Source organism: Excalfactoria chinensis, chromosome 3 (assembly GCF_039878825.1).
Source record: "Excalfactoria chinensis isolate bCotChi1 chromosome 3, bCotChi1.hap2, whole genome shotgun sequence".
In the NCBI taxonomy this organism is placed as follows: domain Eukaryota; kingdom Metazoa; phylum Chordata; class Aves; order Galliformes; family Phasianidae; genus Excalfactoria; species Excalfactoria chinensis.
Window position 1 is genome coordinate 79,650,292 of NC_092827.1, and position 254,619 is coordinate 79,904,910.

The 254,619-nt window shown below is 42.4% G+C and overlaps 2 protein-coding genes and 2 long non-coding RNA genes across 7 annotated transcripts; 1 reads left to right on the forward strand and 3 right to left on the reverse strand.

Moving 5' to 3' along the window:
• Window positions 1-5,018: 5,018 nt before the first annotated feature.
• Window positions 5,019-162,534, reverse strand: TTC7A (tetratricopeptide repeat domain 7A). Of its 2 annotated transcripts, XM_072333365.1 has the most exons (20): window positions 162,266-162,534; window positions 161,539-161,702; window positions 159,854-160,022; window positions 146,491-146,621; window positions 144,701-144,822; window positions 137,225-137,303; window positions 133,978-134,138; window positions 133,477-133,540; window positions 125,098-125,235; window positions 124,592-124,675; window positions 113,524-113,628; window positions 102,672-102,789; window positions 96,443-96,500; window positions 93,119-93,191; window positions 87,144-87,304; window positions 59,452-59,568; window positions 55,977-56,074; window positions 50,992-51,126; window positions 40,115-40,317; window positions 5,019-9,402 (listed from the first exon to the last, which is right to left on the reverse strand). In XM_072333365.1, exons 1-20 carry the CDS (start codon window positions 162,426-162,428, stop codon window positions 9,181-9,183), a joined length of 2,565 nt encoding a protein of 854 aa, XP_072189466.1. In that variant the 5' UTR covers window positions 162,429-162,534; the 3' UTR covers window positions 5,019-9,180. The 2 variants fall into 2 exon arrangements, with proteins under 2 accessions (XP_072189466.1, XP_072189467.1); XM_072333366.1 differs by lacking the exons at window positions 159,854-160,022; window positions 161,539-161,702; window positions 162,266-162,534 and adding an exon at window positions 159,105-159,165.
• A 179-nt stretch (window positions 162,535-162,713) lies between these two features.
• Window positions 162,714-167,446, forward strand: MCFD2 (multiple coagulation factor deficiency 2, ER cargo receptor complex subunit). Of its 2 annotated transcripts, none has more exons than XM_072331690.1 (4): window positions 162,714-162,828; window positions 163,104-163,252; window positions 163,958-164,117; window positions 165,255-167,446. In XM_072331690.1, exons 2-4 carry the CDS (start codon window positions 163,113-163,115, stop codon window positions 165,384-165,386), a joined length of 432 nt encoding a protein of 143 aa, XP_072187791.1. In that variant the 5' UTR covers window positions 162,714-162,828; window positions 163,104-163,112; the 3' UTR covers window positions 165,387-167,446. The 2 variants fall into 2 exon arrangements, with proteins under 2 accessions (XP_072187791.1, XP_072187792.1); XM_072331691.1 differs by having other exon boundaries at window positions 162,808-162,924; window positions 165,255-167,067.
• Window positions 167,447-167,629: 183 nt separating this feature from the next.
• LOC140249674 (uncharacterized) lies at window positions 167,630-205,273 on the reverse strand. Of its 2 annotated transcripts, XR_011903057.1 has the most exons (9): window positions 205,237-205,273; window positions 191,713-191,766; window positions 187,304-187,393; window positions 186,613-186,764; window positions 185,083-185,318; window positions 181,775-181,912; window positions 180,351-180,417; window positions 178,873-179,023; window positions 167,630-176,649 (listed from the first exon to the last, which is right to left on the reverse strand). It is a non-coding gene; the product is annotated as an uncharacterized lncRNA (long non-coding RNA). The 2 variants fall into 2 exon arrangements; XR_011903058.1 differs by lacking the exons at window positions 178,873-179,023; window positions 185,083-185,318 and adding an exon at window positions 182,028-182,144 and having other exon boundaries at window positions 170,330-176,649.
• A 1,220-nt stretch (window positions 205,274-206,493) lies between these two features.
• Window positions 206,494-209,977, reverse strand: LOC140249675 (uncharacterized). Its single transcript, XR_011903059.1, has 3 exons — window positions 209,894-209,977; window positions 206,651-206,812; window positions 206,494-206,568 (listed from the first exon to the last, which is right to left on the reverse strand). It is a non-coding gene; the product is annotated as an uncharacterized lncRNA (long non-coding RNA).
• Window positions 209,978-254,619: the final 44,642 nt, after the last annotated feature.

The window sequence follows — 254,619 nt, forward strand, 5'->3', positions numbered from 1 at the left end:
CTATAATTACAACCCTGCAGAGCACATTAGTGGAGGACGAAGGTCGTTGACTCCAACTGATACACTCCAGGTGACAGTGGTACAAATGCCATGAAACTTTGGCCTTGAGGGGAAAGCGTCAGCAGCAGGCTGCTTGGAGTGATTGCACCAATCGCACGAGCCATGCTGTTCTGAAATGGACAGGCAGGCAGGCAGTGTTAGCCTGGCTGAGCCTCCGGCCTCCTCACAGGGCCAGAGCCCTGAGCTGCCTGAAAAGACAGCAGCTCTGTGGTGCTGGTCCCGGAGCACGCTTGCGCAGTCAGGATCACAGAGCTTTGCAACTAATGATAATAATTTGCTGCTTCTGCACATCGGCATCATCTGTCACTTAATCCTCTAACCTTTCTATCTAGACATTGTGAATTCCTTGCAGCATACCTGCTAGCACTAAAAGGAGGATTGGGTACAGGGGTGTCACGGACACTGCCAGTGAAGGGAGAGGGTCTGAAAAGGGGCACGGAGGGAGGCAAGGTGCTGGCATTTCACTTGCTGCAAGAAAGCAGCTTGTAAGAAACTGCTAATTTAGTGAGGTTGTGGGTCAACAGATTCAGCCTCCTGTGAATGATGTGAACACTCATATTTATTGCTGTAGGTTATAACAGGTTAACTCTGCGTATCGAGATCAGGAGACTTCTCAAGAGCAATTCGAAGTGCTTTACATATGGGCTGAACAACATGCAGACATGCAGAGCAAGGATATTTATTCCTTGTGGAGGCTTGCAGGAACATACATTGCACTGACTTACTTAGACTTCTTCCATAGAGGCAAGAGAGAACAAGATGGTACTAAGGTAGATTCTTAGTCATCCTTTCTGTAACAAAATGAACACAAATTTTAGACTTGCTCTTCTGATGAAACCAGACCAGCCCTCAATTTGAAACAGAGGCCATTGCCCAGTAGCTAAGTAACTTGAAGCTAAAACAACACTGTGCATCTTACCAGTGTTCTCTTATCACAAATGTGTATTTCCTAACTGTGATAACAGGATTCAAGTCTTCAATAGAAAGGCTTCCCACACACCGAGCACCTCTTTATATTTTGGTTTTTGCATAGTGACGATGCAGAACAATTTGTGAGTTGATGAATATTTCTGTTTCCATTGTAGGCTGGTAACGGTGCCATTCCTTCACGTGGGACAACAGGACACACAGCTGGTTTGGGGCAGTTTGGTTCTCCAGTTAGTCATCAAGACAAGTGAAAAGATACGTACATGGGTTGGAGAAACTGGATTCACTTTCAGATCTGTAGATCAAACATTTGGAGAGGTACGAGTTGAATAAGTTTCTCAGCAGTGTAAAAGAGCTGCTAGTCCCTAATTCCATGGTGAATGTAAGACACGTCCTCTAGCTGCTCTTTCACAAACCATGCACGCCCCTTCTTTTTACAGACACTTGGATTTTGTGCTCTTCTTTCTCTTTAAGCTCCTCCATACAAACACATTCTCATCTCCCACCTCACCCTCCCAAACTCAATCATCTCTGTGCATGATTGACCTAAGTGATCACCATGGTTTCCAATTCAATTTGGGTCCCCAAAGAGGACTTTTAATTAAGGAGCTCTAATAGGATCTGGACGAAAACGCGTAAGTCACTGGTCTTCAGGCTGAGAGCTGCAGATCCCGGGGGTGTCTGCGGCCAACTAGCAAGGGGCCCTAAACATGTCTCTTTCAGAAAGGTCATATCCTACACGGAAATCTACCTAAGTATATCCAGCAGATCCAGACATCTGCAGGAAAATTCCTAGGGATCACTGGAACCTGAAGAGTCCTGTAATAGGCTGCTGCTGAGCAGAGAGTGGAAGGCAGGACTGCGGAGGAATGGCTGCATGTGATGCTACAGTGTGTCCAGGCAGGCATTTGAGCAGGCCAGGCTTTAATCACCGTCGCCTGAACTGCAGATGTGTACATGGATGGGATTTCCAAAAGCACTTGGTATCGGTCCATATTTATTTTGGCAGGAGCGATCCCACCTTGTGAAGCAGTACATGCTGGTGCTTACCCAGCAGCTCTCACTAGCTGCCAGAAAACAACCTGTAGCGGCAGGATGCTGTGTTTGGTGCAGAAGCACTCAGAGATGATGCTTTCACAGCAGGAACTTGAGCTTTGGCCACATATAGGAACAAGGGGTTGGGACTGGAAAGCACTTTTGGACTCCTTCAAGCACAGTTTACACTGAGAAGCAAAGTTCCAGAGAACGGGAGCTGTGCTTAAACTTGAAATAACTTTGGTGAATAGTTCTTGGCTGGGAGACAAACTGGGAAATGTAAATGTTCTCTGTAGATTGTTTCAGGATTAAACATCTTGCATTTCTGTTCCAAAATGCTCTCCCTTCTGGCAATTCTCTCAAAACTTCTGGTCATATAAATCTGAGTTATTGAAGATAGCGCTTGAGGACTCCTGTCAGAACAATACTTTGTTTAATTGGAATTTTTTTTTTTTTAAAGCTCTATTTGGTTGAAAATCTCTGAAGTTTTCCTTTGGAATGTAGCTTGAAACAAATGATTTTCTCTCAGCTTATTACTTCTCGCTTGGCTGTCTGAACAGAAAGCGTTTTGCAAGTACCCAAAGGGGACGATGGGAAGTTGAAAAGAAGAAATCCACAAATAGAAGGCTCAGCGGTGGTAAGCGAGCCCCTTGGCACCGCAGTGCTCAGGGTCCAGATAGGACTGCTTGCACTGAGCCAGTTGCACCTCTCTGGCAGCACCAACCTGTGGGTCTGGCGTGGGTTGTTCTAGGGATATATACATACATATAGATATAGGGGAGGAGGGCATATAGTATGCACTGATGTAACGTGGTAGTGGGGGCCTCCCTCATAGAATCATTAAGGCTGGAAAAGACCTCTAAGATCATCCAGCCCAACCCCAGCCCACCCCCGCCATGCCCACTAACAGTGTCCCTCAGTGCCACATTCTCTTGAGCACCTCCAGGGATGGTGACCCCACCTCCTCCCTGGGCAGCCTTTGCCCATGCCCTCAGCTCCGTTGCCATAGATGAGGTGACAGCTGCAGGGCATGAGCCCACAGTGTGGACTGAGGGGCAATGGTGTTGTGCTCCCACCACAACATGGCTGCCACGGAGGCAGGCAGCACTGCCCTGGGGCAGGAGCAAGGCCCCAAATGCAGCGACAGCAGTTTCACCCATTTAGCAAAGAGGAACAGCTTTTGGTTCTCCCAGCTCCTGACGGACTTGGATTTGCATTCTCTTCAAAGGAGGATGTAGTGCCTCTCTCACTGCCCTCGGAAAAACCCTCCACATCCTCCAAGGAGGTGTAAGAGCAGCACTATTGTAACTGGGAAATGAATTAGTTACTTTCTGGGTTTGGCAGCTTCCTGTTTCGGAAACATGAGATAACAGCTCCAATTTCTCCTTGCTGTCAGCTTAGAAGGTAACCCAGAGCTGCACACCCCCTCGCGTGGCAGCGGCCCATTTGCTAATTGTCCCTTCCAGACAATGCCACTTGTACACCGACAGAACCACCTCTAACCCACGCCGCCCAGAAAATCACTACAGCCCTGAGCTGCCGTCCCCTTCTGACACAGCACCCGGCACCACGTGCTCAGCCGGTGTGAGCTGGCCTCTCCCATGGCACAACAGAGGACTGCTCGTTGCTGATTCATTTGTGAACATGTTGGTTTGCAGACATAAGTCTGGTGTCGCAGGCAGCTGCATGAATGGAAAAGATGTCTGAGGGGGCAGCTCAGCAGATTCAGAGGAATGACCTGCAAGGGCATTTCCTCCACAATTCAACACTTGCACGACTTGGAGCACTGAGAAAACCTTTGGGTCTTGCCCTTCGGCTGGTGGACCCGTGGAGATGTTTTTGGCTTTGAGATGCTGCTTTTAATTTTGGAAACAACATCAGAAGAGATAGGTTGGGCAGCCAGAGCTCAGTTAAATGCTACAAATACATAACCCAGCAGTAGATACCTACTTCTACCTTCTCTAATAGCAGTCTTTAAAGATCCGTGGGTTACGAGCATTTTATTTCCTCTGTTCCACAGTGGCTCAGGCACACTGAGGAGGATGTGGCACCTCCTGAGGGATGTGTTTGAACACAGAGCCAATGTTGCTGCTTCCATGCAAGTGAGCATCTGGGCAGCAGCAGCGCTTCCCATCGCCTCCCTCGCTGCTCATGGAACTGCTGAACAGCCCAGGGCCGTACCAGGTAGGACTGCAGCATAGTATCTGAGTTGGTCTTTCTGGTTTGGGGAAACCTCTTGGAACCCATGGCTTCAGTTTACAGCTTGTAGAAGCGTTGTCGCAGTCACCAAAGGGCTTAACCCTGCTGTTGCTGTAGAGAAACTTTGTCCTGCTCGAGTTGTACTGAATGCACTTGGAACCCGGAGCAGCCAGCTATGAAGAGCTGCTCTTCAAAATCCCCTTCCTTAATCCAGGTATGAAACCAAGGCTCTGGCTTTTTAAGAAGGCCCTTTGAAGCCCGCCCAACAGGCCCATGTGTGAATGCTCTGGAAGCTCTTGAATGGAGACAGTTATTTCAGAACAGCCACAGGAGTAACTGACTGTAGCAAAAGGATGATTAATGACATCATGACCAAAGTAAGGTGAGTCCCTAAACTTGACGGCGTTGTATTTGCATATGACCTTCATGTTAAGAGTTTCTTTTTACTGGAATAAATGCAAGAAAAACATGATGCTCGCTTAAATCTGCATAAATTCCGACACTCAGGCCATACTGGTCCTTTTTCCTGGCTCTGTTCCTCTCTGAAAGCAGTCTACTTGCATGCTCATTCTAGGCTTTCCCATGAACTACAAGGTGTAGGCCAAAATGTCCTTTGCAACTGGTAACTTGCTGGGCACACTAGGTTCCAGTTAATGAAACAAGCAGTTGTTTCATAAGGCCTGAAATAGCAGTGGCATGAGTATATGAGAAGTACTGAAATCGGCAGGAAAGAACTATGCACAAAGAACAGCTTATTTATTTTTTCCACAGGATCAGTTTTATTCATCTGATGAGAGTATCTTACAACAAGAACAACTGTTTGATTACATGGAAAAAAACAAGGCCACAACTGTGTTGACAGTATTCGGGTGGCACTGCTGAGAATGAAGCACCCATTAAGTGCCAAAGGAAGAGCGCCTCCCCGTGCACACGGTCAGAGAGGCTGTTGGGGCAGCACTGCTCTGCAATGGTGTCATGCAATGGTCCCTGTCAGCGGCTTTAGATAGACTGGTGTGTTTCTGGGGGGAGAAAGAGCTAACATCCTGCAGAACCAAACAACAACCGAGCAGCAGAGAGACCATCGCCTGCAGCCAGGCTGAGGGAACGGCTGGGTGGCTGATTGGTTCAGTCAGCAAAAGCAAAGGGGCACCGGGAGGGAGAGGAGTAGCAGCTACACCCACTCCTTGCATAATTGTCCCATGTGCCTGTAATACAATGCAGCCAAAGGCAATTACCGCTGCTCTGCGGAGCCTGGCCATCCTCGGCTGAATTGCAACTATCAGATCTCAGTTGGTTTGGTTGGAAAAAGATCATGGCAGCGACCTCACCGAAAAGGACTGCTTCTTGCACTGCTGTCATTAAGATGAAGTAAAACAGCCAAACTCCACCTTTACCAAGACTCTCCAAATATCCAAAGATGGGACTTCTTGGGGATAGAGTAGCTGCAATTCAAGCTGCAGCAGTTGGTGCCGTGCCTACTTTGGTTCTCAGCCAGTGAATTTTAAAGTAAACACCCTCCAGGACTATTCTCCATTTGGATTTATTAGTCATTACCAAGAAAAGATAATTAGCACTTCTGAAACGTTGTGATAATCAGTGGCATGAACTGTTACCAATAGAAACGGATTGGGGTGCTCGTGCAGTGCAGGAATATGGCAGTGCTGCCACAATGTGCACAGTGAGCACGCCGGTGGGCAGGGCCTCCGCTGGAGGAATTCTCACAACCAACACCGACTGGTGTCAGCTTATGGGGGCCAAGGTGGGGGGCTGCTCCTTGCCTGGGGGGCTTCTCCTTCCATCTGCCTGCAGGTAGATTCCTTTTTGTGACCAGATGCAACCCTTGTTGATTAAAGGCAACGGCAACTACTGCTCCTTCACTGTGAAACAGAAAAACAGGAGCTATTTCTCTTCCTATTGTGTGCACCCTGCCGACTCCAAGGAAAGAAACCTCATGGTGGAGGGAAAGGGATTGGGATCTACCTGCTCCCCTCAGGCAATGATTACACTCCTCCTTACAAACTAAAGGGAAAACTGTTGGACTCCAGTTGGTGCTAAGGCTCCAGAATCAGTACTTCCCTTGTTCCCTAAACTTCCATTATTTATAATCATCTGCAATATTCAGATGAGGGGTGGGATGTAAGCCTCATGTGCTTAGTCTAAAACCCTAAGCAGTAAGATGCTGGGTTTCCTGCTGCGCAGAGGAGTATAATTTCATCACCTCAGAGAAGTGGATCTATTTGATATACCAATGTTGCTGTCTAAATAAATACTCCAATACATAGGCTTGTTTGTAGTCTTTGTTTTTCAGTACCTGGAAGTATGAGCAAAGAACAAATACAGGATCTATCTGACAACACTTGCAAGTCTGTATATACCCTCCTCTTTCCTGCCCTGCGCAGAGCATCTCAGGTCAGCATGATCTCAAGCTCAAACCATCTAAGTATTAAGAAGTATACAGAAATGTACCAGCAATGTCAACACAGTTCCAGTGAACTTCGTACCCTCTGGGAAGGGCCCAGCAAATCTTGGGGCTGAGTCCAAGCACAGCAGTGAGGCAGAACTTTGCCTGCAGTTGACGCGGGGGCTGTGTTGTGCTGAACAGCATGCCTCTTAATGCTGCTGATGGGAGCTACGTCCTCTTCACCACACCTGCAGCAGAGCCTCTCAGCACTGCAGTTCCAATGGCTGATGCACACCACACAGCTGTTCAGGGAAGGTGACTGCTGTGGAGCTGAGTATCATAGAACTAAAGCTTCCTATGGTGGTAAGGTACATGATACTGGTGGCTGCATGGAAGCCATGCATGCAGCAGTAACAGGGTCTGTGAGTTTGCTTCTCAGCTGCTGCTGGGATAATGGGTACCTCCTGCCAGGGCTTGGACCGGCCGCATTGCAGACCTCTGCAAACAGCTCCTCGGTCACAGAGACACGCACAGCATGTACTCAAATGGCTGTCTGGTACACAGACGTTACTATGGCAGTGTCTGACAGACAGATGTTGCAGAGCAGAGCGGTGATGTCAGACCACAGTGACTCTGTGCTATACAGAAGGCTCACTCCCATGCTGGAACTGTGCTTGCGGACCAGAACAAGTATCAGAGTATAACAGCAATCTATATATATCTACTGAAACCAACTGTCAGACTGCTTCGAGCAGCGGAACTGGGTTTAAAATGCCTGGATAATAAATTACATGCCATGTCAACAATGGCGTCCCCTTTTCCTACCTGTAGCACAAAGTCAACTTCAAAGCATCCTTCACAGCAAAATGGGTCCCTGCTGTGTCTTTCTGGCTTCACAAACCCATTCAATGTGGTACTTCAACACCTACTCCTTCCTCTGCTGCTGGTGCTACTGGAGACAAGTGATGTGGCTGGGTAACACGGCTCCAAAATGACTGTAAAAATGGCTGATGTCAGGTTTGCTCCTGAGCCTCGGGGACTTGGAAGAGTAACTCATGTTCATTTGCTGCCTGAAGATATATTGATTTCTGGAAAGAACCACAATAATGGACGGAACTACAGTATGCAGCACGTTTCAGTGCAAACCCACTTAAGAAAAAGTCACAAACATTCTTTGGTCAGAAACGGGCACATGGCCCCAGCTGTTTGCGTAGAAAAGCACCCACAGCTCATTTCCACGTCCTCTTCACTGTGGGGTTGGCACGTGTGTGCTGTGCAGGGCCACAGGCCTGTCACACAGGGCTGTGCGGATTGGATCGGCTTAGTGTGAGGTGAGGCAGCTGCCTCGCAGCCCGGCCGTGCAGATGGATTAGGAGCTCTTCAGACAGCTCTAAGATCACTCTTTCATCCGACACGGTGCTCAGCAGCAGCCCGCCCAGCTGAAGGTGCAGATCCCTGCCTCTGATGTGAAATGCTTGCGGAAAATCCAAGCATTTGGTTGTAGAAGAAAAGCAGTTCTTCATATATGCACGCTGCCTTCAGCGTGCTTCACCTGAACAGACTGCTGCTGCCTTTTATATCATGAAGAGGCAGATATGAATGTGTATAGTGCCAGGGACAGTACTGCAGCAGAGCACAAACTGCAGGCACTAAACGTTGGTAATCACTTCATTCCTCACTAAAAGTGATGGAATAGGTGATTAACAACAATGAAGCTCAGAGAGTTTATAGTTACGATACTTCAAGAGAGGCCTTTCAATGAATATGTAATTGGAGATACATACATGCTTTTAACACTAGGACAAATGTGAACCAACTGGGTCTTTGGTCTTTCTGCTTTTGTGAACTGTGTTACTATAGCAGCTTCATAAACAAAACAAAACAAAAAAAAGGCATCTTTAATTTAAATTGATCTAGGCAAATGCCACACTAAATATATACTGAGTATATACAGTATATGGGAGCAAGGCAGGAAGAAAGACCATCAGAACAGCTGAAATAATTTTGTAAGTGGTATATACTGTGTGCCTCTATGATTTAATTGTCATTAAATCATTCCTAGTCATTCCTATTCTGCCAGATCTGTGCAGAGGCAGCCACGTGCTTAAATAAACCTTGGTACATCCATTGGTGCACTTAGTCCTGCTCAGAGCTGGTCTGGGCTTTAGCTCAGGGCTTGGAGGTTTTATCTTTGGATTTGGGATTTTATCCTTAATGAAAACTGAAAGGTGCGAGTGCTTTGAACAACTGTACTTCAGCACGAGATATTCTACAGTCAATCAGCTTGAACCAACATTTTTGGTTGCAATAATCTTGCTATTAACTTGAACAGGGGGTTAACCAGGCATCTGTGAAGAAAAAAAAGGCACTATCTCTCTTTGCCTCTTGCAAATTCCTCTGCTGTTAGGCTCCTCTCAGCTAAGCATGTTCCCCTGAGCCACATATTAGAACTATTTTGCTCAATCCAAGGTTACAATTGCCTTTCTGTTGAATCCAGTCTCTTCTCTGCAAGTCTTTTTGTTTTTTTATTCAGTGTTTGCCCAAGGAATGAAGACACTTCAGAGCTCCCTGGGTATTACAGTGAACGGGATGACAGGACTGCTGGCTTCAAGATCCAGAGCAGTGAGAAAGCATTCGACAGCTGCTTCGTTTTTCCCCTGAGCTTGCAAGACCTCCCCTAGGCTGTTCCAGGCCCTGTGGCTGGTGTTCTGGATCCTGATGGCGTCTCTGAGGACCTTCTGAGCCAACTCCCTCCGCTCAAGTCTGTTCAGCACCAAGCCCTGCCAACAAACAAGAGACAAGTGGTTAGCAACAGCACTGGTGCAGGAAGAACCCAAGCTCCCAGCAAGCCAAGCAGTCCCGCGCATGCAAGCACCCTGCCATCTGAAGACCTCCCACCACTGTAGGAGAAATGAGGGAAGCAACCAGCTTTTAAGTTCTGCTTTTTGTGATGGTCATCCTTTTGATTCCATAATTTAAAACAACAGTTGTGAAGACTAAGCAGAGATGCATCCGGCCCTGCAAGCACTCCTGCTGTGTTACTGGGAGAGCGTACGGTATACTGATATCCAGCACAATACTAAGTGGGAAAGGCTACAGGCCATTTAAGCATCTCAGTCCCTCAGCTCCCACGGCCTAACCATATAAAAAGTTCTTTCCTCAGGACAAAGGGGGCTAGAAGAATGAGGCCCCATCCAGGGGCAGGCTGTAGCACCACTGGAGTCTCTGTCCTTCCACTAGTGGCACTCCAATACAGAGCCTAAAGCAGCGTGGGGGAGAAGGACAGAGGAACCTTGTTTAAAAAGCTGTCCTTAGGGTAAGAAAAGACACAAGTGGGTGTAACCATCTGGAAGGAACAGGAGGTAAAGGATGAAAGAAGTGGTAGGAAGAACACGTTTTCCTATAGGGCTCTCATAGATGCGTCTGAACCCACAGAGCATCTAACGAGCCAGGCTCCCTTTTAATTAAACAGCAGTCAGCCACACTGAGACCAGATGGTCACGTGGGCTTTGCATGCCACAGTGTGTGAGTGGCGTTCTTCTGCTCCCTCCTCAAGATGCGCACACCAGGATGGATGTCTCACCAGTCCCACCCAGATGTGGCCTGTGGAAGAAGCTGCCAGCACTTTCATATTGCCTGCCAAGATCTCACTAAGATCAGGTGCTGCAGCACCAAGCTTACAGATGCCATAACCACTAAGAGGTGATGTTCTGGGCAGCTTCAGGTAGGGAGTGCTTAAAAATATTGGTATTGGGAATCTTTTTCGTACAAAAGTATAATTTCATTTAGCAAACGCAGAAATGTTGTAAAGGGAGCTGACTGCCTGACTTTGTGCTTTTCCTGAGACTAAGCAGTATGTGGACACAGTCAGTCATACATACGTAAAAAGAAGCATATGCTCTGTCCTTAATGGGACTACTTACCTTTTGAGATATAAAAAACCCCAAAAGTCTCTCAACTAGAACCCAAACTAAATTTCTGATGAAAGAATGTTGGTACTTGCAGAATCAGTGAAGATTTTTGTCTAGTTTTGTTTGCTTTTCAAAAAGTGCCAGTAGATGCAAAGTACATCAGCATGAATAAGGCTTGCTAGTCAGTCATAGCACTAATACGGACAGAAGCACACCACTTCACCAGAGAGAAGAATTAAGAAACACATGTTTAATCAAGTATATGCAGCGCAACAGCAAGTTTCACTGCCTCTTTCTGGCACATAACTTTGACTTGAATATCCAGTTCAGACCAAATCTCAATTTAGGGATTCAGTGGAGATGTTTTCCCTTCAGATTTCTCCCTCTGGTGGAAAACAGTGAGGCCATGGTCTGAATTCTCTTGCAAGCACACAGAGGCAGCACGGAGATGCTCCCATGGGACAGGTTGGTTCCCCTGGAGGTAACTGCCTGGAAATGACCATTGGCATGTAACGACAGACTGGAAGGAGTTTGTTCAAATATAATTTGAGTCACCTGCTTGACAGTGATAACGAGGTAACCTTTTTTTACCTCATTGGCAAGTAATGTGGCCATAGAAAGTCTGCTGCAGAGCCAAGAATGGATGGGAACTATCTCAGCTCATGTTTGTCCTCAACCACAAAACCACTCTTCCTAAAAGCTCTTCCCGTTGCACTGACTGAGCAGAGCTGCTTCTGCTCTCTGGTGGCCAGGGCCCTGCTGCTCTCCTCACCCTGACACTGAGCAGCCCAAGCCCTTTGGGCCTGCCACAGCCTCCCCTCGCTCCCAGAGGGCCGCAGCCCTGCCGACCCACCAGCTGCGAGCCCATGCAGCTGCTGCCTGTCATCCTTCTCAAACGAGGAGGGGAATTCCCTCCCTGTCTGACATCTCGCGCCTCTCAGCAATGCCAGAATGAAATCCACCTCCTCGTAAAACTCCTTCAGTGCTCATGCAGCTCGGTGCCCTTGTGCACTCCAGTGTCCATGGTGGACTGGAAGCAGAGGCCAGTGAGGCTCCTTCTATGTCTCCCCAGTGTGGACTCTGCATCTTATTTTGGCTGCGTTGGAGCAGGACAGATCTCTTCATCCAGTGGTCCCTGCAGCACTGGAGGAAAGAGCTGTATGCAAACCCCAGGCACCGTGTTCACCTTGGGATGATGTTGAAGCACAGCCCAACAGCCAGCACAGAGCGCGTGAATGTTTGCACGTTGGTATTCAGGGCTTTCAAGAATGCCAGTCTGGCTTCCAAAAATTCTGCAGAGAGGGTGGTCTGAGGCTTTCCAAAACCAATGGAAGGACGCCCATTGACAGGAGGTAACTTTTGCTAATGGAGCTAAATGTGCCTGCTTGCTGACATGCACAAATGGTTGTGCCAAAGACTGCCCAAGCCTTCACCCCAAGAAGTCAGGCTGCTCCTCAGCTCAGGCTGCAAAAGGTGCCAAACCACAGAATTCAGATCTATTCCTTCGCCCAAAGTGAACAACAGCAGACACTGTCAGCCTTTCCCATGAGGTTTAAGTGAACGGGCAGATGCTGTCAGGTGTTTAAAGCACAGACTGAACATCATTAACTCTGTTTGCAAGAAAGTTTCTTCATTTGGGTTTCTTCCCTCCTTCTCCCTACCCCCTGCACCTTGTAAGTCACCAGCACTGTGAGAGCTGGAGGCTGCACCATCCCCAGGCCTCACTAACATGCAGCACTGAGCACTTCAGCTTTTGTTTCCCCAAGGTATTTGCACTTGAGAGCTTCTCCTTGCTACTGAATTTCTTATTTCCCCATGGAGTCTGGCTTGCTATAAACAATGCCTGCATGTTGTTGCTATGTAGGTCCAGCTGGAATCTGCCTACAGTGCAAAAGAAAATAATATATATATATAAATTCAGAAAGCCACCCACTGACAGGCAATTTGCATTTTTATCTGGAAGATATTTTTTTTACAAGATTCTTCTAATGAAAGTTCAGTTCCTGAGTTTCTATGGAAACTCATCTGCTTGGTGTGCATGCATAATTTCATAAAGTCAGACCTCAGGAAGATGAGCAATTAGTACAAATACAAGCAGGAAAGTGATTAAGGGTTTCATCCATCCCCATATTCTTGGAGAGGGAGGATGGGGCTGGGTTCTGTTGTCTTTCTTAGGTCTGTATTTGTGATTTTGCCAAACGAATGCAGAAACCAGCATTCAAAGTGGCCCGGCTCCTCTGCCACCTCCTGGCTATCACCGGCACTTCTGGTTTTGCCCAGTTATTTTCCTCCCTAAGCTGGCGAGCAGCTCTAAGCACGGTCTTCTCCGTCAGTGCTAGCAGCACTGTGTCAGGCCCTCAGGGGCAATGAGGATCAGCTTCTTTTTAAACTCAACCATAGCGTAAGTACCAAAAAAAGCCCAACCAACTAAAAATAATTTAAACAAACAAACAAAACAACCGTCCCAAAAGGGTGTGTGGCAATTACTTTGCTTTTGAGCTCCTGTAGGCGGCACGTTGGCAGGCCTCGCACCAGTCCTCTGCTAACCACACATAGGCGTTTCATGTGCTAGGTGCATTAATGTAGCTGTACAGAGCTTGAATGCTAATTCACTCAAGGAGGCCTGAGGGCAACATGTGCAGATTAAATTAATTTATTTTCTTCCTTAGGTCTGAAGATACGCTTCAAATCTTGTAAACAAGAGGCAGAGTAGTGAAGGTTGTGCTTTCAAGTCAGACTAAAAGCTGGCACTGGAGAAAATTCATCTGTAGTGAACGGCGATGGCAAATGAAACTGGTACAGTCTGAAGGCAGAGAGGGGACAGCAAATCTAGTCAGCTGATTTAGGGTGCCTTACACTGGTAGCTGGATGCCTACATTAATTCTTTGAATCTCATGACAGGAGAGGTGCTTCTGGGAAGCTTTTCCAGAGGTATTGCAGACCTCAGCTGCACCCAAGCCAAACACAAAATAAACCGCATATAAAGATGCTGGGCTCGACTCCCTTGCCCTCAGTGACGCAATACTCACTCAGCAATCGATGCTTGAGTGAGGAGACCAATATTTCAATTTAAGTCAAATGAGCAGAACTGTGAGTTGTTTTCAATTTCTATTAATAAAGTGAGCAAAAGTCCCACGTGAAGTCCTAATGCATTAGGTCTTGCAGTTCTAGACCAGTGCCTTTATTTTCTTAAAGAGTTTTTAAGAAACCTCCTAACAAGCCTTTAGCTTGTAAAATTCCCACAAAATAGTTCAGAACAGACACTGTGGAAGACCACAAAACAAGCCTCACGCACAAGGAGGACTTTATTTTTAGTAACGAAAGTCAAAACTTCCTTTGCAAATGTTTAGCTCAAACACCTGATGAGCAGCAGGGAGTTCTCTCACGTCTTGGCAGCATTTCTCCTTCCACTAAGGTGGCACAGATTTATTTGTTCTTTCCTTTGTGGATTGCACTGGAAAAAGAAGTCCAGAAAGGCATTTTTTTTTCATTCCAAGAAGGCTGCTCTTTGCTTTGCTGGCACGGTTATCTCTTTTTTTGGACCATTTGCATAGGAGGACTACACTGTCCTTTACATACCGGTTTTACTAATTACTTTGAATGCAATTTCTCTCTTTTTCATGAGCATCAAACTCCAAAGTTAGATCGTCTCTGCTGCTTTTCTCAACTGAGCAGAGCATTCTGGTCCATTATTGTCTAAATATGCTAAGAAGCTACCAGAGTAAATCAGATTTTGCAGACTTTGCTGCTGGGTACTGCTAGTGCGCTAGTTAATGGATTTCACGGTACATGGGGTATTCTTCCTACAGACTGTCTACTACAGTCTGTAATATGGACATGTCAGTAGTGGTTACTATGAGGGCAATTAGCAGCTGGCAAGACCAGGGCATGCTGGAGAAAAGGGCTCACTCAAAAGTATGCTTACTCAGGAGATGCCCACAAAGAGCCTTTCAAGATGCATTTGGCACTTGGTGATAACAGCCTCACGTAAAGGAAAAACATGCACTGCTACGGGGCTATAGACACTTCTGTAATTATTTAGCAATTGGAGTAAGTTGAAAGCAAAACACGTTGCATAAACCATGAAATATCAGTCGATCCGTTCAGAAAATGACAGAGATTAACTCTGAAAACCTTGGGTCTCCCAGAACACAAGCAGACATGCAACCAGCTGATTTCTCCTCATCCTTTCTCCCTGCATTCACCATCTCTGCATTTCTGAGGAGCCAGCATTTTTTTCTTCTCAGCTGTGAGCAGCAGAGCGAGTTTCTGTTACGCTGTCACTTAGTTGCAGAGGGGCTGGCAGCGTGCAGGGGAGCTACCATCCATTTTGCTGATTCAGTGCAGGCTGTGGTGAATCTGAGCTGTAAATTTAAGCTTTATTCTCTGAAAACACACTGTAGGAATACATGGAGCTGTGCGAGCAGTCAGGGTCGCTCACCAAATGCACTGAATTACCAAATACATCTTAATTTGCTGTGTGACAAAGGGTGACCAGATTCAAATCCTGAGGAAGAAGCTCTTCTTCCAGTGCCTCTGCCATCTCTTTTGTTGAGTGCAGCCTTTTCTGCTCTGCCTTTCCCTCTCTCCGACTCCCTCACTGAAGCCACTGCGTCCCCTGTCAGTCAGTGATGCTGAAGTGCTTTGTTGTTGTCACACAGAGGAGGGGATGGAGGCAGGCCGGGTCATGGCAAAACATGGCATGCGGAATGGAAGAACGAAGAAACACTGGGGGAGGAGGGCTGGTCAGCACTGGGAAAAGCAGATACCAGAGTTTACGCCATGCACTCATGCAGAGTCATGCACTCATGCACTGTCTGTGGGTTCAACTCAGGAGATCTGACCAAGGGCAGCCGGGCAGCTGCTTGCTGCCCAAACCTCCCTTCAGCCCTGTTGTGTGCTGTGGAAGAGGGTGACCCCGGAGAAGAGATGAGACTGCAAGAGGCATCAGGAGGGACAGCCCAGGCCAAATGAAGGCAGATATTTCTCAGGCCCATCAGACAGGCCTAACCAACCATATAGAGGTAGTACTGATATTGGCAGGGCAACATCACCAGGGAGACAAAAAGGAATGAAAGTCAGAGAAGATACAAGGAGATGACAATGTGAAGAGAGGAACATGCCCTTCCTTAGCTTGCCCATGTTGTTTTTCAAGTCACTGCATGACTGTGAGGAGAAAGCCGTGCACAGGGCCCCTCAGCAAGGCCACGGCAAGCCCCCAACCCATGCAGGAGGGAAGCACAGTGCCACATTACATGCTGCCTGTTGCTCAGGCTGGCCGCCTCTATTTAGGTTCATCAAATGTTAGCAGGGATGTTTGTACTGCGCTTGAAGCTTAGATGTGATAAAACATTTATTGACATAAAAAGCAAACCCTAAGGCAGCATTTCAAACCAGGAGGCTCTGATCTCTTCACAGGGAGGCTCATATAAACCTAGGAAGCATGAAGACAGTAATGTTTTTCTGCCTTGTTGGACTGTCATCACTTAAGCATCATTCAAAGAATTGTTTGCTGCATGTGAATATTCTCTAGATAGTTCTTCCTTTGGAGAAACCTACACAGAGATGAAGCAGCTGCCATGAAATCTAGCAGGAAGTCCTGACCACATGCTTGAGACTAACAGAGTGCAGATTTGTTTCACACGCTCTTTTCCTACAGAAGGCAAGACTTCTCCAAGCCCTGATCACAGCAGTTGTCATAGTAATGCTGCAGTAGAGCACAAAGTAGCGTCAGCTAGGACTTGAGGACTCCACCTCACAGTGCTGTCTGCAAGAATATGTACTAGAAGAAGGTCCAAACCTAATAACTGATAGCAATTTATAACAAGTAATTCATAATTTAAGGTCCCAACTTTGTTCCTCAGTGTATAGTGATACCCCACTTCCTTGGCAGAAAGCCCTGCAGAAGGCAGTAAGACTCAGCCTACGTATATCCAAGTATTTCAAAACGTGCACCACCTATCTCAGTCAGCCTCATCAAAGAAAGAAAAGGCACAAGATACGTGTGCAGGAAGCTGACAGAAGGTAACTTGCTGGCTACAGCACCTGACAAGAAAGCAGTTGCTCTAGACTGCTTCTAGTTCATTGCTACTAATGCATTTCAAGCCAAGTAATTTGACAATACTCAGAAACACTTCTGAGAATGGAGACAAGCTTCTAATTTTGAGAGGCAGAAGTCCCAAGCTTTAATGTTCTCAGACTGAGGAGGGGACAGAACTTGCCTCTCCTGTGACCGGGGTGCATGCAATAACTTCTAGCAGAGATTTTAAAGAAATTAGGGCAACAACTGAGCACACCTTCCCCCCGAGGGGAGTGATCCTGTACCTCTATTTGACAGCAAGCAGGTGCCTGTGTTCTGTTCCCATGCCTGTTATGCTTGCCTCTCTGGACAGAACAAATCTTGCCTGAACACAAGTCACGGACAGGCCCTACGCAGCAGCTTCCATTCTGCTGTGGGTCCCTGCGAAGCTCAATTCCTCAAAAGAGTTTGCCTGAACTAACTGTCAGAGCAAGCACTGAGCTTAGCATGTCTCCAGGGAAGGGTGAAGTGAGACCTCGGCTGATCCAAGCCCACAGCTGGGCAGGAGTGTGCTGCTCTGTGTCAGAACCCAATGTCCCCAGCCACCCCAGTGCCTCCCACCCAACCAGCAGCACGTCCGCCTGCCACTTGAACCCAAAGTGTCTCAAAAATTGTGACCTTCCAAAGAGATATTACTGTATTACGGTGAGCTGTGTTTTCTGCTACATGTTCAAAAGAGAACTGAGTGAAAAAACTCAGTGAGAAGATAAACTATCAAAGCCTTTTGCTAAGTATTACACGTAACGTAAATTTAAGTTCCAGTGACACTTGTTTGGCAAGAAGGAGCTTCTGCTTCCTTCTTGACTGTGGTCAGCTCAGTGTAGGGGGACAGTCTGCTGAAAACCTGGGATGCCTGCTAGCTCCTGTCCCACTTTGTGAGCTGTGTCTTATCTGCCAGCAGGAAATACATTCTGTGACTGTACTACATGCTATTTTATATACTGGAGTACTACAGTCTATCACTCTCTTCTGTCTTTGGTGTGATAACAGGCAGCTAAATAGCACAGAAGTTAAACTAATTATAACTGGTTTCCTGGTTTGTGAAAAACAGTGTTTGAAGGTTGAAGCATAATTCCACCCCTTCTTCCTCCTGATAGTTCCCCAAGCACCTTCCAAACCATAATTTTTGAGTTCATCCGTAGACAAGGAACTTGATTCCTACGATTTCTAGGCTTTAACTTGATCTCACAGCAAAGAACAGTGTAAGGACAATACTGACTAGAAGAGCTACATGGTCTCTAGATGGCTGTGGATGGAAAACCACAGCTAGCTGTAAATGTCTGTGCTCACTGAAGAAGAGCTAGACTAGACAGCCTTTAAGTACCTCTTCTGACTCAATTCTATGATTCTATGGCAGTGAAAGCTAATCATCTTCTGGAAGGTCAGGATGGAGCTCTGCAGAAAGGCATCCACCACATAATAGGCTACAGAGAGAGATCTGGCCAAGGACAACATCTTGAGGTCTGGATGCAAGTCTTGTTCTCCAGAGGTGAATGAACCACTCAAGGGATTCCAGAAACATTCAGGGTCTTCCATAAAATGCTGCACACATTTAAGAGACAGGATCAGTGAAAAACTGTTGAGACCTGTCTTTCAGAAATTCATTGTGGTTTCCAAAGATGATACACAAACTCACCTTGACTAATGCAGTAATGAGCACCTTAGGGACATGGAGAATAATGAGCCCCAACAAAGGAACACAAGTGACTGCCACAGATAAACAGGAGCTACAGATTCCCTGGAACCAGACTAATTCACCTCTGGGAAGCAGAACATCAGCTCTCCCGCTAATGGGCCTTTGCTGACATCTCTGTGCTTGTAGAGTGGATCACTTTTGCTCCTTCCAGCAACCTGATGAGGGAAATGCGCAGTTCCCCCAGGAGAGGAAATGGCTACTCAGTGTGTCTAAGTGATGGCTTGGCCTTCAGAGAACCACTTATCACTTTGTGATGGCTGCAGTAACTCCTCAGGATGGAGGAAGCCTGGCAACTGTGGAGAAAGGGAGCAGGCAACAGGAGTGCAAAACAGCTCTGTTAAGTGGTGCTGGGGGCCAGGATCCTGCTGCACAGACAGGGGTTTGCTCCAGTGGCTCAGCTGCTGAAGCTGCCAGTTAACCATTGGATATGCAGGGAGGAGGAAGCTTTCTTCAGCAGCAAACAGAAACAAGGAGAACAAAGTGCTCACAATTCCTTGGACAGTGAGTGAGCTGACACACAAACTTATTAATATGAGTGTCCAAAATGCTCCCTTATGCTGCGGGAGCCACAGTGGCCAAACACAAAGACAAGTTCTCTCCCTCAAACTCAGCTGCTTCAACAGAAAACTAAGTTAAGACACTGCTCTAAGGATTGCTTTTCCCCAAGGAGAGTGCAGAGCAGTTATTTTGGGATATCTGGAGAACAGGAACATTCCTGGGATTCTGCAATAAGCCTCAGAGTTGGGAAAACAGAATCTGCTAATCAGCCATGGTTTGGAAGGATGCTACCGACCATCTCCGAGGCCAAATATTATTGCTTCACCCCCAGTAATGCTTGGTGAAGCTACAAAAGGCGGATGTCAGGCAGGCATAGCATGCACTGGGAGAGCTCCTCTCGGGCCAGACAAGAAGAAGCAGTGACCACGGCTCCTCTCACTCTCCTTCCTAGCCCAGCATCCCACCTCCCTGTGACCTGCACAGTACCACTGCTGTAGGACAGGCAGGAGGCAGCTGTCCTGAGAACACTCAGCATGCCTGGGGATGCTTCCTGCAACCACTGATCTGTGTGTGAGGAGCATGCCATCGCTTGTCAGGGAATTCCAGTGGACAGCAGTGTCCCACAGGAGTCCTGCTGATGGTCCACCAGCAAGTGTTGCACCGCTGACGTGCCATTTCTGGGAGGAGGTGTAACTAGCTATGTCACCCTGCAGAGCAGGCTGAAAATAGGACTGCACTCACTGTGCCATGTGGCTCAGCGGTATGTCAGGACATGTATTTTTAGGAAATTCCTCCTTTGGGCAGAAAGGGTGAAGTGCTTAGCCTGGTTTGCAAGCTGCTGGCCTTGCTCAGCTCCTTCATACCAATAGGTATGTGAGCATGTTAGTCTCTGATCAGTCCGTGGGTGCCCTTACTGGATGGACACGCTGCTGGTCCTAGCTTCCTATTGATCAGGCTGGTTGTAGGTAAAAGATGACTGGGCTGCTGCTTTGCTTTAGTTTCAGTGCATTCACACTCTCTCTGCTGGTGCTTTTCAGAGAGCTACGGAGCAAGGATGGAAGAAGAAGTAAGGAAGATCAGTGTCTTGGGAAGAGTGTGATCTGAGGAGCAAGAGTGGAAATGTACCTTGCAGAATGAATGTGTGAGAAGAATAGGGAGCTGAGAGTTGGCAGCTCCTGCCAAGAAGAAAGAGAGAGAGAGGGAAATGCAGATGGTAAGCAGGGGATTTAAGCAAGTTTCTGGAGAGGGAAAAAGGAGTCTGATTTGGTAAGCCACTTTTTGGAGGCATGATAATGAAAAAGAGCTGTACATCTCCATGTCCAGACAGTCACTTAAGAACAGGAGACACTGTGACCTGTCTAAGCACAAGAGAAGGACTAGGTGAGGCAGCACTGGAAACAGAATCAAATTGGTCTCACTGGCAGACACTTGCAGCCTTGCTTCTTTCCCCAGAACACCAGCCCTATCAGGCAGCATGTGTTCAGTTCCAGCATCTGGGTTGTGATTTTTTGGCAGCTGCACAGACTCTGCTATCAAATCCCACCTGCTAGTCTCATGTCTGCTCCCACAGACCTTTGCCTGTTAGCAAATGTTTCAAACTCACACTGCCAGCCATGGCGTTATCGTTGTGCAGCCATACCTCAGGGCAAAAAGCCCTCCTTTTAACTGCAGTGGGCTGCATGATGGGAAGGTTTAAAAGACAGGCTTCTGGATCACAGGCAGAGAAATTCATTTAGGTCACAGTTTGCACTGCATTCTTTTCAGTACTAATGCAGAACAGATATTTTTCCCCTGGCTTATCTGAATGATATAACTATTTTGGCTGCAAGGTTTTAAGAAGCTTTGGGATGCACTATAGCTGTGCAATAAGAGAAGTTGTGAACTCTGTTCATGAGAACATAGCCACGTGAGGTGCTGCTCTGTCACTGTCCCCCTCTTTACAAATCTCTCCTTTCTCCTCTCTTGCCTCTTACTGTGCCATCCAGCCCCAGACGGGCAATACCACCACCGTCTGTATGCATACTGTCTACCGTTTCACTGTTTAAATGGTTCATTATTAAACAACATGCTGAAATTCAGCAGGTTTAACTATCCTGGCTAAGAGATGTATCCAGCAAAAAAATGCAATTTTTATTTCTGTATGGCCAGAAATGACTTAAACTTTCACATCGATTCTCTGCTATAATGGTTTGCAATCTGACCTTCCCTGCTGTTAACCTAGGCAGCGAGGCTGTGCTTTTGGTGCACAGGACAATGTCCCTCGGAAACGGCCTGAGCTACTTTATTACAGCATCCCTGAAATTGCTAACAAGAGACAATCAGTGCTTTTTGATGTGGACATCTGTCAGAAACAACTGCTAATTGTCATGTAATAAGCACACCAGACACTACTACAGCAGCCATCTTTCTGAAGTCAAGCATGAAAAGAACTGTTCCTCATCCAAGCCATGAGCAGATTTTGTCCAGATCTGGCTGTAGTTCTGTAGCTGGTTAGATGTCTAATATGATACAGTGCTCTTTTAAAGACGGAAACCTGAGCTCAAACTACTTAACTGAAATATAACAGCAGTTGTTTTTGCTGGAATGCCATTAAGGTACTCAGCTTTATACTCTAATATTTGCTATTTAGATTTGTAAGTAATCATAGAATCATAGGTATAGAAGAAGTTATTCTTACATAAATCTTTGCACACGTGACTTGTACAAAACTGGTCCAGCAGTGGAACTATCTTGCCACACTACACTGTTTGGAGAAGCTCTCATCCCTCATAAAGCACCACAGAAACCACCATTTGGCAGGTACATGGCTAGATATGAACTCTGACAGATGCTAAAGCAGTACAGTGCTGTCTAAGCCACATGTGGCAAGGCACAGCTAAACCTATAGCTAAAATACTGACTCTAGGCAGTCTATTATCTACAGAAATCATGACCAGGGTTTCCTAAAACATCTGCGCATCTCCTTTTGGAGGCATGGCTTCACAAGCCCATCACTTACATGAACAGAATGGAAAGAATGGCTGCAGCCTCTCCAGAACCAATGGGTGCCTTCTAATGGTCAGCAATCCAAATCTGATATGAACTGACATCTGTAGAGTATCTGTTACTCAGATAGAAGCACAGCTGCCTGCACTACAGACCAGTTATTTCACGTTACACCACGGTTGCGTAGCTTGGCGCTGGTCTAATGACAGCTTTCACATTTGGAGGAGAATTTTCTTGAGAACTGGCAGAGGAAAAATACTGGGTCATCAAGAAAGAAGGTAAAATCAATTGTTCATCATTTTCAGAAGAAGAGTGGAAAAACTCAACTGACTGAATATAATGAACTGGTTAACTCCTGCAAGCACATGGAGACACGGACATCAGAGACTATTCAGTGCTGCTCACAGACTGAAGCAAAAGAAAAAACCCAAACAATCACAAACACTATCAAGTTTTTAAAATCCATATGGAGTGGAGGGGACAGGTAGACAGCGGCACAGACCCGAGCATTGCACCCATTCCTGTGACTCACAAAGCCCTTTTGCTTTACTGAGGTGGGTCTGCCTCTGCGCCAGCAGGAGAAGGCACTGTGATGGCAGATGAACCAGCCTAGTGTCTTTGAGATGCCCAGGGAGGCAGTGGTGTGGAAAAGACGTGCCATGCAGGGGCATGACATAAATCCACTGCCTATGTGCTCAGGCAGTGCTGCAGCGAACAAGGAAGAGGGGCATCAGCAGCTGTTGGTGTGTCAGAGCCTTGGCAAAACACAGGCTCCAGCGGCAGCCCCTGATGGGGATGATGCGCTTGTAAAACATTTACATTTTCAGCAGGATGTTTCTAATTAAACTCAATTGGCTTGCACACCTGCTGGGAGCGGCTCCACTGCACCTCAGCTCCCTCTCCTACCGAGCACAAAGATGATGCATCTGCCTGGGCTACCACAAAGCACTGCGTGCCTTTTGCACACTGACAGTAATTGAGAAAATGGATGGCAACGGCCATGTTTTGAGCTCGCACAGTTCTGGGAAGATCCTTCTTTTTTCTTTAAGTTTTAGTTTTCGGGTAGGGATTTACTTATTTTTTGAGAGGACGAAACTGCTCAGGTTTTACACTCCCTTTGAGATGGCAGGGGATTGGCAGGGCATTGTGTATTTACTTGACTATAGGGCTTCACGATTGATGCTGATAATAAACCCCTGAGGAAAGCACCTGTACAGACCCTGACTATGTTCGAACCAATGGGGAAAGGCTGGTATTGAAGCATGCTATGGCTAGCAAGTGCAAGGCAGCCAGCTGTCACTTATTAAATTCTTTTTAGCCTGCCTTACTAGCATGGCCTGACTTGGACATGCAAATAAGGGGTTTTACTGATTATTACTGTGTAATATTGACTGAGATACTTAAAGCTTTGCTCCATCTGCAGCGACCCAGCACTTGTCACTGAGATGTAAGTCATGCCTCAAAAGAATACTTGAGCATACCAGCCTTGTTGTACTGCGGCGTTGCCCTGCTGTGCAATGAGAAAAATGCATTTACTGGACTGTGGCAGCAGGTCAGCATCCCAAGTGTTCTCCCTTCCAATGAGCTCTCTGGGTCCGAATAATGCTGTTTTGAATTGCACAGGACAGTCTCCTGGGTAACACGCTTCAGAGCAATGCTTGGAGGGAACACGCCCTTGAATGCAAGGCAGTCAATGAGATTTATAATTACTGTGTTTTATAACCTCATTCATTCAGGCAGAGAAGGATATTGCAGAAGAGACCTCAGATGAGAGAAACGGGAGATTTGCAGCTACATAAATAACTGCTGTTAATATTAACTGAAACCTGGATGGCAGGTGCTCCGTCGTCCCCTGCGTTGTCCTGCGTAACACAACAAACACTCAAGCCTGGTTTAAAACCAGCTCCTCGTGCGGCAGTAGGATAGGGGGAGTGCTGAATTTGGACTCCAGCAGCCCCTTTCTGCAGGAGGCGATGTAAAATCCAGGCGGTATCGCCCAAATCTTCCAATCGTGTTAAGCCACTCTTGGCTGAAGGCCAGGTCCAGCTGTCACTGCAGGACGATGACTGCCCTCCACCGCGGCTCTCAGCACAACCCTGCCACACTTGCACACACGCACACATGTAAACTGCCTGAGCACGGAGGTGTTAATGCTACCGGGATGATAAAAACAACCCCATAGATGCCTCATCAACAGCAAGCTCTATGCAGAATGGGTTTTATTTTCAGAAAAGCCCGGAGGTATAAAGAAGGAAAAAATAAAAGTCTCCTGGTACAGTTTATCTGATGCTTTGTTTTTGAATGTCCTTGATGCAAAACAGCATGCTATCATCTCTAAAGATTAAAAACAATCCCTTCTTATTGCTCTGCTGGGTATTTTCAAAGAAATTCATGCACAGACGAAAACAAATAAAAACGATGCCCGATGGCTCTGGGGAAATCGGGGGCCTCTGGTTTCAGGTAGTCTGGAGACAATTTCAAGCAGACAAGGACCTCTTAAATCCTGGAAGAGAGCTCCGGTGAGGACACGCTGGCAAAGCATCAGTAGCTGTAATAGGGTGAGGCTGTGGGAGGATTTTGCACATCATCTCCATTTTGTGGTGTTTAGGGTATAGCTGAACCGTCCCAACTTCACTGTGAGACATACTGGATTTGTATTTGTTTTTAAACTGGAACTTCAAGGGAAATAATAACACCTTTGTTCAGGCTCAGTATAAAGGAAAATCTAGTGTGTCTACATCGGGTTTTGTGATGCTAAGGTCTGGGATTTTTTGGTGGACTACAACATGGTTGGAGAAAGTCTCCCTGCTGTCATCAGTGCATGATTAGGCCCCAAATGACAGAATTAAATGCAGTATAAAGCAAGTTAGCCTCCAGCACTGATGAAGGAACAGTTCAGCTCGCTTCAGTTAACATGTCTTTTGCTTTCACCCACTTGGCTTTATTGTTCAGAGGAGCTGGCCCAGCAGGAGGAGATCCCTCCCCCTTCACTCTGCTTCCAGCCCTTGCTGCTGGTGAGCTGCTGGCAGCCGCAGGAGCTTCTTCAGCAGAAATCTACGTGACACTGAAAGGCCACACTTAGGTCTAAAAATCAGTTGTTTTCTTCCTCTTCACCCCCGTGCTGGTGTCGGCCTGGGCTGAAAACACCCTGCAAAAGTATACTTGAGTGCTTGGTTTGGAAAGGCTGGGCAAACTCGTTTGCAAGGTCAGTGGCAAGCCAAAATAACTCCAGACAGAACTAGCATAAGATGCCTGTGCCAAACACATGATGCGAATATTGATTCGGGGCGGTGGTGGTAGGGAGGATAGCAAGGACAATGTTGAATACATAAACAGGCTCTGTTGCTCATAAACAGCCTCACGCTGCAGTATATCACAACGCATATGAAGGAAGCCACAGCAGGTCACGTTCAGATCAAGCTGCTGCGCAGTTTCAACCAGCTAGCTGCTTTTTAGCCAGCAACAAGCCGGCATCGTGTTCTGCCACTTGCTGCTGTCTAGGGAGGGGTGAAGATGGGGAAAGCGAGGTGACAATACTGCTATTGATCTAAATTTGTAGCAGAAAAGGCTAAAGATCACAGGCTGACGGGGGAGCTGGTCCTAGAGGAAAAGCTACTTCCAACACAGTCCCTGCAGCTTGTGCTGGCTGCCTTTCAAAGAAGAGCTGCTTCCTCCATAGACAGACCGACTGGAATTTTCCAAACGCTTTAAATACAATACACTTACAATAAGATAAAAATCATTCAATCTATAATTTTCAAACTAACTCTGCACCTGCTGTGCACTGCCCATCTGCTTTGCAGCAGTGGAATTTTATTCGCCTTCACATCGATGTGCTGGATGGAAGTTGAACCTGTTTTCAGGTTTTGAAGCAAGATCAAAAAACTCCCCTGCTCTTAATAAAGGGTCACATTTCCACATCTACACCACCATTTCCACAGCCCCCTTTCACTGACAACAAATCCTAAAATCAAAAGCCTGAGCAATAGTGAAGGCGTGTTACAGGTTTTTCTGACTTGCCCCAAGCACTGGGATGTGCTCCCATAGATACCCAGGGCACTATAATTCTTCCAATCTTGAAGCTTTCTGGAAATTATTCACAGTATATGCTTCCTAGATAAAGATGCCTCTCATTAAAGATTCTCTGAAAATGTTGCTTTTCTTCCCCAGCTAGAAGTTCTGATTAATGCAAAGCCATTTTTCCTAATCTCTTTGCACTTGGATTTCCCTCTCATTTTCTCCAGCCTTAAATAACTTCCTGCAATGAAGATGCAGCCATTCTGTGAATCCCTGCTGGGTGCCAGGTCCACAGCCTGCAGACATCCTGTCTTGAAAGCCGGACAGTACTGGAGTGGAAGATTCACATCAAACTTATGATGGGCTAGAAACTCTCCCTATTTACCATCATCTCTTTGGTATCTGAGCAGTACAAGTCTCTTCTAATATGAGATGCAGAGGAGCAGTCCCTCTGGTTCTTCTCAAGCTGTGACAGGGCCTATGACCACAGAGATGGAAAAAGTTTGCCAGTCATCTGGTTCTAAGCAAGCAAAAATAGCAGGGCAGCTCTTCCAACAAGGCTGCCAGCTAGTGAGAGAGAAATTGACTAGTGCAGGACAATCGAGATTTAACCCATTTACACAAGTTCAGTTGAATGAATTTGACTGGAAAAGGTTTGTGCTGCACGTATATACTGTGACCTGTCACATCTGCCTGCACTGATATCGCAGTATGCGAGCATTCTCATTCCAGAGACTGGCTGCATTGATACAATCACTCAGTACAGCTGACCAAGCTAAAAATAAGTTTTTAAAAAAGGGCTACCTTTTGGCTGAAGGATCATATACATTCCATTTTTACTTTGTGATGCTGCTATTTTCAATGCTGCTATTTTATATCTGTTAGTTTGGGAAAACTGATGTCAAACAATGGGTTACTTCCAAAGCACTTCCGCTGATTGTTCTTCATTCACTATCCAAAGTGAGCAATTAGTTAAAAATGGTATGTGCTCCCAGTCTGCTGCTTTGCTGTGTCAGCCAACAAATAATATATAACAGCGCTTACCTAAGAGCTAAGACAGTATTCTAAGCGATGGTGACTATGGTGATATTCAAAGAAAGGTAATTTAACACTGTGGAAAATTAAAATTAACAGATCTCATATTTACTCAAATCATTCATTACCGGTGAAAAGCAGTTCCAAGCCTTTAATATTGCTCATCTGCCCAATTTGCAGTACTCTAGGAATAACAGCAAGAAACACTAAATTGAGAATTTCTACTTCTTCTGATGTCTAGAAATCTCTGGAACTTGCTAGATTTTATCGGCCTCTTTATACACTTACTTATTTTTCTTGCTCTGAAGGGAAGGCATTTTTCAAGCAGACGGGATCTAAATGATCTACAAACCTCATGCCAAAGATACAGCAGGCAATTTTGTTTCCAACACGCAAGAAATATGTGCAAAATCTCTTACTGAAACCAAATGGGGACCTAGTATCATCTTGTACCTGGCAGAAGCCCGTCCCACAGTGCATAGTCTCAGCTCACTAAAGACTTCAGTGCTGTAGGGTCTGGCTGTATGCTAACAAGCCTAGACAACATCAAGCTTTGACTATGCCAGCTTTCCTGGTTTAGGATCATATACAATTTCAGGAATACTTCACTGTGGCACGTGTCTAATTTGACCTACCTTCATCTGTCTGTATTAGTCATTCCTGTGCTCTGCTGAGCTGAAAGTGACAGCCGCAAAGAGAAAATACCACTGCCTGCCAATCTGGCACATTGACTGTAACTGGAAGTTCAGAAATTCCGGAGGTCTTGTTTAGATGCAAGGGAATAATACTGCTCTCTTATTAAAAACCACGCAGTCACTTGGAAGTGCCAAACCTGCTTGCCATCATCTGCTTTGGAAAGCTGCACAGGGGAATATTTACATAAGGATGAAGCTACCACTTCTCATTTTAAAAAACAATCACAATCCTGCTGCCGCTTCAGAATTTATTCCAAATGCAATCCACAGCTCATCCTTTGCCACCAAATAGGTGTGGCGTGCCTGGCATGTTATGCGTGAACGTGCTGCACAAGTGCTATATTTCAGCCGTACACTGTCTCTCTGGAGCTGGTTTGCGTCATGTTCAGTGCAGGTTGTTAAGGTCTGTAATACACAGATTGGCTTGACAGGTGGTGGTGAAGAAGAGAGAGCTGTTGCTTGTAATGCAAGGACAGATCAAAACCATAAGGCTAAGCTTGCAATGGCGTCAGGTATGCCAATAAATGGAGCAGCAGCTTTTCATGACCCCAGGCACATCAGAGCCAGGTAAGCACAGTTTCCCAGAAGCTTTTCACTTCAGGCATCCAGCACTGCCCTTGTTGAGCTTCCCACTCTGCCAGCTTCAGCATCACCACCTGCTTACAAGCAAGCTTTCATGGTTTCAACAAATGAAAGTCCTCCTGCCTATGCCTAGATTATTCTGCAACAGAAAAAATCCTCTTGGCTCTTTCTTTTCTTAGTCCACTCTACCTACTTTTCTACTCCACTCTACTTACTCCACTTGGGTATAGCCCACTCAGCAAATGGCACTGGGGACCTGGCCCTTATCAAAAGAACCATGGCTCCAACCAGAAGAGACTGAGCAAGTAAAGCATGAGATGCTCATTCTGTCTAAGTTTCATAACCCTGCCCTATCACAGCCTGCTAAAATCAGCTGATAATACTTATCTTGAATTTCTGAGGTACATATACATGTGTGTTTGTGTGTGCACACACGTGCATTTACTTCCCTGTTGCAGGTCACAATGGATGACTGGGCCATTCTAGCTTGGCTGCTTGCAAACACTGAAAGCAGAAAATCACATGGTCCCATCAGGATCCCTCCTACTGAAAGCGTCCCACAAGCTGGTGGCTTGTGATTTCCTAGCAGGCAAAACTTCCTCACCTTGCTCTGCTTTTGTTCATGCTGCCCTAGCCAATACCATTCCTCATTGTCTGTGATGTGGGGAAAAAAATATAAAAATACTGAACACTGAATATCTGTACCAAGGGCACTGTGGGTTACTGAAAAATATTTATGTTGATAGCATAACAGAGATGGCAGCTCTATTTTAAGCACTGACCAAACTTGGTGAGGATCTGCCTTAACTGAATGGTGACATTTGCACCTGGGATGGAATAACCCCACATACAGGGGGATGCCAGCTGGGGAGAAACCCTCCTCTGCAGAAACCTTGGGGGAACCAAGTTGGCAGAGCACACGCAGTGCTGTAGGCGGGTGGCATACTAGGCTGCAGTAGTTAATGCCTCATAGCAGACTGAAGGAACTATTCCTTCCCTTTGGCATTCGGATGTGGAGTGCTACCTCCAGATTTTTGGGCTTCCCAGGGCCAGAAAGATGATGACAAACTGGTGAAGGGCAAGTGGAGCGCCCACAGTGTCTGGAGGCTGTATTATCACTTTCTGCCTTCAGCTCTCCAGGCTAAGGGGATGCCCAATCACCATCTTCAGCTACCTAACGGGCAACTGGAAAAAAGAAGGGCCGAGGAAGTGGAGGAATACCGATCCTCAGAAACACTAAAGACTCAGCGGGACACGGCCCTGAGCAACCGGCTCTGTGTGTGAAGCTGGCCCCGTGGTGAGCTGGAGGTGGGACCGGATGACCTCCAGAGGGAAGGCCCTTCCTCACCTGAATTCCTGCGTGACTCTAACGCGCCTCGTGCCATGCGTGCTAAGACACTGAGCGCACTTCACGTATCATCACTGGTGTCGGGTATCGCCAGCGCTTTCATCAGCTGGAGCACTGACAAGCTGACTCAAATACTGTACATCTTGTCTAGAAGCGATTAGAAAGGCACATGGCAGTTTCTGTGTATCTCAATTAGCCTTGTACCATGCACGCTGGCATTCAAAACTAGCTGACTTGGCTGCCTCTTCCCTGCCCAATTCAGAGTTTATACTGGGCTTGTCTGGGTTGCTACAAAACTTAATACAGGCTCACACAGTAGGGCCCTCTTCATCCTTCAGAGCCACATTAGCTGGATTTTAGGAGAATAAATGCAAAGTGCACACAATACAAACCTAATGAATCAAACCCTTGATGGTGAATGCCTTTTAGGAGCAAATCTCACACAGAACTCCACAGACCTGCCTCTTCCTCTCATTGTTCTACTCTTAGAACGTAAGGGGAGCAACAGGCAGTGACATCCTTCCACATCGGTATCCATTACTGCAACACTAAATACTAGCACCTATCACCCCTGTAATCCTGTTTGGGAAGCTCTGCTGCAGCATTTGCATTCTTATCTTTGTTTAGCCTAGGCTGGAAAAAAATAAAAAAGAAAAAAAAAAGAATGTGTACACAAATAATCTCCACTGTATAGCTTGGCACTACTGCAGTGCTGCCATTGGTGCCCCAGCTGATTTTTATTCGCAGTCTCTGATGCCACAGACAATCTTGGAAAGCACACAGAGCCCATAAAGCAATGCAACTGGAAAAGTGCTGTTTTTACAAGCGTACTCTTTGTATTAAAATGAATGCTGACAGGAGAATGCAAGCAAAAAGAGAATCAGGCTACACATTGTTGAAGTAATTTCTTTGGAACAAGTCAAGGTAATTTCACCTCATTTCCTGCCACAATCCTTGCACTCAGTATCCTCACATGACTACTTTGAAGAGGAAGATGGCCTACACAGACACAAGCACCCCCTTAATTACACAGTTCCTCTGCATCTTCATGGAAGAACAGAGAAAGTGCCTAACAAATGGGCTCTGCATCAGCCTCACAGAAATCCCTTTTTATGGGCAAGAAGTAGAGGAAGCAACCTCTAAAGGCAATGTGAATTTTCACCTACCACTTACAGGGAGTTAAAATGGTATTACCACCTCAGACTTACAGAACTAAAGAAGAAGAATAAAAACCCATTGTTTTACTTTTTACAAAGTTGATGGCTATTAAATAAAGCAAGACAGATTCCGCCCAACTTCCAAAAATACTAATAACAAGAAGGGTTTAGGCAAACATTATATTTGACAATGGCAGTGAGCTGCATGACTCCAGAAAACAACCGCAAGACAGAGATGTTCATGCCTGTTTCTGATTATGCAGATCCCACATGCAGCTGGCATGCTGTGCCCAACAACTGCCTCCAGCCCTGCCCTTCTTGAGGGAAGGCTCAGCTAGCTGCACTGGTCATAAATCTCCCCACCAAAAGGTGATTAACTTCAAAATCTCCTGTCGTTCTGTCAGGAAAACAACAGAAGAACTGCAAATCCATCATATCAGGTCTTGTATAGATAGGTATCTGAGGAGAATACACGGCACTTCGTGATACATGGAAACTACTGCATTGTGTCTCTGGACAGCTTATATGAGCATCTCTTTCCAAATTAACATTCTTGCCATCTGATTCTCATCAGACTCACTCAGCTGTTCTGCTCATCTTATATTTTTCCTCCCAAGGGATTAACATTGATTTTTATTTTTTATCTTGCACACAAACAGGAAGGTCACAACGTTTCCTACAGGGAGGATTCATTCAATAAGGAACTACGCTATTAAACCTGACCTGACGTTATTGTCAATAGAAATGAACTGCCACAACGCCAGCTATTTTTTAAGCGATTCCAGCAACATTCATCATTCCACCCCATGATACGCACGAGCCTCTTGACAACTCATTAAAAATACATATATATAAAATGGAGGTCAGCCCTACTCACATTAAAACTCCACATCTAATTTAAAAGAGAAATAACACAAAATAATTACAAAACGCTTATGGGAATAGAATATCTTCAGCAGAAAAAAAAAGGAAATGGAAAGAAAGGACTGCAGGTGGGCCTGCAAGATGTTTTTAGCTGGACACTGTGGGTTTCAGCTCTCACACAAGGACCATCGTGAGAATAATTTTCCCCTTCCTGTTTTTCTAGACAGCGTTTTCCCTCTCTCCCTTTATATTTTTGCACGTTGGGAAAAAGAGGCAACAGTCATCTCAGCCATATCAAGATGCAGCTCAGCAACAGTGTGGAGTTTTATAGCAGCATGGGGAAGGAAGACAGGAAAGGAGCGAGAGGAGCCCTCTCAACGCATAGAAAAAAGTCACAAAGAACAAACAGGAAGCCTACACTAAGTCCCTGTGGTAAGGAGCTGCATTTTCCAAACTGCTGAGGAGTTTGGAATTGTCTGTTTGGGTGTTTCCAGACACTCTTTCAACACCGCTGGGAAAAGCTTCTGTCCTAAGTGCACTTTCAGATTCTTTGTAGTGAATTTTGCCTTTCTTGGATGGAACAGCAAAGAAATACCACATAAAGAGCCTGCTGGGGCAAATCAAGGCTGGGTTCATCTGCAGAAATCTACAAGACAGAGCTGGACACAAAAGGAAGAAACAGTATGTTGAACAGCTGTGTGGACAGCAAATAATGGATGAGAAAACAAGTGATTCTAATTGTCTCTGGTCAATTGTTATTTTAAAGTAAGCGGTCTCTTCTGCATCCTTTACCATTCTTTCCCCTTCCCTTCCCTACTATTCACCTGTATATCCCCATTTGCTGGTTCTCCACATGCACTGGAGAAATGAAGCACTGAACAGAAGACTGTGAGAAAACATGGCTACAGCATGTAGAGATTTTCCCAATTGAGGGAATACTTATGGGGTGGGCTAAACTGAGTGCTCTGTATTAGGCAATATAGTTCAAAATCACCCTGCTGGAGACTAGACTTATCAAACAGCTTTGTAATTCATCCTTCTAGCATTTTCTTGTACACTCTGTATTAGGTAGACCTAAAAGAGTCCCCAAGTCTGTAGCTCTCCATGCAGCATCACAGCAGACGTCACTGGTCTTCCTTTGGGTTGCTAGGATCTCCCATTGGCTGTCACTATTACTTACTTAATTAAGGAGAAAAAAAAACCAAAAATAAAACAGGCACTTTGTTCAAGGTTGCTCCATTTTTGGACAGGCCTGCAATGACTGTCTACTCTAATGCTTTTTCCACCTTTAGGTCTGTCATCTCTCTCCTTAAAAATCCCAAACCTCGCTCACCGGGGGAAACTGCAAAGCTGTGCTGGCACAACGATGTTCTGCTTGCGCTGAATTTGCAGAGCAGAAGGATGAATTCACTGTCAGAGCAGAAAGGAAGCACCCTCCTCCCTCCCCCCACAAAAAGCTATTTTTTGCAGGCGTTGTCATATCTTATCCCCAGGAAGAGAAGAGGGCTGTGCTAGAAAGTCTTCAGATTCACATTCGCCCCCTTTTGCTCAGTCCTTGACAGCACGGCTGAAACAATTTATCAGTGCAAGGGAGGGCAACTGGCAACATGCAGGCAAGGCAGAGTCCTCTAATGAAAACAAATCCTTGGGAGAGGATGAAGCAGCTCACAGATCCGCCTGCTGAAACCCACTCCCACCGCAATGATGTTTTCAGCACTGCTCACACTGAGCAACACTTTACCCAAAATATTTGGGGTCCAAAAGCCCAAGTGAATAAAGCGCCTCAGGACTCGAGATACATAATCAGAATAAATAAGATTTGTGCTGACAGAGTGCCTGTCATCTGAAACTATGCACAGATATTAATTAAGCTCTCTAACCCCACATGAAGTAGATTAGTAGCTTCATCCCCGTTTTACAGAGGTTTAGAGCGAAGTGTGACACACCACAGCTGATAGGAGGAGCTGGAGCTGGCCATGCAGGGGCTGAGCACCAGAGCTCCCCCTCCAGCTGCATGGGCTGCCTTCAATGGAACACAGCCGAGAGGCACTTTGTGCTGGGAGTGGGAGCACCCAGCCTGCTGCACTATATGCTTGCAAGGACTTGGCCTGAAGGGCTTTGAACAAAAGCATGATGTCTGAGTGACAAACTCATTTGATGCCATACAAAGACATTTAAAAGAAGAAAAAATGTTGTGAAGGGCTTCCAACTTCAAAATGCATTGTTTAAGAAAATTAAGTGGATCCATGTATTCAAAACCTTAACCAAAAAAAATTCAATCAATCCTCTGAGATGCAAAGAATAGTTTGAAATTCACTCTGCAGTCATTACCTACTCAAATTCAAGTTCTTTTGACAGCAATTTCTCAAAGACTGACTTTGAATATCTGTAAATGCAGAGGCTGTGATAAAGAAAAACATTCTCAGAATTCATCACAAGAAGGAGTACAACTATCCTTTCAGCTGAAATTACCTGGCCTCTAACTCTGCTTATCATCTGTGCCAAACAAGAGCAGGGTGCCATCCAATGCAGCTAGAAAGAACTATCTCCGGAACAGATAAAAGTAGGTCACTGCTTGCATCTCTAGGCACAATTATTCACCTCATTACAATTAGGTGGACAAACGCACAGTAGTCCTAACTGCAGAGGGATGCATTTTAATTGGGATGTTCAATTCTCTGTACACAAATATTAAAAAGAAAACAAAATAGAGCAAGAAATGCTGCTAGAAAATGGAAACAGACCGTGGCATACTTAACTACAAAACAGCAGACAAACTGGATAATCTGTAGCCATAAAGCAGCTCCTTAGATGATAAGTAACCACATTAATATGAAAGCTATGCTGTTTTGCTCCCACATGTAAGCACAGAAAGCATTCTAACTTCAGCTTTCAAGGTAAAAATGCTTTTAATTAGTTGTCTCGGCTACCACGTGAGACATACAGACCTTGGTATGATGAAGCTATGATCATCTACTCTCACTGAGAATCTGTCTTGTGATTTATATGATTACTCCATGCCAGCATGAAACAAATCCCCTAGGAAGTAACGCATGTCATCCTTAAAAATATTAAGCAATCAAGCCATGTTTTTATTATGTGAATGGATGCCTTTGAAAACAAGGATGCATGCACCATACTGGGAGTTAAAATGAAATAAATGAACAGAAATAATTCATTTCCATGTTCTAATCAGTGGAAACTGTAGTCTTCAAATTATCCTGATGCTACCAAGTGCGAGTCTGGAGACAATAGGTTGACTCTTCTACTAAAGTGAACATGAAATTGCATCGTAAGTACACAATGAAGGACAAATTAAACAGTTCAATTCTTCTTGTAAAGTTTGTTTCTTTTGATTCAGCCCTTGCATCCAGCTGAACAATTAAGAAGATTTGAACAAAGCATTGGATAGTTTTAAATTACCGAAATCTAACCAAAAGTAAGGTACTTATTGTATGCTAAAGGACCATAATATTTGAAAAGAATGGCTTTCAGTCAAGTTCTTCAGTTTCTAGTATTACTAGCAGAGAGCAATTTGTGTTCCATCAGCTAAAAGGATGTCTCTGGCAAGCGAAATAAATATTACCAAAGACTGGAACTGCAGGCTTGCTGGTTATGTTGTATTCACAGACCGGGACACCCACACTTCCACAAGGATCCAAGATAACACTGTTACACTGCTCATTGCTATCATAAATCACAACCCATTCATTAAAGCTGCTGACCTTTCAGAATAAAAAAAAAAAACACCACAACAAAACTAGCCCCAAAAGGCACAGGAGATGGAAACAGAGCTTTGGTAATGAGATCAAGTTAATATAAAACATTTGAAGTAGCCTGCTGTATTTGTATGAAAATGCATCTAGGTAATAATTTGCCCGAGTAGAAGACCTAGAGACAATACGGTGTTTTCTTTATGCACTAAATCTATAACGCTGTCTTTGAAGCTAAGCTAAATATTTTTTGTAAGTGTGATATTTGCTTTTTTTCTCATCATAAAAAGAACTGTAAAGTGTCTAGAGAGAGGCAATACAATAATGAAAGAAATGGGATCAGTTCCGTGTCAGTTATCTATGAAATCAGTAATAGCAGCAGGGGACGAATAACAAACAACGGCACGCAATTATCTTCCACAGGAAGAATGGGGAACATGAAGTGCATCAGTGTGGCTGGGAGGAGCTGCAGCAGGAACATACAAAATTTGACATGCAAGGTTACACAGCAGAGAGCAGACCCGCGAGCCTCCTTGCTGAAGGGTATTGTGAATCCAAACACTAACACAGGCTCCAGACAAGCCAAGCTCACAAAGGAGTAATGTACTGCGGATTACTAAACAAATAAAACCTACATCTACTTCAGGAAGTCCCAAGTTGTCTTCATTAAATCTGACGTAGTGAGGGAGACAATGATGCCCATTTCCTTCCTTTTGAAATACATGTCTCTCCTTCTCCTTCCCTTCGTTAAAATAGGTTTGTTGTTTTTTTCCCTAGCTCTGTGAAACATCACTGCTATGTGAGATGTTTGCTGGGCAAGAGTCTTCTGAATATCTCAGAATGTTTTTAGTTTATATTGTAATGTTATGTACTGAGCATTTGGACTCAAATTCAACATACTGACATTGATTTTTTTCCTTTTCTGAATCAAAAGGGAGAATGGTGCTTAATGCACCAATGTTGGAAACTAGCAAATATATTGCTTTATATGGTAGTGTCATCTGTTGCAGCTTATGTTTCATTTTCTGACTTGGTTGAGCACACGTCAATTTCGTTATCACAGTCCCAAAGCTACGCATGTCATTTATTATGTATTGAGTATACAATGAAAGAAATAAGCATTTGCTACTGGATTTTGAAATATGCTGGCCAACAGATTAGGATATGGCAGAGCTGTCTAGTCACTGTGCACTATGAGGGGGTATGGGATAAGCCCTTCCTTGGGGATCAATGAAGACATCTACTCCACCAGCCCACCTACAAGGTGGGAAATGCTCTGTGATCCTTGCAAGCCACACCCCAGAAAGTCTTATTTTGATAAGAATGGAACTGTTACAGAAATGGGAGGGAAGATGGACATGTATGAATGAGGAGAAACACAGAAGGCTTATCTCCTGAACAGAGCTGTGTTCCTGCAGCATGTATGGTTTCTTGGTGTCCAAGCCAGCCTAACTGTTTCTGACAGCAAATCAAACCAAAGGATAACAGGAGCTTAAGGATCCTGCAGCACCACTCACAAACTGTAAGTTCTGGCAAGAAGCAGCACCACCACCTAGTCAAGTATTTCTTATGTGCCTGTGGTTTGCTTACCACAGTATCAGACACCAGAGCTGCCAAGAGCCCTGTAGAGAGGCTGAGTGTGCTGCCCACCCCTTCAGAGGCACCCAGCATCATAGCCCCACTGCACCTGCAGCTCCCACACAGAAGGGAGCTTCATAAGGAAAACACACCAAACTGACAGCTATTGCAAACACCTATGGTCACAGTAAAACACAACTGTTTTCAGCTGTGCAGAGAGGGATCTTGTGTTTATTATGACAGTGACTCTGCCCTGTGTAAAAGTGAAGTTATTGACACCCAATGGACACATTCATTGCTACATCTGTGCCCTTCATTTACAGCCAGCAATGCTCTTCAAGTTGGAACTTTCCAAATATAGCTTTGACAACCCAGTTCTGAGAGCCCAGGGGAAGAGACATGACTACTTTGCTAATTGATGCTGGTACACCAGGGAGAACCAGCACTGTCTACAGCAGTTTTCCCTTAAAGCGGACTAGGTCAGTTGGATGGCAACTCACTAAGTCAGACAGTAGTTCTCATAACCAGTCCCACTTTCCCTAAATCATTACACACTGGTAACAGCATTATTAGAGAGTGAAAACGAAGTGCTCAAATGTTTTTGGAGACCAGCATTGAAACTGCATGTGAATTTAATGTCAGCTGTCTGTGCATTGAGCTTGGATAGCTTTAAGACCCTGGTACCTAGTTGATCACACAGTTTGGCCTCTAGCGTAATCCAACTCACACATTTCCCTCAAGTAGGTGGAAGATCCAGCTATGCTCAAGAACCCATTTTTTCAATAGCAGTATGGCTAGGATTAAGCTAACCCACACCTTTCAGAAGCCCATCCAGCCCTCTTTTGATGGTCTCAAAGAGGTGCAAAATTCACCACTTGCTTCACTGCATCTTCAATTACCTAAACCTCATCTAATTTCTCCATGAGGACACTGTCTCATTCAGCATACAAGACATATTCATGTAGCTAGTAACCTCTCAATATTTTATTTTTTGCCCTTTCTTTTTAATGCACGATCCATAAAAGCCTTGTTTACTGAGCATTATTCAAGCTCTATTCTGAAGGCAGAATGATTAATTTCTGTATAGGCTTTTCTGTAGTGCTCATCAGATGCTTCAAACTTGCTATGTGCAATTTCCTCACTTTTGGAAAATCACAGAAAGGAAAGTCATTACGTGGCATCCTAGAACTACTGTCGTGCTTCATATCAGCAGAGATACACCAGACCTTTGATAGCCAGCAGGCATAAACCATCAGCTGCCAGCATTACCAAGCTAACGGAGATGAGGAACACAGTTAAGTCATTTTCACCGACATTTACTGATATGAGAACAGGAAGATTTTATGGAGACCAAGGCTGTGGAGTAGAAGTACTCTCACAGGTTCAGATTCCCATACGCCTCTCATAACACTGACCCCTTCAAATTCATCCTTTCTAATACGCCCACTCTTTCAACCTGTGCATCTCAGCCTGGTTTCATAACTCAGACTCATTCTTCTCAGCTGCCCAGCCACATCCAGCATCACCTTAGTGTATCCAGCTCACTATCCATCTTTCTGTCTCTCCGTCTTTACTATGTCTTTCCTTTTCTCTATTTGCTCATAAATTCAGTCTCTACATCCAAATTCAGCATCTCTCTAACTTCTTTGCCTCTTTGATTTTACTCACATATCTTTGCTAAGAGATGGTGGAACTTACTGTGTCTTGAGGGGAATGAGTATTCACATAGGTTTTAGAAATACAGATCTACTAAGCATATTCAAAATGTGTTTATTAAAGATTGTAACGTGGATGACTTTGGAAGGATTGTCTTAAGAAAAGCACATTAATATGTTATGAAAACCACCCATCACACAAACAGTGGGGACATCACAGCACAATAAAGAAGGTATCACAGAAACCTTTAAAACCTCTTCCTTAGCCTCATTTTCAGAAAGAATTAAACCATGCTGGGTGACATTTTCCAAAGAAAACTGCGCCAGAGACCATGTGCATCTCAGAAAATGTTATTCCAAATGACTACCGCTTGAGAACATTGCAAGTAACTGAAATGGGAAGACACAGTATGTGGCTTTGCTCATAAAGTAAGACAAAAATGAGAGATATCCATACTATGTTGGCATCTCACTCAGTGGCTTCTCTTGATACTGGCTACTTGTCATGACAATAACTGAGCAAAGCATATCATTCTTTCCAGATTGTGCAAAGGTTGGATCACAATCAAGTAAATTCTATTGTCCCACTAAGCATATGAGTATGATCTGTGCATTGCTGTTTTGTGACCTCCTGACAAATGCACTAGCTACTCTTTTACTGGTTTTGCACTGAACGTAAGTTCTTACAGCTTTCTCCTCCCTTGCCTGTAGGTGTTACTATCTTCTCTTGATCATCGCTTCACTGCATGTTTGTCCTCCTGTGCACGGATAGCCCTTCAGTTTCGGAGTTGTCCACAAACCTTATCAAGCTTAAACTTACACCAGAGAATACAGATCTGCTAGCAAAGACATCAAGTAGTCACATGGACATACAATTCCTGTAAAAATTAAACTGGTCAAGAAAGTCTACTAAAACCCAAGAGAGACACAATAAGGGCTACAGTTAAGAAGATACATCATTGATGAAATATAAATAAATGTTTTGTTTTGATTTCATAAATTAAGTGGGTTTCAAGCCTCCACGGAGCATCTTGTGTAATAATAACAATAGCAATAATAATAATAAATTGATTGCAACAATAACCTGAAAGCTATAGGCCCTCTGTCTGTAACTTTGTTTTAAGGATGGTGCAACTGAAAAAACAAAGTGTCATATAGAAATACTACAAAAAAACTCTATGAGCATCAAATGGGGAGTCACTGCCTCAATAAAAGACTGGAGTTAAGCCTCGGCTTAAGACAACAGTTTTATCATAAACTCATAGTTTGTCTTCATGTGAGTAGACACAAGACTCTGGCTCAAGGTTTACGAACCCCGTATATATCTGTATTTTATAGCTACTTAGTTCAAACCTTCTTCCAAACATCAATACATTCCTTACTTAAAATGCACAACAAGTAGTAGAAAAAGTAGTAAGGACAATAAAGCAGAGAATTTCCAAAACTATCAGCATTTGTCAATTGAAGTATTTATTTTTATCCAAGCACTAATTAGTTAAAAACATTCGATCTAGTCTTAAAATAGATGTTCAGGCTATCCCACTTATTCTTGAAACAGTCACTTGCTCTAAGGATTAGGAAGACAATGGCATACAGAGCAAGCATGAAACCTCTTCTGTCTTATTATAGTTAATCGTGAATGTACATACTATAATGGAGCTGAGCCCCTGCAAACTCACCAGGCTGTGCATAATTTCGACTCCATCTGGATTCACTGTGAGCGCCTCATCGTACAATTGCCTAGCCACCTCCAAATTGCCTTTCATCTCTGCAAGCCTCCCACGCATGTACAGTACAGCATGAGATGTGGGGAAAAGACTAGCTGCCTCCTGGATACAAAAGCCTGCTTCTTTGAGATGCTGTTGTTCCATGAAAAGTTCAGCTGAAAAAAATAACACAAAAACACCCTACCATTAGTTGAAATAATTCAGACACCTTTCTTCGTATTAACTGTGTATCATCTTCCTTAAACATATTAAAACCACGAGGTCACCATCCTGCGCAGCGCTTACTATGACTGTTTAGTGTTTATTATCACAAAGTGGAGACAGTAAATGGATATTCTGTAAAGCCTCTACACAGACTTTCATGGATCTCTTTACATATTGAGAGAGGATGGCCTTAGTGATACACTGGCATGCTTCCTCAGTGGGGATGTAAACATGTGCTGAACTGAGCCCTGAGGAAGCAGGGCTGGTGGCCACTTGGAGCCATCATGCGTGTTTCCAAGTAATCTGTGGAAAGAGAGAACAGAGTAAGCCATTACTGTCGACTGAATAGTTTAAACATGTCAGACTAATAGGATACATCTGACCAACCTGGACGTTAAGTAACATACTCAAAAGAGTATTTCCATATGTAAAAAAAATAATTAGAAGCGTTTTTCCTCTGCTTACTTGTCTACTTTATGAAATAGCTGTCTCTGAAGTTTTCAAAGTCTCCATTAAAATCAAAATGCTTGTATCACAGAGACCCACTTATACTGCATATTCACAGACTTACCTCCTCACACATATTCTACAGAAATTAAAAAGGAGCTTTTGGAAGAGACTGCTCAGTAATTTGCTTTCTCATCTCTTAGCAATGATGCTAGCACTTTTCTTACAAAGGCACGCTGAGATGCTTGACTGCTGATTTGTTCGCTAATCACATCTTTTCTCAAGTTAAACAAATTTCTCAATGCATTTCACTGTTAGATTATACAACTTCTCAGGATTTTACATGCATTAAATTCTAGCACAAGGCTTCAGAAATGATACTCCATTTTCATCAACACGTAAATGAAAAGGGAAACTGTTTTTTTGTAGACAGATACATACAGGTGTGCGTATATCTGTGCATCTACATAAAATAATTTTCTCTTTGCACATCAGCCATTGCTCTTTAGTCCGTAACCTGTTAGCATTCTATCCCTTATCATTGGAAAAATTCAAAGCCTCTTTTATTTTTTTAACTGATGTGGTAATGCAGCAGGTATTGACAGCCCTGGAGTTCAATTTGAAATGACAAGTTCAGGCTCCAGAGTTAGATAAACAATCCTGAATTTAGATCCAACCTCAAATGCCCTTACTTTTAAAGGCAGGGAGTGTTCTCAGAAAGTCTCTGTGAGGAGGTAAAGTAGCTTTAAAAATTAGGTCTCTTGTATAGCTCTTAAACAGCCAGTTTTGGAGTACTGGGAAGGCCAGATGACTCTGGGGACTTGGCGTACTGACATGGAGCTTGCTGGGCAAGAGGCAAGCAGGAGAGCATCCCAGCACAAGTCCTGCCTGAAGAGGGGAGGCCCCTCTTTGGCCCATCAGACATGAGTCTGGGAGCACAGCTAGCTCTGCTGCTGGCATGCTGACCATGATTGTCCGCTGAGGTGGCAGCATGGCTGAACACAGAGATCTAAGTGCTCCTCCTGAGTGCAGGGTGAGACAACACTGACAACATTTCTTAGCCCTCCAAAAGCTGTTCTTCAGATAAATGTCCTTCTCCGAGGCTGTCAACATGAGCACAACAGCTCCTTGGTAAGAGCAACCTGCTTAAAAAGTGACTCATATACATTTCTGTCTGGTTAATCATTATAAGATCTCAGTGTGCATCCCCTTCTTCAGCTCCAACAGGGTGCAGCCACCTAATAGCACAAGGGAAGGCCATCCATGTTGTCGAGCTGAGTATGTGCACAGCCTTATCCAAGAGTTTGTGGGAGGACAGCGTTTTAACTTGCGCTTCCCAAAGAACAGAGCATTTTCCTGCCAAGAGCTGCACAGCAGCTGATGCTGAACACGTGGTAATAACGAGGATGGAGATGTGCAAAGTGACGATTCACAGCCTGAAGATAAACGTTTTGTTTGCAGCACAGTCCTAGCAGCGCAAAGGAAGAAGTGAAATCCTGGCACTATTTGAAGGCAGCAGAAGTTCTGGCTACTGCTGTATTAAAATCTCTTATTAGCTACTAACAGCATAATGTGACTTGTTTAATTTCAGAAAAGCATGAGAAGCAAGGTGGTTTAGATGTGAAATCATGCACAGCCTGTGATTCAATGCATAGAAAACAGGGAGCACTTATTCTTTCTTTCAACGGTGCCTGTAAATCTTCTTTGGTAATAACAATTATTTAGAGGAAGTGCAGCAACATAGAATCTGAATAAGATCTACAAATTGTATTTTATGGTACAGTAATGTAGCATATTAAAGTTCAATCCATTTCTTCGCAGGCTCAATAGTCAGTAAAAAACGATTTAATGGTGTGGGAGGACTCATTTGCATCAAAAAAGAATGAGAGAGGTGCTTGTGGGTTACAAGCCGCATGCTGGGTTACCCACCCAGCTAAAAATAAACACTAAGGGAAATCGTTTAGGCCTGCGCTGAAATGTGCTTTCTGTAAACTCATTTTTTTTTTAACTTCTATTGCATACTCATTTCATTTACAGATGAACAAGATATGCTTACGCAACACGGAATAAGAACAGAGGCAGAAATCAAAGCCAAAAACCAAAGGTTCTATGAATCCCACTTCCTCAACAGTACTGGAAGTACTGAAATGCCTGCCTTTGCCTTGCCTTACTTAGCATCATCTTGATAAAAGCTCAAACAAGTTTCCAAACCATTCTGAACTAAATACTACTAAATACTTACTTATATTACTTACAATACTTACATAGGTCTTGTATATTGTATTATATATATTATATTACTTATAATATTACTCCCAGTGCTACAAAGCAAAAAAAAAATGACCATCCTGAATGCACTACTTCCTCTGTCAGGAGGAATGACAGAAGCTAAGCACAGTTGACTGTCAGGGAGTATTTGAGCATTTTTGCTGTAAGTACTGAGCCCTTGAACAGCTATCCAGCTGACTCCAAGAACCAGCACAGTGTGATTCATTTCTTTCCCAGATCTACCTTACACTTCACACAGCTCTCAGAGCTGCCTTACTGTTCCTGTGCAGCACTGTCCACACTTCTCGGCTGCCATCTCTTCTTGTGGCTTCAGCCTCCTTTGTCTTGACTTGTGATCCCATCCCACTTCCACCTGATACACCAGCCTTAAGACTGACCTCAGCTCATGCGAGCAGACCACGCCACCTTCCACATGTGTCATTAGCTCTTATCACAAGCTCCTTGTTCTTCCAGTTATGTCTGCTAGCACCTATAGCTCATCTATAGTGAGGACCCTTAGCCAAGTGAGAACTGCCAGAAGCTTATCATCTACTCATTCTCCAAGGACAGGTAACAGATACACAGACCAGGAGCACTTGCAGAAGGCTGGCAAAGCTGGGCCTCCTGCAGTCAGGCTCCTCTTTTTGTCTCTAAGATAAATTACTTGCCAGAGCTCTGTTGAGGAGTCCATCTGAGCAGCAAGGCAGTATAATCTAGACATGTCTGTATCACAGCACCAGTCTGAAGAATGGAGTTGTCTGCCATCACCTTGAACACTGACTTATTCCCTATTTCCTAAGCATTTCAATGCAGTGTCAAGAGTGATTGTACTTGTCACCACAGAAGCAGCAACAACTGTAATTCTAGCCAACAAAATAAAATAGATTCGAAACATGTTTCTGCAGTGTGAAACACCCAAGAGTTAAAATCTCATTCCTTGTGAATCACGTTCAGTGTTATCCAAGATGCAGCACTTACTCCCACATGCAGACTGTTCCACATCACTGTTCTGTGTCAGCCAGATCCGCTCTCACCTACCCCAAAAATACTACTGTGTGACATGGCCAACACCACGCAGCCAGATGACCAGCAGGATGGCACACTGGGGAGCAGCCCTTCACACCCAAAGAAGGTGAGACAGCCTGCAAGGATGTGTAGAGAGGTGTTTTTTGTTCCACAGAATCCATCTGCTTGCAGGATCTATTAATACTTGTTATTGCAGCAGCCCACAGCCAGCTGGAAAGACCCACTCCTCTGAGACAGCTCTTTCATCAGTGAATGCAGAGCTATTACCATGACAAAGGGTTCTCTCTCTGTCTTTTCCTGCTGTCAGATGACGTTTAGTCATAGTCCCTTATTATGACACAACCGTGCATGCAGCAATTTGCAGGCAGATCAGATTGAAGATTCACGCAGTATCCTAACTGTAATCACTTCATTTGATGAAGCTTTCAATACAGAAACAAGGAGAACATAACCTGCCACGTGTTCCCATCCACCTGATCTCAACCACCAGCTCTTCTGAATGAGGCAAGAGATGTACATTCTGAAAAGACATCCTTGCAAGCAAGCTGATAGTTAACCAGAGCCCAGGGACCTGCTTTAAATTTCCAAGCTGCAGATCTCCCAGGGGCTGAAATGGCAAATGGGCTTCTTTAATTACAAATGCAGCATTAGAGCAGGCATTACTGGAAGAGACACAGAACCATCACAAGCTACTCTCTACGCTAAATGGCACAGTCAAAATATCATTCGAAATACAACAAACCTTGCCACAAGACACCTGGTTCCTCTGCATGAAGAGGGGGTGGTGGTGACAAAACCGTTCTTATTCACCTGGGAGAGTCAGGGGAGCAAACTCAAAATGTTGGGAGCAAACAAAAAAGGTTTCAGGCAATAAAGCCACTATTGATAAGGGTGGCAAAATACTGTGGATGGGCTTCTTTTCTTTTTTTTTTTGGTACCCCCTTTTATAACACTGAGTACTGGCTATAGTCAAAGAAAATACTTCTAAATCTCCATATTCCAACCTAGTTAAGCATAAATTCCCATCTTCTGTCCCTCATATGGATAACTGTCCTGCTTCTTTCTTCAGGACAGCGCATATTCTGTCACTAGCCCAAAAAGTGCTGAGCAGCTGAAAGATGCTAGGATTTGGTACCCTCTGCCATTCTGTGGGGACTGCTGGCAGTACAGCAGGTTCCTCTCCATCCACTGGCAAAGGATCCAGAGAATGCTTAACAAGGAGCTGCTGTCTGCTTCCCTAACAAGTGAGTGTTCACATACGTGAGTATATGCATGGCCCAGACTTCAAGAAATGCCACGTATGCTTTGAAGACCACCCATGCCAATGGATTATCAGTCTGCAAAGCTTCACATCCTGCTCCAGCAATGAGAAATATCCAGAAGCCTCAGGAACAGGGGAAGCAATCCAAAATGCCCAGTATGGATAAGAAGCAGCCAAGAATGCTTTTGACTTCTTTCATTCTTTAATTAATATTGTTGATAAAAAATAAACAAAGCCAACCTGCGGAACGTGTATGAAGACCTACTATCTCCCTGAAGACACGGAGTTGAAGAGAAGTGGGAAATTTGGCCATCTTTAGCCTGCGCTAAGAGATCAGGTCAGAGCTTGCTAAACCAGAACCCTTAGTAGAACCCTGCTGGCTTATTAACTGCATCAGTAATATTTCAAAGGGAACCAAACCAGCTCACTTCAACATTTCTATCTCCCATATGAAGCATTCCTAATCCCTCCTAGTAAGTAAATATTGTAGGTCAGTCACCTTTGCAATACACCTTTACTTCTCTCAGTAACAGCTTCATAGTAAAACATTTCCTCCTGTTGCCCCTCACCAGCTTCCAGCTTCTCACTCTACCCTGCATCACTGTAAAGAGCCAAAAAAACCAGCAGTGCTTATGGAGCTCAAGAATCTGAGCAGTAAACAGAGAGCTCTAAAATTTCAATGAACTTTAAAAAGCAAAACAAACAAACAAACAGAACACTAAAAACAAAAACCCAAGAAAAAGTAAAACAATGGAATTGCATCAACAACTACTGCTGCACTGCAGGAGGGTATCTGACCTCAGCTATTCTGCAACATCAATAAAGATGTTTCCCAAACCTAATAAACACCTTTAATATCCGAGCTTATCATTTGAGGGGGGATTAGGATTGCTAAAAGCTTAGAGAGGGAGAACATTTAATTACACATGTGCAAGCCGTGCAAACCTAAGCTGTGCTGTTGAGCTGCTCCCTTTGCTGTTCCTGGGCTGTCCCTGCTCACGTGTGGCTGTGGATGTGGGCCAGATGGGGCTGCAGATTCCAGCCCACTGGCTCCTACGACATTTTCTCGTGGAACAAGGCCCACCTCCTCTAACACTGCTTTCTTTCCCAGGAACTGGCCCACGCTGAATAAAATAAATAAATCACAAGCGTTTTGTGAAGGGAAAAAAAAATATTCCTGCTGTACATAACTCAGGGGAACAGATGTTTTTCCATTAGCTCACTGTTCCCTGCTACACTGGCTCTCTTTACATTTCTTGTTTGTGGCATGTTCATTAGAATCTTTCTTCTAAACTTCTAGCATGTCAGTGAGGCAGCAGGTAGCCGTCTCCAGCCCACTGCAACTACACTGAACAGTTATCAGGGTGATTTTTCTTTAAATGCTCCTTGAAACAAGCTCTAGGTCTACCTGGTGAGGTTTGCAGACTGTGTTGAGCAGGCATTTAGCCAATCTAAGATCAAATTACCAGACCTACTTTGCTGTGAGTGGCCATATTTGGTAAAGTACTGGGCTAGTCAAGAAGCTCAATTGTCAGATTTAAAGTACTGGCAAAGACAAACGAAGTGGACATTGTAGTTAAAAGTAAAGCTTAAAATAATATAGCAACAGGAGCTGGAGTATTTGAACTCTTATTAAACTGGCTTGCAGCACTCTAAAATACTCCACATAAATAGAGTATACTGTTATTACTGCCTGGAAATACACTCAGGCATACTTCAGGCAAGGAATCACTCATTACCAAAGGAGTTTAAAGCTACTAAAACTGTTTACTTTCAGAACCAACTCACTTTGCTTTCAGGTCAAAAGCAATATTGTAAAAACACAGAACAGAAGTTTTGGTCATAAATCTGAACCATTCCAAACATATTTTCCTTTGCCAAACAGCATGATTGTATTTTCTAAACAGAAAGGAGGACTACCGGCATAATTCTGTAAAGGAAAAAAGGGACAGAAGCAGCTACTAGGTCAGACGTTCATCTTGGTATTACTATTACCAGTAATCTCTAGGATTCTCTTTGCAGCTCATTCTGCTCCAAGAGGTGATAGGAGTTAACAAGCCTCACCAACGCCAAGGAAGTTTTACTCAAGGCTGATTTAACCTATCAGTCATGAAAAGTGGAAAAAAGAGAAAAAAAAATGGGCATACAGATCACATAAAGATTATCTCACCTGGAGCTGCACCACAGCAGAACTGTGAACTGCTGGGAGCTCCCTCTCCAAGTAATTCTCTGAAGTAGGGTCCTGACACAGGGCTGCTTTCAGACTTAGGCCAAGAATAATGTTTAGGCTTGTTAATGTAAAACCTAATGAGATGACTCTCCCCTTTTAAAAAGCCATTACACTTCAAGAAGCAGCAGGGGGGGTTATTTTTAAAAGGGACCAGACAAGCTGTATTAATCACAGTCCTTGCTGCAGAACACTTGAAAACAGCATGCCTAGTAGTATTTCCCTAAGCATGCCTCTCCAAGACCACCTCCGTGATCTTTGAAGACAACAGACCCCTTACTCTTCCAAAGACAACTGTGACTGCCTGCAGGAGACAGGAAAGTATGGAAGCCCTCTAAAGAAACATATTAAGTTCCCTGATGCAGATGAGATCACTGTGCTCCCCGCTGGTCCTACAAGAGATGGGTAGACATAAGATAACCAGTGACAATTTAGTTTTATGTGGATGTGTGAAAAAGGAGAAGAGGACTTGTTCTAGAGACCATAGATGCATCAGTCTGGTTGCTTACAGAAGCTACAAGAAGTTAGTTTGCCAAATGGCTAAGATGAAGTTCACGAAGCACTGCTGCAGGGAAAAATGAAAAGCCACGACCACAATGGTGCAGCACATGCAGACTTTGTAGTTGCACTTCTGAAGCTGCTGCTTTATTATTTTCTATGTGGCTGTTCATAAGCTCAGAAAAACTGCAGATGAAAACCACAATTCTATGCCCTTTTATACACAAGTATTTTTAGCACAGCACAAAAAAAGAGTCATTATTTGGGCAGCATTGACAGCCTTGCCTTCAGAAGCTGTTAACTGCAAATGTTCTTGTGCACTAATTAACGGAATGTGCTAAGAGATGCATCAGGAGCCCAATAAAAGCTCTCCTTCTCCAAGAGACTGAGGATGCTTGTGCAAAAGGCAGGCTAGCCCTGAACTCCTACTGCAACTATGAGCAGTTGGTGATGCTGTAACCATTCACCTGTACCGTCTGATGACTACCACACACGGGTGATACGCCCGATAAGCTGTGCACAAGCTCCTTAGTGGGGTCTGGCTGCTGAGGGCTGCAGAAACAGCCTCCCATAGCTGTGGGATAGTTTGCTTTGTGCAACTCTCTCCACTGGAGGCCCAGAGAACTCTGCCTGGATCTATCAGCTTTCATGCCCTGGGATATGGGACCTGGAATGGCTCTGATGGAACCCAGACCGACAGGCTCACAGCCTAGTGCTCTGCATCCATACCACACCCGCACACAGACACATGACCAGCTGCATCCTCCTTGTGTCTGAGAAAGATAGATGCTTTGTTATTAGTTTTCTGTAGTATGAGGGTAATGATTTTATCTAGAGATTTATGATTAACACTAGAAAGGTTAAAGTGTTAATAATAGTAAAAACAGCAACATGCAAGTCTTTTCCCAAAGGCAAACAAACATTTCCCTCCATTTACAGATAGGAAACTGAGGTATAAAAAAGCTAGGCAGCTTGCCTAGAGTCATAAGATGAGTCATTGACTGAAAAAGGACAAGTCCCAGCTAAACCTGATAGAAATCTACAGCGCACTGATGTGGCTCTTTCATAAATATGAAGTGACTCCAGATGCAGGCATCAGAAGGTTATGCTAATTGCTTGTTGCTTTCCACAGCTGTTAATTTTGTGGTGAGCTGCAGCACAAGAGCATGTGATGACCTTAGCTGTTGTTTACAAAATATTTCTATTTTGGAAGTTATTACCTTGTAACTATTCCTGTCTTCCCCTCCTTCCTGATGGGAGAGATTCTGACACAGAGGGCCAGTGATACTTCTTTGGGCTATTCACGTTACTAAGCCCACCAACACCACTAAGCTGCATCCATAACAATAACTGGCCTTAGTAATGAAATCACAAAGCAGTCACAATATATACCGTCAGAACATCGATCCTACTTCAAGTCCAGTTAAATTAAACACGAAGAAAAACAAAGTTTAAAATAAACCAATAGGACAGGAAAGTCACAGCTTATAATTTCCGTCTAAAAGAATTAACATCTCTAAGGAAGGCACACTGAGAAGTGATTGTAGCAATTCACAGCGAGGTCACAGTGAGCACCAGGTCTTTATTACTTTTGTCTTTTCACACAGCAGCAGAAATAATAATCGTGCCTCCAGCTATCTGCAGGATGATGACAACAGACACCTGACTTCTCATCACAATAAACTCTTGTTTTTCCAACCCTACCAGCCTCATCTTCAGCCTTAAATCAGAAGCATAAATGGAATAAAAGAAAACCCTGCTAGCGATTTTGAGGACCATAGTACAACAGTGAAATCCTAAGCAAACAAACGAACATGTGATTAACTTAAAAGGATGATGCATTCCATTAGGTAAGTTCTCTTTTTTCTTAATAGTTAGCCAAGTTGTAACAAACAGAATGTCACATGTTTTATACCAGAATTGAGGTCTAATTGGTAGAAAATGGCCCCATAAAAACAGCTATAAACATATTTGCTGAGAAGCAGCACAAGGCTACCAGGTTTTATGTGAGAATTGTCAATTGCAGATAAGGTAAATGAGAATTTGACAAGTTCCCCTGCATACATAATAGTAAATTATCAGCAACGTTCTGGTGTGCTCTGCTTTTTTCTTGTTGCGAGTGGTAGCAGAGACATCTAAGAAGTAATCACAGCACTCAAATGTTATTCCAGGCACACAGTGCTGGGGCCCAATTGCAAAAGAAAAACTGTGTTTTTTAAAAGCAAAACTGCAGGGTCAGAATTCCTTTTACCAGTCCTGAAATGCAAACGGTAGAAGTGCTGTGCAACTCTCCTCCTCACCAAGGGCCCTATATAAAACCCCTTCACAAGTTTGGATGTCACCACAGGATAGAGTTCCTTCTCAATATTCTCCTTTCCCTATCCGAGCTTTGCTACAGTATGTCTGTTTCAAAGTGATGTGCATATCTTTCAAGTCCTTGGGAGATTCAAGCAGCCAAGAATAGATGAGTGGAGGACTTTTTCTTCTTTAATAATTTTCACTTAAAACTCAGGAAAAACTGCAATGCTGTCAGCCTAAATAATATTTAATGGGTTGTTTGCCCAATCATTTTCAGCAAAATGAAACTAATTGCTACTATCAAATGACATTTCTTAATGAAGAACTGCTTCCTCTCCTAATTTAGAAACATACTTTAGTTAAGTTTTCCATGTTATGGAAAAATAGAGGTGAGCTGAAAAATCACATTATTCCAACATTTTGTTTGTTCAGATTTAACCAAGCAGTATTTCAAAAACCAAGTGAGATAGATGGGCAGATTTACTGTTGGTGTAAGGTGTTGAAACAGCCCTGATTTCAACTATTCCTTTAATACACGTCATCTTATTCACCACTGAAAAGCAAAGGAATTCCAGGTTGTCCATAAATACCAAAACTTACCGGCTTGTAGCCAGATTTGTTCAAGAGTTGTCCACAGCTGCATAGGTCCTTGCTTCATTGTGCTGCTCCGCATTGTTATTTCAGATATGGCTTGTTCCATTCTTGATGCAGCAAGGGAAGAGGCTCGCTGTGATCCTATGGACCAAATAAACAAGAACAGCAGTGCAGTTTATACTTTGGGATATTTGGCTCATTAACTAGGCAGGTCTGATTGTCTTCTCCAAAGCATCAGTTTTGTGTAGTAAGAATTACATCGAATTCTGAACTGGAGAAATATGCCCTATAAAAGGTTATTTTGTTGGAAAAAGACTGTATTACCCATGGGCTGCACCTCGAGCAAGTGAATCCAGAGACAGTAATTTTATAAAAGTCTGCTTACCAGCTTTCATTGAGGAAGCAACTGTATTTTGCTCATTTGGAAAGTCAAATTCTATCATCAAGTTATTTCCTAAGAATATTTATTAGCAAGCTGTTTTGTAAGCACACTGTCACTACACAACTGCAAAACGTGTCTCACTAATGTAAAATGCTAGTACAGAATTACAGAGTAGGTCAGCAGCATTCAAAGAATGCAGATTTCAAGTGACATCAATATTGTCCTATTGGTTTAGAGACAGCGTGGTTTTTCATTTAACCTCGGGGAGCAGGGAGTTCAGTGCTTCGACTATATTAACCTTTAGTATGTGCTGTAACATTTACGTAAGAATAAAGGATTCAGTACCCACAGCTCGAGGAACAAAACATCACATCAAAAGGTGATTCCAGAAAGAAGGTACAGACAGAGACCATGTTCTCAAGTAGGTATGCAGTCCTTTTGCAGGACTACCAAGAGGACAGTCACAAAGCATGGAACTATGAAATGAGGCTTCCGAGGTGGCTTTCTAAAGCTTTGAGAACTAAATATTTTAGTATATACAGGTTTAATGTGATTTTAAGGTTGATAAGCTCTTTCTCTAGAGAGCTGTTGTGACTGAAGCACTTAGGCTGATCTTGTAGATGACAAGATCCTGGAGCTACAATCCCATGTTCTCTCACAGTAGCCATCCAAAGAGCACAGTAACAGGTATTCAGAAAAGCTGGGGTAGCTCTGAGCATGGGAAGGGAGAGATGGGCAAAAGCCTGTCATGGGATATATATATTAAGCAGTCTTTTTAAGAGGACTGGTATGTTTTTCCAGCTGGCGAGGGCTGAAGCTAAAGCACATCTTGACAGCTGAGCATCACCTGTGGGGGCATGGTGTCAGCAGGCCTCTGTGCACCCCATGTTCCTCTCCAAAGGCTGTGTGACGCTTGAGCAGAACACTGCCCACAGATTTTATATAAGCCGAAGCCTCTGAGAGCGTACTCTCTAGGGAGAGGCCTCAACTGCAACCCAGAGCCTGAAACTGCCACGGGAAATGCTTGTCCTGTTATCTCACTGCTAACTAACGCCACTCATTTCCAGCAGCAGAACTTCAAAACAGCACACCAGTGCTCAGCACAGGCGCCTCCCACAGCTCCCTTGCAAACTGCGGATGTGCTCCTCCTAGATGCATTTTTAACATTCCTGTGCATTTTCCAAGACGTTCCTGACCTAATGTTCCAAGAGATGACAGTGCAGTAATGCAGTAATTACAGCTCCAACGGTACGGTAAAAGCCATTCCCCGCTGTATGGAGAATTTATTACATGGAGCAGTTTATTTAACAGATCAGTCTTCTTCTGTCTATGTCACTGTATGGAATTCCTCCCTCTGCCCTGCCCACTCCTGCTCATCTCTCTTCCTCCTTTTAGGAGAAATTTCACTGCAAAAGGACTTCCAAGGACTCCCATGCAGAATGAGGTTGTTTAATGCAGAGAAAACAGGCACTCATCCCCAGCCTCCCAGAGCACAGGCAGCTTCTGTACAGCAGAGAGGCAACATGAAAATTGCCATGTGAACAATTATTGATGCTGTTTAGGAGTACTTCAAAGTCAGGGCAGACTCACGTGGTCAAACTCAAACGTCCTGCGTGGGCTTTGTGGACTTGGTAGTCCACATAAGCAGATCCTTGTGTTAGCACTCCCGATCACGGCGGTGTGCTTTAAAAGCAGCATTCAGCATTACATTCCTCTGCCAAGGCTGTCCTCTTTCAGAGAGGCTTTCTGGAGCTGTGCAGCACCTGTACCTAACGCTGTAACGCTGTTCTGACTGCAGTGAGTGGGCAGATGGGCTGTGCCTATTCGCAGCCGTGAGGGGAAATCCTCTTTTCCTTGCAAGTCAATGCATGGGGATGATGTCACTGCGAGGAAACTCTCTGCATTTTGGACAGGTTCATGTGTTGCTGCAGGGCTGAACAGCCATTTCGGGTTTAATGAAGCATCCTTCCCTCACAAAGAAGGCTTTAAAGAACATCACTATGAGGAACTTGAAGAAGCACAGGCTAGCTGCTCCTCTCCTTGCCAGCCAGGCAGGTAGCTGCTGGAGGCAGAAAGCCCACAGTGTGACACTGAACTTTGTCCACTGCTGCATGTGCTTCAGCCTGCACAGTCTTAAAAAGGGAACTTGAGTTACTTAGCAATTTACTGCCTTTGGCAGTTATATGCAAAGAGCCTCTGCTGTAAATTGCTAAGTAACTTGGGCTTCCTTTTTGTGTCGCAGTCCTTTGAGGTTTATTTTCATTTCCATTCCAGCCTAAACAAGGAAGCAAGCCACACCAGGCAGTGGTCAGCTGATCTGTCCCCAGCCCTGCCCAGTCTCTGACAGATATGTTCCTTGCTCTCAGCACACATGTAAATGGAAAGGCTCCATCTCAGCCCAAACCCACACGTTTGCTACTGCTATTTCTCCTCGCCTCTGCACAGCCCCTCCCAAGAAGGCTCCAATAAACCCTTTAAGGGCAGGACTTTTCTGCCTTGGCCTTTATAGACAAAGGGCATCTAGCCACAGACCTGACCCCCAGGGGCATGCACCAGAGACCCTGAGGTGGGCTGAGGGCAGCAAGGAAAGCTTCCAGAGCCAGAAGCAGTGATAGCTCTCACACAAAATGCCTCTTCCTAAAGGAGTGTAGCACTTTATAGGCTAAAAAAAAACCCATAAAACCTGTCTCACAGAACTTTAATGTCAAGCCTGAAAATACATGCAAATGTTGGCATACGAAGACAGCACCTCAATTTGTTATTTTAGTGCACTTTCATTCTCTTTTTAACAGCTCCACCAGACAGAATATAAACCTCACATTTTACAACAAAGCCCTCTACACATTTATTGAAAGAAATGATTAAAAAAATACTCTGTCATGATGGGCTCCACATAGAAACCATATGAAAACATACCTAAATAATTTTGCTACAGCGCTGTTATAAAACCAAGGACTAAGTTTAATATTTTACATTTATAAAAAAAACTGCCATGAGAATAGAAACGTGCCTCCATAGATTTACTGGGCTTATAAGAAACATAGAATTCCCCTGCCTAAATCACTTGAGGCAAGAACATTATTAGATAAGACTAAATCGCAGAAAGAATGAAATAGCAAGACAGCTGACTGATACCAATGAATTTACTTAGGAATGCTGCTTCAGTTAGGGGAAGATGAAGAAAATAAAGAGGAATTAATCTTCCTGGCAGGAAACCTAAAATTCTAGCACAGCAAATAATCTCACTGTGGCCTAACTGAGGGGGGGGGGCGGTGTCAGACCCAGCTGCAGTAATCTCCCTTCAGTCAGGGTGGGATCACAGAGCACTGTGCACTGCGGCGATGCTGCTGCACACTCCCTGGAGGCTGCATGCCGGAAACTGGAGCCTGCTGCAGGCTGACGCCAGCACCAGGCTTACTCCCTCCCTCCTGCTGCAGCACTGGGAGGCACAAGGGGAGAGCAGCTGGAGCAGCGCTCTGCTGCCTCACCTCCTGCTTCCTCCAAGAGGGCCCCCAAATGGGACGTGTGCCCAGCTGCCTCCAGAACAGTACTGTGGAGGAGATAACCCACGGAACGAAGGCTGATTTGTCTGCCCAACATCAGGGATCATAAGGGATACTTCTGCAGATCTTCACAGTGACTTTCAAGTGATTACTGTCTCAAATGATTTTGTACCAACCACCGGGAAACATTCACATTTTCTCCCTTTTCCATCACTTCTAATATGCCAAGCAGCACTTATTCATTCCTTATTCATTAGGTAAACTCTCTTCATCCATCTGTGTTGAATTTGGTCTTTTCTCCTTCAGTAATCTAAAGAACTACAAAATTCTGACTCACACATACAATAAGAAAACAGTCTTACACAAAATATAGAAACATGTCACGGCAAAGGATATTACAAGGGAAAGGGAATAAACAGATTAAGAATTACATAAATATATGTGTATAGAACCAGGAAGATTACAATGTCACAAATACAAACCCTCAGGGCTCGACATTGTGAACAAAAGTAAGAGCAGACACACTGAATAACATTTTGATGCTTGAGTGTTTGCATGCTCAAGACCTAACCTTGTCATGCTTCTTAACCACTGATGAGTATAAATGGGGGTTAAACACACAGAACCACAGAATGGCAGGGAATGGAAGAGACCTCAAGAGATCACTGAGTCCAACTTCCCTACTAAAGCAGGTGCCCTGCAATAGGTTGTATGGGTAGGTGTCCAGATGGGTCTCGAATATCTCCATAGAAGGAGACTCCACAATATCCCTGGGCAACCTGTTCCAGTGCTCCATCACTATTACCTAAACAAGTTCTTCCATGTATTTGAATACATTTGATTTAATAAAAGCCACATACTTAATAAATAAGAACTTGTCATCGTCCTCAGCTGTATGTACTGAGGACATGACTTCAGTTTTACCAGTTCTCAGACAATCACTAATTCCCTAGCCTGAAATCATGAGACTTACTTAAAATACAATGTTTTTAAAAGTGAGCTTTTTTTTTTTTCTTTCTTTCTTTTTTTTTTTTTTTTTTTTCCTACATGTACAGAAGTAGAAGGTTGATGTATTTAAGATGAGAAAGCACAAATCATTTCCTCACCAGAATCATTATCATGAGCATCCGGAAGCGTGAGATGAAGTCCATTATGCTTTTTGATCACTGGTGTTTCGGCCACACTACTCCCTTTCTCAGAGCCACTGCAAAGAAACAAAACTGTTATCTGGCCACCTTTCAGCAGGGAGACAACGCAGGCAATAATCTCACCTAACTGTGTTCTGAAACCGAAAACTTCAGGTGTTTCTTGAATGTGTCGTTCTAACACCACCTACCCAGCAATTGATCAGAATTTGGGCACTGAGAAACTGTGCCCAGCAAGGGCTCCAGTCTGTGAGCTGCTATCAGTTTATCTGACTGCTGCAATCTTTGCCAACAACTGGACAAGCAACATGTTGCCAACTAAAAGGCCAGACCAGGAGGCCAACCACCAATGCCCCCCGTACAGAAGAACCACTGCCCCCTGGCTTTTTCTGTAGAAAGATGGGATTTGTGAGTGTGCTGCGTTAATCCTTTTGAAACAGACCAACCACCTTCCAAATTCCTTTCTTTCAAGAAGTTTATCTTCTCTCACCTTTGTTCTATTTCCACAGAGAAGGAAAATAAAAGCTACCACGCAGTACCACTTTATGCAGGGAAGCCTATTTGGTCTGCTCCTCTTCTAGACTTCTGTCCTTACAAGGCAGTTCTTCAAAAGGAGAACTCCAAAATAATAATGACCCTGTATCTAATGATAATCACCTAGTGCTGATCTCCTGAGCCTTCCTGTCACCACAGGACTGCCACCCTCTAGGATCAGATAGATGGTGATGGTATCTCCTCTCACCATCAACAGACTAAATATCAAAAGGAAAAGTGACTGCCCTGGCTATTTTCTCTTGCATGCTTCCAAGCCTGCAGCTCAGCTTTTGGATAATATTCCTTTCCAGGAAAGGAGCTGTCACAGAATCATGATTGCTGTGGATGCCCAATCTTCCAGTTTAGTTAGTCCTAAGGTACAGATTGCATAGGATTCCCTTGAACTTGTATTAATACAGCAGAAGAATTACCTTGGGATTGGGATTTGGTTTTAAATAGCAAAAGATAAACTAAGTCTTGCCCTTGCCCATGAGCAATCTAGGACTAAAAGCCACTTACTGTCATTTGTCATACTGGTAATCATATTTATAATAGCTAATTAACCTCTTACTAGTGCTTAGGGATCAAACATTACAGTTCTTGTTAGTGGACCATGAAATCTTGGCCACTGACTGCTCATCTAAATCTGGCCTTGACTAGGCGTGTTTTACATACTGGTTTCCACACTGATATCCCTTTTGAAATTATTATGTGGTGAAAGATAGAAGGGAAAATTCAATACTTAGTCCCGCACCTCTGTCTTGCTCAGCCATCACTGACACAAGTGTCACTGCCTCGGCTCCAGCATGCTGGTGGAACAGCAGAGGTACATGCAAACCTGCCAGCTTTGCTTTATAATATTACTAACACAATGCTTTGCTGTAGCAGTCACCATGAGGTCAGCGTTTAGGCACATGGCCGAACACTGGTTTAGGTATTAGATTACTACAGAAAAAACAGGCAAGAAATCTGACAATAGGAGAGAAGCCTTTAGAGAAGTCTCGACAATGCAACCTCAGCTAACATTCAGTGGCAAGAGGACTGCATTTGGCAAAAAAGCAGCTTCCAACGAAAGGAGATTCTTTATTCTGAACAAGGGCTGCAAGTGAACAATTCCCTGTTGAAAGCTGCAGTACCAGGCCTTCAAGCAAGAGAGCCTTCCCAAGTACCAAGGAAGGCACAGTAGCCAAATGATTTGCCTTCCCAGGATGGCACTGGAAGCGCCCATGTTTAAAAAAGGTAGTTGAGGTAGTGGATAAAATGGCCACAAAAATTAGTGAAGAAAATGCTTGACTGAAAGACTGCAGGGGCACCATCAGTTCGGTTTATTGGGAAGAAGATGAAGAGGACTTAGCATGGCACATAAATACCTGCCAGGGGAGAAAGTACTGGGCCCTAGAAGACTCTGTAGTCTAACGAAGTTATAGTAAGATTGTGCAACTGAGAAACCAGGGCCAGTCAATGCAACCAAATGTAACTAATGTGCAGTTTAACTGCGTGGGTGATTAGCTGCTGATTGAACTAGGAAAGAGTTTTGAGTGTAACAGCTCTCAACCTCATATAAAAACAGGCTTTTCTTTTCCAAGAGGCCCTAAAAAATGTCTGCCTCCAAAGTCCCACTGATAAGAATTCCCCTTCGGTTCCTTTGAAAGCCCAACCCAGAATATTTTAAATATTTGTTAGTTGATAGTGCTGCAATTTGCATTAAAAAAGGTACTTCCGCAGCACTAAATCCAGTCAAAAACTGCAGGTACCAAGTTAATTTCTGCTACTTTTCAAGCACTATTTCCTAATACAAGATACTTTCTGAAGGTTTTTTTGTTTGTTTCTTTTTTGAGAAAGGCAAAAAATACCACTGGGAATAGCAATGAAATACACATTAGAGGTCCTAAAAGCAAAAGCAGAGCAATTTGTTTTGTCTAAGCTTCTATGGCTAAAGCTTATCAAAAGCCCCTAAAGCTGTCACATCTTGGTTTTTCAAATGTAACAGCCAAAGCACAGCTTGAGATCCAAATGCAATCCAAATGTTTCAAGTATTTGTCTGTTCTCCAACTCAGTCCCTTCAGTCTCAAGGCTGCACCCCCACCTCACAACAGTAAGTCACATCCAGTTCTATCTGTTCAGTGTGGATTTGATCACCTTCACGAGGACGACTCATGAGTGTAAAGATTATTCATGTGAGAAATACAAGATTGAATCATCAGCTAAAGACACTACAGCCTATGGAAATCAATGATTCCAGAGTGTAAGAGACTACTTTTAGTGCTGTATAAATATCTTTAGTGTGTGGTCTGCTGCTCATTAGCTAAACCAACATGGAATTACTAAGAATCCCTTAAGGACAACTTGTACCTAGACATGCATCATTCTGTACCACCATTCTGGTGTTTATAAAGCCCGTGTAAATGTACTCACAAGCAGGGGGACAATAAAACTTTTTCATGAACTGGCTGCCATGACTGTTGCTGTCAAGCATGTTGTATTTTCCATCAAACACAACCTCTGCAAACATTACAGGTGAGAGGTAAGTATAGTGTTGGGATAACATTTCCAAGGGGGGAAGGGCTGTACATTGGTACCATGACTGTGACAATATCCAGGGGAAGAGGGAAGGAAGAAAATCCAAGCTGTTAACCTTCACACTTTCTAAACTATTATCTTTCCTGGAGGGGAAGCAGATGACAGAAAGAGAACATACCTATGATCCATTTCAGCACTGTTCAAATGCCTTTTTTTAATTTTATTTTCCTAACTCGTGGCTAAAAATCTGCTTCTGTTTCTTGTTTTAACAATGTAATTTGTTACCCTTTTCACACAGTAATTTAAGTATCTGGACAATTAGAGAAGATAACTACATTCCCATTGTGAAATCTGAATTTGTTGGACAGTGGAGAAAGCCTACCTGTGCTGTAAAACACTATAAGCCATCTGCCACATCTGCAACATATGTCTGCATGTCACCAGAGCCTCCTCAGGTCCTTTATGTATCCATTCCAGTTTTACTTTGGTGAAGAGTAAGCTGCAAGATGAAAAAGAACAACTTCTGTTTTATTGGCACCTCATAGATGTTGAGAATCAGTTTCACTCTACTAAGATCCTGGCAGCCAGCAATTTTGCTTTCTTTGTATGTCCAGTTCTAAAAGAAAACACTGGAACACAAAACATTTGATTTGGCTCAACTTTGATTCCCGACAAGGAGATGAGAGGATTACCAATATTTCTCACCTGCAGTCAAATCTGTGTCACGAAGTTGGCAGGACAGTGTTAAAAGCAATGCGTTACAATGCTAACAAGGTGAAGCATACATTGAATATCATTTTATTGTGGACAGCGTTAAAAACAAAATTAAAAGGAACTGGAAGAACACAGAAACCTGAATGCTTTTTCAGTCTGTCACACTCCTATGATAATGGCTTACATAATAAATACCAGACAATATGTAGGGGAAAAACCCAACATACCTAATATACGCAAACAATTATGTAATGGCTCACAGGAAGGAAATATTTCCTCTTCACTCCACCTGGCATCATCTTGTGCCCTTAGGCAAGACAGCTGATAGCCTTGGTATGGTTTTGTTCTACACAGTGTAAGCACAGCTACTATTCCTGTATCTAGAGAATACATACCTGCACAAACCATGGGAATTCAGCAAAATTAGGTCAAGCTCAGGGTAAAAGACAGAATCAGTAACGACACAACTCACCACTTGCTGCTGGCATGGCTCTTAACACTATCTTTCACAAACACGTTTTACCTTTTTTAAGTGCCCAAATCATTGAATTTATTTCTTATGTACTACAGTAAATTCATCTTTTTGCTTTAAATGTTTTCAGAAACTTTGAGATCTATTTTGAATCAGCTCCATACAGCTAGCAATCCATCCGCTAGATGCAATATATGTGTACATGCATATAATAACACTAGCAGCTGAATGCTAAAAACTTTAAAACTAGTACTAGTGAGTGGGGCCTGCGGGCCCCTGTGGAATCCAAACTTCCAAAGGAGACAAAAGCAGGTGCAATCTCATATTAAGTTCATTAAGTTCAGCAAGACCAAGTGTCAGGTCCTGCACTTTGGCAACAGCCTCAGGCAACACTTCAGGTTTGGGGCAGAGTGGCTGGAAGACTGCATGGAAGAAATGGACTTGGGGTATTGGACGATGCTTGCCTAAACAAGAGCCAGCTGTGTGCCTAAGTAGCCAAGAAGATCAATGGCATCCTGGCTGGTAATAGTGTTGCCAGCAGTAGCAGGGAAGTGATTGTTCCCCTCAGCTCTGGTGAGGCTTCACCTCCAGTACTGTGTCCAGTTTGGGGCCCCCCAATACAAGAAAGATATCAACAACCTGGAGTGTGCCCAGAGAAGGGCAACAAAAATGGTGAGAGGTCTGGAGCACAAACTTTATGGGTGGCAGCCAAGGGAGCTGGGGTTGCTTAGCCTGGAGAAGACTCAGGAGAGACCTTGTAGCTCTTCATAGATACCTGAAGGGAGGTTGTGGTGAGGTGGAGGCTGGCCTCTTCTCCTGTGTCACTAGCGATAGGACAAGAGGGAATGGCCTCAAGTTAAGCTGGGAAGGTTCAAGTTTGACATAAGAAAAAATTTATTCTCCGAAAGAGTGGTGAGGCACTACAATGGGCTGCCCAGGGAGGTGGTGGAGTCACCATCCCTGGAACTGTGCAAGAAACGTTTAGATATTGTACTAAGTGACCTGTTTTAGTTGGGAAATAGTGGTTGTAGGTGGACAATGTGTCGATTGCTTGAGAGAAGACTGCTCATGGCCACTGCTACAGTTCGACTGCAAACTTAACATCCATATACGGAAGCACAATCAAGTCGTACTTGGAAGATGGATTATTCCTGTTCACAGCATCAGCAAGACACTTACTACAATAGTATCCAGCGTCTAGTTCTCATCTGTAACTCAAATTGGATGAGGTTCAGAAAGTGGTTATACTAGTGCACTGAGCTCCCAAAAATGTAGTTCGTCAGAGGCTCAAGAAGCTTAGTTGATTTAGTTTAACCGAGAAACAGCAAAGAAAATATTTTGCTTCAGCTTGCAATTGAGATAAGGTACTTAATAGCGAGGTTTTGATCTAACAGAAAATCGGAAGATTCAAGGTTTTGTTGGAAGCTGAAACTTATCAAATGGAGATGGTAAGTAAATGCAAGAATGCAATTATAAAGGCAAATAACCTTTGCAGCATCTACCTTGTGCACAGTGTAAATTCTGTAGTCTTTAAGATTTTCTCAGCAAGACAGAATAACTTCTGGAAAGCAGTGATATTGGACAAATAGAAGCTATGGGCTTGATGGAGAGGCTCACAAGTTAGATTCTTTGGACTCCGTTCTGTGGAAGAATGGACTCGCACCATTACTCATTGCCCTTTTGGCAGTTCATTTCCGAAAAATATTCTGTCAGTCCAAGCACCTACTACAGGGAGCTATCTATGTTGTTTTATAAGTACAGAATACTTATAAACCACTACTAACTTTCAAAGTGAAAGACTTTCATAACCAATGTATGACATCCACTGCAGCAGAAGAGTACTGGACAAGGACCATAGGGCCTCAAGAAGAAAATACTCATATCCCCAAATGACGCCACACTCATGGGTGCTAAAGGACAACACTCAATATTAATTAAATAGAAGAATATAAGAATGAATAATCTGTTAACAGTCAAACTACTATTCAGGAGGGATACGTTAACAATGTTCCTCCTTCATTTCATATCTGTATGGATATAGATGTTTTAGTTATCACTACACAACATATTTAAACATTACAGTTAATCATTATGAAGGTGAATATTACATTCTTTTTTCCATAATTCTGCTGCTTTTACAGTGAGTACATATCAACTTCTTTGGACAAAGATGCAAAATTCTATCTTAAGAGTGAGAACAACTAATGAAATACAGGAAAAGAGCAAATCCCTAACAATAACATAACAATGCCTCAGCAGAATATAACCATCAGTTGTAAGAAACAGGCACACAAAGGTTAAAAAAACAACAACAACAAAGAAATAACACAATTTTAGTGAGTGTCTCTGCAATGGAACATTAGCAGATCTTAGAGATACCATGCACAGTTAAATGAGGTGGTAATGAGACTCTGGAATACTGCTGTTCATGCTATCATGCAATAATGTAATGAACAAAACCAAAAGGCAAACAGGAAGAACGTAAGTGGAAAAAGGAATCAAGCTGTACTGACAACAGTAGTAAATAAAGGAATTCAACATGACAGTTGCAAGCTCGAAAGAAAATCATTGCATTAGATGTGCTATATGCTGTTTGCATTTCTCAGCTTCTAGTAAGTTTTGTAACAGTAGAAATATATACAGAGAAATCACTGAAATAGGTGGCCCAGTATCATTTTTATATGAAGTTTATCATTTTATTACAGAGATAGCACTCTTGCTACAAATAAATCTAATGGGTATTGTGTTGTATCAGTGTCTGCACGCAACTCTCAGGGGCATAAACAAAAGTTATGTATGCACAGATCACACTTTATTGTATTTTCTTAATATCATTTTACTGTACTTTCATATGATGCTTGTAATATTAAGCAGAGCAGACTTTTAAAGAGATTCCACATATAAAAATAGCCCCGAGATTATCAATATAGTCATTGGTAATTCTGTTAGCCTCTGAAAATGAAAACAGAGAGATTTGGGCTAAAGCAAATACATAAATTACTGGTACATAAGCACAGCAAAAGAGAGGAAAAAACCCCCAAGTCATTCTTGTAATGTGTGAATTTCAGGAACAGCAACAATGGAAAATAACCAATGCTTACTCTCTTGATACTGGACTCTAAGTTCCCTCTCAACACAGGTTTTCTTCTAGCACTCATGTGGACAGTATCAAAAGCTGCTGCTCCCTGCTGTAAGGTCAAGTAACTGCTGCAAGTAAACATACTGATTGATCACAGCAACATTAACTCTGTCAAATTAAAGTCTGTATATACTTGACTTTGTTGAGATAAATTCATTTGTGAAGCTCGGAAAATTAGGTTTCACTGTTACAGCATATTATAAATGGTTATGAGCACATCTGTGGATGAAGTTGGGAGATGCTATGTTTAGTAATAACCTACTGACTTTGCGGATGCTCTACAAATATAACAGGATTTGTTAAATGGTTAATTAAGAGTTTTTAAAGCTTCTTTGAAATGGAGTTCTTAGTTTTAAATGTAGTAATGATACATATTTAAAGCACCACAATGGGATCTCTATGTCCTACCATATGACAAGCAATAAATAGTACAAATAAAAACAACAGCCCATTCCACTGATTTTGAGATTGAGAGAGTGAATTAGGAATAATGAGCATTATGTTGTCACTTATCTGTATGTTTTGTCATTCGCTGGCTGCTTTTAGCCCTTCCAGTTCATCAGAGCTTGTCAATTAATGAACTTAATTAATCAACATCTCTGAGCTTTACCAAATCAAGGCAATAATTCCCCAAAGTCTTTCCTTATTGACCCAGACTTTGCAACACCTACACACACAACTGCTGACTTACTCCGAATCTGCATAAAAAGGAAAAACAGACAAACAAAACTCAGACACCAAGCACAGAAGTAATACGTCCCAATCCACAGAGACGATTATCAACTTCAGGACGAAGACACTAAACCTCTGCAACTAATGTCTGCAGCCTGTGTGCGCCCTTCATTAAATGACAGGATGCATGTGCATGTCTGTTTGTGTGTGTTTACAGCTTTATGCCTGGAGAAAGAAACCAGAGTCCTGCTCACAGCTCTGAGGATAGCAAATGCAATTTATCCAAGTGACAGATTAATGGGGTGTTGGAACAGCAAGTGCCACTGGGAAGCACAACCTACCTTACCCTCCCTTACCTCTTAGTATTACATATGGCCCTTTTCCATGCAGAAACACAAAGAAATGTACCATTCCAGCTCCAAAGAAAACCTGGGGAATGGATGCCATGACCTGAATGGGTAGATGGCACAAGGATGCTCCACCAGCACTCTTTAAATTTGCTTCCTCCCCATTAAGGTAGCAGACGCAAAAGAAGGCTACAGGTGGATACAGAATACAGATTGATTTAACAGATCGAGGAACAGGATGGAGCAGATGAGATGAATGATGAAAGTTTGGGAATGCTTTTGGTGCACGGAGATGGTAAGTGGCCTTTTCAGCCTGGAAAAGAGACTGGGGGAAGAGATGACAGATTTATAAAATCACAAATACTGTGAAGAAAATAAGGTAATAAAAGCAGTCTGTGCTGTTTTAATTGAAGTAGGGGATATCCAATAAAGCGACGAAGCTGTGAATTTTAAACAAGAAAATAAAGTGCATTTTCATACAGTGCAAAAAGTAAAATGCAAAACCCATTGCTAGGGGATGATCTGGGAGCAAACACATAAACAGGTTCAAAACGGGATTAGATAAATTCATGGATGACAGACCCATCAGAGGCATTAAACACAGCCTTAATGCAGCGTCTGGCTCAGAAAGCCTCTGAACAACTCAGCTGACAGAAGCAGGGATAGCACATGAGGGGAAGGATCATCCCACTGCCACATTTCTGCATACTTTTCCCCTGTGCATTCACCAGATGCCCCGCTGAAGACAAAGGAGCCCTTAGTTTGATCAAAAACGGCCATTCTTACATTTTGAGATAGCATAAATATAATTGCAGCTTGTATTCTTTTTATAACCCAGATTGTCTGGTCTTGTTTTATCTGCCAGTACAAGAGGAAAGTGTATCTGGAACTGCAGTTTCTTCACAGCAAATTAGCTGTTTAGTTTATCAGCTGCTGAGTTTAGCTACAATGGTGACTCACCTATATGAGCCAATTAGTTCAAGTTCTTTTACCACAAAATTAACCTTCCCAGAGCATCCACTAAAGCCCTTGCCATGTTATCAATATAAAAAAAATAGTGAAACTGGTTAGCTGCTTTTAATCTCCTACATTCTTCTTGGTAACATCAACATCAAAGTTGCTGTCTTCTCAAATAACTCAGTGCTTCTTGCAGTCTCCTGACATTTAAGGGCACATTCTCTAGTTAAATTAATGCCAGCAGTGCTGACTGCAACCTCCTTTTATAACTTCATACTGTGCCATGTAATCTATCACTTTCCCTACAAAAATAAATTGGTCATATACTTTTACAGACATACTGTCTATGGCTCATTGCCCATTTATCCCCACCTCCCCCCCCCCAATGTCAACAAAAAATAAAGATAAGAACCACAAGCTTCAGTCCAGAAAAACAAGCAGATTCAAAGATAACGCCTCCTTTAGATGAATGCCCTGTTCAGGACCCAGGTTCTCCACAAGACTAATTCAGCTACTGTTGCTCCACAAACTACAATTGCAACAGCACTGCACAGGATGAGCACAGCTTTCAGAGAGATAGATTCTTGCCTATTTAAACGTTCAAGGTAATTTTCTAGACTTAGCCCCACAGTAAAAGGCACCTAGAAAGTTCCTGCACATAGCAAAGAAAGTAAACTACGCAAGGACTCAAACACTGCTTCTCAAGACAAAAATGTCTGCGGCCAGTCCTATTTGGTCATTCAGTTCCTTAAGGTTCACTTGTGATGCAGAGTGCAAATACGATTCTTTATTAATGCAGCCCACCCAGAAACTGTTACTTGCACATAGAAGGAGGCCTTGCAACAAATCCCCCCGATCCACTAAACCCAGGCAAGTATACTGTCACTTAAAAAACAACGAGAAAGCAACTAATAGTCTGCTAGAAGAAAAAAACACAATTACTTGCTGGAAAAGAAAGCACTGAAAGTCTTCATCTCCATTTATCTCTAGAACGAAGCCATATCTGGTCATACCCCAAAAACCAAGGCACAAAAATCAGTGATCAGCATTCTTTTTTTTTTCCTTTCCTTTCAATTAGATCATACAGCTTTGAAGCCCAGATTTGCAATATTTTGCTTTTTGTTAAGAACACAGGAATCAAGCTGGCTGTTAGGAGAGCTGATGAAAACCCTGGTCTTTCTCTTATCTCTCTGTGTTATATAGGATCGTATGGGTGACACATCTGAAAAGAACTTTAACCTTCCTCTTGCTCTGATGAGGAGCTGGCAACAAAACGATTCTGTGTCATCAAAAAACACATGCATTTCACACTCTACACCTAGCCTGAATAAAGACAAAGATAATTTTCACAACTCTTTATAGCAAAATCTGGAAACTCAGAAAGCAAAAAAAGGAATTTTTCCTTTTGGTTCTAAAAGCAAACTGCTAGGAGAATGAAAGCATCTGGCTCAGCGCGCAGAATGGCACGCTGGTAAAAAACCAAGATGTTAACCTGATTTGGTTTGGGTTTTTTTCTGACAGGGCAGACAGTGGGAATGATCTCTGCAAAAGTTCTTCATCATCACCTTCCTGCTATCTTTTATATTTAATCTCTTAATGCTGGTGCTCTCAACTTCAGAGTTATCTGTGGACAGGAAGGAAAGGACGTTGGGACCCCACATAACCATCACCGCTTTTAAAACATTTTCTCATCTCTTGGGCCTGATCCTTCAGGATGTCATCAGCTGTGCCCTTGAGTAAATCCAGCCAGTCGTGATTAAATGGAAATTAATTTGGAAGGGCAGAACTGAAAGCTACCATGCTGTCACAACCACTGGACTCTCCGCTTACAGAAATGGAAAAGGAAACCAGGCCTAGGCTCTCTAATTGCTGAACTGAGATCCTGCCAGACAAGAAACGAGCATTTACAGGACAAAGCTGAAATACTTTTTATGCTGCCAATTCCTTCACTCCCCAAAGACTGCAGAACTGGATGTTTCATTTACACTTCTCAACTGTTGTGTTTCAGAAAAGCTTCTAGGAGATGCAGTTTAGGCAGCTTTTAGAGGAAAGAATATCAGGACTGTGGTTACTGAAGTAGCATTCAACATCAGCCTCCAAGTCACCTTAAACTGCAACCAAGTACATCTTCTGCCTGAGAAGCTAAGTCTGAATCCTGTGTTGCATCACTGAAACAGAGTGAAATACCTTCTAATTAACCTAGTGTCCAAGTAATAAGAAGTGACAGAATACTCAGAATTGTATAAGTTATACAACAAAATATAGCAAAGCAGAACTCTCCCCACAAGATCAGTCAAACATTTCTACCCAACCTAACACACTAACAAAATCTTGCATATCAGAGATGCTTGGAGCTAACAGCACAACTGCATCACACACCCACTGTATTAGGAGATGAGAACCATACAAAATTTGGCTTTACTATAAAAACAATAAGCGTAGTTTAAAAAAAGCATTTGTTTCTTTTTAAAATGCATTATGCACTGCTGTCAAATACACCTCAATCCTTCTATTGCTTTGCTTCGGGGCAATGTGATTTATTCCATCTTGGCGTTGCTCCAGCAAAGCACTTGCAAAAGGTCTTCATCTTTAAGCATGAGTAGTCCTGCTGAAATCAACAAGTCAATTACTCCATCACTTAAAACTAAGCGTGTGCTGAAGGACCTTGGTAGATCAAGCTCTTTTTGAGGAGAAAGATTTTGAGAGTCTCTTGCAGAGGACAGACTGTAAACATGAGTAACATCAGAAGGGCCGGAGCCTGTCCACTGATACTTCAAGCTCACTGTCCGTGCCTCTCAGTGGAGGTGATGACGGAAATCAATCTGCCAAAAGCCAAGGAATTCACTACAGGATATTGACTCCAAGGACCTGTGGGCAAGTTTTAGCCTGCGTTCTGGCTAAGGCAACCCACCATACAGTACGACAGCTCAGAAACAGTGCTTTTTGTGAGATGCTGTTCAGCAAGTTATGGGAGAGAAAGTTTCTATGCTAGCCTGAAAAAAAAAAAAAAAAAAGGCAAAGACACGATAGAAAGGTAAAAGTTACAGGAATGAAGCAAGCAGACACAAGCTCCTTTACTTCAGAGAAAGCCCCACAGAATCTAGAACAAATCCATGTTGTGGTAAGTAGACACTAAACTGCTGAATTCACTGCAGAAAATCCGAGAGAGAAAGAAATGGATATGTCGCTACCAGCAGGAATCATATTTATCTACATCTGCAAAGCAAAGCCATGATGTAATTACAGTCTGTGTTAGCACCAGTGCCAGCTGAACACGGCAGCAGGAAGACACAGGAGCATGACCTTTAAGGCAGATGTAGGGCTAGACTTCAGAAACCAGAAGTGCTACGGAAAGTGCTGCTGCACTTTCACTCCCTCCTTGTGAGCTTCAGTTAACCTAACAAAACCTGTGCTTACCATTTGGTGCTGCAAAGCACTATGCCTAAGAAAATGATACAATTGCATTCAGGGCAGCACTGGGCTGCTTCTACACCACAGCTTGTTTTTGCAGACATATTACCAAAGTTCCTTTCTTAGGAAAGTCCTTTTTCTTAGGAGAGAGCTGCATACAGCCCTGCCGAACACAGATAGAGTTTGGAATCTTGCAGGCTCTATTGTAGAGGTAAAGATTCATTTCTTAGCTTTGCTGGAAACTTCAGTGTTGCACACAGGACTCCAGCAGGTGCACATTATGCTGTACAAATAAGCTGAGTCACTGCTCCTGACTAACAAAGAAATGCCAGCATTGTCTCTCAGCCTGTCAGAAATACCCAACAAATTTCACTAAGAACTGCCAACCACAACAGAAAACCTCAAGAGAAAGGTGAGAAACACAGCTGAGGTTAAAAAAGGAAAAGAGATAACCCATAGCAGATATAAGCTTAAATCAGATTAATGGTTTATTTTCCTGCAGTATCTGTTATACCTACTCTCTTCCCAATATGACAGGCCTTCCAGATGTGCTGATAAAAGATGACACAGTATTACAGATCTCAAGCACTGTATGCGTGATTAAGAAAATCCTTCGGGGAAAACATGCACAGTTATTATATTTTAAGCATTCAAAAAATGGCGACATTTGGCCTTCTTAACACTAACAGCCTGAAAACACTCCTCAGTCAGCAATCAGAAATACAACTTAAACACTACAGAGAGTAAGATAGGCTTGGCTGTTGAAAAAACATCTCACTGATAGAGTACAGTACAGGTGACAGGACTAGTGGTCTGGGATTCCTTTTTTGATCCTTCATCCACAGGTTACTGAGATGTTTTGCTTTTTGGAGAAATGGCCCAGCACTTCACAACCATCGCTCTTCGTGTATTTTTAACACCGTAGTGCTTTACAGAACTGAGCTCTATTCCATAATTTGCAGCTAACAGCTGCAGTGAAACAGGTACAAGGAACCGAACGATCAGGACCAGAGAACCGAAGGGAGTGAGCTCTGTTCAACTGAAATGAATGCTTTTAATCTCTTCATACTAGCTGGGGACCTGGCACTCAAGTTTCAAGTCAGAAAAGCTGAGGCAGGCTGTCTTCATCTCCCTCAAACCAGCACGCCTCAGATAAACCCAGAAGTGAAGTACAGCGTCAGTGCAATTTGATCAGCTCGTACCAGCTGACTTCCTCCCTTATCCCTTTAAATAAGCCATAGATTTTCAGAATTCTAGCCCGCAAATTAAAAAAAGAAATGAGCTGCCTGAAAGACTCCCGGTGACTCACCAAAAAAACACAACTGTTCAGTTCTTCCATAAGGATACTGCAACTGAAAAAAGGAAAGGAAGAGAAGCGATGACAAATAGCAAGCCCCAGCCTTTCACACAGAAAAGCTTTATATTTTCCCTTTGTGCCGAGAAGCCCTCCATGGAAATGCCTGTCTCATTCTGCGGGGCTGCTGACGCTGATTGGTGATGCAGCCCTGCAGCTGATCTGAGAGGTGCCTGGGGGCAGACACTGCACCTCCAAACCCATCTGAGATGGGAGACAGAAAGGGGCTGGACTGAGCTCCGTCATACCTGCTCCTGCTGACAGGACATAATGACATCTCCGCATTCATTCTGTTTCATGCAGCCTGGTAATTCAGTACAGAGCTCTCTGCAGAACAAGAGAACTGAGCATACTGGGATAAATGAGAAGCGTGTATTTATAATCTGTGCCTTCTGATAAGCTAGCAGCATGTACCAGTGTTTCCTTGAAATAAGTCTGAAGCGGAGGAACAGATGTCAACCTCAAAGTACAACAGTATCATATTTGCCCTGTATTTTACCATTATACATAAAAAACTGCTTTGCATTTATGCATGCCTCATTTTTTCCTCACGAAAGCCAACTATAACCCAGAGCACACAATTTAATTTCTGATTCCCTTCCTTTCTAAACCAATACATCGAAAACACAGGTGTTCCTCCCTGCTCCCATTGCAATAAGGGCATTGTACTTGCATTACTGTGTCCTAAGTACCTTGCTGAAAGGATACCCAAAGTCACTGCACAGAACTCCTTATTCACTCCAGTGCAACTGAAAGCTCCTAGGCTCTTACTGACCTGATCGGCAGCTTTGCCTCAGGAAGGCTTAACAGAGCCTGTCATTGTGCATGTGATATATCCTACCATAATTAATTCCCTCGGGGAATGACATCCAGAGGAAGCACAGTTCAAATACACAGTGTGCACCTGAAATTTGATATTTTGCATCAGATCCCCAGCACCAAGATGTAGCTGGGGAGAATGTGACACTTTCATTTTTCTTGACTACAGCTACATGCCATTAACTAGATCCTGCTGTAAAGAGAAGGGCTTAAAAACTGTTGAAACGTACAGATAAGAATCAGTGTTCTTTGTTCTTGAACAGATCCAATTTAATTCATTAGAAATCCAGAAGGTGTTTTGAATGACCACGTGCTATTTAACAGAATATGAAGTAATAGCTTCCTTCAGCCTTACTGGAAAAGATTCAGAGCTGTAATCCTTTTTCGAGTAATTACCCTGTTTATCAGGCAGGCTTCAGCACAAGATGACCCCAAGCAGAAGAGAAATGGAGTAGCCAGCCATGAAAACCTCACTAGATACACGTACCAAACTGAACGGTGATGAGAGCACATTGCATGCATTTGTCAAGTCATAATTATGCTAAATTACAGGTATGAGAAAGGGCATGAGCATGTGAAAGTATCAAGTCCACCTAACATATAAAAGGGCCTTTGGAGGGAGGGAAATAAGAAGGGGGCAGGGAGGGATGCTGCCTGGGTGAAGCAGCTCCTTGAACCTGCAGCAGTGAATTAATGCTTTCACGTACCCTGTGGTTCTGACTCAGCCGCAGCCCACTCTGCGTGGCTACCTAGGGAAACAGCTAGAAGAGAGGGGATGTCAGTGGGTGATGTACAGAGCTGGTACAGCTTACAGACATCCTGCTGGTACGTGAGAGCATTTCACTTGTGCAATTCCTATACCGCACAACTATATCCTTGCCCAGGATAACTATGATATTTGCTACCCAGTTGCTCAAGGAAATCCTGCATCAGCTTACACAAGTCATTTTCTTGAGCAGAAACAGCAGCATAAATTCCAACACACTAACTGTACAATACTGGGAATTATGTCCCCAAAGTCAATTCCTGTACAGAGTATTCAAGACAGCAGCCTTGAGTATCTTTCTCCAGGAGTCCCTGCAGAAGTTACTAAAAGTACAGACACATGAAGACACGTGAACTTCAGGGCACTTTTAGCTTGAATGAGACACAGAATGGATTAATTCAGAGAAACACGGTCTCTGTTAGAAGCTGACAGGTTCCTTGATGGGTCTGATTTGTGATTGCTTATGGCACGACTGAATTTGTTCATTGTGCTTTTTTACGACCACCTTGTTCCTTACTTGTTCCTTACTTGTTCCTTATTTATAATAAACTTCCACATTTGGAACATCAGAACAGCTGCATTTGGCTGTTCTGATATAGAAAAGGCCTTCCCGTTTTAAAATGTTCCCCAGTCCCCTTCTGCTCCCACTCTATGCTAAGCTCACAGCTTCGTTTGCCAGGTCCCTCCACGTATGAACTTATTTTCCAGGTAATACCTGCTATTCAGTCAGTCTAAGTGCAGGATTTTTAGCATCATTCCAGTTATCCTAAAGCTTCTCTACTGAAAACTGTAAATAACGTCATGCACTTAATTCACTCAAATCTGGTGAAGTCTGCCTCAGTAAACCTTGCAGATCCGTGTATTTCAGACAACCATCTGTTCTAAGCGTGGCTTGCCGTTTCCAAGGGATACAAATTCTGATCGCTGCATTCAGGATTACAGCCAATGGGCATCTGAAGCCCGAAGTACAAAAATATCACCTTTGCAAAGCCACTGCATGGCAACAATCCTAGCACGTAAATTTCCAAGCACATAAAAGTTACCATCTAGATACTACTTAAGTTGTAAAACATAATCTGCTCGGTTTGCTTCATAATACAGTTCTGTTGAAGTTATTCCAGCAAAGGCAACCCTGGGAAACAGATTAAGCCACTGAAACATTTCTCCCCTAAGCTGCATGTGCTCTCCTGTTCAATTAACTAATTGCACTGATGTGGCTGCATGACACAGCTTGGTACAGCTCTGCACCACCGTGAACCATCTCCTGCATTAAAACACCTTGCTTCGTTGGCACTGTGGGCAGCACCTGCAGCAGCAGACATGAGAGGTTTCGTTCAGGTGCATCAGTCCTCTCTATCTACCCTGAAAAACTCCCCTCGCAACTGAAAAAGCACAGCCAGGGCACTGGACTCGTTCCTCCCTCTCCCCTCCCGTGGGTTGGTTCCTGAAGGAAGTTGTGATCTACAGTTGAGGAACTTTGTTCTAGAGAATCCAAGAGATGAGCTGGTCCAATCCACAAGCATTAATCTGTAGACCACAAATCAAGAGCATAGTTTTGCAGTTATGTCAAACAAAACAAAACAAAACAAAACCTCTACTGTTAAAGCTGCTATAGAACAACACACAGTTAAATACCCTTAGGAAAACAACACGAGCTGATATGATAGAAAATGAAGCCTGAAACTTACCGCCTGCATTAAGTCATCCTATTATTAATTTATAAAACAGAGAGAGAAAGGCAAAAGTTCAGGTTTTCATTAATAATCCCAACCAGAACAGTGCAGCAAGATGGAAAGCTCAGCCAGTCCTACTAATTTTAGAAGGTTTCTATTATAGGATTTAGTGCTGTAGCTGACTTAGGGGGAGTAAAAGAAAAATTCCAACCATCAAATGAAAGAGATGGATTCAGTAATATCTGGCCAGCTTTCCTTAATACATTCAACTACATAGCTTTTATTTGGGTCTTTAAGATTATATTCATCCCCTTAAGATTCATCCTTTTTAATACCTGCTCCCATATTTTGTTAGAACCATTAAATCATTTTAGATGAAGTGTAAACCCCAAGTTGTAATTAACTGAAGATATTAAAGAGTTTGTCACGCTTTTATACAAACGCAGGTGTTAAATCATATAGTATGGTAAAAATCCAGTGCTGGCCTTTACGTTCTGCCTTTCTACAACCATCTCACTAACTTGAGCTGGACAGATTATTTTTCTTTACAACTTAATCTGACATTTGCTACACTATTCCCTGTTAAACTGCTGTTCTGTCCCAGCATTTCACTGGTGTACAAAGTGATCACAAAACTTGTGACACACCACGAGGATGCTGGCAAGGTCAAAGAGAATGTTATTGGCAAGAGGTGGAGCCTGGGGTTGATATGGTTTACTATGGCAATATACTATCTAGGAAACACAGTTTTGCAAGAGAACAACTGTTTCCTTCCAGCTTACTGGTGGACAGAAAGCCCCAGAAAACTACATAAAAGCATCAGACAGATTTTCTATACCCTTCAGAAGGTCAAATAACAGTTTATACTTTTCTCTGCTTTCCCTTGTTTTCCACATCTCCCTTTGCTTACATGGTGCTCTTGCTACTAAATAGCTAGGGAATTACTGAGAGCATGAAGCTGTTGCTTGAAAGAGAAGCTACAATTCGGTGCAAAAATGCGTTTAATTTTATTGGAGGTTCATACACTGAAAGTGTCTCTAACCCACTTGAAGAGAAAATTACTGAACTTTAGATAAGACAGTTATTCAGACAAGCTAGCATAGGGTCAAGGATCTCTTTAAAAAATGGTGCTTTTTTGGTTTATTAAGTTGGGATAAGGACACTTGCACACAGACAGTTGAAATGCCATTACAGCTTTGAGGTGGCAAGGCCAGAGTCCAGCACCGCAATTTCAGCTTGCTTCAGCAAATGCCATTCTTCTTTTAAAAATGTACTCCTGCTCCTCGTATAACATTGGTTTGGCAAAAGAAAAACTCCCAAGTAAAGTTTTATGTTACCATTTTATTTATGGAATAACAGTTCTTCCTGCCATTATAGAAATGGTTGTTGCTTTTAGGCTAGGATTCCCTGGTCTGCTAAGGAGGTTGATTCCTGCGGGCCCAAGACCCCAGCCTTTATTGCACCTCCAGTACATGCAAATTTGAATGGCTTCACTGATCACCTCTTGCAGCATCCCTCATTACCATTCCTTACTCATTTTGCTGTCACCTCTTATGAATGCCAATGACCACGTAAGACAGAGAAACAGTATGATTTATAAGATTCTTCATTAAATGCAATAAACTGCTCGTTTCCCCAGCGGCATTTAATTCCCAACAGCTTTGTACCTCCCTGTCCATCCCCCTAGAGCCATGAGCCGTGTGGCAGGTCCCCATCATGTCTTCTTGCTGTCCTGCTGCCAGCCTCAGCACAGCACAGCAAAGCACTACACCTCTTTGCCTGGGTTTCCCTGTGCAGCCACTTGCTCCTGGGAAATCCGGGCAACAGTATTAGTTGACAGGATATCTACCATTCCATTAACACCTGTTTCAAATCAGACAGTATTTTCAAAAGCTTTCAGTGTTATAAAAATCCCAACTGCACTCTTTTCTTTAGGAAAACAGGTTAAGAAATGAACAATCAGAATGTTTCCATTCAAAGGGGAAAAAAAAATGGAACAAGTCCTTCCACTGATTTTTATGTAAAAATAAAATATAAATAAATAAAAATCCCACATTGAAAGCAAAGGGATGACAATTAATATAAATATATATCTTTGATATTATGGTAACAACTATCGAAATAGCATTGCACAAAAAAAAGATAAATAAGCGTATCTCAGGGGTTGGATCAGAGACTGATGTCCTACTGGCTGGAAATATTCCTTCATTAGCCAGAAACTTTGTTTTGTTGCTATAGTTACTCTCACTACAAGTGGCCCTTACTAAGGCTGGAGGTATTTGTTATATAAAACCTCCACGCAACTACAGCCTTAAACTTCAGAAACTACCAGTCCTGCTTCAATCTCTATTCAAAGACCAAACTCGACATGCTTTAATGATGATTACTGTGTACTCTGGAGAAGCAGTTTAATGGCACTATTAAAGTGCTGCAAGCATAAGCAGCATTGTTCACAATACATACCGAAGCCGTTGTCAGTGCCAGAAGGAATTTAGAGGGACCGTGCACAGAACAAGACACACAGCGACTTCCTCCCCAGCCAATTATGCTGTTAGCAGCAGCTGTCATGTACAAGAGAAAGTGGCAATAAAGTTTAATAACATTTGTTGAGAGGCCTCTGAATTTCATGGAAAAAATGCATGTAACGTCCTTTGAAGAGCAGTCGGTAGGAAAGGCACACACTGCAGCACTGCGACTGTTTTGCCACCTTTTTACTATTTTTTCTTTTAACCAGCGTAGTTTGATAAAGTTTAATTTCAGTAAGAAAAATATATGCTCTTTCCCTCGGACTTTAATATATTCTAGTTTCACATTTTCTTTGTTTTTCTTCTGGGGAATATTTTCAGCCAAACTGCTATTATGTGTAATACTGTAAAGTGGCTTATAAGATCCCTGGTGGAAACAGAAATGACAAGTCCTCACTTCCTAGAGTAGTCAGCGGATGCTCACACTCAGCTACTGTGTTCCAGTCAGATTCAGGCTGTCTACACTATTCTCAGGTGTATTTTTTCTCTACTTGGGTAGGGTATATCAGCTTTGCCAGAGTGGCTTTCCTTCTCCTTCTCTTTAAATCTAGACACCATGCTTTTTATTAAAATGCCATCAGTCCAAACAGATCCCGCTTGCAAGCAAAGATAAGCACTTAAGAGTGCTGAGGACAGAAAATACAGTCCTGTTTGTATGCTTGTTTTCCTGCAGTAAGCATCTCTCTCAGGTTGGGGCAAAGCCAATCACTAGTAATTTTTCTACTACAGTGCTGATGCAGGGCTATTCGGTTAACTTCTGCAATGACAGATACAGCCGTGTATGCTACCAAGCTTAAGCTTCAAGCAGTTCAAAAGTTACGGAAGGCTGGAAGGTTATATTTCTCCTGATTTTCCTTTTCCTTCCTCCCTCACTGCTGACATGCTGTACTATTCTTAGAGAGCAGAAATCAGTGGTGCTAATTTTGGAGTTCACACATCAGAGGAAACGCTCAGAATTTATTCATTCATTTGTTAGAACCTGTATATGGTTTTGCCCTTAATGATACAGAAACACGCTTTTTTTTAATCCCCTCATTCACAGCATCATTTGCAATCCATCTTGCAGCTTATTACAGCCCCGTAAGCGCTGAAGAGCACATCTGCCCTACCCTGTAAGAAACATGATTTCCTTAAGGTGCCATTTGGATACAGAACTACTTCACTAGTTCTTCCCTGTTATAACAATGCTCAGAGTGACACCTAAAACCACGATTTCTGTCTCTTCCACATCTTGCAGCTAATCCCAGACCAATGGCGTAGTCCATGTAGACAAATAATGAGCACCTGCTGGAATACATAATTCGTGCATAATACTTCTACCTTTTCCCAGTACTACAGCTTTACAATGCCACCTTCTTTACTGTGTTAGAGAAAAAGAAACAACTTATTGTTCAGCTACAATTCTGCTCACATCAAGAACTCCTAGATTCACAGTACGTACTACTGCACTTGTAAAATGAGACACCAGCCCATGTGCACAGATCACTTACACGGTATAAGAACTGAATACTGCTATATCTAAAATGCAGTTTCTACTATCAAAAGTTTGCAGGTGAAAATCATCCAGTGTGAAGGCTGAGAAGGGTGCATATATTGACCCCTCCCCACCTTTTTTTCTCGAGTGGAATTAAAAATGAAACCCTTTTCCAGCTGGCATTTCCAAACTGACAATGCACAGCCTCTCAACTCTGTTTATACCCTTGGCAACAAAGGAGATTCCAAACAATTCCATCTGCTTTAACACATCAGGAACAGCAGAATGTACCATCTAGTTTAGTTACAGAAGAACTTTTCCTAACTGAAAGGTAATTCAGTATATGCATTCTGACTCCAAGGTGCAGTTTTATGTGAATGAGTCCTAATGCAAAAAACAAACTTACCCACCCTCTTCAAGCAATGAACTCCCAATATAGGAGGGCACAGCTCTGAACAAGCCTCTCCATACAAGAGAGCCACAGCTCTGGAAAGCAGAGGGAGTGTGATCATTCCTCATCACAGAAACACATCTTCCTGCAGGTGTTCAAAAAGCACAGATTAAAGCCCACCCACACTAATCAAAAGTCACCCCAAGAGTGAGATCAGTATAGCTGATTGGTGGGGCCCAAAATTGCACATAGTGCTTGAGGTGAGGCAGCACAGAGTGGGAGTGTTTGCAAGAAGCTCTAAGCCTTGGACACTTCTTTGTGCACCAGCATATATTCGGTTTGTGTTACACAGGAGAACCTCCAGCATTTTTCTCTTGTCTCCCACTGACTTCTTCGCTCATCTAACTTGCAGTCACTCTAAATATTTAGTCGAAGAGATGCTAAGAGCAGTCTAGCGGCTCTGTAAGACTCAAGGCTGCATGAGCAAACAGCTGTGCAGATGGCCCTAAATAGTTCCATGTCCCCACAGTGGCTCTGCCTGAGGAGCTGGGCTGCAGATCCCTGAGGATATTCCAGCAGCGCAGATATCTGCCATGCAACTGGTACTCCCTTGCACACAGCAGCTGTTTTTAAGAGGGTCTTGCAACTGGTGCACATCTCTTTTGCAGTATAATTTGGCAGGAAGCACCTTCCTTGTGGGTCAGGGCACCAGACACACGTGGCTGGAGGTGGGCAGAGGGCACCAGTTCCTCTCAAGCACCATTTTTGTCACCCAGTGTCAAAGCAACCTCTCCAGACACTTCCTCTGCAAATACTCCAGGTACAGCTGAAAGAGGCTCACAAACCTTAAAGGACAACCCCAGCGCATACATCCTACCAATTTTCTTTCACATTGAGTTACATCATTTCTACTTCATTGCTTTTCCCACTTACATTTATTAAGCCAAACAACGTTTTTTTTCTGTTCCATGCACCAATACAGCAAATATCTAATTCTTGAACAGGACAGAACAACTGTTTAGGTAAATTCATAGAGTAAGAGGCATGGCTTCCCCCTTTAAATGGTCATACAGCTCCCCTGCCTGCCTGTGGGAGGACCTACTGGTGGCTGTCTCTTTTGTTCATCATATGCATTGCAGTGGCATGCTATATTCTCAGCTGGGCTCAGAGCCCTACTGTGCAGTATGCTCCACAAACACCTGAAAAACAGCAACTCTTTTCTAAGAAAATGCAAGAAAAACTACCAAATAACTTCAAATCATTCCAAATGCTCAGATGGCCAGATTCCAGAGGAAAAAAGATATCCAAGAGTCCTTTCACGATGAATTTCAGAGCAACTGCTTACTGTTATGATCCTCATTTCAGGTGCTAGTTACCAGCCTCCTGCCACTTCTCCAGCTGATTGAGAAACATGAAGTAGAGGTCACTGTATTCATTTCTTAGCCTGTTAGACTTCCAGCAGTTCACATTCCAGGAGAAAATACATAGCAAGAACTCTGCTAATGACAATGACACTGGATTAGATCACCATCCTCATATTTGCTCTTCCTCCAAAAATATGGTCATAAGACAAATTTACTCCTGAGCTACATACATAGTAGAAAACTTCAAGCTAAGGTACAAATGAATAAGGCAAACATTAAAATGACTCACATTATATGTTGGTTTGGGTTGGTGTTTTTTTGGTAAAACGTTTGCATACTGAGGAATATGTCTGTATGTTCTTATTTTTAAAGGCATGATGGTAATACTGAACTTCTACGCTGCAGTCTCTCTCTCCATTATTGCGTCTCCATTCATCGCTTTCTTTACTAAAGAAGACTAAAATTTTAAGTAACGCGAATGTTGACTAATATTGAATAATATGACTGTGTCTGCTTACAGACTGGGTTCTGCAGACATTAATGATATTGGCAACAGAAGCAGACTTACCACTGAAGAAGCAATTACTACCAGTGACTGAGAGAGTGAGGAGCAAGGGCTTTTTCTGTTTTCAGATGACAAAAAACATTTGTGACTGAAAAATTGCTATGCTTAGTTTCTGTTCCCTGATGAGTTCTTTGGAAAGTCTAAATACTTTTCCTTCCCTCTTCTTTTCACAGAAAATAATAAAAATCAATCTCTTTTGTGCTTTTCTCATTAGATAAACACTCCTAGGACCTTACAATAGAAATCACTCAAGTCTGGAATTTCCAGCTGGATATGAAAAAAAACCCTTTCATTGAGTGATCAGAGCACAATACTCAACTGTAGGAAAACACAGCCTGACTGCATTGCAAACTTCTCGGAAAGTCATTTACTATACCAAAGAGCAATTTGCTAAGTACGACACTCATGCCTTTACATATTTGGGCACCTGTACTTTCCAGCAACAGTCATTCTCAGTGAACACTCATAAAGGTGATGTTCTTTGTTCTGAAAAATTAATTCTAACCCTGAAAATGAGACTCCTGCTCACCCTTCCATTTTCAAAGGTTTCAGTAGAAACAGAACTGTATGGTAAGACAAAGATGAGCATCTCTTCCTGTACACCTCTGGTGATTGGCTTCTGGGAACCTCAAGAAGCACTTTCAGATTATCAGAGCTGTATGTCTGACAACGTACTTCCTTTTGCCTTTTCCTTCACCTTCACCAGATGCACAAAGATGAAAAATAGCCAAGCAAGGGCATCTTGCTCTCCCCTTCATATTTACAATTGAACAGCCTCAAAAGCATTTAGTGCAGAAAGGCTGTCATTGTGATGTCAGCAGAACCTGATATCTGAAGCTGCTAGTAAATGATGGAATCCTATGCAGCCTCCCTACATAGTCTGCTAGCAGGTAAAGTCCAGAGATGGGCTTCCTGTGCAGTCATTACCATTCTCCCCTATTTCTCTGTTTGATTTCCAAGCAGCAAGAATACCTCAGGTCCTCATTCTTCATTACCCAGCTCTGCCTCAGGGGTTCACAAAAGTGCCTAACAGAAACACAGTAATCCCAATAACCAAGCCCCATCTCACCTTGGATAATCCACATGCGCACACTATAGATGAATTCCAGCCAGCAGAGTTCCTGATGGCAACCTCACTCACTGCTAATCAACACACACATGCTATTTTTCAATATACTGTGGCATTCAACATAGACAGTCAGGGCTCCTAAACACTTCCTTTGAATATAAAGCAGAACACCCTACAGCCATTGGAAAGAAAATGACATTTAGCAGGGAGAAAAGTGTGCGGGGGCAGGAACTGATAGGGCAGAATATACAGCGCACTGAAGTGAGCCAGCAGGAACTGAAAAACATCCATCTCCCTATTCAGATAGGGAACTAATGGAAAGGAATTAATTGTGAACAGATGAATACAGAACTGACATTTTGCTCTTTCAAAAAGCAGCTGTGCTGAATGGTCAAAAGTTGTTCTGTTAAGGCCTGACCCTTCAAAGAAGCACAGATTTTAAGATCCATGAGTAAGATTGCCAGTTATTACTATCACAAAGTGGTTTTAAAGGTTTCATTTTCCTCTAGCTTGTCAGCAGTCACTAAGCCTTAAACAAAATGCTAAGAACAACAAGCACACAGCAGGAATCAACGGGGAAACCCACAAAAGCTGAGCTTGAAATCTAAAACACAAAGTTTGTGACATTTCCTTATGGAATTTCCTGCTTTTATGCAAATAAATCGCTCTTAAGTACAGAACCTTGTGGGTGCTGCCTCAGATCATACTCTTGCATTCCAGAAGTGATGCCTACGTATCTGCAGAACTTGCGTTACTTCTCCAGTGCCAACAACAGTATTTGGAAGCCCTGTTGCTCTCTACAAAGATCTTACATGAACTGACACAGCAATCATTTACTCGGGTGGAAGGAGGCAACAGCATGGCTCCTTCCTTTCATACTGTACCAAGAAAGCAAGTCTGCAGTAGGTTTCCACTCTAAATTCTGTCAAATGCCTTTTATTAGTTTTCTGAAACCTGTACTGTGTGGGCATGGAAGTATCCCCAGATATCACTGAATATCTCCATAAAATTGTAACATGAATTGAGATGTACGCTAACACATGGCATACACAGACACAAACCAGACAGGGGGGTATTTATTCCCGCTACATTAAATTGGCAGACAGAAGACTATTGTGCTCAATAAGACTGTCATCCTTAGAAAAGGGCACATATATTTCTTTAAAACCAACCAGAAGGGGAATCTGACCTTGGATAACATAAAAGAGCTTTCTGTTTCCTCCTCATCCAGGAAAAGAAAATTATCCAGGGCAAAACCCAAACAAGCTAAAAGTGCGGAAGTAAATCCAAAATAGAAAAAAAAAACAACCACCACCTAGATTCCTATTTCTAAAATTCTTCCAGCTTTAAATATCTGCATTATCACTATAAGAGCCAGGAGACTAGCTTAAAGATTTTCTTTCCTATGTTTGGCATACAAATGCCCAGTATAGTTCCCAGTTCCACAGGGTACAATAATGATCATTGCAATATATCACTTGCGTTTTTTTTAATGTTAATTTTCTTACAACAAAAACAGAACCTAACAAGCCAACAAAAGCAAATGTTAGTGGTTAGCGCAACAAAAACTCAACGCAAAACAACCCTTCTGATATATCTCCACCTTGTTCAAGTGAATCATAGATGCCTAAAATGTTTTGTATTCTCATAGCACAGATCCATCACCTCATCCCAAGTACATACTCCTTTCTTTTTATTATCACTTGGTACTGTCACCTGAGGCATCAATACAGAGATAAAAACATTTGGGGGTCACTCCCATGAACCGTGGTGCAAACACACCACTACAAGACGTCAATTTACAAAGCTCCACCCTCAGGAGTTCTGAATATTCTAAGACTTGCGTACCATGATTAGATGCTACAGAGAAATATGAATTTATTGCTACTTTAGATCCTCAGGCCTCACACCCTTGAGGAGTTCAGAATACAATACAATATTCTGAGAATTTTAACAAGCTGTTTTTATCACCATGACTGCTCACAAGATGTACCAGGCTTCATTGCCTCTTGCATAATGATGAGCTGGAGTCATATAAACACGATGATCTGATTCTCTAAAGCCATAATTCGAAAGCTAAGTGAGGCCACCACCACTTTCAGGAGAGAAGTGGTAAAACAGCACAGAGAGTTGAGAACGGGCTACAACTATGCCGACAATAAAAACTGTAATACTGAATAGGTATAACACAAAGGTTTGCAAACAAGCAACTTAGGGACAATTGACTACTTATTCTGTATGAAGATTAAAGGCAAAAGACAGTTCTAATTTATGGTTTGGCGACAACATATAGTACTCCACCAGTGCCCCTAAAGATGTTGCCCAAAGCAAGCGTGAATTGTTTATTTTCAACATAAAATACATAGCCGTAGAAGTAATAGAAAAACTGGAGATGACACAGTAATAATGCATTTGAGACCTTGATTGTATGTTGTTGGCTTTGTTTGTTTGCTTTGCAGTGAGCAGAAGCACCTGGTCAATGACATCACTTATATATCACATAATTGCTCTCTCAACAGTAAGTCTGCAACAGACTATGACAGATAAATCTTGCCAGAAGATTACTTTACATGTCCTTAATGAAATCATTGCAGCAGTGATGAAGCCAAGGACATTTGCTGTCAGTAGATCACTTATGATATAGAAGAAGACAGTATTCTGAAGGCTGACCATAACAAATACCCCGCTCCAAAACAGAAAAAGAAAAAGCCTTCTGCTAAGACACCATCACTATTCTCCAGGCAAAATTTACTTCATTTTATTGGTAGTATCCAGGATACATATTAAATATCTTTTGCCTTCTGAGAGTTTTGCACTACACTTACAGTAATTGCTTCTGTAGTATCAAGTACTCTGACAGAACAAAAGCATCTGCAATTGACAGCTGCACTGCTCTCAAACCACAACCCACCTACCTCTCTTTGCCTAATCCTGTGTTATTTCTCTTTACAATTAGTTTTGAGACTCTGTAAGCACAACAATGACTTATAGCTTAAGAAGAAAAGGTATGTTAGAGGCTATTCATTTAAAAGCATTACAGCTCAAGAGTCAGATGCACAACTGGATCATTTAATAAAACATGCACTGTCACACCGGGCAGTGATTAGAAATTGCTGGAAGCTATGTCTTAAGATTGTAGTGTAGGGTGCCAAATAGAAGGGAAAAAGCAAGCCAGTAAACAACAGAAAAGGATCTGATAAGCAGTCCAGGAGCCATTACACAGCAATAGAGTACCAGAAAAACTGATAGCCTATTTCCAGCTTTCTAGCAGTTGTTTTGTTTTCCAGTGCTGGGAGCTAACAAAATAGAGTTAAAAGATGACCAAAGAACAAAACAGTCTCTGGAAGAGTGGGAGAGTCAGAATGATAGAACCAATGTTACACGAGTAAAACAGGAAGAACAAAATATTGCTATCTGAAGATAAAACAACAACAACAACCACCATGTCATCCACTCTTTGTGGTAGCTACTGCAGGCAGTCAAACCTGAGACTTCTGCACGGAACATTTTTTGAGATGTGAATACAGGTTTCAAGAATGGAAATCCTTTCTTTCTAAATAAACAATGTTTTATTCTCAGTAGATCATCTGAGGGATGTGAGGGATGCTCACTAACACTTCTTTCAGGTAAAAGATCAATTCTTAAGACAAGCCTGAGGAAGTAACCTCAGCTGATCCCTGAGTTGGAAAATAATCAAAGAAATTCATTGGAAGAGGGGCATACAATTATCAGCATCACTGACCTACATGGGAAATACCTGAAGCTAGCAGGATTCTTTCCTCCTAAACATGCTTGATATTGTGGCGGAATTGCATTCACTGACTTATTTTAAAAGCATACCAACATCAGCAGGATATAAAAACGTAAGGCTTTTTCCTAGGCATTCTGCTTCTGTAAGATTAAGCCATTTTTCATGTGATATCTCCCATGTAAAGAGTGCTATCCTCTCTCTCTTGTTCAGCAATGGGAAATATGACATACATAGCAGTGTAAGTATTTTGGTTCACTCCACCTCGCAGTGTTTCCAACCTGGGTAGCTCCCATTCTTCCTCTATCTAGCCTTTTTTCTGTCTTGCTTGAAGATACATTCCAGTGCTCAAATTCAGTCATTTGCTGACTGCAATGCAATGTACTTGTTACGACATGCAACAGTGCTCTTCCTAAGTTCATTTTTCTTGTAGTGCTTTTGGAAGTTCAGCTGTTCTTTAACATCCTGCTCCAATGGCTAGATCCAAAACATTCGGCTCACCCCTCACTGTTCTCAGGGTCTAGCCTTTGTATCTCTGCTCACTATGCACCATACAGAGCTCCAAACTGTCAAATAAATGTCTAAGTCTAAGCACTTCAACAAGGGGTACTTCTAGACACATTTGGGTAAGTCTTACAGGGCTCACACCAAAGGATGTTGCACGTTAGCTTAGCAATGCAGTACAGAAAACCACTCTAACCAACTGTGTGACTCTGAATTACTATTTCTTTAAAATACATACTGACACAATTCAATGCGAACCACTCCCCATCCTAATCCCCCCAACAAAAAGAAAAAAAAAAAGAAAAACAGGAGCAAACTCGATTATACAGAGCAAGAGAGACCAAGGAAACAGCAGATATTTGCAGTTTCAGATAACTGAGAACTTAATTTTTGTGTTATTTTTATGTATTATTCTCTCTTTTGTTCAAGATGCACATTCAGGTAGTACTTCCATGTTTTGCCATGTACAGTGCTCTAAGGTTCCTTAGAGCAGTTTTCATCTTCTTTTATTGGCATGTTGGTACATGCAATCAAACTATGCTTCCAAAAAGAGTTGTCATTAGCAAAGGAACCCTCAGGCACCAGATTACACAGTTGCCTGGTTCATATCAATGAGAACTGGGAAGAACATTCAACCACTTTTAAATGTAGCTTTAAAATAATGCAGTAGAACTTGCCTGTACCATTTACATCAGGTAATCTGTAGTTATTCCATGCAGAGTTCAACATACCACAATTTTCCTTCAAGGCAGTAAAAACTAGAGCTACATAATAGCATCAGGTCTCTCTCCCTACAAAGAAGTTTCACAAAGAGTAGAGCTCTCCTATCATAAGCTGCACTTAGATCCCTTTTCAGAGACTGAAACAGCTGCAATACTGGGTCAAAGCTGTATATATACATTATATATATTCTTATTCTTGCTTCCCCCTCTACTGGATTCCTATTGTTCTTTTTTAATTTTTATTTCTATAAATGCGTTATTTTTCTTTCCATTTCTCTTTCTTGAAACCCTAACATTCTTCCTCCATTCTCTCACTCATCAGTTTGTGGGTTTAGAGAAAGACCCATAGAGACAGGCTACTCAGAGCAGCTGAGCATGAAGCCAGCTCTGCTCCTGCACCCCAGCATATCTGTAAATGAGCCCCTCTGCCAGCTGTGTTACATAAAACACTGCATGCCTCGTGCAAAAAGGGGTTCTTTCAAGAGCACACATTCCAGCAAGTGCGCATCTAGGATTAAGTATGAACCTGTGGTTTTCACTGCCTCACTTCTCACAGAAACATACCATTCTGCCACTCCTTGCAAGTCTTTTTTCCATGAAGATTGGCAGTGAGAAGCAGAGGAGATGTTATTTCCTGCATTAGAGAAAACAGATTGCCAGATATCACAAAGCAACCTACCCAGCAGCCCTTCAAGCTGACTTTGCACACCATGTTTTCTTTGTTCTGACCCCCTGCTGAAACATAAATTATGAGTGCTAGAGGAAGGATCCCAGACTTGATCTGCCAGTTGTTTCATCTTCTATGGCAAATATTCTGTTTATAATAGAACCGTTTTCTTCTTCCTCACCCACCACTGCCTTAGCTTAGCTGCCTTTGAGTGTCCATAGTGGAAACAGTGGAAAATTCTTGCTCCAAGAAATTTGTGCTGGTTGAAAACTGGTTTTAGGCAGCCAAACCATCTTTCAACTACATGTTATTACAGTTTATGACATTCAACTGCTCTTTTCCCCCAGTTGCGCTATGATACAGACTAACATCATCATAGGGGTCTCATCCTCATTCCTCTACATGTGAAAAGTGACACACAGAAATGTACAGGGATGTGTGTGGGAGAAAATAGCATCAGCACAATACCAAAAGACAGATAGTAGCAAAGCAAACACAAGGATTAGTTATAAAGACTATGAACACACAAAAAAAGTTTAAAAAAAAATACCCCGAGCGTGACATATTTCAGTTTTACAGTACACCTACATGCAGAGTAACACACCAGTAGAACACCTGATTGAAGAGGCTTCCGATGTATAACCAAGAAGAAGAAAACAGCTAGTTAGCAGATCATTCCTAACTGGACGCGTCACATAAGAGAATGTGTAATAACTCTTACCTAAAGCTTTCTGGGTATTCAACGACAGCCATGTTGATAACTTCCAGTGCATGCTGATAGTGCTTCTGAGCTGAAAAGAGGAGGGCCAGTAGATGTAGTGAGTTCATGTCATCTTTGCACAGTTGTAGTGCTTCTTGAAGATGTTCTATAGCATCAGAAATCTGGGAGGAAATGGGGTAGACATAAAAAGAAAACATTTTTCTCCTTCAGTCCTACATGATAACTCATTCCCAAAGATAAGAGCAAATACAGTCATTAGAAATTCAGAATAAATCTTATTCAGGCATCTTATGAGGAAGAGTGCTACTATCTGAACAGTCTGCCAAAATTAACAGGCTGCATTGCTCAAGAAAACCCACACATTCTAGCAAAAAGTCGACAGCATTACTAAGTTACTGCTTATAAGCAGGAGCAGCAGTCCAGACTCAGTTAATCCATGGTGCTTCTACACTGTAAGAACCTGCTACAAAGGCCTAACTCTCAACTCCATTTTCTAGCATGGGCAGCTGCCTCTTCAGCAGTGTGATAGCATTACAGATCTTAGCTGCATTCTGTCTCTTTCTGATTTGGATCAGGCACATAAAAATTAAGTATGGGTGCTTAAAAGTAAAAGAGGCAAGATTCAAAATGCCATCAGAAAAATAAATATCAGCTAGATGAAGAGTAGTCCAGATGGATCAGTGGCATGTCATTTAGAATCAAGTCCCCCTTGGCAGAAAAATAAACATCTATAACAAATGCATTTATATCACAAGATCTTAGTGATCTTAAGCTATACATTCAAAAAGGATTTTTAGTACAGCTTTTTCCTTTGGTTACCAGTAAGTTTCACATAGAGAATTTTCTTTAAGTTCCTCTAGTTTAGAAATTACTTTTATTTGCTTCTTTCCAGAACTGTGTTTGGCCCTTAAAGCTTGCAGAAAGCAAAACAGAACAATACATAGATTTCTCTTCCCCCTCTCTTCCCCTTTCTCTCCTCAAGGAATGGATAAAGTGGTTCCTTCTTTCCTACTGCAAGAACTACCCATCTTGCAAAGCTCTGCAGAGTTCTTCTGGCCTGGCATACCACCAATGGGGAATTCCCAGCACTTTCACAGTTCACTCAGGAGAAGAAGTTGCACATAACAGCGGAGAGCAGCCATTGCACCACCTGCAGTTAGAACAGTTTGTGGAACATCTAGATCCCAGACAGAGAGACCAGTCCATGTTGCATTCATGCTAATGTCCAAATGACTTTTCACTCTTATGTGCTGAAGCAAGCAAAAGTACATAACGACAGTAATTTCTGTTGAATTCATGCAAGCCTGGAGATAAGTGATTGACTGATCCACAGACAGAACCCCAAACTGGCATCTGGCCTACTGTTGAGCGTCCTGGCCTAGGCTCAGGTTTGAATATACAACTGAGTTCTCAACTTTAATGAATTACTGTTTGTCGCGTGTTATTATAGCCTACTGCAAAGCTAAAGTAAACAGATTGACTGAAATCATCAGTGTTCCTTCAGCAGCTTCCTAGGACACTTTTTCATTACTATGTAAAAACACTGTCAGTAACAAGAGAACATGGATGCAGGACAACAGATGTGAGACTACTGTACGTCCAGGTCTGCCAGTCTATGAAGAAGGTGTTGAGGAGGTACACCAGAGATGTATAAATTCAGCTTGCTAAATAAGGCTGCCATCAAGGCTTTTATTATCCGCAGGTCTACAAACATTTCTCACATTCTCGTTTCTCTACCCCAGACCCGCACAAGTGGTCATTAAGGAATTCTGCGTTTGGGGGGAAACAAGTTCATTAGACAAAAAAACCAAACAAACAATAACAACACAAAAAGAAAACAGAGGGGGCCTTGAGTAACCTGTTGTAGAGTTGCAGGGAATGGCAGGTGCTCCCTGACCCCTATTTGTTTTAACTCAAGCACCCTGAAAATCCTTAGCCCTGTAACACCATTAGTAGCCTAGAGTTTTCCTGCTGCAGTGGACAACACACATAAGAAAACATACCTTTTAATAATTTCAGGATATTCTTTTCAAGTACAGAAAGCGTTATACAGAATAACGTCTTTCAACAGAATAGTCATGACGAAGTATAAACTGAATTTCTACAACAATAAAAACAAGATACTTGGCAGCAGCAAACACAAACTTCTTTTGAAAAGTAGAGATCATTGATCTATTGAAGAAGCCAAAGCTTATTTATTTAAGTAACTATGTAATAAGAGAAAGATGGAAGCTGGCAGCACAGATGGTGCTCTGAAACTCAGAGGTAGGCTGCCAGTTTAAATTCCCCACAAGTGATACGCCTTAAAGTAATCCTATTTCAGCTGGACCGCAAGTCCAAGTGGGGCCAGCAATTAGACCATGCTACCCTTCTCTGATTCGTCTTTCTGTTAATAAATATGCCACATCTATTCTGCGTGGCACACAGGTACGTTCAGATCACATCAATCAGGAAGCAAAAAATACTGCAGTAAGCCAGAAATAGCATCCTGCAGCACTACCAAACTGTGGTTAGTCTGTTTATCCTTGGCTATCCACTACTGTGGATAGTTTAGACTGCCCCTTATAATAGGCTTTATTTTGATAATGCTACATGCTTCTTTAAAAATACTTCGATGTTATAATTGTAGGTATAAAAAGGAAAACAGCATGAGTGTTTTTCTACCATTTCACAATGGCAGAATGCACATACATATTTAGAGTGCTGAATCAAATAGGATCTCATAAGATTTTGATTCAAATGAGTTTTCAGGCCTTACATTCTCATACCAGTTGTGAGTTGCAGTTAATTAACCACCAAAACTATCCCTTTCCATCTGTCTTTATAGCACAAGGATTACAAAAAAGAGAAAGCTTCACTGACTGTCAAGAATGTTTGCTCAAAACAGACTTGCTGCAGACCATCAGAAAGCAAGCATGAACAAATCTGTGAGCTGTGTTATTACTTGATTCTCGCTGCAAGTTGTTTTTCATCACTGGAAAAATCAAGACCTCAAAAGAAAAGCTGCATGTTGCTCTTCAGCAGAGAAGTCCTGGTAGGCCTGGGACAGAGAACAGAGCTATCCTCATTAGCAACCACTGAATGGAAACAGAGCTCCTCTCCTGAGGCAGAGAAAAGCTAATACTTTTACTCTCTGAATCCAGAATAAAAACTGCAGAGAAAACAGCTGAAATGTTTTCTCTGGTATTCACAACTCCTGTTTCTTATTTTCATATACTGAAAGGAAGGCAGTAGGTGTTTTCTGGATATTGCCACTTGAAACTTCAGGTCTGCTGACAGCCCACAGATGAAATTGATAAGCGAGACCTCTAATTCTCAGCTGCTGGCCCCGGCTGTCTTTGCCTTCCTATTTTCATGCAAAGAAAGGTCAAATCAAATATTAAAATGGTATGAAAACCCATGTGTTGTTTTTATGTATCCAGAACTGATTTACGTGGCATTTGAGGTCAAAAACAACAGCATCCCCAAAAGCAGAATGGAATCAGCACTTAAAATTAACAAGAGCTCTGACTCTCTAGAGTCATTTCCATAGAAACTGGCCTACTAAAAAAACAAGGCAAGGCATTAAAATCAGTGAGCATTAAAATCTTCAGGCTACCTTGTTTGTGCTGATCCAAATGCTGTTACCACAGAAACAGGAGAAGCAGTCAAACCAGCAGCCCAGAGCTGGGAGTCTGGCTTGTCTGCTGGCCTGACCAGTGGTCATCCAGACCTGTACTTGGAGATACCCACGTCAGCACCAGCTAACCTCAGTGTGATGGCACTGCCACGTTAGGAGAAAATCTAAGTGATACTCTCCTCACAGATGGTAGAATTCTATTTTGCTGAAAAATCCACTTTAAAATGCCTTGGGGGTGACCCAGACCCTCTGAGAATTGTTGGAGTTCTTTAAGACACAGTCATACCCATAACCATGAACATCAAGCATAATGCCATCTTTCATTCCGGCTGATGATTGGAGTTGCATCCAACTCCATGAAAACTTGTTATAACCACTCCCCTTCTTGCCACATTCTCATTATGTTTTGGAGGGAGCCTTATGTTTTTCCAGTTCCCCCTTCACGTTCCCAGCACTGACAGAGACGACTGCTACTGGAAATATTTCTGAGTCTTCCAAGGAAGAAGAATTGCTCAGATTTTACTCAGCACTCTACCAGTCATCTGCCTCTTCTGCTTTGTTCCATGAAAATGCTTTCTTATCTATGCAAGCCGATATCCAGATTATTCATATGGGTAGGGTACCTCATTTACTGATGTTGGCTATGGAAACAAAAAGGCCAGTTGCTGAGAATAACATTCAGGTATTATCTTGTACTGCGGCACAGCCTGATAGAAACCCCAACTGTGGCATTTAATAGTTAATGTAACCAAATATAATTAAAAAAAAAAAAAAAAAGTATCATTAATCTTTCAGTTAATCAGAAGGATAATATATTAGATAGCTTACATAACTAAGCATATTAAAAATGCATTACCAAATGTTTACCACTAAGTAAACTGGCAAAAGAAGAGTAGGATATTTTACAGCAATCTAAAAATAAGCATAGCTCAGGTATCTCCCTCTCTCCAAGCACGCGTTAAAGATTTATACCTCACTAGATGGGGAAGAGCAGCAGCAGCATAGCAGGGCTCAGGTTGACACTACATAACACACATAGCACAAAGCTAGGGTAGCAGGGGTAACTGGCAAAACATCAAGGGTGAGAATATACAGGTGAAGACAAAGGAGAAAGTGAACATGAGGACAAGAGTTTGAAGGAAAAACAGGAAGGTTAAAGAATAATGAAAAGATGAACATGAAACAGCAGTGTAAAGACAGGCTATAACCGGAGAAAAAGAAAGCATAATGAGTTAAACTGCAGTAGTCCGGTAAAGAGAAGAAAGAACAAATGACCACGAAAATCTCTTTTGCTTTGAATATATGAATTTTTATTCTCAGCAGCAGTTGAAAAGCTGTAATGCTTTTACTCTGGGCAAGAAGCAAAAGGGGCAGCAAATCAGACAGGCTCTCTATGAGGCAGAAGCTGCGGGAGAAAGAGGAGTAGCTGGGTATTTTTAAATCAAAGACCCTGAGCAAACTGCATCATAAAGCAGGCAGTAGGCTGATGACAAAGTTAAATAAGCCATTTTAATTATCCTTTCTTATTGCAAGCTTCCTCACAACGCATCGCTCTCATTATTAAAGGGTTACAAAAGTGACATTATCAAGAGTGTGTTCTCCTGGAACAATTACTTTAACCTAATGAACACACAGCTTCCCTAATTATCTCAGGAAAGTAAGAAGGATCCAACTTTTTGACTCTGGACTAAGAAGATAAAACTGCAGCAAGCAGAAAGCCTGCCAAAGAAGGAAAAGGCCATGAAATTTCAAATCTAGCTAGAAGAGCATTTAATAAATAGAGACAACTCTAATTAAGTCTTTGGCTTTTAAAAAGAAGGGACAGAGAAGTAAGATGGTGCAGCGAATTTGCTGATCAGTTTGATGTTTATGAACTAACACCTGCAGCAGCATTCAAATGCCAACTAATCCCACTCACTGCAGAGCTCCAGCACCCATCAAAGCCTAACGCTGAATGTGCCCAAGTATGGAATAAACCAGTCCCCAGCGCTGAGAAAGTGAGATCTGGTGTGATACAGAACCAGGCAGTAACAAGAGCAGTCTGTGGCAGGACACAGCATGATATCCAGAGTAAATAATCTCTCACGCAGCCTACCCAGACAACATTGCTCAGAGTGGGAATGGCACCACTCATGAGTTAGGGCTAAAAGCATTGGGGAGGATACTCCCCAGGGCCACGCACACCATGGAATTACTGCTTTAAAAAAATAAAAATCTTTCACAAACAAATTCTGATTGTTACTGATTACACTGAAGGTGGGAATGAACCTTGTTTAGCATGGCTTGATCTTGTACAATTTGATTGTCCTTCTCCCACCTTCTTAATGCCTCGGTGGTTGCTAATTATTGCACATACCTGTCTGACAATAGCCAGCTGCAGCGATAAGTAGAGGATGATTTGGTGATCTTCCCGGTCCAACTCCCGTGCTCTTTAAGAACACAACATAAAAAGAAAAGTGCCTGTTAGATTGTGCTTTCCAGTACTACTTTGCCATGACTCACACATAAACAGAACAAAACCCAGTCCTGTCCAATAGAAAACTAGACCAGTAATGGGATAGCATACTGAAACTTGACAAGAAGTACATTGATGCTCACCTGGATAAGCCAAGCTCACAGGAACACACACGAAAAATACAACTGCCAGGATTCATGTAACCTACATGCTCATTCACTAAACGTTGTTAACTGTTTTGGAACTTAGATATCTGATGGAGAAAGTAGCTTTTAATTCATGACCCAAACTCCTTATGGCATTATTTTAAGTAATTCAAGAGAAGGGAAACAGCCGTCTAATTTGTTACGATATTACCACCTTTCAAATAATAGGAGAGGGTTGTGTTGGCACCAAAAAGCAATCATTATTTCTGCTACTGTTTCAACTACGAGCAGGATCAGGGGATCAGGAGTCCAAGATACCAGCTAATGCTTAAACACAAAACATCTTCCACCCTACAGCTCCCATTCTAACTATTGACAGCATGCTCCTAATTTGGAAAAGGAAGGTACTGTGTGAGGGCCTGATGACCGAAGCTGAGCCTAGCTGAGAACCAAAGCCTTTGCATATCAGGCTAGGACTTCTTCCACTAAACCAGCTTTGGCTTCTCAGTTATTATCTTCTGGTCAATGGGTAGTAATAGTGCATACTGCAGAAAGTGCTTGGCTAGTGAAGACTGCAGCATCTCCAGATCTTGATGTGGCTTTTGCAAGGCCAGAAGCCGGAATGGACAGACAGGGAAGAACCATTCCTTCCCAGCCATGCCCAACATGAAGCTGCAACCTGAGTTCACCACTCTGCAGAGAAGCCCCTAACCAAGCTAACTACCAGACAAAGTTTAAGACTCCTAACCTAGCAGCAACGTTGGACACTGGCTCATGCCATGTAGCAGCCCATCTCCGATACAAGTCTTTATGAGGAAGAAACGACAATCTGGCAAGGCTAGTGGTTAGAATCCCTGCCAAAACTACTCATTTGCCAAGGATAAACAAATACAAATCAAGGAATTTGGAAATAAAAGTTGAGAAAAGCTGGTGACACAAAGCTGGAGGAGTGGCTGACACACCAGAAGGCTGTGCTACCATTCAACACGACCTGGACAGACAGGAGAGTTGAATGGGAATGATTAGTTTGACCTAGTGATGAGGTTTAAAAACAGCAAGTGTAGAGTCTTGCACCTGGTGAAGAATAACTGCAGGCATCAGTACAGGTCAGGGGATGACATGCTGGAGAGGAGCTCTGTGGAGAAGGATCTGGGTGTTCTGGTGAATAACAGGTTGCCCATGAGCCAGCAGTGTATCCTTGCAGCTAAGAAGGCCAATGGAATCCTGGGGTTAATTAAAAAGATCATGGCCAGCAGGCCAAGGAGGGCCACAAAGATGATCTAGGGCCTGGATCATCTCCTGTATGAAGAAAGACTGAGTAACCTAGGTCTGTTCAGCCTGGAGAAAAGAAGACTAAGCGGGGAGATAATTAATGTTTATAATCATCTAAAGGGAGGTGGGAGGCAAATGGATGAGGTCAGGCTCTTCTTGGTGCTGCATAGTGATAGGATGAAGGGTAGTGACCTAAACACCTAAAACTCAAACACAGGACGTTCCATACAAATATGCAGATAAACTTCTTTACAGAAAGGAAACGGGTTGCCCAGAGAGGTTGTGGAGTCTCCTTCTAAGGAGATACTAAAGACCTGTCTGGACACCTACCTGTGCAACCCATTGTAAAGCACTTGCTTTAGCAAGGGGTTGGACTCGATCTCTTGAGGCCCCTTCCAACCTCTGAGTTGCTTCAGGAAATAAACTGCACACCACATTAATGGCAGCCACCTCTCAAATGACGCTATGGCCTATGAGCAAGAACAAACCTGCTGGAGTTGACCTACTTCCCACTGCCTTTTTCTTAATAAAAATCTGTAAGATAGAATCCAGCTTTACTCCAAACTGCTGACATAGGTTGAGCCACCTTTTCTGCAAGTAGCTCCTGTGAAATCTTCAATCCAACCATAAATAATGGGTAAGTTCACATGGGTGCATAGGAGAAGAGATTAACAATGCTTTTGAAAAGAGACAGAGTTTTTACACTACTATTAAGTTTACTCAGAATGTATTAGGAAAATACTTCATTCAAACTTCCACCTGAAAAGGCCACTGATAAGGATGGATACAAGCCAAACCATTGTCTGAGAAATTCTAGAAGTACTTTAAAAAGAGGCGAAAAGCAAGAAAGAAAACAAAACAGACAAACAAAGAGACAACAAACAAACAAGGAAAAGCAAGCCAAACCCAGGTATATAGGAAGATACTAGCAGTTACTGTCAGTACACTCCTGTTGGCTGAAATCTGAGTACCTAATTTCTGACTAGAAGCTTGTCTGCTTCCTAGCTAGAGTTAAGATACCATGAAAACAAGCTACAGCCAGTGGGAAAGGTCAAAGCATAAAAATAAATGCACTTTAAAAGCACTGCAGTACTGCAATTACAGAAAAATTGGGCAGTAGTGAAGATATTACATTGGAGCCTGGGAACTGGTGTGACTTCAAGCATACTGCTGATCTAAATAGTGACCATACAAATGGCTTTTAAAATATATACTTTTTAATCTTTCAGACCCTTGTGGGGTAAATATCCAGAATTACATTTGTAGTTTCAGTTTGGCAAAAGTTAAGTTTCTACTACCATTTGCTCCTTTCCATCACTACAGGAAAAACATTTTAGTCAACATCAGAAAAACAGCTAGGATCCACTAAAGTGTTCAACTTACTACATTTGTACTTGGAGACATCAGAGAATTCAACTTTTCATCACTTTTTATAATGCTTTTATGACCACAACAAAACCAGAATTAGATACTTCAGTCCAAGACTTAAGACCATATAAGCTTCCATTTGGTTGCCATTTGAGATCTGTAAGCATTTATGTTTACCAACGTTAACTGTCCTACCACCTGCAAGATGTTTTTAGAGGCAGAACACGAACTCTTACCTTGGATATTCAACAAAATAATTGCCACATTTCACCATCACAAGAATGTTTTTGACACGTGACCACTGAAATTTACAGAAGTGTTTTTAAAATTTCAGAGTAACCAGAGTCACATCAAACAGAAAGTAAAACATTGAAAAAAAATTATTCTGGATTCATCAAAGGAACTGCATAATGCAGGAATCAGTACCATTCTTACTCACCTCTCCAAAGTCTGAAGTGCTTTCTTGTTGTATTCATCCTGAGTGCTCTTCAGAGTAGCTGCAGGGCAATATATAATGTGATTTAAGAGTTGAATTCAATATTTCAGATTCAATAAAAAATAGCTACACATGTACAGAGTATTTCAAACCAGAAGCAAGAAAACTGTAGAAATTTCACAGTGTCTGCACTCGTGGCTGGAAAATGTGCTTCTTTAATGGACAGCACAAAGATCGTATTTTAACTCAAATTCTCAATTGTATTTCTATTAAAAACTCTTCAAACTCTCTTGTCTGAAACCCTGAAATATTTTTTATTAACATATGCCACTAAAGGGGTGTGGAAGGAGCAGGAGACACAATATCTTATAGTATCTAACTAGATACTAGACGTCTGCCAGCCCAGCGTACATGCTAATGGCAGTAACTAGCTGGGCATTCTGACCCCAACACCATCTTCATGTAGGAGGACGTTGCAGGTGCAACAGGGAATACCAGAAGCCAGATTTACAGCTCCACAACATATCCCTTGACAAGATAACATTTCCCTTTTACCACAACAAACTTTCAGGTTGCTTCAGATATGGTGTGAGTCACTTATGCCCTCCTTGGTGCATCTAATTGCCTAAGGACCCCACCAACTAGGCTCACTTCTCAGTGTATGACTTAACTCAAGCTCTCTCTGATGAGAAGAATCATCAATCTCTTGTTACACTAGAGTATCATAAAACACCCATTACCATTAAAGGAGGAAGAACTTAGAGAGGCAGGGCTCTCTTAAATCCAGAATATCTGGAAAGCTAGCAGTAAAGTTCAGATGTACACTAGCTGGCTGCCTTGCTCTGAATCTTAGTTTTCAGATTTTATATAGCACTTGTTTCTTGTTCTATCTGTTTTGAATTTGGAAGCTGCTGATCACCAGTACAACAAAGAGGCAAGTAGTTAATCATTCAGCAAACATCCACCTACGAATATATTTCACTTCCTATATCAAGCCAACGTAAGCCCCGGAAAAGACATATAGTAAATAGTATATATTTCAGCAACAACCCCCCCCAGAAATCAAATACCCATTTAAGTTAAGAGTTGTGTTCTTCTACAAGTTGTACAAGGTAATAAGTTTCTTCAGATTATCCAACATGCTAGTAAGAGAAACATCATAAATTATTTATTTTTCCCTAAGTAGTTGCAGTCATCAGACCTTCTTTACTCCCATGCCTTTCAATAGTTCTTCTAAATATCAGCTTTCTCTGGGAGGAACAGCAATCTTCGGGATTTCCCAAATCATAAAGATAAGAAAAACAAATGCCAAATACTGAAAAATAATGAAGGGGAAAGCTTATAGAAAAATGTTTTAGAAAATCACGATTGACATTCACGTAAAAATACCTGAGAAGATGCTAGAAAGGATTTGATCACAGCTGTAAGCATTCACTCAGAAAAACACGTCAGATTATCCTCCTTATGGAAACCACAAGATTCCCTGTATAAGTAACTGAGTAGTTCTAGAGACAAATTACACAATGTGGAAGATAGAAAGAGATCTATCTTTTGCCCTCCAAACAACCACAAAAGGGAAAAGAAAAAGAACTCCTGGTTTCAGTCTGGTATGACTTGACTAAACAGGTGTTCAGCGTAAGAGTACCAGTACATGGTGAAAATGATATCTGCACTGATGAGGTGAGACATGCAAGTCCAATTTCCCACAACATGAACTGCATGTTCAGTCACAAAGAAGTTGCAAACCTGGTTGTCTGTCTCTAGATTTGTGTTTGATTTGGCCAAGCAAACTGAAATTTGAGTTTTTCCATTTCTACAAAAAAGGCAACTCAGTGATTTTGGGAGAGATGCAAGAGAAGGAAAGTCGAAGTGACGACTGAACAAGTTTAGTGGAAACATGACTTGGTTTTAACTATAAATAAAAACTGAACTCAAAATGTGATTCACAGGCTCCGTTCCAATGTTCTACCACAGAGCCTTCATGACCAATCCCATGTACAAAGGCCACATACAGTTAAGACGTAACTCTTAACAGCAATTGTTAAGTTATTCCCTCTTTCAAAACAGAGAAACGGACATTTCTACACAAAATCTGTGACTGCAAGAGAAGCTGAGTCATTGGCCATTCCCTCAACATGGCAAACATTTTCAAGCAAAATGCAGAAAAACAGGGAGCTGAATTTGGGAGGTCAGTTTGGAAGAGCACTGACTGTATCTTTACACATCTAGCTCAGCAGCTGCTGAATCCATTTTTAGCACAGTTAAGTTAGCTTTGCATAAAATGAACAAACTCCCAAGCAGACAGGTACTGAAGGGCAGACATGAGAGCAGTAAGCTGGAATAGTTAACAGATTGGGAACATCTTTTAGGTTCTTCCTACTGCTCCTCTCCCATATTTTGCTAGGTCTTTATCAGAGATAACACACGTACATGCTACATGAATAAATACAGTGATGATATGACTCAGTGTTTAATATTTATGCCTCAAGTCTACAAAACCTGCACAAGTTCCTCCTACTGCCATGGCCCTCCTCACACATGTTCCTTCCCTCTCCCTACCAGAATTAGGCTTTTTTTTTCCCTTAGACAGTGAGAGAAGTCACTGCTGCCGCAACCTGCATAGCTCACAGAAAACCTCTCACACCAGCCAAAGAAAATCTTTCACTATGAGGACAGAACTGGATGAACATGACTAGAGCTCTGAAGCTGTGCAGGCTTCTCTGGAGCTGCTGGTACCAAAAAACTTTTGATACCAAAATACAAAGCTCTGAAGTCACATTTGAAAACAGAGGAAGGTAAACTGTGCTAGTAAGAAGGTGCAGCACAGTAAGCACTGAATGCACAGACTGAAATAGTGATGCTGAGGGCCACCATCAACACTAAATGTACCATGGACTGAAGAACCATAAGCAACTGCAGCATAATCAGGTCTAATTTTGTAGCACATTAGTTTTATGAGAAAATAATCTAGTTTGTGTTTTCCAGCACTCTTCTGTTATGTGAATCACAATATTGAGAAGTGGGGTGGAGGGATGGACTTCAAAAATACATTTCTGATCCAAACTAAAGCACCAGTGTGCATGCATCCTTTTGCACATACCAGTGTGTTTCAAAACCATTCCCCCGAGTTAAGACAACTACATACAGCAAGTTATGCAGCTTTTGCATCCAAAATTAATGATTGCATGTGCTGATTGTTACCTCTGGATGCAAAAAAAAAGGTGTGTTTGTTCACTAATAATGGATTTTTAACTTTATTTCCTCTTTTTATAACATTAACTGGTACTGATTAACATTAACATACTGATTAACATTTACCATTGGCTGTTTACCAATTATTTATAACAGTAGGAAAAATCTTCCAATTCAGTCTCTGATTTGTGGCCTTGTAACAAAATTCTAAATGAGAACAGAGATGCAGCACACTCTTTCATTTCTGAAAAAGAGAGTGAATGTCTGTTAATCTACAAAGGCTTAACATTATGTGTGGAGCTGACATTAGATAAGAGCAGTTTTATTTCACAAAGCATGCTGAACTTGTCTCTCCTCTCCAGCCCGTGCTAAATTCATCCCACTTTTCCCTTCTTTAGTTAATTCTTCACGAGGCAAAGCTGACAATGCAGCTTGTGCCATAACTAGAACTACAAGAAGCAAAAGGTTTGCTGTTGAAATCTACTCACTGGAAACAGATTTGAGATGCAGAAAATTCAGATGTATGGATATTCTGTATGAACAAGAGATATATGCTTCTAAGAATGAGGCAAAAGCAGCAATGACTTCCTCTGAGGACTCATCTTTCAGGAACTTCATAGAGTCCTCTTCCATAAACCACATAATTAGACAGTTTGGATGGCAAAGCTACATACTTATGGTCAGCACAAGTTTCAGAAAATCTTATTTCATCCAGGAGTAAATCTAATAGTTGTAAAACGAGTCTATCGAGTGCTCCCATGAGTTCTTCAGATCATCATTCAGTAGGATTCTATCTTCTCATCTCTGCTAAATGCACTTGCTAAAAAGCGGTCATAAAGGAAGGGCTCTAATACAGCTCCTCAGCACCTTTGGCACATAGGATGATAAATATTTACTGAAATTACATTAGAGAGAGAAAACCTAACCTTGGTTGGAAGGCAGCTTTATATTACTGCTTTATAAGACAATTGGTTGAATATCTCTGAAAATGATGATTAACTGAATAAAACTTAAGTGGGAGGCTACAGAAAATCATGTATACACACAGACATTTGCATGTCTGCATATATTGCTATGAACTGGTATAAACACAGTGATATAAGACTATGAAGCAGGATTCACAGCAGAGTAGATGTCTTCCTTTCAAATGTGTTCTGTTCTTCATTCCTCACTAACAAAAGTTCATTGTTGTTTTTTTTAATGTCATACTAGCGCAAATTTGACATTTTCAAGTAAAATGCTGCTACTTATTCATGATCACCATTTTTTTGAAGGACATGGTCCATTTTATTAAAAGTAATAAAATGCAGCCTGAAGATGAAAATACGTGATTCGGATTTTTCCTAAACAACTGCAGCAGTGGCTCTACTGATCTACTGGCTACAGATAAGAGTATGAGAAGGCAGGTATTCCAGTGTTTCACAACAAAATCACATACTAATCTTGACAAAATTGCAAGGCAACTGTTGCAATGACTTTATTTTCTGCTACAAAGAACACTTACCACAACACCTGAGCTGAACTCTTGTATACCTGGAAGGCTTCCCTTCTGTAAGAGTTTGCAATTTGCATTTTGCTTTACCAAGGTATTTTTAGAGCCAGAACACAATACATGCCTCTACAACTCCATTCTTTAAAAACCTTCTTCTTTCCATAGAGAATAACAAATGAATTGTAATGGACTTAGGACAAAAAAACTTTACTATCTCTGAAGACAGTCTCTGAGATCCCATACAGCTTTTAAGACAGTTTATACAAAATCTAGGCAAAATGCCCTACGGATCTAGGCTATAAAGCAGAACTCACTGTTAAATGAACTTTTTAAAACCAAAAAAAAACCAAAACAAAACAAAAAAAAACAACCAAAAAAAAAAACCAAAACCAACAAAGTTCAGATTAGGAAGGGCATACATTTCTTGACACTCTTTGTAAGGGGAACTATTCAGAGTCAGAGACACGAAGAACTAAAGGATGCAACAATGCATGTTTCCCTCCATGCTGAAAAGCTGTTCTCAGAAGGATTGATAGATGACCGGGTGAAAAAAATACACTGCACTACTGAAGAGCACAAGCCACTTCCTCAATCACATGCCTTGCAGAATTCTGGTGTAACTTGCAAGGTCTAAGCACTTTCATCGCATCATACAAACTGTCACTTTAGCTCTGTTTCAGGCTCATTTGCCTGAAGAAATCTGTTTATGTGGAACACAGCTGACAGAAAAGCATGTGGTTTGAACTGCCAAACTGCTGAGGAAACAAAACAGCTCAGCTATTATTTAAAGAAACTATGTTAGGAGGCCTTTTACCTATGTTAGAAATCACAGAGAAAGGAAGGCCGTCCCCAGCTGTGAGCCTGATGAAGGTCAAATCCAGATCTCACCCAGACACAAGAACTCTGAGCCCTTCAGGTTACAAAGCACCAATTCTACAGAAGCACAGTCTAATCATGTAAAAACCAAGCAATCCATATTAAAAAACTAAATTCTTACTTTCAGTGATATGCATCTAGTCAATCCATATGTACCAATGAGACAGATATTTTTATCTTGTTTACTTCTAAGCAAAGAAAGAAACTACATCATGGAGAGGCTGAATCTCTGCAGGGAATCAGTATCGTGCCAGGAACCGAAGTCAGGCATTTCTGCCTCCAGTTCTTGGACCGTATTTCTTTATGTGATTTATGAGTGGGTGACAAAAACATGAAAATAGATTGAAAGTTCCATTTTTTTGTTGTGCAAATAAGTGAAATAAATGTATTATAAATATCCAAATGAATCACACCAAGAATCATTGCATACAGTCAGATAAACATCTCCTAAGCAATGATCTGTGTTTCTTCCTTTATTTAAAAGCTTCACTTTTACTACCATAAAGGACATTTCTCTGAGGAAGTGAACAGTCCCTGTTTGTCCTGGAATCTGATTTTTTCCTAAATCCAGCCATCACTAAAGGCACAGTTTCCAATAAATTTCCCACTGCTCTCACCCAAGAACCAGAACAGATGTTTCATACAGCACACTTGACAAAGAGGATAACTCACCATCAGTAGCCTGAAGACTATATGTCAGACCCAGTGCCAAGTAACCCTTTGCTAGGGACTCTCCAGCATCCTCACCCAGGTCTATCACCACTTTAGCAAAGTATTCTCCTTCTTCCAGCTGCAAAAGAAGACAGAGGTTGAGAATTACAGGCATTTCTACTATACCTGCATGTCTACTATACCTGCTTCAGTAAAGTTATCCTTTTATACATACCCATACAGTCACCTGAGAGACACTGACAACAGTGACTTCAGTGACCACACTATGCACTTACAGAAAGAAGAATGTTGAAGGCCAGATTATCAGACCTTGGTGCGCAGCCATAGTTTTCAGAAGTTCAGGCTTTGTTTTAAGCACCTGCCATAAAACTATTTCCTGATGTTTAAGATTAAGGAAGGACAATATCTTCTTTTTGTATTTCTCTCCAGGGAAATCATGTAATCTTAAATATCAATGAACTACTTATATACGATTCTGGCAGTAGATTGAAAGGTCTAACAGGTATCTTTCTTTAAAGGAAGAACTTCTAGGTTTTCTCTACATTGCCTTTAAAACTTAGAACAGTGCTCCTCACTTCTAATCTTAAGGGTTACCACATCCTTAATAAGCAGAAAAGACTAAGACCTCTAGACTATTTGTATCTGGAAACGTCAAGGTTAGACAGGTACAGGCAAAAGATGTAAGCGATGCTTGGAAGGCACAGTCTACAGGAATACCTCACGTGCATACAAGGTGGTTTGCAGATCCCATCAGCCATAATCAGTGAGTGTTAACCAGCAATCAATCAGACAGAATTACACTATCCCAAAAATCCTACTGTTGCAAACTTTTATGACATGACTACTGACTTTCTGGGATGGAATTACTTTATTTGGAGGAAACATTTTTTGTTTGAAAGCCAGCCGCTTTAGATGCAAATACTGCAGCAGTACCTGAAATGTGCTCTCTCATTACTCAGCTCTGTTGCATTTCAGCACCTCATATTTCTTTGACATCTAAAACTCATAAGGAACTGGTATCAAAATTGTATCAGAAGACGAGAAATTTTCCTTCTGCAGCGATCTATGTGTATATTACTTAAGAACACAACTGACTTGATATACTGCAGCCTGTCAAGGGAGTTCCCAGTTACATCCCTTGCAGACATTCAGGTGATGACACGAATTAGCAGCTACATAAACAGAGGAGCTGGTATTTATTAGATGACATCAAACATAATGAAGTCTTTACCTGATAATCTGTGTATGGCAAAAGGCTGAAAAGTCTGCAAATGAAGAAGCAGTCTCCACTGCTCGGGTCTCTTCCCCACTGGTACAGCTCCCAGAGGCCACAACACTTCAAATGAGGTGCAGGCCCGTCATTTAAAATTTCCAAAATCTCCAACAAGTCAATGACCTACAGTCACCCAAGGACCAACATGTAGTTGGTCATCAAGCTGCTGACTGGAAGCACTATGAACTGTCATAGTGTTGCTGGTTACCTAGTCAATAACGACTCTGAAAAATACTACTTGATAAAGGAATACCTCCCAGAAACACCAAGCAAATTGCAAGGATCATCTTTAGCAGTATAATCCAAAGTCAACTGCAAACACTGGAAATAACTCTGCTGACTTCAGTGATGCTCAGATGCTACCCTTTAAGCTTGCAAACACAACAGGAAGACCAAAGCCTGTTCAGGATACTTTTTAATCCTGTAGTCAGCTCTACTGACTTCCCTGCCACATACTAAAGCGTGTTCTGGACCAGAGCCTAGGACAATGGAAGAAGAAAAAGTCCCATGACTCAGCACAGAGAGGGAGAAAAAACACCAAAAAAAAACCCACCCTTCTCATGAAACAGTAACTAAATTATTCAGCTCTCAGGAACACTTACATAAAAAATGAAATCTCTGCAGTCAGAAATTTAATTATGCACCTCTTTTGCTACCATAAACAGCCATATTCCCTCTCTATTTCTTCATTATTTCTCCTCTTCTCCCCACATGCACTTTCAGCTAAGAAGTCTCCATCAGATGAAGAAAAGAGCTATGCAAGGTTTGGAGCTGAAAAGGAGACATTTAACACTGAAGAGATTTTGCTCCATTGTTTCTCAGAACGGTCACCTGATGGCGTCTCTAGTTCCTGACTGATGGCCTACACTGAATAAATCAGTAGCACACCGTGCAGTTTTCTTGCCTGCCAGTTATTGAGGGCCACCTGTGTGTGTCAGATTAATATTTGGTATGAGTAATTAAAACCACAACTTTCCAGAATGACTGAAAGAGCGCTTCCAGCATAATTCTTGTAAACATTATTCATACTAACACTAATGGCACTTTGACCAGCCACAAAGGTTCTCATGAATGCAAACTTTGGTCAGCTGAAGGCTGCTTTGAAAAAAAAAAGAAAATGGCGTTGTAAACACCAGCACAGCTCAGCAGCTGGTTCTGCTTATGAGAACATTTACTTTTCCTACTTACAGCACTCAGCCACTTTCCCTGCCAGTCCTGCTGTGACTGCCATCTGCACCCTCTTCTCCCATTTGCCTACTCTTAAATCACTCCGAGCAACCATGAAAAGCAAAACCTTCCATTCAAATCATCTAATGCAATGTTTCAACTCTCCAGAGCAAACTGCCTCTAACCTGCCCGTGCTCTGGGTGAAAAATCCTTCTTTACGCACTTCGATGACTGAGACACCAGGAGCCAGCCTGAGCTGAGATCTGTCAGATGAGCTGTGTCCAAGGGAATCCTTTACACACATGACGTGTCTGAACTCTGCTGGTAACAACAGGAAAGGGAGGGTTAAAAGCCTCCAAACCAGTCCTCAACCCCTCTAGATCCCACTAGGTATGACTTTTCTCAGCCACAGCTCCTACAGTTTGCCACATATCCTGAAGCAGCAGGAGCCACTGTTCCTTTTCCCTCCCCTCATGCAGTGAGAGGCATGTGAAATCTCACTCTCTGGGACTCCCAGAAGTTGCAAGTTTGAGGTACACAGAAGTCAGATAAGACACAGAAGGCAGAGCAGAAGACAACCATTCCTACTCCAGTTGCACAGCCAGGCGGCCAGCCTCAGCATGAAGGGAACTCAAACAGTTTGTTTACTTCAAATGAGGACTCCAACTTAAAATGGTGCAATGCTGCATTGGCAGGGCAAGGAACACGTATCAAAACTTGCTGCAACATACAGGCCATTGCTAGCAAACTGTAGGCCACAGGATGCCAGGTGTCCCCCAGACAGCAGGGATGGCACGGTATGACATCATCACTACGAAACGCACAAGTAGTGCTATTACCCGGTTGCCAGCAGCGCCAACAGCAGCTCCCAAGAATGTGGAAAAAGGCATTTCTTTGGTCAATTTACTTGTAACAGCTTGAATTCACTCCCCTTAGAATCATTACTTCCTATTCCTTCAGAAGCAGTAAAACCCAAAGTCTTAAAGCTACATCTCTGATTTGGCCCTTACCCTTGCTAAATCCTTCTGAGTACTTCACACTGAATAGCTTTTTGAGTAAAGGGCTGCAGAGAGAGGCTCCCTGCCTTCTGAGATCTGTATGGCAGAAAGCAGGTGTTGGGGAAAACAAGCTAAAGGGAACTTTCCATTTTTGAACTGAAGCTGTACTACCTGTCAGGAGGCACTTGGAAGCACTAGCTAAACTCGTCCCCCACACCAGAAAAGAAGCACACAGCTGGCACCTGGAGAGATAAAGGCTGCCAAACCACAAGCTGACACTGATAAGAGTGTAATGCTGTGTTGCTGTTCCTTTTTTTCCCTTCCACCTTCTCCATCCTCTTTGATGGAAAAAGAGTAGTTGTTAGCTGCACAGCCCAGAGGGTTGCTTCCCCTGAGAGCTGTACTGTACAGCTACTCCTGTTATTTGACCGCAGGTTAGGTGACTACTCCAGCCAAGCCCAGAGGCACACTGACAAGCGGGGAACAGCAGGTGCTGTCTCCTGGCCTATCGCCACCCAGCTGGTTTCCAACCACCACCCAGTGTGTTTTTAGAAAAGCTCAAGCCCTACACCACTGAATCTATACCCTCCAGGGCTGAAAGTGGACTGTAGTTCCCACCAGTGTGGATTTAGAACAACTGAAGACAAGCAGAATTGATGTTACACTGCAGCACAGAAATGATGTTCTACTGCGCTGAGAAGGGGAGTGCACAAGGGAGGAGGCAGGAAACACACCAAGTGACACTGGACTAGGACAGCAGACAAGGTTAGTGAAATGAGCTTGGACACCCCCAAGACTGAGAAACACCCAAGTATCTCAGAGATCCAAATCCTACAGGAAGGGCTTCTGCACAAAGCTATATACTATTAACTAGATGAATTAGGCTTTGATCCTTTTTTGTTATACAGGCTTGGAGGTTTGGAGGCCATGGTAAAGAACAGGAAAAATTAAATAATGGGAAAATTAGGAGAAAAGGGGAAAACAACAGAGAAAGAAAGTGCCCAGTAAGGTTCTGTGTAACAGAAAAGCTCTGACCCACAGCTGTTTACAACACACACCACAAATCATGTTACATGACAGGAAATAAAAATTCCTATGCTTTCTATTGCTGGTCTTTTGACATTGCTGATTGCTAAGCCTGTCAACTTATTCAGCACGTAAACCCAGCTCTCTGTGCTTAGTAATATTTGAACCTTTCCTCCAGTGTATTAGGAGTGGTTTGTTCACAAGGAAAATGTATAGGCTACAAAATTCTTGGTTGCCTTTAACATCTAAAATCCTTGGGATCGCCTCAGTAACAGCAGCTGTGATGTCAGGGAGAATCTATTTTAAAAGATGGAAGAAATCTTCAGCAGCTCCTTACCATTCACTGTGTTCTCAGTAGCCTCTCCTCACAGTGATGTCAGTCCTCTACAGTCTGCTTAGCAGGTGGGATAACTCAGATAATGGGGCTAGATTCGGTCTAACAATGTTACTCATACCACAGTAAAACCTACGCATTGCCATGCACCTCCAGAGCTCCTAGGTGACTGGGTAAAAGCACACGCACATCATTTATCATCTGTAATGACAGGGTCAACAACAGAGAGAAGGAAAGAGAAACACTCTCGGATTAAGCGGCCTGTGAAAGTAATGAAGGATAAGCTGTTACCTCAGAAGCATGCAGCTCTAAATCTCCATGCTGCCAACCTTCCAACCCTCCTTCCCACCCCCATCATGTACGGACCTCACTGTACAACTTATACTTTACAGATTTGGTGCACGGTCTGATCTGGCAAGACCCCACTGCTCTTCTGCCTTTGCCCTAACAGATAACACAATCTCCAATTTCCCACACTAGGATCTGCAAGTCGAAAGAAGCAAGGAAGCAGCTGTAAGGTGCAGCACGCTCTTGTGCTGCAGTTTTTGCCATAGGGTGAAGTCTCTCCAAAAATTCATACAAGCTGATAACACTGGCATCATGTGATATTACACAAGTTTGACTCTACAGTACTATTTCTGTGGTGTCAATTGTGGGTCGCTGAAAACAGTAAGAGCGTGTCTCATGTCCTCCTACTCTCTGTTAGACCACTGTCCTTAGAAGATTCAACCCTATACTAGTGCCATAATTCATCTCCATGGGTATTTATCAAATTTCGAATGAGTCTCAGTTGAAATCAGTGTAGTAAAAGACACAAGAAAGCATCCAAGTAACTAACCATTGATGCCTTTAAATAATAATTATAAAATGGATAAAGTCAGTATTTGACACCTGCTATTAAGCTTTCAGTATTCTTACAACACCTGTCGCAACAGAGTCCTGTGAAACCTCGATGAGTAGAGAAACTACCGGTACCTTTATATTAAAATACTAAAAACAACAACTCATGCTGCAGCTTAAAATCTCTGCCAGTATAACTGAGAAGGAGTGCTAAGTGAAGGATGAACTGCAGCAAGTCTTACTAAGTGACATTCTAAATTGACAGTGGATCAAGACACGACAATCCCAGTATGAACACTCCACTCCAAGCTATGTGGACTTAGGAAAATTTAAAATAACACTGTGAACTTCTGTAGTCCAAAATTTCATAGTGATTTTTGGAAAGCTAAATGACAGCTGGTTAAACACAAACAACCTTTGTGTTCCCTTGCTACAATTGTTCACATTTAACTTCATCGAACCATTCTGCTGAAACCTTGGCAAACTGGAATGCCAGGCAGCATGGCACCTCAAAAACCATTCTGAGTTCACTACAAAATCTCTTTTAAAGCACAGCAGGGCAATGGGCTAAATACAGCATAAGAGATCCAACTTCGTTGTAAAATTTGTACGCTATCAGCTTTATTAAATACAGGTCCAACTGCATCTTGGCCAGACAAGTGTGATCGGTGTAGGTGCACTATTTAGAAGTTCCTCAGGCCCACTAAGACAACTGGCATAAGCTTTAGAACAACTGAAGTACGGATCTGATGTTCACTCTCTGGTGGCTTTTTTTCCTTTAATTTGTGAAAACCTATAATTTTGAAAATGGCAACCAAAACATTCCTTACCTCACTGAGATGTTTAAAGCAGGCCAGACTCTGAAAGATAGTGGTTAAGGGGCAGATCATCTGCTAATGTAAGCCAGCACAGTGCTAGTAATATGGCAGTGGAGTAGTGCCAATTTACATCCGCTAATAAATCAGTCATACTGTCACAAAAGAAGCTGACGGCATCCAGTTCTTTTCCACATCTGGTGTGCACTGATTTGCACGGCACAGTACAAATGCATGCACATTTGTACTTTGTTTTGCTCTGTGATATTTTTTCATAGATATGATCTGGTTAGACTCACTGTTCTACATCACATTGGTACGTTTCAATTACTTTATTTCAGTTGGGTTTTTGTTTTTCAGAGTGTATGGAGTTACCATGTAAAAAGCCAGCAAAAAGAGTTAAAATGACCATTGCACTAATTAGGACAGAAACTGTTCTGTGTTCTTCATATCATTTTGCATTTATCTGATAGAATAAATTGTATTTTATTATTATTATTATTATTGCTAGTAGCTGAAAGAAGACTAAACTAGTCCTAGTCCATGGACTATAAACCAACTGAATACAACGTAACACCAAATGCACACAATAGACAGATGTAGGACATACAAACTCTGCATTTTGTTCATATGAACACTGATCTGTTTCTGCCCTTTTCCTGCCTAACTAGCAATGAAGTACACAGATATACTTTCTAACTGAGAAATTATGCATTTTACATGTTCTGAAAAGCAAGATGCATCTGAGTATTTGTTACTGTTGATATTTGTCCATTAGACTATTCCAGTGCCCCATCTATCCTTCTTTCTATTTATAATGGCATTGATCAACTTGTTCACTTTCAGTTCACATGATTCAATTCTGTTTTGATTGCCATGTAATTTAAATGCAAATAATTACTGTAAGGATGACATTTAGAAAAACAGCTCAGCTAAGCAGGAAGGTTTTTATTAGACAATGGAGTTTGGCAGTAATATCAGAAGCATCCCTTTAACTATGCAATGCAGAAACCTATCATGCTAAGATGCTCAGATTTCTCTCTAGCTCCTCTTAATTAAAACTATTCTATGGCATCATTGAAGCTTCGTGTCAGGGTAGAGCATAGGCCACTCAGGCAAAGGAAGAGAAGAATATTACTGGATTTGGTTTGAGTTTATTAGGTTATTTTCTAAATAACTACAGTATAACTATGCTCCTGTGGAAAAAATGTTCTTATTTCAGACTGAACCTCACTTCTGATCCAAAAATACTGGAAATTGTTCCATGCAATGAAAAAGCAACTGTTAGAGGGAAAAACCCTTGAAACAGTCAAAAACAGTTCACTTCCCCTTCCTTCCTTCTATTTTTTAAGATTATACTGTTGCTATAACATTTTTGCCATGTATGAGAAATTCTGGACATACCAGACTGGCTGAGGAAAGAGCTGTGACTGGTAGAGTTTCACCTTTTTTTTCTAAATCATAGAATCATAGCATAATAGAATTATTCAGGTTGGAAAAGACCTCAAAGATCATCAAGTCCAACCGCAGCCTAACCATAGTACCCTAACTCTAACAACTCTCTGCTAAATCATATCTCTGAGCACCACATCCAAACGGCTTTTAAACACATTCAGGGATGGTGACTCAACCACCTCCCCGCGGAGCCTATTCCAGTGTTTAACTACCCTTTCTGTAAAGAAGTTTCCGAACGTCCAACCTAAACTTACCCTGGCGCAACTTGAGGCCATTTCCCCTCGTCCTGTCACTTGTCACCAGTGAGGAGAGACTTGCCCTGCTCTCAGTGTAAGCACCTTTCAGATACTGGAAGACGGCAATAAGGTCTCCCCTCAGCCTCCTTTTCCCCAGACTAAACAGCCCCAGCTCCCTCAGCCTCTCCTCATAGGGTTGATTTTCCAAGCCCTTCACAAGCCTCATGTTCCTAAAACAAAGTATTCTTTGTCAGCCGCACTAGAGGAACCAAAGAGATGTTGGGGAGAAGTATCAAGGAAAAAAACAAATTCTACCTTTGTCTATTTTACTGGCAAAGCAGCATCTTCAATTTGGGCTAATAATTGCACATTCAACCCCTCATCCATCATAGCCAGCAGACTTTAATGGTACCACATGAGATTTTGTCCTCAGCTAGTGAGAGTTGCATAAACACCAGGGTAACATAAGAAAAAGAAGCAGTCTGATATTTCTTTTCTCATATTACAGAAATCTGGTCCTTTCACCTCAACAAACAGCAATGACCCAGTATCAAGCAGAGCACCTTTGTTAAAACTTCACCATTCCCGTTAAATGTAAGACCAGCACAGGGATCCTGATTTTAGCAGAGTCTTACAAGATGAATACACTGTCTCCGAATTTTGTCCAAATGCCAATTAAGGCAGAAGTCACGTGTCAAGGAAATAGTGAGAGATGACAGCCTGCTTGAAGCCTCTATTTCTGTTTAGAAGTAGTTGACATTGATGATTCATGTTCTATTTGTCTACCAGAACCCCAGGTCCTCTTCTGCAAAGCTGCTTTCCAGCTAGTTGGCACTCCAGCATGCGATTATTCCTCCCCAGATGCACTTCTCTTTGTGGAACTTAGTAAGAATTGTGTAGGTCCATTTCTCCAGGCAATTAACATCCATCTGAATGGTAGACAGATTCAATTGCGGGTGGGCTTTGAGATTTTTCCTAGCTCTTCCCTACTCACTTGAACAGCATCTTTGTATTCCTCCCAGGTCACTTTTCCATGCTCCTGCCACTCTTGTTTACTTCCTGCAAGTCTGAATGGACAATTCTGCCATCTTTCTTCCCTCCTCTCAGCATCCCAAACTTAAACATTTCATGGTCACTGCAGCCAAGTCTACTCTCACCCTCTGCATTCTCAACCAGTTCTCCTTTTTTGTAAGAATCAGGTCCTACAGAGCATCCTCCCTTATTGGCTCCAGTGCCCCTCACCTTGTTCACACAGCAAGAAGTCAGAAGAGATGAAGAACTACAGGTAACAAAGGAGACCTTAAGTTTGTCTTTCACACTGAAGTCCTGGCACTTGGGCAAAACCTAGCTTGATTTCTGAAAGATTTTCCTTAAATTTGACTGTTCCTGCCAGCTCACCTCTTCCCCCTCCCCCAGCTCTCCCAGCAATCATTGAGACAGTAGAATTGATATGGTAAGCTCTCAGACTCCAAGTCCCCCACTATGGCTCTAGACGAATGTAAGCATTTAGACCGTGAAGCAACTCTAACTTCAGAGTCCATACAGAGAAAAGAGATCAACATGATGTTTTAGACTAATACTAAATTCACCTTGCTTTTAAAACCATCAGCAGAGATGCTAATGACAGCTTCCAGTACAGCTGTAATTTATAGTTTTTAAGTCTCTAAGAATCAGGAAAAAAACTATTTGCTTTATTAAAAAATATCTACTGTCTTATTTTAAGCTGCTGAATAACTTTCAGCCATCAAAAATTATATACTGAGCTAAGGTTACAAGACAGCTAAATCGCTCTGTAATTCATGTAGGTCAGCAAGGATTCCCCCCTCGCCCTCAGACCTGACGGGTTTTTTCCTAAGACACAATGCTTCCCACTTTCTGCTGACTCACATATGAGTTCAACCATTACAGCTGATTCAAAAACACGCATAACCAAGCGTTCTCGCTGACAGTCATGTAAATTGATAGCATTCAGTCAAGTTCATCTCAATACCAATTTTCAACACACAGGGATGTTGAGGATTGCAGCAGGAGGCAGAACATTCTGTCACCAAAATCTGAGCAGATTTTTCTGGTAGTTTCTTTCATGCTTTTTTTTCTCCTTGTATCTTTTACTTGTGTTAGCAATTATAATCCTTCACTGACTGCAGGGACACCTCGTGGTGAGGACAGGTGAAAACAGCAGGCTGCAATTCAATTAATTAAACCAAACAGTACAAGACTGACAGATGTTTCAGCTCCTTGGGATAATGAGAATTTCACTGGCACAAACTTCAACTCCCACTCTGCTTCTGGGGCATACATTAACACATCCAGAACAGAAAACACTGACACAGGAACTTTAAGAACAAAGGATTGAGTCACACAGCAGACCTCAGCTACCTAGGAGTTCAAGGGTCAGATTCACTTATTAACTTTTGTCTTCCAGGGGCTAGCAGGGTGGCAGATCCAACTCTGGATACTCATTTGAAGAGGCAGTCTCCAGAATAGCCGTCAAGAATTTATCCCATTCTTTTGACAAAAGGCCAGCAAAACCCATTCCCATGTCTTACTGCATTATTTATTACTAGTATTTTTCTTTTCTTTAAAATGTGTGCGTATGTGTATGATCTTTAACATGGATTTCCTTTCTCAGCACTCCAGCTACACAATGGTACTGTCACTGCAATATTAGATACGCTGCACAACGAGAACTGCATCAGCTTGCTTACCCAGTGCAGTGACCCAATGCAGACCTTGGCAGCCAGAAGAGGAACGGTGGGATCTGTTGGTCTCAGTTTAGCACACTCTTTGAGCACTGATACAGCATATGCTGACTGGAGGAGGAGGGGAGAGAAGAGGAAGAAATAAAAAAGATAATAAAAACATTAGGCAGTGTTGTTAGGGAGTCCGCGCAATATACTTCAGTGAAACATACAACACAGTGAGATGAAGTTAAAACATTGCATCAGCAAAAAGCTAGCAACTTTATTCTCACCTCCACACACAGGGACACACATGTGCGCATATGAACACACACACTTCCCACGTTCAGAAGAAGCACACCGAAGAACCAGCCCAGTCTGCGCACTACACAAGAAGCTGTTAACATGCTGGTAATTTTAACTCTGCCCTTCCAACTCACAGGAACTCTGACACAGTTTCCCCTGCATGCAATCATCTTCTAGCAAGCCAGAGAAGATCATAAAGAGCTTATCTTACAGTACATTACATTTTAGGCCAACTATATTCAGAGAGCTAAAGTAATCTGTTCTGTAGACTGTTTTCTGTCTTTTCTAGTTCCAGGACATAAAAGAATACAATTGGGATCCTACCATGCAAAGGGTGGAGCAGGCAATTGCAGAGCACCACACTGCTCGGCGGGTGGTCTGAATAGCATGTATTAGAAAGAAAGCCCATAGAAATCTTCCTGGTGTTAGGTTACCATTCATGAATGCATGAATGGTGTTTATGAAGCTGAGCAGCTACACAGCCCGTCTGATATTCAATGTGCTCTATAAACACTGCTTCTTACAGCAATGCCATTCACAGCTGCCATATATCAGAAAGCTGAATAGGGAATATGGAAAGCTCAGGTCTGAGAGGCTGTTGAGAAGGTATGCTCAGCTCTGTTAGTTTTGTACCCCCCCATCGTCCTCAAAACACAGCCCCTTTGAAATTTCCAACTCTCATCTCTAATGACCCAGAGCCCCTCTAATGCTCTCACCTGTGAACTCAAGGGGGAAGCTTTATCATAATTTCTTCTTACATGCCCCATTGCTCCCAACCATGTTAAATACCCATGGCCTTTTTACATTACAGGAGAGCAGTAAATGCACTACTAAGCTTGCAGAACCAAACTAATGGCTATTCCTATCAGGCCATGGCCATCTCCTCTGGACCCTGACCCACAAAACCCCTCCCCACCAGGCCTCCTGGCAGTGCACATCACGGGGTCTGGAGTCTGCTCTAATCCCAAGGAATTGGCAGCTCTGCATGACAGCTTCACACTCCCACGGGCTATCAGCACTTCCCCTCCCTCACACTGCACAGATCTGGCGCAGCCTGCCTCCTCCTTTCTCCACAGAACTGAAGGTCCAGCTCTTGCTAAGGGATTCAAAGCTTGGCTAAAAACTGGCTTGGAAGGGAGCCTTGGAAAGGGAAGAAGGGATGTACAGCAGTTCTGCCAAGGAAAAGATGAGCTCTATAAGGGAGAACATAGGCTCTACAGTGGCACAGTGTGAAACCTCCTCCTTGAAAGCTTGGGTACCTGTAGCATGGTCTAGAAACATGCCCTACATTCTCCAGGCTGCTTCCTTCCTACGTGGGCCATCAAATACCACTGGTACAAGCAATGAAATATCTGCTGTTTTACAGTTCCAGACACAATTCAACGGCTTGTCCAAAGCCAGAAGGATGACTAAGAGCAAAGATGGGAACATAAACTGTTACCTCACTACTCTAAGAAATAAGGACTTTGGTAAGTCAGTTCCGAAGTACAGGCAGAAACACATCTCTGTACTCTACTGTTACTAGGTGACTCTCATCCCTCAGAATGAACCTTCGTGACACCTATTTGTTTAGAACAAGTTGAATCTCAGGTTTTAATGGCATCTTATTCTCACCTTACAGAAGAAGTCTGCTTGCACTGCAGGAAGCTGGTCTTCCCAGTACCACCGCTGGATGTGCTGCTGTTCATAAGGGTATTAGCCCATCACATCATCTTCCTTCCTGCCCCTATTCCAGCCCACAGGTGTTTCTAGACCAAAAACCCAAGCAGCACCATATGACAACATGCCACCCCAATAGCCAGCATGTGTGCAGCTGAACAACACCTCCAAGCCATGCTATTCCACCAGACAAAACCAAAATGGACAGGCCAGGTACATACAGGGTATACCCCATCCAGTGCCACTGCTTTTAGAAAACCTATACTGACCCAACAGGGAGGTGGTTTCTCAGTTCCCTGCAGGAGAAAGCAGTAGGCACCTGGGTGTTGGCTACAGCCATGCTGTGAGCCAGCCCAGATTGAAGGAGTGAGATGTGTGTTCTAATTTGAGCCACAGCTGCAAAACCTTTCAGGGTCCGCTCCAGAAGTGAAGTGACACAGCCCGGCTCCCTGCCAGCTGCTCTTGAGCTCTGTCCCCTTCCGCAGACCATTGAGTAAGGCTGGCCAGGATGCATGCCAGCTCTGCAGCCCCTACAGCCCCAAGAAGTGCTTCTGCAAGCTGTCCAGAGACTGCTCAGGAGCCAAAGACAAAACCACTACAGCAGAATGTAGCTAAGCACAAAATCCTGCCTTGCGTCCACACCCAAACACCTCTCCGTGTGCAGAGCGGCCTTACTGCATGCACTCAGGAGCTTCTGAATGCAAGATGACAAAGGTAGAAATAATGTTTCCGTGCTGCTCTTAAAACATTTACAAAGATATGTCACTTTAAGCAAGTTTATAAAAATTGCAATTAAACACAGGGAGCAGGAGTGGTTTCAGAAACAGCGTGACATGAAGCCTTCCTATCCAGCCGCATTTAAAAAATTCAAGAGATCTATATAATTTCTACTCGAAGACTTTATCCAGCAGAAATTACACCTAGATGAAACTGTTAGACAAGGACTAACTGTAGAAAGAATACCCCACTCCCAATGTAACCTTACCCCCCTTAAAGGGGCACTGGTGAGAAATAACACTACTAAGCTGTAACGCAGATACTCATTACAGGCTGGGAACAAACATCATAGACTCAGTATTGAATATGCATGTCATTGGTTAGTAAAAATATTTACTGTGATAAAGCATTTGTGCAACAATGAAATAATCTGATAATTAAAACGTACACATTCTTTCACTTAGTGTGGGTGGACCAGGCAGCAAAGAGAATTGTTTGTGAGATTCCCTACAAGGCAATAATGATTAGATTTATTGGTGGGGCATGTTTTGAGAAGAGTAGAGCTTGAACTGCAGGTGACTGTGTGCTTCCTGCTCATCATTCTGAGCTTCAGAGCAGCTCACTTAGAACAAAAACACAAACCCTGGCCTGAATTAAATTCTGTTTGTGTTTCTGATTGCTAGATTCTAATGACTGCGCTGGAATCAGTTCTCAAGGATTTCAGGCAAAAAAGGGATTGGCCTCCGAGTCTCATTTGGAGCCTCACTGGGAAAAAGGCTATTAAATCCTTCCAAACACACAAACTCATTGAACAGACACAGTTTAAAGGAATGGCAACCCTGCCAATAGTTGCCTCATGTGGGTTTCAATTTTGTATGTGGAAGGTCTAATGCAGGAGTTCTCAGCCTTGCGATCCTCACCAGGTTTAAGGAGATTCACAACAACTCTATTTTTTGTTAGGTCCAGCAAGGCATGGAGCTCAAAACAGGCTATGGAGTGAAAATACTGGCTTTATGGGAATGTTCAGCCACAAAAGAGGATTAAAAAAAATAAAGAAGTAGAGGTGAGCTCTATGAAAGACTTAAGAACCTCTATTATAAGAGATTCCATACTTCATACACCAGCCCTAAGGTTTTTGCAACAACAGAGGAAGGACATTGAGCTACTGTTCCACGTTTAAATCCAGTATCCGTATAGGAATCCATTCTTCTCCCTGTTAATTCTTCTTCACCTAATCTATTTACAAACAATATTCTCCTGCTGGGAAGGAATATTAGGAAAGGCAGTTGCAGGGAAGTAACTGCCAACACTGACAAATGGCTGCTTTCAGTTCTAACTTCTGAAAGAGCTCCATGCACTGCATTCAATATACAGAGTGCAATTCTTGATCTACAGTGATAACACAAGAAAGCTAGTGGGAAGAAGGATGGAAAAGACATCTCCCCCTACATAATTAAAGCTACAATGATTTTGAATCCTGTAAGGGAATAAAACAGCCAAAAACTTTTATTCAAATACTAAATACTCTTCTTCCCCATTTGATAGCTATACAATGAAGTACACAAGCATGATCTTGAAAGATGTTTGCACATGACCAGTACAGAAGGAAGAACAGTTTACTGCTAGTTTCCTTGCTTTTCAAAATGGCTCAAGAGATTCTGCATTCCATTTAGGTAAATACATTGATGATGCCTAGATACTGTATTTCCTAGTGTACTTTGATACTATTTACCTTTCTTTACTCTTCTCTTCCACTATACCAAAGGAAGAAGGATGTTAGAGAATACATTTCATACTTAGAAGATAAATAAACAAAAAATGTAAGAAAAAGGAAGAATTTCTAGACAACAAATTGTGCCAAGCAGACCTGACAAACCACACATAGTTGCTTTTCTCTTGCAAAGGTTCCAAACAATCTTTCCTGACTTTTTCTCTTTAGTAATACCTTCCAGACAGAGAGAAATAAACGTTCCTCAAGAAGGTGGTCTTGGTAGAAAGCCTCAACAGGCAACAGCAACAGCCAGCTCAGGACACAGCTGAATCTCCACAATTAACACTGCTTTATCCCTTAAACCATCCTCTCTTAGAAGCTATGCTATCTGAAAGGGATTTGGAGTGAAGGTGATGTTTGGGGGTGGGGAGGGGTCATTTATCAGTATGCAAGAGTAAGTATTTCCCTCATCCTGGGATTCAGCCATCTAACTGTAAGAGATCTCAAACCAGCAAGGGAAGATGACATATGAAGGAGGTAGCAATTAAGAACATGGGAATTAGCTATTCTGATGTTAGCCGTTCATTGAATTTCTACAGTTCTGTGAATGTGTATAAACAACATTCCCCAAAGATATTCACTTCCCTCAATGTAAGGACCCTTTTCTTTGATCCTGTGGTTTGCAAACTGGAACACTGCAGCTAAGAAGCTTCAGACATTTACTTTTAGAAGTACCTCTCAAATCTTACGATTTAAAAGAACAAATTTGTCCATGATAATGTGACAAACACCCCAATTCACACTTTCTGTCAAGAAAATAGAGTGAAGCCTCAAGGCAACTCTGCAGCCCGCCCAGGTACTGTGCTCAACAGGCAGGAATCTTTCCATTTTTAGCACTACCTACAGCGCACACATACACTTTTGATCTTTCTTTTGCACCAAAAGAAACCAAACTATTGCATATCCCCGAGATGGCTGACCTTTGTAACAGGATCTTTAACCAATGACTGTTCAATATTTTAACTTCCAGTCCCCAGCAATGCTATTTAAGGAACCATCTGAGGCCTCTGCTGCTCCCAAGGTTCCTGCAATGCGAAGAGAAATGAACTATTTTTTTTGCCAGTTGCCTAGCAACCAGCCTAAGCTTTAGCAAGAAAACCAACAGAAGGAACAGCCTAAATCAGAAAATTTGTCTGCTGCTGCTGCAGAATTATGCTTCAAATATATTTATATCTTTCTTTCTAACCTTCTGGAAAGCTGTATGTTGGCATTACAGACATGACTGAGTCAAACTTGAAGCTCTCTGAAGCTATCAAAGACATCCGCTTTTGCTGCACTGTTTTAAATAAGGAGAAGTATTCCTTTTTTGGGTGCAACACAGATATGAGCAGCTCAGACATTAGCTGTCTCTATTTGGCTATGACCAGCACATATCAGCGACTCTCAAAGGGCTTGGAAACCAAAGTTCATGTCTGTGTAAGGCTGGTTTCAAAGACCTAGAAGTGCTGCTGGCACAAGCCCTGGGCAAGGCTGCATTATCTCCCCTGCTGAGCAGCTGAAGGGAGCACCGTGACTGCATGCGGGGCTCTGGGACAGCTGCAGCCTGCTCCCTCCTGAAACCAGCTGAATCACAGATGCCAAGGAGGATGCGATTATTTCCCTTTGTACAGCACCAGATGCTTCCTGAAGTGTTACATTATTAAGAACCATCCAGGTAGACAAGCACAGCTCTTCCTTCCTTCTTGTCTTAAAGATGAGCAAACACAAGAAGGCTAAGAGGAGACAGGAGCATTCTGTGTAGTTAAAATCAGGTTTCTCCACTTAGTTTTGCAAAGTGCCATCCTTCTGGCTTCAATTCCTCTAACTGGCAGCCATTCAGAACAGGAGGATTGGCAACCCACACAATTGTTTCTGGACTCATGCAATTGCTGTCCTGAAGGCCAGCACTGGGCTGATGCGATGGTCTTCTGCAGGCTGGATGAATACCTCGACAGCTGAACACCAGGCATCCCAGCAACACCATCAGCAGCCCCTGCACAAGGCCTGCTGAGCACAGCCCTTGCCTGCAGAAAACTTCCCCCTGCTCCACTGGACTCTCCCCTGCAGCCCCTCCACCAGCTCCAGACCTCTCCTCTCACACACATCCTGCTGCTCTTCATCTCCTAAATGAGTATGAGGGAGTGAGGGGTGAGGGCAGATTATCGCCTCTCAGCAGATACTCCAAACATCCCTTAGGGTGGGACTGTATCACCCCCTACTTCTGCTGTCAGGAAAAACAAACAATCCTAGAGCTTTTAAGTCAGTAATGAAAAAAAACAATAATAAATAGAGCAGAAACATTAAATCTGAGCATGAAAATGTTTCATGCACTGAATATACTAATAATACGTATCCACTGGACATAAAAGCTGACTAAGACTGCTGCAGGTTGAATGGCTCAGCTAGGGCACCCAGACCGAGTACAGTCATCATTCACCTAATAATTTCAGTTCTCCCTGAAGCAGAATCCTCCCTCACCACCCTTGGGGAAACAGCACATCACTGTCATGAAAGACAAATCCTGTCCCCTTGGATTGGTACTTAAAAGAGAAGCATCAACACTGCTTTATGTGTGTCTTTACAAGGTGCATTGCTTATTGGTTCACCTTTCCCTTCAGCTGCAGCACAAGATAAAAAACACACGACGTGGAACCAGAAGACTATCAAGTACAGTCGATCTAAATCAGAATCCAATCCCGTGATGTTCTTCAGAGTCTCTAATCCCAGATCGCTCCAGTGACATTTTGGGACACTCAGGATGAGTCCTGTGTGGGGCTATGAAGTGCGGAAAGGGACAAGAGTCTGAACATGTAACTGATCCAACTGGTCTGAGGCCAGAGAAATGCTTGCAAGTGCACAAGGACCCTATTTCACATCCCTCTTGCCTATAATACATCACCTAGACCCTGACAACTTTGCCTCCAACTTCAGACACCTCAGCAGAATGCTGTGTGCAGGTCATCTCCATGGCCTTCAGTGCAAAACACTCAGCCGTAAAGCTGCAGATTCTCATTGTACACAGTCTTCTACTCCGTATATACAAGTTTGGTCCTTTCCCACTCTGCTGAAAACAGGTCACTTTCACATTCTGAAAGTCTCCAGACAAGCAGATGCAACCTACTGCACTCATTTTAGGCTGGCAGCAGGACAGTGGCTCATCTCACAGCCCGAGGACTGTGCCAGATGGCATTGGGCTATCACAGCGCTCACCACTCAGGCTCAGTCTGTCTGTGCGTGGCAGGCACAGGGAGCTGCTATGCCCACTCTACCCCTGGCTGTCATGTCACCAAATTATGAATGTTACTACCAGCAGAAGCAGCTCAAAGCATCTGTGCAGAATTCTGCATCACTTTCTAGCACCAATGCAGAAGGACAAGGGTTTTGCATCAGTCTGATTTAAACTTTTCTCTTGCCTATCCAGAACTACACTCGCTGAAGCAGGACATCTCTTAGTGTTCCCTTTCTACAGCAGGTACATCTCTTGCCATTACCTACAACTTCCCAGCATTTCATCTAAAATTGTCCATAAAAGCATCCCAAATTTCAGGCCATGCTGCAATCATCAATTCAAAAAAATAAAATAAAATACAGAGTACGTGCACTCCCAACAACAGCCTTAAAAACAAACAAAACAAAAGACCCCAAGAAGAACCAGATAACACCGTTTTTCTCATTAAGAGCACTAAAGAAGCACAGGCAAGTTAAATTGCTGTCACTCCATTATTTCTACTGCTTTAAGTGGATAGAAGAACAATAAGAAGGTTATGCTTCTCTGAGCTTTCTTATTCACTGTTTTACGAATCCCTAAGGCCTTGCTGCCCTGGATGAAATTTCTGAAGTGACATGCCTATTTTTATTAAGACACATCCTTTTTAAACTAATGCATAAATTCAAGCATGCACACAGTAACGAGCTCAGCTGTTTGACTTAACATTCACAGTGATCACTTGTGAAAAACGAGAGCCACCGTTTGGCAATTTTTGGGCTAGTTCAACACAGCACAGAACAGAGGACAAGGTGGATCTTTACAGCATTTTTAAGGTTAGATTTTGCAAATCCTAAAGATGTATTTAGAAAAAAGAAAAGACCAAGTTCCAGCATTTTCAGGTTGGTAAAAGGGTTCCTGTCACGCCCAAGATTTATGAGCATGATTCGCTGTACTGCAGAACAAGTAACACTGCAGGATGTGAGATTTCATTACCAAGAAATGAGATCAGGAATTGGCTGTGACTGAGACAGGTGAAAATAGATCTTTTACCTATAAAAGCTCATGTGTGCTCTGCATTCTGCATTCCAGGCAAACTACACTTATCATCAGCTCTTCCTGCTGCACTGGAGTACTTTCATGTCAAAGAAATCTGTTCTGCTACCAAGCTACAAAGAAGAATAAAAATGTATGCTGTATCTCCCATTAGCAAGATGACGCATTGCAGAGTATATGACAGGAATCCTCAGAGAATACTTGTGGATTAGAAGTGAAATGCTGCACAGGCGAGATTGCTGTGTAAGGGAATCCCCTCTGCCCCACAGGAGGCTCAGAAAATTGAGAGCTTTTACATTAACAGGCAAGATCAGGCTACTTTACCTTCTAAATATTTGAAGTTCAGGCAAAAAGACATGACATAATAGGACATCTGAAAAGATGGGACGGTTACAGAGATATGAATGCTTATGGTGCTTTTTTCACATATACAGTAACTTCTAGAAAAGCTGAGAAGGTATGCAAGCATATAAGAAGGACAGACTTCTCATGCAAATTGTTAGAAGCTAAAGATCAAGCTCCATTTCTCTTTCACAGACAAGCCTAAAAACCTAAGAATGAATCAAAGTTACCCTCTAGATACGCTCTCAACTATCACCGATTAAAATCCAGATTTGCTCTAAAACAGATGATTAGGGTTACAGCATCGTTTGCTGTCAGAAATAAGCCACATAACTTTTAAAGCCAATGAATCGTCCAGACAAGTCAAGTGAGTTTAGGGGAAGACACCGTGCCTTCCATCACTGAGTATCTAGTCATTGTTACCCTGAATGTCAACAGATCAGGTATCCAGAGGATTTGGAAAGGCAGAGGGCAGCTATGTGCTAACTCCAAGGGGAGCTGCACCCAGTTTCTACAGCCCTCACCTGACAAAGGCCAACACAAGGTATTACCACCATAGCACTGAGCTTGCTGTTCCGCTATTCCTCCAGTGGCTTCATGTTTCCATGTATGTGACTGAGTCAAGCTATCATTTTCCATATCCAATTGTAATTGCCCAGGGTGTTACACAAATCCCCAGTGACAGAAGCTCCACACAAGCTCTACAGGCAGTCTTTTTCCAGTACACTGCAATTCATTTTTTTTCTTCCTAATTGGAAACATGAACTTGAGTTGCTGCAACTGGAAGACTCTGCATCTTATCCTACTCACCACAGACAATATGAAACCCTTCTTCTTTACAAAAACCCTTTAAGATTTGTTTATCTTGGTCTTTTTATTTTTCCTCTCCTTTTATGGATAATTTTTTTTTTTGTTTTCTCTTCCCACAGTCTTCTTAACTTTACCCTTAGTCACCCTTGATGCTCTTAATAGACTTGCTCTTGTTGGTCTGCCATTTTCTTAACCCAACAGCAACCAGTCTTCTAGATGAGGCTTTGTCTATGCTCAAAAAAAGACAGGAATCCCTTCAGATATTTCCCAGGTTTTACTGCTACTTATAAATTGCAAGATGACAATTTTTTTTTTTTTGCAGAAGCATGATACTGTGTATTTATCACCAGCTTTCACTCCAAAGACAGTTTCCAATTCCGCTCAAGGCCATGAAAGGCCAAGAGAAGGTATCACATGACTCATGACAGTTAGTTGGTGATCTCTGCCTGGTTCCACCTGGACCACCATGCATGGGCATGGAATATAGGACCATGCTATATATGGTCTTTTACCACATAGCATTAATCTGCTCACAGTTCCTAATGGCTGTAGGTAGAGACTCTCAGCACAAACCAGCTTTTTTTTAAAATCATCTACTTTTCCTGCAGGAGATCTTCTCTTTTAAGAATAATAAAGAAAAGCTCGTACTGCCTCTGCCTATCTTCTGCAACCAGACTTCAGATGTATCAGTGGCTTGCTGGTAACTTGGACAAATACTACATTAATTTTAAAGAACTTGTGTTATGACAGAAGAACATGCAATCAAACACCCTTTGTTTTTCTACAGAAAAAGCATCAACATATTCTTGAAAATCTTTAAGGTCTCTTCCAATCCAAGTCATGCTATGACTGATCAGATGGAGAAACACCTTAGAGAGAGGCTAAGACAACTGCCCAAAAATACAGAGTTGCTGGCAGTGAGACATCAGTAGCCTTCTTATACTAAGAACTTCTTCATGTTGAAACAGCGTGGAATGGAAAGGAATATGGTGCTTCTCAATCCACAGCCATGCATAAAATCAGTCTTCCTTCTGACAGTGAAGATTAAACACTACATGGAAAGAACAGTACAGGATATGAAATACATATACATTAAGTGCAATCAGTCTCAAAAGAGAGCACTGTCCTTTCACATAAACTATGTGGTGCCACCCCCACAAAACACAACTGAACACTTTCGAAAAGATAAGCTAGACACATTCTGCAAGAGGAAAAACTGCCATTTTGAAGTCCTTTGGCTTGAACTTTACCTTTCCACATGCCACCATCGATAGGGCAAGCTGGTACCAGAGGTGAAATTCATCAAATGCGAACTTCATGGCTCTCTCCAAGCACTGAGAAACAAACATTGGAGAAAAGTAAGATTATTTTTTTGTTGTTTAAATATACATCTGTCAAGACTGATGCTTTGGCATGGCTCAGTAATCAAATGAGGGGTGACAGCTAGTCATGGAGAAGGTCAGGTTGGTTTTTGTTTCTGTTTTTTTTCTGATGACATCATCTTCCTCCTGTTAGTTAATGGGGCCTGCTATCATACAACATCACTTTAAATTAGGACTGTGCAAGCACCTACATAAAAATTAGTTTAATGTCTCTAACAGTTCTGGTCTGTGTGGCTGTAGGTCTGCAGCAGTTTCTACTAATTGTCAAATAGTATGCTTGATTTTCACCTCCCTGATGACAAGCCAGCAGTTACTGAATACATGGGTTACTCCAGCACATTTCAAGAGGAAGCTGAAAGAGAAGCCAGAGGTACCTCAGAAAGCATGACATACTGCCCTCTTCTGCCCAGAGTGATGCTGAGAAGGTCGTAGACTTCAGAAGCATCCCGAAGGCTGACAGCGCGGTCATCCTGCTGGTCAGGTGCACGGCTGATCACTGCATCCCGGTTTGCCTGGGTACAGATACAAATGGAGAGTCAGACATCAAAACAGCAAGAGAACTGACTCCTTCACAAGAAGTTCTACCAATCATCCATAGCATGCCAAGGAAAATCACCAAGTTTGGGTTTTTTATGTTTTATTTTATTAAAAATACCCAAAAGAACAGAAGATGTTCCTATGCAGAAGGAGACTTAATTTTTATCCACACAAACTAAACTCAAGAAATCAGCTGTACATACAGAAAGGATCTGTGTGAATACCTCACCTGGTTTGTTTCACACAATAAGAAAGTTAGGAAACAGACCTAACATATCAGATTCTCCATAATTAGAAATCCAAAGCTATCCTTTATCTATCATAGAACCATCTGAATTGAAAGGGACTCTTTAAAGGCCATCTATTCCAACTCCCCTGCAATGAACAGGGAAACCTACAGCTCAGTCTGGCTGCTCATAGCCCCATCAAACCTGACCCTGAATGTCTCCAGTGATGGGACATTCACTGCCTCTTTGACAACCTGTTCAAATCTACGCTCTTTATGAATTCAATTGCCTATAATTATGATGTTCCAAAGTACCATATGCCACACAGTGAAATTTACCAGATTCCAGCCTCTGCTTTCTGAGGGCAATGAGAAAAATCTTAATCCCAGAGTAAAGAGAAAACTTCCTCTATTTTCCAAACATTCAGGCTGGGCTTGACTCAGCCTGCCTAACCTCTGAGAAAGGCAGCGCTATATGCTATTGTGCATAATGACCACACAGATACAGTGCCCTGGGCATCCCAGCTCAGTGGGCCACAACATAAGAAAACATTCAGGTCTGACGTCTAAAAGATCAGAAAAATTAGGAGACTGCCAACAGTTCCACCTGAAGCAAACACAAACAAAACATTCCCTCCCCAAAGCAAGGAGGTTATTTCTTTTTAATTGCAGGAAGATATATTTTTTATCCTAAAAAGGTTAAACATGGGAATTAAATGAAATAAAATTTTCAGAAAATATACAGCCCTTAAAGCCCACACATATTTTAGCATGATTAAGCTGTAACTGTTTCATCATTATATTATCTGTGTAGTACCTGGTTCCAACCACTCTATCACAACTGAAACAGCAAACACAATTACTGACGACCAAGCAAATCACAAGCAAGAGCCACACAGCGAATGCATTTAAAGTCAAACTGACAGGTCAGACTCAGTACAGTGTTTGGACCGTGTACAAAAATGTATACCACCTCTTGTAGCAATAAGAGTGGCTTCTTTCTCACGTTACTGCAAAAGACAATCAGTGATTAAAAAAGGCAGATCAGAACAAGACATGTGAGATACCATGTAAGACAGTGAGAGCAACTTCAAACAGAATGTTCTGCAAGCAGTGTAGAGAAGCACAGCTCATCTGCCTTTAGCAGCATAAGTAAAATAAAATGCTCCAGCTCTGTTTGGATTCAACTCCAAGACTTACCTAAATAAATAAAACTTTAAAAAAAAACTCTTAAAAAAAAGCATATATGGGATGCTTCTGAGATTGTTACTTTTAAAAAGACTTAGAGCTTATACAGAACAATCCTCATTGCCATGTGAATTCTCCTATGTATATACAACAGCATGAACAGAATTTTCTGCATCAGTTATCACTTAACTTCTTTTTGACAGAAAATAGCACAATCTGATCGGCCTCCCATTAGAATCAATCATTGCTTGATGCTTTTTTGGGTATCCATCTAGCACCAAGCTATGATTTTTAAGTTGCCGCATTAGCACAGATAGAAAATTAACCAGAACTGGTGGGTGCTCATTAACATCTGCTAACAGATGTTGGTACTAGATGCAACAACAAGCCCTAATTCTGCAATAAGCAGGAACAGGACGTATTACTAGGAGGTGATGTTCCAAAATTGCAGTCATACTGAACACATCGTACTTCACCTAGGCAAAGAGTAGTTAAAAACAACATATGCATAGGCATGACTAATGTTCTTTACAAGGTCATAAACCATATTTTGTTCCATCTTTTAAATCTCAATGCCACAGAAGGTCTCTGCAATCTATCACTCTACTTCCACATATAAAGCTGCCACTGAGCAAATTTATCAAGGCACTTCTATCCTAGCCATTTTTTATGGCTATGTAAATACTGACCCTATCTCCAATTGCTAATTCCAGTTCTTCAAAAAAATCAAGAAACCCTTATGTTAATGCAGAGCTATTTATAGAACACCAAATAATGCAAATCTCGTGACAAACTGACCGATTAGTAGTAGAAGGAGTGTGCAGTGTGTACAAACAAGAACATAAATCATCATCCCAAGGCTCAGGGTACCATTTACCTTTGCAGTGTTACATACAGGAAGGTAGGGGAGGGAAGTGTGAATCAATACTTCCCGAAATCCCCCCAGAAAATGCAAACATTTCTTTGGCTTCTAAAGATGATGGGTGCTGTGATCACGGTCACCATTTTTCCCATCTTTGTTTATGTTTGTGTAAATATCACTGACAGTCACTGGTCAACACAGGTGCAAGCCATTTCCATCAATGCTATTTCAACACAGGTGTTTCTGCTCTTTCAGAACACTAATTTTCCTGAATACAATTGGAAAAAGGGTTATTTGTCCAACACCGATCTCCAAACAGAGCATCAATAAGCTGCAATTCACTGGTTTGTCCCACTGTTTTATTTCTTCCTCTACTCTAAGCAGAACCAGAAGAGCTACAAATACATTTTTGACATGCCCGGTATGATTCTTCCCTTTGCCACTGTCACATAGACGTGCCTCACTGCACACGGGCAGGACAGAAAGCTGGTGAGTCACACCAGCAGAAAAGACCCTCTGTTTAAGAAGAACGTGTAGAATGAAGAGGGTCACTACCAACAGGACTGACATATTCACAGAGGAAAATATAAAAGTCAATCCCTCTCTATCCAGGGTAACACGGCAACCCAGTGACGTACTGTGTGTTTGCATATTTTGGGACTCATTACAGACACGATGCCAACACAGGACAGCAAGCACCCTCCCAGCAGCAACAGGATGCATGCACCCACGCAGGCTGCAGCTGGTGCCACGAGCTCACACAGCTCAGCCATGATGTTCCCAGGTTATAGCAGGGAAGACATCTGCTTTTATGTAGATCAGCAATGTGCCTAACAGTCCTGCTGAGCTATGGACAGCTTGCATCTTCATACCCACATATACAGCATACCTACATCAGGATAACCTGCCTATCTACAGAGATTTGCTGTACGTCACTGACATTGTTATGCCACAGCCACGTGATAATTGCAGGTTATTTACGGTATGTTTATTAAATGCATCTGTAGAAAGGAAAAAGGCCACAGGAAATCCAAACAGCCATTACTTCATCAGCTATTACACACGCATTTATGCTGCAGAAAATTGAATTTTACCATAGTACAGAGATGTGCTTCTTAATAAAACATCAAGCAATAATATGCATTTCAATAGAGTATATTCCATGGATCAGTCCCTTCACACTACAATTAGCTATGAAGTATCCTTTAATTGCTCACTTTGAAAGATGGCTCCCCCTGCTTTGTTTCAAATAAGAAAAAGAAAGCAATTAAAATCTTTAATGAGTGCCTGCTGCCTGCCCCTTAATTCATGGGCATTCTAATGTTCAACTTGTGTCTTTTCAAAAGAGACATAATTGCCAGATCCACTGCAACCCATCTATACAGAACTGCAGCATGTTTTACAGTGTACTGTAATAATGTAATTGGTGTGATTCAATACTAACATTAAGAGAGGAAAAACAAATGCCATGTGTGTAAGACTGACAACAAGGCTTTGAAATCATGCAGTTGATGCCTCTGCTTAGAGGTGGGAAATGCTCAGCCCACATCCTCTGGGTCTCCATTCTGGCTGCTTTGCCTGTGCTGCCAACAAAATGAATGAACTTGCAGTGGCATAGACTCATTCAGATGTAAAAGGCTGCTGAATTCTAAGTTACTGATGATCGCTACACAGCACTTGAAGACCCATCTCACTAATATACACAAATAAAATACTCAAGGTTGACCACAAGGCTGTTGTGAGAATGGGAAGCAGGAGGAATAAAGAGGAAATACTAAACCCCAACCTTTCCCATATCTGCTCAGACTGAGATGCCCAAATTGCTCTATTTCAGAGCAGCAGCTCAGACAATGAAAACTTACTGCCTGCATGAACTGTGTGGCATCTGTCTCCTTTCTGGTACGCAACAGCTTACAGACTACAAGACCCCATTATCTGTCTCAGCAAAAAAGCCCATAAATATGAAGAGGTTGGAAGGCTGAGTTTCTCTCTCACCCACAACAAAAACACAACAGAGCATGGTAAAGGACTTGGTTTGTATGAGCAGCAACTTCACTTAAAATGAGTACATAACTCCATTTCTATAAACATCAAGGAGGCACAATGCAGCCATAAAGTCAAAGTAAGCAAGCAAGCCAGCCATGTCCTCAAAACAAATCAGTCCCTATCCAACTTACTGAGGGTTTGGCCAATGAGTGAGCATATTAATTCTACATATTGTTACTTTTTTCTCCTTTCCCTCAATGTAAGCACTTTCAAGCAAAATGCATCAGTGGTTCACAACAACAGACAATTAGAAAGACAGCTGCTACGAGCTGCTGGAGAATTACAGTCCAAATAAGTAGAAACTACTGGCTATTTTCCACACTCAACACATGGCCAGTTTGCAAAGCATTTAAGATATTCAAATTATCCTTGGACAGCTAATGTGTGAACACTCTCCTCCATTTTCCCCTTGTTTTGGCATTTGATTATAAAATGTGACTGTCATCTCTCTGACCAGGTATGTTCTAATGGTTGGTGTTGGAGCAGAACTAATTCTGGAAAAGTCCACTGAAAGCAAGGCATATGATTCCTCTCAGCCAAAGCGTCCAACAAAAGGAAAGGAAAAAGAAAGGACAATCATAGACTCAGAGAACTGCTCAGGTTGGAAATCCTAAAGATCATCAAGTCCAACTATAATCTAATGATACTACCCCAACTCTAACAACTCTCACTAGATCATGTCCCTGTGCACCATATCCAAAGGCAGGTTTATCTATGGGATAAGACTTAGGTACCAAAATCATACATCTACTGTTAGTAACCTGCATTTCAGAGAGTTCTCTCTCAAGAATTTGCATCCTCTCTGCAATTCTAGAAATAAGATAATCTTCTGCAAAGCAAAAGAAGAAAAACTCTACTCAACTCTCTGCAACTCACATTATAACTATTCATGAATAAATTAATAGGGATGCTGTATTTCCCACTAGAAACATCCAGCAAGCCATCTTCTCAGGACCAATGAGAATCATCTTAATGATTTCTGTTTAAACACAGATGTGTTGAATCTTGCTCCCTTAAAGGCATGCTCAGAACCATGAGCTTGCTCTCACTGGCCAAAAGAACAGGACGAGTCCCAATATCTTGCTTCCCCTCTCACCATCTGCTCTGTGCTCTCAGGCTTTCCAAGGTCAAATTGCCTTTAGGGATTCAAATCAGAGATAAGATGGGGATGACATTTCTAATCTTTGTTACACAGGAACAGAATTTATCAGTTTCGGATACAAGGAGCTTCATTTCCAGTATGACTGAAGTGAACACAAAATATCATGTTATTCAGTATGTTTGGTGGACCATGCCAGCCAGAATCCCTAGCTGTAAGAGCCAGCATTGGCAAGGCCCTAATAAAGGATTCTAGACTGTATTTTAGACCTCTGGTTCAAGAAGGGAAGATTTCTAAATACAAATTAAGAACATTTTTTGGTTTTGCTTTTCTTTTAACATAAAAAATACACACTAAAAGGAATAGAAACGGTTCCATTCCATGTTCTGAGAAACTTCTAGCTTATCTTAAGGGGCAGCACAACCACAGCAAACTCTGGAGAACAGGTACTGAAACAAACAGAACTGTGGTTAGAATTAGCCCTGCCCAACCCCCCTGATGCCTCCAGCAGCACAACAGTCCCAGTGTGCTGACAGGTCCAGCAGAACCAGCACCACTCCCACCCACCGTGTGGGACATGCACACAGCCCTCCCAGAGACAGCGCCACTGGGTTTGGTGGGGTAAACACGGGCAGAAATGGGACTGGCAGTTTAAAAATAGGATGATCCATTTTTTCAGTGCATGACTAGAACCCATCATTTTAATACAGCCTAAGTTTGTGAGAGGCAGTAGAAGCTGGCCTCCTCCCGGGTTAGAGGGTGAACATTTTTCTCCTCTCACAAACAGCCCATCCACTCCCCTACAGACAGCCCTGACTGTGATACTCTTCAGGGTGCCTGATTTGGTTCACTTAGATTCCTCCACAAGAGCTCCACAGCCAGCCATTGCAGCTCAGTAATATCTGGCACAAAGGGTGAGCCCATGCCAAAACCAATAACTGGATGCTTTTCATTGTTTACTGAGATGTCTTTGCTTGTGAAAACAGGTTTCTGTTATCAAAAGGATGGATAGAATACAGGAGAGGCAACTAAGGAGAGGGCCACAAGGAAAAAGCTTTTCTTGAAAGTGTTAACACAACCTTCTGGAACATTTTTAAGGCTATGGAAGAGTCTACCACACTACTAGATTTTTACATATTTAGGCTCTAAGTGAGCAAAACACTGAAGGAACACTTTATTATCACTTTAGAAGATATTCTTACTTCATTCCACCAGAATATGCAAGACTGCTCCCTTCAAAAGCAGTGGAAGTGGAGGCAAGAAGCAAAAAGCACAGACAGCATCATAAGCTGAAACCCAGGACGACTGAGAGTCAGAGAAGGTTTTCTGGAGCATAGGATGAGGCTTATAACACCTTAAATGCATTTTCTTTCACTTCCCCCCTGCAGCAAGAACAAGCAAGAGTTCTTGTAATACCTGTAACATCTTCTGTGGAGCTGCACAGGTCCTGGTGAAGCAGGTGTTGCTTCACCTTAGGAACGCGAGACAAACAGAAGTGTATGGTGCATTTAAGCTGTTGCAGCAAACTGCCTAGCTATGATTCACTCCCATATACCACATCCCATATTCCTTTCAGCCTATTTCTCACATATTTACTCTGCGGTTCTCTGATGATCTACATTCTCGCTCAGGACATGTCTTTGTTCCATGTTTTATTTGGTTGTTAACATTATATCATAAGGGAGACCTCAACTGGAAATCTGCTTCTTGTTAACTTATTTTCCATAAGCTTCAGCAAATTTAACACATAAAAAATAACAACACATCTCCAAATGACCAGCAAACCTGTACACGAGAAAATTCACTAGCTTACAACAAAACAGTGTAATAGAAAAGATGCCTCATTATATAATAAATTAAGCAAAATTTCCCCTTCCACAGCAGTAGAAACAATAAACTAAGCAGTTAAAACAATAAACTAATGGCAAGTCTACTGTTAAGAGGAAAGTGAAGATTCAGATGTTCTGCTCCCCAAAAAACAGTCTGTTATCATTCTTGTGCTGGTCCACCGTGGACTTTAGTTTATTTAAGCGCTTTTTGTGCAGCAGATCAAAATGCCTTGCATCTACCTACAGACAGTTCCTATATATAGAAGACAGTACTTAAAGACAAGCCTACTTATTAAATCTTATAGTCAGTACAGCAATCCAGACTCTATCAATAGCATTTTCATACTGCTTCATCCATAACAACTACAAGATCAGTCTGTCATTTGCGCACTACTGGATAACACAGAGATAACCTGTATTCCCCTCAGCAGAACAAGACTATAGTGTTCAAGGTCCCCTAAGATCGTTCAGCTGCAAGCCCAGCCCTAGAGATGGCTGCAGCAGTCAGTATTATTGCTGCTCCAAATCCTCCTCCTACAAGGATCAGCCCAGACAAGTCACACTGACATGAGCCCTTCTGATTTTAATGGAAGTGTAACGCTACACTTGGCACGCTACAAGCTCCAGGTCCAGCAGTCTATACTTTAATTACAAAAAGCACTTTCTAACTGCAGAAAAAGACCTTGACAAAGCAAAGCAGAGGCACTGTAGAGAATAGCATGCAACTATGGTGAACACCAGCATTTCTTTTTCTTGACAATTCCCCAAATTCTTCATTGAGGTTTCACTTAATGAAAGTGGTATTGCCAGTAAAGGAATAAATAGCATTTCCTGTTAATTAGTAAAAATCCTCATTTCTCTTTATTTAGGGAAGATTCTGTATACAAAACCAACCAGAAGACCTGACATGGAAATTCTAGACACTCCTTTTGTGCTATCAATATTACAAACTTATTTTTGGCTTACCATGGATTCACTGATTAAGAGGAGCAGCAGAGCCTCTTCTACGTTGTCCTGAGGGCAGTAAACACTGAAAGACAGAATGCATTTTTTCTGAAGAAGGTCAAGAATTATCCTATCAGCCTCTCTTTCTCATTTCACAAGAGGAGCAGTAACATGAAACATCTCATACATAATTCATTTGCTAGGTAATACCTTCTTTTGCAGGTTTACACAATTAAAAGCTCTGAAACACATCCAAGATGAGCTATTCTGAACCATATATAGATTATTTCCACTTCTTAGCAAAGACAGCTTTTTGGTTGGATTTTCTTCCTTTGAGCGGAAGAAAATCCAATACTCCAGGTTTGATGGTTTATTTTTCCAGCAGGCCTTTTGGTATGAAGTCAAAAACAAGAACTCCCAAAGCCAGTACATCAATCAGTGACACAATTAGCAATACTGTAGAGTATCCAAACACCCCCTTTTCCTTCTGTCAATAATCCAAAATTAAAAAATGATGCTTACTTCTCTTCTGTGTATAGCTCGGGCTTCCGACAAAGAAGATTGCTAACGTAAGACTGATCTTCCTTGTTCATGAACTCAGGGAGAGGATCAGATAAAGGGCTCCAATAACAGTCTTCACTTAAAGAATGAAGAAGCACTTGGCCAAGCTGTTTGGCTGCAGTCTAGAGATCAGTAAACAGAAAGATGCATCAGTAAAGTCTTTACACATACCCGACACACCTAACAACCATACACATATCACGAAGGCCTAACAACAAGGGACAAGTTAGAGAATGAAGACAACAGATTGCCACATGGACTACTTATAGTCTCACAAATGTAGCTATGTTTGAGTGTAATGGAACTCTGACGCTTTCACAACATCTAGATTTTGCAAGCAAGTCTCAGCCCAGAGGTAACTTCTGTCTTAGGTTTAAAAGAGCAGGCATTAAGCTGTTGGTGCAAATGCAGCTCTTTATAGCTTCTTCTCAGTATTAGTTCTCCCTCTCTTTTGTTGTTGTTGTAATAGTGGCAGAAAAGAGAAGATTAGGAACTTTATACTGAGACTGCAATGTCACATGCCCTTGTTTGACCATTGAGCGTCCTTAAATACTTGCTTTCTAGTTCATATCTATGTAGCTGTCAAGTTGAGCCCAAAAGGCAGCCAGTTAATTCGACTTTGCAATACAACCTTTGGCATTTGTCTCTGTTTACACTCATACAATAAACCTCTTGTTATTTATTTTTTTCAGTGTAAATAGATAAGTGTGCAAACAAGCACAGAAATCAAAACAAGGGCTATCTTCTGGGAATTCTCAGTAGCATGGTGCTTTACACCACAGCAAACACAGCACAGAACAGAGGTAGTCTGAAAATTCAGCCCTTCTGTCCTAAAACCAGTAAACAGTTTTTAACTTTTCTTTGACTGCTGCATATTTATTTCCTATGCTATTTATGGACATGGTATGAGCCTGCCAAGAGTCATTCTCTTTTAAATACCAGAATAGTTATGATTGATAAACTGAAACATTACTCCACTTGAGCTGTTGCATCTGTAGGATTAAACAAATCCTCACGAGTTTTAAGAAAATCCATGTGATCAGATTCAGAAAAATAACTTATTTTAATGCAAGATTCTTTATTTTCATCTGCCTCACCACACACGGAATCACCGAATTAGTCTAAAATGCAGCCACGCTAGCACACACGCTAGCACACACTTCCTTCAGCATCAGATAAAGGCAGGTTTCATAGCTGTATCTAGCAAATGGCAAACTGATTTGGATGTACGGCAATGCCTTAAAGAAATATTGTCACATACAACTCCCAGGAAACCCTGAGACCTTCCCCACACTCCTACCGACAACCTACAGAAAGCCTTCTGTTTCTAACTAAGCTTTTCTATGCTTTTTATAGCAAGCAACCATAGGCAAAATGGCTGAGGGCACTGCAGCATTAGCCAGTATCATTTTTTGTCTCAGTGTGTAATTATTTAGTCAGTTTTACCCTGAGGATCCAACTCTCCTGTATTTTTTCCTACAGCCTTAGAGTGGAGGGAAGAATATTATGCCAGCAACAGAAAGATCTTTACTGTTTCCACACAAAAGAAGGAGTACAGTTTGTGATAAGCCTTTCAAAAGGCAAGAACCACATACTTTCAGTTTCTTTGATTTTAACATACAGTACAGTAGCTGTGTAAATTAGCTTCACTCCTGTTTTGAATAAGACCAAACAAACCAGAACAGGCCAAGCCTGTGATTTATGTTATTACTGCCTTTGGCTAAAAAAAGCATCATTATGCTTAGAGAACACTGTGATCCCACAAATTAGGGGAAAAAAAAAACCCTGTGTGTTTCATTTTCATGCATGAAAAATTTGTTTAATTAAGCACATTCCTTCCTTTGCCCTCTTGACAGCTCTTCAAAACTAAACAAGAAAATGAAAACACAACTTCCAGTGTAATGGAAATCCCAGGAAAAACTACTAGATGGACATCTTCGAATTTCCCCTTAAGGAATAACATTCTTCCCCAAGGGCGCTGTATAGCTCTCCCCAGTTGCGTTGGGACGGGAGCATTTGAGTGCCACATTCTGTCACGGTATATGAACAGCAGATGGTTACATTCATTTCAGCGTAGTGATAAAACAGATGAGCAAAAAAATCCCCTGAGTCCCGATCTCACTCTGGGAAAGGATGTGACCATTTGAGTGTGACAATTAAGTCACCTTTCCTAATTCATTGCAAAAACTTTGGTGTGCATCTGCACTTTCGACTACATGTGGAAGATGATCCCAAGGTAACAAGAAGACTTATTTCTAGAACAGAAGTTCAAAAATAGGCAAATGTGAGAAATCTGAGCAAAAATGCACACAGGATACCCCTTCTGTTTGAGGTTTCATTTCAGCTCCACATTTGTATGTGAGGAAGACACACACAGATCAGTCCCATTCACTGGAACCCACTGCTCTCCATCTTCAAAATGTTAAGCAAAACACAGAAAGCCGAACAAAACACAAAACAAGCTTAGCCATATCCGTGCAATGCTTCTAAGGCTGCAAAGTTCTCATTCATGCTCAAGGTTGCTACTTTCCATGCTGTTGATTTCATCACATCATGAGTAACTTCATGACAAAATTTCTTAAAGTGGAGATAGGAAAGAACCATCTAAGTTAAACTACCCAGTTAATGAGGCACATAACTTTCTCCATGATGTCTTTATCAGAGGCAATCGGGATTAACAAGATAACACAAAAAATAACAATCAATCTGCACTACATTGTTTCAAAGGGAGTTTTACATGAGGAACACAGAAGCACTTTAGTTTAAAAAACGCCCTGTTTATTTGTTGCAAGAGCCAGAAGTACTTAATGCTGCTACATGCAAATCTGAAAAGTTGTATATGCACACACTGACAAGCGAGAGAAAGAAAACAAGGGACAGCACTGTCAAACTAAATTCATTCCTATTCCTATTTATACAGCAGACAAAAAAAGTACTGAGAGAACAAAAAAACAAACCAAAAAACAGAAAAAGGAGAGAGTGAGAACAAAGTAACCCATATGTCCAGATCTGAGGGCTCAGAGGTTTCGATTGGATAGAGCTTTGAATGAAGGACATCACTAGAAATATCACTCCCAGAAGTATTAAAACAAAAAATTCCAAGCAATCAAGTGAAGACATTTTTTTTGTCCTACTGCAGTGGTTAAAAAACAGAGTTCCTGCACAGCACATTACACCCACCTTCCCTTCTCCCATTCATTCCCCTTACCATTTTGAAGGTCTGAGTAGCTTTTGTTTCCACAGTCCGTAATACTTCTCGCAGACTCCTCATTCCCTTCACAATATTGCTAAGGGGAAGGCAGAAAAAAAAAAACACCGTAAAACAAAAGGTAAAAGCAAACCAACATATTTGAGAAGAAATATTTTGATGGCGCACCAAAGGTGGGCAATAAACGTGACATTCATGTAAGCCAAGAAAGGAAACCCTTGCACCAAGCGTGTGGCACTGAGACGAGTCACTCTGAGGCAGAGGACAATGGCACCGAGCGAGGCAGTGACTGTAGCATGCCTGCTCCAGATGGCTTCCTCAGAGAAGATCACATTCACATTTGAGGAACAGAGGGGACATTTGGAAGCTTTTCATAGTTCGTGTTTATAAAGCAGATGCTTCTTCTTAAAAGCATTCACATCCCCTCTTCGCACACTCAGATTGGACTGGTATGAATTATACCGAGCTTAAATGATTCTTTTAAATGATGATGACTTTTAGGCACTTAAGAGTCTTGTGCCTGGTGGTCCAGACATGTAATGAAATTACAGTGGTTTAAAGAGTTTGTTGTCAGGCAGCTACGTTGAGTAGCAGACCACAAGCACAACTTAATCTCCAGTGAAAGAGGGCTAGGCTGAAAAAAATAATAATCACATTACTATGCATATACCATGAGTAATTAAACCAGCCTAGCTGCAAAATGATATCTTAACCATGTGCCTAAGCGTCGAAAGAGATGGAGGGAGGAACAGTTAAACATTGGACATATCAGTGCACATGAAGCTTGTAAGCTCCTCCAGGTTAAGGACATGGCCATACCACCACAGTAACTACAAGAGTTCAGCTCATTTTCACTGAAAGGTGGAAGCTACACAAAGAAATAGAAGCCAACAGAAAAGGAGCAATGTTGCTTTGAATTAAAGACATTCAGACAGCGGTAGTTCTGGTATATTAAAATGCCACTTCAGCTTCTTCCAGGAAAATCTTCTGTGCAGGCAGCATCTTGGTTTTGTTAAAAAGCCACACACCATAACAACCACCTCTGTGAATCTGTTTAAATTCTGAAAGTAATTATGCAGATTGTGTCTGTGCCTACTTCCATGCACTGCAAATCTTCTTGTGCTCTAAAATCAACCGTAAACATCTCAAGAAACATTGCAAAACATTTTCTGGGGAAAAAAAAAAAGTAAGTTGATGCTCTTTGTCTCAAGTCTTGGCTTTGGGAAATGCCACCTTAAGGCCTACAGACGTCAAGTCACACAATTCAAATGTGTGTGGCCTTCCTTCCAACCAAGTTTAATGTTCAAGTTTTAAACATAGAGAAAAGACTTCTGCAAACTACCCAGTTGTGGGTGATCTACAGACATGGTAAGAGGCAAGAGAAAAAAAAACAAGCACAAGTTTTACTAGATGCCATCTCTTTTTTTACCCTTTCCACTCTCCCCTATGTAAAAGATTTTCTCAGTTTTTCATGGAAAACTTCTTTGAGGAAGTTTCAATAAGCTGGACATTAAAGCTCCAGAACACGTTCCAAATAGAGAGCCAAGATACCTGCTGCATTTTGTGGGTTCAGGGAAGAATACTCACACATACATATAGTTCTGGATCTTAAACTAAGGAAAGCAATTAGGCACAGGGTGCCGTTCACACACATGAGCAGTCACACCAAAGCAAACAGAATTGTTCACAAGTTATTTAATGCTGAAGAATGAAAAAGACATTCCCACAGTTGAACTGAAAGCACCAGCCCAACTGCTCCCCTCAGTTACTTAAGAAGTACAGGCCATTCCTGTACTTCCTTGGGCTCCTTAAGAGGCTCAGAAGAAGAAAAAGGCTGTACATGACATTTCCAAGACACTTTCAAGAATGCATATGTTTAGGTTTCTTGTTATGATAATGGTATTTGTCTTAAAAGCATCAATGAATTCCATTTACTAGCAACAGAAAGAAGATTAGTGATAATTTGCAAAGCCAATTAATTCCCCATTTGGCTTTTATTTAGAGACTAAAAACCTAGAGAATGTACTAAAAAAGAGACAGTTTTCTTCTCAGAACATCAGAGCACTGTTTCACTTCCAGCTTTTAGACAAGGCCATAAACTATGTCGATGCCTCACAGGAGGACCATCTTTTTCTGAACTGACAGGGAAAGGAAGATTAAGGAATATGAACCTGAGGTAAATGAAGGAAAAAATGGGAAGCTGCTGCCCTACCACAAATCTCTGGGGCTGAACACAGACCACCAGACAAACACCAAAAGCACCTTCAGAGGGGTAGCAGCACACAGCAGGCAGTTGCAAGAAGCAGCTCCCCCTTCCACTCAGTGCTCCAAGGCACTGGAAGGCTGAGAAGCACACACCTCACTTTAAGCGTGAGTACTACTGAAAACAATAACTAACTTACAGCTCTGTTAACAGATGCCTTTCATACATAAAGCATGCACATGATGAGATTTTTGAAAATAGAACCTGAAGAATACAGAAAAGTAGGTCTGTGAACAGCAGGAAGCACATGCAGATGAGTGGATGAGGATGTAGTCGTAACCCTTAGCAATCCATGGCAAATCCACTTGATCTTATCTAGGTCAGGAACTAAGCAATCTTGAGCACCTCGTGACTTCAACAGAGTACCTGGAAATCCCAGGTGCTGTTGGTTCAAGTCAAGGCATCATAAGTCAACATTAGATGACAGAAATTAAATGAGCTGAAAGATTCTGTAGGCCCCTACTGCACTGCTAAGGTGCCACAGAAATAAAACAAAAATAATAATAATTAAGAAAAGAGGAACTGGAAGGAAACAGCACCTGGCCATTAAATGAACTGCTGTGGTTTGAGCCACAAGGGTGGCAAGAGAGATATTTTAAGAGCCATTATGAAATGTGGTTCCGAATTCAAGTATAGCTAATTTAATAAAGGGGAACGCAGAAAACCATTAGTGCAAGTAGCAACTGAGAGCACGCTGAGCAATGACTCAGTCCAGTATGGAATTAAAACCTGTGTGTTTGTTTGATTTTTGTGGGTTGTTTTTCATTTTTGCTGTGTTTTGTTGTTGTTGTTCTTTAGGGATTGCTTGGCTTTTTGTTTGTTTTCCTGGTAGAAGTACCCTCATTAATACAGGGCAATTACAGGGCTATGAATGGAAATAGTCATATCACAAATGTCACATTAGCTGTTTAACACCACACAAAATTCTAAGGCAAGAAACTTGAGAAGTACATTGTTTTCTGTGCAAAGTCTTTGAAAATAGAATGCAAATAATGAGCCAAAGCAGACCCCAAAAGATCGTGTTCTTATCCTTATTTATTAACTGTAAAAACAGCCAGTAACAAATGGAAGAGATTATCTGGAGGTGGTTACATGGCAGTTTGCAGAGTCACTTCTCCAGAGGAAAGCACACAAACAGCAGCAATGCCATGCCCACTCTGCACCTCCTATATCTCTCCCAGCTTTCTAAGAATTCATACTCTCTCTTTAGACAGCTGCTTATGCACAGGCATAAAAAGGACTCAAAGAACTAGACCTCAGATTCTTATGAAAGATAAAAGACAACTAACTATAACAAAGCACATTAGCGTTTCCCAGCATCAACCTGTCAAGCAAGCTAGACTCAAAAAAAAAACAACCACCATAGCAAAGCACCAAAACAAACACAAAAAAAGCACAGCCTCAAACCTCAAACTAACCAACCAATGAAAAAGGCTTAGCATTTATCTATGCTGGTTGCTCCAAAAGTAAGGTCTCATTTATTTCCATGGAAATTACAACCAATACAAAGAATACAATAACGCTACTTGATAAAGCATACTCTCAAATCTTTCTTCGGGGGGGTCAGCAATGAATAAGAGTCTGCATACCACACACATAACAATCTGCACCAGTGGAGGTAACCCACTGTCACCATTGCTGAAACGCACCACCCACCACCCCGCTGTGCTCACACCCTCTGCTTGGTATCCATGAACATTCAGCAAGCACTGATGAATGTCAACTGGCTGCTACTTTTTCTGCATGGGGGAATTCAGTAACACACCTTTGCTTCAGACACTCTTCTACGTCAGACGCCATTGTGTCAGACTGTTCCTCTGCTGCCATCCGGCATACAGCAACAACATGTAATGGGATACTGGCAAGAAGGTTCAACCTCTGCTGCTGTACCACCAACATCCACCTCTGACATTGTGGGCCAACATAACAAAATAAGAGGCACTGGTTTTAGAGCAGCCCCCATAGACTGATCTAGCAGGCAGTGAGACTCACTTGTGAATTAACAGCTGCACTGTCCTAAGTTTTCTTTATTAGATGCTAGACTTGGAGAATTGAAGAAGGGATAAATGGCAAGCAAGCCCACACAAATTCCTCAGAAAAAGATTAATATTCTGGCAATTTTTTTGTTAGATTCTACGGTAACACTCACACATGCATGAAGTTACTCTTTCCAAGTGCCCATGCAACAGAAGCCTATAACATTTAAAAAATGGAACTGAGGGCTCTGCAAAAATGACTTGGGAAGAGAGAAAGAAGGAACTGCATATGCTTTCCCTAGCAGCCAATTTCATCAGGGCTTTCCAAAGTAACTCAGGTTCCTAGCTTGAGGGGTCATTAGGAAATCTGATTTTTACTAAGCACTTCATACTTACTTTTCAGAAAACCATTCTTTTCAGAAGCACCTACAGCTTCCAAAACCATCCACTTCCTCTGGAACACCCGGATATTTTCATTTCCTTTGCTACTCCATACATAGTTCAAATACCATTAGAAGAGTCACACAGAAATAACCATTACTTCATGCAGATGAATCCTATTTGCAACTGCAGGAGATGTGCTTTCAGCAACACAGTATTTTTAAGTTAACGTCAATTAACAGGGAGAAGAACTGCCACAGCTGTAGGACTTGCTGGTCCTCACAGCTTGCTCCTTAGCAGCACGCACCTTTGTTTTGCATGGGTGCGAGTAAGGGAGATGCCTTTTTTTCCACCATGCACTAAAGGGGAAAGGACATTTCTGCCTCCTGTGTTATTTGCTTTCCAGTGGTGGCTGCACACACAGAGAACTGCCTAGAATTGTACACAGGAAAGTCACATCACAGTGCTCTAGAAAGGTCTGGGTTTGAAGGGACCATAAGGATCATTAAATTAAACTTTTTACTCAGAGAGTGGTGAGGGGCTGACACAGGATGCCCAGAGAAGCTGTGGGTACCCTACCACTGGAGATGTCAAGGTCAAGTAGGATGGGCCCTGACCTAATCTGACATATCGGGCTGCCAATTCTGCCAGTGTCAGGGAGGTTGGATCTAGATGATCCTTAAGGTTGCTTCCAACCTAGCCACTGCATTTCTCTATGATCCCTGATCACGATCCAAGAGGTTGCCAGCAGGAACAAAGCAGGACAGTACCACTCCTTTCCTTTCCCAGTTCATCCACTGAGGGAGACATCAGCTCCCCTTTAGGAAATGAAGTGCCGTTTTGTATACAAATGCCAGGGGGAAGGGCATGGCACCTACCAGGACCCAGCACAAAATATTTGAAAAGGCCTGTTCCCTTTTCACCCTCCCACCCTTTTCCTTCATATATCCCAATGCTGTTTATGCCCTCTCGTGGCAGAAACTGCACATTAATATACAAGCAGGGGCACAGACACAAAAAGGGGATTCCCACTTGTCTCATTTTCCTCCCTCTGGTCCTTTAATTTCACTGGCTTTTGCTTCTGATTTGCACTGGAAGAGGTGCAAAACTAACAGGGCTTTGTTCTTGTCACAACTATGTCAGCTCCACAGCAGTAATGAGGCTGTTTTTTCATCAGGAGACAGCTACAGAGAACGTTTTGCTGCTACTGCAGCGATTCTGCTTATAATCAAAGTGGTGCTTAATTCACACATGTATTTTGATTCCCAATTGTTTTCCTGTTGAGCTGGGTTTTTTTTTCTTTCTTAAAAGGCTGTCATTATAATAACGTGGGAAGAGAGCAACCAGGGCTCACAGTAATAGCTAAAACAACCCACTGGATATATTGAAGTGATGAAGATTGAATTTCAAATGTTGCTGAATAAATGAACATGAGTGAGTACGTTATTCAAAAGGTGCCTAGAGGACATCAGTGCCATATGTTCTAAATGAGATTTTATTTTATTACATGGCTAATGAGTTTACTGGCAAGACCTGAGCTTTTTGTTTGCTACCAAAATGGCAAAGGGCCAGTAAAGCTCACTCTTTGAGCTACAGATGGTCAACCATCATCTCTTGTGGGAAAACCACATATGTATCTTGTATCACTGGGACTACATCTTGGAACCTTGTACTTCCTTACAAATAAACTTGCAGGCAGTTGACTAAAGGGGTCATTTCGTAACACCTGGTCTTTATGAATAAAGCCATTAGGTTAAATAAGGCTCACCTCAAGGCACCCTGCATGGACATGCTATAGTAAGTACAACTGCAGTGTACATGAAGGCCTTTAATCCCGGCTACAAATAAAACAATCGAGAACACCAAGCATATTCATAGATGTATTTAAATCATTACTGGGGGGAAAAGAAAGAAAAAAAACAAAAAAAAAAACAACCAAACAAACAAACAAACAAAAACCTGAAGAGAAGCAGCAGCAACAACAGAATCAAACTATATTTGGGATTTTTCTACAGAAGAATTTAAACTGATTTTTGCTGTGATCTTTTCCCTCGTTTTCTCTTTTTCTGTCTCTCCATGTTTTTCTTTCCCCCTTTCTTCTCCATTTCATTCAGAAGGAAAAAGGAGGTAAGAAAAAGAGAGAAAATATCTTTTGGAGTGAAGGTTTTATAAAAGCCACAAAAATGAACTACTTTCAAAGGTGGTTTGCTAAAGAAAGTTTACAAACCTTTGACCAATTACATTCTACAGAACAGTGAGAAATTCAGTAACTGATTCCATAAGAACAAAAGCTAAAGAAACAGGACTAGGGAAGGATGAACTTTTACAAGTATTATCTACACGTGGCAATCTCTCCATCAGCTAAATAGATTTGAAGATACTGCCTGTATTTGGGGGTCACTGTGCTCTCACTGATGGCCTTTGAAAAAGAGCGTTCCTTCTAGTTAAACCACACAGATCTGGGGGTTTGGTCAAGACATTCAACACCTTCAATAACTAAAAGAAACAACTCTTTAACACTTCACTGAGCTCTAAACCAGGCCTTGGGGCTGCACATTCAAAAAGAATTCAGTAGTATTTGCATTCCACTCGCTCTCTATGGTCAGACTCCTCTCATCTCCACAGGGAACAGAGCTGAGTCAAGACAATAAAATAGTTGAACCCCACCCTACTTGTGAGTATGGACTTAGGATGAGAGGGAAAGGCGGGTGGGAGGGGTAGGATATGAGAAACCTTGAAGCAAGTCAACAGCAGCAACAAAAAGTCACAACAGAACACATGAATACATAATTCTCATCTGTTCTCAGATGAAATATGCAGTATTATCTATTTTTACTAACATCTGCATCCACCTACCCCTTTTTCAAATGAGTCACGTAGGCACTCTGTAGAGCTGCTTCCAGGAAGTAGGACAGTTCAAACTCAGCGTATGCCGTGTTGCTGCCCTTTATACTCCTCGAATGTGTGTTGTTTAAGGTCTGTGAGGAAATAAATCAGCGGGATAACAGAAAACGCTTTGAACTAGCCACTTCTCACAGGAAACCAAAAATAAAATGTTAGCTTCTGTCATCAGATTCCTATTCAGGTTACTTGAAAACCTACCTTCATTAGCTACTCTGATAACCTTTCAAAGACAACTTTAAAATAAACTATACAGTGACTTCTGTGAAGTATTCTATGTGCAGTGTGAGTTCTGAAACACCAACATCTGCTACTTTCTATTCTTAATATGTTTTATTAAGCTACATACCAATATTAAGTACTACTCTGACCAACAGAGCCAGCATCTTGCATAGAAATAGAAACACAATGTTTAAGTGGGGATAAGTGGGATACCACATGACAAATATTTATGAGTCAGTAAACTACAAGGAGTTTTGATGGCAGAATCTTAGCCTTTCCACTTTTAGTCTTACCAAACCCTTCTTGCTTTGGCTTCCTTAGAAGCTCCATCTTCCAGACCAGCTAACAAACAGCTTTCACTGCTGGAAGCAGCACTGTGTATACCCTCCAAAGCAGTACTTTACTTCCAGGAATGAGAAGGTTCTATGGACTCTGAGTGTGTGAATCAGGAATCCTGCATCCTTTTCAGTCTAGATGATGAACAAATTCTTGTTCAAACTTTTTCCCTTCTTGGTGGACACAAGCTGTCAGTGAAAACAATTCCATGCCCAGCACTGCAGGAATTCATTCTCCTACAATGAAAAGGCTACACTTCATTTTAAATAAAAAGGCCATTTAGCTTTTACTTGCACGGAAACAGACCAAACTACTTGTTAGATGGCTACTTAATGGATTTCTGTGTGTGCTGTAAGCTTATTTTTCTTGTTTTAATGCAACTGGAAGCAAAACCAGCAGCCTTGCTGCTGAGAGGAAGAGAAATATCTGGTCAGAAGGTCTGAGGCTGTGAAGTACAAAATAATGAATAATGCCCACTGCTGCTCATGTCAAGCATAACGTGTGGAAGAGGACAGAGTGTGAAAACATATAGCATGTTCCTGTTAAATGCTGCTAGTCAAAGGTACAGGGATAGAGATACCTAAGCATGTACTCAGCAAGGAACAGGCATGTACTACAGTTCAGTACAGAGCTCAGTACTCATTTTACTCAGCATCCTTAGCCAACATCAGGCTAAGCAGTTACCCGCTATTGATCCAGGTTCCTCCAGTTTCATCTGGAAATTGCAAAGCATTGGCAGCTAACGTGCTATGATCAAGCCAAAAGGTAACCTGTAGCTTGTTAGAGATCTCAATATCCAATATTGTATATCATTTACATGGCAGATACTTAAAATGTCTAGGGTTCCTTCATAGTAGCACTTGGCCCATCAAGCCTGTAATCCTTATTAAGAGCTAGATTTGAGATACAGACCTGAGCATATCTCAACTGTTCAGTACTTTACTACAGGCAAAACTGGTTTCTACATGTCATTCTCAAAAGAAACTGGCAGAGACCAGACAAACAACTGTTTTGCAACTGCTTACACTGAAAAGCTCAGCCTGCAGAAATGACACCTGGCTCCTTCAGATTTGCTCTCATTCTCTTTATTGTCTATAACTTCTTGACATTTTAACCACCATTCTGCAGCCAAAATTCCTGGATGTTCTACTCAAGTCACCAGGTAACACCCTGAGCACATTACTTACCTTTTCAAGCTCCTGCAGGTACACTTGAGCAATGACACACGCAGTCTCAAAGCAAGACATGACTTCCTCCTCCCTTTCACACAGGCGAGCACGTGAGGCGATTGAGTTGGTTGAGCGCTCCAGAGACAGACCTGCAAAATAGCAGCACCTTCATTAACTGGCATCCACTAACAGCAATGCAGCCATGTTATACTTCTACTTGCTGGCTGACAGCAAAGCTTTTCCGTATGTAGATTTCCCCATAATTTTAGTGACTTTTAGGAGAAGATCCCGGGAAGACAAAATTCTTACACATGCAAGGCATTTTTGTCATGCTGCTCTAACATATGGTACCACTGCATGCTTCTACAGCACCTTTCGAACACTTCATGAAGACAGAACATACAAATCCTCTATCAGGGATGAGCAAGCAGGGAAATTATGGCCTGTATTTCCAAAGATGGCTATAGGTTTCAGGTGCTTCAATATAAGTGCTATTTCAGAAACACCCTAGCGATGGATTTGAGAATATCTGAGTATCCACTACTCCAAGTGAAGCTTTCAATAGCAGCTGTTTTGAGGAAGAAACGTGGAGAAAGACACCAACACAGAACGGAAAGACCTGAAGCCTTTTGTGGAAAATCTGAGCACTTGCAAATTGCATGTGGACACGTGCATACAGCATATAAATAGAGACTCATAGCTACTGTCCCTACACAAAAATCCCTTACTACCCAGTCCTTGTCTGGACTCCCACCACTATATCCTTTATTTCCTTAAATCCTTTTGGAGAGGCTATATGTATGCAGACTAAATTTATTCTGATCTATACAGATTCTTATCCCCCACAACACTGCTTGGAAACCTGAGTGTCTTTTACACCAAACAACTGCACAGATGCCCAGTAGTCCACACAGGCTGCAAATTGTTTAGTGTGCATTTCCTATGAAATTTTATGTGTAACAACATTCCAATAGTAATGAAAATCTTGTAAGATGTAACACAAAATCCCTGCCTTCCTGACACAGGTCTGAAGGATAAGCTGTTTGGACAGGCTCTCCAGGGAAGCAATGAGGACCACTGCTGCATATGCCAGAAGAATTTGCCCCATGTGAAGAGCTGCGGCTCATATCAGGAACCACACTTTCCTTGTACACAGTCCTGGACACCCAGCAGAGCTCACTTCAGGCCTCTGTGGCTAACCACTGTGAGATGGCAAAGGGGAGCCAGGCTACTCCATGATGAACAGCATGTCAGAAGCACTCATTCTAGAGGAGTCTGAGACTCCTAGACGGCCTTAGCTCTGTTTATTTTTCACATTCAATGTTTCTATTTTATCCCCTTGGTAACCGTGCTAGGAGTCTTCCTGTCCCAAGCTCTGCCTTTGAGCAGACACAAGCAGTTAGTTATGTGGAAGAAGCCCCACACATGAGAGTTCAGGAGGAGGCTCCCCACTGCCCTTTCCCAGATCAGGGCTCCATGGCACATCCCCCAGGACCCACTAAGGAGAAGCACACACTAGTATCCTGCACCTTTGAAAATCCTGGGGGACAGTTATCTTGCTGCTTATCACTAACAACCATTCTTTATTGTCTCCTTTCTACTGACATCCGTCTTGCATAGGAAAAATCCAACTGATTCTGTCCTCCAATCGACTTTCGAAGCCTCTGGCTTTATGTCCAGATTTTTTCCTTACTATCTCAAAGTTTCTCCTCACTCTGTTGCTACGTACTGAGAGGGAAAAGAGAATGTTAACTCAATACAGAAAGAGAAAACATCCAGTGGTAAAGCTACATCAACTTACAAATATTACTCTCAGATCTGACTCAATTCACCTCTGAATTTCAAGCCATCCACCTTAACCAAAAATAAATCCAGCAAAGTGTTGCATTTCAGAGTCACCACTCTGATCTGGATGCTGCAAGAGCCACCTGAGCATGGGCTGTGTGGAGGCGGCTTATCGTGGGAGATGTCACACAGGCTGACACAGAACAGGCTGACAAAAACCATTTACATACAGGCTGCCACCCACTGCAAGGAGCTACTATCTTTAAGCTCTGATGTGGGGGAAGAAAGCGAGCAGCCCTTGCCAGCACCAAGTGACAGCAAACATACCCATCCACACAGCCACAAAAACAGAGGTGGGGCAGAACAATGGTTGGGATACCAACACTTCCCAAAAGATTTCTTGCTGCAGTAATCATAGAGCCATGTACAACATACTGAGAGAAGACAGTATGCTACACTGCACACGTTTTTCCACTTGCAAAGGGCAAGAAGGAATAATGACCCACATGATGTGAAATTAGTCATAGAGCTTCCTGCTCATACTGTATGTGCTGACCTGATGCTATCAGAGGGTAAGATCTGCTGCAGTATCTGAACCAGATTCACCGCCGAAATACAAGAAGAAAAATCAGAGCAGTCAGGGAGCAAATGCAGCAGACAAAAAATGAAGGATGAAACAAATTCCTGCTCTTCAGCCATCAGTTCAGCTCTCACAGTGCAAAGTCCCAACAATTACAGATTTGCCTGAAGTGCAGCTGTGTGTGGACAGCACTGTTTAAATACCCACCAGCCCTGACAGCACTAACTCCACTGACTCTCCTCCATTGCTATCAGCAAAGAAAAACCTTTGCACAATTCCATGTGTTTTTCATTCAACTCAGTTCCCCAAAAGCCACAGAAGAGCACTAACTGGACTTAGCAAAGCATAGCTCCTGCTGAGATTGAATTAACTCATGGGTAAAGCATAAAGCTACATGCTTTCTGGACAGCTGGTTGAGGAATTCTTTTAAACCAGGTACTGTAAGACCACAGTAACTTATAACTCACCTATACCAAGATTTTGTCTCATAAGAATCAGATGCCCAGATTTAAATAAACAAACATATGCAAATACATACCACAGAAACTTTATACATACAGGAGATACTATTTTCTAATGGCTATGGCTCAAGTCAAAGAAAGGCCTTTCATTAAAAAATAAACTCTTTCTACCTACTTCAGAGGCAGCAGCTTTCTATGTATAGAAGCAGTACTTTTCTTTCCTGAATAAAGGAAAGGCTTCTATCCGCTTCCTTTATTTCTCCAAAAAACTATCTCTGGCTCTTTATCTCTCTAATTTTTGCTTGTTCTTCTGCCATTCTGAAGCTAATTTGCATTTATGCCAGAAAAGAAACACAGCATAAGGCATATAAGAGTTGTCACAGACTGAAGAAATTCCTCCCTAGAGTTCAAATGCACTGCTTTCATTCATGGAAACCTGAATGGGGACATTTTAGGAAGGGTTATTTCCAGCTTCATCTCACCCAGTCCTTCCCAAAGGAAGAAAACATGTCATGTAGTTGTAATGTTCCAAAGTGACACTATGAAAAGAACCGGAAAACACATGTGCAAACAGACATAAGGGCTCATTCTCAGCAACAGAGATCACAGCAAAATTCAGGTTGGATGGGGTCCTGAGAGGTTTACAGTCCAACTTGCTGCTTGACAAATGGTCAGCACAGGCTCATCAGGGCTTTACCCAGGCAGGTCTTTAAAGCTCTGTGAATAGATGGAGCCTGCACAACTGCTAAGGAGAAGAGCACGCTAAGGTAGCTTTCTTCTTTTTTTCCAATTCATAATCTAGTTCCTCGAATAGCAGCATTACTCCTACTAACTAGGAGGGATACATCAGTCAATTCACAGCTCTCATCATTTTCATTCTAACACAGGCCTCCATGGTATTATGTCTGTGTCAAGCACATAGATAGGAACTCAAAAAAGAGCTTAGGATGGACTTATAACTGCCAAAAGCATCAGTCCCAGCCTGCAACTCACACACCTATTCTCACAGCTGCACAGACAGGCTATCCTGGCCAGAAGCCAACGAGCTGCTATGCTGACGATATGTAATGGTATTACTACAGCAACATAAATAATTTGTCCCAAGGTAAGCCATGGTGAGAACCATGGCACAGCAGCTACACATCCTCAGTCCTGCAGCCCTCCCAGCAAAGGATGTCTTCTGCTGGGCAGCTGCAGCCACCTCAGCACAGCTCTAGGAAGTCAGCCCACACCAAAACAAGACCAGCTCCTCAAACATGTACACACACACGAACTAAGTTCGGAGGTGCAGTAAACACTTTTTCAAAGACAGCAGAATTGAAAGGCACAACCAAACCCTTGCACAACTGGCATTATGGCCATCCTGCCCCACTCTCCCAGCCAAGAGGCCAGCTCTAGAGCATAGCTCTCAACCAAGCAATCACACTATGGTGTCTTGGAAAGCAAAAAGCTCAGACTTAACAAGACAAAGAAGCTGGATGGCAAGCACTGCTCTGAAAAGCCACTTCAGTCACCTCCCCCCACCAGTTCCATGTCAGCTCCGCACACCTCCCTGCGAGGCAGAAGTCAGCCACCTCAATCCAAGGACATCTGCTTTGCTGAGCGTATCAAGATGTGACGCCTGCAGGCTGGTTGCTCTACAGCTTCACGGCAGATCTTTGAACCTGGACTTTAAACGACAACAAAGCAGTCTCCACACTTTTTGATCACAAATCTTCATTCTACTGAGCAAGCATCTCCATTAAGTACATTTATAAATTATATACAAACTGTGTGTGAGAGACGTTCCTGCTCACTTCCCCCTGCATTACAATAATAATAATTCTACAGTTTAAAGGCTTTGTGCTTACAGAACAACTGAACTGGTAACACCCTGGATCGCTCTGTGTACTTCTTGGTTTCTCTGCTGCAAAATCTTAACTACAACTGATAGCAGATTTCTTGTGATGCCATTACTGCAACCTCACACTAGAAACCATCTTTTCATCATCCTCAAAGCAGCTGCTCCACCAGTGGTTACACTTACATGTTTTGTTTGTCAGAAACACTGTTTTTATTAAGGAAGTAATTTATGGCTTACAGCGTCTTCACCAGTAACTTTCCTTATATATTCTTATTTGTTCTAACACTTCTTCCTTCAAATCCCAAGCAAAGAATTTATTTGCTAACAAAGGAATACATTTTAGCTTGTGACCCTATTGTCTTTCATGTGTTATTTCAGCCACTTACCGCAGCAGGAAGAACAAGTGCTCCCGCAACAGTATGTGGTTTGACCTTTTTGCTATTGAGAAAGAAACCCCAAAAGAGGCTGCTAAAAATTTACCGTGAGGTTCAGTTAAGCTTTTGAATTACTAAATTGAACGTTGCTGGACTTCAGACATCACTGGTGTGACATAATTGCAAGGTAAAAGCAATGACTGCAGAATGTGGCTAATGAAAGCCTCATACTAACAGAAGTGTCAGCCCCGCCATTTTCTTATTGTTCACTTCTGTATACATTATCAGCAACCTACAGCATCTTTATGGAAATCCTTAAGGCACAAGGACTGCCCCAAAAGTAATGCCTCTATTACATGCTGTTGGTCTATGGCATCAGAGGCAGGTGTTAGTCATATGGCAGTAGAGATTGAACATTCCTGCCAGTATTCCACTACGTGCTGATGCTGTATGTCAGATGGCAGCAGAAGGACAGTCTGACACAATGGCATCTGACATGGAAATGCAGATGAAGCAAAAGTGTGTCTGAATTCCTCCATGCAGAAAAATGGCACCCACTGATATTCATTAATGCTTGTTGAACCTTTATGGAGACCAAACAGGGGATGTGAGCACACTGAGGCAGCGAGTGGTGCATTTAAACAATGATGCCAGTGGATCACCTTCATAGATGCAGATTTTCATAGGCTCTTGATTATTGCTGGAAAAACGTACATCCAGTGGTGGCAACTACATTGAAAAACAGCACTTCACAGCAGAGAATTTGTTGTACCAGATAGTACTACTGTGCTCTCTGTATCTGTTGCAGTTTCCTTGAAAATAAATAGAAGGCATTACTTTCAGAGCAACCTATGTATTTTCTTTCGGAACCCCAATGGAGCATTTGTACATTTCTGGTTTGTACCGGGACCGCAGTGAAGGAGATGGCTCTGCTAGACTACAGCAAACAGGTGAGAGCAGCAATCTCTCAAGGTTTGTTGACTTGATCAACATTATTCATGTACTTCCATGGATGAAGAATTACATTCTTCTCTAGTCTAAATACAGTAGACAAAAGTGGAGAAGTAGAAAAGCCAAGTGGACGGGGCACAATACAGAGTGGTTGTGCTGATGATACACCATTGGGATGTACTGTTTGGGCTCACTGCATCACTGCCAGGCAGCAGCACCAGTAAGAGTTCTTGTGTAAAACTGCAGTCACTGAACTGGAGTACACTTTGATATGTACTTTTGGTGCAGAAGAGAGAAAACAGAATTACAACTTAACAAACACCTGCATCTACAAAGCAGAGCTTTCACCTATCAGACAGCTACAAGCTACACTGATGCCAGCACAAATAAACTGCATGCTACCTGCCTAGCTGACATAAATGTTGGCAATAGCACTTTGAAGCGTACATGAGGTACAGAACAAAGTCTCCTCCTCTGATGTGGATCAGCATTTAAAAGAGAGAGCTTTTGTTAAGCAAAAGTGCAAACAAGTTCTGCAAACAAAATGCCTGATTCTCAGTTAGGCAGTTCTCAATTTCAGATTGCACCACACATTCTTGCATTAGCCCATTTCTGCTGTATGGGTACATTACAGAAAGTTGTCCCCCCATCAGCCAGAAGCAGCAATGCAGGCAGGATGTACGTAAGGTAGAAGGGCAGAGGAAGAGCTGGATTCTCCCTTACAGAAGAACTGTAAGTCTTCCTTATAGTCGTGGGGCTAACAAACAGTAATGCAGGAATGGATCATCTTTATCTTGACACAGGCAATTACCACATGCTTTTACTTTCCTTTATTACTGTCCAGAAAGGACAAGGAAAATGATTTATTTGAACATGGAAAAGTGTCATCACCCTTCCAATAATCCTCTGCTACATTTGTCTCACTTGTCAAGACAAGTCATATCCTTACATAGCAAAAACAAGAGAGCATGTAGGAATCTTATGCACTACAAGAAAGCTTTTCTTGGAGAACTTGAACTCTTATGATCAGCTTATGGAATGATACCAAGCACAAAAATACACATAGTCATAAGGTTACACGTAGTGGTGGTGGGTTTTTTTGGCATGGGTCAAGATAACATTCTAAATGCTAGTCTGGGAAAGACTAGGAGACAAGGAGAATGTGACTTGCAAGCTTGTATGCCCTCAGGAAAAAAAAAAGGCCAAACTGAGAAAGTATACAGTTAGCCTGCAACATTTGTAAACTGTCACCTGGACTAAAGATGTTTCTAGCAAAAAGAAATCAGAAGTGTAAATTCTCTTTGAAAGGAGGATTACAAAATAGATGATGAGTCTGCGAAACTACACAGCGTTTCTAAACTCAGCTTATCTGCGCCTGAAACTGTTCAAACTGCTAGTGCTCAAAATTACTCCACTCACTGTTCCAGTACACTCAATAGCCTGGGAAGTGCCATCTAATCCAACGGAGATCAAGTACATAGAAATGCCACACCAGAGAAGTTAACTGGAAATTCAGGTTTCGGAAGGACTCTCCTTAAAAGTATGGCTGTTTGAGTCAAGCCCACAACACGCACTACTTAATTGTTTAAACACAGCTTATATTTGCAGCATGTGATGGGCAGCATTAAGTAAAACAAGAAAATAAACTGAAGTTAGAATTTGATGAAGTGCTGAAATTAGTCTTGAAAATAAAGGATCTCTTCCATTAAACAAGGGGAAAGAAGAAAAAAAACCACAACCCTCTCCTCTCTTTCTTCCTTTCATCTCACTCCATTCCTTTAGACTAATGAGCAGCTTTTCAAAGCTGAAGGATCAATAAAGCTTTGATTAAATAAAACCAAATGGGAAAGGTTACTTTCCTTTTCTAACCTATGTTATATGCATACACTCATCACCAAAAGTCTACGGCTTCCAACTATGAGACTGTTCCAAGTGAAATTCATTTAACTGAGAATATTTTCTTAATCCAACTACTTAATGTGCAAGAAAAAAAAAAAAAGCTGACTTTTCAGAAGTTAGCTTTGTGATAAAGACATTTTTAAATGGACATTTTATTCTAGTTTCCAAACAAATACAGCTGAATACAAATTTCACCTAGAGAATTAGTCATGCGGTAGAAAACGGAATGAAAAAAGAATGACTGACACATAAGCGAATGTAAAAGACTTCCCTGAAGCATATGAACAAATAGGTGAAGTACCTTCTGATTAGGTAGAAAGAAAAAAAAACGATAATACCAATTATGTTTACTGACTGCAAACCCACGTTCTTAATAGCTTCTCAAACACCCTAAGAATTAAATGAAGAAGCACAAAAGGAAGTCTAAGATAAATGGCAAAAAAAAAAACAACAACAAACCAAAACAGGCATAAACTGGTGTATCTAAAAAATCATGCTAAAACCAGGGTGTAGTTTTCAAATTATCTCACTATGAAACCCATCTTCCCATTTATTACTTCTTAAAAGATTTGGTTTTCTGTTTACTTGTGACACCATCACTTTCCATCCACAGAACTACTATAACTTGCAGTCACTTCCAGTTTTACAAATTCAAGATGAACATTTTACATAGGGAGAAAGCGGAAAAATATCCTTTCAAGCAATACTGACCTCTGGAAGTTTTAGAAGGCACGACCTTACAAGAAACATGAAAACATGAGACAGCAGTTTGTCCTAAATGCGACTAAACAAACACAGAACTCTGAAAGCCCATAATGAGCTGATCTAACCCCAGAATCCTGGATGGATTTTCAAACTCACAAATAGCCCTCCCATGCTGGGCCCAGATCTCTGCTACCATCATTCCAACTCACAGCTCGTGGGAAGGCTCTGAAAACAGTGGCTGGCTTGAAGCACGTGCATAACTCAATCCAGAGGCATTGGCACTGTGACCTTATGGTTCTTCAGAAGCATCACATTACTGCTCTTGAACACCTTCAAATGGCTCAAGTAGGGTATAAGACAAAATAAAGAATGTTCCAAGCCACTGGACTATAAAAAAACATTAAAAAAAAATCTTATAAATGTGATTTGTGGTTGAATTGTAACAAAGTGCAAACTCACCAAGGATTCTCACAGTCACAACACTTAATGATCTCTTCCACGTGGATCTTTCAGAGATTCAACAACACTGAGCTTATATTGAAACCTTTTGATACAATGGGGCTCCTTTCTAAGGTTTTCAAACACTTCAAGCCTTTAGAAATCAACATACTAGAGTTTCACCTCAGCCTTCCTTAGCATCCCATAAGTACATTATCCCACAGCTTCTTTCCAGCTGCCACTGAACTGGGCCTTCACTCCATCCACATCAGGCACATACCGAGGAAGCCATGAGTCACCCCAGCACTGCCAGCCTCTGGCTGTACAGACTCAGACCTGATCTCCCCATTCTGAGCTGAAATTAGCAGTAATAACACAAAAATTACCAAAGGACGGACAAACAAAGAGGTAGTGGGACTGTTAAAGCCCCAGTTCCCAGAAAAGTAACTAGAAACCATTTGCAATCTTATTTCACTACTGATTTACATGCAGAGATTCAGATAGGAAGTCCATGGGTGGCCTGGCAGCAGATCTGCTGGATGCAGGGAGCTCCTCCCTATGGAGTGACTCACCCCACTGACACTGCACACCCCCATCAGAAGTGCCGCAGAAGTCTAAAGAACTGTCAGTCATGACAGAGCCAGGGCCCACAAGCCAAATAAGCCCTCCACACACCTTCGTGACTCAGGCTGGCAACAGGCTGCAGGAAAGGCTGGGCACCATGCAGCTCCCAAACAAAAGAGGCTTCGGTCCTCTCTGTGCATCACCTCCCTGCACTCACACCAAGAACTTGGGCAACAAAAGAGGAGAGAGCATATTTCCATTGGGACTAACCCAAAAAGCATTAAAACAAAAACAACAGCGCAAGTATGTAATTCACATTATATCATTTTCATATATATATATATATATAAAACCTACTTTAGAATAGCTTAAAATGGCTCTGACGCAACATAAAATGATTGAGTCAATAGACAAGTTAACCACGGGAGATCTTTCTCCTACTTCCTTTCTTCAGTTTTGCCACTGACTCACAGCATGACAGAAAGCAACTCACTTCAGTTCTTCACAACTCAAACTTCCTATCTGTACAACCAGCTTAATGAATTTTGCTTGTCTACATAAAGCTCATTTCAGTGACACTCACTGTAAAAAGACAAATACCAGAAGCGGCAATATTGCCAGGCAAGAAATTACTCCATTCACATTTCTGCAGAGATCAATGACGTGAGCTGGGGAATTAAAACCTCCAAGCACAAAAGTATAGAAACCCATAAACCTAGCAGCATATAACTACAGAAACTAGTTTACTCCACCACAGCATGGAGATCTACCCACTGGGAGCAGATGGGGATCACTGCAGTTTCTGCAGCAAGGGCGGCCAGAGGGAAGGCAAGCCAATGGACTTACATTAACACGTGCAGTTTTGTAGTTCTGCCCGCATATCTGAGATGGACAACACAAATACAAAGCCACAGCACATCCCAAGTGAATAAGAAGCAATACACAAGTTTTATTACTCAATATGGTTTCTTCCAACAGGCAGAACTGCTTGCATTAGCAATTACCTGTCATACTGTGAACCAAGTAGAGGTTTTAAGGAAGAATTAACCTTATGGAAGATGAGGAGGAAGGAGAGAGACACATATGGTCCAACCACCCATTAACTCACAACAGAGGTTAACAGTCATCACTAAGTGTCAAACTGCTGTTAGTGCTCCACTCAGTGCCCACAGGACTATGACATGCTACTCCTCAGTACTCCATCAACGCAGGAATTTGAAGCAGCCATCAGCTTAGATACCAAAAGAATCTTATATTCTCTGACATTTATCCCATAATTTCCCAGTAGTAGCTCAGCCCCAGTATTCATAAACAACTTCAGGATTTAATGAGTGAACTCATTTTGGGTGGAAGCCAACAGAGCAAGACAGGCAAGAAAACTTCTCCTGCTGTTCAACTTCTACAGCTCAATTAGTGGGGTGGCAAATTTGTATCTCTTCTTACTGTAACATCAACCTACCACCTACTACCATTCCTCAGAGGTCACTCAGATTTAGCTCCAGCCTGAAGTGTCCAGCCTTCGATACTGTGAAATTCAAAAGGTGCTCTAAGAAAGCAACCTCAGTTTTACTATCTCATGTTTTATTTCTACTACACACCGATTTGCACACCTCCTCTTTCTCACTGTGTTTTAGTTTGTCTCCAACATTAAAACAGTTAAGTCTGAATCCCTTTGATTTGATCTTCCTCTTGTGACCCTTCCTGCACTACCCTTGAAACACTACTACCTACACAAAATCCAAGGTGCTTTCATGTTTATATTAAGAAGTAACAAGCTCTGGTGCGTTATTGGGTGAACATGGGTATTCTGGCCCCTTCCTCCCATTATGAAATGATGAAAAATTAATGAAGAATGAAAAATTAAGCAGGGAACTGAAGTTCCTGACATATAGAGAAAATAATAGACAGTGTTCAGGCTTTTCTGGATTGTTGTATTAATGACCCCTGCAGAAATTTTATCAGTGATGCTCAAGACTAACCTTAGAGGTTTCAGCTTGTATAAGCTAACAGCAATTCAACCAAAGGTATTATGGGTCAATGGAACTTCTACACAGACACCAAACAAAAAAAAAGAAAAAGAAATCCAAGAAGTCCTTATGCTAACATGTAGGTAAATTTTAAGTAACTCAAATTCATGCTCTGTTCCTTGTCCTGCAGCTGTAGCCTGAGCAGACACATTTTGAAAAGAAAATGTAAATGCACACAGCTGTTGTCACAGCTTCCTGTGCAAGCTTCTAACACCTGCTTCTGCAAAACCGTATGTTGATCACATAGAATACAGAAACTATGATCCTAGGAGTGAGCACTTCCTTCAAAGTTAGCAGGGCAAGCTCCATCCTGCTGGACCTTTTGGTCAAAAGCTTTGGTAGAATATCAAGTGACTTATTATATATCCCTGATACCCTGGCTAACCTGAAAGTAACCATTATGGAGGATAAATGCTGTGAAACAGAACTGCAAAGAGCTGACTCTGCAATAGTGGGAGAACCTTATGATTTATAACACACACAGGTGCAAAAAAATATTTGTATTCCACACTAAACTGTTGGGGAAAAAAAGTAGAGCCTCTGATGTACACACCTGCACCTCCTGCATCTTCATAAGGCAGTGTGGTCATCATCTACCACAGAAGTCTTCCAGGAGCAATGTCACGTTGTCAGCATTCACACATACCTTGTTATACTCTCATCCCACCTTATCCAATTCCCAGAAAGGCTGAGTGCACCGCTAGTCAGTCTCAAAACACACAACCCTACAATAAATGGACTAGTAGTCACTCACTCTACTGCACCATGCAAGCATTAGTACAAGTAAATTAGTTGTACTCCACAAAAGCTCGTTAACAAAGCAGATTCAACCAGTGTCACAGCAAACATAACCAAAGCAAGCAAGGCAGCTAAAACAGGTTTTCAAAAAACAAAACAAGGGAGAATGAATGTGTGAGATCACGGAACACCCAAACTATTATCAGTAATACTAGCAGCCCAGTCAAACAGTATGTTGGGTTGATTCGGCATCACTCTTTTACATACCAGTTGAAGGTATCTGATCATCACAGAGTTCTCATTCACCTAATTAGCTGGTGGACATGCTGAAAAGAGTAGAAAGCAGTAGATAGGTAGCAGTACTTGAGCAACATTTATAAAGAAACTGAAAGCAAATGAAGGAGAAGGCTACTGATTTTCCCCCTCCCGTATCAATAACCAACCAGAACCTTCCTTTCACCCACTCAAAACTGAAACGCACTTTCACTATCAACAGAGGCAGTTTTGATTAAGATCTCTCAGTGCAACATTCGTAGAAATAAAAAGCGAAGGAGACTCCTGTCTGTACATTAGGTCTGACACCGTGTGACAAACATTGCAAAAACATACTACCCTGATTTGAAAGCACAGATTGCATTAGTCCAGAGTTTAAAACTTGCCAATGCTGTCCTTGTTTATTTCATAGAAATCATTCAGTAGATGAACTCTAAGAGAAAACACAGGCCCCAGTTAAGCTTAATGCTTGATTAAAATTTCCCCCAAAACACAAGCATAGGTGTGCTGCTGATTCGCAGCCATCAGCTACCACACCATTTCCAATGTCAAGCTTTTCTTTGCAAGTCAGCCAATTTTAAAACCATGGACTAAGACTCCATAATGCCTCTAAAATTAAACTCCACAGACCACAGCCAGTAGGATATTCTGAAGGTACAGCACTGCCCTAATTCTGTTCCAGCCTTGGAAATGTAACTTCAGCATCAACAGCACACTTCGAATATACACATTTGATCCTTTACCTTTAATAACAAAGGCTTCAGCCACCAGACGCAGCATATACAAAGGTTCGTCTTTTGTTGAGAGGTCATCAATTCCTGCTCTTGCATACATGCTGATGGCATCTCTGTAGGATCCCTCTACATAATGAAGCTTTCCAAGGATCAGCATAGCTTCTGTCATATACTTAGGCTGAAAAGAAGGATGGGGGGGGGGGAAGGAAAAAGAGTGAATACATGGTAAAGTACCAGATAGCACAAATGAGGTACTTGAGAACAAATTGAGCAAATTAAGAATGCTTTATTCTTAACTTTGCCAACTACACAGGTTGGAGTAGGAAGGATTTAATGTCTAGTGATTTTTGTGACGTACTTGCGAGAGCAGCAAACCACAAAGTTCAAGGAACTACTCTAAAGTAGCTGACCCTATTCTGTTCATTCACCAGCCGCTGCTCACACATAAAAGCCTACCAGTTCCAGAACTAGCCACATGCACATCAATCCCCTGCTCTAGAACTTGGGAGAAAGTGTCAGTTAGCCAAATGCTATCCTCTCCTCCATACCTTTTAACGAAAGAGCAAGAAAACTCCCAAATTTTCTCAAGGTAGGAAAAAAGAAGGCATGTCTATCATTTTGGTTTCCTAAGGATTGAGAATATCCATACAAACTGACAAAGAAAAAAAATCCCAGTAAAATACCAACATTCAGACCCTTCTCATGCTTCAGAAAACATGAAGTGATTTCTAACCCTTTGCCCTCCTTTTCTCAAGGCATGCAATCAGCACAGGCCCAATCTTACATCAGTATTAAAGTCATCACTAAGAAAGAAACAGGAGTTGCTACTCCTGAAGCCAAATCTAGCATCCAGATCTGAGAAAGTTCAGTGGTTCTGTCTGTTACTGGGGTTGAACTGGATGAATTACATTTCCTTCCCTAACCTCCTATTTTTTAATTACATTGACATTCAAGAAGTTAACAAGGAGCACCCCAGGGAAAAAAAACACTGAGCATGTGTGCCCCAGCAAGCAATCTAAGTATAACACACACTGCCAGGATAACCAGCCCATAAGCCGCTGGACTGAAAGTAAAACAAGTCTAGAACTTCAGACTGTTGTGATTCATTGACTTCTTAAAGCCTTTTTTGCAACTGTGTGTCCACGGATGCCAGCAACCATTGATGCAGTCTTGAAACCCTCCTAAAGCTCTACAGCTTAGCTGATGTGCAGCTACAAACCACACACCCAGATCATGAAATACACTCAAGGCATAACTTCACCTATCTTCTCTGGCAGATGCTGAGCAAAATGCCAGGCCCTGCGCTACAATCTCAGACAGCCAGCAGCTGCTCACGGCAGGCCTCATGTGCATCAGTGGCTGCACACAGTTCCCTCAGCCCATGAGTAGTAGAACGTCCAGCAGATGGGCTAAACCAGAAACACTGTTCTATGGCCACAGCCCAACACTGCAGAGAGCTCCACCTCTTTCTCATCGAAAATAAACAGTATATGTTTGTAGTACATCATCTGTCATGATGCACTACATCCAACAGAAGACACTGCAAAGAGATACTGAATTACCAGTACATCAGTAATACCTATAAATACATGATACACAAAGGGACACGATAAGGCAATGTCCCTCCTATCAGGATAAAGAGGCATGAGAAAAGCACCAGACTAACAGGAATCCCAGTGACAGAGCTCACTTACTCGCAGTTTTCCTCTGATTAAGACATTGGTCAGATGCTGCTTAGCCTCACTCAGTTTTGGCTCATTCCTCTCTGTCAGTGGAATAGAGTCCTTCAGTTTGGCAAAGTTTTCCTTCAAGCATTCTTCCAGCAAAGCTTCTGCAAGCAGCATACTCCCATAGTCCTCTGAAAGCACACATCCATCAACAAGAAACTCACTTAGAGCTGATCACTCAAGAATGCTATTTTTATCATATAACTAGCATTACATTAGCTATTAGAGAGCATTAAAGAACACACCACCTTCAAGATGCAGAAACAGTAGAGACAGAAAGAAATTGTAAGGGTGAGGAAAAGAGAGAAGTTGCACTAACTTTGAGCTGCTGGAAACCTTATGACACTTCCTTTTAACTTGAAGATTGCTTCTGATAGGGTCCTATAGCTTTGACAGCACAGTCCATTCTTGTGCTAGAGTGACACGGCCGCAATCCAGCAGGTAACGCTTTGAGAGCGACCGAACTTATCACGTTTAAAGGAACAAGTAAAGGTCCCGGCTCCACGCGGCACAACCTCGCTCCTCAGCGGCGCTCCCACCGCCCGGACAGGATCCTTAGGGGACAGCCGGTTCGGAGTGCCGAGGCGGGGGGCTTCAGCACAGCGACCCGTACAGGAACCCGCACACCGGAGCGCCCCGCTCGCCCCCGGCCCCACCGTAACAAGACCGCGACCCGCCGAGCGCGGAAGCTTACCCGTTTCCTCCACGCCTCCCGCTGCCACTTTCCGCCGGGTCCGTGCCGGCGGCAGCAGCTGCTGCTGCACCAGGAGTCGGAGCTGCCCCCAGTGCCCCTCCGCCCGGCACCGCTCAATCTCCCCCTCCCGCTTCACGTGAGACAGCGGGCCCTTCGCCGCCATCTTGGTGTGCGCGCCCGCCCTGCCCGGCGGCAGCCCCCGGCCTGCACGAAGCCGCCCAGACGCGGCGGGGCGGGACGGGGCGGGAGCTCCCCGCTCCCCGAGGTGCCGTCGGGCAGGCAGGGGGCCGCGGGGCAGGGCCCGCCTCTCGCGCGCAAACCACGCCCCTCGCTCTAAGCCCCGCCCTCTCCGCAAGCCCCGCCCCCAGCCCGCCCGCTCCACCTGGCCGTCAGCGGGCGCTCCACGTGGAACTACGGCGGCGCTGACGGCCGGTACGGCCAATGGGCGGGGCGCGCGCTTGCGGCGCCTGCGCAGTAGCAGAGGGGCGGTGTGATGGTGGCGGGCCCGGCGCGGGGCGGCTCCACCTGCTGGGCACGGAGCGGCGGCCGCTACCCGCCGGCGGGTGCGTAGCGCGGCCGGGTCGCGGTGTGACGGCGCCGAGGGGCAGGGCCGGGCGTAGGGCCGCTGTCACGGCCCACTCCTCCGGGCCCCGGGGAAGGTGGGGGATGAATGTAAACAACAGCTGTGCTGCCTTCACGGCGTCCGGATCGATGCGCCGTGGTGCTGAACGCGACCCTTGGCCCCGTCACCGCGGGCAGGGCTGCGTTCTGGAGTTCGGCCGCGCTGTTTGGTCCCGTTTTAACCTAAGGGAGCGCCCGTGTTTTCTTTTCTTTCCAGGAGACCACGATGGCCCCCGTGAGCTTTAGGAGCCCTCTGCTGTTGTGCCTGGTGGCCGCATGGCTCGGCCCTGTCCCGGCCGAGGAGCCCGTGACGGAGAGCCCGCCCTCACACGGCCGCCTCGATAAGAACTTGGTGCAGGACAAAGAGTAGGTGCTCTGCGGGTGTAAACTTCAGCTCTGCTTTGCTTGTCTCTGAAGTCGGGTTACGGGAGGTGGGTCGCAGCCCGGGGCACCCTGTGTCCTCACGGTGCTGTATGAATGGGTGCAGTCGGAGATGAGGCATTCCTTCACTAAGTGTACTGGAGATGGGAGGTATGGAAAGGCCTCTCTGGACATTAGCCCTGTTGGAGGTATGAAGCATTCCTTACAGGTATCTTGCCTACCTAGAGCAACGCAATGTAAACAAAGCTGTATTTTAAAGAGGTAGGGGAGAGTTTTATTCTTCCTTGCTTATTTATACGTAAAAGAGATGTGGCAGCAAATAACGTTTCCTGGTTCACATATGACTGGGAGTGATCTTCCTCCAGTTACTGGGCTTTGGAAGACAGCCAGAAGGAGATTCAGGGCATTGCTTCACTTGTTTCTATAATCTATTAAGTAGACCAGAAGAAAGAAGAGCAGCTATCTCAGATATCAGAGACCGCTACAGCACCTTTATCAAACAACCTTTGTACCCTCCTCATTCCACTATAAAAATATCTTTCAGCTGTAGGGAGCGTGCAGGGTGTTTTAGAGATACGTGGTTCCCATGTACTTAGCTGCTTGACCTAAGACTAAATTTGATGTAAACAGAGAATTAATAATTAACTGTTAGCGCTGTGTTTTGTCGTTTTTTTCTTTGTTTTTTCATAGCCACATCATGGAACACCTGGAAGGAGTTATTGAAAAGCCAGAGTCTGAGATGTCTCCACAAGAGCTGCAGCTTCATTACTTCAAAATGCACGATTACGATGGCAATAATTTGCTAGATGGGTTAGAGCTCGCTACTGCTATATCACATGTCCACAAAGAGGTAGATGAATATTATAATAGTTTGTGTGTTTAGAAAACAGTCTGAAAAGCAGCTAATGTAGAGCATCTACAATACACCTTCAGGGCAGTTGCAGTACAACAGTTTGGCCTGAAAATGAGACTGTCTCCCATTTGGTTTCACTTATAAAAGTCCTGGCTTCATTACAGTATTTCACATCATCATTTTCAAGAAGACTCCGCTGTAGTTTAAACTTCAGTGTGAATGGGGAGTGGAAGTGATTTGATAGAGAGGATGCTTTGATTGGCAGAGATGGGGAGAGAAGAAAGGGAAATTATCCAAATTGCAATTAGGCTAAAAAAGGGTTATAGAAGTAACGTGTGGAGATGCTGCTGCAGGTCCCAAGGCTGCTGTTTTCAACTCCAAAATGTTACCACAGGAGACCTCTTGCACAAACTTAGTGTAACAAGAACCAATCATAGCATGCCTTTTTCTAAACATGTTTTCGTCCCAGCTATGAACATTTAAGGACAAATGGAGCTATAATTGCTTTGGGAAGATGATGTTAACACAATATCTCACATTGACCTTTTGAAGAATGCAATTCAGAATGTAATCTCATACATACATCTCTGGCCAAACAAAAGCCTGCATCAAGAACAGAACGATGGCTGTTTCTTTTGCAAGGGCCCCTTTTCCTATTCCTCTTTGTTCCCAAGAGCTGATACTGAGAATTTTACTGTCTCTAAGCTACCATGTACTAAACATGCTGGTTTTCTCATTACATGTTGTTCTGCATGCTGCAAGTTTTGATGTGAAGCAAGATGTTTCTGCACTATCTAGAAACTTCTGTCCGTGCCACATCCAGACTCAAATTAAGAATGCATCTGTTAGATTAGTAACTATCCTTGTACGTTTTGCTGTTAGGTCTCTTGGCCAAGAATGTGAACTGGATATAGCAGATACAAAGTGCTTGTTTTGAAAGACAGAACGTAGACTTAGTAGCTTTCATCTGATAAAATCTGCTTATATTGAAATAAATAATTACATAAAACTTAATGCCATCTTAAACATCAAACACGAGCTGCTTAGCAAAAACTAGTTGCCAGTAATCTGTCAAATGTGCCACTACATGGGAAACTGCTAAACTGTGAATTGTGTTGTGTTTTCTTATTGTAGGAAGGTGGTGAGAACAGCCAGGCAATGAAAGAAGAGGAGCTAATTAGTCTAATAGATGACGTCTTAAGAGATGACGATAAGAACAATGATGGATACATTGACTATGCAGAATTTGCAAAATCACTGGAATAAGGTTTTGAAAGGAGCTTGTTTCTCCATCTAACTGAATGGAAATGTGACCCACTATAATGTGATCTATTAATCATGTCAACCTTTGTGCTGAGGTATTCGTGAGCTGAGGTGTACCGGTTCCAGGTGAATTTGTTTGCAAAATGTATGTGCAAAGAGCCTGGCTATCTCAGAGTGATGGCCATGTTTGACTAAATGTAGGTACGTATTTGAATCTTGAATCGTGGAAGCATCAAAATAATTCCATAGGCTACAGCTGTCAAACTCTTAAGCTATAAGCTATATGTGAGTACTTAATACAATCAGATGCAATCTAAATTACTTCTTTTTTTTTTAATGGAGTTATATAACACTTGTTTGCTTACATCTTCTATTTTACCTTATGACATACCTAGAAAGACAGAAAAGGTGATGACTGCATAAAGTTGTATATCAAGAAGGAATTTCCTTCTCGCTAATTTCAAAGGAAATTTCCATACAGGTGTGGTGCTTGAAACAGCAATTGTAGCAGAAAAGTGTTTGAAAGTGGTTTGTGTCTGAGGTCCCTGTAATACCCTGTAATACCATGTGGACTTTAATGCAATCTTCAAAGAAACCGAGTCTTTTTAAATATATGTACTTTCTAGCATACCCTTATGCATTATATATAAATATACATTATTTTCAATTTCTTCTCGTTTTTCACAAATTTACTGTTTATTTTTATCTTCTCTTACCTTCCGTGGTCTTTTCTTAAGAAAATGAAAGTATTTTTAATTCATGTTGTATTAATGCTGCATAACATTTACTAGAATACCTTCTGCTGTCTCATTTTGAAGGTCACGTTAACTGTAAGCCAGTTCAATATACTGAACTTTCTTTTCAATTTGGTCCTTAAAGTATTAGCCAGCAGGATAATCTGTGAGCAAGTAATGCTGCCTTGTTGAGGTTTAATTTCATATTTCTTGACACATAAGTTACAGTGTTACTTTCAGGAGGTATGGAATCACTGTTTCAAGATACTTGAATGTTTGTAAACAAACATGGTTCTAGGAATGTTTTCACTGTCCTCAATACTTGCTAGGTCAAGCAGTGTAAGGATATTAGACAATGATGTACTGCTGCTTTATTGACATTTGGTAACTATAAAGCATAGCTGAAATCTTAAATTGCATTCAAACACTGTCCATGAATAGAGCATCTGAATGTTGGCGGTTCTGTAAAATGCATAAAGAGCTATTTTCTGTACAAAATTATTCTTATACGAGAGAAACACATTTGTAAAAGAAATTACTCCATTTGTTTAAACGTTTGCGCAATGGATCCTGTGTCGGACTTCTTATTTTTATTGGTCTTGTTTTTGTAATAACTACTTTGTGACCAGGGTTGTGCTGGTTGTACAATCAATAAAGCAAAGTTGGGATTGTAGCACTTGGGAGCCAGCATGTAATGTGGGAAGTTCTAGCAAGGCATGTGCTTAATTTTCCAATAGAAAGCCCATTTGTGTTACTAGCAGTCATTTTAAAACCAGTTGGGTGGGGGTTTTTTTGGTTGTTTTTTTGTTTTAATTTCCATGGCAATAAATTTGGACTGAAAGTTGATGCTGAAAGAAGTACAGAGAATTGTTAGCGGATAGGAAGGGAGGGGAGATGCGAGGAGGTTAAGATCATCAGTCCTGAGCATTTAAAGGCTGTTGATCCTGGCAAGTCCTACGTGCTTATTTCATAAGCTTTTTTCAACGTACTTTGGACCAAGAAACTGACGTCTATGGCCAGCTCTTAAAAATCATTCTTTACTTATCAAGCACAGTGGTCAGAGACTAAGAAAAATGCTTCAACTTAGTCTGGTGACCAGCTATGTGGCACGTACTTACATAAATGTCGCATTTATTTAGTTATTAACAGTTATCCTATGGGGCAAGGGAAGCGTTGTATCAGGAGTAATGATGATAAATACAGGTATTGTGGACAGCATTTTTTACCAAATAATTTAAACGTGTTTTTAAGGAGTCGGCTGCTTGTATAAATTGAGAAATTGCTTATCAAAAACAGAGAATAAAATTGGCATCTTTCATTTCACAATGCATTAAGTAAAGTACAATCTGCTTTCCTAGAAAGATGTCCGGCTCTTGAAGTATCCAAGCTGAAACCTGCAGCATCATGTCTTTAACAAAGGCATCCATTTAATTAAGGGCACTTAAAGATAAATGCTTGAGTCAAACTATTTTATTTTTTGGTAGTTTAAGTAACTTGTGTGCTTGTTGTAACTCATGCAGTACCCTAAATATATTGGTACAGGTTATATGGACATACAGTGTTCCATATTTGTGTATATAATGTAGAAAACAGGGCCTTTACCACAGAAGTACTCACCAGCTAAAAAGCTGCTTTACCTTCCGAAGAACAGTATTAGGCTGTTTCACAGTGAGGATAATAAATGGATAGTAAAGCAAGAGGGGTGTTTGATTTACCGAGTGTTAACTGCCTCCCTGTCACAAACAGAAAACTAGGAGAAGCCTGTGCAGACTTCAGCTCTTCCAAGTCTATGATGTCAGGGAACTAGAATTAGTTTTCCCCATTAGAGAATACATCTGGCCTTGCATTACTGTACACTATCTTTTTAGTTTAGTTAAGGTATCTAGATTGTCTACTTTGACCTTAAATAATACTGCCTGATCTAGCAGATAAAGAAAACACTTGAACTGATTCTTGAACCACTCATAAGCCGAGCTATTAATCACTGGTCAGCCTAGATCACAGTCAGAAGGAGAGAAGTCATTTTAAAAAGAGTACAAATTAATGACAGGAATGCTGTCAGCAACTGTTTTGTTTCCAAAGTCACGCAAACTTTAGTATCTTCTTTTGGCTCATCACCTGTAACCTCTAAATGTCTTAGATTCATTACAAAATGGTTACATTTCCAAATCCTGATCTCATCTAAAGCATTTTCTTAATACTAGCCATTTGCAAGAGCAGAAACAGTAATTCAAGATTGATGTCATCCTCCCTACAGCCACTAGATAGCGTATCAACACCACGCACTTCTTAGAGGTACGCAACTTAAGTGTTTCATACATGGATTTCTTTATAGTATCAACCACTACTGTGAATACCAGCAAGGCCTGCTTCTCAGTCTTTTAATAACAGTATGTTGCCAATACAATGCTGTCTACTGCTAATTCATTGTCATTGCTTAGGGACTCAAACCTGATTGAAGTGACAGTACAGCAACCGGTGTAATACAGTCAGTAAAAAGAAGGTAACAGGAAGGCTTTATAAAGCAAGCACCAGGCCTGACTTGACTTCTTGACCATCACTAGTTGACCTACGAGAGGGACCACTGAGGTATGGACAGTAGTCTCAAACAACATGAAAGAATGTTAGGGGTTTTTAGTAGGACCGGAAGCCTTACTGTTTTTGCATCTCATGTTAGTAAGAATCTCTCGTTGTGAGGCATACTTACAGTGTGAGCTGGTCTTAAGCTTAACCTTTTGCTTTAAGTACAGCTTCTTACTTTCTTCTTCATCTCCTCCCGTGACACTGTCGCTGTCTGCCCACTGCATCACAAAACGATTCTAAGTTTTTAGCCAACAAATTAAAACAAGGATCATTACACACTTTAGTCCACATTATTTACTATCACCAAGAGTTTGTGCTCTAAATGTTTCATTGGCACAGATAGCTGTCTACACTGAATGGGATCTATTATAAGAGCAATTATTTATGCCTTACAGAAAGTTTAAGTTCAATTATGTTTTTTCTTCCTGCTCTTCATTCTAAATTCTGAAACATCCTAAATCAGAAGAGCTAATACATGCTCTAATTGTCACTACCTTCCTCAGCTGAGTGGCAGCTTTGCACTTAGGTAGAGGGCAGTGTAACATGTGACTCAAAGTATACTGTCATACATGACATTTTTCAAGAACTCATTTCTGCAGTGAACATAGTGTCAACCTCTGCCTCTTAATCCCACTGACTGACAGCAATAGATGTCAAGAAAGCAGATGTCAATAAACCCAGGGAACAGGTAGGGAAGATCTCATAGAAGGCAAACCTTGGGGAAAAACAAATTAAAGAGAGCTGTCAGTTCCTTCAACAGATGCTAATAAGAAATCAATAGCAAGCCATACCAGTTTTGAGGAAAGCAAGGAAATTCAGCACAAGTCTGCTAATTTATAACATTTTAATTGACCATAAGCAAGAGAGAGATATATCTGTAAAGAAGAAACTAGGTCAGCTGGTGGAGAGCCCAGCACAGTATGTCATCCATAAGTGTGTATGTATATATCAAAGAATCAGAGAATTGTAGAATGGCTTAGGTTAGAGGGGACCTTGAAGCTCATCTAGTTTTAACCTTCCTGCCATGGGCACGGCTGCCACCCACCAGCTCAGGCTGCCCAGCACCCCATCCAACCTTGGTTTAAACATCTCCAAGAAGGGGGCATCCACAATTCCTCTAGGCAATCCGTTTCATCATCTTGCTGCCCTCTGAGTGAAAAACCTCTTCCTAACATATGACCTAAATCTCCCTCTTTTAGTTTAGAACCATTTACTCTGTCCTATCACTACCAAGCCATGTAAGTCTCTCTCCTGCTTATAAGTTCTCTCCAAGCACTGGAAGGCTGCAGTGAGGTCTCCCTAGTGCCTTCTCCAAGCTCACAAGCCCAACTCCATCAATCTTTCTTTACAGGAGAGGTGCTCCAGCCCCCTGATCATCCTCGTGGTCCTCCTCTGGACCCGCTCCAACAGCTCCAAAACCTTCCTGTGCTGGAAGCCCTAAGCCTGCACACAGTGCTCCAGATGGTGCAAAGCAGAGGGACAAATCAGCTCCCGCCCCCTGCTAGCCCCCCCTCTTTTGATGCAGCCCAGGATACTGTTGACCTTCAGGGCTGCAAGAGCACCGATGGCTCATGTACAGCTTTTGTCCATCAGGTCCCCCAAGCCCTTCTCCACAGGGCTACTCCCTGAGTTCTTCTCCCAGTCTGTGCTCACAGATACGGTCAGTAAAGAAAGAGCTTTAGAAGTTTTTAAATTGCCTGGGCCCGATCAGCTTCAGTCTAGGAGTCTTAAAGAGGGTGAAGTAATGGCCATAAGTGTCATATAACTCAAATTTATTTATTTAATTTAGGATTTTTTTGCAAAGCCTTTGGAATACTTCCTCATAAACAGGCTGGTGAACTGTGATCTAAATGAAACTGGGAAGGGGCAGGAGGTCAAGTCTGGTTGGATGATAAAATTCACAGTATAATTAAAATGTAACGTATCAAAAAAGATGTGTTCTACAAGGAATTCAGTGGAGATTGGTCCTGTATCCGGTCTTATTTGATGTTTTCATTGAAGACATAGAAGATGAAAGTATGAAGAAGTGTAAAAGAAGTATGGCTACTAAACATACAAGTGGAGATATTATGAATGGCAGAATCAGAATTTAAAATGATATATATTTAAAGAAGTCATCTAAACCGGATGGAAGGTAATAGTGCAAAATGCCACACTTAAGCAGAAATAGTCATCTGCCTAGTTCATAAGATAAAAATCTCTGGTGGAACACAAGCTGAACATGAGTGGCAGAGCTGTGCTTTTGCATAAAACACAGATATCACACTGGGATGTCTAAGAGGGTCTTCAAGACGATGAATAGAGTCCCTGTGGTCTTATTTACGCTGGTGATGACTCAGCTGGAAGACAGTGTTCTGTTTTGTGCACTGCACTTCAGGAAAGACCTGAACTAGACAGTGAGAGACCAGAGGAGATCAACAGAAATGGACACAAGTCCAAAAAACATGAAAAAAAAACCTGCAAAATATTATTTTTTTCCTCCAAAGAAATAATGTTTGAAAGGAAAGATTAATGCCTTCAACTCACAATAGTGAAGTCAGTTGTTAAACTGTAGAGAACAGCTGGGAGGACAGTCTTGCTACACTCATTTCCCATGCTATATGACAGAGCAGCCTGCAACCAGGAATCTCCTGCTCGGTTTTGGCAGAGTGTGCCCACTGCCACAGCGTCCAAGGGCAAAGCCTGCCAAGTTTCTACTGAGCGCATTCAAGGTGTGATTGTCAAGAGCCAGACGTGGACGCTTTGAATCAGGAAGAGGTGGGGATGGAAACATAGCCATGACTCTAAGATAATGTTTCACTTAGGTTTCCAGCCCTAGCTCCTAAGCACAAAGATACTAAAGCTGCTTCTTAGAAAAGAAAATAAATAAAATAAAAAGGGGTATTGAGAGCTGTTTTAAATGACAAAGCAAACTCCTAGCCCTGTTTTTTGCAAACAGTCAACTATTTTTGCTGAGACTGAGAATAGAGCGCAAGAACATCCACACTGAGTTAAAGCAAAGGTTCATTTAGCTCAACAGCTTGTCTCAGTAGTGGCCAAGAACAGATGCTGATGGAATAATAAAGAACAGAGAAAGCATATGGTTATGCTTCTCACAAATACATTCACAGGTTCCAACAATTTGTGGCTCAGGGACTTAACTTCAACAACAACAAGAAACCACTAAAGTCAAAAAGATCAAGGCTTAAATGTTAAAGTCAGGCAACACTACTAACTGCAAACAAGGTCTTATGGAACATGGGCAATGTCCCACAGTCAGTGGTATGTACTGGGCAGACTTTACTGTTGACATTGCTAAGCCATGACCTTCAGTGTAAGCTAAGTGCATGATGCAGCAGTGATCCCAGAGAACCACATTAATGCAGTGGTGTAGCACAACAATACTGTTTCTAGATCTCACATGCTTCTTATCTAACTGGAAGCTTTCAAAATTGTCTAATGGTTCGGTTTACTTCTGGTTTTGGTCACACTTCCAGAACCACATTTTAAAACTACCCAATTTTGAGAAAGCAAAAGCATGAATTTCGAAATAAATCCTCTTTAAGAAACACAACAATATGCCGCAGAACTTATTTGGTCATAGAACAGAAATAAGCCACAAACACAAAAATATTGACTTAAGTGTCATCGTCCGTGGCTCGCAGCCATTGGAGAGTGACATACTGGCACCAATCATGGCAGGTATGATGTTTTGTTCCAGGAAAAAGAACTGAGATGGTAGAAATAAGATGTGAACGCCAGTCCCTTTGGGAGATGTCTTCAGGGACTTTGCAGAAGTAACTGTAAAACCACACCATCAGCCTCAGCATGGAGTGGAATGGCAGTCAGGAAATGCACTGGTGAGGATGTTAGGTAGCAGGGCATGCATTTAGGACTGGTCTAAGAGAAGGAATGTGTATGTTTAGGACGCATGCAGAGTTGGTTAGAAACCTCACATTTACCATCGTAAATTTAAGAACACGCTGGCACTGACTAGTGAAGTTAAGATCTCCAAAGAACACATAACACGTATACATACACCAAGGCGGAAACCACTTTCAGTAACCAAATAATTCTGTCACCAGACAGCCTAAAACTACTCAAAGGCACCATTTCTGGCCAAGACCAACAGATTTACATTTTTTTTTGAAAGTCTGGGCAAATGAATTTTCAGGATATGACAAGTCAAAAAGTCTTTAGGAAAATCTCCAAGCAGATGATCTCATTTTTTAGCTGTCATATCTCTTAAACACCTTGACCAGTTTCCTTCAACTCTTCCAAAATATTTGTCCCAGAATAAGATTATGCCTGTGAAGTTGTAGGTGTATAGGGCTAATTTTGGCAGAGACAGGAATAGGAATAAAACCAAGTTTATAATGGAAACTTAAGGACATCTGCAGTTTACTGAATACTGTTCACTGTGATCTATATAACGCATGATCATTGCAGCAAAAATATAAAGTGCTTTTATTATCAATGAGGGAAAAGACCACTTCCCCCATGTGACGTCCTACCTATGAGATTAAAAGTCCTGGCAGGTCATGCAAATATTTTTGCTTCCTCCCACTAAAATGTTTATAAGATCCAGATTCATTTCCTATGGTCTGGCTTCAGGATTTCTGCAGGGACTGTTAGACCATGTTGGTAGTGCAGAATGATGACAAGTTCTGACTGCAGATATGTCTCTACCACAGGCCTTATTAAAATTGCAACATGTCGTTGAGATACCCAACCACCCTTAAATTAGTCAGCTAAGATACTGCTAACACCACACCAACAGCATTACAGAACAAAGCACAGCAGCAAAACCCAGTATAAACACTGAGGAAAGTAATTTTTGCAGGCCATGCTGAACACGGTGTTCCTGGGACAATGTTACTAATTGGACCCAGAGTAGCTAGTTTAATGGTGATTTCGGTATGCAAGAGCAAGCTGCACACCATCTGAACACAGCACTCACGGCTTTTGCTGAGATCTGGAAGTTTTCTAACTTGTGCAATGGCTAAGGGAGAACTCCTCTAAGGAGTTTAACACAAGCTGTCTCAGATTCCTGTGGACGTTAAAGGTCCTTCCTGGGGGCTTGTAAAGCTCTGTCTAATAAAAACAGTTTAGGGAAAGAGAAAGGTGTGTGTCAGCTGCAGATCAGAGAGCACATTTCCTCCAGAGTACAGTTGAGCTCCATCTGCAGATATTGCTCCCAGAAACAGCACATCACCCTCAAAATTATTCTGTGCCTACTGAATTCGATGCCACTGCTAACCCGCATCTAAAGCATCTATGCCAGCCACTGCTGACCCGCATCTATGCCACTCATTGCTGGTCATCTAAAAGCTTCTCAACATAAGAACCTAATCCAGAGGCAAATCAGCACAGCCTGAAAGCTCTTCTTGCTGGCATTACCAGTATTGATTGAAAGTGGAGGAGAAGAACAGTTCCCTTGGACCAGATACAATTATTCCTAAACGCTATGGAGCTCACTCATCTCATAAGCTAGCAACTTCAGTCTGGTACTCAGATCAGCACAGAGATCTGACAATCTATCCTGATATCACTTGACGAGGAATGTTGGTCAGGAATACAACAAACGGACAAGAGTGGATAAGGTAAGGGATAAGACAAAGAGCTGTATGGAGTTGTGCACACCCAAACCCAGGATGTGCTCAACTGTAGATGCCACCCTCCCAAATTCTACTCCCTATTAGTGTAATCTCAGTCTGCTTGAAGCAACTTTTGTCAATACATCACAGGTTTCAATAATGGACAAACTATATTACGACACCAAAGTACAGCCTCAGAAGGTTGGTCATTTGTGAAAAGGTTAAAAGAAAGGTCAAAAATATCTACCAAGATGAGAGACCTGGATATGAAACCTCTTGCACCCAGGCTGTTTAGCTGCTGTTCCATCTTCAGGTTGAGCACTGACCACTAGGGAGCAGATGTGTCTCCTGATGACTCAAGAAAAGACAAATGTATTGTTAATCTCTGAAAAATTGTGTCTGAGTGACTTTTCACTGATACATAAGCTTGGAAATTCCATGAATATTCATTTCGTCCCTTCCACACACAGAAATTCAGTTTGTGGTGACATATGGCAGGGGAAATTTCAGCTCAAGGAGCTGAAGCCTGGCAAAATCATGAACAATCAGAAACAAGGCCTTCTAATGGAAACTGTTACACAGCCGTAGCTATTGGGCCACTGTCATCTTCACAGCCAGAGAGTGATTTAATCCGCCCGTTATGAGAGCACTGGGAGTGATGAATAGGTCTTTGTATTCATTCTCAGCAAGTACGTACCCAGAATGACACGATGTGGGCTTTTTTAGTCTGCTAGTCTGACGGATCCTTAAAGAGCCAGAAGTCTACACAACATGGCTATCCAAAGCAGTGCCACAAGATATCGCCCACATTCAGAAAGATGGTTTCCAGGGTGGCTGATTGCATCCCACATCCACAACTTCATTACCTATGCAACTTATGAACAATGAAGCCCAGTTTAGGGCTCAGACAAAGCTACTCATGCTGGTCACACTTCTTCTAACCAGGATGGCATGGGGACATAGCTGCAGCTTGTCTGTGGCTGCCAGCACAAGAACAAGCACAACCACAGGGCTCCTCCACAGAACCGTGCTGCTTAGACCTACGAGGGCTGACCTGGATGACACGCTACCTACCCTACAACACTTGGGTCCAAGATCATGCACATCTTCTAAACCCAGCTGTGTTGCAAGTGGTGCGAATTCCATTTCATTTTGGCACCACCCCCAAAGAAGTTTTCTGCCATTCAGATGAACATGGCCTATTTATTTTTCTCTTACATTTGTGATGAGTTATTTATTAGCTCTTAATCCCAATGTGGACAAAGTGCTCAGACTTCATTAAGTTAGACTTCAGTCAGAAGCTAAACACCATGAATGATGATTTTCCTCCCTCTCTGTTTCCTGAGCTGTCCTTCTACATGCATACTCTTGAGACTTAAGGGTGAGCTGATCTTGGGGGAGGACACAGCAGAGAACAGATTTGTGTGGGCTGACTGTGTTGGTGGTGTTGGATTTGAAAGGGGCAGGGCACAGCTGACTCCTCTACATCTGAGCTACAGAAACTAGATTTTACAGCCAGGGCACAAAGACTTGGCTTCTTGCTGTGCTGATGGTGTCTTGCCCCAGCAGAGTATGCTGCCACAATCAGAGAAAGCTGGGAAATATTTCTCTGTCCCTTTTTTTCCAAGTCACAGGTAGGTTTTTAGGGAACACCTTTCTTTCATTCCCAGAAAGCAGTTGGGCCCAAGACCCTATGCATCTCTACTCTGGAGTATCATGAAAGGCTTGAACAGTGTTGCCTGTTACTACCAGAAAGCACATTGTTCACCAAGGTGCAGAACTGCCAGGGCTCGTTTCTAACTTTTAATTTATCTGGCAATTGGCTAGGAAACTTGAAGTGCCGACAAGCCACAGACTACAGGTAGATACTTAAATCCATCCCTACTCAATGAAATGACAGGAATGATGTACTTAAAGCTAAGAGTGTGCTTGAGTGCTTCACTGAAAAGTATAAACTGAGGTAGTTAGTTGAGGATAAGAGAAGGAGAGTTGGGAACATTCACCCTACAGTCATTAGTTCAGAAGGTGCAAGATGGGCTCTAATGTTCATCATGAGTGAAGCCAGATGCATTTGGGAACCAACTAAGGAGAAAATAGACTGGGACACATAACAGCTGCAGCATTTCCCATTTAAATAGTGCAGAGAATGATCAAGCATGCTGTACCTGTGAAGATACAAGTCACTTCACGCAGTTAATAGGTTCACTGAACAACCACCAAGCTACATAATTAGATTGAAAGTACCAGCTTCTCAGTCTATTCTTTCCTTTTGATAGACGTCTCCCAGAAGTCAAGCATGATTTTCACAAGGCGAGATAATAAGCTGTCTGTTGTAGGAAGCCTGGAGTGAACCACGCAGAAAATCAACCCAGTCTGAAAACAAGAAACATGTCAAAATGCAAAATCAGTTACTTTAAAAATAAAAAGAGAGAATGATTCAAACAAGCAAGTTTGGCTTCTAGGTACTATTCTAAGTCATCAACAAAATGGGAAAATAATGATATGAAACTTGCTGAAATTTACTCTTGATATGTATTTGCCAGTGTCATTGCTTGCTTTCCAGGCTACACAATTTCATCTCCAGCAGACATCAAGTTAGAGAGAGAAAGGAGAAAGGGAAGTATCACAGAACAGTGAAGGGACAGGAGACTAAGGAAGAACCAGTATATGTTATATTGTATATAGCATACATATTTTGACTTTCACTAAATGTTTGTTTATTTGCATATTTCCTTCCAAAAGTGGCTGGGAAAACTTAGGTCATCATCTTGTTGCACGAGTACAGGATGTCTTCTTGTACAGAAGACACCTAAGAAAATTCATGTAACCCATTGCCAGGGCATTGCGTAGACCATGGGCCATGGGAACGGGCCATAGGAATGTGGGTGAGCTCAGCTCAGTGGGGTCTAGGGCTGGGCAGGGATGTGGGAAACTGAAGCCCAGTTCAGCTGTGGCCACACTGGGTCAGAAGCTGATGGCTCTGGGGTTGAGGTGGGGCCCACACCAGTTGGGGTTGGGGTGGGGAGTAGGCAGCAACATCAGGGCCCAGTAGTACTCCCAGTGCTTTGGCAGCCATAGCACAAGTGCCTACTTGATGACACAATTTGTAGAGACAGTGGAAGGCTGTGCTGTCTCCAGCTGTTTGGCAGCAAATCCAGCAGTGCCAGTGAAGAGAAAATGCAAACTCCCTTGATCTACCTGGTAGGGCTGTCCCAAGCAGGGAGACATTATCTGCAAAGCTGACGTTAACCCAGCACCTCCACTCCTAGCAACAGAAAACAGTTCTTTCATGCCCTTAGTTGAAGAAAGGCATTCTCATCAGCCTCTGCTGCTTCATTCCCATCCCACTCTGGGACTGGCTGTGATGGTTGTTCCCACGAGAGGAAAGGAAGAGGTTGGACACCTGAGGCTATTGTTGCTTCCTCAGCAAAACAGTTACCTCAAAGATCAGAAAGCTGAGTTTACTCAGGTGGAATATTCTACATGAAGCCTTCATGGTATTTTTCTTCAGCAGCGAGAGTCAAAAATTTGTCAGTGAGTGACAGTTTGGGTTGCTGGGCTTTAGTGGTTCTTATTTTTCTCCCCTCAGTGATTTGTGCCAACTGTTACTTCATGCATATGGAATACACAGCTTCTAGCCTTTCCTTGCTGGTGTGAAGTAAGAGTTTGGCACGTGTTGAAAACAACAAGTAGAAATTAACTTGCTCTCTCCCATCCTCAGTGTCAATAACTGCCAGTAATTATTCAGAGTATTAAACACAGCCATCTTGCCGTCACCTTAATTCTCCACATTAAAAAGGGATTATATAACAAATTAGTCTGATTTAGTCTATCTTCCAGGGACTTACTCAGTGGTTCACTCTTCTTTATTAAATTAACAGTTGAAGAAGCTTTGGCTTACACATACGCTATGAAATCCTTCCCAAGTTCAGACCACCGATGCTAGGGATTGCTCAAGTGCTTACTGCTCTGGAACCACCTCCTTGGTATTTGCAGAGCCTGAACTCCAGCTGACCCACCACACAGAGAAAACACACTGGTAGACACTTGTAATCTGATCTTTTGACATTCGCCTTCCAATTTAGAATAAGTGATCCCCAGTCCTCTGGGGTCTTAGAGACTCTCAACTCTTTCCTGTGCTTGTTTAAATATAAATTGGAGTTCAGACTTGGGGTATGTGACAATGGAGTCTCTACTAATTCTCTCTCTTGTGATGGCTTAGTGAGAAGTAGCAGTTGCAAGGCACAGATAGGTCCCTTTCCACCAGATGTGTGAGGACATCTCCATTGCATTCAGCGGTGGAAATGTCTGCTCAACAGAAGGAAAAGTTGCAAACGCACAGGCTGTCTTATTCCTCCTCAGCTTAATGAAGTCTAATGATGGTTAGTCATATGAAAGCCTGACGCAATGCCCACTGCAGCCAAAGGCTGTTTTTCTTCTGGTTTTATAGACTTTGGATCATTGCCTTGCTCAAAACACTAAACCTGTGAGTATTTCAACCTTTAGGGTCAAAAATCATTATTTTCTACATTCTTTGCCTCTATTTGTAATGAACTCATGTCACCACAACAATGCTGGATTTGATGGTAAGCATACCTGTGAAACAGTACAGAAATGACCATTTTCTTCTGTTTTTCTTTCTTTCCTTCCCTTCTATTCTATCACTTGCTCCTTTGAGGGTAAAGAAGCAATTGCTTCAGATGAGTCCTTCTCATACTCTTCGCTTGCAAAAGGTGTTGGCCTGAAACTTGGGCAGACCAAGTTAACCCATTAATCAGCTTTCATTTCATTTCCTTTTCCACATGCAGTCACCTCACAATCTGTTAACTCACATTGCTCTGGGAAAGCTCAGTTAAAGAAAATGAAATAATTTTCTTTCGGTTCTACCAGTTCCCTCATGATCTGCAAACCATGGTTGAGAAGAATTGACTTTATCCAGCTGCACACATGACCACTAATGTTCAGCTGACACTGATGTTCTTCTGAAACTGTCTTTTTGAGGAGTGAATCCATGTGTATGTTTGTTTCTTCCCTTTTTTCTTTTTTTTTAAATGAAAATCTGATTTTGTCAGATGCTTTGTTATATTCCCAACAACCTCTGACTTAAGAACTGCTGAGCATTCTCATAGGAGGAACATATTGTTCCATACCTCAATTTTCATCAGTCAAAGGATTTAAAGTCACCCAATTGAATGGTCCTACAATTGCATACAATTATTCAACAATTTAGTAGTATTTCATCTAAAGTTGTTTACAGTAAGTAAAAACTACATGCAAGCATGCAATTTGAGATCGGAACTCCGTGTATGTGCCTAAGGAATGATGGTTTAATGCAGATAGGCTGGAAAAGTCAAAATCAAAAGACAGCCCAACTCTTAAGTGACAAAGCACATGGGAAGCAATAGTGGTTTCTACTGCCTGTGGGGATCTCCACACCCAGAAAATGAAGAACTTGCAGTAATTGTCCTTCCAACCAGACTGTTACGCATGATGTGGAAACAGCTTCTTTCAAAACCTCTCACACCGAAACCCAAAAACCTCTACCCACTCAAAAGGGACGTATAAATAAACAGGAAGTCTTACAGAAATGGACAGGAATAAAGAATTTACTTCTGTAGGAACGGATTTCTAAAGATATTAAACCAATGACTCAGTATTTCAATAACATAATTTCCTCCCTCAATTTTTACATCAGGATTTTAAACATCTCCAATTCTGCAGACGGCCTTAATGTGGTCTATACATACAACAACCCATCAGTGATGTGAACTACATGCTGCCTTGTGCTGATATGAACAGCTTTTGTTCAAAGCGCATTGGCTGATGCTTTTCCATATAGTACTATTGTTTTGGTCACCACTGTCAGGCAATATTCTAATACTAAAATATACTACAAATATTACATGAAAAATGTCTCCTGTTCTATAAAATGCACTAGTGTAAAAATGAAGTTCTTTTGGAATCCTAATAACAAAACAACCAGACATTGGCAGTTGTGATAAAATGTTTGTGACCTTCATTTTCAGTCCAGCAGCATGGCCAGGATGGAATTACACTAGCAAGTTCACACTCACCAGAAACTTCATCCCCTCTGGTACAGTTGCATGGAATTCGGAACATCACAGAACGCTTCAGGCCTCTCTGAGCAGTGGTCACCCAGCATCACAACATTTTGCAAACCGGAAAAGCAAACAGCAACTTAAGGAAATTATTGTAGTTGTTTTTGTTTTGACAGAGCGACAGACAAGAATACATAAACATTGCAAAGGGAGAGACTAAGTCAAGCAGCTAGGCATTAGTATATCTGCCACAGAGAGATTTCCTACCCCATTCTTAAACAAAAAAGAAAACAAACCAACAAAGCCCCAGAATGTGCTTCTATCCACTCAGATTAATTTTATAATATTTTGCTTTCAAAAGGAGAGGAAGAAGGAACTGGGAACCAAAAAAGGAAGAGGTAAACCCCATCCTAAAGCTTTGAGGGACATGTTGTTCAGTGAGGCATGCATTCACAGAGGTTTCAGGGAGTTCCTCACATTAATCCCACTGACAGTTATCAAGGTTTGTGCTGCTGAGCTTCTGAGCCTGTATCTACAGAAGTGCTACCAAACACAAGCAATGCCTGCAGCCAGAATAGAACAACAGCACTGGAGTACATAGCAATAAAACTAAGGGGAATGACAAGCAGTTTTAAGAGAAATGTATTTGGGAAGAAGATGGGCCACGTGAAATGGAAGTACAAAAGTCCAATGCCAAAGTAATGAAAGACTCGCTCAGAAGTGTCTCCTCCGCAGCAAAGTATTCCTGTTGCCTAACTTCACTGACAACACCATTTCCATAGGAACTGGAATCTGATCTGACATCTAGTTTACAGAAAGTTATCAAAGTTATTTACTGTAACAACACACTAACAATGATGTACTATGGATTTTACAAGAGTCTTTTATTTTTTGCACAGAAGTCAATAATGTTGTGCCAGCAGAAATTTTGGCTTTATTTTCACATAAAATATTTTATCCTAAAAAGCAATAGAAACCCTAATCAGACTGCATCATTCTATATTGCTACAAACTGCAATTAATCTGCTCAGATGGAAAAACCATACCAGTTTTTGACTGAAAGGCATATCATTAAGTTTCTGAGTTGTTTACGTGTAATGCAACATGGCAGGAATTTGTGCAGAGATGAGAGACAAGTTGCTATTTGAGATTAACTGTTTGGAATCCTGTCTGTAGCAGCTTGCAGTCTGCAGGGAATTGGCAGGGCTGACTGGGGGTATTGGTATGTCTATAGGTTCTGTGAGAGGGTTTCTCATATTCAGTTGTCTTGGAGAAACGCTTGGTGAAAAGTCACTGCACCTTTGGGTGCTCATGTCTAGGGAGAGAGGGAGACTGCGCTAACACCCTTGGCTTCTTAACAAGACTAAGTAGCAAATCTAAAGTATGGAAATATATGGATATTATTAAGGAGGAGAGCACAAAAGTAACATGTTTTGTACCTTTCATGTGAAGCATAGCCCTTTGATCCTACAGTCCCTTCCAATGGGATGCCAAGGAGATGATGGAGCCTGCGGAATGGCTGGACACAGCAGCAGTGGCTGGGCACAGTGCAGTCGCATGTGTGATCACAGGAGATGCTGTGCAGAAAGGAGACAGAAAGGAGATTGGATGAGTGCAGAAGATCTGCAGAACTGCTTCTATAGCAGCTTGTTGGTGTTAGGATGGTTTTATAGAGTTAAGGCGAGCTCAGACCTGGACTGAATTAGTGTAGATATATCCCATTCCAGGAAAGCTCCTTCAGTTGTGCAATGTCTGATCTCCTTAGCCTATGGGTTAGATAGGCAGGAAGGCAGGCAGGTGGGAAGTCTTCTGTATCCAAAAGACGAGACTAATCAGATTTACATAAGATTACATTGGAAAACACGAACCATGAAAACTCAGGGAACAGTTTTAAAAACCTCACAGCTGGCACCTTTCAGACCATCTAATGATCTGGGGAAGAAGGAGAAGATTGGGAATAAGATTTTTGAATGTCTGAGATAGGGTCTGGGCCAAAAATGATTGGTGATCTTCTATGCCAATTCAGGACACCTCAAATAAGGAGCATCAGGGATCAGAGGGTAAGCACACAGTGTTTTCTGTCACTTCACAACGTTCCATCTCAGCATTTGAAACACTGAGGACCCCTAAATCACCAGGCACTCAGAAAATCTTGATTTAAAACTTTTTTTGATGGAGAAGAAATTTCCTCCAGCACATTTCCTCTCTGTCATCTGGGAAAGCGTGTTTGATGATGGGAAAAGGAGGAAAATTAATTAAACTAGTAAAAAGGCAACTGGAAAAACTGAATTAATTCTCAGCTGTTCATGGGCAAGTGTGGACACACAGAACCGCAGCAGCCTTGGTGTCCCTCAGTTAGATAGTTACATCATGGGAGACTGAAAGCACCTCTGCAGTGATAGCGAGATGATTGTCTTCACCACGTCTCAAACACTGAAGGAAGACAGGACTGGGTAAAGCCAGTGGAAAATTATTAATAAAAGAGGTGTTTTATGTGCTACTCTTGTTTCTCTTTCTGAGTAATTCTTCTTGTTTGAGTGGTCTGAGTTACAGCAGCTGGATCTGTAAGTATTAATATTGCATTTCTAGCCTTCATGCTTGCTTTGAAGCTTGAGTACACTAAGTGAAGACTGGTGGATTTATAAGGCATATTTAAGCTAGTCTGTAGAAACAATTTGTGAGACTCAGAACCCCTGGCAAGCATCTGCATCTGTTCTGTTTACTCAGATAATACAAGAAAGGCCTCACTACTCAAACACAGCATAGATAAGTTTTTAAATTAGATTGTTCAGCCCAAGCATTTAAGCTGGCTGTGATTATATATTGGTTATTTTACTAATGAAGGCAGTTACCTCTCTAATGGGACTCAGATGAGGATATTCCTGCTAGTAATGGGAAAAAAAAATCATGTTTATAATTCTTGATTCTCAGCGTCTCCTCTCTCCGCCCCATGTATCCAAAATAGCTGAAATCTGATGGCTTCTAAAAATATAACATCTAAAATGGTCCCTTTTTGAAACAACAACACAAATGATAATAATAATAATAATAAAAATCAGACCATACACAATACTATGAGAATCACAAATAGGTTGATACAGTAATGGAATATGAGTACACTGAACCGAAGCTATCTATCCCATGTTAATTATATTGCTTTTTCCCTTAGGAGACAGTGTTGGATGTATGGCAAAAAACAAACTGCTGAGAATTAAAATGTGCTTTCAGAACTGGAATCTTGTTAGTGTCTGCTTAACGTTCAGCCTTTCACTCATAAGCTGGGAAGAAACAGCAGTTCATTTAAGAAACACCATGTCTCTGCCAGGCAATGCACGACAGGAGTAATCAAACAGTCTGCAAACATTGCACAAACATGCACTTCTTCATGCCAAGACAAAAAAAAATGTGATTTTGGGGCACAAACATACAAGCAGCTGCTGCAGCAATCTGAGGTGCTACTGTTACCTCCAAACTCTCTCCTATGCTATGGAGATGAAAAGGAAAGATACCATTCTGTATTTTGAATACCCAGAAATACAGACTTTTGTCCAGGTAAAAGTACATCTGCACTTTGCTGTTGGCACTTGTCCAGCTAGTTAATGAGAGGTCTACTTCTAAAAGTAGTAGTTCTTTAACTGAAGAATACTTTAGTTAAAGGAAGCCATTGTATATACATTATGTTGTTAACAAAACACGTGCACTGAACCTAACTCTTGAAGATGTTGCTCTTAACTTTGTAAAGCTGTGTAACACATCAGAGTCCCAGTCATAATGTTGTACCAACTATAGACATCTGTGACCACATCCCCACACAAAGCAGATGAAGCACCAGAAATATTCCTGCTCCGAAGAACACTGATACAAGCAGCAAACCAGCAGCTCCTCCACTGCAACTCAAAGCCTACCATTGCAAAGAAGCAGCAGCAGACAACTCTGTCCCCAGGGTAACCCTCAAGAGCAGGGTGTAGCTCTGAGCAGTTGCTTTGATCCATTTGGCTGCCATTTGCTTGAAGCTTTTGTCCTGCAGGCTAAGGTTCAGCTAGGAGGCTGGGGGCTTTAAAAGACTGGGTTAGAGCTTTCGTGAAAAAGCAGTTTTCAAGGGAATCAATCTCCTGCCCTGGTCCAAAGCATCATGAAAGTGTCAAAGGAACCAGGTGCCAGTGCTGGAGAGGATAAATATACTAGCATTTATTTGTATGAGTCAGCAAATCATTTCTGTCTTGAAGAAATGAAAGTTTTGCAGCTGCCAGATCCCTGTAAAATTTGACATACTGTCATGAAATATGCTGAATTTTTCAGTCACTCCAGCTTAGTCGTGAGTCAGAGTTTCACACTGACCAATCCTCTCCAAAAACAACCCAATAACTGATAAGACATCTTTAGCATTGCAGCCTGTGCTTGTTGCCCCTTGTCCTATCATTGTGCTCCTCCCAAAAGATTCTGGTACCATCTTTGTACATGGGCTTGTTCTTCTAGCAGTTTCCTTGCATTCTCTATCCCCAGACAAACTATAGCATCTCCAAAATGTTCAGTCAGGATGATCAAGTTTCTCCTCATTACCATTCTCCTTCCTGATCTGCAGTCTTCCCTCATCCCCCACTGCAGCCACTCTCACTTCACTAAGTCGACTGCACAGAAGTTCTGCCATCTGAGTTCATTCCCGAAACAGACTTCATTCTTTCAAACAAGCCAGGAAATCAACGATGTCCTACAACTAGGCAAGCTTTTCTGGAAGAAATGCACTTACCAGTCATTTGACTAGTGGGATCCAAATTTCCATGAGACAGAAAGCTCAGACCAAACTTGGTTAATTCTTCAGCAGAAGACATATTGCTTACTGTTCTCTCCTCCAGACATTTCAAAGGCATATTGCTTGCTGTTCTCTCCTCCAGACATTTCAAATTCACTCTTTTGTCTTTTGCTTTCTCTGTTAGCAGTTCCTCAGCCTGTTTCCTAGGCAGCTTGTGCCAGTGGGAATCATTTCTGCAATGCCAATGCTCCTTTCATGAGCCTGCCTTGGCTCAAGGCAAAAGAGTATGAGCCTATTCAAAACTGAAATGCTATTCTGCACCAGATTAGATCAACAAGGTATAAATATTCTCATGTCTTGTTGTCTTTCAACAAAATATGAGACTCCTACCCATTTCTTCTCCTTATAAAAAGGCATACGAATGAAAGGAAATGTAAGCATGCCTGGCGATATGAAAGAGCTACAGAACATTCTCAGTGTTCTGCTTATTGACACTCTAGTTTTCGTCAGTTATAAATTCCCCAATGGGTTCATCTGTTTGTATCAGGGTTTTTTTTTTTCTATGGTGGAGCTAGTAGGCTGAAATTTGTACATCCTGAGGGGAAAAGATACTACAGTGATTTATTATGTGACCAAAATGTCATGTATGACACGTTCAGGCCTAGTGGAGACATCAACACGGCACAAGATAAGCAGCACCTACCTAAAGAGCTGCTCCTAATCACTTAATCACAGGTTTATTCTGTTTCTCTGAGCCACTAAGCTTAGGTTCACTTAACCCATCACATTTTACACAATGCCTTCATATTTCAGTAATAAAATTTCAGTATCTGAAGATGGAATTTTCCACAGTGAAGTTTTCAGGACTATCCTAAATGATACTTGGATCCCAGAATGGAAAGGCTTGTATACTTTCATTAGATAAATAGTTGAAGTACATTTTCTATATCATTCTTGCAGCTAGGAGTTGATGGCAGTAATCAACCAGCTTATTATTATTGGAACTAATAATTCTGGCAATAAGACAAATCTTGCATTACAGCCTTGAGGGTGCTTCCATGCCACAGAAGATCTGGAAAGCATTTGAGTGACTTTACTATATTTCCACACAGCTCCAGAGAGAAGATAGCACGGAACCTCCACAACCTTTTGAAAGAGCATAGTGTATTTCCCATACTTGGCAGCTCAAACCTATGAGGCTTCATAGTCAAAGCCACAGTTCATCCCAAGTCATAAAATAATCACAAGGCACTCTATGCTGATATCAGGGTCCTGTTTCTCACATAAATTTTGGCTGACGACTGGCGTAGAGGCACAGGAATAAAACAAAGCTCACAGAGCATTACAGAAATCTAATCTGAAGTTTTTCATATTTCAGTGAAGCCTAAGGCCGTTTATATGCTTTACTGAACACACAGAGTTCAGAGATTTTATATTGGAAAAGTGCATGGAAACCAGCAAGACCTAAAGCATCAGCTCACCATTAGCAACTTCTCAAAATCTCACAAAGGACTGAGGATCACATACCTGGTCCAGTACCTCCTAAGGTGCTTTGAAGATGATGATCTCCAGCATTGGATGACAAGACTGAATCACAGTCTCAGCTCAAGACGACTCAGCCTTAGTTCAGTCTGAGCTCATGTAGCAAATGCCAGAACCATTTGGAAAGGCCAAGATCCCTGCAAGATGGAACACAGTTAATTCTTTCTGCCAAACGTTGTCACCACAAGCTCAAGGAGGATAGCTGAAAACCATACAAAGTTCCAGCAGTCTGCCATGCTACATGGTGAGCCTCCCCTTGGGAGGACTCTGTGCAGGAGGCCCACCCCACTGATATCCTCAGAGAGTATCCACTGGTCATCATGAAGCTATTGCAGCACAACCTGGTGGCCGCTTGGCCTTGCGGCACTCTGGATGAACTTCAAATAGCCATGTGAACAAGCTATTGACTCCATGCTTTATCATGAGCAGAGTGTCCAGAAAGATCTGAGATTATGTGCTCCAGCTTCAGATTAAAACTAGGTAGCTTTCTTCCTCCTAATTCTCATACTGGCTCTAGATTGTCACTGCTATGACAATTAGAAAAGCTCTGACTGGCTTTTACATTCTTTGCTTAAAAAATTTATCTTCCTCAGAGATTAGCTAACATCTCTAAGATCAAATGCTCTTTCAGAGGGTGAGTGGCCTTAAATTGGGCAGCCAGTCCTATTCTTCTCACCTTGCTGAAGGCAGACTAGTGTCCCATGGCTTTCTTGATCTGTGATACTGATTCTGGATCTGACTGCTGTCCTCCCTGGAGCAGACATCCCTTCAGGAGAAAGAGATTCAAAGCATGAGGTTACAGTGTTAGCAAAGGACAAGGTCTTCCTTTCCCCCAGCCCCATTAGATGAAGATGCTCATAGCCGTGCTGTGATGTTGTGCTGGTGACGCTTCTCCCGCTCACTGAGGAGCACTGCTCTTCCTTGGATTCTTGCCTAAGTAGAAGACGCATCAGCAATTGTTGTGACATACTGAGAGAAAATTATTATTATTCCTTTTATATTACACACATCAATATAACACAGACTTGCAGCAACCAGATTAGAAAGCAACAGAAAATTCTGCAGAAGATGAAGAGGAAAAACCCTCAAATTATAAATGAAATAAGCCGTTTCCTCCAGTCTTGCTTTTAAGCCAACAAATATATTAAAACACGTTTTTAACTGCTAAGTATTGGCAAGCATAGCCCATCTTAGACCAATCACGGGGTAATAAAATAGCAGCCATAAAAAACAGATTGGATACTATGAGATAAACTCCAGCACATCAATTTACAAGATTAATAACCGCCAGAATAATTGCAATTCATTTAGGAGCTGGAATCAGATCATAAATCACTCCCAACAATGTGTTAAATAACAAGCACCGATTTTCATACAGAACCGCTGAGTATGGCATTAGTAATGTAAGCAGGGTTACAAATACAGATGCTTATCTCCTAGTATTGCTCACAGTATTATTTACACATCTTGCCCACATTTTGCCCTAACATTTTGCCCCCAGTGATGTCAAATACCAAAGTATTTATTCCCAGCTGGCATATTATTTCTTTTGGATTTCCATGTAGCTACTTTGCTTATTATTCAATGGACTTGTGCCATATGTTTGCCCAGAAATCATATACATGCTTAGCAGACCTTCACTGAGTAATCTTAGAAAAAGAAGGATTTTGCAGGCTGCAGCAGTGATTTTCTGTGATGGCAGAACTGCTGCTAAACACCACTGACTATTGTGACCATAAAGAGAAACACCTGATTCTTGTTTGCAGACTGTTTCTATAAGACCCTAATACACGTAATTGTAAAGGACAACCATGATTAAAGCTTTCAAGTGCAAAAGAATTTGTGCTCACAACCTGCTATGGAAAAGGGCCACTTAGGATTTGCGACAAAGGGACACATTTCTAACTGCCTGTGATGGCCTTCTTCTCATGAGTAGAGCTGGTGAGAACAAGGCAAAAAGGCATGCCCATCTCCCCCTATTCTTCCTGTGCTTGTTCATGGCAAGTACAGCATAATGACATCCTGCCTCTCTCCTGTCTCTCTACCCAATACAGATAGCCTTACTGACTTCTCTGTGCCTCTGGATATGACTTTGGGAAATAATGTAGAAATCAACTCTGTCATTATATTCACCTTGAGAAGAAAAGCACATCCTTCCTCCCTCTCATCTGACATAATCCTCATGTAGGATAGGGCTAAGGTTTAGTGGAATTCCAGTGCCTCTGCATTTGAGATAATTGCTTCAAAAAAAAAAAGGAGTCCCATAACACATGCAATATTTGCAGACTGTGGGAGATTTTCTTCAGCTTCACTGAGCTTTGGACCAAGCTTCACATCGTCTTAAACTTCCCATGGTCTCAAACCACATCATTATTGGACTCTCTGCAAGACTGAATGGGACCTAGCAAGGCTCCCCTAAGCACAACTTCAATTAGCTCCATCTCCCTAATTCAACAGCTGATCTAATGATGTTTTGAGCGAGGCCTATTCCACATTTGCTCATCAATAATATATCTCACATCTTGGCCCTAGAGATTTCTATACTTATGTTGCCTGGGACTACAGGAAGGACAGGAGGACACTATATATAGTTTGCACCATTCTTCTTGATTTATCAAGGACTTCTGATATGGAGAAGATCACTCGCTGGTTTGAAACCAAATTACAAAACTTACTTATTACAAAAAATAATTACCCACAACCACACAAATTATCAATGAAGTATAATAGATAATATAATACTATAATGCGGCTGAAATGTATTTTGCTTATATTTGCTTACAAGTTACCTAGCAGTAAGATTTCTATCCACAGAAAAGCAGGAAGTGTATCTCTTACATTTTCCTGTTGAAAATAGGAAGGTATATCTTCAGAGTACACACACTATGAATAATGCTTTGTGCATGCTGTAAAATAGTCTGCATTCAGGTGAAATTCATACGGCACTGCTGAGAGCTTGAAACACCAATGAAACTTCCCTTGCCTTTGGGACCGTTCTAGATGATGCTATCTTCTTATTTTGCCTTTATATGATACAGTTTTCAAGCACTTATTTGGACAGCTATCAAGTATCCTTAAAGACTCCCACAGATGGAGGAGCAGATGCACGGTAACCATCTGGGGCCAGAGCTATGATTAACTTTCAAGTTAATGTGCCTGTTAAGAATGAACTGCATATTAGAAATGTTTCTTCCATTTCAACCAGGAAAAAACAAAACAAGGTTTAAAAGTAGCCTCTAGATTTGGGTGCCCAGCAGGAGAATTTGTTTTCTGTTAGGCATACAAATTCAGTGACGCTTCTGAAATACTGGAAGCTGGTGATCTCCTATCCCTGGGTAAACCAGCATATCCATACTTACACCATCAGCAACCATACCCACATCAGCTTTCAGCAAGGTACCGAAGGAATCTCCTTCCCTTCTCTCCCCTGCCTGATTATTGCATTTGGTTACACTTTAGCTTTCTGGTTCAAGTCAGATGAACATAGGAACCACATGCGGGTGATGAAGAGTCTATAAGTGAAAATATAAATTGGGCAAAGTCAGAGTAATGGCTACGTAGCCAAAGGTAGAAATGCCCAAGGGCCTTTGTAAGTAAGCTCAGGTATAGCTGGTCATGCTTAGCATGGGAATAGCCTCAGTGCTTTGAGAATGAGAGAGACCATGTCTGACATATCTCCATTTAGCCTGCTGAACTCTATTCTTTCCCCCTCGAGCCCAGTTTCAGTCAGAGACTACCTGTGTGCCAACTTGGACTGGGTACAATTGGGTCAGGGGAGGGCATACTGAAATAGTGTAACACAGACGGCCAAGTCATGGGGCTAGCAGGGGAACCAAGGACTGTACGTGACAGGGAAGATGCCAGTGTACAGACATCCCCTGGTCCCTGGCAGCCAAGGATGAAATACCTTGGTGAAAATGTCAGGACTGAAGATGGGGTGTTGTTGCCTCAAGTTGTGTCAAAGGACAAAGAGATATGACAGCACGTTACCCCTTTCCCTCAAGAGCTCATGCAAACACTTGGAAGGAACTAGGCTTAGCACTTGCAGAGCCCACATGCTGTGTAAATGCAGGTATCTACAGACCTGAAAATAAGATGGTATTTTGCAACTGCCTACCCTTGTAAGCCCAGAATTCCGACAAGAAGCACAGATACTGTGGGGTGAAAGGACACCCTTTAGCCACACTGGTGCAATGCACACAGAGAGTCAAAGGACACAGATGGTTGTGTCATTGTGCAGATCCCTCATTTGCACTGCAGCTCCAGGGAGCCTCAGCCAGCCATCTACTCACACTGCTTATAAGCATCAAGGACACAGCATCCTAAGGCAAGCTTCCCAAAACTCTGAAGATGCTTAGACTCAGGGAGAGGGGATAGAGAATTTGTTTGGGCTGTCTTTGATATGAATTTGAATGAAGAACTTCAGTAAATAGCATGTGCACAACTTCTCTTACAGAGACTCCTGCAAAGGTATCAGAGAATGTAAAGTGACATTATTGTTAAATTTAAATACAGCATTATCTGACAGGAATATCAGAGCGCTTTGTAATTTTTAGCTAATTAATCTGAATTATTTCTATGAAATAGAAAAGCTGCAATGGATACAAATCCCTTCATCCCAGCTCTGAAGTGTAGTCACCAATAAGGTGGAGAACACCAGCTGCACTGTAACTCACAGTGATATCTCACTCCAGTTTAAAAGGAAGTGAAGACTATCATCTCTAGTTAAATTTCATGAGGAGTGTGGGAGGTCAGGAAGCCATCTGCAAGCCTGGCAAGGCTAAGATCTGCTTTGCAAGACAGCTGCCACAATAACATTGCTCAGGGCTGATGGTGGTCAGGGCAGCAATGCAGGTCAGAGATCCACCCATTGCAAGAGCTTTGGTTTCTCGGCCAGCAGCTGGGTCAGCCTGAAAATAGATCTTAAGGAAAAATCCTCAGCACCCTGCCAAGCTGCTGACAGCCTGCACAGGATGAAGCGGTGCCTGTTTGCATCATGCTCCATCCCCACCAGCACTCCCAGGGTAGGAGCTCTCTCTGGTGAATCCTTCCTTATTCAGGGCAGTGTGTAAGCTTTGTGCTTACCTGGAAACAAGTGCATTCTTGTTCCAGTTCTTCTTCATCTCGAGTCAATAATTTCTGTAAGAGCAAAAGCCACAAAGAGATTAATGAAATCAGCAGTGCCTCACGTGACTAAATAGGTGAAGAATCCCAACAGTAAAATTCCTCTGCACATACAAAGCCAGACTACGACATCTCCTGCCTTAAGATGAAAGCATATGTACTGAATCCATTCATTTCAGTGAGCGGAGATACAGAAGGGAAAGTGTTAATTATTCTTTGTGGGCTGAATGAAATGCACTGTACAATTAGCACCTTCTGTGTTCCCGTCTAATGACAGGCTTAACTTAAGAGAATTCTCCATACTGTCCTACGTATCACCTTTCCTCTGACATTATCTTCCTTTTCTTGGCTCCCTACATAGAATTTTAATGAGATCTTAATTGTTTTTCCATCAGCTGCAAGGATTTCAAACCCAAGTCATATGCTGGTTGTCATTTTGCAGAAGGTGGTATGGGGAGCTGTAGAGATGTTCTCTTGCTAAAAAGGAGCAGGAGGCAGCCCCCACACCTCCCACTGCATCCCGGGAAAGGGCTGTTGCTGTATTTCCAGTGCAGGCCTAGAGATTATAGCTTGGTATTTCTATGCTTACACAAGGGGGACTGGAAAAGTCTGTCACGCGCATGACTGTCACCACCTCCCTGGAACTCAGTTGGCTACGGGGAGGCTTAAGGTGTTGGTTTCTGTGCCTCAGCTTGATGAGCAGCACAGCCCTTCACTGAACAGCCAGGAGACTCACGGGGGCTGAATGAGCTGTACATCAGCCTCCTCTTTTCTGTCCTTCACCATCCACTAGTCATTTGCACACTCCTTCTCTTCCTTCATCATTCAAGTCAATTTCAGTGATGTAACCTATTTAAAGCATAGATTTACTTACTTCTCTTGAAAATTTTCAAGGGCACTCCTGAAGACATGGTTGGCTCCCTGACCTGTCACAGCAAAAACAAGATGTTGCAAAAGCAGCTGGGTGGAGCTCACCAGGTGTACTGATTGCAGGGAGGGCAAAGGCACCCATTGGTGCAGCACAGAGGTGCTACATGTTAGAATTACCGCTTACGGTCATCAAACTGCATTAAAACTGCAGCGAGGTTACCCCAGAGTTTGTTACCAGAGTATTTCAGGCTGCCTGTGGGAGCCTTGCTCTAGGCTGAGAGCGTGGGCACAGGTCTGCTGTGTGGGGAGAAGTGGGACAACAGCAGGCAGGGCAAGTCTCAGGCACAGGAAGAGAAGCCCGATCTCTACACGGGCTGCAAAGTCTGCCATCCCTGCAAAGGGCCTGGAGCATGAAACCAATGGCAACTGATTATCATCCCTCACTTACCACAGCTATCCACGACCCTATTATAACTCAAAAACAATATCTGACGCCGCTCTATGAGTTATGTCAGATAACAGCAGCGTTTTAGAAATGCCGTTGATCATATTTTTACCATATCTTGATCATACCTGGTCCAAAGGGCATGAAATCAGAGGAAAATATGACTGCCAAGATTTTAGAGAGAGCAGGTTTTGGGGCTAGGAGGAAAAGCCCTGCCACCCACTCTGAATCCTGTGCTCCCCCAGCTGAGCAATGCTGCACAGCCTAGCCAGCCATGCTTAACTAATGCTGAGATATTTTTGTTATTCATCCACATACTTGATATTTATTAAAATATTTCTAACAGCCTTTCTCCTGCACACTATTCCATTTCAGTGCATGGAGCATACAATGACAGCTTCCATTTAGCTGTCTTCCATAATCACATCTTCTGCCCTCCAAAAATATCTCTCTCTCTTATGGTAAATGGTACAGGAGCAATAGCATCTTTTATGTCATAGCTGCTGTGTGACAACTATGTGGTTTCCATCCACACCTTACACTCGTTATAGACATTCACATTTTGACAGCTAGATTTTTCCCTTTTGGGCCTTAGTGCCAATCCAAATCTCAATGAAGTATAAGAAAAACAAACTAATTAGCAGGCACTGGAGCGTTTGAATGTTGCCCAGAGATATACACAGAGAACTAAATAAAAGAAGCACATAATGCTTATTAAGTGACTGGTTGTTATTTGCAATGACATATCTCCTGTGACTGGGAACCTTGGGCAGCTCTGCAACTGGAAACTCGGTCAGAGCTCTGTAATAAGATGGGCCAGACTCTCCAGATTAATAACCAAGGGTACTAGAAGTGAAACCCCCTTAGAGACGGACCACGACCCACTTTTCTATCCATAGATCTTCACAGTCATTCATACTAAATGTTCCTTTTTGTCCGCAAATAGGAAGGAAACACAAATAAACTGATGAGATCTGGGAAACTTGCTCCTTCTTTCTTGGGCTACCTTTCATTAACTAGCACAAGCACTTAAATCAAAGCAAACACTGAAGGTATGAGAGGATTTGCAACTCACTGACAAGACACACTGCCTTCAGGAGCTCTTTCCTGTCCATTATGAATAGAAAGCCATAACACTGCACAACTAAAATCAGTGCTGACAGTCCAGCTCTTGCCTTCCTTAAAGAAATTGCCAAAATGTGCAAATATTTAAACATTCAGAGAGATAACACACTGCTCGCTCAATGAACCTCATCTGTAATTTACAGATTGTTATTGCTGGTATCATTCTAACACCCCATACTTGCTTTAAAAATGTGCCCCTTGCCTACAGCTTTAGGCAGATCATCATAACAAGCCAGTAACATGCAATTCAGCGCTGCTACTGGAGCTGAACTAAATAGGTTCCCGTTGTATCAAAAGTGTGGGACTGCTCAGACTGTAACCGAAATGTAAAGGTCCATGCAGGGTTAATGCATGTGTCATTCCTTATATATCTGGGTGAATTCCTTTTTCAGAGAGTAACCAAGCCTCTGTGTGGGAGACAGTCAAAAGGGCCCACGCTGCCAGACACTTTCCTCCCTCCTTCCTCTAGGAAATGTATGATACACACGTAAAAAGCAAAATATTTCAATTTGGAAATTCTTCTGAAAGTCTCATGACAACTGTAGTTTGGGTCCCTCGTGCTTCCCATTCCACCCCTGGCTCCTGATCTGTGCTGCATTTTCTTATGCTGGGCAAAAATCTCTCAACAGCCTTCTGAAAGCACATGCTTTTCACAAACAAGTCCAAATTAAACTGGAATACAGTCTCACTTGAAAAGCAAGCAAAACCCCATAAAAGTCCCTGAACAAGCTCTACCCTGAGAAAGAATGACCCTGTGCTGGACTGGGGCAAGATTAAGCAGTGATATCCCCAGGGACTGGAAGGCTTCCAAAGGGATTAAAAGCCCTTTAAATATAATTCCCTCTGTGACCAAAATCAAAATGTGAATGTAGCTCTTTGGAAGTGAAACTCTATTCACCCCGGTAACCTTGCATTGAGGCACCATGAGGAGTGCCTGCACCTTCAGCCAACAACTTTCTCCACCCCTTGGCAGGGAGCTGCAGCACTGAGGAACATGCATTGTCCTTGCCCAGCTGCCCACCTTCCTCCTCAGGAAATGTGCATCACTGATATACACTTGATCCCATCACCTGGCAATGTGTGCGCGTGCATAAGGCCCCTGACAAGAGAGGAAGACAATATCAAGTGGGTGTGGACCCTGCCTACAGCAGGAGGTTGGAACTAGGTGAGCTTTATGGTGCCTTCCCACCTAATCCATTTTGAGATTCAGCGATGATTCCATGATAAGTGAATCTCACGACCAAATGGAGCATGTAAATACATACACAGTCCATTCACGTCTTCTTCCACACAACACACAGGGCCTATGTTGTGTGTGTGCCTTATGGCTTTAGGAGAGGCTGCATGGGGCAGTTTGAGAAAACACTGCATAGAATCATTAAGGTGGGAAAAGACCTTTAAGATCATCAGATCAATTTCAAAGCAGGAAAAAAAATCTCCAGTGATTCTGGAACTCTAAAAAGCCATTAGATCCATCCAAAATAAGGCACAGAAAGAACACCATGAGATCCTGAGCATTGTGCTTTTTCCCATTACTTATAAAGAAGATAACTCATATCTTTGCCTGTGCTGCAGAAAACTCTGAGACAAATCTGTCCTCAGGTCACAGGAAGCGGTGACACAGCAGTGAACAAAATCAGCTTTCCTCCCGGTTCACATCTGTGTGGTTCCCACTGCTGGAGCCAAGATTCTTTTTTTTCTGGTCTTTAATTTTAATCACGCATGCAGAAAATGAAAGCTATGTAGCACGCTTCGCCCAAGCCAGAGCCACAGACACTGTGTCTCCTCACTCCTACCAATGGTTTTTTGGGGCCACAGCACTCCTGACTGTTCAAGAGCACAGCTTTACTGACAACGTACACAACTTGACAAATAACAAGCATGGAATTGGCAAAGGAATTTTTTTTCTTCTCTTTCCCTCTTTTCTTTTTCTTTTTTTTTTTTTCCCCTTTCTTCTTTTTAGTTGCACTAAATCTATACAAACCAATTATAACTCTGACTGTGCCAGTGGATGAGCTTTTCCAGCTGGGAACAGTATTCCGTCTAAACTAGAGGATTGGAAGTACTTTGCAAGAGACAGGCAAAGCTAGCTTCTCGAAAGTACTGCAAAAAAGGAGAGAGGAGAGACTAAGGGACCTGCCAAGACCTTTCTATTTCTACCTGCTATGGGCTTTCTTGGAGAGAAACCAGTTGCTGTCTCCCAGAAGTGATGAAGGCCTGACTCCTCTGCCCTCGCATAGCTTGATGCTGGGAGAAACTGGATGAGCAAAGTAACTCCAAACAAGTGATGGTTCCTTCTCCCCTTATTTTCAGGAAGATTCTCCCCAGCATCCACTTTAAGGCAGCGTGGGGAAAACGTGATACCACCATCACCACCTCAGAATAATAATGAAACTTCCCACACAGGCAGAACATACAAGACTTTTCATAGGCTCTCCAAACTATCTTCTCAGGGTTTTGGTGTTTTTGTTTTGCTTCAGAACGATACCATAACCTACAGGCGAAATCAGTTTCTTCCTACTGGTGCTAAGAGCCCATACCTCTGTGCATTTCCACCACAAACCCTCTGTTAAGCACATGAAAATTATGCTTTGTTGTTTCCTAACAATGGCATAAAACCAGGACATAACACAATCAGTACATAACCACAGGTATTAAGCTTCTTAAGACAACCACTTGTGTGATTTGTGACAGTTTTTCATGGATAACACCTATAACCCCACTGCAGAGCTCTTCCACATCTTTGTGGGTGCAAGAGTATTAGAGTCAGGCATGGTCTGCCTTAGGCTGACCACAGAGCAGGGGAAACAAAAGAAGACTACACAGTAATTTACAAGCCAGTGACCATTTTTCCCAGACCTCCCTTTATTTTTTTCAAGGTACACTGACTAAGTAGTCTCATCTCATTAGAATTACCTTGATAATGAGTAACCTTTACTGTTCTTGCTTTGTAGGATATTGTTCTCTTGCACAGCACACACGTCTATTACAAAATTGTCTGTTGAAATAAACTTCCAGTGAAGTTCAGCAATTGAGGTCAGGGCCAATTAGTGCCCTGGGGACAGGGGTGTTCAGTTGTGCCATCTAAGTACTTTCTACATATTTAGAAAAGAACTTTACTTTCAGTCAACATGCAGGTTCTTTGTATGCTTTTGTTTGGGAAGCAGGACTGAAATTGCTTAATTTCACTGAATCAATGCATCCTCTGTCAGTCAACAAGAGCTTTCAGCTCAGACAAAGACTGAAATAAAGCACGCCAAATAAAAAAAAAACATGGACATAGAATCGTCATTTCCCAAAAGCTTCATTCGGTCCCAACTTCTCAGAAAACTACCCAAGCATTAAAGCTGCTGCCTCTCAGGAAAACTAATTATAACTCAGGAAAAAAGAAAAAAAAAAAGAAAGAAAAAAAGAACACGAAAAAATCCAACCCACACATTTAACTGAATATATAAAGGATAATTATGTCATTAAAACTAACAATGTTTCAGTCGGCAAAAGAATTGCAAGGCAAGAATGGATGTGTTGGACACCATCAGGATCCCATCAGATTATTCACAATAAAAACGCAACCATCACCAAAATAATCTAATCCTTGTGTGTTTCCACTGATAGGGCTCAGATGTGTGCAATGGTATTTTTTAGCCCCAGCAGAGCTGAAAGGGTCAGCAATTCATTGTTTACTGTCTGGACTGAATTGACTCTTCAAGATCCTTAATGATACACAGACGGCCAATGCTTCATCTACCAAGGCATGTTGACTGCCATCCAAGTGAGTGTAAGCTTTCACATAGCTGTAAAGAAGGCTCCTCCTCACACAGTACAAAGAACACTCATAAAGCCTCTATTTAATCAGTGCTGCTCTGTCTCAGTGGCGTGGGCACAGCAAAACAATCATCCTTTTAAGAAAAACGAACTTCTGGAATCGAAGAAATCCAATGGGTGCAGCGAGTAACGCAGGAGGTAAGTATGTTTTCTGGCTATAGTGTATCATGAAAAAGAGCTGCTATCTCAATCAGCATAATTGCAGAGCCCAAAAGAAATCACAAGAACATATTTTCTGAATAAGTTCAACCATTCCCTATTCTAACCTTGCCAAGAAAAGTCCTTGATAAAGCGAGTTGTTCTATGAGCAGCTGAGATAACATTACTCAGTGTCCAAGGGATTGCTGCTATGCTTCTCATACTACAACTGACCTTAACCTGCGTTTTTCCCGGTATCTTTTCCCTTCAGCTTCAGGATCACTGCACACCCCTCAGCCCCCATCACAACATCCCCAGTTTTCCTAGCATTTGCTGCTCCTTCAAAGAACTGTATAAAAACTGAGTGTTTCTAGAGCCCTCCTGTGCTGCCACCATCACCACAGTGCTCTCGCTTATTTCTATTTCCCATCTGACACCCCACAGTTCCTCACACCCCTTGCAAGTTCCCCAGTCACATCTCCCACAAAACCTTTGCTTTCCCTTTGCTTTGGGGTGAGCAAGAGGCAGCACATGCTGGTTTTAAAGCCACTCACATGTCAGTGGGGCAGATGGTTGCTGTACATCGCCTAGTTGGGACAAACAGAAAGGGCAATGGCTGAGTGATCACAGCTTTGCCTTGAGGGGACATTAATCAAGTCTTTGTCAAATTTCCAGCAGTCCTCATGAAATTCATAAGCATCCTAACGTCTCTGAGATGCCTCTTCATCTTTCCAGATTGGCTGAAATTTGCTGACAGTTTGAAAGTTACAGGGAGGAGCGGGGGGAACCAACAGATGGACAGACAGCCACTCTGACTGTATAAGCCTCAGTTCCCTAGAAAACCAGACTAAAAATAGATGGAAAATAGAGGGGCTGACAGATTTAATTAACGTAAGCAGACAAGGTTTCTGACAGCAAAGGCAAGTCCATTAACCTTCTCACTGGTCCAAGTATTGCACGCAAGGCTCAGGTTCCTCTTTGTGCACAAGCTTACACATCGATGTGGTGTTCTGGCTGCAGGAGACCCGTGGGCTCCCATTTCCAAGACAAAAGACACCCTCTCCCGCTGCTTCTTGGCATTAGTCAAGATCTGCCTCTAATGAATACGCAGAAATCTCTTAAACTTGCCTTGTGGTTTGTGCATTTTTTTCCCCCTCCTCTCTCTCTGTTTATTCATACTTGACTTGGAAAGCTGCAGGCTTGATGAAGGCATTAAGTCTCACATTTGAAACAATGCGTTACGTATTAAGGGTATAAATCACAGCCGTGATGTCAGTGGAAAGTTTCTTGTTAAATTCGATTGGTTTAGAGTGTCAATTAACAGAGCTTTGAAACCCTGGTGAGTGTCAGAGCATCTCCTGGGGCCGAGGGCCTCCAGACAGCACAATTGGGCCACCCTTCATGTGCTGGGGCCAAGCAAAAACAAGATCCATACAACACAGTGACTTGCTGCTATACTAACATGGGCCCCTCTACTAAGATCTGATAGAGCTGCTTCTAGCATTACTGCAGGCTGTGGTACTGCTTTCAAGGGGTGCAATCTAATAAAGGGTATATCTCACGGCATAAGAAAAAATTAATAAAGCCCTCCTTTGCTCAATCTCTGCTTTGGGAATTAAAATTCCTTGCTTTACCCATTTAGCCCAGGCAGTAGCTAGGATGTCTGAATGTTGTCTTGGTTTAATCACAACCTGTCCACAGTTTAGACACATTTTTCTTCAGTAATGCAGCACATAACCTTTAAGATGCTCCCTTGTCCATTAACTGGGCTGCTAGAGGAAGTGAATTTACCCTGTGGAAAAGAACAGCAGAAGTTTCATCTAAAAATTACCACAAAACGTCCCTGCTAAGTGGTGACCAGACCTTGTTTGTGCACATGTATTATTTTAACTCCATATAAACAGCAGAGGTGCTCATTCTATGGGCTATTGACATACCTCCCACACTTAACAGACCTAGCAATTTTCAGTTGAACCATTATTAACCTTCTGGGCTCTGCGATGGCAGCAGGGCAGCTGAGAGACCGCACAGATTACTGCAGTTATATGCAAGGACAGCAGAAACTAAAATCACTATAATTCATTCAAAAGTGCTTAATCTTCTGCCCAAGGAAATTAACGTCATAGAAGGAGATCATCTGAGATAGCAAAATGCTGGGAGAGCTCAAATCTTTTCTTGATCTGCTGCTTTGCTCCAGGCTTCTTTTGAGCCCATGCTGTGCAATCACACTGGGGCATTCTTGAACTTTTTGTTACCCAAAAATTTTTCCCATGTTATTGTTTTGCAGATATAATCACCTTATCAGGGCTCTAGTCTTCTCCAGGGGTCTGGGAAGATCCCACAGCCTTAAAGAGACCGTGTGATTTGCCTCTGCGTCATCTCTGGTCTGGGTTAGCAACTCCATCCAGCCTTCTGCTATGAGCATTTCAATAGCATGAGAGCTGCAGAAAGGAAATTTGCTTTTCTCCTTGCTATTTTTCTCATCAATTTGATATAAAACTTTATTGCTATAAACTACTTGATGCAGGCAGAAAGAAAACACAAAGAGGCATAACTTCTTTTGAGATCAGCCTGCGGGATAAGACAGAAGAAAAGCAGGAGCTAAACTTAGCTAGGGAAAGGAAATGGACGATAAAAACTGCTGTCAGGTGCAAAGAAAACTCTTGGGAGCTTCAGGGATGTAGTATTTTTAAAAGAAGAGCAAGAGATTAGAAAAATAGCAATAACATTATTGTTTTTTCAGGGAGATGGACAAATTCTCAGTTTTCCAGGTTGCAGAGACGTGGGGAAAATACAGCTGCATGTTTTAGAACTCAGGTTTGGATAGTGATGCACCAGATTAAAGCTGCTGTCTTCTGACATGGTGAGCATACCACAAGCACTCGTTTTTCGCTGACATCAATGACAAGTATTGTGCTCTTTCCTCCTTCTCAACACGTTTCCTGGGCCATAAATAGTGGGGGCCATTATTCCAGAAAGATTATGGGGATGGTAGACAAGTTTGTATGGCAGCATCCAGAAATTTTCTGGTGATTCGAAAGGAATCTGAGTCTACCTGGCTGGCACCCAGATGCTGTGAAAGAAAGTCAGATGTGTCACGTGCTGAAGATGGATGAAAAGTCAGGGGAAAAGAGGGTGCAGGGGAAAGGAGGTATTTGCACAAAGCAAAAGTGCATACTGGGTGAACCTCTTGCCAGAAGTCTCACTACATCTCTCCCTGATGAATGCTTAGATCAGCTCTGCAGGAAATGCTAGGAGATGAGGCTGCCTCCACTTTAAAGGACTTTTACATCCAAATCCTAGGCAAAACTGGCAGTGCTGAAAAGCCCCTTTCAGAGCCCTCAGTGAGGCAGAAATTTTCATCTCTGGAGAGAGCCAGCAGTTGGGATTTCAGAAAAATCAAGCCAGAAGTAGTTTCCTTATAAATAGCAGTATTATCAGAACGCCTCATGGACCTCAAAGAGAAATCAGTGGGCCAAGGATCTGGCTGCTGGGCTGCACCAGTCCAGGGGATTGCAGCTCAGGATATGAATCATGGAAGCAAGGCAGTCACATCCTGTTATGCGAGAGCTGTTTGTTTTTCCTGCTCCTTCAGCCCTGGAGCTCTGAGCCGTGCCTGCCGCCAAGGCTGCCAGTTGCAGACTGCAAGGTGGACACCTGTCAGCAGGAACCAGGCTCACTCACCAACAACCCACTTCTTAGTGGCTTCTGTGGCAGCCATCAGCTGAAAGCGTAGTCAGAGAGCAGCCGGGATCCTGTAGGTCAGAAACTTAGCCTGATGCTGACCCTTATTTTCTGTAGGAGAGACCCATGCTTTGTGAAGCATGGGAATACACTGTTCTCATTTGGTTGCCTCTCCATAGCCTCGGAAAACCAGGCTTCCCCATTGGCATACATAAGCCCTGATGTAGCTTCGGAACATAAAGTTGGTTAGTAGAGAGGAGTAGCTGCCTTCAGGTCAGTTTCTAAGACCACAAGATAGACTCTGGAGCAGCATAAATTGATTTTACATCCATGAACAATATAAGAGAGTTTCTGGTTGAAGATAATAAGACTGCAACAAGCATAGCATTCAGCATGCACAAGGCAAGGGAGCCCCCACTTGTCTGTGTATTCCTAACTCTCCTCCACCAAAGACCACACAAGGATGACCTGGCTAATCAGAGCAGGATAGGAACTTCACCAGCACCTTCCATAGGACCACGGACGATGTCCTGGCACAGCCACACCAACACATTCCCAAGTGCTGCAGCTCTACAGGGAGCAAACAGACCTAACACAGGTGATGCTGTTTTTCCAATGAGTGCACTTATTAACAGTGACACCACGGCTCGTCCCAGCAACACAGCTGTGCAAAGGTCACCTTGAAAGGTACTATACAGAAGATCCCAGTGCCTGTCCCAACTAGAAGATGCAATTAAAAATATATTACTTTAAATAACTCTCAAGGTTTTGTCCTCACTGCTGCAAGAAATCAGACATTTAAAGGACTCTTGTTTCTTTGTCAAGATCTTAAAAAATCCTATTAATGCTTAAAAAGCTCTCTCTTGTGCAATTAGCCGTTTTAAGCAGAAAGGGACCTGTACAAGCAAACAAGCTCTGTCAAAAGCAAGCCTTAAGTTAATTGGCACACACAGCAGAGCATTGGATAAGGCCAAGGTTCCTGTAAGGAGACAACTGTGCGATGTCTCCACTCTCAAATGCATCAAGACCAAGCCTTTCTGCCATGGGCGTAATTTCCCCTGACCTCAACACAGTGAGGCCAGGGGATGCACACCTTGCACAGCTCTTCTGCTGCCCTCCAAGCACAGCACGCTCAGGTGTTCAGGACCTCCTGTGACTGCCATGGCTTCCCATGGGATCCACCATCACTCACTCCAAATCTTCCTTTGGGATGCAGAGATGTGCCAGACCTCTGGGGACATCCCTCTTTTCCCAGAGGGAATCTATAGTGCAAGCACAACTGGTAAACTGGTATCATTAAGAAAACTAGAGGACAGCCGTTCCAAGAGAAGCACATTCACCCATGCTACCTGCTTCCCTGGGCTAGAGAAGGTTTGTCACTCTGCAAGGACAGAGCTCTGGCATTCTGCAAGAAAAGCAGTGAGAGTTTTCTAGCCCTGCCTGTCCCAGTGAATTACAGCATGTCACCTACAAGCCACTGGAAGGGCTGGCCCAGGATACATGAGACACTTCCTTTCCCTGAGCACAGATCTAGTTGTTTCCAAACGCAGGGTCGAGACCCCATGTGGGTTGCAGGAATTATGACAATATTTACAAGGCTGACTAAAACCCACTTTCATCCAACATCTATGTTAGTGCTGCAGACCCACAGCTGTCCACCCACACCAGAAAACTTCTTCCCATCCTACTTCTGCAGTGCTGTCTCCTCGCCTATGGTCTCTTCTTGTTCACGTTTCCACACAATCCCAATAAAATTAGTTTAAATTGTTCATAGCAAATTATTAACCCTAAACAGTTTAAACCACATTAATCATTTTAAATCATTTCAAGCATATAAATAACTGACATTGACCTAGAAAAGGGCTAAACGGTATGGTGGAAGAAAAGGTCATGTTACTCATATAGGCAAGATCCACTTTCACCAGCACCACCAACCCAAAGTGACAAACTCAGTCACTCACCTGCAACAAACACAGATTTAACAGAATTGTAGGACAAGCGCATGGTGCTCAACATGTGCTCCAGCACAAGGTCCAGGCCCAGATCAAACATCTCTCTAAGTTTTAGAACACACCCTCTCAGGGTTAAGATAGAAAGGAACTGTAGCCTCTCCTAGAAGAGGTAGAACAAACCCTCCTGTAAGGTGGAATGATACAAAGATGGTAACAGATATTCAAAAGGTTATTTACAGGGGAAAACTCACCAACATGGATGCCTTCACTGAGAAACGCTGAGGCAACCTCCACCAAGGAGCAATCTGCAAGAGATGCTGCCTTAGTGGTGGTCAGCCCTTAAATGAGGTCTAGAGGAGGTAGAGGCAAGCTCCATCCCTTCCGGGAGCACAGCTGAATTACTCTCACCTGTGCTCCCACAGCTGACCCCACACTTGCCTCAGCTGATTAATCAGAGGTTCAGGCTGTGATTACCAATTTCCCATACACCTCCACAAATCACTCTAGAGACAACAGGCTGCTGCATACTGAGGCAGGTCAGGCAAGAGCTTAATAGTACTAACTGATCCCAAAAAGAAAATGCTGAAGATACAAATCAAAGATCAGCATCAGCTTTGGAGAGCAGCTGGTCTGTTGCACCCTGCCAGCCTGAAAACCTGTATCTCCTCAAACCCAGAGGAGCTGTCGAAGTCACTGGAGAAAAACTAAGAACAAAATTCTTCAATTCCTTTGTACCCATAAGTCAGAGGTTTTGTTTTACTCCCACAAGCTGCAACAGTTTCCTTGCTTATGAGTATATGCTCAGTGAGCCTTTCCCCACTAGTTTGTTCATACTAGTGGTCTTTCTGGTGGCCATACAAAGCATCCCTAATTGTATAACGTTCCTTTGACAATAATATGTCTGTGCATACACATATATGTATGTATTTTCATACAACTGTGTTCACCCATCAAAACAAACAAACAAACAATGAAAACAATGATTTTCCCCTTCATTCTGTTTCATTCCGGTGCAAGCACACAACATGAACAGATGATGACAAACTAAAGTTTAAAATTCAGGATGGCACAAACACCAGAGTAAATGTTGGGCCCAAGGGCTGAAGCATTGCTACAGCAAAATCTTCCTGGACTTCTGTTGCCAGTTTGAATCACAACCCGCGGTGCAAGGATGACAGTGTTAGTAGTGGAAACTTGGAAGAAATTTATCTGTGAGGAAGCACAGATGTAATTCTGCTGATGTAAACAGATCATTGTGTATTAAAGGCAAATGTAATCCCTGATGCTGATTACGTTCCCCTCGGAGGTCCAGATAACCATCTGGTATAAATCAGTCTGGTTCCTATGAGTTCAGTGGGATTACAGCACTCAAATCCAGTTAAAGATCTCACCCGATGTCCAAGGGATATTTATTAATTTTCACTTAAAGCTGGCAAATACTCTTACCTTTGAGTTTCCAACCAAAGGAAGTGGGAAGCCAAACTGGTTCTGTCAGAACAAAAAAAGAATATATATATATATATATATATATTTCTAAACAATGTAAGAAAGAAAAGCAGACACTATTTCAGCTCAGCCTGAAACATATAATTCAAAGTTGAAGGGTTAGAATTCCAAATGCTTCAACGTTTCCTAAAAAAACCCACCTGAACAGCAAAGATTCTATATATTTAACAGCACTGTGTTGGAACAGTAAAGGTTTGTTTTGAAGGCACTGAAATGATAATTCCATTTAGGGAACAACAGGGGAAACTTGTTTTATGGACCAGTAGGGCATGTTCTACCCCAGGTAATGTACAATTCTTCACAGACTCAATTTTTTGGGGGCATTCTATGATGAACTGGAAGGAATGGGAGTGCATTCTTTCAAACAGTAATATATATATATATATGCATATATATATATATATATATAGTAACAGTAACAGCAGCAGGAGAACCTGGCAGTCTCATTCATTTCACCTGATCTCTTTTGGAGTCTGACCTTGTGCCTTTGATCACTTGCTAGCATTAAATAGTCTCACAGCTACCTAATATTAGCAAAGCTGGTAACTCAGGGAGAACCTGGTTTCCTACAGCTGAGCAGTGTTTAGTAAAGACATGAGATGCCCTATCACAGATGTGACTGCATAGGAGTGTGTGCTTACACATTGGACTCACCTCCAACCATGTCAGCAGATACTGGCATGTGCTGACCAGAACACATCTACATGACATAAGCACCCTGCAACAAGAAGTTCTACCTGCTGCACGCCCCACCTCTGCCCCACCAGCTAAACCGAGAGGTCATCACATCCCAGTACATCACACTCAGCACATTTTGTGAACATAAAAGAGCAATGACTGCAAGTCTTTGAAATGAAGGGAAACCTGGATAAAGCAAAATCTCACATCCTAGACGTGGCTTCAGCCATCACAGAAATGCTTCCAGTGCCCAGGTGACCTTTGATTGCTCCTTGGTATTGCTTGACAAAGGTTTCACTTCTAACAAAACAATACTTATGTTGGTACGTGCTACATTCTCCAATGGTAATCAGGAGGATGATTCTCATACCAAGGACTGTACACACACCCTGGACATGTGTGGCCCTAGAAGCGAGATGAGAGTAGCAAAAGCAAAACCCCAAAGTGCAGCAATAGCATCTTGGCACTGATGATTTCTTTTTTTAAAGCAGACTATGTTACCTCTTCAACAGCTGGTGCCTGGGTGGTATCAGCCATCTGGAATTTCAACTTCTTTCTAGGAACCTCATTTCTCCAGATACATTTTCATTTATTCTTCAAGAGGCGGAAAGCAAAAGAGAAAACAAGGGTGAAGCCTGTTGCAGGATGTTCTAAACAGCTACCCTTTCCTGCCTACCTTTATTGCCGGTTGTTTATCCTCCTCAGAAGAGACTGATTTCCCATTGGCTTTCCAAAGCTGCTTTCAGACATGGGATTTTAATATGCAGGTCTCATCCTGAGAAGTGCTCAGCATGGCCACAGTCAGCTCTCCTCTAAGAACAAAGCCATCATTTTCAATCTGTGAGGAGGAAAAAGACAAAAGCGAGAGTCGCTTGATCCCACAAGTCTGGTAGTTTCAGCAAGGAGAGCAAGTCAAACTTAGCATGTGATGTGGGATATTAAAGTAATTTATTTATTAATCGCATTCCACAGAAAAATAAGTGAGAATCACCCAATCCAAGGAGAATGGATTCTTATTAGCTGGACAGTCAGGATGGAGCCTAAAGAGCCCTTTTTCAAAAAAAAATCAAGAGTCTTTAGAGAATGACTCAGCTGTCACCCAAGCCAATGACTGTTTTCCAATAGAAAGAGATATTCCAAACCCCAGATGTGGGAACTGAAAAGGAAAAATTAGAGAGCTGTGGGAGAGCATTAAACCAACAGAAATGGGAAGATAACACCCTCTAAAGCTTCCAGATAGATAAACAGGCTTCAAGAGAGGTTGAGTGTCTGTCCTGGCTCTATAACCCTGGGCTGGGAGGAACAGTTTTACAACCCAGTGTTCAGATATGGGTAGCAAAGGCAACCTGACACGTCTGCATGGCCAGGGAACAGCATCCTCAGGTATGCGTGATTGCTACGTGCCTCTCATATCGGAGGCTGAACTGAAGTGACAATTTCTGCCTCCTTCTCAGATCCCATGTCTGTAGTGTGTCTGGTCTTTTTTTTAACCACAGTCTTACACTTCTCCTGTGAAGATCGCCTTGTATGTGCTCTTACCACCCCCTTTCCACACATTTATGCAAAGGGAGGCAAATGACATTTTCTCATGGTTTGCATAATCTCATCCGTATTTATAGCCATTAGAATTCTGATGCAAATCTTTCCCTTTCCTTCTCTCTTTTCTTTTCCCTTTGCCAGTACAAAGACCCTGTAAGGAAAAGATCTTCACAGAAAATATGAAAATTCTTTATATTGACTCGCATTTATTTATGCCCCATCCAGACTTTTCTTACATAAGGCTGAGTCACTCCTTAGCTGAACCTTTGCAAAGAAAGAAGAAAATATTTTCTCAACATTTGTTCAGGTCTCACTTCCCCCTGTTACAGCAATGAGGGTTATGGCTTCACCACAGTTTTGATTTAATTCCCTGTGACTTCTCTTTTTTTCTTTTCTTTCTTTTCTTTTCTTTTCTTTTCTTTTCTTTTCTTTTCTTTTCTTTTCTTTTCTTTTCTTTTCTTTTCTTTTCTTTTCTTTTCTTTTCTTTTCTTTTCTCTCTTTTTTAAGTATTTCATGTATCTGGTTGCATCCTTTGAGCCAGTATTTCCCTTTTCACTTCGACTTGTTTAAAAATAGGAAAAGTTACGTAACTGGACATTTACTAACCTGTAAAACCCACAAAAGCAGGGCTCTGCCTAGACAGGGGCAGCAGTGACATGATAGCAGTGCCACTGAGCTGATCTGGGTTTTGGGCTTCTACCCAGTACACTTTTAAGTGAAAGTGGTTCTCTTGAAACACTTTCTTCCACTTCAGTTGTTCCAGGTATCTCATTTATTTTCCTAACATACATTGTATTCAGCATTGGTGAGGCCTCACTTTGAGTACTGTGTTCAGTTTTGGGTACCTCAGTACAGAAAGGACATTGAGGTGCTGGAGCAGGTCCAAAGAAGGGCAACAAGGCTTGTGAAGGGCTTGGAGAATGTGCCCTACAAGGAGAGGCTGAGGGAACTGGGGCTGTTTAGTCTGGGGAAAAGGAGACTGAGTGGGGACCTTATGGCTCTCTTCCAATATCTGAAAGGTGCTCACAGCCAGAGAGGGGTTGGTCTCTTTTCACTGCTGACAGGTGACAGGATGAGGGGAAATGGCCTCAGATTGCGCCAGGGTAAGTTTAGGTTGGATATCAGGAAACACTTCTTTATAGAAAGGGTAGTTAAGCAGTGGGATAGGCTTCCCAGGGAGGTGGTTGAGTCACCATCCTTGGATGTGTTTAAAAACTGTTTGGATGTGGTGCTCAGGGACATGATTTAGCCGAGGGTTGTTAGGGCAGTATGGTTAGGTCATGGTTGGACTTGATCTTAAGGTCTTTTCCAACCCGAGTGATTCTATGATTCTAATTCCCCATAAAACACATGTCAGTGAGATGTGTTTTTCTTCCTATGCATATAAGTTGTGTTGTTTGAGAGTTTAATGCTAATTTGTACTTCTCACTCACACTGCTTCATACACAGCCATCAGCCCAGCCTGCCCAATAGAACCACCAAGATTGGAAAAGACCTCCAGGATCATCTAGTCCACCTGTCCATCTACCACCAGTATTTCCCCACTACTCCATGATTCTTAGTACAATGTATTTTTCACCTTTTAGATTCAAATAATGCATTTTCCTAGAGAAAAGAAAATCATGCTGCACATCATAATTCCCTAGGCTTTGTCTGTGATGTTACTGGGCATTGTCTATACAGCAACAACTAAATAAAGTTTACCAAATTTTCTGAAGAATAGGATTTAGTATCCACACAACTTCAACAGTCCATGGAAAGGTGATCAAGAATAACAACCTTCTGAGCACCCTGATGTAGCTGTAGGTATCCCTGTTCATTGTGGGGGTGTTGGACCTCTAAAGGTCCCTTCCAACTCAAACAATTCTATGTGCTAGTTGGGTGAGCGGCAATTAAATTATGTGTGGTGAAGTTTAATTTCTGTCTTGCAAGGATTTTGTGCCTGTGTCTGTACATGTTTGCCCCTTCACTGCTGGGCAGGCAGCAGTGTAATGCTGTGGCAACTGCCAACTCTTCACACATGTTTGGAGGGGAAGGTCTCCAGGGATAAGCAGAGTTCAAGCCTCACATTTAGCTCGAACCTTATCCTGTAACTGGCTCCCACACCTCTGAGATTTCTATCTGTCACTATATCTCCAGACAGAAAACTGCTCCAGAGTTGCAAATCACTGTCATGTCTGCTCCATCAAAAGCCAGTCAGCAATTACATACATCTAACTCACTTAAAAAAATGCACCAAGTATCCCTGTAGATAAAACAGATGGACACCAAATACTTGGCTCAAATGAGGACGTGGCTGAAGCCGAAATTCTCACAGTGAGGCCACAATTTCAGGGAGATGGTAAGTCAGGATGGAACCACTGTTTCATTCTGCTCTCACCTGCCCTTTTGCAGGTGTCAGCTCAAGCATTCGTGCAGCCTCATGATCCACAAGGTATAAGAAGCAATCCAGCAAAAGACAACCTGTCAGTAGCAAAAATAAAAGTAAGTCTCAGCACAAACAGCCTAACTCCTACCACTGTGCAGCCCCACCAGCACATCCAAGACCACCATGGAGGAGGTGGCAAAACCCCAGGAACATCTGTTAGAAGAGCCCCAGCCAGAGGACAAGGCACAGTGAGATGAGATCTCAGGGGTTCAAGCCCACGTGGATATTTTTCTACCTGAGCTGCTGTTGGACTTGATGTTCCTTATCAGACATTTCAATTCAATATCAGTGAGTGTTTTGCCTGCCCTGTGTGCTGTAAATAAATACTCTCAATTGTATTTTACCTTTCCCTAACCAAAGTAATAATGGTCTCACAGCAACTCACAGATACTTCTGTCCCAAAAGGTGCAGCAAAGCACAGAAAGTGTGTCCCAAAGAAGTTGCATGAAACAGCTTGAGAAATAGCCTTGGGGGTCAGAAAAAGAAGAAATGTGTGTGATGCCTGCCCAGACTCTGTGTATCCCAGAGGATTTGACTTGTCAGCACTGTCTTACACTGACACAAGAAGCAGGAGCAAGAATTTCAGCCACTTAGCATGAACACATAGAGTTGAACTGAAAGCACAAAGAATACACCAAACGCTCATTTTGAAAATGAAATCTGATCTGCCTGCAGCCCGTTTTGCACTTGCTTTTCTGTTGACTCAAGAGGGACAATATTTGCTGTTCTCTGGTTGCTTGCCACCAGCAGAAGCACGAAGCTCCGCACTGCTCAGGTTTCTTGACAGTAAGTCAGAAGAGCACAGATGTACTCAGAGGTTTTATAAATGACTAGGAAACCCCTCCCTGTTTACCCTGAGTACTAATTCTCATGGGTAATTGTTTTCAGGTGCTCACCTCACCCAGGTACTGTGCAAACGTGACTGTCCAGAAAAAAAAACAAGCTCTGTTTTAGCTGTCAGAATGAACTTTGGAGAAGATTCCCCTGCACCAAATACTGACGAGCAGCACTGGTGCTGCAGGCCAGGATCAACTGAGGCATTATGCCTGCCTCATTGAATGCTGTTATCACCATTATTACTTCTCAGCTCATTTTTTCTTTCTAGCACAAGGCTTCCTGAGTTTACTGAACTCCTGGTAACTTGCCGTGCACACAGAGAGAGTCCGTATTTGTCTGCCTTTGTCAGAGGCACACAGCAGGCTCTGTGCTTGTAGCCGCTGCTCGCACATACTACATTTACATTAAGTTAGTGTTTAATCAAGCAGTACAGCTTCTTGAAATCGTCACCAGCTGCCTCTTTAGCTCATTTTTCCATTTATGAAACATACGTTTTTAAAAGGTCATATTATTACAAGCTCTTGGTGTTAGCAGCACATCTAGTTCCATAGAGACAGTATGCATTTCAGCTGTGGCTGCTCATCACAGAAATTGCTAATTCTTTTACCTTCTCCTGGTGGTACTAATGAGCTAATGGCTCACGTTCATGTTTCTGGTGCCTTTGCAGTAATGTAATTTGAAATGAACTACACAGCTTCTAAAAAGTGCTGGAGAGATGTAGTCATAAAAGACGTTAGATATTCAAAACCAAATTATTCTTTCATTTGCCTCCTCAGAATCATAAAGAAACATTTGAACGTTGTACTAAGGGACACAGTTCAGAGAGGAAATATTGGTGGTAGGTGGACTGCTGGACTAGATGATCTTGGAGGTCTTTTCCAACCACAGTGATTCTATGAACGTCTGAAGAAATGGTAGTGCCTCCCAGTAACTTGCCACCCATTGAGTTTTGGTTTTAGACATCCAATATTGGACAGCAAACACTCTTAGATGCCACATCCTGACACCCAGCTTCTCTATTTATCTGTGCAGAAAAGTGAAATGTGGGCAAAGACAATAATTACTAATGTAGCTGATTTTATACAAGACTAACATTTAATGATTCTCATGAGAGTAAAGCATGACTCCAAAGAGTGACTATTCCCAGCTTCTCAAGCATGTTAAATGAGGACTAAGAAACAGAAGCAGGGAAAGAGAAGGGCTCTTTTGGTCTCTAATTCTGCCCCTCATGAAGAACTATTGTTGAAGATTCTCAAAGTGAAAGTGTTTCTGCCCATCCCCTTTGGGGATGGCACCATGGTACCAACATTTGTTTTGGAGGTACACTTGCCAATTAGAAAGGTATGAATATGTCCATGCCAGGGCAGCCTCCAGTCCTCTCATTGGCGATGGTTGGGACCACTGGCAGCAGTGAGTTAGTCTTCCAGGAGGAAACTGTCATAAAAAAAACAGAAAAGAACAGCTTGGTTTCAGCCTGACAGGCAGTAACAGAGTTTAAGGTATCTAGAGCAAGTTTTTGACTCTTTCAAACAATGGAGGACCTAACAAAAGTCAATTAAGGTACACTTCCAACTCATTAGGGAAGCCCCACCTCAACATACATTTCATACCACCATAGCATTTATTCAGAGAACTGAAAAATGCTTTTAGACTTTTACCCTTCATAGGCTGCTGTGCTTTTAGGTTTCCCTTTTCATAATGAACTTAACTTTCTTATTAGAGTTCTGTATTTTTGTAGTTTCTGTCTGAGATACTGGATGGAGCAATGCTGCTGACCATACATCCCCAGTAAGCAATACCTAACATACATGTGATCAAAAATTGTTTGAAACAATAACAACACAACAACAACAAAAACACCGAAAGACTAATAATATTAAGGCCATCAGTTACTGGGGAATTTGCCCATATTTAGTGAACTTAGATGAGAGATGTACTGGTAGGTTAAACAGTTTCAAGCTGAGGAACTTTGAGAAGGCTACATCCAGACTGACGCATTTATGACATGCTTAAATTTAGGGGCTTATAATTAACTTCAGAGACACACTGTTCATCTTAAGAGCGACTGGCTGTATCTCACACTCATCCCTGCCTTTTCTCATTTTATAACCTGTGAATGGAAAAGTTGAAGTTCTAATAAACCTCCTGCTGGAAAGGCAGAGGACTAAATTGGACTTGAGGGTTGAAATTTAATACAATACTCATAGTTCTGACAGTCATTCAGTAACACCAAAGCTGGAAAACAGTGTTCTCAGCTCTCTGATGTTCAGATTTCTCCCTATGCAAAATGGAGTTACCTATCCCACAGACATGCTGAAACAATTTGTCTACCACATTTTGAAGTTCTCATCTAAGAAATGCTTCAGCAAAGCAGACTATATTAAAAACACAGTCCTTTTGGAAAACCAGTTTAAAATAACACAATATATTTTCAAGTGTATTCCATAGTCTTTTTTTTTTTCACTGCTGTTCTTCATTGTATATTTCTTGGGTATTTTAAGAACAGCATGGCTGCCAACAACTAACATCTGCCGGGGAAAATTTGGCAGGTGAAACAGAGGAAGCTTTCTGCTGTTTCCCAGGTCCTTCCTTTCATCAGGTACAAGTCAAGAAAACAATAAAATGAAGCACCATAAATGACACTCATCATTGTCTCATTTGTCACAGAGGATCCCTACTGGGGGCAAATCAGTGTGTGAGGGTTAATTAAGCATGTTTTCTCTGGAATATATGATTGTTTTGGTTCCCCCTGCTCAGAATACCAACAAACGTTGCTGTACCTCACAGCAGTGTGAATCAGGAGGGTCTTCGGACCTTCCATTTTTGCAGGCACAACCAGAAAAAAAATGACACAAATTTTTCACACAGGCTAAAAATACCTCAAAACAAACCTCTTTGCTACACATGGTTGCATTCTGATCTTAGAAAATGCATGAAATAGGAGTAATTCCATAGAAGAGAAGGAAATTATTATGTGCTTCCCCAAGAATTGAGAAGTTTGGACATGACGTTAAATACTTACAATGGTCCCTCAGCTTCTATTTCTTCCCTATACTGCCTCACCAGCAGCCTTGATCCCATGGGATCCCACTTCTTGCTTTTCCAATCTACAAGTGCCTCTCAGCCACTTCCTCCTGTCCGGCATCTTTTCATCTCATTTTCCCTGCCCTCCCCCCCTCCCCCCCCCCACACACACACTCAGACAGAGTCTTTAGTTGATGTTATACGACTGCAGGATGTCTCTCTTCCAAAAACAATTACGTCTTCATATTTGAAAAAACCAACACAATAATTCATTTAATATTTTGAATGTCTTTCAAATAAGCTCGTGATGCAAGCCAAAGAAACCCCTTCCAAACAACTGAAAGTTCCTATGCAGCTGACGTGGATTTTTACCTTTGTAAGTGGAAAGGTGAACCACAACATTGCAAGGTAAAGCACAGCTTTGTTTGCGTAAGCCGAAAAGAAAAAAATAAAAATGAAGAAAAAATACCTCTTATTCTCCTACATTTCATTGTAGTACTTAGCCTGAAGATCAGAACAGATCCTTGAGTAAATATAGAATTAGAAAATTTTACAAAGAGTATTCAATTTACTTCAGAGACAAGAACAATCCCACCAAAGCCTTTCTGGTCCATCAACTGCATAAGCACCTACAATTACATATTGTTTCTTTTACTAGACAAGACATGTTATGAAACTACAGGAAAAGAGCAGTCCCAGCCCCAGCCAATATATTCATTTGATGCTTATGTAGCATTCCATTAATATTTTGAAATTATTGGATCTCAGATCTTTTCATGATCAAAAGACAAATGACATCTTCCCATCAGGATCAACCTGAGACATCGCACTTTTTAAATACTGTTATTCTCCCATCTTCTGTTTCTCAGAATATCTTAACACTGACTGAGCTGATGCATTTAAAATTACTAGGGAAGAATCATTCTTCAGCTGTCACTTTGCCAAGATTCACTGAGAAATGTGTTTTTATAACTCCATTATGAAACACTGAAAGTAGGGAGCAAAGACCAAACTACAATGGGGGGGAAGATGGGCTGCAGCTCCAGCCCAGCAGGGCAGTCCATTGTGGCAGTGGTTTACCTGGGCCTGCACGTGGGTTGAAGGACCAGGAAAGAACCACGACAGAGGCTTTTCTGGCAGAGCCACACAGTGCCTACCTGTGTTTCATAACTGCAGTGATGATCTCAAACAGCAGCAATTACAATTTGGTTAGAATGCTCTATGATACAGCTGTTTCCTTTCACGCTAAACGCAGTCTGAGGTAAGGTGCTGAAGAGTCAGCACTTACAATATCGAGTCAAAAGTCACACCTGTGGATTGTCACTCTCACTTCCTCACAAATCCACATATGCATTTGAAAAAGGAAACTATTTTACTATGTGAATCATCTCGAAATTACTGGATCCCAGGTCTTTTTGGTTTCTTTCTCCACACAAAACAGATGACACCTCTACATCAGTGATCAGAAAAGCTACTGTTTGCCTTGCCTCCATTTTAACTTTTAACTTCAAAAACCAGATTGCTGACTCAGAATCGTATTAATGTATTACAATCAGATGGACAAGCAATTATGAAAAAATTACTGTTTCTTGCTATATACCACAGCTTCATTATTTCTAGCTGTAGAACTTGGACCAACTTGGTGTAGAGAACAGATTTCCCAACAGGTAATTGACTTCAAGAGAAGGCCTGAAATAATTCTAGCTGGCTGTTACACTGAGAATGAGTCTCCATTAATTAATCACTTCTGGGGGAATTTTTCTTTCTGAATAAACTCATTATTTTTAAACACATGACATTTGTCTGCATAAACAGGCTCTAGAACTGTGATTTAAAATGTGTGCTTACCACAGGCATGGCATGCCAATGGTAACACAGCCTCCTCTGCACTTCTGAAGTGGCTTCATCTTCTGATTACAAGGAAAAAGAGGAAGGGAAGTGAACCAGCTTGTGATTTCACCCACTTACTATCAGGATTTACTTACTTTCGTGACTGTTGCATCCAAAGACACAAGGAGACATCGACTGTGCATCCAGAGAGACTGAAGGTTTTTCACACAGAACAGAATCATACCCAAAGAGGACAAAGCCCAAGCAAATCCAAAACAAGATACAACAAATCAGGTTGTTCTAACACAGTGATACTCCCTCAGGTTCCACTGCACAAGTTCAGTGACAGTCATTCAAAATTTACTTCACTTTAAGCTGGCTTTCACAGCCTGAGGCTTGGGCAGATGTTCTCTTCCAATTCTGTTTTTTACCATGTGAAGATATTACTACCCACATTGCTAACAAGAGGTTATAATCCTCCAGCTAATTTTATCTGAAGTAGAATGAGATTTCTCATCAACAGAGCTGGGTGAAAATCTGCTTGCAACAGAGAAGATGATTTACCTAAAACCTTTAAGAACGAATTCATTTCACTAGTAAAATAACCACCGAGTGTCAAGTAACAATGTCTGCCTGCAAGTCTAAAAAAAAATGCCAAAGAAAGTAAATTTCCTTACAAAGAACTATTAAAAGTGCAACTACCTGACATGGAGAGTGACATTAGTCCTGCCACAAAATGCTGTGGTTTGCAAAAAAAATTAACATGGAATTCAAGAGATGAAATGTGTTGATGGAGTGTGGATCCATTGTTCGCTGGACCATGATGGTCCAGATGCTGAGGTTAAAACCTCTGGCTATTGAAAGGCTGTACACATTCTGTGAACATTTGTTGCTTGATTCAGCCACCTACAGGGCACTGGTCTGATCCAGCAGGGCCATTTTAATCCTGCCACTGTTGCTCCAACTTAGTTTTTCAGAAGTACCAGTAAGCAAGTAGTGGGTCACTTGGCTTCCATCATTCCTCGCTCTCCTTTTTCCTAGTCCTCCCACAAAGAAGGAATTCAGGCTGAAATAGCCTCCCACACCAGGCTGAGTTCAGCTCCAGGTACTCTGTTCCAAAACCCAATCCTTGCCACTTCTACAAAGAATAATTACCATTAGTCTCAGAAGTGTTGGTGTTTCACTGGAAGCATTCAAAGTCACACGGGTACCTTCCCTGCCCAGCGTGCCAGCTCACAACAGGCAGTAGTACACAGAAACACGGAATCATCAAGGCTGGAAAAGATCTCTAATTTCATCTAGCATGTGGCTGGCTGTGCATACAGCCCCTACAGGGACTAGGGGACATGCAGTGCTCTTAATCTACCAGCTTCAAATACGCATGAAGACATGAAAAACAGAAAACCAAACCACAACAAAAAAACAGTCTTTGCTTCAAGTATGAACATGAAGCTTTAGAACATGCAATTGGACAAAACACTAAGATGATTCCTTTTTAGGGGTCCCATATTACCCTATGGCGCTTTTGTGGCAGCATTCCTCTAGCCACACCACCTCAAGCACCTCCCTCACAAGCATCGTGGGCCCAAGCCAGTGGTAAAGCTGTCCCATCAGCAGCCCTAGCAGACCCCAAGCCAATGAACAGCATGTAGAAAGAGCTGCAGTGTTGGCTGCACTTCACTCAGGACACACCATTCCAAAACATCAAGTACTTTATTGACCTTGTTAAAGCACCAGCAAAAAAAAAAAAAAAGAAAAAGAGAGGGAAATAAAGAAATTAAAATTCATTAAGTTCATTTAAACTTTTTTCAGTCATTTGGGAAGCTCCAGTCTGCACAAGAACAGTGCATCCAACAGACTTGCCACCTAATTTGAATGTGTCTGTACAAGACGAAAATTCAAACCTTCCCTACTTGAGCCATCAATCAAAGTGAAGCTAAAATTACAGTGTAACAAGCAGGTATACATGTTTTACTTAGCAAATGAGGCAGGCAGGGCACATTATTTTTAGTCACTTTTATGAGGAAAAGAGTGAAAAATAGAAGGAGGAAGGAAGGAAAAACTGTGTCTATTTGCTTGGCTCAGGCTTCTGATCTGACACTGGCAACATTTGGATATGACTCTAATAGCATTCAAGCCTCGTCTTGGACTATTGCTGTACACGTCATTAAACAGCAATTTAAAAATATATATATGGGCTATAAAAGAGCGATTGAAACCACCCCAAAACTTACAAACTACTTGTAAGCTGCTTTACTAGGTGAGCCCAGTGGGCCAGGATGACCACAGAACACTGCTTTCCCATGCAGGTGCTCACCAAACTTGAATATCCATCAACATGCCTTTCATCTAAAATCACAGAGAACTTTGGAATTACAAAATCTGGACCAGCAACAAGCTGCTTTTCTCTCTCAGACTATGAAAACAATTTGCCCATAGTCATTATTCATCTCTCCCAGCACCATACAACAGCATGCCAGACACAGCACCGCTGATCTGACTGTAGTTTGGGCCCTCAAACCCATAGACAGCCACGTTTCCATTCCCTGCATTGTGTCAGCAAAACAGCTTCCCGTAATGCTGGATGATGAAAGAAGACATCTAATTTATCTTGCAGGAGCACTGAATTAATTGCTGAACATATTAATGAAAGTCACAAATACATTACAGCACACTTCAGAATGTCTGTGGAACAACTTGCCCACTGGCAAGAGAGCTCACAGCCAAGCATCTATGTGATCTCTGACAAAAGCCCCCAGCTCTAGCAGAAACATGATTGCTGTTGTGTGTCTTGTAGGCTTTCCTTCCCCAGCACTCAGGTCCTTGAGACCACAACTGTGGATGCCAGAACTCTGCCATGACCTCATTCTTTGGCGCATTTTCTGACAGTTCCCAGTCCTCTGCGTTAGCTAAAGCTGATCCACCCATGGCAGCACTGAATTGTCAGGTTACAAAAGCATTTTTACTACAATTTGATTTAAACTAGAATTGTTTTAGTAAACTTCTGAATGTAAGCAATGCGAGACTGTTTTCTCAGAAAGATGTGGCAAAAGCCCATTTGCCGATTATGAAGTCACCTGTGAAATGTAAGCTTTATCTCAGAATAAAGTAGTTAATTTGCTAATGTGAAATAGGAAAGGAAGGAAAAAAAACCTCAAAGGTGCTGCTTAATCAACTTTCAGAATCATCAGCCAAAGCTGGAAGAAAAGGTGAACCAGTTTCACAGTACCAGAGTTTTCTGAATGCTATTCCCGTTGGCTTGATGAATAGCAGGGCAGGGATTCTCTTTTCCTTTTCCTATTTTTTTCTCCAAGAGGAATCATCTCATCCAAAACAGCGGATAGTAGCCCGCTGATGAGGGAAAAGAAACGTCAGTAGTGAGGAGTCAACATTCTGGTGACTGAATGTTGCAGGGGACTGAAACAAGAAGCTTTTATGTATTACTCCTTAGCCCATCCTGTGATATGACTCATTACTGCTGGGGCATCATCGAGATGTTTTGGACAGTCTTTTAATGTTAAGAACAGTCTGATCTGTTTTTCCATTTCTTTCAGTTCGTACGCTACATTTTCGTGCTGCTTCTATCCCTTTCCACTATGCTGGAGGCATTTCGAGTTCAAGACAGCAATTAGTGAGGACAAAGATCACTGAGCCAAAATGAATACCTTTGATGAGCTTTTGTCCTCCAGCAGGAATCATCTCAAAATGTCCATTAAGGTTTGGATTTCTGTGTGGCTGTGGTTCCATAGCACAAGCAGGATTAGCAGGGCACAAGAATCCAGCTAGTAAGAGCCTGGAGTACGCCTGGGCTGTCATCCATGAAGAGGGCCCATGAAGGGCAGAAACAGGAGTGGGCTGAATTTCAGCTCAGACCACAGACAACTCTACTGAAGTGCAATGCGTCAGGTGAGTGCTTACTGATTCTGATGGTTTATTTTTTTTAGCTCAGAACAACAGGGATGGAGAAATTTCAGCCACAACTGGCCAATCTCCTGGAAAAAAAAAACACAACTTGTCCCGTGGGTGCTGGTAAAAACAGGTCCTCCCCCCAGCCAAAGCAATTCAGCAAGCAAACAGGAGAAACAGGAAATGTCAAGAGTAAAGTCAGAGGTAGGAGTTGTTAGGGAATGGAAAAGTAGAACCCGAGATCAGAGTAAACCATCTGAAATACAGTCAAAGACACCCATTATGCAACTCTGGATCTATCCAAGCACCATATTTTAAATCATCATTATTTTCTGAAAACCAGTGAGCTCATAGCCAGGATTGGCAGTGATTCTCACTGCTTCATGAGCCTTTTTTTTCCCTCTGTTTTCTTAGTGAGGGAATAAAATGAAAGTAGTTGGGGTCTGGGCATGAAGGATGAGGAAGGGGTTGTTGGTAGCTTGAAGAGAATCATGACATGATGGTTCAACAAAATAAAGGTTCTATGTGGAAGAAGAACAAAGGCAGAATAAGAGCAGGCTGCTGGACACAACAAGAGTACCCTAAGGTTTATGCACACAGGAATCAATCACAGGAGCTGGATGGGAGCTGTGCTGGTGAATAAGTGTTTGACCTGAGTTTAGGAGATGGATCAGCCCAGGACACACCAGGTCTAGAGGGAAGCATTCCTCATAGAATACCTGTGCTGATACAAGGACAAACATGGAGGCTGCCTTGGGATTTTCTGGCTGAACTGAACCCTCATGGTTGTGGGGAAATCCTGTAGCTAAGCAGTTCCAAGCACATACTTTAATATTAATTGCGTGTGTGCATTTCCTCTACCATGTTTATCAGCCTGGAAAATTAAGAGATGAGGAAAACAAGTAATGCCATGCCACGCTCCACTGGCTCTTCCCGCTTAACATGGAGTGTCACCAAAGCCAGCTGCAATGAACTCACAAAAAGAAAAACCGTGCAGTTGCTCTTTCCACTGCAACCAGGCTCATTTGTGCCCACTAAAAATACTACCTCTGATACCACAAGAGCAGTTTACTTGAACTCATTTCAGCTGGAAATTGATCTACCACAATCTACTACCACAGAAAAGGGTTTTTGCCTTTCTGCCCTAGAAGCTAGACTGTTACCAGTGGGTGTTTGCACACACTCCATTATAAGCACCATTGTAACCAGTTGCTTTCATGTCACAGACCTTGGTAGTCAACACTCCTGCTTTCTACCTCCTTTTATCATATTCCTTTTCCTAAGCTGTAACCATCTGTTCTTAATTGACCCCAATGGCTCTGTAGAGACAAAAGATTTTTGAATATTTTGAGCAAAATTTTTGGTCTATTTCCGAAGTAAAAGCTTTTGTTTGAGATTTTACATCTATAACATCTTTGCATGAGAAACACTGAACTGCTCGCCATGGAGCATGGACCTGATATTTGCTACTGTGATGGCTTCTATATCTAAAGAGTTAGAATTTCCTCAAGAAGGAGTAAAAAGAAACTACACAACCAAAAAAAAAATCCTTCTTTACTAGTTTAAACACACTCAATAGAAGGTTCTAGCACAAATCCATCTCCCAAAACTTCATCTGCATTCAGCAAGTTTTCACTTTCTTTGATACTCTCAAGAGGTTTTACAAGCACACATGAAGCCAGTATCACTATTATAGGATGAAGCAACTAAAAGCATATAACCAACCAGTTCCACACTGTGCCTCCAGCAGCACAGAAGTTAAACAGGCATGGATGAAGCTGAGAACAGGGACCGGTTGTTGGGATGCAGGACAACAGGTTACAGAGAGAAAACGGCCTGCCTGGATTGGGAAAGAGCGTCAGGAGGACACACACACACACACACACACACACACACACAAAAATACAATGAATGTTCTGAATTGATACTTCAGACTTCTCAAACATGGTGCAAACATTAACTGATGGTATTATCCTAAAGGCAAACTCCAGATGAGGACAAGGTAAACAAAGAAATGAGCTCAGAGAAATATGTAGCCAGCAAAAGGAGAAAGGAATTTGCTCTGAAGAGCTCAGTTGGTCATGCAGGTTTAACCAGCTCTGGTACATGCCTTCTGGGAACCTGCTGAGGAGTTCTGAGCAGAGGTGGGAGTTTATGGGCCAAGAAGCCGGGCTCCTTTGCCAGCCACTGGAACAAACAAGCTTCACATTTTAAGAGTAAGCAGAAGATACTGACCAAGGAGAGTGATGAAGATTTGATCTGCCATAATAGTGTAGCCATTTGGTCTGCTGTTCTACCTATCCTGAACTATGCTGAGATAATCTGACATCATTAATACTGGATTAGCATTTTCCTTCCCAACAGCTGTAGAAGGAAAGTTCTGTCATTGGGGTGCTGATGCGACGGGAAGCATCATTGTTCTTTGGCTCCCCATCACTAGTGGGCTCCTGTGTAGCACTGGTGTTTCTTCCCATAGAAATCTCTTTCTCCTCCACTTTCTCTGATAAGAATTTTCTATTAGATGAACAGCACTTCGGAGGAGTGCGAATGATTGGTTTGCACGCTACGTTGTCAAAAGAGGCACGTGCAGGTCAGAGGAAGGGAGGAACAATACTCATGGAATGATAATCTCAACACTGACAGGAAGGAAGGGTAGATTAACCTGTTAAAGCATTATATTTGGAGCTGAACTCAGTAAAATAAATAAATAAATTCTGCTTTGGCTTGCTCTCGCTAATTCCGTGGTTTCACAGGTGAAACCCACTTTTTGTAGAGGTGTCTGCAAAAAGTACTTTGTTTCCACATCTGTTTTGTGATGGCTCTGAAAGAAGTCAGAGTGCTGGAGAACACTCTGGGAGGAAACGCAGGTTTATTTCTATAGCATGTAATAGAGAGAGCTGTGCAGTAACTGATCTGTCAGCCTGACAGCAGTCCTGGAAAGGCAGAATGGGAGAAAGATGTATTTCAGGTTGGGCTAAACTTATTTTCAAGATTTTCTTGCCAAAAAAAAGAAAAAAAAAAAGAAAAAGAAAAAGAAAAGTAAAAGAAAGAAAAAAAAAGAAAAAACCCTCTGAAAAACATAAGAAATTCAGTCAGGAATAGAAGCCTGGAGCTGAACTCCAAACTGTGACTGCTGAGCAGAGTTGCCACACTGTCAGTTTTTGGCTTCCTGCCTAATGGCCATAAGAAAGAATTTATAGGGAAAGCCATCGCTAATACAAATCATATTTTAAATGTTTGATCAGCAATTACGTTCTGACTTCTCAAGAACTGACAACTAATTTACGCTCTGTACCAACAAACTCAGTGTTATGAAAAACATTCCAGGCCAACAATGCTAATAATGTCACCAACATGGTTTCTGCCGTGCCAAGAATTATATTAAAAAGAAATCCATGCATAGCAAGGAACAAGAAACATATGTAGGTGATTTATACACGCACAACTGTTTGGAGGAGGTTTGTTTTCTTTTGTGATGTCTCCAGCCATGAATCCATGGGAGATTAGCACAAGTATCAGAATTATAAAGAAACATTTAAGAAACATTTAGATGTTGTACTAAGGGACTTGGTTTAGCAGGGAGACATCGGTAGTGGGTGGATGTCTGGACTGGATGATCCTGGAGGTCTTTTCCAACCTTGGTGATTATATGATTGTATGATTTAACTCCCTAGCTGGGTCATGCAACCATCTCAACAAGATGGCTCAGAAGACACAGTGAGGATGGGCCATGCCCAAGATGCTCTCATGCCGAGGGGACAGCTGTGAGTACAGGAGATGCAAGCCTTCCTGCCGTGGTGACAAAGCCTGGTTTTGGCGCTCATCATTCTGTAAAGTCTGTAGAGCAACACAGCAGAGATTCCAGGAGCTCAGGATTGGTTCTCACAGCCCAAGTCTCACTACCAAGGCCCAGGCCAAATTACAGAAACCGTTAAAAGCTGAAACAGTTTTTCTGCTTGCAAACCTGGCTTAAAATACACCCAGAGGCAGGACACCCTACTTGAAAGCACCTCCAAGATCACCTTATAAAGGCCTGCCCGTTCTCCCTGCCCCAGGCAGAACACGCAGTAAGGTCCTGAAGGCTCTGGCAAACATAGCATCCCTGGTCAAACATGGTGTCACGAGTGCTACTTGTGATGAGCACAGAAACCTCGGGCACTGCTTTGTCCTGCCTAGCGCTGCATGCCTGTGGCTTCTGTCAGCTTTACAACGAACTGCTGGTGCACTCTCAGACACTTTTAGTTTGGACACGTTTTGTGAAAGTCCCTGGCCCAAATCTGCTTCCCCTGACCGCTTCTTGTAGGACTGATAGCCTTAGGAGTTCCCTGTTCTGCAGAGCAGAAGCTCCACTGCCCTTAGCCCATCCTGCTCCATGCCATAGGCTTTGCCCATCTCCTCAGGAAAACTCAGCACCATACCTTCTTTGTTCAAATGCAATCAGATCCTCTTACCTTGGTGCTCACACAACTGAGTCCTCACGTGGAAGAGCAGAGGAGAAAGAAAGCAGTATGATGCAGGCAAGTGTGATAAGTGCACCCAGCACCCTGACTGCCTCCCACTAGGTGCAATTTCTCCCCTTTGTGATGACTCCATCCTTGCTGGCCGCTGCCCCTCTTTTAGAATCACATAATCCAGAACCTTCCCCATCTTTGTAGCCCTCCTTCGGATGCTTTCTAGGAGCTTTATGGAGGCAGCAAAGGATGAAAGACAGCAAGAGCTGTCTGTGAACCTGCTGAACACCAAAACATAAACAATACAAAGCAGAAGCTTAATAAAAAAGACATATAACCGTAAAGATCTTTGTATTTTCTTAATATTGGTAGTAAACAAATCTTGGAAAATATAAGTTTTAAAGGACAATCTGTAATCTACCTCTTCACAAGTTCACTAGTTATAGCTTGAAGCTCAAGATTTAAGAACTTGCTTAACATCAAGATGATGAATCAACTAACAGGAATGCAAAAGCAGCACGCAGCCAATCAGAGGCATAATGTATGTTGTATTCAGGTGACACTGGGTAAGACTAAAAGGTAATAAGCTCCCAGCTGTTGACTGGCGGGAAGCAAAGCACCAGGTGCTGCTGAGGAGATAAGAAGAGAGTGTCACAGTCTGATATAGGAGGAAATTATAAGGGTTAGAAAACTAACAGTACAGGAAACATGTTCCAGTACCCTTCTCCACACCTCCTTCCCCCAGTGGTGATGCCAGTGGTGTATTTCATTAGCCAGATGTATGCTCCAGCTGAAGGGCCTGAGCTGCCATCTGAACAGTTTCCAGCAGGATGTGCAGATGCCGGAGGACACGTCTTAATAAATAAATAATTCATTAACTTTGACTAATGCAACCAGATAGGTGGCTCAGCAAGCCCTTTGTTTGCAATTAATACGACATGGCACCTGCTTAAATGACTTACATCAGAGATCACATCCCCATACACTGCTAAACCAATTGCACTCTGATGTAACCCTTAGAGCTACATCTTCCACACGAGATAAAGAGTGGGAAAAAAAGTCCGCATTGTTCCCATGAGTAATTACAAGTTTACATCATCTTCAAAGGATGTACCTGTTTGTGTCTGGAGGAACACAGACTGAAGCCCGCTTCCTCCAGGTTACAAAATGGGGCATTTGCTATTTTTACATATTAAGAAAAATCATTTTGGTAATGCTTACTGTTATTTTGAGCTCTTCAGGTCCTTCTTTGTTCCTGAGCTGACCCGCTCACTCTGAATTTACTTGCTGGCCAGTTAAACAAAAGCAGGAGAGCAAACCACACATCTCTGCAAAAAGAGAAAGTAAGTAAACTCTTGGTTTTTTCAATGCAACTGAAATAGTGGAGCTCAGTACAAAAGTATGCTGCCAATGCCCCATACCCAATCTGCGCTATAATTTCTGCAGCTGAGTACGTTATCCACACTTCTTTTAAGAAGAACATGATTTTATCATTTCTAATATCCACTTAAACACACAGCATATACATTTCTCAATAAACAACTTTATAGCTCTTTCCTAACACCTGCCCACTTGGAGTGAAAAATATCTTTCTCATATACGTCTCTATGTCTGTTCTCCTTTGCACTTCATGAGAACAAAAACATAAACTGTCCAGTTTGCTGTGCATGCTGTTCAACAGGTGTCTGCAGGGAGAAACACAATGATCTCATATATGCTAGTCCTTCCAAGGAGCACCTACACCGTGGCAGCTTCAGGTGGTGGTGAGTGATATGTTCTGCCAAGTCACAGATGGACAGAGCACACCCACAGCCTGCAATAGTTTGCTTTTTATACATTTAAAACAGATTTAGCTCACCTGTGTTTGGTGCTTGTGTTTAGGATGACAGCCTCATGCACGGTGACACCAGGCATCTCAATGGCCTTGCCTCTTTACACCAGACAAACACTCAAGAGGAGTGGGTACCAAGCCAGATGTACTATTTGGTCCCCAGGGTTTGTGCTTTGGTGGAAAAGTCCTTCAGATAGATAGACTTTCTCAAGTCAGAATCATAAAGCAAAGCCATAATAGACTCAGGGATCTGTTCCATAGGTTTAATAGCAGCAATGGACAGGCTTTCACATCAATAAGAACTGATGAGGCCTCAGGATCTTAAGCAAATGTCTCTCAAACCACCTTGTCATATAGCAGCTGATTAGTGCCAATCTAAAAGCAGTTCAACGCTGTGTCTTATGGATGTGTTCACTCTGGATTTGTGCTGTGTTTTTTTTGGTGTTTGGGGTTCTTGGTTGTTGTTTTTTGCTGTATTCCTTAGAGTCGTATATAATTTTCTTGCATGAGCTGAAAAGCCATGGTAAAAAATTAATATTCAGCATCACAATGCACTTCCATTACACATTTCTGCATTAATAGTGAGTTTGAAAAGGTCAAAGCCAGGTAAGATTTTTGGACATAATCTTTTAAGGCAGTCTCCAAATGTGTTCCCTTTCTCTAAGATGGTTATGCAAGAAGCTAGATACTTATTGATCTCCACACCAGTGTTTTCATCTGAGTATCTTCCCTGTAGTTGCTGTGTGCGTTACATATACATTTGATTCCAACACATACTCTTCCATTACAGTGAGATCATTTTAAAATCACTTTTATTGCTGTTCCAAGCTCAACCCTGTAAATCAGTGTCCTAGGAAAAGACCCAATTCACGTTCTTTGTGTTAATGCTGTCACAGTTTCTGCTCCTGACAGGATGTCAATTAACTTTAGGCCTTCAAATACACCAGATTTGCACTAGGATTTTGAATAGATACTTTAATATAGGGTTCACTGCACAATATGTTGCGTAGACTTTATGCAGAAGTTAAGTTTCTACATGTCCTAAAGCCTGCAGCTGCAGTATCTGAGCTCTGTTTCACCGAAACCTGAAGTCTCTTTTTATGCTTGGGTTTGAATGGATTAATTCTACCTCTAGCACAGCCTGATATATCTTCTGGTATCCCCAGACTGAGGCTTTTCAATTTGTACTAAAAATGATGCAGCCTACTTTTCTCCTCAGGATTTATAATTGCAGTATGGAACAGATTATTCACTTTGATGATTTTTTTTTTAAAAACTCCTAGGCAGTGGAACATGAAACAACAGAAGCAAGCCAATGAAAGCATATCTTCATTCATCTTTAGCCAGATATCCTCTAGACCCAAACTACTAAGAAATGCCCAGTCAGCAATCCCCTGTACTGCAGAAAGGAAGTCATTAAATGAGAGCCTTTAAAAGGATCGATAACAACACGCAGAGAAAGGAATGGAATTAGTCATCATTTTATCAAAATACTCATAGGCTTCTAAGAGATACATATTTTGCTGCTACTGATGACTGTATGGAAGATGTCTTTATGAAAGATTTTATAATAAGAAACCTGAAAAATCCATTCTTGTCACTTGTCACAGGCAGGAAACATCTGAACTCCAGTAAAATCCATAGGATGGAAGCTTTTGTTTGTTTTATCACACATGTCAGCTGTACATTATTCTAGGCAGGAGAGCCACCAGGGTCTCTAATCTGTCACTGTGTTCAGTTAACCCAGCAAGGGGTCACTTCGGCTCATTTCCTTGGTTTTCATCACCTTTTCTTATTTGATGAAACTAAAGCACAATGACAGGTACACAGATTCTTAGAAGGACTGATCTGGACCTCCAGGACTCAGACCCCCTGATAATGCTCTTTTTGTTTACTTTTGCTCACATAAAGACGCAGACACTTGAGAAGAATCTTCTGACTTTCATATTTCCTGTATGTATATGTGCCCTTGCCTATGCTGTTCCACAATCCTAGGCAAGAATCCATACAAAGTGATCATAGAGTCATAAAAGTGCTCAGGTTAGAAAAGACCTTCAAGATCATCAAATCCAGCCACAACCTAACAGTACTGTCCTAATTCTAACAACCCTAGCCGCAAGACCTCACCATGTGTATGTCCATATGCCATGTATAAAGATTTTAAAACTGCTTTTGGCAAAATTACAGAAAGTGAGTCCTATAAAGACACAGCAAGGGAAAGAAATATCCCTGTGGTTACACAGCTTCCTAAACTCCCCCAGACTGTGGCTGGGAGGAACGGCACAGAAGCTCATTTGTTGCTAACAGTTACCTCCTCACCTGCAATTATAAGCCATTTTTAGAAGCTTTCTTTGCAAAGACAAATAAAGAACTCAAAAAATAAAATTCACCTCACTTACCTGTGCCATTTTGAGCATCCCTAAATCTGTCCACCCTTGCAGGGGAGGTGACTTTGGCACACACACACACACACACAGGCTGCATAAGGTGAGAATGAGGATAAGAACAATAAAGGTCATTTCTCAAGCAAATCCAAGCTAGACCAGACACTTTGCTGCAGTGAATTGAGGTAGAGCCAGTGATTTCAGTCAGTAGCACCTGGCCAACAGACACAGAGTAATGCATTGTCACTGGTGTCTGGTCCATGAGTCATCTGCTGTTATCCCTCAGGCCCGCACCGAGCTGAAAATAGATATAACAATATGGAGGAAGCAATATAGGAAGGGAGGCAAAAAAATACTGTATATAATTGCTTGCATTATATTACATATGTTCATGCTGACTTCAAGGTCACTTAGTTAAACTTTGGCTGTGTAGATCTCTGACTCCATCAGTAGTCCTCCTTCAATTTTAAGAACAATGCAGAGCCCACAATACCACAGACCCTTGCATATATATTTAGCCTGGTCCTAGGCCGAAGTGAACTCAACAGACATTAAAAAGTATTTTATGATCAAAGCATACATACTGCTCCATATTCTGTCTGACAATTCATGCATCGCCCCTTCTATCAGCCATAAACTTAGTTCCCAGGCATTGATCATGAGTCCCATTCCCCCACATTTTTCAGCACAAGTGAACATAAATTTTACAAGAGCTCTGCATAGGTCTGAGAGTCAGTCTATGTTGAATCACTTACATTAACAGGGCCAACAGCATTTCTTTAACTACTTGCAGTTAAATTAACAAGCGAGACCTCCTGTGTCCCAGCACTTTGCTTTTGACTGCAGAGTTGGCTACATTGACTTCATCAGCTTGTTCTGTTGTCTGACTATGAAGGTCTACTCAGTTGCTCCAGGAATCCAGACTGTAACCCTGATGCTTTCCTCCCTACCACGTTCACTTACATGATCTGTAAAATGATAAATGTGAATTAATATATATATATATATACTTTAGAAGCAGCAAATTGTTCTTGCAGGAAGAAAAAACAAGACTTGGACAGACATTAGGCAGTCTTCTGTTGAGTAACCCGGTACTGGCACACTGTATACAAAGAATACCCATCTGAGCTGAATTTCATTTATTGGTGAGCTTTGCTTTTGCTAAAGAGGAAAAGGGGAATTTGAGAAAGAGTTAAGAATTTCCTCTCGTCTGATTACATCTGACCTTCCATTAGTCACTGAAAATGAAATGGCTTGTAATGGGATCTTGTGGTTTCTATCACTCTAGAGAAGCCATTTTTACGAGGTCACAACTTGATGACTCTGATGAGTCACACCTCATGAAAAAAAATGCAGATTTGAGAGTGGCCAGCTCTGGTGGTCACGGGGATGTGAAGGGTCCCCCGTGGCCTCCCTCACATGGAAACTCTGCCAAGAGCTGGTGTGCTGGATCTGTGCTGGTCTCATGGACAGTTCAGAGCTGCTGCGAATGCTGGCCTGCTCACAGAGAATGATTGAAGCTCATGCACTCCATGTTGCAGAGCACAAGTGGAGTCATATAGGCAAAACTGTGAGGTGAAACAGACAAGCTGCTTCTCAGCACATGCATGGATTTATTTACAAGCAAGCATATTAGCTCAGTAGCTATTGCAGAATGATATTTTCTTGCATCACACTATATAGTCTACTATGGCAAGCATCCTAATGCCCCAAAGAATCATGTGCTACCTGAAGGGCTTGAGTACACAATACCATGTATATTGAATTTATTACATGCATCAAATAGATTAAGCACAAGCAAATGTTATCACATAAAGTAGAGCCTGGTTTCCATACCTAGCATAGATATCATGTTTCTTTAGAACAAGTTTCTTTCTCCAGTATTTTTTGGCAACGTGTGTTAAAAAGGTGTATTTTTAAGGTGGAATGTAATACATGAACACTTCAAAAATCAGCCTGAAAGAGGCCTTGAACTATTTGACAATTACAGAACATTCTGAATATCATTATAAGGGTCAGTGATTTGAATTCAACCATTTCTGGACAGTCACAAAGGAATCAAATTAAAGGACACAGATGCTGGTACACAGTCATGCAAAGAAAGCTGTGGAAAGGTTGCTTGAATCATTAATCATAATATTACACACTTTATCTAAGATTTGTTAATGGATCATTCACAATTTGACATTTATTTTTTTAATGTGCGTTTGTTCTTCACAAGTGTTTACTAAAAAGCATAAAGAAAGAAAGGAAGGAAAGGAAGAAAGAAAAGAGGAAAGAAAGGAGGAAGGAAAGAAGGAAGGGAAGAAGGGAAGAAAGGAAGAAAGGAAGAAAGGAAGAAAGGAAGGAAGAAAGGAAGAAAGGAATTACATCAGTTCTGAACTCTCTACTGTTAAAAACCTGAGAGCCACGATGCTTGGTGACTCACCTGTAGTGTGGTATCTGTTCTGTAACTGATGATTATTTAAGCAGGACAGTAGCAAATCACAGAGCTGCAGAATTATTGAGGTTGAAAGAGAGATCACGTGGTCCAGCCCTCTTCATCTTACAGTAGATGGCTATCAGGTCAGAAAAGCATTATATTGTCCTTTCATAAATCCATTCTGAATACTCCTGATCACATTCTTGTCCTTCATGTGTTTGGAAATAGCCAAATTCTCAGGACAATGTTTTCCAGCACCTTCCCAGGCACTGAGATGAAGCTGACTGTCTGTCTGACTTCACCTACCCATGATTCCACCTCACATTACTTCCTTTGTATGTCTGATTCATTTTGGCACTCCTTGCTCTTCCATACATGCCTCCTGCCAACTATGCTTTTTGGGATGGACATTCCTTGAGAAGCCAGCCCTCCCAGAACCCTCTTCTCTCCAGGGCCATAACCCATAGGATTCTTCCAAGCAGATTCTCAAAGGGAATGAAGCCTGCTCTCATGAAATCCAGGGTTGTGGTACTTCTTTTTGCCTTTCTCCCACCTTTTATTCCACCATCTCATGGTCAGAGTAGTGAATGCTACCTCTGACTTTCATGTCTCCAACCACATTTCATGTCTTCTTCCTTGTTTGTAGCATCAGTTACCTGTTTTCTCCTTGTTTTCTCTTCAGTCACTTGATTTGTACAGGATCACCCCTCTGCTCTACACCTTATGCAGTAAGACTGTTCTGTGTCAATGAATATCTCCATGTGAACACTGTTTTGAGTTTGCAACACTGGCAACAAAAGCTGTTCTCGCTAGGTATGAATGCCAGGAAGACACATGCTGCATCATTTTGTTTCCTGACTGCACCAACATTACTCTTAAAATGAATCTTTTGGCACAAATCATCACTATTGCGCTGACAGGATATTCTATCATCACTGTTTAAAATGTGCGGTTCAGTAAAAACTCTACCAGGGTTATTGTCATAATTCACAGGAAAAAGGAAAAAAAAAAAAAAAAAAGACAAGTAAAAAGGAAGGCCCTAATTCCAAAATCTATTGAATATTTCTTTTCATGCTTCTTCTTTACTTCTAATCTAAGACTAGCAAAGTATTTGAACTATCATCCTCAAGCTCTCTGTCTAATGTAAGGTTAACTCTCATAGAAGTTAAGATGAATGTTTGCAAATACCAAGCATACAGTGAGAGACTGAGTACTCTTTAACATAACAGCTCTGCAACATTTTCAACAGAAAGCAAGGATTTTGGCTGCCCAAATCCAAATAGCTAACAGAGCCCTAGTTTCGAAGAGTGGGTGCTCAGGCATCTGAACTTGAGTTCCTAAAAAACAAAGGCAATGAAAATTGCTAAATAGCTCTGAAAAGCAGCATTTAACTTCAGCGCTGCTGATTTTTTAACTGTTAAAAATTGGAACCTCAGTGTTATACTAACACATGTTTTTACATTTTCCCTAGAAACAGATGGAATAATGTTGCTCATGCTATGCCAACGCCGTGTTGTTACATAGTCTTTATTAAAATTGCTTCGAGGCAAAAAGATGTAGGAACAAAGACAAGGGGTGGGGAAACTTGGCAATTCCCTACGATTTTCAGACTTGAGTTGTTTAACTCTCAGCCAGCTCTGTGCACCATAAAGCAATATCCACAACTTCATGACGGGTGGGGAAGCTGGGTGCATTAGCTGGCTACTGTGTGCATAGAGTCCATGTGACCTTTGCTACGCAGAAGGTAGCTAGGACGGATAACAAATAAAAAGGAAGAAAACAGAAAGGGGAACATATGCAAATGGAAGAAGGACAAACTTGGCAAGTAAATAAAGAGAGCAATTCAGTTTTAAGGAAATTTTAAAACTTGATTTCTCCTTGCCTATATTGAGAATGTTTATATCTCAAAAGGAAGCAGAAAAAAACATTTCCATGATAACCATAAAAATCACCGGAGAGAAAATAAAGTTTTCTGTCTCATTACCTTTTCCACGTGGTAATCAATTATAAGGAAAGAACAGTGCAGGTTCAATTAAGTAACTAAATCAAAAGGAATTAAAAGCCACAGGGGATCTTTATTTTACTCATGTTAAAGGAGGGTCCGACTCCAGGCCTCATTGACTTGTCTGTAGCATATAATGGGGTTTAATTCCTCTGAACCAGTCTGTCAGCATTAGCTGGTCATAATGAGGAAAGTGGGGTTGGAGAAAACAGATCTACTGAAAATAGTTTTCCCAAGTGTAGCCTGCCCTCCTCCCTTCTTCCTCCAAATGGGATTATCCTGGGCTCTCAGCACATTGCAATATATAAATGAACCATTAGGGAAAACAAAAGCCCCTCCTTTGAAATGTAAGACACAGCTCAGGAAAACAGTGGGTGCTCTGTCCCAAGTCAGCCAGTGTGTGAAGACATGCTTACCCTTACTTGCTTAGGTCTTCCACTGATTTATAAGATTAGCACGTGCTGAAAAAAGCCTTTAGTGTCTTGCAGAACTGCAAGATCCTATGAAGTGGTGAGACATTCATTTAAAAAGGAATACGATTATATTTTTTTTAGAACTTGAAAAAATAGCTGTGGGTTTGTTTTTGAGTTTCATATCTTGAAGTTAGCCAAGCAACAATCGTGACTTCATTGTAGCCAGTTAGCTTCACATGGGCAAAAACAAGAGTCCTGGACAAACGTGCAACCTAGGATTCATACAGATAGCTGAATGAAAACTCTAAGAGAAATTGTCAACTCTGGGATGCTTTGCCAGTGAAAAGCAGTTTTCCGTGGCTCTTGGATTCAAGTATACACATAGCTTTGCATACACACAGGCAAAAATAATCACAGGAAAACAGGATTCCTCTGAAACCACCACCTAGTCTTATAGTCTTCAATGAAGCCATCCTTAACCTTCACGCAAGTTGGCTGGGAATCACCACCTCATACTCCAGCCATCTAACGGTCCCTAGCTCCAGGTGACACCAGCTACATGCATGTTTGTTTATGGAAGATGCCTAGAGAGGGCGTCACTCAACCGCTAGAACAGGGTGGGATATCCATCTAGCAGCCTATGCCAAACCAAAGACACTAAAATGACTCCTGATCTCCCTTGAGATCTCAGTCACCTCCGTCTTTCAGTTCATCACATGTCCCCTCAACAGCTCTTGCCAGGGCTCTGTGTTCCCACAGCCAGTCCTTGCTTCCTCCATATCCACCAGCCCATGAAGGCTGAGAGCAGAAAAGCTCCAGCATCCATCTTATGGCATCTGGCAGTCCACCAAGCACTCCACCTGGCCATATGAAAAGAGTCACATCCCACCACATTTCAGAAGGAATCGGTACAGTGTATATCTCACCAAAAGCTCCCCTCCAAAGGGCACAGACTTAAAATCATTCTCACGAATCTGCCTGCAGAAAGACAACTCAGTATTTCTCATAAATCGGGCCACTTGACTTCTCTGCCAAGATATTCAACAAATTTCTTATTCAGGCTGCTCGTTTTTCATTCCTTGAGGCTACTCATAACCAAATAATCTTACCATAAATCCAGGCTCCCGCTGCCATTCATTATGAAGCGAGCCTTGTTTAGAAGTTCTTAGAATTGGAACATTCCTGCTGAATGACAATCTTCAAACGCCTTTCATTTCAAAAGGAGCAAAATGGAAATCGGTTCTTCTCCAAGTTTACCAGAGGGGCAGCCAAACGCTGATGTTATACAGTAAGATCTCAAACTGGGAACTAGGCAGCTATTTCAATCAGCGGACTTATTTCACGTCTGTCAAGGATGGTATATTTAGAACTGGACGAGCTGTTTCTTCACTGCACCCACGAGCTAAAAAACTGACCCAAGTGCAGCATTTCTCAGATGGCCTCTTTTGCACTTTGGCAAACCCCCATGAAAGAGCATTTAGATAGCACTATCAGCAGATAGCACTCCAGCGTAGGGCTGGAGCCATTGTTGTTTATTCAATCATAGCTGTTTAATCAAGTCTTGCGGGTGCCATCAGACTGAGTGAATCACTCAAGTCAAGTCACAAAAATAAAACAAGTTCTTTTATCACTGCTTATCCACACAGAGTAAAGCTATGTGAAAATGATGTAAGTGAGAACTTCTGAGAAACTGAAACAGCAAGCAGAAAAGCAAAGTTCTCCTGCATTGAGGCAGAGCTGGGGCCAAAAAGAAGAGCTTCCATAAACTACAACATCCCGGGCACCCATTGCAGCAGACAGACAGCATTTTCAGAAGAGACCAGCCTCTTGTTTGAGCATCAGAACAAGCAGTACAACCTTGGAAAGAGTTTGGCTCCAAGCCACCTGTCCTTACCACAATGCAAAGGTAAGAACAACCGAGTGGGGGACAAGCACTGCTTAAAATTGAGCTTGTTCAGCTGTGAAACTGGAGTGCAGCAGACTTGAAAACAAGATCAATAGTGAGGAGTCTGCAGAAACAACTGGGTTTTGTCCAGTTCTAGATGGGGTAATAAGGACAGTCATCGCATGGCTCACTGCTTGTAAAGAACCACTAAACAAGTGAATTTGGCCAACAGAAACAAATTGCTGGTGCAGCATTTTTATTTTTTTTGTAAGCAGTCTTATTCCTTTTTCATCAATCATTTATATAACAAAGATTCAGCGATGAAGGAGGAGACTCCATCCTGAACTCCAGTCCCTCCACCAGTTTCACTGGGAGCGTGCCAACCCAACACACTGGGAAAACACCTCCCCTACCCTTTCCAATGCAGTTACATTCCTACCTTTCCCTGGAAGGGGACAAGCAACATGACTCCTTGCTGGCACTTCGTCATGCCTGCATAAGGTTCGGTCCCAGACTGTCACTAGAATATGTTTACTCGTGCCAACCACAGCAAGGCCCTGGCTCTGGCCTTCAGGAAGGCTGCATCTCAAGCCTATAGCCCTCCTGCTGTTTTAACTTCCTTTAGATCCTCTCCGTTTCCTTCCCAACAGCTTCAATTCTCCCATCATGCTTTTCTGTCTTCACATTTCTGCCTTTTCTTCATCATCCCTCCCATATCCCACATTGCTCTTTGCCTTCCTGCCCTCACAGGTCATAGCTCTCTAATACCAGGTTTTGCCTTCTGCCACCATATCCAGACACTAATATTTCAATATCACGTTTTACCACACACGGAATCTGCAGTTTCAAGGTTAAGAACTGGCAGACAAATCTCTTCCTCCAACCTGACATTATTTCAAGTATTTCACTGGAAATAGCTGTAATGCTGATAGCACTCGCACACTAGCAAGCACTCCTTTATCACCCACAGAACTGTAACATTCTCGCCATAATTTGCATGCAGATGTATCATAGGTACTGAGAAAGAGATCAGAGACTCAGAAGCAGCAGGAAATGATCACTTTCTAGTGTACGCAGTCAGCTTGTTTTGTACAAACTGTCTGGCTTACTAAATCAGAGTTGTCCTAGGCTTGTCAGCCAAGTGACATAAGCTACATCTGGAAAATATCTATGATAAAACCTATGGTTGCAGAAAGAACTGCAAGTAAGTAGCTGATCCAGCTGGTGTACAAATTAGGCACAATGTTCATCAGCACAAATGGGTTCATCAACACTACCATCTAGTCCTTCTGGAGAGCAGCAAGTACTCAGAGATCTTCAAGATCACTGAAGAGTTGAGTTTCCTACAGCTCCTAATTGTAAATATGATTCCCATCTCTTGACACAGCAACATCAGAGCTTTTCCCCTGACCGGCTCTGAGGTGGGAAATGAGGCCTTTGACTTCAGCTGGCACATGTCAGACAGATCAAAACCGTGCAGCTGGACAAACTTATGTTTCGTGAGGAAATCAAACTAGTAGCAGCCTGGTAGGGACCCATGCTCTTCCCTGGCTATTAATAAGACAACTGACCTAGAAATCACTGTATCAGAGCACACCTTAAAGTTAGAGAGAGAGAAGAAACCAGCTCCATATTACCAAGTAAAGGCTGAAGGTAATATCTGGTGAGAACTAAACCAATTGGTGTTTGTCTCAACCTCTTCAGAAATACCCTGAAATCCACTCTGCCAGCACAGCACACCTCCAGAGCATCTGAGTGCCCTCGCTAGTCCAGGAGACCCCATCCACACTTGTCTTTACCAATAGGTTTTCCAGCCCCATGGTGACACTATATTAGGCTGACTTTAAATGGGCCAGATCAACATACACAATATCCCCAAAAAGTACAGTTTGACTCTAAATCCATAAATACTGTGCTCATTTCCTTGATGGGCAAGGTCTGTTAATGTGACCTAGTTCCTTGCAACCACAATTGTTCCTGTAATATGATCAAATGAAAAGCTCCCCGGCTATCTGATTTCAGACAAATGTTACTTCTTTGTCTCAGCGCAGCTTGGACAGCTTCAGAATCCAAGACCGGCTGCGTGCTCGTCCTATTCAGGCTTTCTAGAAATGTCTTTGTTCCACTGTGGGTCATTCAGACTGTGGGATAACTGGAAATTTCACTGTTTATTAGTTTTTATTTTCGGTGCTGAGTGTATTTGCAATGTTGACTCGCAGCAGTGATTTTAAAGGAATAATTGCTTCCAGATGTCCTGCATATTTTACTCTTAAGAAATACAGCAATCATTGTTAAGGTTACAGAATTAGAAAGGCTGTTTTCCCCTATCTGAGTGGCTCTTTTGAGAGGAATTGGGAACGCTACCTTGCCTCACATGGTTCCTACCACAGAAGAATCAGAACCAAATCTCTAACACTCTTGTTTGGTATGACACACTTGATAAGGCAGAAATGTTGAGAGTGCACCAGTGATACAATTTTCAGTTTGCTCTATAAAGAGAACACTGTATGGGAGTGTTTCAGTACAGCCCATGAAAAGACCCAGAAAACAGGTCTTCCTGGAAGACCCTGCAGGTTTGTTTGACAATAAACTTGTAGGGTAACCAACTTGAGTTCATAGAATCATTAAGGTTGGAAAAGATCTCTAAGATCATCTAGTCCAACCTTCCACCTATCACCAATATTGCCCACTAAACCACATCCCTCAGTGTTGTTCACATCCACAAGTTCCTTCAACACCTCTGAGGACAATGACTCCACCACCTCCCTGGACAGCCTGTGCCACTGCATCACCACTCTTTCCAAGAAGGAGTTTTTCCTAATATCCAATCCTGAACCTTCCCTGGCACAACTTGAGGCCATTCCCACTCATCCTATCACTGCTGTCTGGGAGAAGAGGCCGACCTCCGCTTTGCCACAACCTCCTTTCAGGCAGTTGTAGAGAGCTGTTGCAAACAGCTGGAAAATGCTGAACAGCTAAAAAAGCGTGACAGTTTTGAGGGGAAAAAAAAACCCACAACATTTTATAAGTTGATAACAAAGTTTTAGTAAGATTTAAATGCTCCATTTCAACCTTTCTACAATGGAAAAATCCATTTTCTCTTTTGAAAGCACTTTAAAAGGATCCTGTGAAATACAGTAAAATCCACTACCTATCATTGATCAGCCAGATTTATGAATCTTTTTGTTTGTTGTTGTTTGTTTTCTTCTCCATCTTGCAACAAGAAAAAAAAGATGGAAATTGCAAACCTTCTCACAAAATGAAAAACTAAATGATCTCATTGCTTTACAATGGGCAGTGCTGAAAACTACTGTCCTAATAGCACAGGACGAGACTGACGGCACTAAAAAAAGGGCTAGAATAAATACAGCTAGAAATAAACTGTCCTCTGCATCAGAACACTCCATAATAGGTAGGAAAATATGCTCCTTTTCCTACAGAAATAGATTATATGGAACACAGTTTTATATACAACACCTACTCAGAAAAGGCCCAAGAGACTATGATATCCAACATTACAAAACAAAATAGAACTGAACTTGTGTCCACGTTCAGCAGAATTCTGAATTTAATTCTAACACTACCACATTTGGACAGCTAGTAACTGCGTGTTAAAATACACTGGAGAATGTGAGGGAATGCAGCTTACCTCAAAGGCTTAACTGAAAGTCCCAAAGACATCCATGGAAACTTAAGTCTTTGTGTAAAAGATCTCTCCAGTAGGGCTGATTTTCTGAACCAAATTAATATTAGCCAAAGCCATCAACACACACACCAAGCTGACACCATAACTGCACTTGGTGTTTGTCCTCCTGAGCACTAAATAACCAGTGTATTAGTGGGTGTAAGCAATGACATGTTAAGCATTCAGTAAGTCAATTGTACCAAAGAATGGTACAGTTGGTAATGGGGCCCTGATACGGTACCACAGGCTGCCTGATGTATCTCATCACATTCCCCTTTATAACTTTTCCAAGACACGGGCAAATTTTTTATACAAAGTTTGATGCAATTAACTATTTATTCACAATCAGGCAAGACCCCTCAGCAGTCACAAATACTGCACTGTGTCCAGGTTGAAGAAGTCCTCAGTCTTATCCGTTTTGCTGATAAGTCCCATTGCTTCCAAAATATTAAGGCTCAGGACTGGAACCTGGCACAGGCTACCACAGTGAGGAATGTACTTCTTGGCATTCCCACAAATATTCTCCCAAAGCTGATCAGGCCGTGAGCCTGACAAAATATAATCACATTTCACACAAGTCCGGCAGGCCCCTGGCTTGTGATGCAGGGCTAAATCCTCTGAAGTCCAGCTGCACTGACTCACTGCACAGATCTCTCTGTCAGGCACAGCCGCAGAGCACCTTGTAATGCACAGCACAAGGGACTGAACTCACACAGGTTGTAATTTAATCCAATTCCTTTCATTCTGATATTCCCTAATGCTTGAATGCTACGTTCCTGTTCTTGCAGTTCATTAAATTACACTGAAATATTACATGAAGTACATCAGGCCACCCACAGAGCCATCACACAAAAGCTCAAGGGAAAAAAAAAAAACAACAAAACTGTCACCCAAATGCTCCTCTGAATGTCTGCATTTAAACTGAAAGCAGCATAAACAGGCAGCACAGAGAACTTTTAGGAAAAAGGAGTTTCCATGTTGACCACAGCTCGCACTTGCATAGGAGGCACTTGCTCCATACTAGAGATGCTTCCATGGGTCCCACAGGCACAAGTAGTGCCTGGACAGGCTATGCTGGGGTTCAGCACTGGCAATTTGCACTTTCTAAGTAACCACTCTTCAGCTGTAGCTGCATTAACAGGCATTACTGCAGCAGCTGGGAGAGGTACCTGCGTAAAGGTCCAATTCAAACCAATGGTTGCGTTTTGTTTTAAAAGTACGTCTTCACTTAAAATAGGACTAAGCCTTGATGGTGCCAAAGTCTTGCAACATGACTAATTTCAAATGGCAGAAATCCTACAAGATCTGATATTTTGCAAGATTTCCCATCCACATGCCTTCCAGCTTGAGAAGCGATTCAGAACCACAGCTATGGGCACACATCCAGCTTCAAAGATATGACATGGACTAATATCTATTTTAAACTCCTCTTCCATTTGGTACCTCTATTATGAAACATTTTTGGCTTTGAAGCTTCTGACTGTACCACTTAGAATTTGGAGTCAGTACCTCTCGGTTCAGCTGGGAATGAAACTCTGACCGATCTTTCTGGCAACGAGCTTCCCCAGCTCGTCTGTTTTCCCTGTAGAGCAGGGCATTCCCCTGCCCAGCCTGCAAGTATCAGTGGGGCTGGTGGCTGCTCAATGAGAGGGCGGGTAGCTGAGGCACTTCTCCACCAGCTGTGGCCTCCACAGTCCTCTCCCCACTGTACCAGAAGATCTCAGAAATTCTCTCAACTTGCATTTGCTAGGACTTACCGAGGTTTGAGCACTGCAGGACCATCAGGTTGAACCTTTAACATTGCCAAAACCCAAACATCTCTGGCACACCATATTTCAGATTGAGGCTGATCAATATCCCAAACTGTCCTTTCATACAGCATAACAGCAGCTTGTTTGGATGAAGTTAGCTTGGTCTGAAGGTTAGATTTTTTTTAAACAGTGCTGGACACAACAGGACTTCAGTATCTGTTTAAGCCTCTAAGCTTTTCTGCAACACAGAAGACTAAATTGCAGATGAGCGCAACAGTCCCAAGGATGTGTCAGCCATGGTCTGAGCAAACATGCCTGGGGTACAATGCATACCAGTGGCCTGACAACACTCATGCAGCCACGCTGCTCATTTTCCTGAGGACGTGGCCTATGACATAGGACATCTCCAGCAAGGTCCATCACAGATTGCCCTCCACGCACCGCAAGGGCAGCAGACACATGGTCCAACAAGGAGTCAGACGCCAGAGCCCCGGAGCCAGCCATCCCAGAAGAGCTGACCACTTGGTGCCAGCACCCACACTGGTAGATCAGGAAGGCAAAAGGATTCACTCTGTTCTTCAGATCAATCCTTTACCTTTATCTGCTTCAAACAAAATGCAGCCAATAAAAATATTGTTAGAAAAGTTCTTTTTTTCTTTTTCCAGAGCAAATTAAGCAACAGGAGGTTACAACTCTTTTGAAAACTGACAACTCATTACCAGGCATAATGCAAAGCAGTTGGCCGCACACACAGCCATGCAATGCTTTGCTGGGCTGATGCAGCAAAAATTAAGGAACGTGGGCCTTGCGCCCAGCTGCAAATACTAGCGAGACTCCAGAATGCCACCAATTTCACGGCAGCTGTCACGCCAGAGGAGCTTATCCACCCAGACAGTGGAAGTGCACAATTAGGTCACATTAAACACTGAGAAAATACCACTGCTGTTCTGCACAACAACTGAAAGGGAATGACAATGGAAAACAGCTCCTAGCTGGCAAAAGCAGTAAAAAGCATTGGTACATACTTTCCATTAAGCATTTGCAGATGAAGGATGTGGGTGCAGGGGAAGACAGAATGCATTCCCACCAGGCATGGAAGCTAAGGGCAGCCAAGCACAGAGCAGGCACCTCATCCCCAGTAAGTCACTGCTACCTCAGCCTTCACAGACACAGAGGGGCCAGGTCCCTGACCCTTGCTGCTCATTTTGATACATCCCCTGGTTCCTCCAGGAGGACGTACTGCAGGGTCAGAATAAACATTCTGAGAAGCAAAGCTCATGGCTGGGCCTTCCATTTTGGGTAGGTTTCCTGTCCATACCAAGAGCAGTAACTGGAGCTCCCAGTCCTACCACAGTAGGGAAAGCATTTGCAATGTCTTTATCACTGCACCTGCATGCTACATAGTTTGTCCTCAGCCAGAGGTGGAACAGCAAGATAAGCACAGCCCACTCTGCTCACAGAAAGTCTCTTGTGTCCCATAAGCATCACCTAATTACGCCCAGCTGATTTCAGCTTTGCAAAGCTGAAATGAAAGGTGGTCATTGTGCCGGCTCAGTGCTGTCACAGGTAACAGGCACCCTGCTGCATGGTGTTTGGCACTCACCACAAAGTAATTGCACTGAAAGGTTCTTATTCCACTGCCACACCAGCACCAATTATTAAAAGATCAAATAAAAGGGTTCTGTGAGGAACTTCAAAAAGAGGGCAACTCTGTATGGGGCTGGAGGGGGGGGGGGGGAAGAACACAGCAAAAACTTCAAACACCTTAAACACTGTGGAAAGTGCCAACCTGCACACATACCTCCTGTGCACCATTAAGTTACTTGTGGACTTTGTGGATTAGAAAAACATATTTAATTTTGTCTGTGACCAAGCATATGCCTGCAATGTAGCAAGCAACACACGTCAGAGATGTCACACGGGTAGCACAGCTCTCAGCACCTGAACTAACAACGTGTTTCTTGAAGAAATGGAAAAATGGAAACTTTTTGCCATGTTATTTTCAGAGGAAATAGTAGCAGCTGTGATTGATGTTCCTGTTGCAACATCTCCTTTATGTGTGCATCACCACAGAGCATCCCAGCGGTTTGCTCCCAAACAGAAGAGAGAGACTGCTCTCACACTGCCAGGTCAAAAGAAAAGCCTTTAGCACTGGTCAGAATCATAGAATGGCAGAATGGTTGAAAAGGACCACAATGATCATCTAGTTTCAACCCCCTGCTACGTGCAGGGTCACCAACCAGCAGACCAGGCTGCCCAGAGCCACATCCAGCCTGGCCTTAAATGCCTCCAGGGATGGGGCATCCACAACCTCCTTAGGCAACCTGTTCCAGTGCGTCGCCACCCTCTGGGAGAAAAACTTCCTCCTAATACCTAACCTAAACCTCCCCTGTCTCAGAAGCATCGGCGCATCCCAAGAGAAGCCACCGGTGGGATACAGGCGGAGGAGGCGCTGCCGCAAGGTCCGGCTACCGGGGCCGACAGCGCAGCGGAGCGCGGCATCGGGTCGCCTCGGGGGCTCCTTGCCGCAGGAAGCGCAGCCGCCGCCGGGTCGCAGAGCGGCAGGGCTCCCTCTCGCGGCGGCTCCGCACTTTTCCAAGAAGGCGCAGGGGGCGCCGCCGTTCTGCCCTGGGACGAGAGGCAGGGCCGGCGGAGTGGGGGTAAAATCTCACGGGGAATAGCCTCGGCTCCCCTCCCGCCCGCAGCAATTGCAGCAGTTTTAGCCATAAGTGATATCTGACATATTCAGCAGAGACACCGAGGTGGGGGAAAAAATAAAAAATCGAACAGAAAACTGTCCCCTGTATTCTAGGCTGGTCTACAGCGATCAAGACTGTATTAAGAACTGCAGTTCAGAAAATAACTCATGATAGCTTAAAACAGCCATCCTAACCTTGGACTGGAGGAGACTTCATACAGGGGAGCCTGAAGATCTGATACCTTCCAACACAGAGAAAATTCTCGTGCTGTGTTTGCTTCTCTTTTCTGTAACTCCTTCCTTTCTAACTCACTGTGGCACCCTTTGGCCTCAGCCTGCTTAGGGTTTCCTGCAGTAATTTCACATCCAGTGTTTCTGATCAAAATCATCTGCTGCAAATGCTGTGCTATCTTCGCACAATGCGGTGAGTTAAGACTGGAGAGCCTCCAGCACACGGACACCTAAGAAAAATTACAGATTTCTTTGCTGTTGGTGCAGTCTTCTCAGACTATTTGACAAAAGTTATTGGTGGCTATTTTTTAAATGAAAAATAGTAGTGAGAAAATAACTTTGCGGCATATTGGGCTAGCAGATTGTTCAGACATTGTACAACAACAATAAAGCCTTTAGGATTCTTTGACTGGCATATATAATGAATATAGCTGTCAAACTTTTCTGTGGCAATTTTATTTTGCATTGACGAGCTATTTCACTGGACAGGTTTTGCATAAAAGGAATGATTCACTTTGTTGTGATGCTGCTATTTACAGAGCACAGAGGACAGTGGAATCGTTAACAACATAAATATTAATCCACAAATTTCTCTTGGAATACGTAATTTTGTATGCAATATATACCATTCGGATATCTGATACAAGGAAAGAGGCATTGTTCTGCAGTGAGAAGGAGGGCCTGGAGCTGCTGGGGTTTGTTGTTCATTCACTGATTCATTATGTGGCCTTTGAAAAGGCACTTAGTCATTCTGCAGTTTAATTTTTCTCTCTGTAGAACAGGGAACAATGCATCAACACAAACCGTTCCATGACTTTTGCACTCATTGTTATCGCTCAGAGTCGTTGAGGTCATGGAGATGATTGGGGGGTCAAAGGGATGATCGGAGCAGCCCACGTGCCCAGGGAGCCCAGAGACACAGAATGACTCCACTCTTCTCAAACATCTTCTTTCTCCTAGTAAGGCAGTGGCAGGGTAAGTTGGGACTGCCCAGCACTGCCATTGCTCTGTGCCCATTCCCTTACTTTGGTTATAAACAATGACTTGCCATGGATAGACAGAATGCACACTGACATCATTAGCCTTGGAGAAAACAGGCAGAAAACGACCCAGCAGGCAAAGCAGTACATAAAAGGGGGGGGGGGGGGAAGAGAGAATAAGAAGGGATGAATCTCATACTGCATTCACGATGCAGTCAAGCCTACAAGCAGGTTGTGTATCTAAGGGCAGGAAATCACAAAGACATCTCTGACTCCCCGGGGAAAGGTAAGCAACGTCTGAAATTGCCTTCAGAGGTTATTAGTAGAACTGCACCAAGGCTGAAGTACACTGTGCCCAAAGCCATAGCACGCAAACACTGCATACATAAGAAGAAGCATTCCCAACTCTGCAAATAATAAAACTGTTGGTGTTTTTTACAATATATATATATATACACACACACATATATATATATATATATATATATATATATATAAAGAGTAAAACTAGCATTGTTTGTTAATTCATTTATTTCTTCATTTTCCTTCTAACCTGAAATATCAAAGAATTCTAGAGATGGGGGTTTCATCTATGCTCCCAAAATAATGGTACCTTTTCAGACCAGAAAAGCCAGTTTGGCACAGAGTGCCACAGTCTGCTTATGTACCAAAGGTTCCTATGCAACCAAGAAGGAGAATAGGTGCTGTGTTTTACTGTGCTGCCGCTCCTCAAAATGGAGAAAGGAGAGAAGTGGGAAGGAGCCTTGTCATCAATCTCACAGCTCCAGAAGGTTCTAACACAAAGGTAAGGGACAGATTGAAGCAGTTTGGGATAGCTGGAAGTAGAACTGATGCTCATGAGTTGCCACGTTCACTATTTAAGGTGAAGGCAACAACTGCATGGTGCATGGGGTGCATACACAAGGGGATCATAATAGAATGGTTTGGGTTGGAAGGGACCTTTAAGCTCATGTAGTTCCAACCCCGCTGCTATAGGCAGGGACACCTCCCTCTAGACCAGGTTGCTCACAGCCCCACTCAGTCTGGCCTTGAATACCTCCAGGGAGGGGGCATCCACAACCTCTCTGGGCAACCTGTTTCAGTGTCTCACCACCCTCACAGTAAGGAATATCTAACTCTGCCCTCTCCCAGTTTAAAGCCATTTCTGCTCTTCACTTGCCGTGAGCCAACCATTTCTTGAAAGCAGTGGTGTTGGTTCTCCTACACTGCTGCATTCCCTCCCTACTGTTACAAAGCTCGGCCTTCCTCAGAGTCAGCGGCAGAGAATGGCACATTACTGGGCTTCACTAAATTTTCAGCGCTGAGAATCTGATTCCAAACAGTTCGGCATCTGCTTTAGCTAAAACAGCCCAGCCATTTCCAGGAATATTATTACAGGAAAGATATATTGCTTGGCACAGGTTAAATAAATCCAGACAACCTTTTATATGAGGATCTTTAGCTTCAGATGGGGAATTTTGAAATTTGGCAGACAGGGCTCATTGTGGCAGAAATGTGCCTGTCCATATTAAAACCTGCCCACATTTGGCCAGCAAACAGAAATAGGGGAAAACTGCTCCAAGGGCTCAGAAAAGCGTCTGCCTGCAATTCCTGCTGTGGGCAAGAATCCCCTCTCCTCCTGCATAAGTGTGGGAACATAGCTGACACCTCCTAAATTTGAAGGCTTGATTGTGCAGTCTCAGTAAAACTCTGTAAGCAGGGTTTATGTTCAGCATAGCAGTTTTCTAGAGGAAAAAATCTAGGCCCTAATTCAGCAGGCAGGTTCACACACCAAACCCTCTGCACTCAGATAGCATCTCAGTCAGACTGATACAAAACCAAGACGGTCATCTTTAAAGCACAGACGAGAACATCTGTTCAAAGTGATGCAGTAGTGCCTGTATTCTTATATCACAGACATACAGTTTGAGGAGTGGCAGATATGTGTTCTTGCATGTAAAAGGGAGAAATCAGTATTTACATTGTGTTTGCAGTATGAATGGATGGATGGTCTATGAGAAAGTGCGCTCTCAGGGTTTCCATTCATCTTATACAAACAGGGATTAAGAGGATTTAAGGATTTACAATGAAAGCACTCACCCACTTGATAGCACTGCAGTATTTCTGTAGTTCTTCAGTCTTGACTCCTGGAAAAAGGACAATATCAATCCACCTCTGTCCAAATAAGCAGGTTATGTAGAGTTTATCTAGATCGTGCTGTTCCACAGGAAATCACAGCCTAAGGCAAACAGAAAGAAGGAGCATGAAGTAAACCCTCACATGAAACAATCCCATTTTTCAAGGAAGGGAAATAATCCCTCTTTTTTTCTTTTCCATTATATTTAACAGATCATGCAGTCCTTTCTTTGGTATCTTAAATGCTGCTTTGCATTTATGGAGAGCCAACACACTGGCATCATGACAGAGGACAGATCCAGTTCATTAACTGCTTCTGGGAAAAGAACTGTCATTCCTCCCACAAAGAAAACAAACAAGCAAACAAACAAGGTGAGGAGCAGCTATGCAGGAGGAATAAAAGGAGAATTTAACATACCTCTTAAATTCTTTCTCCAGGAAACATCCACCATTCCTCCTTCTCATCCCAAAAGGAGGAGCAACTTCAATCCATCAGTGTGTAAGCACAGTTGTAGTGCTGGAGGAAGCAGGTTAGTGAGCAGACGGCAGTGCTGCAGCTCTTGCAGAACCATTCCTTCTGCAGAAGGCCTCCACTCCATGCTGTCTGGAAAGACACTCAACAAGCATTTTTGCTTCACCATACTTAGGTGCTTGGTTAGTGATTCACCCTAAGCAACCGCGCAGGGGATTAAGGCAAGGAATAAGAAAGCTTGTTCTCCTTCCACGTATTAGCTGCATGAAGGGTGAGGATCCAGTGCAGCAGAGAAACCTCACATCCTGAAGTGCTGCAGTAAACTCTTCTCAGGAGCATGAACCAAGCCTGTGTGTCACAGAAGCAAGAACAGCTGGAACTAAGGAGTCAACCAAGTAACATGTGGACCTTGTGTTATAGAGTTAATTAGCAGAACCCAGAACAGATAGGCCATCATCTTACAAACACAGATGAAGACCAAGGCATAGAAAACACTTTTTGTGACCTCACAACGGTTATCTGAAGGGGTACAGGCACCGCTGAGACCTCTCCTAGTCCCAGGCTTGGAGATGCTACAAAATCCTTCTTTTCTCTCATATCTCTGAGAACTGTCTGCACGGTTAAGACGACGTGGCTTGCTGTTTCTCTCCAGCAGATGTTAAAAAACTGACATGTTTGTTATTTACATGGTTTTGCCCATGAGACAACTTTGATATGCCTCGTGAAACATGTGCTCTCACAGCAATCTGAGGAGGAAAACCACATAACCAAGCATTCAGTAAAATATCTTTCTGTCTGGAACAGATGATTCCAACAAGATGGTTTTAATGGCATGAGGATTTGGTAAATATTTTTGCACATTGGCAGCATTTTTTTGCTAGACAGAATTGTATTTTATCATTCATTGTATAGATTGCTAAGCTACTAGAATGAATCTTTTGAGACCTGGCAAAGATGGTATTGATGGTACAGAAGTCCTGTGGTTCCCTATGGGCAGTGGCACAAGGTCAGGCCAGTCTCAAGCAGGTGGTTTCCTCAGCCCTTAATTCTCTCAGGTCACACGCACCTCACCATGCAGCTCTTTGAATGACATCTTAAGCTAACACACTGTTTCCACTAAAGGTTGTGCAGGATGACCGTGCCCTCATAGCCTTTTGATTTAAGAGTTGCATAAGCACATAAGTGATTCCATGTTCAATTGCTAAAATTAAAATTCCCTCTGCCCATCGTCTCCTGCAAGAATGCAGCTATTCTGCTTGAGAAACCACATCCTGTCATGCATCATGTTCAGATGGCTTTCTGTCAAAACACAGAGCCCAAGTTCAACAACCTTCCAGGCCCGCTGCTGATCTTAGAGTCTACAGCAAGCATTTCTTTGCAGCCCAACAGCTGGGTCAGATCTGATGAACTATAGAAGTTCACATCACCCAGGACTAACTCTCTAACCGAGCAGATGCAGGAGTGTGTTTATGGGTCAGATATACTCAGCATCCCCTGGGAAGAGGATTCTTTTATAAATGCAGAACCTCTCTTCAGATGGACGACTGTTCGTGTTCTTTTCTGTATGTCCAGCAGTGGCTGGAAGCACCGTGCAGTAAATCCACTGAGGCTTACCAACCAGCTGGGCACTGTGTGGATATTCTGACTCGAAGGTGACTTTCATCCTACCTGATAGGGCCAGCAACTGACTGAAAGTCAGGCTCAGCTCCCAAGTCTGTGCAGACATCTGCCAGGTATCAGGTACATGGGATTTTGCTGTAAAAAAGGAATATGACTTGGAGGTCTGCCCCATCAATCAGTAGCAAACAGAGCTTTCAATGCACAGGCTGTGGCATCCCATCACAAGCAGCCTCAGTCAAATGTATCTATTTATGGTGGCAAGCTAAAGGTACTATGACTCAGGTGCCAGAACAGGGATCTCTAATAATACCTTCCAACTGTATGTGATATGTAAATACATTCTGTGGGCAGGAAATGTAGGAAATAAAAAGGCATTTGTTATAATCATTTTAAAGGAACTTCTAAAATATTTAACTACTTTAAATTTATTTACAGCATGGCTAAAGTTGGTGGAGAGAGAGTTGGACGAGCTTTTCCCCAGGGCTTCTTACAGGCCACCTGGCAACATGAGATGAATTCCATGTTACTGCCTCAGTTTCTATATTCTTGCAGTTACACCAGGAAATACTTAGCCACTTAATAGAGTAACTTGAGTTGATGAAAAGGAATTTACAAAGCATGACATACTTTATAACAATATAAATACAGGGGTGTTTAAATTGTGGCCCTCAGGAGAGAGTCTGGGATGACAGCATCTCATGACTTGAGTACCTGCTTAGTAGGATCAACACTCATGCCCACCACTGGCCAGGCCAAAGCTCCTTGGGAACATCCCATTCTCCTCCTCTGTTCCTGAAACATAAAATAGCAAACACCAGGAGATCCTCCATCCAGAACAGACATAATACGACTGCTCAACTGAAGGAGACTTCCCAGTGGAGCAGAGAATGTTCAGAGATATTTGAGTGGGCTCTCTTAAGAAGGGTTTGAATCCAAGAGATGCTTTTGGACAGTGACTCATGATGCCCAGTGCACAGCTGGAGTAGAGCTGCACATAGAATTACTGTGATTAAAGTCAGTCAGCTACAAACAACTGCAGCTTCAAAGTGGGATCTGAGAAACCACAATTATTTCCCGTTCAAACTGTAGCAGAAAAATGTGGTATTTTTTTGGTAGCAGCATGCAGCCGTCTTTGCAGCAGCTGTACAAGTTCAACTGAAAGGGAAATGATGTTTTTTGATAAATTTCATCTCTGATATGAAAAACGTGGTCAGCACAAGAAAATCCATCAGCCACGACGCAGATGCCTTACAGATTCAACTGTCAGACCCTCTCAGAGCCCCTTATTCACAGGGGCAAGATTTGGGTGGGTCTTGTAGCTGGCTCCTCTCCAGAGATGAAACTAGGGAACTCCTTGGATGGGGCTGGCATAAAAGGTTAATTGCAGGGTTTCCACTCAGAGACCTTCTATCAGTCACACTACTGAGAAAGAGGCTGTGCTGTCCCCTCATACCCCTCGGGCTGGGCAGAGCTGTTGGACAAGAGAAGACATCAAGAGAGGGAGTTATGAGCAAGGAGCAATCACACCCAGCATTCCTGGGTCAGCTAAGCTGAGGTGTTTCTCATCCAGTTAGTAACTTGTCCAACACTTTGGCTTTATAAGTCTTAAATAGTTGGTCAGGCTGAGGTGGGGCAGGGAGGAGCAGTCTGACATAGCAGTTGGGCCTGTATCGTGCTCTCCAGTTTGCACTGGTAGAAAATAGTGTCTTTTGGAGGGCTGGTTTGGTAGCAGTTTCTAATCTATACCTTTTACTCTACTAAATTAGTCCAGGATCTACTTTGGCTTGCTGGAGTAACACATAAAACAGGTAAAGAAAACTTAAGCTTTGAGAAAGGCTGTTCCAGGGTACCCACAGGAGAGTTTCCAGTGAGGCCCTGAACACCTTAGTAACAGACTGATTTTGGTGGAGCAACACGCTGCTCTCCATCCACTCAGCAGCCACCAGTTTCTATTGGGATTTCTCACTTTCTGGGGCACGTGGGGATTTGAATTCTTTCTGAATTTTGAGTGGGAAAAACAGCACTTTCTCAGTACAAAGCTCACTTAGGCACCACAACAAGGACTACAGTGCTCCTAGTGCAAAGTTCTAATGTGACAGCCACAGAAGTATCATTTTGCCAAGAGCAACGTCCATTTCCACTGACTATTCACATGGCAGACAACTCTGCTACCCTTTGAAGACCAACAAATTAAGAGGCCAAGTATTCTGCAGTTCTTACAGTGGAAAGCAGGATACCCCTCTGCTGAAATCACAATGGACCTGGAAACATCCACAAGGACTTTCTTTGGTCAAGGTGCAACCATAGTTTCTTCACCTGGCCCAAGCTTTGGTGGATGGCATTTTAACCACATTTAGTATTTTCATCCTCTTATTTTTGTTATAGGTGATGTCACAACCAGCTCTTTGTTACCAGTCCTTAGACAAAACTGCTGGGCCCTGAGCTACCGTTGTGAAAGGTTTTCCCAAAAAGCATCATGGAAACCAAATGTTCCTCAATAGCTCAGATGCAATGGGAGGACTCAAACACCTGCAGTTTGCAAATGAACAAAAAAAGCAGTAATTAGCACAAACAAAACTCACCTGAGTTCTCATAGAAGACTAAATGCAGAATGTAATTTTGTCATTACAAAGATAGTGCAGGGCTGGTGAGCTGTTAGGCCACGCATTGCTCACCCTTGCCATTGAATTGACAGCCATGGCTTGTGGCAAGTAGGCTTGCCACAGGCTCAAAGATCTGATCTTTACAGGCACCTAAACCAGTTCAAAAATCCCCTAAAGAAACAGATTTTAAAGCAACACTCAGAAAGGCAAAGAGAACGAAACATTCCTAAATACTGAGGGCTTCCAGTTGTTGTAGGATAAAAGAAAGTCTATCACACTAAGAAACTCAAGCAATAGACAGTGTGCCTGAACAAAATGGGAGGGATAAGAGTGACTAAATTTCAAGAGAATCAAATTACTTGATTTTGCACACTGTTGCCACTCATCACAACTGTTAATTACTGTATCTCACCACAGAAAATCAAAGCTGTGATTTAACACAGAGAACCACGTGGCTTGTGGACTGAGGGCAATGGATGGAGCTGACTGAAGAACTGTGAACGGGAACGCCACACACTTGACTACTGAATCAGTGGTACTGACTGGCAAATTGCTTTATTGGACAGAACTTGTTGCAGCAAACCAAATCTATCACTGATTAAAGTTAATAATACACACAATCAGAGCTAGACCTTTTCTTGAGAACACTGAGAAGCCCCTTTGAAATGACCTGAACAACAGCACTGCAGAAAGTCTCCTTTGCTCCTAAGCAAAGTTGAAGGAGCTCTCTGCTCAGAATGCATACTGATAATGGTTTGGCTGAAGATATATCACGTCTATACTACAGAAAGCAGTGCTCAATCATCCTTAAAGGCAACAGAGCAGAGTTTCTCTTGTACGTGACAAGGAGGATGCCAGAATTGGCCCCACTAAGACAGAGGAATTTGGGCTGCAAGCTCACTCGCAGAGGAAACAAGCCAGATTTTCTGCAAACTGGAAACTTCTGGCTATGAGAAGACAGCAAAAGCTTAATTGCTTCATGGGGTGAAAAGCAGGGCTGACCATTTTCTTTCAAGTCTACATCAACCCTCGTGATGGCCCATTGGTTTCCCCAGGAATCACTGGACGGCCCAGCCACATTCAAAGCCTGAATCAGCCCTAGCCTGCTTAGGAATGGGAACTGTGAAAGCAGCTACATGGTTGGAAACCTACACCTCTGGAGGGCACCAATGTCTAAGTACATCATGTAGTAAGGGATGACCTCCTGGAAAGTGACTTCCAAAGCATCTACCAAGAGCAGCAGCCAAGTGTGGTGTTTCAGGGCACTACTTAACTTTTCTAGACAACTGTATCTCTGGAGCTGGTGCCAGTCTTAAATTCCTGCAAGAGATACCAGACACAGAAATTCAGGAGGTCTTAAAGTGATACAGATACCAGTCTTGAAAATGGTTCTTTTGAAACTTGTGCTGGAATTATTTGCAAGTATCTTCACGTCCAAAGTAACATAATTTTGTTGAGATATAGCATAAGGACTGATACCTTGAAGTATGGAATCAAGATGAAGATAGAACTTTCCAAGGGGAAAAAATAAAAAATAAATTAAAAAAAAAAAAAAAAAAAAAAAAAAAAAAAAAGAGAGAGAGAGAAAAAATTAAAAATCTGAAGCTGTTGATGTTTCTTTATAAGATCTTGGCTTAAAAACCCTCATCACAAAATGTTCCCTGTGTACTTTTACCTGAATAACAAATACTGGCAAGATTCATTGATTCACTTGATGAAGAGAGATGGCTGCCATCAGGAATAGCTTAAAGCCTTTACGCAAAGGCACACACACCAAGACAAGAAAGCTAATTTTTATTTATCCAGAAGTTGGATAGCCCCAACTAAGCTGAGCAGCAAGAAGAACAAAGGGTGAAGGTATCCTACAACCACAAGCACACAACAAGTTCAGTAGACTGGGGAGCAGACAGGAGAGAACCTACATAAGTATTGTCAGGCAGAAGTATTTGGCTTAAATATTAGGCACAAACATGCCCATAACACAAATGGTCACGTGAAGACTGATCTGAAAGTAACACATTCTATTTTATTATGTTAGCCCACAGTGTCAGAGGCAGATGGTGATGGTACAGCAGCAGAGGTTGAACCTTCTCACCAATATCCCATTACATGCTGTTACTGCATGACAGATGGCAGCAGAGGGACAGCCTGACAAAATGGCGTCTGACGTGGAAGTGTGCCTGAAGCAAAAGTGTGTCACTGAATTCTCCATGCAGAAGAAATGCCACCCACTGACACCAAACACTGATGGAGATCAAACAGTGGGTGTGAGCACAGTGAAGTGGTGGGTGACGTTTCATCAGCGGTGACAGTGAGGCATCTCCCCTGATGCAGATGTTTACGAGCGTGGCAAGCAGGCTTTTGTTGCACAGCTAATAGTGGCGACTGTGTTGACGCATAGTGTTGGGTAGCTGGGAGTCTGCTCTATCAAATAGTACTATTGTGATCTTTGTTGTAGCTTTCACAGAAAAAAACAAATAGGAGGCATTACTTTCAGAATGACCTACATACAAGCAATCACTTGAAGGAAAAGTCTGTTTTTTCTCTTCTTGGCATATAATGAAACTGAAGACAAATGGTGTATAAATAAAACTGCGTGCTTCAGTAGTACAGAATGATAACAATCTCAGCAATTCATTGGCTCCCGCCAGGAAATTCTCCACACACACTACTTGCAGGTTATCAGCTTTATCAGATTGGATACAGAAAATGACAGGAGTCAAATACAGTGCCCCCACAACAGTTTGCAAGGAGAAAAAAAGCACCTGACATGGGGAAAACTCACACTCTGGTTCGACAAAAGGCTGGGATGTGAAATGAAAGGCAAACAGCACTCAGAACCCTACATACCTGCATATATTGTATGCATCACGTCCACAGCAGTCAGTTACCACTTGAGCAAAAACTATCACTTAGATAGCGAGAGTGGACGCACACCTACCTCACATCTCCTCCGTGAAGGACGAGTGTCAGACATTCCCAAATAACACACTTGTTCTATTATGCTGCTTCTTGCTAGAGCTCCAGGTCTTTCACAAATGGCTCGAGTATTGTCATTCTTACTTCACTTAAGGGAAACCTGAGACAGAGAACAGGACAGTGTCCAACTCAACCCACGTCTAGCAAGTCCCAAGTTAAGTAGCATTTATTTTTTTTACCTTAGAGTCAGTCTCCAGCTCTTAGAATTGAGATGAATCCACATTTCCCTCCTTTTAACAGATGAAAGCTACACATTGAAGTATTCTGAAGATCAGAGACCACGTAAACAGCACTTGCTGTTATCTTAAGAGGCTACAAAAATCCTACTGTAGGTTGATAGCCTTGACTTCCCAGATTTCACAGGACATCTGGTGGGACAGCAAAGTGAGAACAGTTATAAACAGGTCTCTTTAACACCATTTTGCCCACACCTAAGCAACCTCATCAATTCCTGGGAAGCCTGGATGTGAGATTGTTTTAATGCTTCTCAATACCATCAGCTGCTACAAAAGTAAAGCAACATCATGAGCCCTCCTCG

What these genes read in the sequence shown, in the direction of transcription:
- MCFD2 (XM_072331690.1), top strand. Translation starts at nt 163,113, where the DNA reads ATGGCCCCCGTGAGCTTTAGGAGCCCTCTGCTGTTGTGCCTGGTGGCC. An exon ending in AACTTGGTGCAGGACAAAGA is followed by an intron (nt 163,253 to 163,957) that starts GTAGGTGCTCTG and finishes GTTTTTTCATAG; the next exon opens with CCACATCATGGAACACCTGG. An exon ending in TATCACATGTCCACAAAGAG is followed by an intron (nt 164,118 to 165,254) that starts GTAGATGAATAT and finishes TTCTTATTGTAG; the next exon opens with GAAGGTGGTGAGAACAGCCA.
- TTC7A (XM_072333365.1), bottom strand. Translation starts at nt 162,428, where the DNA reads ATGGCGGCGAAGGGCCCGCTGTCTCACGTGAAGCGGGAGGGGGAGATT. An exon ending in GTGACTCATTTGAAAAAGGG is followed by an intron (nt 137,304 to 144,700) that starts GTAGGTGGATGC and finishes CCTTCCCCTTAG; the next exon opens with CAATATTGTGAAGGGAATGA. An exon ending in TCTTAATCAGTGAATCCATG is followed by an intron (nt 125,236 to 133,476) that starts GTAAGCCAAAAA and finishes ATCTGTACCCAG; the next exon opens with GCAAACCGGGATGCAGTGAT.